Source organism: Rhinichthys klamathensis, unplaced genomic scaffold (assembly GCF_029890125.1).
Source record: "Rhinichthys klamathensis goyatoka isolate OS25496 unplaced genomic scaffold, OSU_Roscu_1.1 h1tg000059l_1, whole genome shotgun sequence".
NCBI lineage: Eukaryota > Metazoa > Chordata > Actinopteri > Cypriniformes > Leuciscidae > Rhinichthys > Rhinichthys klamathensis.
In genome coordinates this window covers 8,884,426-9,172,783 of record NW_026606604.1, presented here as the reverse complement: position 1 = coordinate 9,172,783, position 288,358 = coordinate 8,884,426, and the positions used below count along the sequence as shown (strand labels likewise).

The 288,358-nt window shown below is 38.3% G+C and overlaps 2 protein-coding genes and 2 long non-coding RNA genes across 7 annotated transcripts in view; 3 read left to right on the top strand and 1 right to left on the bottom strand.

Annotated features, from left to right (window-relative positions):
• Positions 1–13,217: 13,217 nt before the first annotated feature.
• On the top strand, positions 13,218–14,275 carry LOC130083801 (uncharacterized). Its single transcript, XR_008806872.1, has 2 exons — positions 13,218–13,360; positions 13,415–14,275. It is a non-coding gene; the product is annotated as an uncharacterized LOC130083801 (long non-coding RNA).
• Positions 14,276–26,030: 11,755 nt separating this feature from the next.
• Positions 26,031–26,321, top strand: LOC130084106 (uncharacterized). Its single transcript, XR_008806894.1, has 2 exons — positions 26,031–26,249; positions 26,282–26,321. It is a non-coding gene; the product is annotated as an uncharacterized LOC130084106 (long non-coding RNA).
• Positions 26,322–125,702: 99,381 nt separating this feature from the next.
• LOC130084098 (RNA-binding Raly-like protein) lies at positions 125,703–265,863 on the top strand. 4 transcript variants are annotated; one of them, XM_056249270.1, is made up of 9 exons: positions 125,703–125,761; positions 203,961–204,223; positions 251,581–251,656; positions 254,255–254,302; positions 255,485–255,663; positions 261,202–261,318; positions 262,571–262,740; positions 265,272–265,306; positions 265,467–265,863. In XM_056249270.1, the coding sequence occupies exons 2-8, from the start codon at positions 203,968–203,970 to the stop codon at positions 265,302–265,304; spliced, it is 879 nt and encodes a 292-aa protein (XP_056105245.1). In that variant the 5' UTR covers positions 125,703–125,761; positions 203,961–203,967; the 3' UTR covers positions 265,305–265,306; positions 265,467–265,863. The 4 variants fall into 4 exon arrangements, with proteins under 4 accessions (XP_056105245.1, XP_056105244.1, XP_056105243.1 ...); XM_056249269.1 differs by lacking the exon at positions 125,703–125,761 and adding an exon at positions 128,473–128,785; XM_056249268.1 differs by lacking the exon at positions 125,703–125,761 and adding an exon at positions 128,473–129,496.
• A 21,976-nt stretch (positions 265,864–287,839) lies between these two features.
• Positions 287,840–288,358, bottom strand: part of rbis (ribosomal biogenesis factor) — a 911-nt gene continuing 392 nt past the window's right edge. The window contains exon 3 of the mRNA XM_056249274.1: positions 287,840–288,173. Coding sequence (XP_056105249.1) covers positions 288,105–288,173 — 69 coding nt within the window. The 3' untranslated portion in view covers positions 287,840–288,104. The remainder of the gene's footprint in view (positions 288,174–288,358) is intronic.

Below are 288,358 nucleotides of genomic sequence, written 5' to 3'. Positions count from 1 at the left end.
CCTGAGAGAGCAGTTTGAGAGGTGGAGATAAGACGGGATACTGTACACAGGCCACAGAAAACCTCACTCCTCACATCTCCTTTATGGCAAGTGTAAATCCTGACTGACTGACTGCAGCACACTTCCATTATTCATTTTCAAAGTGTTATATTAGTCACATTAAGATTTCATACTAGATGTTTGTCTGACATTACCTTATTATTATCATTTTAATATAAAGATATCTAAGATTTCTAATATGTTTATTACACGGTTCTCTGGAATACTTAATACTCGCGCCACGCCATCCAGTGGTGTAATATTTATAATTAAAGGTGCAGTAAGCGATTTCTTAGAAATGCTGTTGATATTTGAAATCACCAAAACAAACACGCCCCTACCCAAAAGGACCACACCCCTATCTTGATAACTCCGCCCCCAAATTCACCAACATGCTATGCAGCAACACAGGTACCCCCCAACCCCCCCCACCCCACCCCCTAATGAGTGGACACGCCCCTTACTGCTGATTGGCTACAAGTGTTTTGGTGCTCGGTCTGATCCACTTTCAACACCGTTTCTCAGAAATTGCTTACTGTACCTTTAACTATCGTGAAATTGTCATGTCACTATTAATCACACCGCAGACTCGCTCTTTCTCATTTCATGCAAATGCAATTGGTGCCATCTTGCGTCTTAGTTATGAATTATAGTGAAAATTACCTCAGAGAACCTCAGTAATAATATTACTGTATATCATTGCAGTGTTCGTCTTGTTGTCGATTGTTTTGTATATTTGAAATGGACGTTTGTTTCTTAGCAGAATCTTTAAGATAATATAGCCTACAGGTAAAAAGATATAAGAATTTTTTTGGCGAGTAGTCGTGTAATAGGCAAAATAATGTACAGTCAGCAGTGGCCATTCACACAGAATGCATTTTTGCATTTAAAAATTCAAGACGCTGGGTAGAGGACTGAAAAAAAACCTATAAGGCCTGGAGACGTGTTTTAGAGTCTCGTGTCCCCCTGTAGTCTGTAGTTTTTTTCCTGTAAAAAAAATATTCATGCCTTAAAATAGCTTGAATGCAACTCTACACCTGTTACGTTACGTGGTGGTAGGAAGGATGAGAAGACGAGGATGATCAGGGAAACCAGGATTTAATGAACAAACTCAGGAACCACACAACACACGCTATACATTAACGAGAACGGACAAAGACTGAATGAACTGAGGGAAACTAAATACAGAGACTGATGACAATGATGAATAGAATACAGGTGACATGGATGGAGATAATTAACTAAACACAGGTGAATAAACTGAGGACAAACGAGGAGCGGGAAAACTGAATAGGACTAAACCAAAACACTAAGAAAAAGGGGGAAACAAAGAGTCAAACTGTAACAGTACGCCCCCTCCAAAAAGGCGCGTCCTCGCGCCGTATAACTTCAATAGGGGTGGGAGGGCGGGCGCCCTGGAGGCTGACGAGGGCGTTGCCTACCCTGAGCAGGAAGCCTCCAGGGCGGAGCAGGCTGGTCAGGGGACCATGGCGGAGTAGGAGACGCACCTTCGGGCGGCCATGGCGGAGAATCCCAGCGTTGAAGAGGGCTTTGAGCTGGGCGGAACCAGCGGTGAAGTGGGCTTTGAGCTGGGCGGAACCAGCGGTGAAGAGAGCTCTGAGCTGGGCAGGACCAGCGACGAAAAGGGCTCTGAGCTGGACAGGACCAGCGGCGAAGAGGGCTTAGAGCTGGACAGGACCAGCGTCGAAGAGGGCTCTGAGCTGGACAGGACCAGCGGCGAAGAGGGCTCTGAGCTGGACAGGACCAGCGGCGAAGAGGACCTTGAGCTGGACAGGACCAGCGGCGAAGAGGGCTTGGTGCTGGACAGAACCAGCGGCGAAGAGGGCTTGGTGCTGGACGGAACCAGCGGCGAAGAGGGCTTGGTGCTGGACGGAACCAGCGGCGAAGGAAGTTCTGGGCTGGACTCAGGGGCTGTAGCTGATGTGTGTGCGGCCCACACACACAAAACAGCCACGGACACCACAATGAGCGCTGTGTCCTCCAGAGCAGACTCAAGTGCAGCATGCTCAGACTCTGGCGGGCAGGCGACGGTCTCTGGCTGGACGGTCTCTGGCTGGACGGTCTCTGGCTGGACGGTCTCTGGCTGGACGGCGTGCACCAGCAGTGAAGGCGGCTCAGGCTCTGGTGGGCAGGCGACGGGCTCAGGCTCTGGCGGGCAGGCGACGGGCTCAGGCTCTGGCGGGCAGGCGACGGGTTCTGGCTGGACGGTCTCTGGCTGGACGGTCTCGGCGGGGCTAGACTCTGGGACGATGGCCCATTTGGCAGCACGTGCTGACATCAACGGGGGATCGGCCATGCTGGAAACCAGTCCCGATTTCCCATAGACCGATCTGGTGGCAGGACTGATAGTGGGCATGACGTAGAGAAACTCTGGAAGGGTGCTGGAGAGATCCTCTTCTCCAGAGCATACTGTGAATGTAGAATTACAGCTCACCAGCACCCATTCCACAAAGGCGGCAAAATCATCCCGTGGACCTTCTCCGGACAACTGCGCTCTGCACGAGCCGTTTAGACTCACCAGATAGAATGTGCAGAGGCAGTAGTCCGGGTAGTGAGTCAAATACGCCGTCTCAAGAAAGGTCCGGGTGTGGTCCTCCAAAGTTTGATCCCCGTGTTCGAGACATAGGAGGCGAACAGCGGGGATAGTCATCTTACGGTCCGTTCTTCTGTTACGTTACGTGGTGGTAGGAAGGATGAGAAGACGAGGATGATCAGGGAAACCAGGATTTAATGAACAAACTCAGGAACCACACAACACACGCTATACATTAACGAGAACGGACAAAGACTGAATGAACTGAGGGAAACTAAATACAGAGACTGATGACAATGATGAATAGAATACAGGTGACATGGATGGAGATAATTAACTAAACACAGGTGAATAAACTGAGGACAAACGAGGAGCGGGAAAACTGAATAGGACTAAACCAAAACACTAAGAAAAAGGGGGAAACAAAGAGTCAAACTGTAACAACACCCTTGCTTCATTTAGTATACGTAGATCATGAATATGCAAATTAGCCCTGCCTCCACTCATTCACATGAGCTCAGAGTACCTGATCCACTCGGTCAACTTTACTGTAGTAAACGCTGCATGATGGCAAGTGGAAATACTGTTTTAATTCAGCCATATATATTTGAACCAGAAACTGATTCAGAAGAATTCAATGTATCAGAATGGTAATGCGTTTTATGTATCGCTCTCTCATCAACATCGGACACAGAATGGTAATTAATATGATTAGCCTTTTGCTTGACCATGTTATCAAACAGCTAATAATGTGTTTGCTAATAACCATGTTCCTGTTCGCCATCTCAGGCATATAAGGGCATATAGTTCATTATATTATCGTAATATACATCATATAGGCTACATAATTCACCCGCTACATTGCTAAATGTACCTGATTTTTCATATCAACAAAAAAAATATACCGGGAAAACCTGGCTTCTCTCGAGACTCCCCTGCTTCAGAGCATAGTTAATGATATGCTAAAGCCCGCCCACACATTTGATGTGATTGGTTACAAGGTAGTTTGTGACGTCAGAACCTACAGAAACACGGTTTCGTGCCAGTCTCGGTCAAACACATCCGTCTAGCGCAGGCTTACATCCAAAGCAATGTAATACCAGATAAGTGAAATGTAAAAAAGACCCTTAGACTGTCTATCTAATAATAACCTATTTTTTCCCTCATTGTGTATACTGTTGTTTCACTCAGAAGTCTGATCGCGTTATGGAAGTAAAATGGCTTGCGAATGACTTGGGAGGAGAGGGTTGAACCACTATTAGTGAGACTTGTACCTACAGCTCTTGGAAAATTGCCATTTTAAACATTTTATTCCGGAGCTCAAAAACTCAAGCCACCAATTTATTGACTATAGAGAGCTTTTTGATTTTCAGGGAAGACAGGTCAACTGTGAAATAGACTTGCTGATAAAACCCTCTCCTTTACAAATATCACACCAGGTCATTGTAGAATTTGTTTAACCTAAACCTGAATAAATAGTCTGTTTATATGGCAAAATGTCAGATCAGATAATTGAAAATTGTCTTGGATATTACAGTCTCAATCTCAAACTCTTTTTTATTACTAACCAGAAGATGGCAAAGGTGAGCTGCCAGGATGAGTGTATGAGTATGAGCATATGTGCATGCCTCCTTTTCTCCCATCTCTGTTTAATTAGTGATCACTTGAGTTTCTTAACAGTCATAACATCATAACTAAAACACCTGTTCTGCCTGGAGAAGTTTGCATCAAAGCCCTAAGCTTATTAAACTTTAGAGTGTAACTCGTCCCGCACTAATTGTGCTACAGACATGAATGATACCTCAAATTGTGTGGTTTGTCGAGACGAGGTGTGTCGTTACTAACCCAGAACACCTTAGTGACATCATAGCAACCACCCAGAACACCCTAGCAACCGTACAGAAAAATCCCTGTAAGAGCTGCATATTTCGGAATAAATTGAGAATCGCAGAGATCGTGATCCTCCTACGATTTTGAATAAACATTTCAAACAAAATAACATGTAGGCCTAATTTACTAGAGGGTCTGACAAAATGTTAATTGCTGCAGTCTATTTAAAAATCTTTAACTAATTTTGAATGAATAATTTTTTTTAATTCAGTTAAGTGAACGATTCAATGACTCACTCATGAAGACTTAACTTGTTTCGTTACTTGAATGAATGATTCAATGACAAATAAATTTAAGTCACTTGTTGCCACCTACTGGTGTAACAATTAGTGCTGCACGATTAATCATATCGCAATCGGAATCGCGATGTCAAGCCTATGTGATTATATGACCCAGAATGCTGCGATTTTATATGAAATAAACAAATTAGGGCTGTTAACGCAGCATCTGTTATTTTTTGTCATCCTTTGGCTAGTGTTACATGATCCCGCTCTTATTCATGCGAATGCTTTAAAGTTAAACCATTCAGTGAGACAAGTCAAAAGAGAGCGCGCTGCCTGTGAATGTCCTGACTGAAAGACGCGCGCCAGTATCATGCGCGTGCACAGACCGCGGCCAGAATACAGTTCTCTTTCCGCTTGAAGTGAACGAACAATAACACACACAATTATGCCAAAATATCATTTGTCGAGTGTCTTCATAACATAAGAGCAGTCTTATGATGGTCGTAAAGAGTTGTGAGTGAATAAGGCGCGTGTGAGATCCGCGTCTCTGTCAGCCACTCTTAAAGGGCCAGCATCCAATAATGCTTTCTGTCGGTAAAGTTAATCAAAGAACAAAGGGAACAGAGAAAAACACTCACTGCTCTTGACCAAAGAACTTGTGTAGCTTTAAATAGGATTTTAGTCCATATAATTTATAATTTATGCAGCGCAGACTGTTTGATAACTTTATTCAATTTCTGTATATGTCCTACCTGTTAGACAGGAAGAGCACAGGTAAATATGACATTTATTATGGGTTTATGTGAGAATTGTTTGAAGTTCACTTAAAGGAGCTGTATGTAAGATTGTGGCCAAAACTGGTACTGCAATCACTGTCAAATTACTGTAGAGCGGTGTATCCCTTCCCCCTCCTCCCTGACTCGAGGTTGCCAGATCGGCTGCAGGATCCCGCAGGAACGTGACGAGCTGCAGCTGTGGTAACTAGAGCAGACCTGGCAACCCGGATCCCGCAACACTACTGACTTTGTGATTGGTAGATAGGTGGAGGGTGGAGCATCAGACCAAAACACAACATGACAACATCAACATCAGTTGAGGGCTGCAACTGCACTTTAAATGACAATATCCTGGCCAGACTACTGTTGTCAGTGATATAAGTATTTGAAATGTACATGATTTCTTAATGTCTAGTGACATTTCAGGGCCATTTTATGACTAATTGAAATACATTTCTTACATACAGCTCCTTTAAATTAAAATTAAATTAATTTTTATTCAGACATCAATGGCTTATTGATCATTATAGGTGTTATCAATCATTTAGTTGTTGTTGCTAGTTTGAGTTGAGAAATACACATTTGAGAATTATCACTAATCTGTGTGTGCATTTTGCTTTAGAACCAAGCAAGTTGACTCATGAAACCATTTGTTTATTATATCGCAATCGCATATCGCAATATTGACCTCAATAATCACAATGACATTTTGCCCAAATCGTGCAGCCCTAGTAACAATGTAATTGATGGTCATTATTTGAAGCGTCAAGTTACTTTCAAAAGTCGATTTGCTCTATTTTGATTGCTTCCGTAAACATCAGTGTTTATGTCCGAACTATACAATTTTAACCCATTTCTTCTGTGATAATTTGAATATTTGTAACACTGAAATAACGACACTGTGTGGTTGAAAAGACCGTTTGTGAAGCTGTTTCAAACATGCATAACAACTGCTTTCTCTGGGTCAGCGGCAGCGCCAGCGCAGATCTGAATGTTTCGGTGTGATTTTGTCGAATCGTTGTCATTTAGGAATGAAATCGTGTGGGCGTTTGAATCGAGATTGCAATCTTTTAACGATTAATCGTGCAGATCTTCTCCCTGGCAATCGCACGCAACACCTTAGCATCATGGTGGTGACTTTTGCATAGACAAGACTCACTTTTTCCTAAGAAAAAATCACTTGTTGGTGATTACGGGTGTGTAATTTTTAATTGACATTTTTATTCTGATTTAGCTAATGGGATCGTTAATTCAGTTTGATAGTAAGACATATAAGTGTAATCAAGACTCACACTAATGATGATAATAATTATTCTAAATGAAGATGACAGAGAGCATTATGTGATTATGCAAATTGTCTGTTTTATTGAAATGTGCCCTGTCATAATTAAATGTCTTTATGAAACATCTATGGAGGTAGTTCTCTTAAACTCTGTAAAAATGGCCAGAAGTGGTTGAGATTAGTTGATACGACAGAAATAAATACCCCAAAAAAATATATATAAAAAAAGTCAACATCACTGTTTAACAGTATTCAGATAAAAACAATAGAATACAAATTTGCTACGCAGAGCAATTCTTATGTGTGTCTGTGATTAGTTGGAGCGGGTACATTTTCTGAGACACAAACAGCCAATTACCACTTCATTGAGATGTATAAATGTTCATCATGCAATGCCTTCATTTAAATAGAAGTTAAACGAAGATTTAGGCGTTCTCATAACAGACAAGCACACATTTGAATGGCAGTGCCGTGAATGATGTACTTAATTAAGATGTTCATTAATGAGTCAATAATGAGCACTCTTTCAGAGTGTGTCAGAAGACACCCAGCGGGCAAATAAGAATCTGTTCATTAAGTACCGTGGTTTTATATGAGGGAGAGTTCCTCTTGATGTTAAAATAATCAATTTGTTAAGCGTGCCGATTTGAAATTAGTTGGCGAAATTGTTTGTTGAGAACTTTGAACTTTTAAATGGCCATTTTGTGACTGAAGGAAATCGTCATCATCATTTTAACTCTCATTGCTTATGTTGTACAACCCTTGGTTCTTAATAATGCAATATAATTGTGTTAATATTTCAGAATGTGGTTTGTACCAGTGATTATTGTAATGCTCAATGAAAAAGTCGTATGAAATGCTAATTCTTATTATACTTCTGCATAATACTGCTAAAGCTTTGGGGTTAATGCTTTGGAATAACACAGAACCTCCAGAGTCTCACTGCAACACTTTACATAAGACCTAAATGAACACCTAACACATGAATAATGGAGGAGAGGGAGACTAGGTGAGACTGAGCCAATGAAACTAGGGTTGTAGGACGCCTGGAGTGTGCTGGAATTTAATAATAATTTTATGACTTTGATGATATTAAATTGTTGATCAAAGCCACAGGAATTTTCAAAAATATGTGAGTTTAAATATTTATGAAGACAAACTCTTATATAAAACTACTAGATTTGAACATTTTCTGAAGAGCAAAAGGGGGTCATTGCCTTGTGTTTTGAATGGTTAATGTGTTGCTAGGCGGTTGCTGGAGTATTCTGAGTGGTTGTTAATAGAGTGAAACAGTTCACGCCCACTTTTTCATCGGTGTTGGCTCCGGAAGTATTGTTTCCATTCATTTCTCCCTTAGAAATTTTAAAAAAAGTCTTTGTTAAAGAGTTATAAGCCACGAACCAAGCCAACCAGCTATGAGGGGAATTACAACACCACAAACATTGATTTGAAGAAAAAAAGTACGTATTTGAAAATTTGAAGAAAAAGACAAAGGTACAAGACTGTACTTAACGGTTTTAGTGAGGGAAAGAACTACAATGCCATGAAGCATTGTGAACAGCATAATCGAAATACAAAAATACTTGATAACTAAGTATAAAAACAATACATATTAAGTTTATTGGAAAATATGCATACATATACGAACATTTTAGTGTTTTGAGAGTGTAGGGAGATCGACTCGATTAAGTCATTCGCAGTGCTTCATGGGAGTGGGAGGAGCTAAAGAGCTATTTTGGAGCGTGTTGCGTTTTTAGACTGATTGGTGTTATTTTCTATACAGCATCAAGGGTAATGTAGTTTTTCTGTAGGAATTCTGTTGTAAAATACAATTATTTAAAAAAATAAGATGAAGTAATGCAGGCTGACGGTTTAAGCAGAAGCAAATACCATGATTTAACAACCTCATAGGTCACAGCAGGGCTGTCTTTAAAGGTTTAAAAAAGTTATCATTAAATCCATTTCCCTATGGAGAAAATGATTGGAGTTTTTTTTACTTCTGGAACCCGACTGTTCACTCTATAGGGTGTTCTGTTCTGAGTGGATGTTATTATGCTGCTATGGCAGTTTCTAGGGTTTTTTTGACTAGTTTCTTAGTCTCTATGAAATTCTGAATTGTTATCATCTGCATTGATTGCTGTGCATGTAGAAAGCCAAAAGCACTGTTTGAAGTAGTACAAAGTACGCTGTGGGGTGACTTGGGTTAGGGGTTTTATAGGGGGCGTTTGTAACCACTAGACAAGCCCATGTGATAAATTCTGCATTAGACTGCAGCTATAAACAACGTTAGAGGGCTTCTATTTTTTTTTTTTTTTTTCACATCACACAACATCCCCCCTCACAAACAGCTTGAGTAATGTATCGGGGTGAACTGTGCTTTCCAAAGTTTGCTTTTAGTTCACTAAAAAGGCACTCAGATCTCTTTCACTGTTCCCTCTCTAGGTTTACCGCAGTCAGTCAACAGTCTACACCTTCTTGCAGAGCTTCAACACACAGACGTCTAGGACCTGGATTCCTGGGATCAGGGCCGATTCTGGCCATTTTGGAGCCCTAGATCGCCTGCCCCGCTCATTGGCATCCCTTCAACTGTTGGCGCTATATAGGCAACCGCCTAGTTTACCTAGAATCGGCCCTGTCAGGGATGAATTTATGGCTGTGTCTGAAATCGCATACTTCCCTACTAAAAGAGTTGGCAAAAAGTCCCCGAATGGCTGTAGGGTCACATGATAATGAAAACATGGCGACATTCATACTACACACATTCATACTATAACATTGGACATACTTTTTTAGCGGTTGTTAAATAATTGCTTATTCAAAATAAGTACCTCCTCAAGAGAGTATGCGATTTCGGACGCAGCCCATGACTTCTAAACTCATCTGCACTATCTGCCAATATATATCATTGTCATTTCTCTCGACACATTCAAAACTTACAGAACTGCAACTCTGAGCGGTTACAAAAGACCCAACGCTGCATACCAAACTGACTCTTCGTGTCCGTAGCTGTGGTTTAGACATTAAAATAAGTGAGGAATATCGATTACTCTGTCACTGGTATGGAGGGGGACAGATCCTTTCCTGACTAATTTGTAGGAAAATGCACCTTGCGGCTCCTCTTCTGACACGGTGTTTATTCAGGGGGAAATAATTGGTAATAGCTGAAAGGTAACGTGAGCAGAATGATTCTCATATTTCTGCCCGTGCCGGTAACGTCTCATGCATTTTTATGCTGTACATGAGCAGTATTAGAACTGATAATGTTCAGTAATTAAAGCTGCATGAATGGGTGAAATGGAGCCTGTGCTAAAACCCATTGCTTAGTTTCTTATAGTTCAGCAATTCCCAACGATGTTCAATTGGCGGACCATTTAAAAAAAAAAGAAGTGAGGACCACAGAACACCCCATTCTGCTTTGTTCATATTTGATTGCAATTCAAATTTAAAGCAGAATTGAAATTCAAAGAAATTTATACAGCAATCTCGCTGATTTCGGATGCAGCCATTGAGATGAATGGGAACGCTACCAGGTAAATGAATCTAATGTTTGCTATAGCCACCTAATAAATGAAATACAGAATTAGTGTTTTCTTATTAGAAATGACTTTCCATTATGACCACAAAAAACTGACACATTCAATCATTCACGCACGTCTGCTCGTTCACTTAATAAGAAGTAGGGCTATTGTCTTTCTGCGTTTTTGAATATTCAAATCACATGTTGCACAATTCCATCTCTGATTTGGTTCAAGGGTTAGGATTGTTTACCACAGAATTTTCTGAAATGTTCATGTAGAAAATGAATGAGAAATTAAGCCTACATCTGAACCCCGTGCTGTTGAAAAAGTGTGTGATTTCTGTTGAGCTCTATCATGACAGGTCTAATGCAGAAAGGATTTGTGTGATTGATGATAGGGGATTTGATTTTCCTTAATTCGAATTTGATGATCATAGTTTGAGACATTTTACCACAACAAGTAGCAAACGGAGAGCAGAAAGGAGGGCGGATGTAATCCGACTCATCCCGCAGGAGTCGTACTGCAAGGATGAGCCCTTCTAAAATAATGTGGCTGATCCAGGCCAATTTGTTTAGAATCAGTGGGATTTGACTACGTCTCAGTTAGTGATCCTAAAATAATGGGAGTTGTCATGGACAAAAGGCGGAGACGACATAAATCCACAGAATCCATGCGAATCAGGGCTGCCGCTCCAGAGCGCATCGGGTGTTTTTCCTCCATCTGTCATTAGTACAGTAAATCCAGGCCACGGCTGATGTTTACCGCTGCTGTCCGTGTGTCCTGTCGGATGCATTTGTGCACACAGTGCCCTACTGTTCCACGAATACGTTGTTTTCTGCCAACGCTTACTCAAAAATACATTTATGCTACCTGCAAGTTACTTAAAATGAACTAATGGAAGACAATTGTTTGTTGGGTTTTTCCCCACAAAGTCATTTTAGAAAAAATTTTGTCTGGAGAATTGTGTAGAGACAACATGAATCATGTTTGTTCGTTCAAGCAAGGGATTCACCCCCAACCCCTGGAATGTTTTGTAAGGGCCTTAATGAGGAGAATAAATGTTGAAATTAAGTGTGTTTTGAGTAAAAGTAGAAAAGAGTGAGACTTTTTTAGTGTTTATGTTTTAGAGTTTTTATCCTGTGGGTTTTGGGAGTTAACATTGTGGTGAAGAGTGAAGATTGTGTTATGTTGAGGATTGGCCATATTATTATTATTATTATTATTATATAATTGTATGCAATTATTTGAAGAATCATTTGTCAATGTTATGATGGAATTTTTATTTCTATTGCATGTAGAAAAAAAGAAGATTTTAAGTGTGTTAATGAAAGCTAAACGAAATGATATTCTAACGGAACGTTTTGCTAACATGCTCATTAACATACCCATAAAACGTTATTTCTGAATGTTCCCTGAACTTTCCTATGGAAGCTTGTTTCCACCACTGAATTTAAAAAAAATAATAATAATAATTGCGACTTTTTATCTCAAAATTGCGAGATATGAAGTCGCAATTCTGAGAAATAGTCGCAATTGCGAGATAGAAATCTCACAATTCTGTCTTTTTTCTCACAATTGCGAGTTTACATCTCGCAATTCTGACGTTATAACACATAATTGCGAGTTTATATCTCGAAATTCTGACATCTTTCCTCAGAATTGTGAGATATAAACTCGCATTTGCGAGTTATCATGCCAATTCTAAGGAAAAATAAAAGACTAACTTTTTTCCTCTCAGAATAGTTTATATCTCACAATTCTGACTTTACAACACGCAATTTCGACTTTATATCATGCATTTCTGACTTTATAACACGCAATTGCGACTTTATATCAATCAATTCTGACTTTATATCTCGCAATTCTGACTTTATATCTCGCAATTCTGACTTTATATCACACAATTGCGACTTTATTTCACGCAATTCTGACTTTGCAACACGCAATTGCGACTTTATATCAATTCTGACTTTATATCTCGCAATTCTGACTTTATATCTCGCAATTCTGACTTTATATCTCGTAATTCCGACTTTATAACACGCAATTGCGACTTTATATCAAAAAATTCTGACTTTCTATCTCGCAATTCTGAGAAAAAAAGTCAGAATTGTGAGATAAAAAGTCGCAATTACCATTTTTATTTTTCATTCTGTGGCGGAAACAAGCTTCCATACTTTCTAACCGTTCAGTTTTTTAAATGTTTTAAAACCTTTTTTTATTGGTTATACGAACATTCTGTTTTATAATTTTGCAAATATTATGGGAATGTTACTTTTGAATGGTCAAGTTGAAAAACGTTAGATGAACGTCCAACAAAAACATTCCATGTAAATAGCATTTTGTGAACATTCTACTGAAAGAGCGTTTGTTCATAACTTAGAACTTTCAAGTTCATCCATTACTCCGCCATCCTTCGGTGTCACATGATCTGAAATCATTCTATGCTGATTTGCTGCTCAAGAAACATTTCTTACGGTATTATCAATGTTGAAAACAGTTGTGCTGTAAAAACCATTATACATTTTTTTTCAGGATTCTTTGGTGAGTAGAAAGAATTTTTATTTATTTGAAATATAAATAATTTGTAACAATGTAAAAGTCTTTACAGTCACTGTATTAATTTCCAGCCCGTTCTCATCCTTTGGCGTCATACATGTGACGCTTTGTACATTTCGTTGAAATCTTACGCACATGGCATCCTTTAGCATCAATATGGGTGACGCTCGTCTAAATCCGACGCACATGGCATCGTTTAGCGTGAATATGAGACGCAGATCCCAAGGCGTCATAACCGTAACCCTACCCCAGACCTAAACCTACCCATAACAGTGCGTGTTATATTGACGCTAAAGGATGCCATGTGCGTAAGATTTCGACGAAATGTCATATGGCGTCACCTATATGACGCCAAAGGATGAGAATGCGTTTCAAAACAAAACAATCTTACCGACCCCAAACTCTTGAACGTTAGTGCGTGTATACTGGTTGCATGATTAGGAAAAGTATGAAAAGTTATTATTGAAGAGAAAGTAAGAAATAAGAAAGTTCTCATATTTCATTACTGTTATCCACTGGTTTTCATCCTCTTGTTGTTGTGTTTGAATAGTCATCAGTACAGCTGTGAAAAGTCAATCACCGTATGAGCAACCAGCATTTCCTTTTCCTGGCTTTTCATCCATGTAATCCCATTCTGCCATAATCAGACCGGGATTTCATTTAATCAATGCCCTAAGCCTCGGAAAGTCAATTCTCGTCCACCTTCATTCATTTCGTTTCCTCTTTCTGAAAGTGTTCCTGAAGGTTTCTGGTTCACATACAGTTATCATTTAATCTAGATTTCATTTATTCACTGTCATTAATTCTCAGTGTGGTTGTGTTTTGATCAATTGATCAAATAGATCTGAAAGAAATGAGACCACACTTAAAGCCCTCAATGTAAAGTCCAGACGCTTAAGGATCATATTCCCATCAAATCCTATATAAATATGTGACGAGAGAGATTGTGGATGATCCTATACCTATCTGGAAACAACGAAATTCCCTGCATAAACAACCAATATCGGAATAAGTTCAAGTAAACAAGAAAAAGTTGTTTTTCTCACAAGTCTGTCGGTTTCAGTCAACACTTGAAGATTTTATGAATTTAAGTGCCTCTCAAACTCTGAAGGGTCACTAGGGATAAAAGTAGCACATGGCAGATGAAGCCTCAATGCATTTGAGCAGTGCATTGTGGGAAATATTATTGGGCAAAGTAACACTGGCTTCTGTCGAGCCAATGCCATAAAAGCATACGGATAATAACTTCACAAGTAGACAGACGTGATCTGTCTTTCCAGGTAAAGAATAAAAAAGGAAGAAAGGAAACAAGAAAGGATTTAGTCCCAAGACGTCTCGTAATTTAGGCTGGAAGGTTTCTTTTTCACCTTTTACAATTTATATTATGACATTTACATTTCTGTCCACACTTTCAATCATAAATAAAAAAAGAAACAAACACATCACACCCTTCAGACTGCAATTTTTCTGTGTCAGAGCTGAGATTTTTGCAAATATAAATTGCATCTCTAGCCGCGTGTGAATGATTCAAAGTATTCATTAAGCAATTGCTCCGATGACTGAACATCATAATTATTCTGTGGCTGAATACAGATTGGTGAGTGTAATTATCATTACCTTTGACCCTTAATAGTCCATAAAGTAATGACCTTTGACCCCTGAGGAAAATGTAGTGCCTTATTTTCTAGGAGAACTGAATTGAAGCTACTGCAAATGGAGCATTTGACATTAATTAGAGTCCAATCGTAATGCAAGGAATAGTTTTATTCACAGTGACTGAACCCAAGGCCAGACTGTTTGGACATAGTCTGAATGCTATAGTGTCGCGTTTGCCAATCTTTCACTCATTAGTGTTCAGTGGTTATCGGATGCTCTGTGTCGTGTACAGACAGTGTTGAAACAGCTTAAATGTTATTTCAACCATAATAATTGGTTTATTAAACTAAAAGGCATCAGTTAGGTTTAATCAAAGGCAGCAGAGAGGAAACAATAGAAAATATTACATTTCGTGGTTTTAAGAGATTGCTAAAAAAAAAAAAAGAATCTGCGACTGGCAACATCAACAATGTTGGCAAACATCAGCAACAATCATAATGAAAGGATTATTATATGAATACAATAATAAATCATATAGCAAAATTGCATATATATATATAATTTTGTATTAGTTAATCAAATATTTGAATTATGTAGAACTGTGTTAAAGCAATATCACACTTCAAATTGTTCCTATGGCTAAAATCACCATGCTATTATTCAGTACAGCATTTTTGCATGGTTGACATTCCTTAAACTTAGACATTGGAAGAAGATTGTGAACATATGGATTATTAATAACATTACTTGCTGCTTTTTTGTTGCACTGTAACAATCGGCCTAATCGGTGGAGTAGATAAAAATGGGGTCAGATTAAACTGTGAGAGTATGGGAAGTGTTTTAAAAGATGAGACGACAACAGAAATAAAGTGAATAAATGAAGTGTATTTAGAATTTCTACCAGGAACGTAAAACAACACAATACAACACTGTAAACCCGAATAAGTTGGCACAACTCAAAAAATGTGAGGCAATCAGTTGCCTCAAATTTTTTAAGTTAAGAAATTCAAAGTTTAAGGAAGCAGAACTGACATATTTTTATTTTGTATTTGTACATTTGAATTGTTCTTAACTTGAAATGTTTGAGTACACTAATTCATACATTTAACTTAAAATTTCATGTAATCTCAATGTGAACACTTTTATTAGTATAAACTTAGCTAACTTAGCGATTTTGTTAACATCTTAACAATAGTATGCTATACAGTAACACTTGCAGCAATATAAAGGTTTTATTAGCTCTCAAATCAAGCTCATGCACCACTTGTCACCATGATGGTAACTATCCTAAAACCAACATTAACAGAAATTCTTCTAAATTAGCATAACGAAACATTAATCATTACTAAATCACCCGCTTAACATTAATCTTGCACAAAAAAACATTGTATTACACTTAATTTTAGCATTTACTCTCCCTTTCGAGTGCCATCGCCAAAGCATGCTGGGAAATATACATCCCAGCCGTTTCAGTTAAACTTAAGTTCGTCTAAATTAAAAGAAATAATTTCATAAAACTCAAAACAATGAAACGGTTCAGTTTACTTAAAATATATCCATTCTGTAAACTTGAAAGAAAAAGAAAGTGCTAAATACTCATAAAAGTTAATTTGACTGAACTAATTAGTTTAATTTAAGTTTTTCCTACTCAAACCAATTAAGTATTTTGAGCGTTAGGGTTTACAGTAAGCATAAAGTCCATTGGTTCCATATACCATAAAAGTGTCACATAGTCATTTGAATGGGAGTTAAAGGGATAGTTCACCCAAATTCTGTCATTACATATGAACCCACCAATTCATTCATCATTTATTTTCCCTCAAGTTGTTCCAAACCTGTATGAATTTATTTCTTTTGTTGAACACAAAAGAAGATATTTTGAAGAAGATTAACCAAACAGTTGATGGACCCCATTGACTGCCAAAAGGAAGTCAATTGGGCCTATCAACTGTTTGGTTTCAGACATTCTTCAAAATATATTTTGTGTTCAGCAGAAGAAAGAAACTCATACAGGTTTGGAACAATCGAGGGTGAGGAAATGATGACAGAATTTTAATTTTTGGGTGAACTATCCCTTTAAACACTTGGATCTAGTTCTTAATTGTATAATAGAGTCGATGTCATTGATCCAGTCTGCGTAAATAACACGGCAGGCCAATGTCCTTTCATTCAAGAGAGATTATCCACAATACCCGTTAGATAACATAACAACTACTGTTGTTTAATGCAATGGCAGAACTGTGCTTTGACAATCAAAGTACAGCCTTGTTTATTGCCTGTGTTTGTTTTGTGGTAATGGCAATTGCATCTAGTAATTCCCTTCACAGCCAGCAAAGTGAAGAAAACACTCCGGGAGTGTTTGGAACACAGTACGGAAAATTCCACATGAAATATTCAGCGTGTCACGCTCATATGACGCTCCGTTACGCTTGCTGGCATAAAGCGTTTCACTCTCCCTGATTAAGTGTGATATATGAAACAGTCTGGAACTTTCTCATATCACCGTCCTGCATAAATGAAGCACTGAAACCTGGAGGACGACACTAAAGACACCTTCATCTCGGAGCGTCGGTTTCATATCTGGACCTCTTTTGGAGTGATCAGCGCTGCGTTCTCTGCTGGCCGTCGCCATCTGCTGATTTACATATTGATAGATTCACCACGCAACATGACATCATGACTTTGCGTAAACATACACGCCACTTTCAATTCAAGTGGCGTGTTATCTATACGCATTTTGAGCTATCCGCGTGTATGTCCACGCCGAAATCTTTTGCGTGTCTCCGAGTGATTCCGCGTGTATGTGTACGCCGTTAAATGTCCGAGCGAAACGAAGCAAAATCTATATCTACATCTGTGGAGCGATATTTCTTTTCCTAGGATGGTAGGAGAAGACTCATAAATGGTATTAACCCCAGTGACGGGTAGGTTTAGGGACGGGGTTGGGGTAGGTCATATATTTATATATACATAATACAGTTATATAACGTTAAGTCAAAGGCGTTGATAAACACGCTGAAAAGCGATTATGCGTGTTGATAGCACGCCAAAAATGGAAATACGAATTGGCGTGTCATACATACGCCATTTCATGAGATCAGTCTGCACCACGAATGGGAACTCATTTCAGCTTTGAAGATTCGGCTTAGAGCGAATGTGAATTCATTTAGATTCCCATTTCCTGCGCTCATGAGCTCAGGACGACCCGAAGGAAGAGCGAGGCGGCGTCTCACAATGATTATGTTCACTCAATAAAGATAAGAAAGTGAAATGTAAAATACAATAAAAGCCCTCGTAGCTTTGCTGTTTTATAGCAATGTGATCGTGTTAGTAATTGTAGGTATTCGAATGTTAAGCTTGGTTCCGGCACACATAGCCGTTCGCAGAATCGCAGACACTGAAAAGTTTTAAAGTTGGCATGAAACAGAAGTCGTGATAGTCTTTCCTTCCCTGAGTGAAACGGCTTCTCGAGCAAGAACAAATGTAGGGCGGGGCTTGATTTTTGTCCATGGGGAATTGATTGGATGGTTGTGGTTTGCAATTGGTGGATCTCATGTGAGTGACAGGTTGCGCCAGTAAACATGTCATCAGAGAAGAGAAGATGCAAAAGGGAGGGGAAGTTATTTTGATTAAAGATTTCAAAGACATTTAAAAAACAATAATGATGTGCACGGATAAATCATTTTATTTCATTTTTGATTTCATGGAGACTTAAGATACACTGTAAAAAATTATCGTGATTTTAACGGTAAAAGACGGTACAAATGCTACAGTGAAAAACTGTTAATTGGTTAACAGAAAGTTTCCTTACTATATACGGTAAATAACTGTGATATATATAATGGTACATTTAATGTTACATTTAATGTTTACTGTACAGTTTTTGGAAGTGAAAAAGAACAAGTCATTGTATAATTTACAGTGAAAAAATGTAAATTGACATTCCCACAATTCCCTGCGTGACACTTCACATTTGATGTATTTTAAATAACTGTTTCTTCATAATTTTCTTAGTTTTTTTTAATCAGTTATGTACATCAGGGTTTTATGTTACATTTAATGTTGTTAAATTAATGCTTATTGCATTTTTTAAATTTCAACATGTTACCATGATGGTGTTTAATGTTTGTGTGAATGACACTGTGCAGCTTCTATATATTAGTATTAAATTTCTTGTGGAAGAGCTGCTTATGATGAGCTTTGGTTGACCATTTGACTCTGATCACTGCTGTGATTGTTGGCTGTCAGTGTATTACAATGGAAAAAAACAGATATTAATACTTCAAAAGGTCAGTAAATTAACATTATATCAGATAATGAAATACGGTTTATTGCTGTAAAATTATAAACGGTTAAAAGTCTGTAAAACCTAAAACGTTGCTACCGTATTTTTAACAGGAAAACTCTGGTAACCACAGCTGCCAGGGTTTTCCTGTAAATTTAACGTTTTTTTTTTTTTACAGTGTAGCCAGCACTTTTTTTTCGTGTGTTTGCAGAGACTGAAACGTCTTAACAAAATGTTAATATATCTTCACTCACACACACACACACATATATATTTACTTAATTGACCTAACCATCAGACTGATATCATTTTCTAGCAGCCGTTCTGTATTTAAGCTATATCTAGAGTTTAGGCCTCGACACCTAACTGGGTTTTGCTGATAAATAACTTCTGATGGCTTAGTGAACATATACTTGTGTTCTCTCCAACCCCTTGCATGAGCTCTTAATGGTTTTATCTTTCTCTGTTAAAACTTTGGAGTGATGCCACGCTCTCAGCATGGCTGAATTGATTAATTATTTATTAGCTCTTGCCATTCACCGACTGTCAAAGTGAATCTGAAACACCAGCAAATGTAATGCATCATCAAATCATATTGAAATGCAAACAATGGGGAACATGCATATGCAAATTGATCTCAAAATTGACCCAGTGTTGTGAAGGCGCATTGAATGTGGCAGATGGAATTTAAAAGCCTTCAGTTTTACTCTGCTAAGCAGCTTACTGCTAATTATGGAAAATGGTTTTCTTCACGTTTGTTTGGTGCCGTAACGCAGCCGTTAAACAAAGCGGATGGCCTGACAGGAATTAATTGATTTATGGGTTTGCGTAGACATGAACACCGAGCCTGTGGTCAGCGGATGATCTGATGATTAATTAGTCAATATGGATGATCAGTGGTTTTGGGTTAGGCTTAACATACAAAGCCTAACATTACAAGTCTTTATTTTTTGTTTAAATCAGACCTGCTATTGGGTATGCAACTAAAGCCTGGATTTTTACATTGGATAACCAATTATTGATATACAGTTTTTAAAGGGATAGCTCACACAAAAAAAAAAAATTAAACTTCTGTCATCATTTACTCAAACTCAAGTTGGGCCACTGAAAGATGATTCACAGGCTTTTTTACCAATACATTCCTGTGGGTATTTTCCCAGGCTACTTTATAGATAGTATACTCTTAACGGCATGGGAATGTGCAGGCTATTCCTGGAAAAATGACTGACGTGGATGATTTGAACAGGATTAAAATCACGGAGAAGCTCTATTAATTATTACATTATCCCACTTCGCCCATTTAAAACTAATAGCATCCCAATAAGGCTTTAGTTTCATTAAATAGCATGTTAAGCATTATTAATCAATCTAAACTCACTCATTTACTCTGACAGCCCTAAAATTTGGTGGAAAAAAAAGTTTCTATCTCAAATGGGACCCCATCTTGCGCCATCTTGTGGCGCTCGGTTTGAAACCCCATTACATATACATCAAACTCTTTTATTCCAGAAAATCCGCTTTTCCATTATATTCCCCCCTTCAAACCCATCCTCACAGTTACGCCTAATCTGAAATGGCATTACTAAAGTGTGTATCATATCTTCATATTATGCCATAATGTTCTCCGGATGGCACCCCTGTGGTTTGTAATATGACTCTCGGGGAACAACACATCCATGACACTTCAGCTTTCTAAATCCTCTCTGTTTTGAGGGGACTTTAAATACGACGAGCTCTTCAAGCCTCAGCGAGTTCAGCCGACCATAGAGAGGAGTTCTGAAGAACTCAATTCCTCATATCCAGTATCTACCAAGACCTCATTAAAAAACAGGCCAGATCTTGAAGGCATGATGTTGAATGTTAAGACACAATGCGAGCGTGCGAGGTTGTTCATAAGATTATGCTCTGTGTTGTAACCTTGAAACGACACAGTGTGTAACGCTTGCTCATGCTCGCTTTTGCAAATTTAATAAAGCTCTAACATGAAGTCAAATTGTAGAAAAACATTGGTATGGTAAAACAAACAGTTGACACCTTTCCAGAGGATTTTGAATGATAATCCAATCCTCATTTTTTTCAATTAAATGTAATTAAATAAAAGGTATCCTATTATGCTTTTTAAAAAAAATTCAACTTTCTTTACGTGTAATGTTGCTGTTTGAGCATGAAAAAGGTCTGCAAAGTTACATAGTCACTCCAAAGGGAGTTATTCTTTATATAAGTGTCACTGTTTCTGAACTGCCTGAAACGCCTCGTTTGTAGTCTTGAGTTTAATTACAGGAACGAACACGTCACAATATTCCTCATTTAAAGGGATAGTTCACCCAAAAATGAAAATTATATCATTAATGACTCACCCTCACGTCGTTCCAAGCCCGTAAGCGTCTTACGTCAGCAGCGTCACTGAACGTGGATCGACAACAGAACCAGAAGAGAATACAATGCTGAATAAAGTCGTAGTTTTTGTTATTTTTGGACCAAAATGTATTTTCGATGCTTCAAAAGATTCTAACTAATCCACTGATGTCACATGGACTACTTTGATGATGTCTTTATTTCCTTTCTGGACAAGGACAGTATACCGTACATACATTTTCAATGGAGGGACAGAAAGCTCTCGGACTAAATCTAAAATATCTTAAACTGTGTTCCGAAGATGAACGGAGGTCTTACGGGCTTGGAACGACATGAGGGCGAGTCATTAATGACATAATTTTCATTCTTGGGTGAACTATCCCTTTAAATAATTCCCGCCCAAGGCACAAACAAAACAGGAACGAGGCCTGGTCGAGTTAGTTAGTGTTTTGAAACTCACGGTTATGATAAGAGGCGGGACATTTCCTAAACACACTCAAATTGGTGGACCAATCACAACACACTGGTCCAGCTGACCAATCAGAGCACACTGAAGGAGGAGCTTCAGAGACAGGAACTAAACAGCCCGTTATTGACAGACTGGGAAAAGAGGTGCTGCAACAGTGTAAAATATGTGATTTGAACATTCAAGCATGAAAACATATTCTAGTAAACCTAAAAACTAAATCAAGACTTTTTAAAAGGGCCTAAAATGGCCTCTTTAAATATGTAATGTAATTGTGTTGCATTCTGCATCAATCTCATTGGTCCAAATATGTTAAAATCAATAAGGACAGAGAAATTATAAACTTGTTGAATTGCTCTAGGTTAGGATACTGTGTTAGCTTCAGGTTTAATGCACTTACAACATAAGAAACAAATTAGAATTTCATTGCTTTTTAGGGCGCCACCACAACGCGCAAATAGATGTGTTGCTTCAGATAAACAAAGCCCTCCTTTAATTGATGGTACATTGTTGCCTGCATAGCTTTTGCTCTGTCTGCACTCTCTCTTTTTATTTTCAGCTTATACACAATTGAGTATTTCAAGGTCACAAAGCACTTGGTCTGAACCAAGAACTGCCAGAATCAAACAAACCAGAGTTTTCCAGGAGAACAGACACAGTCAGACGAGATGAAAGTGACAATAATTTCTTACAAAATCCTCTCTGGTGGAATCCTCTCACAAAATCCACCCACTTCCTGTCGCTGGTACCGGCTGCATGTACACCATAGCACTTGATTTCAGGTAATTGACAATAAGGATAGTTGCAAAACAGGAGGGTGTGTCATTCAGAAGGCTTTGCATTTGAATTGAGGCTGCAAACAGAATGCTGAATTATAATTCAAATTTAGAATGCGGATGCAAAGTTATTAATTCACATATTACTGTAAGTATACTGTAGTACTCACTGAAAAAAATGGTGTAGGATTTACATTGAAACAATTTTCACTCAGAAATCGCTTGTAAATTTCACAGATAAATACAAAGAACTGACTTCCTACTAGGTTGTCTATGAACTCTATGGGCTCTATCTTGCACCCAGCGCAAATGACTTTGTACACTGACGCATGTATCATTCCTATTTTGCACCCGCGCAAAGCGGACTTTTCCCTCCACAGACACACGTCGGTTAACTAAGAAATACACTTGCGCTCCCCGGGGCGGTTCAGCACAAAGAGGAGGCGTGTTCCGGCGCAAACTTTCCCTCATGCTATTTTGCTGTTCTATAAAACAATTGCGCCACTGACCAGAAAAAACCTAGTCTAAAGTCAGTGGCGCGTTGCGCGTTGTTCATTATGCTATTTTAAGCGCGCATGCTTGGCCATAATGTAGCGGGTGCACAACGCGCATACACTTTGATTCTCTCATCAACACAGATGCAGCAGTTTTTATTTTTGCAAATCATACATTATAACAAGGAAAAATATTAACACATGAGGGAAATCATTGTGGTGTCCATGAAGATGTAAAAAATTTAGTTTTTTTCCTCCCACGCCTGTTTAACCGACGCTGATTTGGGTGGGTTTCTCCCATCCCCATACAACGTCACTTCTCTGTCTTTCACTGCCCTGACAAGAACGTCGGTCTCCTCGGCTGTGAACCGCTCCTGGCGCGCGCCTGGTAAATCCGCCGTTATAATAGCAATCCGCCATGCAACATGCGCACCTGCTCTTAAAAGGAATGTGAGATGACGCTCTGATTGGTTTATTTCACGTTACGCCCAAACCACACCTATGAATAATGAAGCTACTTCAGACCAACCCCTTTTAGATTTGCGCCAGGCGCAAGAGGCATTTATCCTTCCAGGAAAATAGCAACAGCGCCGGGATCCGCCCACAAAGTTATTTGCGCTTTGCGCTTTGACACTTGCGTTTCAGATCGTTAAAATAGGGCCCTATGTCTATTTTATGTGAAGGACTCGGGACGTTTTTTTCCGGGAAAATCAAAAGGATGTGATGTTTACGCGCGCTCCCGGGAGCCTCTCTTCGTCTTTGTATGACACATAAACGAATGCTTATTTCAGCCATTCTGTAAAGTCTGTGTGTTGTGCAAAGAAAAAAAGGCAGCCGAATAAAGGCAGCCGATAATCAAGAAACTTTACTGCCGTACCATGAGTGCAGCAGGCGTAATAATATGACACAGCGCCTGAAAATAGGCCACCTTCCTTCAACACAACGGAACTATTTTCAGGCGCTGCCTGACAGAAGAGTCAAGTTTTAAATAGGAAAAATATCGAAACTCTTTGGTCATTTTTTTTTTAAGAAATGCTAATGGTCTTGTCCACTTCAATGATGTATGCTAAGCTATGCTAAAAGTGGTACCGCCAGAACCGGAGATCGGCTGAATGGATTCAAAAACGGTAAAACTCAACAGTTTAACTCTGGGGGAGTTGTAAAATGAGCCTATTTCCAAAAAAAGTGGAGTATCCCTTTAAATGGAAAATAAGACAAAAATACTCATTAGGAATAGTATTTTTTTCCCTACAGTGTACAATGGTGAACATTTTGTATTCTGCATAAATAGGCATAATTAGTCACAACTAATGATGCAATGTTTATAATTTGGCAACTTTTGTTTTAGAATTAGAATTTCAATTCAGTAAATTCCTCTTCCTGATACTGTAATTCAACGTCTTGTGAGTGTAGCCACTTGAATTCAAATCCACACTAGCCAATTATTAACTTCTGAATTTTGTCTACCAACTGTGCGTTTCGGAACTTCTTTATTCTCTTAGTTTCTAGGATGCAGAGAAGTTTAGTTTCGGTGAAAATTCAATGGATCAATTCTCTGAGTGATGTATAACGAAATTTTCTTTTTGTGAATTTTAACACATTTGATGATGAATCACTGGCAGTAATCAATAACAAAACACGTTTTCAAGTGCCTTTGGGCCCAGGGCTGAGAATGGACTGATACATCAAAGACCGGGGCTGGAGACGGAAGCCTGCTCGACCCGCCTGCACATCAATTCTGCATGGGCCTCAGAAGGAGCATGCGCTGGGCTGAACCTCAGAGGAATCGCATCATGAAAAGTTGATGTAGAAAAGACAGAAGGCAAACTAATAAGAGATCGAAAAAGACAGCGAGGAGGGAGCCGAGAACTGCAGGCAGGACAGAGAATAAAAAGAGACAAGTGAAGAGAGAAAACCAGCGGCGTGAAAACTTTCCGCAAGCCTGAATTCTGTCTGATCACAAGCAGAGAGTTTGTGAGACAATTTAGATGAAGCGAAGGGAAGTGGAGCTGATGGGCGGCCACGTCTTCAACAGCAATGTTTCAGCTGGTAAACATGTGGACGGAGTGGAGCTTAGTAAATGAGCTTTAGATAGCGAGAGACGTAGGCCAACAGGGCAACAGTTTGCTGTCAGTATTGTTATAGAGAGCACCAAAGGCCAGAAGAAACCATTATCTTTTATTTACAGAACTGATATCTCACACAAACAAAAGCAACCTCAACTGAGTTGTTTAAAAAGCAAGATAAAAAGCCTTCTAAACAAATCTTTATGATACTTTTATGTGTAAACTTGAACATAAACGCCTGCATCTCTCACTGTACCAGTGTGGTAACACTTTACTTGAAGGGGTGTGCATAAGACTAACATGACACCGTCATAATCATGACATGACACATGTTATGAATATGAAGGAAGCTTTATGCATGTTTGTGACAACTGTCATTAAGTGTCATTCGCTCAATTATGACATTTTTTAATGCAAATATGACATTGTTTGAGATGTCTTTGTTATGACACCTTGACATAAACCAATACATCATAACCTGTCAGTGTCTTTGTCATGACAACTTGACATTACTAAGACAACACAACCTGTCATAAACATGACCTAGCAGATTAATTATCAAACTTAAGAAACCACTTAGCTTTATTGGTTAACATTACATTAAACTGTCAGGTGGTTGGTTTTGACATTGGCTGTCATGAAGCCATTATAACTGTTTAATGACAAATTCAATGTGTACCACTGTATTTGAGGTCACGAAAAATATTCATGACACAGTTATAATGGCCTTATGACAGCCAGTGTCAAAACCAACCACATGACAGTTTAACTTAATTTAATGTCAAGTTGTCATGACAAAGACACTGACAGGTTATGATGTTATGGTTTATGTCAAGGTGTCATAACAAAGACATCTTAAACAATGTCATATTTGCATTCAAAATGTCATTATTGAGCGAAAGACACTTAATGACAGTTGTCATAAACATACATAAACCCTACTTCATATTCATGACATATGTCATGTCATGGTTATGAAGGTGTCATGTCAGTCTTATGTACACCCCTTCAAGTAAAGTGTTACCGTCAAAATGATCACGTTCACACGTATCCGTGGAAACGACTAAAAACGCTGTATTCTGCTGCCGGCCAGTAGTTGGCGATGTCACTTTGTAAAGAAACACTAAGCGCCTACTGAACACGTAATAGAGTGCCGAAGTGATGACGTCACTTTTTAGGACAACTCCCGAAGCTAGCGGAGCATGGGTTCCCTCGATCGAAAAGCTATGCATTTTCCCCATAGACTTTTGGAAAATCGCAAAAAATAAGATCTGTGTTTAACAAAGAGTTGTGACCCTTACACGTTGTGTCTATCAAGATAATCTTTACAAGTCAATCCAAAATGTATACATTTTGAAGCCTATATAAAGTTTTTAAAAAACACAAGCAGACACAATACAGTTTAAAAAAAACACAAGCAGGTTATAACTGTGTGTTCTATGTCATAGATCAAAACGTGAAAATATTTAGAGGCTTTGTTCACCACAGACCTTATTTCAGGCGATTTAGCAAAAACCCATTCAAAAATCCCATAGACTTAGAGCGAGGGAACCGGGAGTGCTAACATGCTAACTCACTTCCGCGTTTTGGCCTACAGAGTGACGTCGTAACTTCGGCTCTCTATACACATGCGCATGACGTCACCGTTTTCACGTTTTTTTGTTGTTGATGATAACGTTATCGTTTTCAAAAACTTTCACTTTGAAACCCATTTTCAAAAGTTTGCATTTTTAGACCCCCAAAACGCCTTTGTCCTGTAAATGAACGGCTAAAACGCATAAAACGTTTTCTGTTTTTAGTTGAAAACGGTGTCGTGCAAACGAGTCCTCGAACAGGTCTATGGTGGACATTTTGTATTTAACGTGAAAAGGAATAATTAGTCAAAAACACTGATGCAATATTTATGTTTTGTAATAAAACTTTTAAGACTGACCAAATTCCTCTACCTTGAAACTTAAATCACTTGTTACACTTTAAAAATGTCAAAGTTGATTGACACTGGGAAAACAAATATATCAAATGAAAAGAAAATTCTGCACACTTCTTCTGCAAGAGGGTGAGAACAAAACAGAACATACCCATGATGCTTTGCAACATGAATAGTCAATTAGGTCATTTTACAGTTATTATGCTATACATTCTCTGAAAACAAGTCAAGATTAAATACTTTTACTGAGAATCAAGCCAAAAATACTGAGATTTGCTGTGTAAAACCAATTAGTAAAACTTTAGCCGCTATCTAGGCGACGCCATTTCAGTAAAAAAAAGAAAAAGAAAAGAAAAAAAAGAAATCACCTGTTTGGAAGCTAATGATCTGCCTGGATTTGTGTGTGTGTCTGTATGTGCATTGGCCTGAACTCTGAAAAGAAACCGTTGGAGATTGTGTGAGTGACAGAGCGATGTGGTGGATGTGTGTATGGAGTCAGATGCTCCATTTGCAGCAGGAGTGTAATTGGACTGAAAGACATGTGTTCGTTGAAGATAACGTGCCACGATCCAGCGGCCTCACGCTGCCTGACCTCATTCGTCTGGCATCCTTCTAAATCTATCAGCTCATTTGGACGCACACACACCTGAAGAGAGAAGGGGGAACAGAGGAAGTGTGTGTGTATCATTGCCAAAGGATTGGCCTAATTACTGCAATGCATCAGCCTTTCTTTTTAAGGAGGGTTGCAGCAGCGACCGTTGGAGACCGTTTAATGCGGTCCATCTTTGTTTTTAACCTGATTTCCAGGTTTTGCTCAGGTAACTCTCAAGGAAAACAAGTGTTTTGAGTTTGCACAGCGTGAGAAGTAATCAGCATTGAAACTGACTATTAGATGAGTTTGAAAATCAATTGCACTAATGGACACTGATGCATCATACAAGCATCACTATTTATTATTGTTCTGACTTTGATTATTACACTATACCGTAAAAAAATTGGGGTCAGCAATATTTTTTAATGTTTTGGAAAGAAGTCTCTTATGCTTACCACGGTTGCATTTATTTGATCAAAAATACAGTAAAAACAGTAATATTGTGAATTATTATTACAATTTAAAATAACTGTTTTCTATTTGAAAATAGTTTAAAATTTCTCTGTGATCAAAGCTGAATTTTCAGCATCATTACTCCAGTCTTCAGTGTCACATGATCCTTCAGAAATCATTAATATGCTGATTTGCTGCCCAAGAAACATTTCTGATTATTATCGATGTTGAAAACAGTTGTCTGCTTCATATTTTGTGGAAACCGTGATCATATTTTGAGGATTCTTGATGAATAGAACGTTTCAAAGAACAGCGTTTATTTAAAATGCAAATCTTTTGTAACATTATAATTTATAAATGTGTTTACTGTCACTTTTGATTTAATTTAAAGCATCCTTGCTGAGTAAAAGTATTCATTTCTTTAAAAAAAACAATGTTTCTTTTAAACAATGTAGATACATAGATAGATAGATAGATAGATAGATAGATAGATAGATAGATAGATAGATAGATAGATAGATAGATAGATAGATAGATAGATAGATAGATAGATAGATAGATAGATAGATAGATAGATAGATAGATAGCCAGACAGACATATTTCATCATGCATAACCTTGAGAAACAGCTCAAAAGAGGCAGACCGACAGGTTCTGTTGTTGTGATGTTGGAATATGTGTCACCATTATGCTATATTTAGGATATATATTATTTAAAGATTAGCAGTGCAAACATGCTGGTAACAAAAGGCAAGCAGGTGTTCAACTGTTTCTCAAAGGTGCAGTTCTGCTCTTTCATTTCCTCTAACCAGATTAACCTTTAATGAGCTTTGGTGCCCAGTTGTGTTGACTGTCAGATACACAGAACAAAGGTTCATAAACTACATGGTGAAAAAATTCCCTGTGCAAAGTCATACTTGACTGAATGCTTCCCCACTGTAGATATTGACCAGCTGTCAGAGAATTGGCAATTTTCCCAAGCCCAAAATGTCCCCTTTAGATGATCCATGGACCTTCTTATCGATGGATTTTTACCCTCTCTCTGGTTTTCCTCTGCCAAGTCAGCCTTGAGCACAGACCTGAGCACGAATGCAAACTTAAAGATTTCCTGCCATCTCAAACATTATCAATCTGAGCCCTAATGGGGCTGAAGTCCCTCAGGAGGACATTCAAACGTCTAGTCGGCTCTGCAGACAGAAGGACGCTTCCTCTCCGTGTGCCTAATTTAAGAGACGAGGTCTCTCGTTTCCAATAGACCAGGATGGTTTGACGGCTCCCTACCCTGACAGTTTCAGTCATCAGGTCTCTCTCAAAACAATATTTTCCCTTAGACTGATAAAAGAAGAACAAAAATGTTGTACACCTTTACTCAAGATACTGTATATCTACTAAAACTGCACAAAAAAACAAACAAAAAAAAATCAGTAACTGAAACAAAGCTGAAATGAAATAAAATAAAATATTAATAGTAGATGAAAACCTTAAATGTAGACGAAAAGTTGAAATTATGCCTTATAAAAATAAAATATAAAAATAAAATCGAATTCAAAATATTAATAATATTTAATAAATAATATTATAGGGGCTAAATAATGCAAAAATAACATATATTATTATAACTTATACCTCTAATGAGCTTCTGAAATTACTAAAGCTACATTTACTCTTATTTTCATTTACTTATTTTCATTTACTTCATTATTAACCTATATATTTTTAAATGTAAATATATAGAGTCCATTTTTGAACTTGGTTTTATTTGTTTTTACACTGATTTTACCATGGTTAAAGGGATTGTTCATCCAAAAATGCAATTTCTGTCATTATTTAATGTCATTCCAAACCGGTATGACTTTATTTCATTTGTGAAAAACAAAAGAATCATGGGATACACCCAAAACAACAGTAGACCCCATTGAATTTCATTGGATAGACATCAATCAATCAATCAATCAATCAATCAATCAATCAATCAATCAATCAATCAATCAATCAATCAATCAATCAATCAATCAATCAATCAATCAATCAATCAATCAATCAATCAATTTTTTTTGGGTGAATTCCATCAAGTAATTCTAGTAGTTCATTAGTTAATTTAACATTAATTAAAAATTAAAAATTGTAAAATTTTGCAATAGGCATACCATTGTATACATTGTTTTCTTATAGCTTTAAGCTTTAAGGTTGAGCCACTGGCGGCGCCCTATATGGCAGCGGCTACTTCAGCTCCCAGTAACGATGTGCGTTTTATGTTAAATGTGTCGTCTGAATCGTCCCAGTCTTGTATGAGAAAAGTCTACAACAGAAGCCTACTACTTGGACTACGAAATTCAAACTTTTTAAACGATCTATCCGGAATTATGTTTGTTCCGGAACACAAAGTACTCGACGAGCTGGGCATTTTACACCAGCAAGACCCAGAAGCCTGCAAAGCAGCGGACTCCTCCCCCGACACCGGCCGATGTTGGAGGCGACGCAAGCGGCGGGAGAGACCTAGCATGAGTCGCAAGCGGTGTGCTAGACCTAGAAAGCGAGGCAGTCAAGCGGGCATTAGCGCAAGGCTAAAAGCTAAACCGAACAGACCTGCACTTCCTTCGATTCTACTTTCCAACGTTCTTTCTCTGGAAAACAAAATGGACTACCTCAGATTGGATCTAATTACACATAGGATGGTGAAAGATTGCAGCGCCATCGTCCTCACCGAGACATGGCTTGACCACACTGTTCCAGACAACGCCGTTCAGGTGGATGGACTAACAACATTCAGGGCAGACAGAAGCCACGCACTCACTGGTAAGCTACGAGGTGGTGGAGTAGCAATTTTCATTAAAAACAATTGGTGCACTAATGTTAAAGTCATCTCAAGACACTGTTCCAAGGACATAGAATTTCTAACAGTCAAATGCCGTCCAGTATACTTGCCAAGAGAATTTTCAGCCATGACTATTACAGCCGTGTACATACCACCCAGTGCAAATACAAAAGACGCACTTTCTACATTGTATCAATCTGTGAGCTCAATGCAGGACTCAAACCCGGACTCTGCCTGTATAATTGCGGGCGATTTCAATCAGGCCAAATTGAAGACAGTACTCCCACACTTTCATAAATATGTGGACTTTGCAACCAGGGGAGAAAACATTCTGGACCAGGTCTATTCTAACATTAAACACGCATACAGAGCTGTTCCACACCCCCATCTGGGAAACTCGGACCATCTTTCTGTTATGCTAATGCCATCTTACAGGCCACTGCTGGTGAGGAACAAACCGTCTGTGAAGTGGATTAGAACTTGCCCAGAGGGGGCTACCTCAGCGCTCCAAGACTGTTTTGACTGCACAGATTGGACTGTTTTTAGGAAGGCTGCCACTTCCAACCAGCATGTCAATATAACTGTACACTGAGTCCGTGACGGGATACATATCCAAATGCATGGAAGATGTGACCATCATAAAACACATCACCACAAGGGCAAACAACAAACCATGGTTCACCAGTGAGGTATGTGAGCTCCTAAAAGCACGGAATGCGGCTTTCAGGTCTGGGGACAAAGGGGCCCTTAGAACTGCTAGGGCCAACTTGAATCGAGGCCTGAGAGCAGCAAAGCATGCCTATGGACAAAAAATCCAGTCACACTTCACTGATACAAAAGATCATAGACGCCTATGGCAAGGCATCCAGTCAGTAACGGACTACAGGCCTACACCCTTACCGTGCGAGGACAGCACAGACTTCCTAAACTCACTCAATTCATTTTTCAGTCGTTTTGAGGAAAACAATAACACCACTCCGACAAAAGTTCTACACTGCTTGGACAATGCAACTCTTCAACTTGACCCTACCGACGTGCGGAGGACTCTTCAAAAGGTAAACCCCAGGAAGGCTGCTGGTCCCGATAATATACCTGGGCGTGTGCTTAGAGACTGTGCTAACTCACTTACAGATGTTCTGACCCATTCCAGTTTGCATACCGTCCCAAGCGCTCCACTGATGATGCCATAGTAACAGCACTTCACCTTAGCCTGGCTCATCTAGAGAGCAAAAACAGCTGTGTGCGGATGCTGTTCATTGACTTCAGCTCTGCCTTCAATACAGTTATCCCACAACACTTGGTGAATAAACTCAGTGCTGTGGGTATCAGTACCCCACTTTGCAACTGGCTACTAGACTTTCTCACCAACAGACCACAGACAGTAAGAGTTGGCAAAAACTCTTCGCAGACCACCATCATGAACACTGGGGTCCCTCAAGGATGTGTGTTGAGTCCACTGCTGTTTACATTGATGACACATGACTGTTGTGCCAGATATAGCTCAAACCACATCATCAAGTTTGCAGATGACACAACGGTGGTGGGTCTCATCGGCAACGACGACGACTCAGCATACAGAGATGAGGTATACCAACTCATCAATTGGTGTGACACTAACAATTTACATTTAAATGTTAATAAAACAAAAGAAATAACTGTGGACTTCAGGAAAAATCATTGGCCACACACACCCCTCACCATCAATGGCAGCGCTGTGGAATCAGTGAAAAGCATCAAGTTCCTGGGGGTGCATATCACAGATGATCTGTCATGGTCTACCAACACCATCTCCCTTGTCAAGAAAGCTCAGCAACGCCTCCACTTCTTACGCAGGATGAGAAGAGCCAACCTTCCCTCATTGGCACTCACTACCTTTTACAGGGGTGCTATTGAGAGTATCCTCACCAGCAGTTTCTCAGTTTGGTATGGTAGCTGCACTGCTGCTGACCGGAAAGCTCTACAGAGGGTGGTGAGGTCAGCTGAGAAGATCACCAGATCAGCCCAACCATCCATCCAGGACATATACCCATCCCGCTGCCACAAAAGAGCCACCAACATCATCAAAGACCCCACCCACCCCACACACAAACTTTTCACCCTCCTACCATCTGGTAAGCGCTACAGCAGTATGCGTTGCAGGACTACCAGACTCAGCAATAGCTTTTTCCCACAAGCTATCAGACTGCTGAACTCACTCATGAAAACTGGATTATAACACCCCTCCCTCCCCCCACAACCCACACACACTAATGACCTGTGAGATTGTGGAAAAGGCATATTCAAACGTTTGCAAAATACTCATATGCACATATGCCAATATCCCCTCGCACAAGAATGTAAAAAGTTTACAATATTTATGTATCTCTATGCTGCTACTTGCACCTTGCCATATTGCACCTTATATTGCACTACAGTGAAACATCTTAACCCGACTATATTTTGAAACTCTGTGATAGTCCAGTAGCTGTAAGCTGACTGTAGGCCATATGCTATGTGGACTTCTGCACTTGGTTAGTGGTGTTCTATGTTTAGCTGTATGTTTAGTCTATGTTTAGTATGTGTTAAATCTTGTTTTAATATTGCACATTGGAGTATGGGAGAAACGCAATTTCAGTCTGCTGCGTAATGTACTGTTACATGGTTTTGATTGACAATAAAGTTGACTTGAACTTGAACAAGGTCTTTCTGCTTCAGGTCGAGGTTGGGATTTATTTTGTGATAATGAATGGCTTTTTATTATGTACTATGTTATGTTTAAATTATCGATAAATGATCCCTTACTTATTAAAGTGTAATGAGAGGAAGCTCTCTAAAATCCAAAGAACTGCACACATCACTTTTAAAATATATAGTTCAATTGATGCTCAGTCACACGTTTATATTACAACATGGCTCATCCAATCAGATTTTAGAGGTGGAACTATGTGTTCGACATTTAATATTTTCATAGATTTATATAGCTTATGCTCGCTCTCTTTCTTTCAAGACTCAAGTAGCTTTATTGTCCCTCCCCCTCTCTCTCCCTCCCCCCTCCCCCTCCCCCCCCTCTCTCTCTCTCTCTCTCTCTGAGAGTCGGAGGTGTACCTGGCTTATTTGGAGATTGATTCTGCAGTGCTGCAGTTGTAATGAGGCGGCAGGTGTTTGGGAAATGCTAAGGGTACAGCAGATCTCCCATCACTCAGCTCACTTCCAATTAAACTCATACGGCATGTCCTTCTCTCGACGGCGGCTGTTATGGAATTAAAAGGAACAAGAAAGGTGGCGTCTAACTGCATATGTGCCACTAAACTATTTATTCTGCTGGGGGAAAGACTTTTCTTTCATTATTTATGTGAAGAAATAAATGAGCAGTTCTCATTCCAGGGTTACGGGCACAGACTGCTGACTCAGAGCTTTGGACCGGAGCACTTAATTCCCTAATCTGTATTCCTTTGGCCTGTGGAGTACAATACTTTTGCTTCTCAGTATTCCTGCTTATAAAGCTCATTTGAGCTCATATATTTGAGAATGAATGGAATAAATACTAATAGCTTTCACTCCATTCTAAAATTAAAAGTGGATTTCAGACAAGGCAATCTACAATAAAGAAACATGCAAACCCGTGAACTATTACTTTTATTATATTAAAAGAAAAGAAAATGGCATGATGCAGAGAGTGCATTGAGCTATTATGGTAGAATAGGTAGATTACTTACAAATTGTAGTCTACTGATTCCAAATTACATGACAAAAATTGTAGTTAGTAACGTAATCCATTAATTACACATTTGAGGGAATATATTACATTTGTATTAAATATATTATATTTATTTTATTTTATTTAAACAGTTTAATTTAGCAGGGACAATGCACATTAATAAGCATAAATGCAAATGCGCCAGAATTAGCCAAGAGACTATTTTTCATCTGTAGTCCCTGGACAGTTGTTACATCAACCTATAAAACTTAAAAAACAATTATAAATTATAAATTAATTTATATTAAATATATATTATAATTATTATATAATTCAAATCTAATTAAAATATTGCATATTTAAATTTTTTTTTAAAGTTGTAACTAAAACAAAGATTATTGGAGTACGATTTACAAGAAAATATTATTTCAGTATTTCTACTTCAAAATGTCATATTTAATTAAATTTGTTTGCCCTATCTTTGCACTCATTTGTTAAATTTACTAGCAAATTTACTAAAGTTTATTTATTGTATTTGTTAGTAGTTATTGGTTATTGGTTTAGCATTTTTGTTTATCATGTATATAGGCAATCAGATAAATCTGCTGAAACCCAGTGTCAAACAAGCAATTTTACCACCCTAATGGCACCCCCAACATAAAATACGGTCTCTCTGCATGTCTGAATGAGGGCGAAGTGAGCCTGTAAATGAGATTTATGCCTTCAGTGCTGATTTCAGTCCCACTGTAATGTATGCTTGTAGTTGCCTCTGGAACATTATACGCTGACGTCGGCCCATGCTAATCACCTCATGACTTTGATGTGTCCATCAGGAACAATAAGAATGTTTGGCTTTAGTCTTAAAGGCAAAAATGCTCTCAAGTGTGCTGATCACTATAGATCCTCTTTTTGAGCTTGACAAGAAGAGGGTAGAAAAAGTTTATCATATGACAACAATCCTTGCTGGATAGCTTTGAACTGCTCACCAAAGCCACAATTTTCCACTTGTATAATTAGATCACACCAGTGCCATGAACATTTACCGGCATGTGATGGTTCAGGCATCCATCTCAACATCTTTGCTTGGCATTTCATTATTGAGGCCTTCTGCATGAAGGAGCAACCAATATCCTTCAATATAGCTTCATCTGGGCCCCAGGTGCTTGGCTGTGCATTATATTTTGGGATAAAACCAGGAACTGGAAGATGCATTGCACTATCTTTGCTATTCGATTTCTGGTTAGCGATAACTGATGTTTTTTTTGGGGGGGAACTGCCCTTTTCAAAAAGCTGAAAATCATCACACCAATTTAGTTGGCCAGTACGTACCTTTGGAAAAGTAAAAATCCCATAAATTTTCTATAGAGTTATTTTTTTTAATGATTCTGCAGAAAGTATATTCTAACTATATTTTAAAAAGAACATATTCTAACTATATTTTTAAGAATAGGCCTATAGTAATATCGGATTATGTCCACACACACACACACACACACACACACACACACACAAACACACACACACACACACACACACACACACACACACACACACACACACACACACACACACACACACAATAACATTGAACAATATATATATATATATATATATATATATATATATATATATATATATATATATATATATATATATATATATATATATATATATATATATATATATATATATAATGCTGCACTTAACTGGATAATATAAAGGTCTCTGTTGTTTTAGTCATGTAGGCCTAGTGTTTTGAATCAGAATGATTCCCCCTACGCGAATGAATCAATTTTGAGTCACTTCTTTTTAATGAATCAGTCAAACCGAGTCGCTTCATGATTTAGTGTGAATCATTCGGACACTGAATCGTTTGGAGCGGTTTCTCACTGTAAACAATAGCGCGATGTACAGTAGGACTCGGAGAACAAAATGCACTGCATTAAGTGGAATATACACTTAAAATCAACTGAAACAAGCCTGGAAATGGATTACATCGTTTGACCGCGGCAAAAGTCTTTAAGGCCAACACTTGCACGTGCGCGTGCTTGTCAACAACTCTGTACTACTGTCAGGTAAAATTAATTTTACAACCACAAAATATTTCAGTTCACATAATGGATATATAAACATAAGGTATATAATTACGGCCATCATTCGAATCCATGGTACTGCAATACTTGAAAATAGCCTATTTTGAGAAACTTCAAAGCGCTGCGTCATGTAGTGCTAGCCCAGACAGCAAGCCAACATTGAATAAACATTGTTTTTCCATCTGAATCATCATTATGGTTGATGTTGAAATTTCAATGCAAAATAAATGTTGAATCACCATTACCATATCGATGAAAACCTGATGTTATTAATGTTGATGGCAACAATATTGGAACAACATTGATCTATAGTTATCTTTATGATTGATTAAGCATTGATATTTGGTTTACCGGGCGATCGCGTAATTGTGTTGAAAAGTCATTGATTTATAGTTGAACTATGAAATGAACTAAATTTATAGTTTATGGAATTACATTTAAAATTAACATTTAAAAACGATTGAAATTCCATTGAAATCACGTTGATCCTTAGTTCAGTTGAAATTTCAACATTGTTTCAATATTCCTGATAATTGAAATACCATTGAAATTCCGTTGATCTATGGACAGGATTTCAATGTTGTTTCAATATTAAAACAGGGTGCAAAATGATGTAGAATCAACATCAGAGTTCGATGTTGATTCAATGACTTAATTTTGACAACGGAATGTTGATTCAACATTGTTTCAATGACTATTTGCTATCTGGGAGCTGCCTTAACGTTAGGCGAAATACTTTGCAGCATATATTAGGCTAGTAATTTACCGTGTTATATTTATATATGCAGACAAGAACAGCCGACACTGACAGCACAACAATATATAGCTATAGTAGTCATCATCACACTGGATATAGGTTGTTCATACGCATTAAAACAATTAAGTAGAATTATTCAGGCAATGTTGTCTTTATCTCATTTTTTCAGTGCAAATAATGTTGCTGCAGCAAAGTTTCCCTTCTGATACTGTGCCTTACAGCCAAAAACATGCAGATTGTAAAAAAAAAAAAAGGAAAGTTTACAATTTCTTCTTTGACACATCATACCACATAATGCTTTCGTCGAGCAATTTCATTTCTTGGAAACTTGGAAAATAAAAAATGCCCCTTTGCAGATATATTGGAGCCCCTTTTATCGAATCTTTTGCCTTGAGGTTGAGCCAGTGAATATTTCTTCTGCTGCTGTAAATGTGCTGCTGAAGTTCATCTCTTGGCCTTTAGTTCAAAGACGCTTCAGTGTTCAAGTTTATAAGACAACAGGGAGCTTCTCTCATGTCTAAGTCCCAGAAGGCTCAGCGTGAGTCCTTGACAGATTCCTGGTGGATGTGCGCAGCATGTGAGCTTTTTCATAGTTCTTCAAATCAAGTGTGGCTTGAAGTCTTTACACTTACAGTTTTAGGTTACAGTTGTCAGCATATCGTTGCATAAAAACAGTAGTGTTTAAACCATGTCCTGAGCACATAAATACAACTTTTTTTCCTGAAACTCAACAGAGCATATCATTAAAATGTAAATTTCTTCCTTAGAGGATGTTGTCTTACCAAAGCATCTTGCAAGAAAGATCTTTTATTCGGTTGTATTGATTTCTTCAGGAACCAAGATGAATGCATGAGTAGGGAAATAAAAACACAGTATCAATACAAATGTAATGGCATTAATAGAATGGACAAAAAGTATTGTGTTTGTGTGAGAGTGTGACAGCTTACGGTTTATGGATTGATCATGGCTTGAAGGCCATTGATTGCATGGCACATCTTTTAAAAAGTTCATTTAAGCCAGTTGGGAGATCTGAGCAAATGTGTATTCCTTTCATGACTTTGTACGAGTGATCTGCTAACTATGCGATTCAGTGAAAAGGTCAGGTATACACCTGGGCATTTTAAGTTGTCCGCAGCATTGCGGTAATCCCAGATCCGATGTTCTGGAAGTGACAGGGTCAAGGTCACGTGGTGTTAACAACGCTCGGAAACTCAAAACCCCTTTCTTTGTAACATTTCATTTAGCTTACTGTTTGTATTACTATTTCAATGGAATAGTTTCCCAGAAATGAAAGAAAAAAAATTAATGCGTTTAATCGCCGTTAAAGTTGTGCAGTGACAATTTAACATTACTAATGAAATGATGAAATTAATACACAAATACTGTGGAAAGGAAATACAACATTATACATGAGTTTTCATGTTTTAGAAGGTTAAATTTGGTAGAATATTTCTGAATGGTTTTAAAAATAGAATTTTAGAATTAGGCAAATTGTTCAAATATTATTAAAAATTTGAAAGCATATTTCATAGTTGTGCTTGGAGTCAGTTGTATTACTTGTCATAACTTTTTTTGTGTGTGGACATCATTTTTGGCTAGGCTGTCATACAAAGAAATTATAAACGCATGCAAAAACCAGAGAAAACCAACAAGATATTAATAACTAGTTATGTTATAGTCATGTATGTTTTTTACCTGGGAGTTTTTTCTTCTTCTATGCTGTAGTTTTTGCTAAATTTTATTTTTGGATAAATCCCTTAACCAAGTTTAGTGTTTTGTTCTTCCCCCTTATTTAACATATTTAAAAACATATGAGATATTTTCCTCCTATTTTGATGGTTCAATTGAACTTGTATATATTTAGCCTAATAAATTAATTTTTGGATATTTTTTTAATTTATTTGCTAAATTAAAATGTAGCAAATAAACTTAGATATTCATTTCAATATGAATTATTCTTTTTGCATGGTATTTTTATGACTACAAACATGTAAAAAATGTATATAGACATTAGATTTAAATAGATATTTTTAAATAGAATGCACATTTCAAAAAGTAATTCAGGGAACTTGTTACCAAAACTTAAATAAATTCATAATTGCAAGTTAAAAATAGTTATGCTGAATAAGTAAGGGATAATCCACGGCTAGCCATGCATTAAAGGATTGTAATGCACGACGTAGAGGCGAAGAACCACCCGACGCGAAGCGGAGGCAAATATGCCTCGCTTATACCTCGGTTATTTGCCAAGTTAATAAGAAGTTAAAGCTGAAACTGATGTTTACAATGTAATTTTTTAACAGACGTGTAAAAATGACGGTTATTTTCTTAAGTTACGGCTCGTTAGTTCTAGCACTCCGTCCGCTTTAAATAAAGTAGAGCCATCGGATTGCTTTTATTTGAATGAATTATCACATTTATTTAAATTCATTATTAAAAGAGAGAGACAGAGAACTGAAAGAGAAGAGAGAGAGAGAGAGAGAGAGAGAGAGAGAGAGAGAGAGAGAGAGAGAGAGAGAAGAGAGAGAGAGAGATAGAGAGATGCATGCGCGAGTTACCTATGAGCGTCTCTTCTTTAAAGCTGCTGTCCGTAGCTTTTTTTGGGTTAAAAATTATCCAAAATACATATTTGATAAAATACATAACCAGCCAGTGTTCAAAACTATCTGCTTGCCTTAGCTCGATGCAAAACGGTAAGCTTGTAATAATGTTTTTAATTTTAGTGGTACTGGTGGATTTCCGCGGGAGATTCGAGCATGTCTTTGCGTCATTACGTCACATCTGTACACATAAAGAAGGAGTCTCGGCTAGTAGGCTATATTGCGTGTGAGGATGTTGGAGATAGAGATTTATAGCCTTTTCTCACAGCACTTGATATAATTAAACTTATCAATTTGATGGCGGATCCAGAAAGGTTCAAACGACGATCATCATCAGTGACAACTGAGACTCACCCGCTGTAAAATGCAAAAGACTTCGTTCGGACTTCGGAGTGGCTACAGAAAAAAAGAGACTGCAACCGGACACATGCGAAAACAAGGATAATATCGGAAGGACATTACATGATGTAGTCACGCAATGCTTGCTGACGTTGTTAACATTAACAATTAGAGAACATAGTATAGCTACTTTGCACGGTTTTGCGTGAAATGATAACTTATAAGCAATTGTTAGATTTAATCAGCGCGATTTACTGCAATGTCAGAACCAGAAGTGAATGTTTCTTACTAGTTCAGATGACATTTCCCGGTGAAAATTCTTATGTTGGTCATACTTCCAAAAAGAAAAATCTGTGATTCTGAATGACAATATCCACGTTTTGAGTGAAGGGAAATACCTGTTAGTGTTTTTTGCTGCTAAATGTTTGACATTTAAAAGAGTTTAAAAGTTTTTTCTTTTTACCGTTTTGACGACGTAAGGGTATAACACTATTGACTCTATAAGCAATGTGTGTTAATGCCAGTGACAAGTAATATCTTACTTGCTTTTAGCATGTGCTATGATAGCGGTATATATAAGTTTAATTGGTTTGTTGGTTGAACATGCTTTCATTTAAATTTCATTATCATCAGATAGACACAAATGCTACTAGTTTCATGGGGCGACTTTTATATAAATGCAAAGGTTTTTTCATCATGATGAACTAAATCTTTCCTCTGTCTTAGAAGGCTTCAGCACTCTGAACCCATCCTGATTAACCGAGTCCATGATCAAAAATTCACTCTGGGCTTAGGAGACGGATGGGCACGGCTCCTACTCCTCTGTAGGCTCACATTTAAAATTCAGTCTTTTCTTCTTCTCATCTCCGTCTTTTCTCTCTGAACCATATCAACGTAAGAAAACATAATAGGACAAGGATAAAGACGCCCACAGCCAGGCACATCTCGTTGCTTCCCAGTTAATGTAAAACTAGACTAATGAAAGTTCATTTATCATCACAGCTGGTTCTGTCTTCCCCTGCTTCTAATTTAATCAGTTGCTCTTTTATCTGTGTCTTGTCTCTTTTATGAGTACAGAGCCATGCAGTGAGTGACCTTTGAAGATACACAGATCAGGGGGAACCCTTCACCAGTAGAACCACAGGGTTCTTCCCATGGGAAGCTGACACTTCAGCTTTCATCCCCAGCATCTCTTCTGAAAGACTTGGACATTAAGCGTATAGTGCGCTCTTCCTGTCTCCGTCTAACCTTGTTACTGTGTTAGAGTCTAACGTGTTCATTTTAATTGGTTCTGATTGAATATATCAAACATATCATCGTACCAAACGTCTTTATTAGTGCCTAAATAACTTAATTATTTTACATTTAAACTGCTTGCATAACCAGACTTTGTCAAATTAGTTTATTACTCATATAAGGTCTTGTCCACTTAGCATCTTTTCCTAGACAAAAATGTATATTAAGACAGAAAGTCAGGCTAGTTTTTACTCACTGTAGTCGGGCTCACATCAAAAAACTAGCCGCGATGAAAGCCGATTTCGTTTCGGCTGAAAACATGCGCTTGAACACACCAAAAGAACTACAGGTGACGGACAACTAGCATGTGCGGTCTGCGCCTGTTTGTAAGGAAATAACTGTCTAGATCAGCAGGTAGGCTATAAGGCTGTCACTTTACGTTCGAAAATCGATTGCACAATCGATCGGACCAACCAACACAAGTATCGAAAATGAAAATAGGGAATCGATTTTAACGGCCTTTTTTTATTTTTTACCGTTGGACCGTCGTTGAGTGTTGGCCGGGCCATTTTTCGGCTCTATAGTTGGCCATCGTCCGGGGTATTTTGAACGAGTGAGGATGTTGAATCGGCATCCATTGGCATTGGCCCCGTCAGTGAGAGAAAGAACTCTGATTGGCTGTTCAGTTTAGTGCACGAGAATAAGAGCAAAAGTGATGAAAGCGAGCAAAGAAGTCAGGATGTCACAGTTCCTTACGTCATCTTACCGGAGCATTCCAATACATAAATATTTTCATAACAACATGAGCCGCCAGGAATGAAGATAGTGATCAGCATGATTAATATTCAAAATTGTAATCGAGCACTGCTTTGTTTATGGTCTCTTTAAGGCCTTGTCCACTTAGCAGCTATTATTACAATTTAAAGTAACTGTTTTCTGTTTTAATATATTTTTAAAGTGTAATTTATTCCTGTGACGCAAAGCTGAATTTTCAGCATCTTTACTCCAGTCTTCAGTGTCACATGATCCTTCAGAAATCATTCATGCTGCTCAAGAAACATTTCCTGTTGAAAACAGTTGTTCTTTGAAGCATAGAAATTGCATTTATTTGAAATCAATCTCTTTATTTTTTGAAAAATGTAGTTCCACCTTGCAAACTGTCAAATCCAACAATTACCTCTTCCTTGAACGCACTTACTGTATCGAGAACTTGTAAAAATGACGTCTTCTGGTAGACATTGAACAACCTATGCACCAATTTGCATTTAGGGCAGCAAATCAAATTGACACTAGCAATTTCCGCCATTTCTTTTGTACAATGTGCTCCGAAAGTATACTTTGAGATGTGGATATCAATCTTTGCTCACACAGGTCTATGATAGTGCATTACATATTCATATTCACTTCATTGAATGCATATCCATACAGTATGTTCTTTGATGTTCAGCATTATGGGTCTGACTGATTCAGATGTGTGCATGAAAAAAATTCTGAACCCGACTTTAACGATTTTCAAGGATTTCTGTGGTGTATAGTACATTTTTATGGATGTAAACATGTCTAGATGTATTCAGTCATGAAGGTTTTCATGCTCTTGAACATGCGTCATAACTTCCACGTGGTCTTCAATTTGTCTACACACCTAAATAATTTTTTTTATAACCGATTAAAGGAGCAGATTTGACTTTGAATACATTATGGAGATAAACAACAAAATAACAGCTGTCTGTTGAAATTTTTGTCTATTTTTATTTTATAGCTAGAACAGAAGAAAATCAGGTAGACTACTTTCTCTTCTTAATATTTTGGTTCTCCTTTGCCATATACTTGGAAATAGTTACCTTGACACAGCAAAGACCGTTTGTGTTTGGTTTCAAACCTTGTAAGGATGATTTCCCCCCTCTTTTCTATAGAAGTCTTTTCTAAAACATCTGTCGACTCTTTGATCCACATTCAGATTAAAATGTGCCTGTGTGTGCGGGCCTGATGAATTTGTTGGTAACTTCTTAAGATAGATCGTGCCTTTGATCAGTCCGAGTTTGTCCAGGCATCAAAAGGAGGAAGGAAGAAAAAACCCTGATGTGTGTGACTCTAAAAGACAGAAGTGAAGTGTTTTTGCCTTGATTATTATTGGAAAAAATAATAATAAAATCTCCTGAATGTCTTGCCGTCTAAAGACCATCATGAATGCCAAGAAAGAACATGACTACTTTTCCTTTCCATCTCAAGTTCTAGCTAAATTGGAGAAATGACAAAAAAAGACAGAAGAAGAAAAAGAGATACCCAGAGACACTCAGTGATTTTAAGAATGTAGACAGCGGCGGTTTTATGAATGTTGTACGCCTGACGCATTAGCAAGTAGCTCACAATTCAAAGAATATTTTTAATATTTCATGCTGAGCTGACACTGAGGAGATCGATGGCTGTTTGAAATGTAGATGCTTGTAGTTTACCATTCAAACTGTGACAGTATATTAAAACAAATGTTGATAGATTTTTGTCCAATATACTATTTGAGGAAAAGCTGAAGTAGCAGAGTTCATAGAAAAAGTATTTGTTCATTTTAATCACTTTATGTTTTAGATCGTTATTGGTGTGGAATATTAAACCATTTATATTCACTATAATACTTCTTTCCCCCAGTCTGTTTGACTCAAAAGAATAACGTAAACCGAAGGCTGGTTAGTTAAACTTGTATGTGCTTTACATGCTTGGGTACTGACTTGACTTCCCTTACAGCCCATGTAGAGATGTATTCGATTAGTGAAAGTGCCTTCCGTTATACATTCTTTATTTAGAGGACGTTAAGAGCCCACTGGGATGCTGGCGTTGTGAGTCGAGCCATGAAACTGTAAACGGCGGCTTGAGACAAATGCACTCAAAGGGCACAGACAGAGGTACAAACTCTGACACGTTGAGAAAGACCATTAATCAACACCACACATCCCATTACATCAATGCGATTATTTAAACCTCGTCCTGCTGGGGAGAACCGCTCTGGCCACAACTCTTTTACGGCTTCGGTGATGTCTCTCTGAAAATGATGTCTCTTGGCCATTAGTTCTCCAGTTCTCTAAAAGTGGAACAGCAGGGTGCAAAAGCCTCAAAATGAACTTCAAAAGTTGTAATCTACAGTTAGCAACTCTGTTCAGGTAAACCGATGCCCAAAGCTGTGCTCAGCTGTATCTTTATTGAAGCACTCTCTGCCTTTTGGTTCCCTGACGGTTTCTCTTATTCGATTTTCGCTTGCGTTTGATAGTGGAATAATAGCAAAGGTCAATTATTGCGCTTGGATACTTTCTGAGGCGATATGTAATAATAAAGTGATACAAGCTGTGATTAGATTTTCAGAGAGATGGACAAGGGAAAATCTATATATTGGGCATAAAAACACGGCATGTACTGTACACCAAGGTTGTGCACCATTCATAAGAAAAATTAATGGATTTAAAATAGAATTGAATTCATTTAACTGCTGTAAGTGTAGGTTTTTTTCCATAATGCATTTCATTTTTCAGTGTGAAGTCTAAATGAAAACTACACTAACATTAGTTACACACAGCCAAATTGCTTAATTAACTTTTTTTAGGATCTAAGAACACCCCCCCCCCCCCCCCCCCATAATGTTCTACTGTATATATTATCACACGTTATGTAATTGATCGATTCAGATTGTAAGTATCTATTTTTATAATAGTGTCGGAAAACAATGTATTGGACGTGTTGTGGTGCCTTTGGCAAAGCATGTTTGGATTGTGCTGTTAATTTGATAGAATTGTAACTTAGTTTAAGTAAACAACATAAAGTTTAGGTAATTGAGAAAATGTTTTCTACCTATTAGGGAATATAGGCAAAATTATATAAGCATATAGAGTACCTTTCAAAAGTTTGGGGTTGGTTAGATTTTTATGCTTACCCGGGCTGCATTTATTACTTTTTCTACTTTAATATACATTTAAAATGTACTTTACCTGTGATTGCAAAGTTGAATTTGCAGCATCATTACTCCAGTCTTCAGTGTCACATGACCAAAAGACGTGAATAGAAAGTTCTAAAGAACAGCATTTATTTGAAAGAGATTTTTATTTATTTATAAAAAAAAACCATAAATATCTTTATTGTCACTTTGGTGAAATAATTCTGACTGACACCAAACTTTTGAACTGTAGTGTATAGGCACAATTTATAAAAATGATAATAGGTTAAATGCTAAATTTGTGTTAAACTAATGCAGGTCCTCTGTTGTGTGACTCATGATTTGCAGATTTGCTTCCCATCATTCCAAGTCCACATCTTGAACTGAACCGGGGCCAATTGTTAAATGCTGAATTTTTCCTAACACCCACTGTAAGGTTAGACAGTTGACGCTGCAAAACGAGTCCAATGACTCTGGAGGACAGTGAGAGTGCAGTAACCCTAAAATAACAGTTGCAAAGCAAAGTTAGCTGCCAAATTGACAACTCATTGGTTGGCAGCTCATTAAAAGTCACATCCTTCTTGGAAACCGACATCGGCTTTGGTAAATGTTCCAGTAAGTCAGCAAGACTTCTGCTGACTTGACAACTTTGGAGTATCTTAGTAGAAGAACACTGTTACTGGATTTTGTTTAGCCTAAAAACATAATGCAGATGGACTTTTTGCATATTTTGAAGTGGTAATTAATATGTTGATGATGTGCATACTAGATTTAGGTAACATCTTGAGAGAGAGAATCTCACTTTAGTTTGGTTGATCTGGTTTCACTTGCAGATGCATCAATGTTGATGCATTAATAATGGGATCATATGGGCATCTTCACCATGATGAGAAGCTATGCAACTCTAAATTCGTTCTCTTGAAATGCATGACTCTTTTCAGATCTATTGATCCTCACGGATTCTCTTGTCCTACATGTGGATTTTGGCCCACTCCCCGTCTTCAGTCAGCCTGAAGCCTTTGATGGGTTTGTGTTGGGTGTGGTGTTGAATATGGATTGTTTATGTTCACAGTTAGAGTACACTTGAGGATAATAGTGTCTGGCCTAGTATAACACCAATAATCAGAGCAATGCAGACATATACAAGTGTCCTCCACTATTCAGGGCAATTCACGTTTTGTCATTTAGCGGACACTTTTTATCCAAAGCAATTTGCAATACAGAAATTGCTTGGAATCCCCTCTGGACAAAGTTGGTGCTAGCGTTTCCTAACCAGACATGATGCGATAAGATTAAAGCAGCAAGTTATTTCCCTGTCCTTACCGGATGCGTGATCAGACACAACCACAGCCAATCAGAGCATATTTGATGTTAAATATACAGCTATGTGCAGAAGGATTTTGGGACATTGATATTTCTTTGTGGGCGAAGCTACCAAGTGTGATGCCACAATGATTAGAAACCCAAGCAGTGGGCAAACTTAGAGTGTTTTGAGCTTACGAAACAAAAATGATAATTTAAGATAGCAGGCAGGAGCTGCACTGGAATGATGACACGTTATTTTGACTTATTTTAATGTTTTTATTTTAAATCTACAGCTTAGTTGATTTATGATTCACCCAAAAAGATATACAGATTTTGAAAGAAGTCTCTTCCGAGAAAAAAACCCAGTAGAAATGGTAATATCTTGAAATATTATTACAATTTAAAATAATTGTTTTGTAATGTAATTTATTCCCGTGATGCAAAGCTGAATTTTCAGCATCATTACTCCAGTCTTCAGTGTCACATGATCCTTCAGGAATCATTGTAATTAGGGGTGGGCGATATGACCAAATTCTTATTTCACGATATGAGAAATTGTATATAACGATATCACGATATAGTTATTAAGTGTTATTTTATCTAATTTCTGTTATTAAAAATAAAAAATAAGAAAATTACAAACAATAGGACAAATACAATATTACAAACATATGAATGAAACAAATTAACGTTTTTCAGGTACAATTTAACATGCATTTAGAATTAGTAGAGAAATTTAATAATAAAATGCAAAAATAAAATATTGCATAGTCTTCATTGTATGATTTAAATAATTAAATATAAATGTTTTCTTATTAAAGCTAAAAAAAGTTATTCAGTCAAGAGCAGTAAGTTAATTCATTTTTTGTTTGATTCACATTAATGACAGAGCAGCAGCTATATTATGCTGCTGTCACTTTAAGACCAATAGCACAATCCACCATGATACACATCTGGTTTACACCAAACTGTTTACTTTCACTTGAGACATAGCTGGCTGTATTTATATGAATACTTGACAATTTTGACATAATTGTGTGCGTTTTCGACCAGTCAAGAGCAAAAAGACTTGAAAGAGGACTGAATTCTCGAACGCATCCTGAGAGACATGGCCACAAACCTATGAACAATAGTGCGTATATAAATATATTTATAGTTTGATCTGCTTTTTGTCGTATTAGACTTTAGAGCAATTTTATGTCATGTATTAAAAGAGATTTACGTGATGAAGCTCTGCATTATAGATCAACCTGCTAGATTTAAAATTCTAGATCCACCTTACATTAAAAATTCTAAGTTCTGATCTCATGAAAAGCATGAGGCCAGTGAGAGTTTCAGATGAGGGCGATCTTACCTTGAGCATTGGAGTCTAATGCAGCGGTTAGGGCATACGCCTGAGACATGCATTATTAAACACAGAAGAACCTGATCAAAAGAACCGTTATCCACAGCTGATCCCGGGCCTGTGAGGCAACACCGTTTATTTCAAACCAGAACAGACAGACCGCGTTATTAATTAACTCGCAGTATACCGCATGGTGTTATCCGCTGTTTATTAGCCCGACTGACGCCCGTGGTCGCCGTCTCCCTAGCGAACACGGGTGGCGTGCTGGTTCTTCACGTGTTTTACCGGCAGCGGAGGGGAGGAAAACCACATGAACCCCAGCAGGATCAGGATGATGAAAGGACATTTGAAAGCGTATTCGATTCATGTCTGAATTTTCTGACCCTGTAGTGTTTCTCAGGTAGGAGAGACTCAAATAACATTTATATCTGAAAGTGTCAAATCCCATTTAAAGTGTCAAATCCCATTTCTCAGGCGGGAAAGGAGTTTTCTGTGTTATTTTTAAATGTTTCATGAAAGATTCTGATCTGGGCATGGACGCCACTCAGACAAGTCTGTAGGGGAAAAGCTTTTAGACTTTCATATCACAGTGGAAAAGCCTCATATAAGACCTGTGTTAATACTTACAACACTACTTCATCCTTATGAGAATTTAACAGCATTACAGGGCTTAATGGCATTTTTGGATTGTTTTCTTTGTTATTATTTTTCCTTATAGGCAGTATTGATTATAGTAAGAGGGGCGAGTTGTTTTGCAGGTGCTCTGAAATTACCAAGCAGACCGGACCAGATTTATTTTTTTCATTACACAAGGGCACAATTTAAGGACTCTCAACCATATCTGTTTTTTTTTTAATCTGGGAAAGTTTCGAAACTGCAACTTGTTAAGCTACTCATACGAGTGAAAAGGCTTCTCGAACAAGAAAAAATATTGGGCGGGACTTGTTTTTGTCCATGGGGAATTGATTGGAAGGTTGTGGTTTGCTATTGTTCGATGTGCATGGATAAATCATTTAAAGTGCCCCTATTATGGATTTTTGAAAATGACCTTTCATGTAGTGTGTAACATAGCTCTAAGTGAATGAAAACATCCTGCAAAATGCACCGTATATAAAGTTATTGTCTTTCAAAAGTAAGAGTCGACTCTGAGTCAAATGAAATGAATGGTTTTTCAAACGAGTCATAAGCCGTTTCGTTGTGACGTCAAGACGAAACATTAGCATATTCCCACTTCCTGTGCGCGCAGACACCAGGGAAAACTTGAACCTCAAACCGGCAGCTGATATTGTGGATACTGGACAGCATCATGTCCAGAAGAATCTGTGCTCTACAATGTGAAGGTAAAGCCAGTCTTTTTGCACTGCCCAAGGACGAGCATGTGAAGAATCAGGGGTTAAAATGAATCTTTACCACGATACCACAGCAGTATAATCCTAAACTTTTGCTGCGTTCCCTTTACTGACGACTGCTTCACAAATCTCGAGTTCAATGTAGGATTCGCAAACCGCTTGCTCTTGAAAGATGGTGTTCAAAATACTTAGTTTTGAGTTTTAAATTGTGTTGGTCTCCTGCTAACTGGTTAACTCATGTTATCACTGTCTTACTGAAATACTTCTGATCAGTTGTGGGCCACTTAACTAAAACGGTGTCTATTAATGCAGATTGTCTGTCGTTCTCACTACTTTGAGGAAAGATTAAGCATGGAGCAAGATTTGTTTTACCTACGTTTATGTTACATCAGTCATTCACGCTAGAGCTCGGCTAATGTATTCACTGTTATTGATACAGTTTCCTAGCCTGACTTCGTCATACTCATATTCTAGTCAGAATGTGAGTCTGATACTGCTCCATAGAGCTTTGATTATGAGGCGTGTCTTAATCGAACCAGGAAAAAAAAAAACTCAATTGGATAGACCTACAACCAATCAGAGCAACGCAGTAAGTGACGTATGTTGAGCGACAGTTGTCAACAGAACTGAACGGCACTCACTCTGGAAAAAATATGTTTAAAAAAAACGAGTGTTAACGACCTTTGCCGGTGTTGCAAAAAGAATTTAAGGATTCAAGGAGTACTTGCAAACTCGAACAATATTTTTGAAAGAAATAAAAAAGGTGAATGTATTTACGAACAAGTTCTCCGTTTAGGATTACGTTAGATCTCGACAATAAAGCCTGCAAATCTGCTCGCATTTGTCGGTCGTGTCTCAATTTCATAACACGGTTGGAGCTTGACTTGACTAATTTTAATAAATGGAGAGACGACGAAAGAGACCAGGATGAAGAAGGGTGTTCATTTGAGTCTTCAGAGAAAAGAGACAGGGAGCCTACCCCTTCCAAAACGCCCAGGGCTCTGAAGAAGTTTTGCCCCAATCCTTCAACTCCTACCGGTACAAGAACGCGAAAAAGCATGACAGAGGTAATAAGCTTTTTATTTATTTTTTACCTAAGGAGAAACCACAATGACAACTGGGTTTTCATTGCGTCCCATCTTTTTAGCGACCATCGGAGCTGGCTGATAAATTAAACTTTTGCCGAATCCTGTAGGAAGGACGGCAAACACATCTTAACAATCGACAAATGCCTTTATTGCCGTTCTCTGTTTGTCTTTTAAAATGAATGCGCTGTCGATTTCTTCTAAAACAGACGCGATAGCGGAATCTATACATCTCAGTTCTCCAGCTGCAGTCATCTTTGTTGTAAACCAGTTCAAACCAAGCGCTCTTTGATGACGTGAGGATTACGTTACTGCAGATCATCTGTCCATCATCGTATAAAGCCCGCCCTGGCAATTTGATTGGTCCGAATATTTTTTGACTGATCATAATTACTCCTTAATGGATCGAGTCCAGACCGAACTTCCCAACCAAAAATTGTTGTGGGCGGGGTTCGGGCTGGCATCCAGGCTAACAGTTTCCTCATGTTCACCGCAATAAATTAGAAAAATACTCGGTAAATAAATAAGTTTGTTGATGGACATTCACTTGTTAATGCTGATGGTGAGGAATTACAGTTGCAACATCTCATAATGTACGTCAAACTGAGTAGTGTATCACTGAGAAACGTCCTGCTCGAGTTGTCCTTGCGATGGAGGTTCAGGTTCAATAACTAGTTCTTTCAATGTTTCATCATCAGACTCACACTCGGATTGATATGGTAAAATCGACGTCAGTGTTCGTTACTGTGTTTAGTGTACGGTGTAGGAAGCCTCAGGACAAGCAGAGCTGACGTTGTTATGGCAATGGGCGTTTTGGTTTTCGACACGCAGACCAATCACAATAGACTGAGCTGTCTGGCCAATCAGAGCAGAGTAGCTCGCGGAAAGGAGAGATTAAGAGAGATTGATTCATCTGACGAGTCACGACTAGTCACAGTTTTTTTTACCTTTTATGCATGTAAACCTGTTGTAGGAGACTCCAAAACAACATTAGGAAACTTAAAAATAGCATAATAGGGGCGCTTTAAAATAAATACTGCAATATTCCATAAAAAACAAGAATTGTCAATTTAGCTTTCATGGTGACTGTAACTACCTGACTGATGACAATAGCTAATTAAAGGGGTTTTAAATTACAATATATTTTTAAATATACACAGCTAAATAGTTTTTTGCATTTAAAATACAATTGAACATTTAAAAATGTTCTATAAATCTTTTTGAACCTTAATAGAACATTTGAACAAAGTTTACACTCCGATAACCAACAGAATTAAAGGTACTTTTTGAACTGATTCTTTTACATGAACTTTCCAAATAAACCCATTTCACCGAATGAATCAGACTTCCTAAATGCTTCATATGAAAGAGGGCATGTACATTTTTGGTGAACATGTTTTTTTTTTACCTCAGTTTACTTGATTGTTAAGCTGTGTGCATAATAAAGTATTACTAAAAATATAGCAATGTTGAAGTTTTGACAAGCTACATGGCAGCTTGTTAGTTATTGAGCATATTCACCTTGCAACATGCAAACAGTCAATTTACATTTCAATTTGCACTCCAATAACAGAGTTTGAAACCTACTTTTTGAACTGATTCTTTTACATGAACCTTCCGAAGGAATCAATTCACCAAATGAAACAGACTTCATAAATGCTTCATATGAAAGACAGCGTGGGCGTTTTTTGGTGAACACGTTTAATTATCACATCAGTTTAATTGATTGTAAAACTGAGTTTACAGTGCTGTATTGCTAAAACTATAGAAATATCAAAGTTTGGACACGGCAACTTGTTACTGGAGAGTTGAGCTACTGTCATACTGCTCAAAAATGGTTAAAACCAATGTCAATTGCTGTTTGCAAGCTATTTTATTTCTGTAATATGACTTATTTCCAGGTGAAAATAGTGATTTTATCCATTAGGAATTGCTTGTATTGTAAAAAGATTGTTACATGCTACAACGGAGCCTAATACAATACCTAAATAGCTATTTAGCTGTTAGTTGACATTCAATATCCCACGCAGCCTATAGTGACATAACTTCATTCAGACTAGAGCATGTTATTAAATTCTTATGCGAGATTACAAAGAAAAACATTTTGCACTGATGAATTGTTCATAAATATGAATGAAGAATTGTGTAAATGCAGAATTTCAATTATTCTCTAGAACATTCTTCTTGCATTCACCCTCCATCGTACCAGACTTGTATCTGGCATCACTGTATCTGTGCATCACTGGTTTTTGGTGTTGTCATGGGCCTGGAATTATTCATTTAAGAGGACAAAAACATTGACTTGCAAGTGTAACTGTTGAGATTGTTCATCCAGTCGCTCAGTCACAGGCGCTGAGCAATATCAAGAACCGGCGCACTGAATTCATCATGTTTCAATTGGTAGTCAGGAGGCTCCCTGTCATAGAGCTTTGTTAAAAGCAGTTCCTGCAAGAATGAACGGATGCTTCAGAAAATCAGAGCGTGAGCCCAGAATACACGGCCCATAAGCCAGCTGCTATCAGTACAATCTCTGTTATCATTCAACACCTCAGTTTTTTATTATTTTAAAGAGGGTACTGTTTGTTCTGAGCGGGAAAAATCAGGCAGTGCCGTTCCTTCACATTTATTGGGACGTGATAGATCTTTTCTCTTGTTCTTTGAGGAAACTTTTGCTCGTAGCTTGATTTAAAGCAGCAAAGCAAGTTCCACCCGAGCCAGTTTATCAGTCCTGGTGCCCTGATTGATGTGCAAGATGTAAAGCAGTGATTCTGGTGGGTTGCAAGTCTCTTAGGGTTGCAAACAGCTGATTTGTTGGAGTTTGAGTCATTGCACAAAAGTGTTGCTTGCATTTTTAACACCCCTTTTTTAATAGAGAAATAAATATTTAGATAAAAGCATGCTATTTATAACAGTTTGTTTCCATTATGTCACTCACATCACATTTTACTTCCAAACAAAATGATTTAAAAATGTTTTGCAAACCAGTTTGAACGAATCATTCAAAAGAACTGTTTGGTTAGCCTATAAGGCTTTTAAAGTTATAATAATGGGGTTCATGTTAAAGATTGTATGTGTCATTCCACCTGATGAAACACAATAAGAGCCTTTAGATATGTCAAATATACAACCATCAATTAAAAAGCAGAAAGCTTTGTTTGAATTTTATAAACTAAAATCAGTCAGTTGAAAAGCCAATTTAATGACTCAAAAGTGTCTTTTCTTATGCCTTGTAAGCTTATGTTTGCCAGAAATTATTATGGAGTTTTTGGTTATTGGTATCTCTGCTCACTGTCTGTATTGAAACTTTAATTATATTCGAATTGTAACTTTACTATTTTTTAGGATTTTGTGTTATTAGAGGTGCTGCTTTCATGCGTTCCGCCCATGTGTCGTACTTTTATTAAATAAATGGTCCCAAGCCAAATGAGAAAGTTATACTTAATGAAAATGCAACAGTTATGATTATAGTCTGAAATGGGGAAAAGAGTCATTTTAACAAGTAAAGTGAATTGTCTGTTAAGCTGATAACCTGTCAGTCATTGGGAACATGAGAATAGAATTAATTCTGCTTAGAAAAGACCTCTGAATAGGAAGCAGTTTAATGCAGGAGCTTTATGAGGCCATAGAATAAAATGTCTGATTTAAGCTTTTGTCTCCTTTCATTTCAGTAATTCATCCATAAAATGTAATGGCAACCTTAGAAGTTTTATGCTCGCTTTATTGGCAGCCACTTAAAGATGTCAGTTCTTTTTTTAAACCGGCAGGTCTAAGAAAATAGAAGCTCTAGCCAATTAGACATATCTCACTGATTCTTCAGATAAGGGTTGAAACTGTCACAATTTTATGCTAAAAATAACAGCATTTCCACTTTGAAATGATTCAGTGAACATAATATTCTTAACATAAATGTACCATTTCATTTGATTCTCTTTATTTATTTTATGACATAACACAATCCAGATATATGTGCATATATAAATAGGTTTACATGCATTCATGGACAAAAACAATTACATTTTCTCATATTATATATTGCAGCAGCATCACCTCTTTTCTCACAGTCTCTGAAACTGTTCAATAAAGGATTCGGTCTCTCTAAACCCCTCCTTTCCGAGAGCCTACTCTGCTCTGATTGGTCAGATGGCCCAGTCTGTTGTGATTGGTTGACTCTGCTCTGATTGGTCAGATGGCCCAGTCTGTTGTGATTGGTTGACTCTGCTCTGATTGGTCAGATGGCCAAGTCTGTTGTGATTGGTTGACTCTGCTCTGATTGGTCAGATGGCCCAGTCTGTTGTGATTGGTTGACTCTGCTCTGATTGGTCAGATGGCCCAGTCTGTTGTGATTGGTTGACTCTGCTCTGATTGGTCAGATGGCCCAGTCTGTTGTGATTGGTTGACTCTGCTCTGTTTGGTCAGATGGCCCAGTCTGTTGTGATTGGTTGACTCCGCTCTGATTGGTCAGATGGCCCAGTCTGTTGTGATTGGTTAACTCTGCTCTGATTGGTCAGATGGCCCAGTCTGTTGTGATTGGTTGACTCTGCTCTGATTGGTCAGATGGCCCAGTCTGTTGTGATTGGTTGACTCTGCTCTGATTGGTCAGATGGCCAAGTCTGTTGTGATTGGTTGACTCTGCTCTGTTTGGTCAGATGGCCCAGTCTGTTGTGATTGGTTGACTCTGCTCTGATTGGTCAGATGGCCCAGTCTGTTGTGATTGGTTGACTCTGCTCTGATTGGTCAGATGGCCAAGTCTGTTGTGATTGGTTGACTCTGCTCTGATTGGTCAGATGGCCCAGTCTGTTGTGATTGGTTGACTCTGCTCTGATTGGTCAGATGGCCCAGTCTGTTGTGATTGGTTGACTCTGCTCTGATTGGTCAGATGGCCCAGTCTGTTGTGATTGGTTGACTCCGCTCTGATTGGTCAGATGGCCCAGTCTGTTGTGATTGGTTGACTCTGCTCTGATTGGTCAGATGGCCAAGTCTGTTGTGATTGGTTGACTCTGCTCTGATTGGTCAGATGGCCCAGTCTGTTGTGATTGGTTGACTCTGCTCTGATTGGTCAGATGGCCCAGTCTGTTGTGATTGGTTGAGACTGCTCTGATTGGTCAGATGGCCCAATCTGTTGTGATTGGTTGACTCTGCTCTGATTGGTCAGATGGCCAAGTCTGTTGTGATTGGTTGACTCTGCTCTGATTGGTCAGATGGCCCAGTCTGTTGTGATTGGTTGACTCTGCTCTGATTGGTCAGATGGCCCAGTCTGTTGTGATTGGTTGACTCTGCTCTGATTGGTCAGATGGCCCAGTCTGTTGTGATTGGTTGACTCTGCTCTGATTGGTCAGATGGCCCAGTCTGTTGTTATTGGTTGACTCTGCTCTGATTGGTCAGATGGCCCAGTCTGTTGTTATTGGTTGACTCTGCTCTGATTGGTCAGATGGCCCAGTCTGTTGTGATTGGTTGACTCTGCTCTGTTTGGTCAGATGGCCCAGTCTGTTGTGATTGGTTGACTCTGCTCTGATTGGTCAGATGGCCCAGTCTGTTGTGATTGGTTGACTCTGCTCTGATTGGTCAGATGGCCCAGTCTGTTGTGATTGGTTGACTCTGCTCTGTTTGGTCAGATGGCCCAGTCTGTTGTGATTGGTTGACTCTGCTCTGATTGGTCAGATGGCCCAGTCTGTTGTGATTGGTTGACTCTGCTCTGATTGGTCAGATGGCCCAGTCTGTTGTGATTGGTTGACTCTGCTCTGATTGGTCAGATGGCCCAGTCTGTTGTGATTGGTTGACTCTGCTCTGATTGGTCAGATGGCCCAGTCTGTTGTGATTGGTTGACTCTGCTCTGTTTGGTCAGATGGCCCAGTCTGTTGTGATTGGTTGACTCTGCTCTGATTGGTCAGATGACCCAGTCTGTTGTGATTGGTTGACTCTGCTCTGATTGGACAGATGGCCCAGTCTGTTGTGATTGGTTGACTCCGCTCTGATTGGTCAGATGGCCCAGTCTGTTGTGATTGGTTGAATCTGCTCTGATTGGTCAGATGGCCCAATCTGTTGTGATTGGTTGACTCCGCTCTGATTGTTCAGATGGCCCAGTCTGTTGTGATTGGTTGAATCTGCTCTGTTTGGTCAGATGGCTCAGTCTGTTGTGATTGGTTGACTCTGCTCTGATTGGTCAGATGGCCCAGTCTGTTGTCATTGGTTGACTCCGCTCTGATTGGTCAGATGGCCCAGTCTGTTGTGATTGGTTGAATCTGCTCTGATTGGTCAGATGGCCCAGTCTGTTGTGATTGGTTGACTCTGCTCTGTTTGGTCAGATGGCCCAGTCTGTTGTGATTGGTTGACTCTGCTCTGTTTGGTCAGATGGCCCAATCTGTTGTGATTGGTTGACTCTGCTCTGATTGGTCAGATGGCCCAGTCTGTTGTGATTGGTTGACTCCGCTCTGATTGGTCAGATGGCCCAGTCTGTTGTGATTGGTTGAATCTGCTCTGATTGGTCAGATGGCCCAATCTGTTGTGATTGGTTGAATCTGCTCTGTTTGGTCAGATGGCCCAATCTGTTGTGATTGGTTGACTCTGCTCTGATTGGTCAGATGGCCCAGTCTGTTGTAGGGGTGGGGGGAAAAATCGATTCTTAGGCCTCGTTTACACTGTCAGTGAAATGTGACCCAATTCCGATTTTTTACTCGTATGCGACACAGATCGGATGTGTTCTATGACAGTGTAAACAGGAAAAAAACGCATGCATTCGGATATTTCGAGATCGGTTTCAGGCCTCGTTCATATGTGGAAATAAATCAGATGTAAATCGGATATGTGCCAATGCGACTGTCATGTAAACAGGCAGATCGGATTTTCCGAGGCATTAGGCTGCGTCTCCGCGGTTTAATGACGAGAGAAACCCCGACGCGCATCTGTGGATGGACGGATGGCCCGACGAAACATTGTGTCGTCGTAGGAGAGGAATGTGGACACACGTTGACAACATATCAAAGGTTGGCTTGCTCATCCTAAAATTTGGGACCCACTGCTCCTCGTTAAAGCCCGCCACGATCTCATGAAAGTGTGTTTATTGCAGGATTTTTTTTTCACGTGGCATTTACGCCAAAAATAGTTTTTGCGTGCATGATACGCACTTTATGGCGTTTAATACGCACGTTTACATGCGTAAACTTGTATCATATGCAAGCAAAATAAGCATGCGAAATAAAATTTGTGCTATAAATAGCCTACTCACTTTTATGAGATCATGTTCCCACCTGTCCTGAGATCTCGCTGCGTGTGCAGTGCCCGGACCGTCTGTGTTGTGCACATAACAGAGACGCGATGACTGAGCGCGATATCCAAACACCCCCCTCATTAAAAGCTGACGTGTGGAAATATTTTGGCTTCTGTGAAGTTGAAGGGGGGAAAGGAGCTGGACAAGAGCCACACTATTTGTAAGCTTTGTGGAATAAAACTAAAATATTTCGGAAAACACGCCAAATATGAGAAGCCATATGACACGTTTCATATGGCCACCAAAGCACATTTTTGTCCCGCCAAAGCCTTTTTTGATCGGTGAGTGATGTAGAAAAAAATGACTGCTGCGCTTGACAGCCGCGAGCAGAGAGAGAGAGAGAGAGAAAGAGCCCCGGCCGCGCGCGCGCACTCTCACGTCTTCAAACAACACGAGCGCTGTCTTGGTCTCTCTCTCCCTCGCGCATATCAAAATCAATTGACACGATAGTAAAAGGTCGGACGGAAGACCGCAGTTTCACGTCGAGCATTTGGAGATTTTTAGAGATTAGAGACTCTAGGCCTACATTTAAAGAACAACATATCACTAAATTATAAAGGCCTGTCTAGTTAGTGTGTTGCATTTTGTCACTGTGTTCTACAGTACAGTATATAAGCTGAAGCTACAGTAAGCTGTTCAAAAATGTTCATTTTGTCTTCTTAATGATTAAATTGGACAGTTTTCTTCTAGAAAGACAAGGTGTTCAGGTGGAGAAAAAACTTTTTCTTTACCTTGACATGTTTCGACTGCAACCTGCAGTCTTCCTCCACCTGAACAACACCTTGTCTTTCTAGAAGAAAATTGTCCAATTTCTACAGTATGTTGGTTCTGATCTACTTCCTAAAGGAAATAAGCCTTTCATTTATTTATTATTGTTTAGTTCAACTTGATGAGTCACAACAACACAATGTGATGTATTCATGTTCTACAGAACATAAGCTACATACACGACACAGAAAGTGCTTTGAGTTGTTGTTACTCAATAAAAGAGTTAAGTAATTCAGCAGCTGACTTTTTTTAATACTGCAATCACTTTGTAGTGTATTTTCATTTACTGTTGTGAAATGGAAAATCAATAATCACTAACCGAGAATCGTTAATAATCGAAAATCGACTGTAATCGAATCGGGACTTCAATAATCGTAATCGAATCGAATCGGGAAATCAGACAGATTAACCACCCCTAGTCTGTTGTGATTGGTTGACTCCGCTCTGATTGGTCAGATGGCCCAGTCTGTTGTGATTGGTTGAATCTGCTCTGATTGGTCAGATGGCCCAATCTGTTGTGATTGGTTGAATCTGCTCTGTTTGGTCAGATGGCCCAATCTGTTGTGATTGGTTGACTCTGCTCTGATTGGTCAGATGGCCCAATCTGTTGTGATTGGTTGAATCTGCTCTGTTTGGTCAGATGGCCCAATCTGTTGTGATTGGTTGACTCTGCTCTGATTGGTCAGATGGCCCAGTCTGTTGTAGGGGTGGGGGGAAAAATCGATTCTTAGGCCTCGTTTACACTGTCAGTGAAATGTGACCCAATTCCGATTTTTTACTCGTATGCGACACAGATCGGATGTGTTCTATGACAGTGTAAACAGGAAAAAAACGCATGCATTCGGATATTTCGAGATCGGTTTCAGGCCTCGTTCATATGTGGAAATAAATCAGATGTAAATCGGATATGTGCCAATGCGACTGTCATGTAAACAGGCAGATCGGATTTTCCGAGGCATTAGGCTGCGTCTCCGCGGTTTAATGACGAGAGAAACCCCGACGCGCATCTGTGGATGGACGGATGGCCCGACGAAACATTGTGTCGTCGTAGGAGAGGAATGTGGACACACGTTGACAACATATCAAAGGTTGGCTTGCTCATCCTAAAATTTGGGACCCACTGCTCCTCGTTAAAGCCCGCCACGATCTCATGAAAGTGTGTTTATTGCAGGATTTTTTTTTCACGTGGCATTTACGCCAAAAATAGTTTTTGCGTGCATGATACGCACTTTATGGCGTTTAATACGCACGTTTACATGCGTAAACTTGTATCATATGCAAGCAAAATAAGCATGCGAAATAAAATTTGTGCTATAAATAGCCTACTCACTTTTATGAGATCATGTTCCCACCTGTCCTGAGATCTCGCTGCGCATTCGTCCATCTGAGCAAGACCCCTTTAAACATGCGCGATGTTTCAGTCAAGTGTAAACACATGACTCGGATATGGGTCACAATTTAAAGAACGTGTAAACGGACGGTAAAAAAAATCGGATATAGGCAACAAATCAGAATTGGGCATCAAGACCTGCAGTGTAAACGAGGCCTTAGATGCATCGCGATGCGGACGTGGACGATTCTGAATCGATTCGCAAATGTCAAAAATCGATTTTCAAAAAAAAATATATATATATATAATAACGTAATATATTGACGAAACTCTGAAGCGCGGAAGTGCAGTGCCCGGACCGTCTGTGTTGTGCACATAACAGAGACGCGATGACTGAGCGCGATATCCAAACACCCCCCTCATTAAAAGCTGACGTGTGGAAATATTTTGGCTTCTGTGAAGTTGAAGGGGGGAAAGGAGCTGGACAAGAGCCACACTATTTGTAAGCTTTGTGGAATAAAACTAAAATATTTCGGAAAACACGCCAAATATGAGAAGCCATATGACACGTTTCATATGGCCACCAAAGCACATTTTTGTCCCGCCAAAGCCTTTTTTGATCGGTGAGTGATGTAGAAAAAAATGACTGCTGCGCTTGACAGCCGCGAGCAGAGAGAGAGAGAGAGAGAAAGAGCCCCGGCCGCGCGCGCGCACTCTCACGTCTTCAAACAACACGAGCGCTGTCTTGGTCTCTCTCTCCCTCGCGCATATCAAAATCAATTGACACGATAGTAAAAGGTCGGACGGAAGACCGCAGTTTCACGTCGAGCATTTGGAGATTTTTAGAGATTAGAGACTCTAGGCCTACATTTAAAGAACAACATATCACTAAATTATAAAGGCCTGTCTAGTTAGTGTGTTGCATTTTGTCACTGTGTTCTACAGTACAGTATATAAGCTGAAGCTACAGTAAGCTGTTCAAAAATGTTCATTTTGTCTTCTTAATGATTAAATTGGACAGTTTTCTTCTAGAAAGACAAGGTGTTCAGGTGGAGAAAAAACTTTTTCTTTACCTTGACATGTTTCGACTGCAACCTGCAGTCTTCCTCCACCTGAACAACACCTTGTCTTTCTAGAAGAAAATTGTCCAATTTCTACAGTATGTTGGTTCTGATCTACTTCCTAAAGGAAATAAGCCTTTCATTTATTTATTATTGTTTAGTTCAACTTGATGAGTCACAACAACACAATGTGATGTATTCATGTTCTACAGAACATAAGCTACATACACGACACAGAAAGTGCTTTGAGTTGTTGTTACTCAATAAAAGAGTTAAGTAATTCAGCAGCTGACTTTTTTTAATACTGCAATCACTTTGTAGTGTATTTTCATTTACTGTTGTGAAATGGAAAATCAATAATCACTAACCGAGAATCGTTAATAATCGAAAATCGACTGTAATCGAATCGGGACTTCAATAATCGTAATCGAATCGAATCGGGAAATCAGACAGATTAACCACCCCTAGTCTGTTGTGATTGGTTGACTCCGCTCTGATTGGTCAGATGGCCCAGTCTGTTGTGATTGGTTGAATCTGCTCTGATTGGTCAGATGGCCCAATCTGTTGTGATTGGTTGAATCTGCTCTGTTTGGTCAGATGGCCCAATCTGTTGTGATTGGTTGACTCTGCTCTGATTGGTCAGATGGCCCAATCTGTTGTGATTGGTTGAATCTGCTCTGTTTGGTCAGATGGCCCAATCTGTTGTGATTGGTTGACTCTGCTCTGATTGGTCAGATGGCCCAGTCTGTTGTAGGGGTGGGGGGAAAAATCGATTCTTAGGCCTCGTTTACACTGTCAGTGAAATGTGACCCAATTCCGATTTTTTACTCGTATGCGACACAGATCGGATGTGTTCTATGACAGTGTAAACAGGAAAAAAACGCATGCATTCGGATATTTCGAGATCGGTTTCAGGCCTCGTTCATATGTGGAAATAAATCAGATGTAAATCGGATATGTGCCAATGCGACTGTCATGTAAACAGGCAGATCGGATTTTCCGAGGCATTAGGCTGCGTCTCCGCGGTTTAATGACGAGAGAAACCCCGACGCGCATCTGTGGATGGACGGATGGCCCGACGAAACATTGTGTCGTCGTAGGAGAGGAATGTGGACACACGTTGACAACATATCAAAGGTTGGCTTGCTCATCCTAAAATTTGGGACCCACTGCTCCTCGTTAAAGCCCGCCACGATCTCATGAAAGTGTGTTTATTGCAGGATTTTTTTTTCACGTGGCATTTACGCCAAAAATAGTTTTTGCGTGCATGATACGCACTTTATGGCGTTTAATACGCACGTTTACATGCGTAAACTTGTATCATATGCAAGCAAAATAAGCATGCGAAATAAAATTTGTGCTATAAATAGCCTACTCACTTTTATGAGATCATGTTCCCACCTGTCCTGAGATCTCGCTGCGCATTCGTCCATCTGAGCAAGACCCCTTTAAACATGCGCGATGTTTCAGTCAAGTGTAAACACATGACTCGGATATGGGTCACAATTTAAAGAACGTGTAAACGGACGGTAAAAAAAATCGGATATAGGCAACAAATCAGAATTGGGCATCAAGACCTGCAGTGTAAACGAGGCCTTAGATGCATCGCGATGCGGACGTGGACGATTCTGAATCGATTCGCAAATGTCAAAAATCGATTTTCAAAAAAAAATATATATATATATAATAACGTAATATATTGACGAAACTCTGAAGCGCGGAAGTGCAGTGCCCGGACCGTCTGTGTTGTGCACATAACAGAGACGCGATGACTGAGCGCGATATCCAAACACCCCCCTCATTAAAAGCTGACGTGTGGAAATATTTTGGCTTCTGTGAAGTTGAAGGGGGGAAAGGAGCTGGACAAGAGCCACACTATTTGTAAGCTTTGTGGAATAAAACTAAAATATTTCGGAAAACACGCCAAATATGAGAAGCCATATGACACGTTTCATATGGCCACCAAAGCACATTTTTGTCCCGCCAAAGCCTTTTTTGATCGGTGAGTGATGTAGAAAAAAATGACTGCTGCGCTTGACAGCCGCGAGCAGAGAGAGAGAGAGAGAGAAAGAGCCCCGGCCGCGCGCGCGCACTCTCACGTCTTCAAACAACACGAGCGCTGTCTTGGTCTCTCTCTCCCTCGCGCATATCAAAATCAATTGACACGATAGTAAAAGGTCGGACGGAAGACCGCAGTTTCACGTCGAGCATTTGGAGATTTTTAGAGATTAGAGACTCTAGGCCTACATTTAAAGAACAACATATCACTAAATTATAAAGGCCTGTCTAGTTAGTGTGTTGCATTTTGTCACTGTGTTCTACAGTACAGTATATAAGCTGAAGCTACAGTAAGCTGTTCAAAAATGTTCATTTTGTCTTCTTAATGATTAAATTGGACAATTTTCTTCTAGAAAGACAAGGTGTTCAGGTGGAGAAAAAACTTTTTCTTTACCTTGACATGTTTCGACTGCAACCTGCAGTCTTCCTCCACCTGAACAACACCTTGTCTTTCTAGAAGAAAATTGTCCAATTTCTACAGTATGTTGGTTCTGATCTACTTCCTAAAGGAAATAAGCCTTTCATTTATTTATTATTGTTTAGTTCAACTTGATGAGTCACAACAACACAATGTGATGTATTCATGTTCTACAGAACATAAGCTACATACACGACACAGAAAGTGCTTTGAGTTGTTGTTACTCAATAAAAGAGTTAAGTAATTCAGCAGCTGACTTTTTTTAATACTGCAATCACTTTGTAGTGTATTTTCATTTACTGTTGTGAAATGGAAAATCAATAATCACTAACCGAGAATCGTTAATAATCGAAAATCGACTGTAATCGAATCGGGACTTCAATAATCGTAATCGAATCGAATCGGGAAATCAGACAGATTAACCACCCCTAGTCTGTTGTAATTGGTTGACTCCGCTCTGATTGGTCAGATGGCCCAGTCTGTTGTGATTGGTTGAATCTGCTCTGATTGGTCAGATGGCCCAATCTGTTGTGATTGGTTGAATCTGCTCTGTTTGGTCAGATGGCCCAGTCTGTTGTGATTGGTTGACTCCGCTCTGATTGGTCAGATGGCCCAGTCTGTTGTGATTGGTTGACTCTGCTCTGATTGGTCAGATGGCCCAATCTGTTGTGATTGGTTGAATCTGCTCTGTTTGGTCAGATGGCTCAGTCTGTTGTGATTGGTTGACTCTGCTCTGATTGGTCAGATGGCCCAGTCTGTTGTGATTGGTTGACTCCGCTCTGATTGGTCAGATGGCCCAGTCTGTTGTGATTGGTTGAATCTGCTCTGATTGGTCAGATGGCCCAATCTGTTGTGATTGGTTGACTCTGCTCTGATTGGTCAGATGGCCCAATCTGTTGTGATTGGTTGACTCTGCTCTGATTGGTCAGATGGTCCAATCTGTTGTGATTGGTTGACTCTGCTCTGATTGGTCAGATGGCCCAATCTGTTGTGATTGGTTGAGACTGCTCTGATTGGTCAGATGGCCCAATCTGTTGTGATTGGTTGAGACTGCTCTGATTGGTCAGATGGCACAGTCTGTTGTGATTGGTCAACCGCTTAAAGCGCTTATCGGAAATTAAACTCCCATTCAGCCCCGGATCTCCCTCAGCACTTGATACACAGTGATACGAACAGCAATGATGACGTCTGTTTTACCGTATCAATTCGAGCCTGAATCCTCATCCTTTGGAAGTGCAGCAAAGTGTATTTGCTTTCACAACGCAGAAAAAAGCAGAAATGTCATCAACATGAACCAAACTCTTCCAGGCAACGGCTTCAAGAACAGTGTTTGAAGGTGGTTCAAAGAGGACAGGTTTTTGTTCGCAGGCAGCCAATGAAGACCATATAAGCTGACATTATGCAAATTTGTTAAAAACCTGCATTGATTCATACAGGAAGTAAGACTGCAATTACTGACGACTCATTACAGGCAGTTCAGAATCAGTTCTTTTAGGAGACGGTAACTCCATATGTCATGCACATTGATCTTTTGTACTTTACAGAGCTTTTACATTCACAAACGGCTATATTACACACTACATGAAAGGTAATATCCGAAAAAGAATAACACACACGCGCACATTCTCCTGCAGGGAAGAATGCCACTCTTTGAATCAGCTTTGGGAATGAACTAAAGACACTGGACGCTGGTCTTCATCCTCGCGCGCGCACACAAACACACACCTGCGCCCAAATCTTTCCAGATGGAGGGATTTCTGGTAGGATGAAAATAATTCGAGAGTGGGGGGAAATAAGCTGATCTTGTTGGCTCTGGGATTTGGCTTTTGACAACAGGGTGTAATTGTTCAAGGTGCGGAGCTTTGGCTCCTGATGTGTGGTGGACAGGTGTGGGAGAGATAAGGCACACGTCTCGTGGCGTGATGAGGGCGCCGGCAAGGAATAAATCCAGCTCATTGCTCACCGGAGGATGAATTTAGGGGCGGAGGACAGGTCTTAAAGTCAGTGGCAGCAGGGTGAAGCCAGCACCATATCAGAGGTGCAAAGACACAGAAATTGGGGACCAAAAGAGGGTCAGGCTGGTATTTGATGGTTTCTTGAATTCATCTACTGTAAATGTATCACACAGTGAATATAAGAAAAATCTGCTTATCTAGTGTCATCAGCAGAACAGCTGGAGTGAAAGTAAAGAAATAAGATTTTCAGGCACACAAGCAGAAGGCAGATTGACTTTACATTTCTTTTCGATGTAAATGTATAGTTTCATTCTGCTGAATGGATGTTTTTGTCCAAACCAGAACACAATTGAGAATGAGTTATGAAATCAATAGTTTGTTTGCGTTTTGAATAACATATGCTTGTTTTTTACTGTTAGATCAAACATATTTCTCAAAAATTGACCCTGAGAGCTGTCTAAACAAACAGTTTTATATCAGGCAGTGTTGCTGATCTGAAGAGTTTTGAGCTCCCAGCATGCATTGCAGCATGAATAAATGATGTGGTTTCTGTAATAGGATTTTTTTTTTTAGTTTGCAGACATATTTATGATGCTGTTGTTTTTGTCGTCAGACTCGTCACTGATGGTTATTTGTTGTGGTGATATTTTAACTTGATGTTTGTTGAATTGAGGTTCGGCTGTTGAGGTCCATGCACATCTATAAAACTAATGCATATAATATTTTTGCTTTGCAAAATGTTCTCTTTTTTTGCACACATGCAGCTTGCAGAGTTCACGTCATATTAACTCTTTAATGCATGTTTTTTTTAAATTACATGTAAAATAAAAATCTTAATGTTCCTTTTTGCTTCAAAACAATTTGAGCATTTGAGGAACAAGAATACTTTAGTTGTCCTGATGTGAATTTATTAGCTGAAAGAGATGTTTTGCATTTAGTAAACAATCAAATTCAAATTGGTTAAACAAAGTAGTTTTACTGAGGACCACAATAAAAACTTGATGCATCGTGTTTCATGTGTAATGACAACAATTCTTAGTTATTTTGTGGTTTATGTCTCTAATGTTGTATTAATACCCTGAACCCTGAATTATATGAATTTGAACGTGTTATTGAGAGAATTTCATGTTTATTTGCTGTTGTGGTTTTAGTGTTCTATTCCGGAAAGTCGTATCTGTATTCATTATAATGTGAAACATGATTTTGATGATGCTCCCAGTCTCAATGCAGAGACTTGAGGAAGTCTGTCCATCTGTTTTGTAGTCAACAGGCACAAACGGTTGAAATGAGGCAATTTTCTACAAATGGAAGTGCTATTAAACTTGAATTCTCATCTTTAATAGAAAAGTAAAAAAGACGAGGAACACACAGCGGGTTGCACTCAAGTGTGAAGTAATTCCCATTTTCAATGAAAAAAGCTTGCCTTCAAAATAAAGTATGTATATATATAAAATATTTTTTATAACTTCATAAACTATAAGAGGGTTCTTAAACATATTTGATTAATGAAGTGGTATCATATAACAATAGCAAATGAAGAATTAGTTAACTTTAGTGTGGTAGCCACGCTTTCCTCTGAAGTAGATTTCTTATTGCCTCTGTGCTGCATGAGGAATAGGAGAAATATGATAAAAAATTTGCCTTTCTTTCCCCACATACATGTTTATTTTCTATTTTCATATCTCTTTTGTGCAACGGGTGAAAGTTTTAGCAGTTTCAATTGTAAAACAATGCATATAACCTGTGCTTATGTGTATACATACATATACACTCACCGGCCACTTTATTAGGTACACCTGTCCAACTGCTCGTTAACACTTAATTTCTAAGCAGCCAATCACATGGCGGCAACTCAGTGCATTTAGGCATGTAGACATGGTCAAGACAATCTCCTGCAGTTCAAACCGAGCATCAGTATGGGGAAGAAAGGTGATTTGAGTGACTTTGAACGTGGCATGATTGTTGGTGCCAGAAGGGCTGGTCTGAGTATTTCAGAAACTGCTAATCTACTGGGATTTTCACGCACAACCATCTCTAGGGTTTACAGAGAATGGTCCGAAAAAGAAAAAACATCCAGTGAGCGGCAGTTCTGTGGGCGGAAATGCCTTGTTGATGCCAGAGGTCAGAGGAGAATGGCCAGACTGGTTCGAGCTGATAGAAGGGCAACAGTGACTGAAATAACCACTCGTTACAACCGAGGTATGCAGCAAAGCATTTGTGAAGCCACAACACGCACAACCTTGAGGCGGATGGGCTACAACAGCAGAAGACTCCACCGGGTACCACTCATCTCCACTACAAATAGGAAAAAGAGGCTACAATTTGCAAGAGCTCACCAAAATTGAACAGTTGAAGACTGGAAAAATGTTGCCTGGTCTGATGAGTCTCGATTTCTGTTGAGACATTCAGATGTTAGAGTCAGAATTTGGCGTAAACAGAATGTGAACATGGATCCATCATGCCTTGTTACCACTGTGCAGGCTGGTGGTGGTGGTGTAATGGTGTGGGGGATGTTTTCCTGGCACACTTTAGGCCCCTTAGTGCCAATTGGGCATCGTTTAAATGCCACGGCCTACCTGAGCATTGTTTCTGACCATGTCCATCCCTTTATGGCCACCATGTACCCATCCTCTGATGGCTACTTCCACCATGTCACAAAGCTCTAATCATTTCAAATTGGTTTCTTGAACATGACAATGAGTTCACTGTACTAAAATGGCTTCCACAGTCACCAGATCTCAACCCAATAGAGCATCTTTGGGATGTGGTGGAACGGGAGATTCGCATCATGGATGTGCAGCCGACAAATCTGCGGCAACTGTGTGATGCCATCATGTCAATATGGACCAAACTCCCTGAGGAATGCTTCCAGCACCTTGTTGAATCTATGCCACGAAGAATTGAGGCAGATCTGAAGGCAAAAGGGGGTCCAACCCGTTACTAGCATGGGGTACCTAATAAAGTGGCCGGTGAGTGTATATAGCATAAAAGCACACTTTTATATAATAATTTCTGCCCCCTGAGGTTCACTTATAATTTAAAGTTTTCAAAAACAATTAATCAGCCACTCTTCCATACTTTATGCTGATTCGCAGGTGCTTCCTGCTGGCAGGGATCAACACAATGTTTGGTCAACTTCCTATTGTTAGTTAAATATCAACTGCTTGATGGTAGGTTCTTCTGCTAGTGTTTAGGATTACATTTCAGATGGTCAGAGGCGGGCTGACAGTCTCCTTTCTGTTTTTCTCCACAACTCATTCATAATCATTACTTTTGCCATTACTTGGGCTTATTATTATGCTTTAATATTTCTCTGTAATGTAGAACAATGTTAGCAATGTTACATACTTTATAATATTTTTTTTCTCAGCAATGAAACTTAAACCATTTTCCGAAACCAACATCCTCCCCCCAGTATATATTTAAGTCATTAAATGAATATCATAAACATGTGACTAGTCGACTAATGGCTTAAATGAATTACTAGAATAATCTTTGTACCAGTCATGCTGAGTTTCAGACTCTTTTCAGACTTCCTCCCTCCTCCATTTGAAAATAACAAATGGAATCATTTTTGTTGCAGCCGTCTTGGAAATGACATCTAATGGTGCTTCTCATTGAAGACAAAGTTTATTGATCTATACAGGTCGGATTTCTGACCTCAAGCCCGTTTCTTTGGTCATTTTTAAGTATGAGGTGGGAGAAGTTCTGAGCTGTATCATCCATCCTACTTCCTCATTTACTTCCTAGTGGGCTAAGCTGGCCATTAAGCGGCATTGATGTGTAAACGCAGTTGTAATGTGTTGTTTTCATCTGTTCGCCGTCAGAAAGTTCGAAATGAGTTGTTTTTGCAGTTTAGTTTCAATAATGATGCTTGGAGTGTGGAGGAAGTTTTCAATACAGTTTTAGAATTCAAAGGTTTCTGCCAATGGCAAGATGTTAATGAGAAATAAAATTCATCCTCAAAAGGATAACGCCTTTCATTTAGTACATTTAATTTAGGGCATTTTATGACATTCAAACACTCCAGTCACTTTAAGTCTTGACTTTACCCCTAGAAGTCATATTCTTTGCTCTGCCAAGACTATTGTTTTAAATAAAGGCTTTGGGAGTGTGTCACGTGCGTTGATATCCTGTTATAGGCTGAATAGGAGCTTTTTCTTGTATTCAACCTGTGATGCATTCTCATTATAAAATACAATTTGGCTTTGGTGTGCAAAACAGCTTTCAAAACCCTCACAGAAATGTCATTTAGTCACACCACACTGACAATATAGAACATTTCTGTCATAAAAATCTTCTAATTATCTGCTTTTGTCAGCAGGGGTGCAGAAACTATTAGAAAATGTGTGTGGGGGGCAAAATCATGTTTTTCCGACCGCCTTCAAATTAATGAACGTCCTGAAAAAAATATCATTTTACTTGAAAAATAAATGCAGTCTTGCGTTTGTTCAGATGGAATGCGGGTTAATCACAAATGTAGCCGTGATTCAAAGTCCCTCAAGCCATGTGATCTTTATTCTAAGCCTGTTTTGATGTTCTGTCCATAATCAGCGGATGGCCTGCAGGAAATCTGAGTGTTGGTGTGGGTAGTTCATCAGCCTGCTTGATGTCTGTTGTTTGTCTCCGGTTGTTTGTCTGGGAGTGAAGCTATTAGACAATGACTGCACATTTTATGAGCTCCTTTCTGCTCATACTAAACACACATTCGGTTCCCAGGATGCTCTGCTGAGGAAGGGGGAGTCTCCTGCCATCAAGCACAGAACCAGGATTGTAGATTGCAGTGAATGATAATTCGCATTATGTCAGTTTTGAATTTTTTTTTATTTTACTGTGGACTTTAGCAGTGACAAAAGATGTTTGTGTGTGCGTTAAAATGTGTTAAAGACATTATATTTGCTAGGCTTATAAACTGGATGATTTGTGAAGATTATCGGCATTGGCTTTGCCAATAGATTTCCATTGCGTCCATTCGACGGTCATTTTAGATGGGTGATTCGCATTTTCTGTTTTAAATTATTTGTGTAAATTTAAGGAAATATTCTGTAAATAGGAGCTCATTCAATCATACTTACAAGCCTTCATATAATTAATATATATATATATATATATATAGTTATTTATATATTATATAAGCGTTCAAGTAGATGCTTTTTACAGAACATTTCCTACATTTCCTAAAATATTTGCTTTAAATACAATGCTAATCAATTTAATTGCAAATATGCGCATATATGTGTTTGTGGGTGTGTGTACATATATATAGCTATATACACTTCTGTTCAAAGTTTGGGGTCGGTAAGATTTTTTTGTTTGTTTTTTAAAAGAAGTCTCATGCTCACCAAAGCTGCATTTAAAATGCAGAAAAACTGTAAAAAAAAATTCTTTAGGGCGTAGGTTTGAATTCGATATTGGTGGAGACATATCATAACAGCATAGCATAACATAGTATATACCATAACATATAACAAACAGTAACATATAGCATAACATGTATAACATAACGTATTGCATAGCATAACATATAGCGTACTATAACATATAGCATAGCATATCATAACATAACATAGAATAACATATAGCATATCATTACAACATATAGCATAACATATAGGATTACATGAAACATAGCGTAACATAACATAGTTAGTTAAAAAGGGCACACTTTATCATTCAACTGAACTGTGCGTGTAGGCTATGTTTCAAACGTTTAGCCTTCCTTACTCCATTCATGCACTAAATGCACATCCTTGAAAAAGCACAGTTTTCTAGCGCATTTACTTTGACTTCTTGGGTAATGTCAATGGTATGACCCATTTTAGATGGATATATATCTAGCGTCCCTACTAAATTCGACGCCCTTGCAACATGCATTGATTAATCATTCACAATAAGACCTGGAATGTGTGTTTAGAATCTAAACCGGTTCAATTTTGGTTTAATGTTGATCGTTTGCTAGAGAGAAAATGAGTCTCTAAATATAGGTTGTGTGTACCAGAGGGCTACGTCTGAATGTCATCTTCAGATCAGTCGCAACAATGTTCATCATCAACCCCACCTGGGACCAATGGGTCTTATCACCATGGAGATAGATGGATGTGTGGGTGGTGTGATCAGTTTAGTCCTGAACAGCTGAAGACACAAACAGGTGGTTTAACATCCTGCATTTCTGGAGGAACTGTGCCTGACTCCAGCTCTGAATGATGCCTGAAATCTCACAGAAATAGATTCATAGATAATTAGATCTTCAAGGACCGCTAAAAAATATGGATCTTGTGGTTTGGAATCCTGCCTCCTTCAGAAAACCAAAAAAAAAAAAAAAAAAAAAGTAGCTTCTTGTTTACAATCACAAACATGCTTTCCAGGATCATTTTGTACAAGGAGACGTGCTTGTTGTCCACTCAAATTAGTTTTTATTCAGTTTTAAACCATCGGTGAAAGCAGCAGAAAGTAATATCTCGAATAAGATCTCTATAATTACTCGGTTGTTTGTCCTAGACAGCAATGAGATTAAATGGAGAGCAAAAAGTGTTTATTAATATCAGACTTTTGGGATTGTTCTCTAATTATCTCATGTTTCAGATGAGATCTTAACAATGTCTCAAACTACAAGTTTTCAATCAAAAATCAAGTTTCATTACTCATCAAATTCTCATCCAAGACCAAACTTTGACAATACCCATCATTCAATTTATGGTAATCTTTTAAAATAAGGTTCATTAGTTAACATTAGTTACCTTAGTTAACGTGAACTAAGACTGAACAATACTTCTTCAGCATTTGTTAATCTATTAATCTTAGTTAATATTCATTTCAACATTTACTAATACGTTATTAAAATCAACATTATTAATACACTGTGAACTAACATGAACAAACAATGAACAGCTGTATTTGTATTAACTAATACAAGTTTTGGTATTGGATAGGATTATGGGATGTAGAATATGGTCATGCAGAATAAGGCATCTATATGGGCTTTATTAGTACTAATCATATCATAGTAATATGCATGCTAATAAACAACTAGTTAATAGTGAGAATTGGACCCTAAACTAAAGTGTTACCACAAATGTAAACAAATGAATCAAGTATATTGGCAAAGTTTATCCTTGTATATTTTCACGCTTTTGTGGTACTTTTTTTGTTTTGTTTTTGTAGCTTGACGGCTCTTGGTCCCCATTCACTTGTATGAAAGAGAGCAGGACAGGCATTCTGCTAAACGTCTCCTCTGTTTTGAAAGAAAGTCATACAGGTTTGAAACGACATGAAGGTGAGTAAACGATGAGAGATGATATCCATTTTTTGGGAGAGCTGTCCCTTTAAATTAGATATAGTCCAGTAGAATGAATGTTTATTCAGTGAATTTAATAGTTCAATTTAGTGTGTGGATAAATCTCTTCTTTTATTGTTTGATATTCAGTCTTTCTCAGACTGCAGGACAAAGACCCAGTCCTAATCAAATTTGGGATCTTCTCCAAATGACTGAAGTGACCCATGAGTCTAATTTTGGAAATCCTGACATTATCAGGCAGACTGAATCCATCAGCGCTCATGGGTAATATGTAGTTGGTGAAATGAGTGTCACCTATAACGCCTCGCCAGGTCTTTGTTCAAGTGAATTTCCATTTCACCTCTTGTAGATGGTAATAAGTCCCAGTACGAATGGAGATATGCATTTTCTGCTCATCGGCCAAGCTGAGGGCGGCTACTCCATCGGGAAATAACCCAACGTCGCTCCCAGTGGTAGTAGAGTTTTCAATTTCCCCAGCTTATAGAGATGTATTGGCCAATGAGTGCTCCTTCGTTCCCCTGTTGAGCCTCTGCCAGACTCTAATGTGGACTCTCCTTCAAACTGTCACGCTTACCTGCGTGATAGCAGTGAAACTAATGATTGTATTAGCATAAGTGCTGGTGTAGGAGGTCAGCAGTTACCATGTAAAGACGTCGCATGCATGCGGCTCAATGAAGAGAACGCTATGCTAATGTAGACAAATATGTGCCCGGCGCTTGTCAGGATCCCGTTTATCACAATATGTGCCATTATGTATCACTGAGAGAAACATTCCATATGCTTTCTCCGTTTGGTGCCCAGCTTGCTAAAAAAGTTAATTTTAGACTTTGCTACACACGATAAATCTTTGTTATTGTAGCCGAAATGTGAGGCATCAGACTCAAATTGGATTTGTGGGGAAATGGAGGGTTTGATGAAACCATGATAATTCCCGCATTGATCGTCTCACTGTCAGTTATAATCCAATTAAAACAGATCGTCTGCATCTAACCTGGTCTCGCTGCTGCAGCCAGTGTGTCCACAATCCTCCTCCTCGGTCGTCCTTTCTCTGTAATTAAGGATTAAAGGAAAACTCTAATGAAGGAAAAAGGCTCGGAAGTAGCCTGGTGGACATACAACCGCTCCGCATGTACAAAGCTCATTCCGAGTTCAGAACAGGAAAAATAGGAGAATATTCTACCTCAAGTGAAATCGGTCCTTGTTTTGTTGAAGAGTTGGAGAGCATAGAGATGCGTATCCCATGTGGGAAGTTGACGGACACATTTCTTAATGTGTACTTCAGATGCACAGTGTACTCTAAAGACACCGCTGGGATAGTGTTGCGTGATATACAAGTACTAGAATTGTATTGTGAGACCCTGCTGTTAAAAACGGTACGATTTAGTAGAACCGATATTTAAGAATGACAGCGTTTTTAATGAGAGCCGTATTTCCTGTGTTGCGTTGTGTGCACTGTTCTGGTTCCACTACCCTGCGTTTTGTCCTCTCATTTGAGCTAGTGTGTATCTGCACAGCGCAGCACTGCTTTAAGATATTATTGACACATCTGAGCAATAAAGGAACATGCATGAATGAGAAATTGGGAAATGCTTGATGTTAAAAAGAGTTAACTGTAATAAGCCGCAAAAAATAACCCAAAGTGGTCCCACTTTATTTCAGGTGTCTTTAACTACCATGTACTAACTTTTAGATTAATCATTTGATACAATTCACTTATTGTGTGCACATGTTTTTATATTCTACTTGCATGTAATATCTGCATATAATTACATCTACTGTATAATTACACTGTTGAGCCTTCTCTTACACCTTAATCCACATACCCATACCACCAAACCTGTCGCTAACCTTACCCATATCCCACCTCAATAGCAGCAAAAATGTTTTGTAATACAACATGAACACAATAAATGTACTTATTTTTTATGTAAGTACATAGTAGTTAAGGACACCTGTGAAATAACCCCTAAATGACAGGTTATTGAATGTGATTGATAACATAATTAATTATTCTACATGATGCTCATGCCCTCAAAAAGACGTCAAATGAGTGTGATTTATTTTGTCAAGCCATCCCTTTTCACCATTGAAGTTTGAGACCGTTGAGGGCAGTATACTTTAATTTGGCTTGGTCCTTTTTATCAATGTTGCAAACATCTCTATCTCATCTTGTTTAAATAATAAATAAAACAAAGAATTCCTATGTTCTGTCATCTATTATTCAATTACTTTTCCTGTTGTTTTAGGTTTTTGCCATGCATGGGTTCAGTAGGGTTCAGTCAGGTATTGTATCGAAGTCGAAGACATACTTTTTAAATTGTGACGGCTAGGATTCAAACGCAGGATTTTCTTATTGTTTTCTACACATGCACTTTAAAGTTGGCAACTTCAAAAGGTTTTATGAACGCTCCCCATTGGTCAGCCAGTCCCGCCCCAAACTCAAAATGTGTTTGTTTTATTTAAAAAATGTTTGCATTTTGAGCTCTGGGTTTATATTTTTTCCCCTTAGTTTTGCTCAGAATGTGTGCACGTTGGAAATGCAAGGTATTTTAACATTGAAAAATTATACACATGAACTTAAACCCATCTGCATATTTAAGTGTGCATGCCACTATATTGAATTAAAACTATATAGCTATGCATTATTTTGTGAACAGCATACTGTAAGTTATTTAAATAATGAATATGGGTAAATGAACATGCATACTGCTAATGGAATATGCATTTGAACACTTTCCAGAAATTAATTGCTTACTATGATGAGGGTTTTTATATTACACCATAAAGAATCATCATCGCAAATGAGCCAATAATGCAACTGTGTGTGTGTGTGTGTGCACGCAAGTGCACATCAGATGATGGGTATCAGGGCAGATTAAATGTCTTCATGCTTCGTTTACTTTCATTACCCTGACAGTAAAGTTCAACAAACCAGGGAACTTGAATGAGGCGGTGATCGCTGAAACCGTAGCCCGTTGCTGGCTGATCAAAACTTTCATTTATTTCAGCCCACTCAATGCAGAGTTATGCCATTAGAAACACATTTAAATTTATTTAAAATGTATTAGAAAAATTCCTCGTGCCCTAATTACTCCATTTATCACAGTCAGACCTTCGGATATTTGGTAAAAAAAAAAAAAAAAAAACTTTTGGTGAAAGTTAATTAGGTTCAGAGCAGTACCATTTTTTTTCCAGAAGAAAATGTGAAAGGTCTTTGCCAATGACCACGATGCTAGGTTTTTTTGTGTGGTTGCTAAGGCGTTGCTATGTGGTCAATAGGTGCTATGTGTTGCAAATTTAAATAGTTTACCCACAAGTCTCCATGATTTTTCCTTCAATGCAAGATGTTTTTGCTAGTTTGATCATCTACCAGTCAAAAACTTATAGTAATAATACTTATAGCAAGAAAATAATAATAATAATAGATAATAATCAACAAGCAAAAGTGATGAGCAACTTTTAATTTGCTAAAGGTGTATTTGGGGGGAAAAAATAAATCTTGAATACACACAAGTAATCAAGAATTCAGAATATGCATTAATCACTGCTAACCAAATTCCCCCATCAGTCCAGGATTTAAGCAGTTTCCCCATGTTTGTCTCTTTACACAATTCAAGTTAATTGTCATTGGTGCTCTCGTGCCCTGCGATGGACTAGAGGGAGACTCGCGCTACACGGTTTCCGTGTGTGGAGCCGCAGTCTAATTGCATTTGGACAAGAACAAAGCAACTTCCTTAACACGCCCTCAAGCAGATGGAAGCAGGATAGAGCGTACAGTAATTAACAAATCTGATGAAGGACAGTTAGCGAATTGCGTTCATTATGCTGCAATTTTCTGTTCCTTTTAAATAAAAGCACCCAATTCTCCCAAGCATTTGGATTTAATTGCAATTAATTAAATTCTCAGTGAATCCCACACATTAGCTGGAAAATTATGTCAGTTCACGGTAATTCAGTGTTTTGTGTAATTCCACACAGAAGTTTTTTTTCTTCTAAAAGTCAGAAGTCAAATGGCACTCAATGCCCAACGAAAGTGCAATTCTCAGGCTCGTGTAGAATCTGTGCACTTTTTTCAGATTGTATACTGAATTAATATACTGAATTGTATACTGCATTAAATTACCTAAATATGCACAACTTGGTGTGAGAAATTCTGTGCAGTTTTTCACTAAGTGCACTTATGGTGCACAATCATATGGAAAACTGTTTTTATAAAGCATTTTTGACTTTTTTTTTTTTAGGTTGACAGCCACTGCTGACTTTATGGTATCGTAAATGAATGAAAGAGCAGCGTGGACATTCTTCTAAATGTCTCCTTTTATGTTTCACAGAAAAAAGAAAGTCGGTAACACTTCACTTAAAGCCTAATGCACTATAAATGTATTCATAATGTATGCTATAATGCATTATATCTTTTCATAAGTAATTATAACCAAAGTTAAAATGCATTATAATATTCACAGATCCCTTCTTACATCTGAAATTGGTTGTTTATTGTGGTTTAATGCATTATACTTTCTAAAAGTGTATTATAACAGTGGTTACAATTATTAATGAGACCATACAATGCATTATAAGGTGCGTCACAAGGCATAATTAATGCATTAAAAATATGTTTACAATGCATTATCCATAAAGGCTTTAAGTAAAGTGTTACCAGAAAGTCATACAGGTTTGGAACAATGTGAGGGTGAGTAAATAATGAGAGAAATTGAATGTAAAGTTTGAATCCTCAGCTGTGGCATTATGGGATAGCAAAGTGTCGACGCTTTAAAATCTCAGCGGATGCAGATGGTCATCAAGGTATTGCTCACCTATTATTTTTACCTACGAATGTTTAGTATTTGTTCATTCTACTCGTATGAAATGCTGCTTTTTGCTTACTGTGTAGCAGGGAAGTATGCAAGTTCAATGTTTTGATTCATATTGGAGTTGCATTTAAATCCTCAACCTCTTTTTGCTTTGAGCTCAGTGTTAAAACACTGGCAGAACTACATATGACTAACCAGGCTTTTTCATGTGCTGCTTCTGATTCACATGTAGCTAAATTATGGAAAGTAAGATCCATATTTATTAGGAGGAATAATGAAAGTGGTATAATGCGGCTCATTCGGACTGAGCGCTTGGGGCATTTATGATGTACTGTTTGAACTCCTCTCAGCATGGCTTCTGCCTACAATAATGGACTTCTAACCTGCCTTAGGGAAATATTTGTATTCTACTATCACTATATGAAAATATGAAGTAAAAGTAAATCAAACTATTTTCAAAGTAAAATAAAAGCACTGTAGGGAGTCTTGAGTTCTGCGCTCTCATTCAAATCTCCAGTTTAACCACATTCGCTCCATTGCATCCTCTGCAGGGACACTGAATGTGACGTCGGTCCAATAGCTTTTTGAAAACATGCCGGACCACCAGCATGCTGAATTCATTTACAACTACTTTAAAACCCGCGGCTCTTCGGTATCTTCAGAATAACACAATGAGTTGGGTTGAGTTGTTTTTCCTGAAGTCATCTGATTCTCAGCAGGGAAAGGAAGCGCACAGACTGTGGAAGGACGTGCCATATTACCTTTCATATATAAGCCATTGACTCATGCATGAAGACAAGACATTAACAGTCGTTCAATAGGCTACTATTCATGTTTACTTCAACATAAAGTCTGTATATGGCTGATACATGTAATATAATGCTCGAGTTTTGTTTATATATATATATATATATATATATATATATATATATATATATATACACTCACCTAAAGGATTATTAGGAACACCATACTAATACTGTGTTTGACCCCCTTTCGCCTTCAGAACTGCCTTAATTCTACGTGGCATTGATTCAACAAGGTGCTGAAAGCATTCTTTAGAAATGTTGGCCCATATTGATAGGATAGCATCTTGCAGTTGATGGAGATTTGTGGGATGCACATCCAGGGCACGAAGCTCCCGTTCCACCACATCCCAAAGATGCTCTATTGGGTTGAGATCTGGTGACTGTGGGGGCCATTTTAGTACAGTGAACTCATTGTCATGTTCAAGAAACCAATTTGAAATGATTCGAGCTTTGTGACATGGTGCATTATCCTGCTGGAAGTAGCCATCAGAGGATGGGTACATGGTGGCCATAAAGGGATGGACATGGTCAGAAACAATGCTCAGGTAGACCATGGTAGAGTCCTGCGCGGGACTGTTTTCTTCATCCCGCTCCCGCCCGCGCCCGCCGAATTTCTGACCATTACCGCCCGCTCCCGCAACGTATGTGTTACACTCCCGCCCGCTCCCGCAATATGTATGTCCACTCCCGCCCGCACCCGCAAAACTCGGAGAATTTATTCCCGCACAATAATAGAGATGCATTGACTTTGTGTCTTCTCCCGTCCCGCAGGAAAAAAACGCGTATTTGTATTGCTATTATTAAAGAGATTCATGGGGTTGTTGGTTTCGTTTCCCTGGCCTGCATGTATTTCTGACGCACTGTCAGACTTGACTTGCTCAGGTTTTGTGCTGTAAATACCTCGTTTAAGGTTCTTTTCCACATCATTGACATCTCCATCATGTCGTTAGGCTACCTCCCGATCCCGCAGGGTTTTTTTTTGTCCGCCCATTCCCGCCCGCAGCAAAGTTCAAACCGCCCGCTCCCGCGAGATTTGCGTTGGGTCCCGCGGGACCCGGCGGGACTCAATCCCAATGCAGCCCTCTAGACCATGGCATTTAAACAATGCCCAATTGGCACTAAGGGGCGCCTAAAGTGTGCCAAGAAAACATCCCCCACACCATTACACCACCACCACCAGCCTGCACAGTGGTAACAAGGCATGATGGATCCATGTTCACATTCTGTTTACGCCAAATTCTGACTCTACCATCTGAATGTCTCAACAGAAATCGAGACTCATCAGACCAGGCAACATTTTTCCAGTCTTCAACTGTCCAATTTTGGTGAGCTCTTGCAAATTGTAGCCTCTTTTTCCGATTTGTAGTGGAGATGAGTGGTACCCGGTGGGGTCTTCTGCTGTTGTAGCCCATCCGCCTCAAGGTTGTGCGTGTTGTGCCTTCACAAATGCTTTGCTGCATACCTCGGTTGTAACGAGTGGTTATTTCAGTCAAAGTTGCTCTTCTATCAGCTTGAATCAGTCGGCCCATTCTCCTCTGACCTCTAGCATCAACAAGGCATTTTCGCCCACAGGACTGCCGCATACTGGATGTTCCCTTTTCACACCATTCTTTGTAAACCCTAGAAATGGTTGTGCGTGAAAATCCCAGTAACTGAGCAGATTGTGAAATACCCAGACCGGCCCGTCTGGCACCAGCAACCATGCCACACTCAAAATTGCTTAAATCACCTTTCTTTCCCATTCTGACATTCAGTTTGGAGTTCAGGAGATTGTCTTGACCAGGACCACACCCCTAAATGCATTGAAGCAACTGCCATGTGATTGGTTGATTAGATAATTGCATTAATGAGAAATTGAACAGGTGTTCCTAATCCTTTAGGTGAGTGTATAAATTGATCATTGCTACAGAGAATATCTTGAAAATGCATTATTATTATAGACTTGGCAGGATAAAAAACACAACTTTGTCATGACCTTCAGCTTTCCATCATTCATTGCTCCTTTTTCTTTAGTCCTGATTCATTTGAAATCTTTATCAACTGCAAAGCTTGCAGCCTTCACACGCTCTATAAAGCCATCAACTCTCAAATCTCAGCTCAATCTGGCTTTGACATCTACGTTCATTCACTGTGAAGAAGATGTCTCCGAGTCCCGGCTCGGCTAAACTGTGACATGGAGATCAGAATTAACAGGCAATTTCTGGAGCATGCGAGATATGCGGTGCACTCATGCAGCTAATAGCAAATTATAACTGTTTAGACTAGAATTTAAATGACCTTTGATCTTTGCTTAAAGTCACTTGAAATCAATTTGCTTTGAAATTTGCTTGAAATCAAAATGGATGAAATGAATGTGTCCTCGTAATCTTTAGTAAAAATAACTTCCCTTCCCTCTTGCAGCGACATTCTCTTCTCTGATGATGTGTTTACTGGCGTGAGGGCGGGGCAACCTGTCACTCACATGAGGTCGACCAATAGCAAACCACAACCTTCCAATCAATTCCTGATTGGACAAAATCAAGTCCCTTTTTTTTCTTGTTCGAGAAGCCGTTTCACTCAGATTTACGTCACAATAGGGAAGAAAAGAAGATCGCAACAAAGAAGTGATTAGAAGAGTGATGCAAAAATTAATGTTCAGAAAATGTTGCCAATAAGTCCTATAATGATCATTTACATAGAAATCTTTAAGAGCCAGTCTGTTTATTTCCATTACATTCATAAGAAGCGTGGGAAATATTAATGCAAGTTTCTGCTATATGCAAAAAAAAAAAAAAATGTAAGCCTTTTTTCAAGATTAATTAAATATTTCAATTATTTCAACGCATTTCAATTAATAGTAAAATTCCATCAAATTGAATTGAATAATCCTTACATAAAAAAAAATAAATAAAAAAACTTAAAACATTTTGTATAATTCTTCATGGAACAAGGGAATGGACCATTTAGTTTGTGATTTCGTATTCAGAATAAAATAAAATATGTTTAAATTTAAGTTTAAGATTTATATACAAAATAATTTATTAAAGGGATAGTTCACTTTGAAATAAATTTTTGGTATGTTTTAGCTTACCTCAAGGGCATCCAAGATGTAGGTGTCTTTGTTTCCGCAGTAGTTTCAATTTTGATATTTTTAGGTCAAACCGTTCTTGTCTGTCAGTCATATAATGCAGGTCTATGGTCACCACCTCAAAGAGCATGCACAGAGAAGTCCAAATTAAACATGATTTAATGACTTGTAAATGTAAGTACACATTGATGGCCTAAGACACAAAACGAGCGGTTTGTGTGAGAAAACGAACAGTATTTATATCGTTTTCACCTCTAGTAAACACAGCCACGTCCAAGTGATCTGAGGGCGCGGGCGCTTCGGTCTGCGCAAGCGCCGGAAAGCGCCGGAAGTGATCTCTCGCGTGATCAACGGAAGTGATCAACGTTGTCTGTTGATATATCGAAATCGTCTTCCATTGCGATTTCCTGTATATCTAAATATGTTTAGATCTTCACAGTGAAAGGTAACACTTCCGAAATCTCTGTGTAAACAATGAGTGACGTACACGCGCGAGAGATCACTTCCGGCGTTTTTTTTTTTTTTTTTTTTGAGGTAGTGACCATAGACCTGCATTATATGACTGACAGACAAGAACGGTTTGACCTAAAAATATCAAAATTGAAACTACTGCGGAAACAAAGACGTACCAAAAATTAATTTCAAAGTGAACTATCCCTTTAAGCTCTAGTTTTTTTACTCATTTAAAAATCTTAATTCATAATGAATAATATGTAAGGATTATTTATTTATTATTTTAATTCAATTTGATGGAATTTTACTATTAATTGAAATGCGTAAATCTTGAAAAAATGCATTGAAACATTTTTTTTGTTGCTTTCTTTTTTTTTCCACCTAGCAAAAATACGTACAAGTAGTCTTCGTAACAAGAAAATAAGTCTTCATAACCAAATCATCAGTCTCCTCAAAAGCTTCACAATTTGATGCATCATTCATGTCCGTATCACCAATGATGCAGAAAGACGTAAATGCCAAAAGTTGAATAAACTAAAGGTTTTGTTCAATCTGTATTTCTAAGCATGTGCAATAGTGATGACAGCCTTAGCAAACACCACAGAACAATTAAACTGTGTGAAATATTCTGTTTTCTGCATTAAAATCAGAGGAGAAACTGAAATCACAGAGATTGTATGCCATCTGAACCTGGTCCAAATGAAGAAAAGTAAAGCTAAGGATCTTCAGAGACTTTAGCGGAGCGTCGCTTTGATGCCGTCAGCTCCGAGAGCTGGTGTCTCAGCCGACCGTAGGAAAGTAGCGGGAATAACTGCAATAGTTGAGCAGAGATCCTTTTCAATTTGCTGTAACTTTGTTTTGCTAGTTGAAACCTATGACACAGCTGGAGTTTGATCCATGGAATGATTTGATTTTTCACCCATCGAAACTTTGAGATCAGATTGGCTTTCAACATTTGACTTGTCTTCTCCTTAAAAACATCAAGTCTGGAAATCAAGAAGTTCTTTATTCATGAGCAGAAGATTGGATATGTGCAGGAAGGGAAGCAACCAATTTGTTTCAAGTGCTCTTACAACCCGTGGAGGTTATTAGATGTATCTGCTTCAGAGTTATATTTAGAGCTTCTGGATGCGTCCTCATCCTTTCAAAAGGCGGCATTGTTTCCTGGCGTCGCGTGGTGAGATTATAATGTGATTTTGACAGGAGAGAAATAGTTTGACAGCTGGCTGAAAGGATGTGTCTTGTGTTCTCGACGCCTGTCAGATGGAAGGTAAACAAGCCACTATTAAAGAGGTCATGTTTATGCATGCATGTTTCACGATATCCGCGCAGCCTGCCCGTGATGCCAATGCATCTAGACGTCAATTTACCTTGTGGTTTGATGGATTTTATGTTTGATTTAAACAGTAGCATGTGAAAGTATACTATTGTAACTTTGAATTACAGTCATTTTTCTTTGCATACTCACACACATCAGGATCTCCTGGTCTGTCTCTAGAACAGGACAAAGCCAGGCGTACATCAGCTGCCTTAGACGGGGTAAGATGAGCCAGTCGATCCCCTAAAGCGTCAGCAGCTCTCCAGCCTGTTGTTTAACATTACCCAGCGAGCAAACAGTCGTCTATAATACGTCTAAAAGACGTAATTGTTAGACATCCAGAAGACGTCCTCACAGGAGCCAGAATGAAAGTTTTTTATACGTCTTTTCAGGACGTTGTTTAGACGTCAATTAAAGACGTGCTACAGACGTAATTTTTAAACATCCAGAAGACGTCCTCACAGGAGCCAGAATGAAAGTTTTTTATACGTCTTTTCTGGACGTTGTTTAGACGTAAATTAAAGACGTGCTACAGACGTAATTGTTAGACATCCAGAAGACGTCCTCACAGGAGCCAGAATGAAAGTTTTTTATACGTCTTTTCTGGACGTTGTTTAGACGTCAATTAAAGACGTGCTACAGACGTAATTTTTAAACATCCAGAAGACGTCCTCACAGGAGCCAGAATGAAAGTTTTTTATACGTCTTTTCTGGACATTGTATAGACGTAAATTAAAGACTTGCTACAGACGTAATTGTTAGACATCCAGAAGACGTCTTCACAGGAGCCAGAATGAAAGGTTTTTATACGTCTTTTCTGGACGTTGTTTAGACGTAAATTAAAGACGTGCTACAGACGTAATTGTTAGACATCCAGAAGACGTCTTTACAGGAGCCAGAATGAAAGTTTTTTATACGTCTTTTCTGGACATTGTATAGACGTAAATTAAAGACGTGCTACAGACGTAATTGTTAGACATCCAGAAGACGTCTTTACAGGAGCCAGAATGAAAGTTTTTTATACGTCTTTTCTGGACATTGTATAGACGTAAATTAAAGACGTGCTACAGACGTAATTGTTAGACATCCAGAAGACGTCTTCACAGGAGCCAGAATGAAAGGTTTTTATACGTCTTTTCTGGACGTTGTTTAGACGTAAATTAAAGACGTGCTACAGACGTAATTGTTAGACATCCAGAAGACGTCTTCACAGGAGCCAGAATGAACGTTTTTTATAAAAAAATTTTGGACATTGTTTAGACGTCAATTAAAGACATGCTACAGACGTAATTGTTAGACATCTAAAGGCAGCCAGAATAAAAGTTGTATTAGTCACGTTTTCTGTAGTATAAATGTCAAAGAAGACTGTTAAAGACCCATATTGAAACGGAAATCCCATTTGTGCATTTTGCAAGGATCCAACTTTAAAAAATCTTTACTTCAAAACAGTGGCAGTGAGTTAGTTCTCACTGAGAAAAACCCAGTTACTCATTGTTAATGGTTGTCGTGTCATGAAACTGCAGACACACAGACCATAGACCTAAATAAGATTTGAAAGAATTTTGATAATATTGAATACTCAATTGAATACGGGAACTGTGTAGTGTATATACAAGTCTTGCATTTGTATATCTTATCAATATAATTGTAATAAACTGCTTACCATTTGCCTGTAAACCAAACTGATCACTCCAAGAAATCAACTATTTAAATCTCAAAATATATATTTTATTACTATTTTGTTCTACTGGACCAAAACTTAAAAGCCAGAACAGTAAAGTTATAAATTAACACAATTTCCCTTTAAATAATCTATAAAATGTTGTTAAAACAGTATAACATATCAATTAACAAAATGTGGCTGCTATAAGCTTCACAAGCTTCATTTATAGCGGCAAGCCCCGACTCTCCCGGGGGCATGTTTCAGATGATCGGCTGCAGACTTTATTTGGGCCTCTGTTGCAGCTGGGTCCCATTTCATGACAGCAGCTACAATCAAAGCAAAAAAATACACATGTAAAATAAATAAATACAAACGCCACTGTTGTGGTTTAGCTTGCAGCAGAGATGCATAGAAAATTTTAGTACTCGAATCAATGAAATGAAACAGTTATTAAATCACAAATCAAGTAAAATTACATCAAGCCTGATATAAAGCATTCCACACACACATACATATATATATACACACACACACATATACATATATATTTTCGTATTCGTATTGAACCGTTCGGTACGAGGCTTTCGGTTCAGTGTGCATTACAAACCGAACGGTTTGTTGGACTATTTTTCCTGCTGACCAAAATTTCGTTATTTAAAATGTAGGGGCGTGGCAAGCGTGCTCATAATGTAAGAGATGCTGCCGCGACCACAACATTGCCCAACATCAAATAGCAAACGTAATGTAAGCGGAACGAAACTGCAGCTGCGCTACTCGTTATTGTGTGGTTGACGGATCGTTTATCAGTTTGGACCAATCCAGCGTCTTGATCAAGCGACACTGTTACACAGCACTAAGAGATCCAGTAAAGAAAGCAGTTGAATTTGCCACTGAAGTAATAATATCGCAGCGAGATCTAGTGAGAAACATTCACATTTCTCCGTTATTAACGGATCAAACAGCGCTGACGTGGAAAACAGGAATAAACATTGTGCCATGAATGAACTATCCAGTGCCCACAGATCAGCAACATTCACCATGGATTTACTGTAGTAACACTACTAACTGTAACCATGGAAGTTTGGCAGGAATAGTAGGCTATAATGCTTTCAAGTAACGTTACGTCGGTTTTATTTCGACATTATGAATAAAATTGCTGCCCTCAAATGTTAATCTGAAATAAAATAAACCTTTGTTTATAACTACTACAATATTACAATTAATTTTTTTCAAGGAGCAAGGAGCTGTTTTTGTTTTATATGCTCCTAAGAAGAGTCAAGTGTAGCTCCATCACTGCTCAAAGTAAAAAATTATCATACTTTGATGAAAAATTATTAAAAAAATTAAATCAAGGAAATTTCTCTGGCTTTTCTTTCTTTTTGCTGTATCAAAAACGTACCGAACCGTGAATTTTGTGAACCGTCACACCCCTAACATATATATTTATTTACATTTGAATAGTTATCAAAGACCTGTTTGTGAAAGGTTTTTTATTTTTATTATTGTTTATGTTAAAACTAGGGGTGTGACGGTTATTATATAACCGTGAGACCGATGGTTATAGTTGAACACCGTCATTAGAACTTGTGGTGGCAATTTTAATGATATTCATTGATCTTTAGTTAAATATAGATGATTCAAAGAATGTCACATGTGTGTCTCTCACTTGTAGTGAGAGAGGATTCTGTTTATGTACCTGGGGAGGCAGAAGAGGGAGACACTCCAGAGAACAGACGAACAAGGACCTCTGACCTAGATGTCAGAAGGCCACTTAGTGCAGGGGAGCTTAGTGGGCCAACTAGTGACATCTATGGAAAACTACTGGGAGGAAGGCTCTGGGGGGAAGAAGGCCTTGAAACTAAGATAAAAGCTAGTTCAGTCTGTCTGGGGGTGTGTCACTCTTCTGCACAGGGTAACAACTGTGTATTAGACTGCTCCTATTCTTGCAAGAATAAATACTTCTATTTTATATAATTTGACTCTGAGTGTCTCTTACGCAGTGATGTTTGTTTGAGATGAATTTTTGCCACAATAAACTCTATAACCGCCAAAACCGTGTTATTAAAATATATTGCAGATAAGGTTATACTAATATCAGTGTTGGGGAGTAACGGAATACATATACCAGCGTTACGTATTCAGAATACAAATTATGAGTAGGCCTAACTGTAGTCTCCACAGAACAAAAAAAATTGTAAAAAAAAAAAAATTGGGTTTGCATTTATGAGGAAAAAACAATGTTACGGACATGAGCGCTCTGAACGCGGCACTAAAAGATGCTTTAAAAATTTCACAGACACACCAAACAGAAAGCACAAAACCTTTCTTTAAAGTGCATTTAGTTTTGTATTAATTGTATCTTAATTTTAATCAATGTTTCATCAACCAATTGCCTGGATTTAATAAATAAGAAGTAAATATAGCAGACGATAAACACGGAGGCGCCGGCGTGTGAACTGGAGCTCGTCTCATAAATGAACCGAAACTCAGCATATAAGGTAGCCTACTTGCCTCACAGACAGGTCTACTTTTAAACAGAACAATTCAAAACGTAAGAATACAGACTGCTCTCTGCTTATGTAATAAGCAGATAATCCGTATGAATTGTGTATTTCTCTCTGGCGCGTTGACTACTGCGAAGATCGTGAGTCAGCATCGTCAACTTCATCTTTGCAGCCGACACTGGCAAAGAAAACACTTGTTTATTAATAAACAATTAAAATATCTCATTGCTATATTTTACATATTCATAATCATTACTTTTGCCGGTTCTTTGTGACAGATTTTAGGTGCTTATTGGCAGCACCAGCCTTACATGTTACACCACCGCATCACCGCACCCACCAGAATAGGCCTGTTTGATTTTTTTTTGTTAAAGTCCCACTCCGATCATATTTTGAGCTATTTTTAAACATTCCCAGTGGTCTTTAAATTATGATTATGCCATTTTTAGCCAAAATCACAAAACCTGTGCCGTATTCTGGGACTTCGCTTCAGCAGAGCGGCAGTAGCTCATTAGCAAATCGCCTCTGCGTTGTGGGCGGTGCCGTTGGCACGGAGACGACCCTCCCCCTGCCCGTTGCTGAGAGCTCTGTCTCTCCCGCTAGCTTACACCCCCAATACCGGTGGGGCAACAGTATTATATACACGTTAATTATTATTATACGAAGTTAATCAAAGTTATCACCGATCACCAATCATTATTTCACTCCAAGACATCGCGTGTGGAGACGCCCAGTGGAGTTACTACGTCACAACTCCAGTCTATTTTAGCCGGCATTTTAGCGTCTGCTACTGATTCACAGCCATTTGAATGTAGAAATACTCAGAAATACAAGCTTATTTTTCTCAAGATATGTCCTCTAACATCAGAAAAATGCCACAAGAACATGTTAACACCTAGAAAAACATTATTTTCATCGGAGTGGGTCTTTAAGGATTTGTTTACTGTGTGTGATTCATTTAATGGAAAGCTCAAGTCACTGCTAGTTGTCTGGCTGTTAATTCTAAATAAACGTAGAGCAAGTAGCAGTGTCTGCTCGTTTATTCAAACTAAGTTGTCCTATAACAGACGAACGTCGCAACGCTATGTTTTTTTTTGTTTTGAAAACCAAATCTTTTGTATGTGAAAGAGCCATGCGTTAAAAGTCAGATGGCACAAAATATGAACAAAATAAATAAAATAATTGAATATTGAATTGCATAGCATCATATTTTTCTCCATTGCATCGTATTACATTGAATCGCATCGCGTTGAGTTGAAATCAAATCGCACCGCATCGTAATAATAGTGAATCGCATTGCATTGCATCGGTAGCTGCTTATATGTAGCCTATCTTTAATGTATCGTATCGTTGGCTATGCATCGACATGCGTATCGCATCGGCCTCAGTTATGGAGATGCACATCCCTAATACCTACATAGGAAAAGTAACTACATTTACATACTGTGAATCGTTTTTTTTAAATCGAGAATCGTTTTTGCATCGAAAATCGCTATTGAATCGAATCTTGAGCCTAAAAATCGGAATCGTGACATTTTCTGAATCGTACACCCCTAATATAAACACACATAGCTGTTTGCTTGGAACACCTCTTTAATTGTAAATTTATTAAATCACATGTAAGGTTTATAAATAGTAGCTAAAGGAGAGTAAACTGATACCCCCTTTATTTTCTCTACCTTATGCCGTCCGAAAGGGTATGTGATTTTCTTTCTTCAGATGAACACATTTTAGAAAAAATAAACTAGACTTTTAGAAAAATTATCCATCTCTTGTGTTTGTGTTAAATACTGCAAGTGAATAGACACCAAAATGCGGAAGGTCGAAAAAGTCCAAGAGCATTGTAAAGCTCACATGATAAATGCAGAAAACATCTTGTGTGAACAACACAGCAGGCTGTACTGTATGAAGTTTCTGGTGCATGCACTTGCATTATATTGGCTTACAATAATGGATAATTTTTCAAAAAATCTTTGTGGAAAATATACATCTGGAATGGCACGGGAAAAAATAGATTTTTTTTTATTTTGGAGTGCACTGTGCCTTTAAAATTGACTACGGTTTTAGATACTGCAATGGATACTTACTAGTGATGGACTTGTTTCTCTGTTGGTGCCTGTTCTGCTCCGTAAACATTGTTCCAATGCTTGATCTAAAAAAAAAAAAAAGTTAAAAAGTGCGTTAATAAATTATTGATCTGGGTGACATAGGACCATTTTGAATGTGTTCCTTAAATAAATTATACAGGTTATGTGTTATATAAATCTGGAGAACCCTTACTAAAATTAACAATGTTTTGTGACACTAACCAAATGGTAATAAATTATTGTAATCAATCCACCATAAAAAAAACATGGTTTCTACACCTTTACTATAATAAAAACCATGGTTAATTTAGCAAATGTCCTTAAAAGAACAGCTCATCCAAAAAAAAAAGAAAAGTTCTCTCATTATTTAGCCTACTCACCCTCATGTTGAAACTGTATGAGTTTCTTATGTAGAACCATAATTAAGATATCTTGAGAAATGCCTTATTTGTTTTTGTTTTTCTCATACAGTTGTTTTATTCCCAACATTCTTGTGTTTCACAAAAGTAAGTTAGACATTTATTTTTGGGTCAGCTAGGCCTGTATAAACTCAAGAAGATAGAAGATAAAACATTGTCTGGAGGGTTTGAACCAGTGTGCCTTTGAGCAGAGTGTCCATGTTCTGCCTCTATTTCACGTGTATTTTATGACAATACTCACCATCTGAAGATCGTGTGGCTGGATAATATTTAACGTTACTCCCAAAATGCCTGGATCATGAAGGAAACACACACAGCAATATTAGCTATTTGTTTTTACTTAGGCTACTAACAGAGACATTTACAAAAGCTTGCAAAATTGACTCACCAGCTCCAAGACAATAACGTTAGGCCTAACTTTAACGTTAAATCCCGCGATCAACAATTTAAAAGCCTAGTTTGCAGATTCTTCTAGACTCGAGTAAAGGAGTGTGGTTCGAGTTCTTCTGTCTAAAGAGACAATGTTCTCAGTTCACTCATTGTAAAGCTCCAATGCTGAGTTTTATTTTATTTTTTTATCATAAACTAAGTTAGCTGACAATACACATGCTAGCTCAGCACATAATTAGCCTAATACATTGGAATACCGTACTAATATCAATATTTAATAATAATAATAATAATAAGCTTTATTTTATAGAGCGCCTTTAAAAGCAGCTTCTCAAAGCGCTGTACATAAAATCACAATCCACCTGGAAAGACAACAAATCAAATTAATAAAAACAAAAACAGGAACATTAATAATAAAAATAGCTGTAAAGCGATCACGAAGGGACATCAGCAGTCAAATGCAAGTTTAAAAAAATGTGTCTTAAGAAGAGCTTTGAAAATGCCAAGAGTTTGTGCTTCCCTTAGTTCAGGAGGGAGAGAGTTCCAAAGTCTAGGAGCATAAACAGAAAAAGCCCTGTCACCCATAGATTTTAGATGTGTTTGTGGAACAGTTAATAAATTACACTGTGAGGAACGCAGTCTGCGATTAGGAGTATAAGCAGTTAATAAGCCAGATAAATATTGCGGAGCTAAGCCGTGTAAAGCCTTGTATGTCAGCATCATGATCTTAAAATCAACACGGAACCTGACCGGGAGCCAGTGTAGGGACTTCAAAACTGGAGTAATATGGTCAAATTTCCTGGTTCCCGTCAGGATTCGGGCGGCAGAGTTCTGAACATATTGTAATTTGTTAATAGTGGTTTTAGAAACTCCAGCTAAAACAGCATTACAATAATCCAGCTGTGAGAACACAAATGAATTAATCAACCTTTCAGCGACAGACAAGTTTAGCATTGGGCGTAGTCTGGCTATATTTCTGAGATGGAAAAAGGATGCCTTAACCGTGCTATGAACAAAAAAATCAAAAGTGAGGCCAGTGTCAAAAATTACACCAAGATTCCTCATCTTACTTTGGGTCTCTAAAACAGAGCCATCAACAGACAGGGACAGTGGAGCCGCTTTGCGAATTTGATGACGGGAACCTATAAGCATAACCTCAGTTTTCCCACTGTTCAGGCAAAGAAAGTTATTGTTCAACCATGTTTTTATCTCAGAGATACAGCCAGAAAGATAACAAGCATCAATATCTTCACCAGATTTAGAATGGATGTAGATTTGGGTATCGTCAGCATAAAAGTGATAATGGAGACCCAGCGATCGCAGCAGATGCCCAAGTGGAGACAGATAAATGTTGAATAGTAAAGGGCCCAGAACTGATCCCTGAGGAACACCAGTGAGCACTGAACAAGTGTCAGACCTAAAGCCACGCATGGAAATAAAATGGGAACGGTCAGTAAAATAGGATTTAAACCAGTTTAACACTGTCCCGGACACACCAAAGACACTTTCAAGACGGGTAAGTAATAGACCATAATCCACAGTATCGAAAGCAGCTCGAAGATCAAGGAGAATGAGAAGTGAGGTAGCTCCAGAATCAGAGGCCATCAACAAGTCATTGGTAACTTTGACCAATGCCGTTTCGGTGCTGTGTAATTTACGAAAACCTGACTGAAGGGGTTCAAAAAGGTTATTAGTTGTAAGATGATTACAGAGTTGAGAGGCAACAACACGCTCAAGTATTTTTGCCAAACAGGGAAGGTTAGAGATGGGACGGAAGTTGTTCAAATCATCCATAGAAACATTATCTTTCTTTGGTACAGGCGTAACAGCAGCAGTCTTTAGTACTGCTGGAACGACCCCAGTTTCCAATGACTCATTTATAATGCCAAGGATAATAGGGCACCACACCGGGAAGCATGATTTAAATAAATTCGTTGGAATTGGATCCAGCAAGCAAGTGGTTGATTTCATGCTAGAAACCTCCCTTGTGAGAGCCTCAGAATCAAGCAGTGAGAAATGAGTGAAATAAACACCAGTGAACCCAGATGAACAAAGGAGTGAGGTGGCACAGTCAGAGTTAACAGAAATGTCTTTGCGAACACTGACAATCTTCGAATTAAAAAACTGTAGAAAAGAATCACAGAGCTGCTGAGAAACAGGTAAAGTGCTAACAGGATTAACTTGAAGCAATCTGTTTATGGTTTGGAACAATTGTCTTGGATTATTTTGATTATTTACAATAATCTGCGAGAAAAAAGAGGATCTTTCAGTCTCCATAAGAGCATGATAACCCCCCAGAAGATCCTTCCACTCTTGGTAGTAGACACTCTGACCAGTACGGCGCCATTTGCGCTCCATTTTCCGACAAGCAGCCTTTCTAGTGCGCAGATTGTCATTATACCAGGGAGCAGAGCGGGCGAATGTGACCTCACGTGATATTAGAGGAGCAAAGGTGTCAAGATTAGCAGCAAGAGTGGAATTTAGCTGCATAACTTTCTCCTCCAGTGATAAGGGATGAAGATCGCTTAGGATGGAAGCCACAGAATTGGAGAAAGCTGTCTGGTCAATAGACTTCCAGTTCCGGAAGGTTACTGTTCGGATGCTAGGCTCATTTGAATGATACAGTTCGAGGTTAAAAAAGACAGCTGAGTGATCAGACAGTCCAATGTCAATAGATGAAAACGCCGATACAAATGAGCCGTTAGCGATCACAAGATCCAGCGTATGACCCTTGTTATGAGTTGGGTCAGTTACAAACTGTGTGAAACTAAAACAGTCAATTAACGACAAAAATTCCTTAGCCGCTACTGAGTCACTCCGGTCAACATGAATGTTGAAGTCTCCCACGATTAGAATTCTGTCAAACTTCACAGTCAGCATCGACAAGAAGTCCGCAAACTCTGACAAAAAAGCTGCATGTGTTCTAGCCTTAGGTGGTTTATAGACTGTAGCAATAATGGTGGACACAGGCGCGGAAATACTCAAAACCAGACATTCAAAAGAAGAAAACTGGGGAACAGACACAGAGCTCGTGTGCAGCTTTAGGTTATAAACCACAATAATACCTCCACCTCTGCCAGATAGCCTCGGGAGATCTAATACTCCAAAGCCCGCTGGAGTGATCTGGTTAAACAAGAGCCCATCTCTAATCGCGTTTAGATTCTCAATTTAATACACTATATTTTGATGTATTAGAATTTGTATAAAATAAAAAGTTATTTACGTTACCTTCCGTAGATTGCAATATGTCCATTGTTCGTTGTCCATATTCCTTGTTTGTTCTTCATTTACATCCCGCAACTCGCTCAAAATAAACATTTAGCAGTCCGATGTAAAATAATCCATGTTTTAAACAATGTAAAAGCCACAAAACCGAAGTAGGTCCCGAGCAGGAGCACAGACACCCACTCACTTCAACTGACGTATTCAAACTTGACTGGTAAAGGCGCGCATAGTTGTCATTGGCCAGATTCCTGGATGACAGTCAGAATAACCAATCATGCTCAAAACAACTCGGAGAGACAGCCAATAGTGTGAAAACATTGCAATAACAGGACAATATGAAATGTTTTAAAAGAAAGAATAGGAAAAAAATATACACGTGCTATTTAGTTGTATTTGTAGGCTGGCTGTTATATTTAATCAATTGTTTAAATGTGTTTTCATTGCAGTGCATGATTAAAAATGAAAGATAAAAAATGAAAGATAAAAAATGAAAGATTAAACAGTAACTTGTATACCATATATAATAACATTTATTTATCACTGTTCTGATAAACAGCAATTTATCAGAACAGTGCATAATGAGTGTCCTTACATGCAAACCGAAGCATTGAGAACTTTGTAAGTGTATAGACAGTTTAATAAGAAGATACTTTACACAGACAGTACAGTTAGCGCATACAGACAGGAGCCATCTTGGAAAACAGTCTCGACCAATCGAACCACGAGAGTGAGCGAACAGTACGTGTAGATATTGAAGATAAGATAAATTATATTTATTTTTTTATTTTCTCTGTTGCGTTAAGTGCTTCTCTTATGCGAGACTGTTTTCCAAGATGGCTGCTGTCTGTATGCGCTAACTGTACTGTCTGTGTAAAGTATCTTCTTATTAAACTGTCTATACACTTACAAAGTTCTCAATGCTTCGGTTTGCATGTAAGGACACTCATTATGCTGCCGTGTTAGTGTGGGGCTAATTTGAGCCTTGTTAATGGTATTAACTAGCGATCTCTTTTTGCTTACTCGATGCCCAATATACTAGCGTTATAAGCTAAACTGTTTTTAGAGATAAAACTCTTTACATTCGATTATCATGAAAACAAATCTCAGGGAACGATTTAGTCTGTACCAATGTGTTATTACACCCGAGGTTCATTTTGCGCCGGAGTTCTCCTTTAAGCCTGTAGTCCAGACTAAAATGCACGTTTGAGCTGTATTACCTGAAAGCAACTTGTAGGCTATACTGACATATCTTATGTCAGTGCCATTGTTTTGTCTCAAGATGCACACCAGTAATGTTTTTTTCTTCTAAGGTACATTTTTAAAAGCTATAATTGAATGCCCAAATTTAACTAAGGCCTAATCCTGGCTTTATATCTAAACCCTGTCTGTGAAACCGGGGGTTAGAAATTAAGGGGTTAACCCTAACCTTAACCCTTGTCTACAGACTTTTATTTAACAGCATGGATACTCCAAGGTGTTGACTGCAGTGGTTAGGTCTTTAGCATTGATAAAGGACAAAGATCTTCTCACTGTGACAGTCTGTAATGTATTTTAGCAATGATTGTTTGTAAGGATTGTCCCTAAAATAGAGCTATTGATGCATTCAAGACATGTCATAAAGATCGTATTTACGAATTGAACACACATGAACGCCACCACAATGATGAAAATAGGAAGTTATTTACTGTAAAATTAGGATATTTTTTTTACAGTGCAGTATGAACATCTGTTCTGAACTAGTTCTGGCTGTCAGTGGACGTTTAGATAATGGCCAGATTGGACATCTTTTATTTACGTAATTTATTGACTGTTTCTGGATGTCAACGGACGTCCAGATTATAGTCAGTATGAACGTCTTTTCTCAACTAGTTCTGGCTGTCAGTGGACGTTTAGATAATGGCCAGATTGGACATCTTTATTCACGTCATTTATGGACCATTTCTGGATGTCAACGGACGTCCAGATTATAGTCAGTATGAATGTCTTTTCTCAACTAGTTCTGGCTGTCAGTGGACGTTTAGATAATGGCCAGATTGGACATCTTTATTCACGTCATTTATGGACTATTTCTGGATGTCAACGGACGTCCAGATTATAGTCAGTATGAACGTCTTTTCTCAACTAGTTCTGGCTGTCAGTGGACGTTTAGATTGTGGCCAGATTGGACATCTTTATTCACGTCATTTATGGACCATTTCTGGATGTCAACGGACGTCCAGATTATAGTCAGTATGAACGTCTTTTCTCACCTAGTTCTGGCTGTCAGTGGACGTTTAGATAATGGCCAGATTGGACATCTTTATTCACGTCATTTATGGACCATTTCTGGATGTCAACGGACGTCCAGATTATAGTCTGTATGAATGTCTTTTCTCAACTAGTTCTGGCTGTCAGTGGACGTTTAGATAATGGCCAGATTGGACATCTTTATTCACGTCATTTATGGACCATTTCTGGATGTCAACGGACGTCCAGATTATAGTCAGTATGAATGTCTTTTCTCAACTAGTTCTGGCTGTCAGTGGACGTTTAGATAATGGCCAGATTGGACATCTTTATTCACGTCATTTCTGGACTATTTCTGGATGTCAACGGACGTCCAGATTATAGTCAGTATGAACGTCTTTTCTCAACTAGTTCTGGCTGTCAGTGGACGTTTAGATAATGGCCAGATTGGACATCTTTATTCACGTCATTTATGGACCATTTCTGGATGTCAACGGACGTCCAGATTATAGTCAGTATGAATGTCTTTTCTCAACTAGTTCTGGCTGTCAGTGGACGTTTAGATAATGGCCAGATTGGACATCTTTATTCACGTCATTTATGGACCATTTCTGGATGTCAACGGACGTCCAGATTATAGTCAGTATGAACGTCTTTTCTCAACTAGTTCTGGCTGTCAGTGGACATTAAGATAATGGCCAGATTGGATATCTTTATTCACGTCATTTATGGACTATTTCTGGATGTCAACGGACGTCCAGATTATAGTCAGTATGAACGTCTTTTCTCAACTAGTTCTGGCTGTCAGTGGACGTTTAGATTATGGCCAGATTGGACATATTTTTTTAAGTCATTCATCGACTAATTCTGGATGTCACCGGACGTTCAGATTATAGCCAGTATGAACGTCTTTTCTCAACTAGTTCTGGCTGTCAGTGGACGTTTAGATTATAGCCAGATTGGACATAATTTCTCATTGTCATTAATCAACTAATTCTGGATGTCAATGGACGTTCAGATTATGGCCTGGACGGACGGACGTGATATCAACCTGTTTTGTATGTCCACAGACGTCGCTTGCTCACGTTTGAGCATCACAGTTGTGGATCGCAGCACATCCATCTATCTTTTCTATTTCCCTGTTAGGCATCATTTAATATGCAAACTAGGGAAGACTTTTTAAAGGTGAAGTGTCAAAAAATAAAATAATTAAAATAATAAGAAAATATAGAAAAATATAAAATAATCTTTTGTACATGTTTTTGAAAGAAACCTATAATACAGTAAAACATATACAGTAAAAACAGAAATATTGTGAAATAGTATTACAATATAAAATAACTTCTGTTTTAATGTTGATTTGAAACCTTGATTTTTTTTTTTGAAGAATAGAAACATTCAAAAGAACAGCATTTATTTGAATCTTTAGTAACATTATAAATATCTTTTGTCACTTTTGATCAATTTAATGCATCCTTGCTGAATAAACATATTTTGTTTAGAAGGCATTACTTTATACCATATACTGTATGAGCTATTTAAATAGCCAAACATATGGGTTAAGATGTGATAGAAGAAAGCAAAGACTAACAATTTCTTTTTTTTTTTAATGATGTATTTCACCTTTTAAGCAGCAAGACTCTTTCAGTCTAACTTTGAGTTTGGAGTTTATCTTCTAAACTAAAACTTTAGGTATTTGTTCAGCATTTAAGCAGGTCTACAAATCACTAGATAAAGTGTAATACCCAACTACAGAACTGTTATAGAGATTAAATTCAAATTAAATGTGCACTGACAACTAAGTCAAAATGAAGAAATGTAGTGCACTTCTTTGAATGGAGGATTGTCTGATTAGAAATAATTATTTGAACATCAAATGCCACCTTCAAAGAGACGTTCTTTCTAAATGAGGGAAAAAAGAGGAGAAACTTTCGTATTTATCTGCCCTTTGAAGCTAACGATAAAGGTTTTTGCATTTAATCCCTCATTTTTATTTCCTGTCTGTCTGCTCGTAGGTGCAGAATGAAAGAGAATGGATGATTTTGTGCTGCTACTCTTCAAATGGTGGGTCTTTCTTTTCCTCACAAAAAGTGAAACCAATTAAAATCAGCTCATTCTGAGTCCATGATGTACTCAAACTTCAGCCAGTCAGGAATTAAATGATGTGCATGTTTGTTTTGTTGGCACAATTAAAAATGAGCATGTCGCAGTGTGACTGCAAGATACAAAACATCATGAAGTTGTTTGCACTGTGATGTGATTTTTCTTTTAAGTAACAAAAAAAAAAAAAAAGTCAAATTCCTGTCGTCTACAAGAGATGCAACAGAATTGTTGATGTCTTCTGAGCTAGGCAAACATCCTCCTGTGAATGCCAGCTAATGATGGAGAACGCCAGTAAAGTGAGTGGATAAAACACTCTTGAATATGTGCAGTTACAGTTGATCTGATAGTTTGTTCTTATTGGCATTTCAGAGTTTCAGTAGCAATAGATTTGTATTGTTCGGCACTCAAAAACACGATGTGAATCATGGTTTAAAAAACACCTGCCAAGAGCAAAAAAAATTTAGATGAGTTTGAACTTGTTTACCTGATTCAGGTCACCTTTTTTTTTGCTAAGCTCCGCCCCTTTTGGTTACTATTGCTCTCACAGACATAAGAGTAAACTGGAGATTTTCAGGAACAGTTTGATAACAGTTTTATTAATATTGAATTTTTACCTTTATTTTAAATAAAGCAATAAAAATATGATGGATGGGATGGATGGATGGATGGATGGATGGGATAGATGGATAGATGGATGGATGGATGGATGGATGGATGGATGGATGGATGGATGGATGGATGGATGGATTGATAGATAGATAGATAGATAGATAGATAGATAGATAGATAGATAGATAGATAGATAGATAGATAGATAGATAGATAGATAGATAGATAGATGGAAAGATAGATAGATGGATGGATGGATGGATGGATAGATGTATGGATAGATAGATGTATGGATAGATAGATAGATAGATAGATGGATGGATGGATGGATGGATGGATGGATGGATGGATGGATGGATGGATAGATAGATAGATAGATAGATAGATAGATAGATAGATAGATAGATAGATAGATAGATAGATAGATAGATAGATAGATAGATAGATAGATAGATAGATTTTTGTGTTCCATGTTCTAAATAACAGCTTTGGTGGCACATCTTTGCATTGCAATGATATATATATATGAAATAATCAACACCTTGTGTTTACAGAAGCCTGCAAAAAACATCATTTATTAGTCTATATTAAGCTTCCCTCTCTTGTGGCATATGAATATGAAATTCAATTCACACAGATGCCACTGAACTGGTATGAATAATAAAAACAGTTAATCTTTTCTTTAATTAAATGTCTCTCTCAAGCCTCATTGCAGTATGGGAAAAGACCCACTGGTGTATAAAACAAACCTAATTAATTCAGATTCTTTCTCAACGGCAAGTTTGTTTACTTGCGCAGTGTCTATCATTTTGAGTGAACGAGTGTCTTCGGGTCAAAAAAAACGAAAAACGAAATGAAATTTGAGGGTTGTGAACAAGGAGACATTTCTGTGTAAAAGTCCATTGTGTGATATTCAGGAAATAAATGAAATGAATTTTCCCCTTAATTTATGTGCTCAATGTATGTTTCATGAAAGAGATGTTTAATGAAATCATGTTTCAAGGATGTTAAGAGATAGATGTTCCTAATTGGTCTCTCTGAAATACGGGCAAGCGTACGACATTCTGCTACTGTGTAAATCGGTTTAGAAGAACAAGGAGAATAATATTGTGCAAACTTGCAGCTGTCTGCTGCTCAGTAAAGCCGCCCAGCAAACATTTGAACGTGTAATGACCATTGAAAAGACGTCCGTCCGACACGTCCCGTCATGGTTGAAAAATAGTTCCAAAATGAAAGTTGAACCGACGTCTTTGACGTCATCTGGCCGTGAATTCCACGTCTCTTCTGGCCGTGAATTCCACGTCTTTTCTGGCCGTGAATTCCACGTCTCTTCAGCGCGTCCCTGGACGTCTAAATGCGTCGTCATTTGTGTGTTTAAATGTGTTGCTGCATAATTAAGTGTATATAAGCCTGCATTTAAAATAATCACACACATATTGTGTAACATCGTGAAAGGCAATCAAGTTGAAGTTTACACATCTTGACAAAGGTTCTAAAAAGGTCCAAAATTGGTCTAGTCAGACCTGACCGTCAATAAAACGTTTTAATCACGTGTACATCACAAACAAGAACACATTTGTGGACATAAGAAAAAAAGAAGCATGTTCTGATTTAGCACATTTTATTGATCTTGAAAAGCCAAAATGTATCTTAATATTTTTTCAATGTTTAACATTTGTTAACCAAACTAAAATACCAATTACAAAATACTGAATTATTATATAAAGGGATAGTTCACCCAAAAATGAAAATTCAATGAAGAAAGGTATACAGGTTTGAAACATGAGGTTGAGTAAATGATGACAATTTTCATTTTTGGGGAAACTATCCCTTTAAACACATTGTTTGGCTCAGTTTTTGTATCCACCAGCTGTTCGTGTTTCAGGTGTTCTGCCATTGCTGCATCAATTTCAGAGTCTGTAGCATTTGGGCTCCACCTCTTCACAGCATCTAAGGGAAGAGAATATATATATATATATATATATATATATTTAAATAAATAAAATTATTATAAAATTAAAATTTGAGGTAAATGATATGCACTTATTTTCAAAATATTTTTATGGTCTACAGCTAAATTAAAAAAAAAACATGGAACAACATGAATGAATCATGAATGACACATTAGAAAAAGGTAATCAACATGCATTACATTTTATTTTATTGTATAAAATATGTTCTGCTTTTATTTTTAAAGCAGTTACTGAAAACATACATGTTAAAATCCAGCTAAACATTTCATTCCATTTCAGATAATTTACTTTCTGAAAGAAACTCTCAAAAGGCTACATTAATAAGTTACAGTAATGACTGTATCATTAAACAATATACTTGGTATAACGTTTAACGTCGTTATCGTTGTTGTATACGTTCAAAGTTACTTTTAGCCTACTGGCTAATTTTAGCCAAACTCAGTAAATTTCAGTTGACAATGTGGGCATAATTTCTTTCGGTTCATTCATGTCACACAAGTAAAACTCAAGCACGTTAATCTAATACAAAATGTACTTACCCAACAGTAGATTTTTTAATAATATCGACACAACTCCCTCCTCTCCTCGTGTTTGTTCAAAGTTCCAGAATCTATGGGGAGAACGCGTTAACATCTCGCGAGATAATCCCATCGCATGATTTTGTAATATCGCGAGATCTTTTGTTACTACATCTCGGCAGCACAGTTTATGGTTTGGGCAGAGGGTTTGGGTAATTACATCCAACTCAGACATAAATGGTGACCGGGTATATTTCTGTTTTACTTGTACATATTCCATAAAAAAATAACAACGAATACATCAGGTACAACAGGTTAAAATAATGATTAAAAGGCAGTGGCTTTGCAATCACTTGACTATACTGTGCATTTTGTGATTATAATTTATAAAAACAAGATAAAGTAAATATATATTCATTTGTATATAAATCGTGTATTTTACAAAGAATTATAAATCCTGATAATTTTTTTCTGTCTTGCTAGACTAGACGTGCAAAAGACGCCAGTGGACGTATAGTATTCACAGCCTGACTAGACGTGTAAAGGACGCCAGTGGACGTCTTCTTCACAACCTCTTAAAAACTTAATGGGCAACTACATTAATTATTGCAGTATTAACCATGCGAGGATTAAGCGCAGCTTTTGCATATTTAACAAGGATTTCATAGAGGGTCATGATGGACTTTAAATGCACGTGTAAAAGACGTCGCCAGGTGAGGTCCTCTCACCCGATACACTAAACATAACTACACGAGCTAAAAGTTAAAATAACAATTATACATGCAACTGTAGACATGTACAAATGTATCTGAATGCATTTTTAGGAAATGTTCTGTGTTACATTTTTTACCGATTTATGACGTCCTGGCCGCAACTATTTTTGGCCAGGGACACGACGTTGCCGTCGGACCAATGTTTGCTGGGCGGTCTTAAGGACCGAGCGCTATATGCTTTCTTTGAATCCCACTGGGAGTTTCCGAGTGAACACGCTTGACAATGCAGCTGAAACAATTAATTAGTGAAAATCCAAGTCTGTGGCGCATGTGTCATGCTTTGCAGAATTAATTAATATGTATGCTTTCAATACGCTTCCCAGTCTCCATGGGCTTGTACAGTGTTTCTCAGGTCACCCGCTAAACTGCAATAAAACCTGCAAGATAAAAATCTTCAACATCCAAAATATAATTTGCTTTTTTCTTCTTCTTTTTTTCCAGTATCAGATATTGTCCAAGATCCCCCCTGAGACGACAGCTTAATTTTTCAGCGTAGCCTGATTACCATCTCCTCCACTCGCGGTGTGTTACACTAAATGAACTGAGACTGCAATTAAAAAAATCTGTTTAAATTTTCTTCACTAATGATCGTATGCTAGTTATGCCACTCATTGTTTGCGACTGGGCTTATATTTATGAACGCATAGCATTAAACTAAATTAGCCCCCCAAAAATCATTTATTTATTTACTCATCCTGACGATACTCATGTTTTTTTTACTTCTTTTTCATCTGTGGAACACAAAAATACTTTTTCTGAAAAATATTCATTGATTAAATGAATATGCACAAGTTTGATGTCAGTAGACCCACTGGGGTCTCGTAACCGATTGTGCTGTGCATTTTGAATAAGCACAAATGAGATTTGAGCACTGCAGTGGATGTTATAGACTTCTGTGCATAATGTTATTGACGCAAATTTCTTGTATGACTTTAGAAGACTTGGAATATAGTCATATGGACCACTTTTATGGTGCGTTTGTATTTATTGGCTTATTTTTAAAGCTTGGCAGCCTAGTTATTATGTTTTTGTTACCATATAGAAACATAAACATTGTTCAAACCATCTCCTTTTGTGCTCCACAGAAGAAAGAAAGACATGCAGGTTTGAAACGACAGTAGCGTGTAAATTATGATTTGAATTTTTGTGTGAATTATTCCTTTAAAGTGCCCCTATAATGCTATTTTAAAGGTTCCTAATTTTGTTTTGGAGGTCTCCTACAATAGGTTTACATGCATCCAAAGTAAACACTTTCTCATAATATAGATTGCAGCATCACCTTTTTTTTCTTACAGTGTCTGAAACGGTTAGTTCAAGGATTTAGTCTCTCTAAACCCCTTCTTTCTGAAAGCCTGCTCTGCTCTGATTGGTCTATCGCTTACAGCTCATGGAAGAAATGAAACGCCCATTACCATATCTGATTTTCAGCTCCGATCATCCTCAACACTTGACTGTTCAATTAATCGTAGTTGATTTTCGATTTCAGCGATGCACTTTTCTTCCTCCCTAAGCCAAACTTAACATCCAAATCAGCCAAATGAGCATTGTGAAATGCAGTCTAGTGTGCTAAACTTTGGGACGTGATTGATATTAAACAGTGTTATTAAAAGCGCATTAAGCCGCGAAAAAGATACTGTTCCCTAGGCAGCCTCCTGTGCGCCCGCTCCGAGACGGGGCGGAACACGCATAAGCAAAGTATACCGTGGGCTTCAGATACGTGCCTAAACGGTCAAATAGCCTACTTACAAATATGTTTTTGAAATGCCGTTTTGGCGAGTATCCTCGTAAACACAGTCAGTTATGTCTTAAGTGAATGTAAATACTGAGAAAGAGCGCGTGTGTAACAGTATATTGGATCCGTTCAGCTCTTAAAGGGACAGCAGCCTAACAAACCTGCTGCAGTCATTACTGTTAATCAAACAACAAAAGACAAAGAGAAAATCACACTGTTCTTAAGACTTCTATACATTACATCTGTTAAATCTAGTCAAACTGTTTGCATATGAAATGCTCTCTTAAAGGATTAAAAGAAATAAAATTTGCATATTTATTTGCTTTTAAAGAGCAAAGACGATCTTGTTTTTCAGGATATGTCCCCTTTAAGGGCAACAACAGCTGCTGGGTGTGTAGATGAGATTTGTTTGCATCTAAACTCCATATGGGCGGATTGTCCTAAACAAGAATTTTCATTCTGTCTTCCTTCTAAAATACTTCAATCATTATTGGTGTCAATTAGCAGTGGATCAGTCAGAGGAGCATAATCCTATCTGACATGCTAATTTGAGAGCTGGAAGACTGCCAGTTGACACAAACTATGACTGCAGTTTCAGGTCAGGGAATGAACGGTCACCTGCTTTTCAGAGTTTAACCATGTCTCTTAAAAAAAATAATTCCATGATAGGATGCATGATGGGAAACTCTGAACGCAGTGCATGTATTGTTCTTAAAATGTCATTAAACAAACTCATGATTGCATGATGTGGGTGGTTTAGCATGAAAATAACTTCTTAAAAGGCAAACAGCTCTAGATGTCACCCAGTGGAATGTGCCAGCTCGTTTCATTCCAACCAGGAAATGAAAATTGTAGAAAAAAACTATAATAATGCTATGTATATATATATTTATACCATGGTCTGTCTGAATACTCAATTCTGATTGGGTGGAAAGTGTGCAATAAGTAAGGAATAATTGACAACGGGCCATTGAATTATTAGAAAAATAATGCACACCCGAGGTGGTAATGCGGCCACGACGTGAAGCGTTTTGTCAATAATCCAATGGCCCGGAGTCAGTTATTCCAATTTTACTACGGTTAACACACCTCAAAACATTGTTCAGATGATGTATTTCAATTCTATTGTTTACTATATTTATTTGCTTGGTCGGTGTCATTGTGGGTTTTGGTTCTTTTGCTGTTGTAGTCTGTAAGGACTAACTGAAATCATTTGGCAAAGTAATGCGGTCAAGACCTACTTTAGCTGTGTGTTTCCCTTAAAATAATTGCACACCTTAGAACGTGTGCAATTAACCAATCAGATTCAAGCATTCAACTGCCCTGAAGTATGAAACCGTTTAACCCCACTCAAGTAGTTCCAAGTCAGTTGAAACACCGTTCTATATTAATGCCCTGAAAATAACTGTAAATTTTACCCTTCCAGTGAAACGTTGTGCTGCAAACATCAATAACAGCTTTAAGGTGTCAATGCTGACAAATGACCGTGGTATAAGCAGGATAATCCATGACTAGCTGTGCATTAAACGATTTTAATGCACGACGTGGACGCAAAGAACCGCACATAGCGAAGCGGAGGATGATTCCTTACATACTGTATAGCCTCGATTACACTGAAAATGCAATTCTCTACCCACCCTTATCACATTCCTAACTCATTTGAATTTTATCCTATTTATTAGACACAAAATAAAGCTATACCATGTCTGGATTTGAACTCTTGTTCCTTTGCATGCTTAATGAAAACTCTAGCAATAGACTAACATGTCTTGCTCCCATATAAAGAACGGATAAGTTTGTGAGAGTGTTTTTTTTATTTATTTTTAATTTGGTTGTATTTTATCTCACTTAAGTGAGCGAGGACTGAATAACCCAAGGCTGAATGAGTTTCAAGTCCACCCACCTCAAAATGTCTACCCCTTTGAAATGTTTAATAACCATATTAATGAAATACATCTTTATCACACAGGTCAGGACGAACCCTCCACCCTCCTACATTCGAGGAAGAGAGTCGAATGACTGAAAGGCAATGTCAGACGTCCTCCGTTTTCCACTGTGAGTGAGCTCTGAGGATACGAGTGGCTCATTGCATCAATCAAGGGCACCAATTTTTGTCAGATTTTCATTTTATGGAATATATGAATATAATCATCTCCCTGAGAGTCTTTCTGACTTGTATAAACAGAACACTTTGTGGCCACAGTTGACTGACAGTAGCTATGAACCTTGTTTGATCAGTTAGTTGAGGATGAAGGCTCTTTAGTAATACTTAACATGTTTGAGTACAGAAAAAAGACTGAATGAATGAAATGTTGACAAAATTCCCTTCATGGCATGCTACTATGGCAACCAAAAGCTAGTAAGAACGACAGAATGCGTTGAGAGAAGAGCACTTTAAACGGCAGAAGGGCACTTCTGATGTCACCGGGAAGTAATAAAGTGGTTACTGTAATGAACTCCAGAGGGAAGGTTGAACCGAGAGAATAAACCCATAAATACTTAATACCTTACATAGCATTTGGCATTTAACCGAATCTCGGCTTTTTAAAGTGTGCGCATCGAACGCGTTCTGAAGCTCAGCAAAGCTAAAAGCCCCTAAATGAGGATATTAAAACTTGGCGGAACAATATTGTGTAGCCACACCCAATTAATCTCCACTTTGTTTCAGTTGGACCAATTTCATGCTCCTCTGATCAGACAAAACACTAGCAGACCTGCCACTTTACCAGCCGCTGAGAACCCCGACCAGGCATGCGTGATTAGTGGGGCTGCACTTCCAAGAGTGGATGTTTTACTTCCTTCTGAACTGCGCTGTGCGCCATATGTTTGAGAACCACTGGAGCAATGACACTGGAAAGAAGTGTCCAGGTTGTGAGGGCAGAGAAGATTCCAGAACACACAGCCACTATGCAAATGATAAAGGTATTAGAGCAAAAAGCAGTTATCAGGAGGGATTATTTGTAAGAACAGATACTGCTGATGCTTTTAATATAGTTCAATTGGGGTAAATGTCAACTCACAGTTCAAAAGTTTCGGTTTTCTTCAATTATAGCACCCCCTAGCATTGGAAATTGGTGAAATTTGGCAAACATAATAAGCATGTCCTATTGTTCATGTGTACCAAATTTGAAGAGGTTTGGACTTTTCACTCTCAAGATACAGGTCAATTAGTTATGATGGAACACACCTTTAAATACATCTTTCTGATCAAATCTGCTAAACCAGGGCTTCTCAAAATGGTAAGTTGATAATTAGTGAGTTGATAATTAGGCTAATAATTTAATCATACAAATGAAAATTGCAATAAATCATTTTAAAATATGTAAAAATAACATTTTAACAAAAAATTTCCAATGTCACGAGTATATGAACTCACAATTGCATGATATAAAGTCAGAATTGTGAGATAAAAACTTTGCGACATTATATCTCACAATTCTGACTTTATTATACACGCAATTGCAAGTTGATGTCTCTCAATTTTGAGACTCGCAATTCTGAGAAAAAAAAGTTTTTTACCGTTTTATTTTTTTTATTACATGGCCTATACAAGCTTCCTTAATTAACCGACATCATAAAACTGAATATGCAAATGTGTTGTTAAATTATTGAAATATTAACTTATAATATCAGGGAGTATTTCAAGTAAATATTTTAGGTCAAAGGAGTTCGGCTGACGAAAACTTTTGGGAATCCCTGTGCTAAACAATTGAATTGTTTTATTTCGTTTAGGACCATTTTAAGTTTTCTTGCTCCAAATTTCATGTGAATCAGACAAATAGACAGGGACTAGGCTGAAAAATAAAAAAGTGGAATATTTTTCTTGTGGCAGTGGAAATTTATTAAGGCATTTGATTTGGGCTGCTGAAGGTTGTAGAAATAAAAATAAAACAAATTAGTCTTGCACTTACGGTTCTGGAGTGTAAACATGCTTTATCAGTTCTTACTCAAATTTTAGATGTGCAATAATTTACATCACAATAAGCTGTAATTTTGTCAGATTATGTAAAAACTGTGCGTATTCGGGATACATTAAATTCTAGCTGTTTAATTAACCAAGACAAAAGAGTTGTCCACTTTATTCTAAGAAGAATTTTAAAAATGTCATTTTGATGCATAGTGGAAGTGACATTTGTTGGTTTCCACTGCGCATCAAACTATTCTTTTATGCATTGTTAGTGCATATTAATGAAGCTAGAATAAAAAGTGTTAGGAGGGTTTATTTGATTTAAATCCACAGAGTAAACATAGTTAAAGAAACATGCATAACAATAAGACACAAGAAAAAGTATATGAAGTGGCCTTGAAGGTATCAAGAAAACAAAGGTCATGATTCATGAAGTATCCTTCCTGTCTCTAATGACAGTCTCTTTTCCGGACTGCCACAGTGAAGGGCTATTATAGCGACGTCTGAATGGGAACATTAGCTCGCAGATACAGCAATTAGCTTGATGATGGTGGACATAAAAGCCTTAGAGCGGAAAACGGCTTCGCGACTCTCTGTTTTGGCAACCTGTCCTGCTTTTGTCATGTAGTTTCCATGGAAATGTTGTGATATGCATTCCGCCATTTGTTTACCTCAAGTCCTTACATCCAATTATTTCACTCATCAGAATGTGACATTCCGAGTTATTTTGAGAAATGCCGCGTGTCACTGGCTGACTTCAATTAATCCAGGGCTCAGGAGTTGCTTTTCGCTCTGGTATTCTTTCGTCCTAATTAATTGAAAGCAGAATGAATTTGTACAATCACGGAATGGCACGGGGACAATAAATTGGCATTCCGGAGAGTACCTGAAGAGGGGGGTTGATGGGAAGGAGGAGGGCTTTCACTGCATGAGCAGCAGGGGAAAGAAAAGTGCTGATACAAGCTTTAGTTTACCTGCTTCAACAGCAGCAGTTGTTTTAAGCTCTATCAGCAGCATTTGTGCCATAATGTTGGTTATCAAAGAAAATTAATTTTCATTTGAATCTCACTTTTCTCAGGGTTTTTTTATTGTAAAAAGCAAGAATGGTTACAGTAAAAGACAATAACTCAAATTAGGCTATTTAGAAAAGGAATGATTATAATTTGAGCTGTTGTCAATGTTTTTGTAATTACTTTTCTAGGTGGATGATCCTCTGGGTTTGTATTAGTGACTTCATTTTTGGGAATTTGACTTTGTGTAACCGGTCCTACTCGTCCTGCTCCGAGCGGGACTCGAACCGGGGTCTCCGGTGTGTGAGGCTGGCAAGCTAACAAGGACTACACTAAAGACAGTCACTAACGGTTTCCTTGAGGTCAGGGGAGTGAGGTTTACACGCACAGATCTAACTGGCCTACGTCCGTTACACTCACCTCACTCCCATCCGGGTCACGGCACCAAATGTAACCGGTCCTACTCGACCCGCTCCAAGCGGGACTCCGGCATGGGAGGCGGACGCGCTTACAAGGACTACACTAAAGACAGTCACTAACAGTTTCCTTGAGGTCAGGGGAGTGAGGTTTACACGCACAGCTCTAACTGGCCTACGTCCGTTACACTCACCTCACTCCCATCCGGGTCACGGCACCAAATGTCCTACTCGACCCGCTCCAAGCGGGACTCGAACCAGGGGTCTCCGGCATGGGAGGCGGACGCGCTTACAAGGACTACACTAAAGACACTCACTAACAGTTTCCTTGAGGTCAGGGGAGTGAGGTTTACACGCACAGCTCTAACTGGCCTACGTCCGTTACACTCACCTCACTCCCATCCGGGTCACGGCACCAAATGTCCTACTCGACCCGCTCCAAGCGGGACTCGAACCAGGGGTCTCCGGCGTGGGAGGCGGACGCGCTTACAAGGACTACACTAAAGACAGTCACTAACAGTTTCCTTGAGGTCAGGGGAGTGAGGTTTACACGCACAGCTCTAACTGGCCTACGTCCGTTACACTCACCTCACTCCCATCCGGGTCACGGCACCAAATGTAACCGGTCCTACTCGACCCGCTCCAAGCGGGACTCGAACCAGGGGTCTCCGGCGTGGGAGGCGGACGCGCTTACAAGGACTACACTAAAGACAGTCACTAACAGTTTCCTTGAGGTCAGGGGAGTGAGGTTTACACGCACAGCTCTAACTGGCCTACGTCCGTTACACTCACCTCACTCCCATCCGGGTCACGGCACCAAATGTAACCGGTCCTACTCGACCCGCTCCAAGCGGGACTCGAACCAGGGGTCTCCGGCGTGGGAGGCGGACGCGCTTACAAGGACTACACTAAAGACAGTCACTAACAGTTTCCTTGAGGTCAGGGGAGTGAGGTTTACACGCACAGCTCTAACTGGCCTACGTCCGTTACACTCACCTCACTCCCATCCGGGTCACGGCACCAAATGTAACCGGTCCTACTCGACCCGCTCCAAGCGGGACTCGAACCAGGGGTCTCCGGCGTGGGAGGCGGACGCGCTTACAAGGACTACACTAAAGACAGTCACTAACAGTTTCCTTGAGGTCAGGGGAGTGAGGTTTACACGCACAGCTCTAACTGGCCTACGTCCGTTACACTCACCTCACTCCCATCCGGGTCACGGCACCAAATGTAACCGGTCCTACTCGACCCGCTCCAAGCGGGACTCGAACCAGGGGTCTCCGGCGTGGGAGGCGGACGCGCTTACAAGGACTACACTAAAGACAGTCACTAACAGTTTCCTTGAGGTCAGGGGAGTGAGGTTTACACGCACAGCTCTAACTGGCCTACGTCCGTTACACTCACCTCACTCCCATCCGGGTCACGGCACCAAATGTAACCGGTCCTACTCGACCCGCTCCAAGCGGGACTCGAACCAGGGGTCTCCGGCGTGGGAGGCGGACGCGCTTACAAGGACTACACTAAAGACAGTCACTAACAGTTTCCTTGAGGTCAGGGGAGTGAGGTTTACACGCACAGCTCTAACTGGCCTACGTCCGTTACACTCACCTCACTCCCATCCGGGTCACGGCACCAAATGTAACCGGTCCTACTCGACCCGCTCCAAGCGGGACTCGAACCAGGGGTCTCCGGCGTGGGAGGCGGACGCGCTTACAAGGACTACACTAAAGACAGTCACTAACAGTTTCCTTGAGGTCAGGGGAGTGAGGTTTACACGCACAGCTCTAACTGGCCTACGTCCGTTACACTCACCTCACTCCCATCCGGGTCACGGCACCAAATGTAACCGGTCCTACTCGACCCGCTCCAAGCGGGACTCGAACCGGGGTCTCCGGCGTGGGAGGCGGACGCGCTAACAAGGGCGTTAAAGACCGCAGCTGCTAGTGTCCAGGGGAGTGTTGTAACATCTGTTACATCCATCCATCCATCTGTCCGTCCATCCATCCGGTTTGTGATGTTGCTGTTGAAAGAATTTAACTTGAATCCGGAATTTTCCTTTAAATAGTACTGAATGAAAGTTTCTTTTATCTGTATTGTATGAAAAAACGTCTTCCTCTGTGCTCTGCTTGCGTTCGATGGGAGAATCATGTTGACACCAGCATGTTAAACAGCGTCCTTTTGAATTCAATAGCCAAAGTGGAGGTGATTCGCTAACTGGAAATCCCACTATCAGCATTCATGTACATATGGGGATACGTTTTAATGTATCATAATCCTTAATCCTGTCAGGTAAAGAGCACAAATCCCTTTAAAAATGACAATGGCGATAAGAGCACAAAACATGTTTATAGCAGAATCACACATGCTGGATTGTTGAGCTGAGGGAGCTTTGGGAAGACAAGGACAAATTCCGGAAGCAAATAAATGAAGTGCAATGCTGACGGACAAGTGTCCCAAGCGTCACGTTTGCTGTTTGTTAAGGGCAGAACCTTTGAAGAAGGAGAGAGGAGCTGGTGTGGGTAACTGCCCTTCAGCAAGAGGAATGCTGGGACTTTGGTGCAGTTGTCTTTCATCTCTCAGAGCCAGGTGAGCTTTCTTTAGTAAAGGTTTGATTTTAACAAGGGCTGTTAGTGAGAGAGGGACCTTACCTTTCTAAACTCAACCTAGCAGCAAGAATCCCGCAGTGTGCAGCATATCGTCGGTTAAAATTAATTGTATAAATGAAAGCTCTCACAGCAGGTGAACTAAACTGAAAGAGCTGACGCATTAGCATGATGCATTGATGTCTGATCTGAGACCTGGAATGCAAAAATTAAAATTAGAGATGGTTGCAGCTGAAAACTTTCCCATCATGCATGCATATAAAGTACTGATAAAAAAAGTTTTAAAGTCTATACTTTTCAATTGTTGAGTCAGATGTGGTTGCTCGAGTTCAAAATGTTTATATTTCAGTGTGCAGGAGGTGGCATATTATTCTGTGAAACAAATGCATAACGAAACCAGAGCTGTGTGTGTGTGTGCCTTTTATGTAGTTATAGCTTTCTTTCTTTAGGAATGAAAACACTGACTCAGGCCAACAGTGCTCCCAAGGCCAAGTTTATTTATTGATATAAGTTCAAAATATTCAAGATTTCAAGGCGAATAAGTTTTGGTCTTTTCACACATCAATGACTCAATCATTTTGAGATCACTATACAACAACTCATAGCATTTTTAATAAAAATAGTCATATAAATGTGTGTGTATTACTTTTACACATATTAAAATATAATGTATTTAAAGGTGCTATATGTAACTTTTTCACTCTACTAAAGCATAAACATATGTTTATGCTTTAGTAGAGTGAACATAAACATATGTTTGCATATATTGAGGAAACATGCTAAGTTCACATACCCGTTTCTCTGAAAAACACTTCTACAGACAGTTATTTGACTTTGAAATGTGCGTTTCCAGGCTGGAATGTTTGTTATTGTTTTGATCTGTGCGATACTGCACGTTTTGAATTCGACCGATATTTTGTCATTCTTACATACTGCACCTTTAAATATGCTTTTTTCAGAAATATGTATATTATATTTGTGTGTGCATATAATTATATTTTAGAATTTTTTATTTATATTATATGTAATGGATGCATTATTTCATTTATTTATATGCTTCTTGATACTCTAAACGTTTAGGAAGCTGAAGCTGATGAAAACAGTCCACCACCCACAATGTGTCTCAGTATACCAGCTCAATTAGTTTGACATGAGGCTGTTACTGTCTGAGCTCCATCGGGGCTGTTGGATGTGTAGAGTGCTTACCTCTTTCTAAATAGAATGTGTGCTTATTTGACTGAACCCTAGGGACTGACTCCGTTCTCTCTGTTTTATTCCAGACAAATCATTTAATAGTTCTGTAACCATTCACATCTGATCTGGAAATATGTTGATCAAGATGAATCTGCGCTATTGTTTGCAGAACTGGTGGGTGACGCTCAAATAAAACAACATCAGCCATGATGATCTTTAGAAGAACGTCTAGTATTTGGTTTCCTAATTGACACCATAATGCTCAGTCCAATTTGTTTTGGATAATGCCGGACCATGTGTGTGAGAAGACCGTGTGGAATTGTGCGGCCCCCTGATGTCTGGAGCCATCTGGCTGTGGCCGGTTCATCTCTCTCAGAGCGTACACAGTAATTACAGGGAACCGGCCCACCCGAGCATGACAAACTAACAGCGTTCACTCTCTACGACTCTTCCAGCACAATCCTCATCGCTTCATCTTTTTCTTTTTACTTTTTTTTTCCCCCCACTTGCAGTTTCTCTCTAGCTCCATGTGATAAATATTTATGGGATGAAATGCATGCTGGAATCGTTTACAGCCCACTGACATTAAGTGGAGAAATTTGCAAAAGATACATGACCGAACCATCGCCATAGAGAATCCCACCTGCCTCTCGCACCCTACTGAGAGAAAAAAAAACTCCCTCTTAAAGATAAACGTTCCAATTAGAGTCCAAAATACCTTAAAAGCCATAACAACATTTTTTTTCTCTTTAGAAAAGCGTCAATGTGTTGGTGGTTTAACCCTTTCATGCATGAATTATGATAACCTCAGTCAGGATTCTATGCGTTTTTATTGCTCTTAGGGCATGAAAATCAAGATTTGATTTTTTTTTTAACACATTTTTCAAAGAGATTTTCAGATGTCCACTTGAGTGGACAGCATGCGTTTATGGTTTAAACTGAAGATATACTCTATTAAAGGGATAGTTCACTTTGAAATTAATTTTTGATATGTTTTAGCTTTCCTCAAGGGCATCCAAGATGTAGGTGTCTTTGTTTCCGCAGTAGTTTCAATTTTGATATTTTTAGGTCAAACCGTTCTTGTCTGTCAGTCATATAATGCAGGTCTATGGTCACCACCTCAAAGAGCATGCACAGAGAAGGCCAAATTAAACATGATTTAATGACTCGTAAATGTAAGTACACATTGATGGCCTAAGACACGAAACGAGCGGTTTGTGTGAGAAAACGAACAGTATTTATATCGTTTTTACCTCTTGTAACGCACAGACCGAAGCGCTCGCGCCCTCAGATCACTTGGACGTGGCTGTGTTTACAAGAGGTAAAAACGATATAAATACTGTTCGTTTTCTCACACAAACCGCTCGTTTCGTGTCTTAGGCCATCAATGTGTACTTACATTTACGAGTCATTAAATCATGTTTAATTTGGACTTCTCTGTGCATGCTCTTTGAGGTGGTGACCATAGACCTGCATTATATGACTGACAGACAAGAACGGTTTGACCTAAAAATATCAAAATTGAAACTACTGCGGAAACAAAGACACCTACATCTCGGATGCCCTTGAGGTAAGCTAAAACATACCAAAAATGAATTTCAAAGTGAACTATCCCTTTAAACATAATGCAATAATCAAACAGATATAGTGTGTGTATTTAAAAAACTAATTAATACAATTATATCAAATCATGTAAAAACTATAAAATATATACAAAAAATATAAATGTGAAATATTGCAAAGGTAATTGAACATCATACAAGTTAAACTTCGCGTATCTTTGATATCAGAACATGAGGACGTGATTCCATCAGAAATTTCTACAGCCTGTCAAGGTACAACAGTGGAAACCACTCAGATGCTCCCTCCAGTGTGCCAGAGTATGTCAATTTACCCTTATTAGCTGATAATTCTGGTTATGTTAGAGATGGACACATTTCTATCATATAGCCCTCCTCTGAGAAAACCTAGAGATACGTTTTATTCAATCTCATCTGAAATGAGCAGTGTCGGGGTAACGCATTACTAGTAACATGCATAACACAATCAGATTAGTTTTTTGATGTTACAAGTAAAGCAATGTGTTACGAGTAACGTGCATTACGTAATCAGATTACTTTTTTATACGAGTAAAGAAACGCATTACAAGTAACATGCATTACGTAAACAGATTACTTTTTGATCTAACAAGTAAAGTAATGCATTACAAGTCACATACATAATGTAATCACATTACTCTTTTTGATGTCAATGAAAATTAGATTCTAATAATACAAATACATTTATTTACTGTCAAAAAAAGTTACTGGGATAGATTGAAGGATATCGCTTCAGTTCAGAAAGCATTTATGAACCCCCTGGAGCCGTATGGATTACTTTTATGATGGATGGAGGCACTTTTTTGGGCTTCAAAATCTAAGGTATACCATTCACTTCAATTATAAAGCTTGGAAAAGTCAGGATATTTTTTTAATATAACTCCAATTGTGTTTAGCTAAAAGAAGAAAGGAAAAACTTTTTTTTTTTTAGGTGAATTAACCCTTTAAGACCCCTGTAAGAGATCTCAAAATTCTCAATATGAACTCAATGAGAATGAAACAAATGAAACATTTCAAATTCCCCCAAAAGAGCAGCATCTGAGCAACTGTTGAACCCAAAACCGCAAACATGGTTCCTGATACAAAGAGACCTAACCAAGAACCAATAACCTTTATTAAGTGCAGCACAGTATGCAAAGATTATCCAGAGTCTTTTTTTACAGGGACCTTTAATTCCCTTTATAACGATTCACACATTCTCACTTATTTCTGCTTTACAGTCATTATAGGTTCAGTTCTCGAGTGTTACGCCTGAGAATGAGGTGTTGAAGACTTCAGGATGTGAAGAATTTCTCCGAGATCTTCACAATGAAGCCTGTTAAAGGATCCTCCCTCAGTATAACTGGTATGTTCTGCCAATATGGTACTGTCCCATGTGTTTTATTATAAGAATTCTATTCTATTCTATTCTGTTATATGGCTTTTAAACTGAATTTAGACATGAGACAAATTTTGATAACAGGCAGTATTGTAAATATTGCAAACCATATGATAACATACATTTTTTTTTAATTATTATGATTGTATAATGTAATTTTGTAATGAATAAAACTATTTTATAATAAAAATAAAATTATAAAAACTTATGTATTTATCATTTAATAAAAAAAAATCTCGTTTGACCTTGTGAGGATCAAATTATTGTAAAAAATCTTTGATCTCGAGGGGAAAACCCCAATACTTTAAGTTTCAGACCCAGTTTTGTACCCTGTTCATGGACAGTGCCAACTAATGAAAGATTCAACGCTGCTAATTGAGATTGATTCGACTGTTTAGGCGCTGTTAAAGAAGAAAATTACAGGCATTATAGAACAGCTCTGACAACTTGGCTCCTTCAGCACAGATACTGTAGCTTAAGCTCGTAAAAAAATCTGCCGATTTCTCTCTCCTTTTTTCAGAATCGAGAAAACTCTTGACAGCACTTGCCCATCATGCATCACTTTGTCCTGCGTGTCTCTATGGTGGATCCTGCTGCCTGCTGGAGAACTCCTGCCACATGTTCTCACACACCGGAGGTCAAAAGATCACGTAGCTCGTCATGAATGATTTATTCAGGGAAATTAACATGCACTTCTCAATCTGGTTGGCTTGATGATTTGATAATGCATTTCTGTGTGCCGTCCGGTTAAAAACGCGTTGGACTAGAACCAAATCAGCCGAGCAGGAACAAAAAATGAATCATTCTGATAATATACAGGCTTATTCATGAAGTAGATCTCAGTGAGTCCCTACATCCCTACAGGCCATTTTTTGTAAGCGCAGCCAAGTGAATTATGGGAGATGCATTGGGTTTTAATAATGAACTAGTGTCCATTCTACAAGGAAATTATATTTATGTAGTCTACATAAGCTGGTATAAAAGTTGCATGAACCAGAAAGTTTAACGCACAAGTTGAATTTTCGGTGGCTTATTTAATATATAGTGGGAATGAAGATGAGCAAAGCCATGTAATGGCAGAATAAACTAATAATGGCTGAATAAAAACATGAATAGAAACATGAATGGAGGAGTTCACCTCGCCAGACATTAGACTGCAAGCAGGTGTTTACAGGGCAATTTTTTATATATTTTTATATTAGCATCTTATCAGCCTTCTCTAAAAACTCACATGACATGGTCTTAGAAAATGTTTCATAAATTCATAGTTTTAGATAGCCTGGCTAACGCCAGACCCAATTCTCGTTGAGACTTGGGTCTGGGAACCACGTTAATTTTCTCGTATTTGAGGCGTGGTTTACGAATGCCCAGAGCCGTTTATTGGGTGCTAAGAATGTCTATCAAATGCGCCTGTACGTAGCTCATAGCCAATCGTTTCGATTATACCAGATGACGTATGTGGAGCGACAGAAATTAGACGAGGGAGACGACGATGGCCGATGGGTCAGAGATTTATGTGTAGCCTACACGATGGCGTGTATCTACGGCCGTTTCACACCGCATGCGTGAGCGGCGCGTATTTTTTTCGGCGTGCATGTTAATCAATGAGTGCATTCACACTGGGAGCAGCGCGTGAGCGTCGAGCAGGAGCGGCGCGTGAGCAGCAGTGAAGGGGGGTTTCGAATCTGTTTTTTGCTGCATTGCTCACGCTAAATTAAAGTGAAAGCACACTTTTGATGGACAAAAATAAATGTGATTTCACACAAAAAGTGCCCAAAATGCACAGAATTAGCATGTCTAGTGAGTTTTAACAAGACCTTAAGTAGGCAAATAAAAGAAAATAAAGACTCTAAAATATTTATAGAAGATTTACACGGTAAAAACTTGTTTTTAATTATTCAGTTTGGGTGAAAGTTGTGTATTATATAAATAAAAAAAACTAAAGTAAACTAGCCAGAAAATATTATAAACGTTCTTTTAGTTCATGTAACGTTAACACACAGACAGCTACAGGCTAGCACAACCCAAATCAAACCCGAGTGTGTGGTTTATTTGTGTGTTTTGTTTTTTATCCGCGGAGTTGCGGTCTTGTAAACATCGAAAGTATGACTGAAACTAATAGATTGGAGCCATTTTCTGGGTTGTTTTGTTGTATTACATTTAACTTATATGCGAATGTTGTACACCTCCCCATTACAAACTTTCAAGACTCAATGTTATAAAATGACCAACTTCTAAAAACAAATGTATAGTTGTCTTTGTAAAGAATTGCTCGCTTATATATAATGCCGAAGTCATATTTCAATGTCTTTGGAAAACAAGAAAAAACACAAAATGACTTAAGCAATGCTACGAGGCTAACGATATGTAGCTTTGGAGCCGCTGCTGTGACACTGTCTACAAACGCTTCCAGTGTGAATACTCTCGCGCGTCTGCAGCTGCAGTGACGATGTAGTTACGCTGACGCGCTGGTCAAATGCCGCTCACGCTTGCGGTGTGAAACCTATGTGTGAAACGACCAGGCTGCATCGAAAGGTAACTTCGCGTCTACTGCCATGTTTGATCCATAGGTATAAACAAACTGCTTCGGTGTGTCGCATAGACGCGTCATCGTCTTGCTGCTCCCTCCCCGTTCTGTGATTGGTTCCCTAAATGGAAGAAAATTTGGTCCATGTAGGGGTGTAACGATTCATTCGTTTTCTCGATGCATCGATTACAAATGCTGACGATGCATATGCATCGATCTTGAAACATGTATTTCGAATCGTGAATCATTTATTTCGGTCAATATTCGATTTAAAATGCTAAGAATCGAATAATTTTCGATTCTATATCGATTCAGTGCTTTAAAACATATAAACATTAAATGACTACATGCGCGAATTAATGAGGCGTTGTGCGGCGTCATTTCGCGTCCTCACACACAGCTCTCACATACTCGCTGCACTCTTAGCATCTTTCACTGGATTTCGCTCGCGCTCGGTCCCATATAGCTCTCATCTACAGATTTTTGAGCAGTCCATGTTTGAGCTCTCCTCAGGACAGCCATTGGTGTTCACATGAGCAGATGACAGCTCTCTATCGAGAAAGCAAGCCATTGATAAAGCTGCCATATCATTGCGCGGTCACTGCTATGAAACAACGCGTTCGTTGCGTGGAAACGTCACCGTTATTTTCTTTAAGATAAGATAGGCTACTGAAGTTTTACGGAAATGGGTCATACCCGTCCTGATCAGTTAAAGTAAAACCCCACTTATTCAAGGGTGCGCATTTATTACATGGAAAGAGAAAACGTATAGGTGTCTAAAATGCACACGCTTCCGATTAATGATGAATGAAATGTAACTTAATGTCGTTAAACTGAACTGATGAAATAACTACAACATTAATTACACTGAAATAAGAGCGCGTGGTTTATCCATCAATCAGATGCGCATTAAAGTTGCATTCGTAATCGTTAATATAGCACAAGTAGACAGCCGGCGCGTTTTCTTTCAGAATCACAAGGACAATGTTCAGTCGGACAAAGAGAACAAAGAGTAGCTATTCCATGAGGAAACGTTAGTTAAGGTTTAGTTGGGAAAGTTCATGGTATTTTTAGTCTCACAATGGAGGATGTTTAATGTACCAGGAACACTTTAAGGTTGTGTATCCATTCCTACAAAATAGTTATCATGATGAACTAACTATACTTTTAAAGCATTTTTAAATCTTGGTTTACATTTTTACAAATGCTAATTTATAGGCTTTGGAAATATTTTTTATAATAATAGATTCATTAAAAACTTACATGGACTAATGTTAACAATAGACAAAATGTCGTGTTTTTTTTTTTTTTTTTTTTTTGTTCCCACTCTCTGACCCCCGAAGGCAGCTGCATGTATAATTCACACCCTGACTAAGACCCATTGGGGGAAGCATTTAAATAATCCTATGAATGCATATAAAAAATTAAGAATCGAATCGAATTAATCGAATCGCATCGAATTTTAATGTGAATCGCATTGAATCGAATCTTTCTGAATTTGCAAAAATCGTTCTTGAATCGAATCGAAAACCTATGAATCGTGACGATTCGCTGCCTACCCAAAGATTCACAGCCCTAGGTCCATGGTATCCATACTGCCTTTCAGCGTGAATAAAATCGCGCTGCGGGAAGGCAGTATGGGGAAACCCAGACTAAGTTTTAGAGATAACGTTCTCAGATTTGAAATGAAGCATAAGCAGACTTGTTGCTTCAACATCATTGTGTTTTTCTTAGTTGCTACATCACAGCCAAATAATGTTTTTATACATTTAAAAAAATATATTCAACATTTTTTTTTGTTTGTTTGTTTTTATGTTTGAGTTGATATATCTCCAAATGAATAAGAGTAATTCTTGGCTTTCTAAATATGTTGGTAATGTGTCTAATCAGAATGACTTGTGAGCAGCAACCTTTTTATTTTGGGAATATCATTTATGCACCACTTGCCAAAATGGGGGGTGTTAAAAGAAATAAAAGATAATTTAAATGATGGACGTTCAGAAGTTCGGAAGGCCAGATTAATACAAAGCATTACTGTGTGTGCACTTTAAAAGTTTAACTTTCAGTCAGACTGAAGCAGAAATGTCTTTTTAAAATGTGAATACTTTAGTCTAACTGAAATTGTTCTGCATTTTCCCAAAACATCATTAGCCTAAACAGATTGAGACCATTGGTGCCAGTGGTTTCTGTGATCTACTTTGGCGTACGAAGCTTTTGGGAAACGCAGCCCTGGTTTTTAAGAAGTTGGATGAAAAAACCTAGATAATGTGACTGTATAGCTTCGCCCATATGAGTTAACCAAACTACAATTGGCCTTTGCATGGTGCGCACGCTCCGGAAGACAGAAATGATGTGTATTGTGTATTTAATTGCACAAATTGGATTCGTACAAACATGTTTTAGTTTCAGCACTATTAAGGGATGTGTGTCAGTAGAGAGATTGGTTTCAAACCTTAAAAAGCACTGAGATGATGTGCCTTTATGAGAGTTGCAACCAAAAAGCCGTGCCAATTACGGACAACAGAAATCCAATAAGCCCAGAGGCTCTTGTATCAGGCGAGAGTGATTTAGTATTACCCCCAAACAGTGTTTGAGTGATTGTTATTAAAAATTATTTCAAACACCCAGATGGCTCCATTTAGTTTCCTAGATTTTCAGCAGGTTTCATTAAAATTGTGTTAGAACAGTTGTTATGGCCAAAAAAAACAAAAGAGAAAGACAGAAAAATACACGCAAACATGGTTGTACCCAGAGAGAAGTATGCATGCAGATAATAATAAACACTCACTATTAGTCAAATGAAATGCGACATGACAACAAAAGCTGTTGTGCAAACGTTTGCAGAGTCACACGGTGAATGAACCTCTTTGTTGATAATCGCACACGTGCATAGCATCATTTATCCGCAATTTGGTTGCCAGGACACTTCTTTTGTCGACGATCGAACACCTGCAGAGCCAACGGTAGCATTGCCGTGTCTTTATACATCATCTTCTGAGTGCCAGACAATGGAACGCCTTTATGTTCGGAGGTCAAAAGGATTAAGTAGGAATATCCCACATTTGGCTTTGAATGGACTGAAGCGTCATGCCACTCTTCAAGCTGCATTCCGTCCGAAACTGAGCCGAGTGTCTTTTAAAACTAGCAGCTGCCATTCATTGTTTATTTTCAATTAAAATAGCAATTTAACGAGTTTACGAGGCAGGATATGCACAGAGCAACTACCAAGTAATTAGTTAATTATCCACCGGTCACACCCACATGTCTCCAGCAAACATTATAAAACACGTAAAAAAAACATAATGCTTACAATAAATTATACATTGTGGGAAAGGCTGCTTAAATATCAGTGGAGAAAGAGTCTCGCTTCATTTCCATTAGGAATGTGAACACATCTGCTCGCTAGGATTCCATTTTTCTGGGATCTGTCTGCAACTCTGCAAAGGATTGCTCCCATGCTCTCTAATATGCACATCAAAGAAGCGCTCGCATCAGATATGTGCCAACAGAATATTGAGCAATGCATTGCTCAGCCCTGCCGTGTCATTTGTTAATAAATCGAGTCAAGCAATCGTTGATGTCAAAGCTGCATCCAAAACTATCCAATGTAAATAATTTAGTATGTACGGATGATCCACCAATTATGCGCACCAGAAAGTGTAAGGTCATGTAAACACCTTAAAGGGATAGTTCACCCAAAAATGAAAATTCTGTTATTAATTAACGTTACTCACTCTCATGTCGTTCCAAACCCGTCAGACTTTCGTTCATCTTCGGAACACAAATAAAGTTTATAAAGAGATTGTAAAGTTAATCCATATGAATTGAGTGGCTTAGTCCAAATTTTCCGAAGAGACTCGATCGCTTTATATGCTGAACAGATTGAATTCCTCAAGAACCAATGAGCTTCGTTCTCGCATGTCAAGCAGGTTCGTTTGAGCTTCTGTTTAGGTTTAATATTTAAATGTGAATAAAGGCCTACACTAATTCTGTTCATCACATAAAGCGATCGAGTCTCTTCAGAAAATGATTGACAGAATTGTCATTTTTGGTGAACCTTTAAACTGTACTTTCTTTTGGTAAAGGTTGTAAACGGTTTGAAATGAATGTAAACACGTCTAAACGATGGAACTACAGTGGTCTTCTAAAGGCTGTAAATAATTTAATAATGATAAAAAAATGATTACAAGGGAAAGAATCTGCCACATCTCTGCACTATTTGATTGGCAGAGCCATGAGAGAACGGGTCACCTGTTTCCTTGAGCAAAGAATTGCATCTGTCAGAAAGAAAAAAGCAAAGCTGGAGAGACTGGCAGAATGAGAAGACAAAAAAAATAGAGAGAAAGAATAGAGAGTCACTGGAGGGTCGATCGAGAGAGAGAGAGAGAATCCACTGGGGTGGAATAATCTCCACCAGGAGCAAAGTGAAGACCATCAAGCACATTTCGCATGCAATTTAGTGTGACGCGTCTGATGAAAACTGTCATAACCAGAGCACTCTAATTTACAAGCTTAAGAGCACGACGTCTTTCAGGGCCAAAGCGTGGCGTTGGGCAGAGTGAATGAGAGCGGTGTGAAGCGTTAGACATCTGGAGGGGCTGTCGCGCTGAGAAGGTCTCGAATGTAATACAAGGATTTTCTTGCAGAAGGTTCAAATTGTCTTGTCGCAATCGTTGGTGCAAGTTTAGGGAGGGACAAGTCAATTGCTGCACGCACTGCAAGTATAACGCACTTCAGAAGAGTGTAAGACTGGCCTGTGCTGTTTTTCAACTTTCTTGTAAGCTTTTTTATAAATCATTCATTCATTGTGGCCTCATCTCACCAACCCCATCCTCTTTTTTTGTTAGGTTATTTGTTTAGATTCCCTGAGGTAACACTTATTAAAGCAATACTGATGCAAGCTACACATCCCAGATCCTCTAAATCCTTCTTCATTTTGACATTATGACTTTTGTCCCAACGGGATATTGCAGAACTGATTATAGAGTGGTGCAGGTACACGTCAGAATCCGGAAGATTTTCCTATGGGGTTTTTCAGTTTATGAGTAAAATAAGGTCTGTGCATGGTAAACATAACTTGATGATACTTTGACGTTTTGTTCTACAAAGTAAATTACACACACCCATACCGAAAACACGAATTTTGACGCAGTTATGTTTATTCTTGAAAACAAATGTTCCTAATAAGTAACTAGATAAGAATGTTTAGCGTGTAATGGGTGCAGTTTACATTAGCTAGTTAGTTTAACACAGGCTTTATTTTACTCATAAAAAAAAAACAAAAAAACATAGGATCTCGAAGAAACCAGCGGCGAATAAGTCTTCGGGGATCTGACGTCATACTTGCACCAGTCTATTGCAACCCAAATAATAACTAGTTTTGAACATTTAGAAAAATTGCCATTTAAGACTGCTTATTTTTTTTATTATTTATATTGCAATGAAAACTCACAAAAATTGTTAGATAATATGAGTATATTTTACTGCATAACATCAGTAAGCATGCAAATATACGGCTCAATAGTGTGCATTACATACATACATACATATATATTTATATAGACTCACCTAAAGGAACACCTGTTCAATTTCTCATTAATGAAATTATCTAATCAACCAATCACATGGCAGTTGCTTCAATGCATTTAGGGGTGTGGTCCTGGTCAAGACAATCTCCTGAACTCCAAACTGAATGTCAGAATGGGAAAGAAAGGTGATTTAAGCAATTTTGAGCGTGGCATGGTTGTTTTTCTGAGTATTTCACAATCTGCTCAGTGACTGGGATTTTCACGCACAACCATTTCTAGGGTTTACAAAGAATGGTGTGAAAAGGGAAAGACATCCAGTATGCGGCAGTCCTGTGGGCGAAAATGCCTTGTTGATGCTAGAGGTCAGAGGAGAATGGGCCGACTGATTGAAGCTGATAGAAGAGCAACTTTGACTGAAATAACCACTCGTTACAACCGAGGTATGCAGCAAAGCATTTGTGAAGCCACAACACGCACAACCTTGAGGCGGATGGGCTACAACAGCAGGAGACCCCACCGGGTACCACTCATCTCCACTACAAATAGGAAAAAGAGGCTACAATTTGCAAGAGCTCACCAAAATTGGACAGTTGAAGACTGGAAAAATGTTGCCTGGTCTGATGAGTCTCGATTTCTGTTGAGACATTCAGATGGTAGAGTCAGAATTTGGCGTAAACAGAATGAGAACATGGATCCATCATGCCTTGTTACCACTGCGCAGGCTGGTGGTGGTGGTGTAATGGTGTGGGGGATGTTTTCTTGGCACACTTTAGGCCCCTTAGTGCCAATTGGGCATGGTTTAAATGCCACGGCCTACCTGAGCATTGTTTTTGACCATGTCCATCCCTTTATGGCCACCATGTACCCATCCTCTGATGGCTACTTCCAGCAGGATAATGCACCATGTCACAAAGCTCGAATCATTTCAAATTGGTTTCTTGAACATGACAATGAGTTCACTGTACTAAAATGGCCCCCACAGTCACCAGATCTCAACCCAATGGAGCATCTTTGGGATGTGGTGGAACGGGAGCTTCGTGCCCTGGATGTGCATCCCACAAATCTATATCAACTGCAAGATGCTATCCTATCAATATGGGCCAACATTTCTAAAGAAGGCTTTCAGCACCTTGTTGAATCAATGCCACGTAGAATTAAGGCAGTTCAGAAGGCGAAAAGGGGTCAAACACAGTATTAGTATGGTGTTCCTAATAATCCTTTAGGTGAGTGTATATATATATATATACAGTATATATATTACATATATAATATATTCTCACAAAAATTGTTAGATAATATCAGTGATGATACTGTAAGTATATTTTACTGCATAACATCAGTAAGCATGCAAATATATGGCTCAATAGTGTGCAGTATTTTAAATACCATAGTAGCATTATATTACCATTGTATTACCATGGCATTTATTTTTCTATAATTTATAGTCTTTGTTTGTCTTTATGAATTAAGGATAAAACAAGATACTGCATGTCATAAATCATAATTGCACAAACCTGCACTCTGCTACACACTGACTCACATAAAATGACTAACTTATGGGTTAGTTGGTGACATTATTCAGTTGGTAAAGACTGATGGATATGATGGTCTTTACAATAGGATCAAGGACAGACAAAATGTTTGTTTGGAATAAATGTCTCAGTTTGAACTGTGGGAGATATATAACTTCAATATATTTATTCCTGGTGCATTTTGGATGCTTTTTCCCTTGAGCTTCTATTTCACGACACTAATAGGCCATTAACAGATAAGATACATTTTATGAGTCCATTAAGTAAGTGTAAGTTAAATGACAATCGAAAGGGTCAAGTCATTGTAATTTCCCATGATAGTCCAATGGTGCAGGTTGAGTTGGCGGACATAATTGGCTTTGCTCGTACTGCTCCAGGGAGATGCCTTCAGGCTTGCGTCTTTGCAGTCGTTTATTAACATTTAATACGTACGCTTTTTTCCTCCAGACAGACAGAGGACCAAGCACTCTCTCTTCACTGCAGCGAGTTTGGCGGCATCCATGTGTAATACAGATTAGTCGGCTCTGGAAACATCACCCTGCTGATCTCAAGGCCATGTGGAGGGGGAGGTGAAGATGACGCCAGCCCCCGTTTGTCGCATCCGTGACACTTTTTACTGCTGGACCTGCTTTATCGTCCTCCACCAGTGAGCAAATAACCGGATCCAACAGGCCACCTATGTCTCAAAATAACAGTAAAATGTCAAATTAGTTTGAATTTTGAATGGTATTAAAAAATGTGATGCTCTTAACAATGGTGTTGTTATGAAGAATCTTTACAGAGAACCCGTACCTTAATCCTGAGAGAGCAAAACGGGGCCAACAGCGAGGAGACAAAATGAAGAACTCCCTTAAGTGAGAAAAAAGCAACTTGGTAAGCAAGATAAAAAAAAATAAAACAAACAAAAACACCCCTACGGAGAAGAAGCCATCTGCCTCTGCTAGGCATGCATTTCTAAAAATGAATCATCAATCTGTTCTTTAACTATAGTAAACAATCGTATGACTCCAACTCTGTGTGTAAGCTAGAAAATAAGAATCATCTTATATGGCAATAAAGGAAATGAAGTTCATATTGCATATAAATCAGCGCAGGAAAAACATCCGGCTACTCTATGCAGGCCACCGACTGGGCTTTGGCCATGCAGAGAATTGCGTTTTAGAAATTTCATCTCTTCCATACATGGTGATAAACTCAAACTACCATGAAACAATAAAAAGCGCTGACCAAAGAGCCTCTGTGTCACCCGCTGTGTTCTTTGGCAGCTCGGAGTCTTAGTGCTAAAACTCGGCCTTACGTAAGCGTATGCTGAGATCATTGCATTTCTGAAATAATTGCTTAGAAATATTCCCAAGCGCCAAACTTCGTCTGGTTAAAGACTCTGAACAATAGAGATTAGAAAGCATAAAGCCTGCTCTGATGAACTGAAATAGAAAGCATGTGCTCTAGTTGTGCTGTCAGACGTCGTGTTAATTTCATTACTAAAAAGATTTGCAAATATTTGCAGAGTTTCATCCAGTTACTCTTTGATTTAAAACAAAGAATCATAGGATTGGGCTGCAGCGCTGTAAAAAAGCCAACAGAGCAAATACAATAACGTGTGATCTGTCAGCGAACACTATGTACACAGAAAGCACAAAAGAACACGTTTCCCTCTATCCTTATATTTACACATTTCCTATTTTACTGCAGCACACGAGCACCGCCGAAAGATGCCTGATTTCTTGAATGCTCTGAATCAGCTGATAAATAATGCATACGCATTTATTGATTAATATTTCACTAGGTGGAGGTTGCTGAGGAAATCTTGAGCAGGCCAATAATGCCTTGCGTGATAAACAGTGGCTCTGGCCAGTGTATTTTCCTGCCATTGACTCGGGGATTCAGAGGGACCGACGTTAGCGATTGAATCGGACAGTATGGTATTACAGCTCATAACAATTTGTGCATCTTACTGCCTCTAATGACACTTGTGGTTATTGGCAAAGTGAAGGTTAAGTTAATGAGCTGTGGACTGGACGGTCATCAGTGCTTCACATCTAGAAATGAGTTCATAAAATATCAAATCACTGGACGTGTTTGCACAGTCCAAGACTGTGCATGTATTTCTTGGCTTGGTCTTCTAAAAAATGCTTTTGGACCAATGCCATCAGAGTAAATGCTCAAGGGCAACTCAGGCTCTGGAAACTTCAGGAAAAAATAAAAAAAGCGAAGCGGCACTGCAACAACCTATCAGCCCTTAACCTCAGCTGTTCTCTGCAGTGTGTCTCCAATGTTCTACCTGGTCAGGCATGATAAGCTTAAAAACTTCATCACAGTGCCTGTATTATGCATGGGTTGTTCAGCCTCAGCACTGTGTATAAAGATGTTGTGCTGGACCATTTACAATGTTGCTAAATTTATTTTTAATATCAAAATCAAACAAATAATTATACACCACATACATCCATCCATTCATCACAAGCAATATAAAACCACTAATTTGAACTCAGCCAAGCTCATTTGGACTCTTAGTGCTACAGAACACTGTATTTTTCTCGCTCCACGTGGGGAATGGTTTTGACATCATATCGCCAATTAGCTAGGATCTAAACTTGTGGGTGGCGAGCCAAGGAAAAATAACACTGCAAAATGCAAATAATAAAACAAAATATGAATGAAAAATTAATGCAAATAATACAACTTATGGTACACAGAGGAAAAATTAAGCCATATTCGCAAGTGCGTGCTCTATTGTTTTGTACAGACCACAATGTTGCTTTAACAAAATGTACAGTTTTTCTATTCAGTCTGTCATGTTAATTTTGTATATTGCCTATGCAGTTAATAGTAACATCATTAATAAATGTCATGACTTTTAGGAACATTTCGTATTATCTATCTATCTGTCTGCATATCTATCTATCTATCTATCTATCTATCTATCTATCTATCTATCTATCTATCTATCTATCTATCTATCTATCTATCTATCTATCTATCACAAGCAATATCAAAACACTAAATTGAACTCATATAGGCTAGCTCATTCGAACTGTTAGTGCTATAGAACTATGTATTTTTAAATTTATTCTCAATATGTATCAAAATCAAACAAATAAGTATACATCCTATCTTTATCTATCTATCTATCTATCTATCTATCTATCTATCTATCTATCTATCTATCTATCTATCTATCTATCTATCTAAGCACAAAACAGTGTTTTCATATAGGCTACATGAGGGAATTGCCTTTGGCATCGGATTGCCAATTAGCTCGATCTTTTAAATGTTTCATTGCATCCATTTTATAGTGATCTACATATTTTTTTCTGTTTTATATAGAAAAGACGAGACAACACGGCAATGGAGAGTGTGGCTTAAAATATAAACACTGTCCCTTCATTTAGACGAGATAAATGCTAAGGGGGGAATGTATTGATGCAGCTATTTGCATCAGATAAATATCTGTTTAAAAAAAAAAACCCGAACTAAAACTGCCTTTCATGACGTTATTAATGACATTACCAGCGATGTAATATCTCATGCGCGTGCACACACACCTCACATTACTTGTGTTTAGCGCCACAAAATATAAAGACGAACAGCAAGAACAACAAAGACGGTGTTGAGAGGCTCTCTTTAGACGTTACGTTGAGTCTGACATCATGGGAACTCCGCAACCTTAAAAGAGACGGTAAAAAATACAACGGGAGATTCACAGTTCGGCTCTCAGTGTGGAATGATAAGGACTAACTAACTGCGTCTCCTGTCAGCTCCTCTTCCCGCCGCTCAAGGCAGCAGAGCAGTCACGTGACAGCAGCGAGGGCTCACAGGCTGAGAGAACGCGCTTCATTCGCCATACTGTGTTTTGTGCCATAACGCATTTTTATCGCAACATTTTACTCCCACTCGGTGAGTACGTTTCCAGGCCTTTTTGTAACCCTTTTTGTCTTTTCACTTGCTCTTTTTTTATTTTTTTCTCTCTCCTTTTGCTGGGGTTTGAGCGTTGAGATTTGAAAAAGTGTTGTTTTGAGGCGTTTTTCGATCCGTACCTCAAGTTTTTAGTATGCAGTGATTCCTATCGGGCTATTCAGTGCTGAGTGACACTGGCCAAGTACGTGCTTGCAGTCGTGTGAAATCATGCAACTGGTTTTTAAATGGCCATGGCAGTTCTATTTTTACGTATGTACGATGATATTTGTTTTGAACCCTTTTTCCTTTTTTGTTCTCTGCCATAGACTTTTGCTGTAGATATGCTTTGCTTGTATTTTGCGGTGTTGTTCATGAGAGTTTTGTGATTTTGATGTCACCGAGCGAAGCATTTGCTTTTATTTTGGTCTTTTCTTTACCCAAAAGTCATTTTGAGACCTGGTGACGTTTTAATGGAAACTTTTCTTGCAGCTTACCTGTCACGTTTGTTTATTTTTGCTGGTTTTTCTTTTCTTTTTTAATGCCTTATACTTTTGCAGATGATTTTAAGGTGAAGTGATTTTTGGAGGTGCTCATTTTTCACGTATATGATGCAAATTAAGGTGTCTATGAAGGGAACAATTGTTTCTTTGGGGGAAATATCAATCAGTGCGTCTTTGCTTTCGCCGAAGATGAACAGACTCTCCTTTGCAGGTATATAAGGACAAGAAATGCAACCTTTCAGCACATGTTTGTTTGCAATAAAAGCAAGGCGATTCTGAAATGTTAATCTGTGAATGATGTATTCTTTGGCTGAGAGGTTTAATATTTGTAGTTGTGCTTGTCCATAACCATACTGCAAGTGAATGTGAAACTATGTGGAACCTAGTGTGAATCATACTTTTATCGTTGTGTAGATTACTAGATTACAATAAGTGGATAAAATGAATTTCTCATTCACCCTATATATGTGGATTTGATAGTATTATATTTGAAAAATTCAGCCCACACATCATCTAAAACATAGGATTATAAATGTGCATATGCCAAGGTCCCACTAACTGCAGTTTAGATATAATCTTCAATTTCAGACTGTAAGTGTTTGAATGACAAATATTCTAACTGTGAGGGTTGGATGATTTCTGCTGAACACGTGTGTGTGTATATATATTGATGTACGGACCAACAGAGCACATTTTAATGTTGGTAAATAGCCAAATTTAACAGACAACGTTGAATAAAAGGGTCAAAAACACATGTAGATGTCTCACAACTGAAAAGAAAGAGTAATTAGGATGTTAAACTGTCTTTTAGGGTTTCTCAAAAGAGATTCTGCATGCTGTTTCTTTCAGCACCATGGACAGCGGATGAGTTCACAAATAGCATTTCAGCACTCTGCAAACAAGCACAACTTTTTCATGGCATCTATTATGTACAGCGGGGAACCTTTTGCAACGCATTTAAAGCTTATTTTCAGATCTGTCTGCTAGGGAAGGGATAGTTCACCCCAAAAAAGAGTATAAATCTTTTACTCGCCCTCATGTCGTTCCAAACCTGTATGGACAAAAACAGTTCAAAATATCTTCTCTTTTGTTCCACAGAATAAAGTAAGTCATACAGGTTTGGAACGACATGAGGGTGCGTAAATGTTTTTTTGGGTTGAACAATCCCTTCAACTTTTTCCTTTCTAAAAATGTATTTTACTGAGAAAATCTGTAAGCATTCTGCTTTTCCCAAAAGCAGTGATCAGTGACACAGCAAGGTGTGTATGTGTGTTTTTGTGGGGGTGGGCATGGCAATAACAGCTGTTGTGCTTTGTTTTTTTTCATCTTGAGCTTCAGCTATTCCAGTTAGCCTACAGAATATCTTGAGTTTCTATCTTAATATCGGCCATTGTAGTGATGGTGAAGGTGCGTGGCTGCATTGAGATGTACATGGCGTGTGTTGAAAGGTGGCTCTGCTGCATTGATAAATGTCTCTTTCTCTGTCATGCCTCCAGCTGGGTGTTATGATAGCCGGCGTTACTTCCTGCGGTGTCGTCTCAGCCCTCCAGGCAATTTTCCCCTGTTATCTGGGCGTCGCACATGAGAGCTATAAATGAGGGTTGAGAAATATAATAGCTTATGTGTGGAGATGGCTTTGAGCTCATGAATAAAAGATCCTTTCGCTAGTAAAGGACTGTTTACGCTGGACATGTGCCCATCGTCTGAGTAGAGTAGAGCTGGACTGTGTGTGTTGTATGGTACTTTGTCGTTTTTGGTGCATGATTTGTTGGTTGATTTGTGACTCCTGATCTCCTTAAGATATCACATTGTTATTGATATCAGTTGTTTCCTTACAGACATTATAGCCGGCGGGATACTTTATACCCAGAGGAATTTGCAGGAATGTCTTGGTCTCAGATTCTCATACTGCCAAAGCAACAGGACGTAAAGGATCAGTGTTAAAACCCCTTTGAACTGCAGTCTCTGATCCGTCACTTGGGGAAAAAACATTGCCTGTTAGGGAAACGCTGGGATGGAAACCACAGCGGTTTGATTCTGTCGAGTTGTTTTCAGTTACTTTTGTACTGTGAGATTGATATTTGAAGACTTGATTGATTATTTTAAAAGCATAGTTCACCCTAAAATGAAAAATGCCATCATTTACTCAAGTTGTTGTCGGACTTTCTTTCTTTTATGGAACACACAAGATATTTTTAACAACGTTGGGTTTTAAACAACATTGGACCCCATTGACTTTCATTGTATTAACAAAAGAACACTGAGTCATTTTTAAAAAATATCTTCTTTTGTGTTCCACAGAAGAAAGAAAGTCACACCGGTTTGAAATGACATGAGGTTGACTGCATTCGCAACACATTTTACTTCTGATGCAAAAAAATTATGGAAATTAATTTTGATTAAAGCAATTCATCAAACATTCCTTTGAAATATTGTGCACTGATTAATTGTGCACAAAAACACTAGTAATATATTAAGAAAGTACATTTTGATTTTATGTTGAAAGTAAAGTGCACAATTAATATTTTGACTTGTCTTTTTTGTCGGGGTCGCCTCATTTCACACTGACATTTTAACACTGAGATTTCTAAATGACATTCTAATGACTGCAAGACTTCATTGCTTTCCCAGACTCATATTCTAATAAACAAAAATTCACTGTGATGAAGGACGTAAATGCTTTTGAGTTCGAAATGAGCTTATTTCCTTACATGGTCATATCATAATAACAAGCAGAATGAGATAAAAGCTCCTCTCTCTGAAGGACTCTAACCTCTCATGTACCCCAGAGCAGATAAACAGCTCACCCTTGGCCATGAGCACTGGGCTTTTATAATCTCAGAGGAATCGGTTTCCCTTTCCCAAGCTGTAAATTTGATAAATGGGAGGATTCTTCATTAAATAATCATATTCTGAACAATCAAACCAATTTCTGAAGAACAAGGGCAATCTAGCTGAGCTTTTAAGTGGCAATTATTTTAAAGCATTCACATTATAATACAGTCCTTAAGTGCAACCTCTTCTTCAGTGACATGTACTCCAACAACTTTTCCAATTAAATTGTTTTGTTAACCTTGTGTGACATTCTGAGTTTCAGCCAATCATTAGAATGAGCTCAAATCAGAGATTATTGATGTCAATCATATGCAAGTTTTTGTCCTGCTCCAGAGGGAGTTCAAGTCAACATGAAATCAAAATTGATCCTATTTTCCTTATCAATACATGCATATTCATGCTGTTGTCACCGAGCACTTTTATTTGTAACCCCCTCCCTCCAAACACCAATAGAAACCACTTTTCACAATCCAATCAATTCCCAATACAATACAATTTTTCTAAACACATTTTTTTTTGTTTCACTCATATATACCACCATTCAAAGTCAGTCATTTTATAATTTTTTTAAGAAAGTAATACTTTTATTGAGCGTAAATGCATTAAATTGATCAAAAGTTATATTTGTAACAAAAAAAAAATAAAATAAAAGCTGTTCTGTCTGCTCATCACAGTTTCTACAAAAATATTAAGTATCACAACTGTTTTCAACATTGATATAAATAAGCACAAAATCCTCATATTATAATGGTTTCTGAAGGATCATGTGACACTGAAGACTGGAGTAATGATGCTGAAAATTCAGCTTTGATCACAGGAATAAATGACATTTTAAAATAGCCTATATTAAAATGAAAGCAGTTATTTTAAATAGCAATAATATTTCACAATACATATTTTTTTTACTATATATTTTTAGGCTATGTTTCCCAAGCTATGATGTGAGTCTTTTTAGTTGTTTTATTGAAACTGTACTCTGGTTAACTTATTAATGGAATCATTTATAATAGAACTTATCAGCTGTCTTTTTTCCTGAACTCTGAGCACAGCCTCCAAGGCCTCCAATCTCATTCTACCAGAGAAAACAGTTATTTTACAGTGTGTTTAGGTTGACAGCAGGTTAATGGGCCGGACTGAGAGATGCGGCTCTATGGAGCATGAGTGTAATAAGTGTGTGGTCGGATCTGTGGTTTGATCCTGTCACTTACTCGCAGCTGAAGACTCTGTTCCATCAGCCAATCAGCTCTGAGTCCAGTATATAGTAAGAAATGCCATCAGCCAATCAGCTCTGAGTCCAGTATATAGTAAGAAATGCCATCAGCCAATCAGCTCTGAGTCCAGTATATAGTAAGAAATGCCATCAGCCAATCAGCTCTGAATCCAGTATATAGTAAGAAATGCCTTCCTAGCGCTCACTTAAGACCCGTTTGGGCACAATCCGAGGAAATAATCCATCTGCCTTCCAGAAACGTTTTTAGAGTGAGTGTGCGTCCAAGTTTGTACTTTAAAATTGGACTTTGCTCTAATTGAGTCCCATCAGTCCCATTAGTTTCACTGTGACATTCGAAAGACTAAGTAATATCAGATGGCACAGAAAATCCAACTGGCTTGTTTTAGTTTTTGCTTTACAAACTTCATTAACTTGTTACTCTGAAAAATTAGTCCAGCTGGGATTGTTTCTCACTTTGTTCCAACTGAGAAACTTTTTTTTTACTACCATACTTTGCACAGGGGAAAGTATATATATATATATATAGTGTATTGTATTATTGGTGTATATTAAAGAAATAATGAAAATTATATAATACTTCCTTATATTCATCTGAGAAATATTGTAGAAAGCTTGTTTTGATTATTTTTAACTATACTCACAAAAATGTTAAGATGCTTCATGCTTGTTTTCTACAGCATTTCTCTGCATCATTTTAAACAGTTTTGTCTAAGTGTTATACATTCTTTATGTGTGAAGCCTTTTAATGTGAAAAAAAAAAACACAAAAAACTTAATGCACCTTTAAAGGGTCACTCCACCCATTTCAACATTAATCTTTATTGAAAGTGGGTTATATATGTAGTCGAAATGTAAAAGAAATTTTGAATTTGGTGCCCTCTTGACCGAGAAAAGACAGAAAATAACTTTAGGGCGCATTTGTATGTAAGACAACAACTCCCACAATGCACCACGTTGCACAGCTCCGCAAGCCACTCCCACTAATCCAGAACAGCGCAAACTTCAGAGAAATCACTCTTCCGTCTACAAGAAGGCTAGCTGCTAAATGAGTTTGAAATTCATTTCACAAAAAATGTCTAGTTAGTTGGCTGTGGCGAGCAGGACGAGGGCGAGGGACGTGAGAGGACGACGCGAGTGATAATGAATGGCACCTGTGCAGCGGTCTCATATCTCTCACGGAGGAGCGGAAGCACAAAAGGAACAGGCCTGATTTTATGTTTTGTTTCTGTTGTGTGTGGCCAGCTGGCTTATACTTTTGTTTTGTATTTGTTTATTTTACTATTAAAATGTTTAAATGTTCGCCGGTTCCAGCCTCCTTCTTCCCACAACAACGAACCCCGTTACATTGGCAAACTCATTAGTGAATTACTCGTTTGTATTTCTTTCTATATGGTGAATTATTGCATGATACCTGGATTTTCAGTCAGGCGAAACTAGGATGGTTCACATCACAACACAAACGTCCGTGTGGTCGTCTGATTCAGAGATTTCGTCTAGGAGAAATTGCGATCGTTGAAATTCTCTGCAGCAGACGGACTCTATCTGTGTCCGTAGCGCACAGCGAGAGCACACGCACCAGCAGCCCGCCTCAGCTCGACCCAGTCCGGGCTCCTCGTTCGCGACAGGCAGCCGCCTCCTGGTCCTCCATCAGCCTCAGCTGCTCTTCACTATATTGCGGCTCGTAAAGATAGCCACGAAGAGCGGATTCGAGCAGCAGAATTTCAAAATCCTCTACTTCCATATCATGTTTAGTTTCTTCCGTCATTGTCGTAACTTCCTATATCCACAGCGCTTGTTAGCTTAGCTTATAAACAAGATGGCTGATATTGCTTTCAGTATCTGCAAGTGAAGTCCCACCCACTGATCTGTGATAGCTCTGTTAGCGCATTAGGTCCAACCCCCTATGGGCGGGTTTGAAAGGGTGGGAATTTGTGCTTGTAGTCTATACAGAAATCCCCCCTTTTTACACTTCCTCCTACAATGACGTCAAATGACGATTTTTGCGTCATTGTAGGAGGAAGTGAAAAAGGTAAATAGTAGATTTCTCTCATCTCAGGGGAAAATGAAAGAATGTTGCACGACCATTCAATAGTATGACTGGTTGTCTAACAATGGACCTCTTAATGCAAATGGGTGGAGTGACCCTTTAAAGCAATGAGAATATTTTAAATTCCTGCAATAATTACTAAACATTTGTGCCCACATGTACAAGTGCAGAATGCATGTTTAAATGTTGCATGTCTTTAAACGTTTATTCCTTACTGGGAAATATTTATACCTTGTTGTCTGTGGCAGATTAAATCATGATTCACTTCATGGAATCAATTTCACAGCCTATTTCAGCAGCACCGTATCCAACTGATGTCATTTTACCCCACTATTTGTCTCGCTTGGGATGCACAAGCTTTCCCAATATATTTATCCCTCTCTGTTTATCAAATCAGCCTGCATAAAATCTTCATTAATGGACATGATTGAAATCCCAGTATTATAGTGAGGCAAGGCTGTTTTTTCTTACTCCCGGTTCTTATACAACTTCCTTTTTTTGCATGTACACAATCACAATCATTTTATATCTGTGTGTGTTATTTATTAAGGGCAGACCAGCACGTTTCAGAACTCTATTAAGTGCAGATCTCTGGGCTTGTCTACATCAGGGAGAGATGCGTTCCATCAGCTACAAGAGCTGTCGACTTTAAGACAGCTCCTAAACTATTAGAGTTATACTGTGACAAAGCTGCTCTCGCACACTGTCATACCCTTGTTCTGATAAACAGTTGTCCTGTCACACTCTTGTAATGTTGCACTACTAGACTTTTGCCCTCACAAACTAGTGCTCAACCAATATTCATGCCATATACAATATAGAGGGAAAGTTGTCAGATGGCTAATAAAAATATATAATATAAATGTATATATAATATATAAATTATATATAATTATTAACATTTTGTGGTCAGTAAGTTTTTAAAAGAAGTCTCTTATGCTCACCAAGACTGCAGATATTTGATTAAAAATACGGTAAAAACTGCAATACTGTCACGGTTAGGTTCAGTTATGTTCATTCTTAGTTTGGTTTTCCTGATCTTTTAGTTTGTTATTCATCACATGTATTCCCTTGGTTGAGTTCCCGCCTGTCTTCCGTCTCCATGGTCACACATCATTATGAGTTCGTTTGGTTCAGCTGTGTCTGATTATCACCTTGTTATCTGCACTACTTAAGTTCCTGCTTTTCTTATGTTCATTGTTCGGTCTCGTATACGCATGCTTGTGTTTGCCTTGCCTGTCTTTAATAAATACTACTTTGTGGAATATTATTAAACAACATTGGAACCTTTCGACTTCGCACATTCATCTGCATAGCAGATGGCAAATACTGTGTAATATTACAATTTAAAATATCTGTTTTCTATTTGAATACATTTTAAAATGTAATTTACTCCTGTGATGATAAAGCTGAATTTTCATCATTACTCCAGTCTTCAGTGTCACATGATCCTTCAGAAATCATTCTAATATTTGCTGCTCGAGAAATATTTCTAATTATTATCAATGTTAAAAAAACATTTGTGCTGCTTAATATTGTTGTGGAATACATTTTTTCAGGATTCTTTGATAAATAGAAAGTCCAACATTTCATTGAAATAGAAATCTTTTGTGACATTATTAATGTCACTTTTGACTGAATAAAGTTATTACTTTCTTTCAAAGAAACCAATAAATCGTACTGACCACAAACTTTTGAATGGTAGTGTGTGTATATATCTTGCTTTTATAAAACCGTGCAGTTCTGAAAACAGCCGAGTAACAGTCACACAAAATTGCATTAATATCGTGGCTATACTTTTAGTATTTTATACTTTTAGTTATTGATTCCCCAGCGCCAGCTAGACTGCCATCCTTTTTTTTTCTGTGAGGCATCAATCCTTACTCATCGCTGAGTCAGAGTGTTTGAGAGTTTTTTTATTTAGAGGAAATGAAAGAAAAGCCTTTCTATAGAGGTGGGGGTTGTTGTTATGACTGTAAGAGAATGCTGTACAACACATATTCTGTATCTATCTTTGTTCCCTTCACTTTTTCTTGACCTCCTCTGTCGCATTCGTGCAGTCTCTCTATTTCACACTCCAGTTATGCGGTGTGTGTGTTTTAACTGTAAAGGCTGTAATCATCCTCCCTCATTTATTACTAGAGCAGAGTTTGGCTCCTCCCACACGCTCCTCTGGCTCTTCAAGACATGTTAGCGAGGGAAGAGAATCAATCATCTCCCCGAGCTATTCCAGTGGACAAACACATCCAGACCTGCCCACTGGAATACACTGAAGCTTTTAACAATTGCTAGCTTGTAGCAGAGAATTTCTTCATTGCAAGATAGTGGTTGTTATTTAGATTCACCCCAGTGAAACGTTCGTTCAAATTCATTCACTGACTCTTCTTCATTCACTAGCTCTGCTTGCATGTTACTGTATTTACTTGCACTATAGTCAATCTTAGAAAGCAAGATGAAGGATAAAGATATTCGCTGATTTCGCTCACTTAAAGGGATAGTTCCCTTTGAAATAATTTTTTGGTATGTTTTAGCTTACCTCAAGGGCATCCAAGATGTAGGTGTCTTTGTTTCCGCAGAAGTTTCAATTTTGATATTTTTAGGTCAAACCGTTCTTGTCTGTCAGTCATATAATGCAGGTCTATGGTCACCACCTCAAAGAGCATGCACAGAGAAGTCCAAATTAAACATGATTTAATGACTCGTAAATGTAAGTACACATTGATGGCCTAAGACACAAAACGAGCGGTTTGTGTGAGAAAACGAACAGTATTTATATCGTTTTTACCTCTTGTAAACACAGCCACGTCCAAGTGATCTGAGGTCGCGGGCGCTTCGGTCTGTGCGTTACAAGAGGTAAAAACGATATAAATACTGTTTGTTTTCTCACACAACCCGCTCGTTTCGTGTCTTAGGCCATCAATGTGTACTTACATTTACGAGTCATTAAATCATGTTTAATTTGGACTTCTCTGTGCATGCTCTTTGAGGTGGTGACCATAGACCTGCATTATATCACTGACAGACAAGAACGGTTTGACCTAAAAATATCAAAATTGAAACTTCTGCGGAAACAAAGACACCTACATCTTGGATGCCCTTGAGGTAAGCTAAAACATACCAAAAAATTATTTCAAAGGGAACTATCCCTTTAAAAGATTCATTCAAAATAACAGGCTGCGATCCTTGTTAGGCCCCGATGATTGCCGACTGTTAACATCAGAAGTGCTTATCGATATTGCCTCATCACACTCATGGCCAAACAAAATGAAACCCTGTGTTGGTCCAAACTGGTGAGCAGGTGGTTGTGGGGTACAGATGCTGGTAGAGTGGGTAATACTACATCCAAATGTCCATGAGTGATGAATACACAAAAACTACTCCATCTGGTTCACATGAGCAGCAGCTGGGTCGGGCCGAGATCAGCTGGACTTCACCTGGACCAACTGGAACCATATGTTCAGACCCGAGATATCAAACACTAACAGAGTAAACCTTACACAAACGTCACGTTTCACTATAAAATCCAAAGAAAGAAAAAAGACATATTTTGCATTGAAGCCTATTTTAGGACCTTTTCGATTATCTTGTGTTGTGATATTTTTTCAAGATGATTAAGGACATTTCCTCTGCATGTTCTCATTAACATGATGTATCTGGATATGTGTTTTACTTTTCTCATTCTCATTACTTTAATAAGCTCCTACTGTGTATTACAGATTTTTAAAAAAAAATTTGTAATACCATGATTTATTTTTATTTAAATCAGAACAAATTACAGAGAGCACAAGGAATACTACCATGACGTGTTTTTACTACCATAAATGTTTAAATAATATTATGAATTTGAAGGAAAATGTGCTTAACTGACATGAAAGGAAGTCACCAATTCAAACATGTAATAATGCATAATAGAAAAAAGTTAGTTTCTTTAATTTTCTCTAAGGATAATGTAATGTAACCATGTTTATTATGCACTTTAAATCGACTACATTTGAGGAAAATTTAAGCGAAATTATATACCATTTCTGCGTTCGAGATTGCATACTCTCTTGAGTAGGTAAAAGTATGTATGTGGATCTGGATATTCTACATTGGCCATGTTGTCATTATCATGTAGCGTCAGTTGCATTGCTTCACTGCCATTCATAAATCCTCTCCCGTGGCCTCATGGGATAGTATTATTTATTGTATGCACACTCTCAGTATCTATCTTGCCAGAAGTAGTTGGTCATCCGGGTACTTTTTGCCTACTGTTTAATGAGTACTGTGAATTCGGACACACTACTCTTGTCACATATTGTTTTTTGCTATGTGAAGAATGTGATTTCAGACAGCCTATGTCTTTTCAGTGCAGTGATGAAATTATGAGAGCATTTCATGCTGAACGAGACCATCTATAAATGTGGTCTGAATGCAGTTTGCTTATAACTTTAATGTGTTGTGTGGCTATAGCAAATGCACAATGTTGGAGTATCCAAAAGAAACACTTTATTCACAAAAACAAAGCAAACATGCAGGAGATCACAGGATAAATGACAGAATAACACAACCCCTTTTTACGCAAACATAAACAGGACTGAACAAAGAACTGAGAGGAACTGAGGGCTTAACATACACAGAGTGAGGTAATGAACTGAACAGAAACAGGTGCGTGATAAATCAGAAACCATGGAAACTAATAATGACCAGGAACACAGGGAAAACCAAACCAAAACACAGTGAAACTAAACATAATCCTGACAATAACGTGAACCCAAGGTGCCTTGATTTCCCTTTATTTTATTGTATTGTATATTGTATTTTTTATTTTAATTCACAAATCTATTTGGTTGTTACCATCCGATCTAATGTTATACAAAGTCACGGGAAAATAAATTATTATATTGCTTAACTATATTACTAAAACCCTAGATGGTTTCACTTTATTTTGATTGTCCCTTTTGAACATTTTGTTGACTATAAGTAACTTTGCAACTACATGTCAACTAAATCTCACTAGAGTAGTAGTAGAGTATTAGTAGACTGGTAGGGTTAGTGTTAGAATAAGTTGACATATAGTTGCAAAGTTACTTATAGTCAGGTGAATGTCTGTTGGGGAGCATCAAAATAAAGTGTTAGCAGATATTAAAGGATTAGTTCACTTCAGTATTAAAATTTCCTGATAATTTACTCATCCCCACGTCATCTAAGATGTTCATGTCTTTCTTTCTTCAGTTGAAAAGAAATTAAGAGTTTTGAGGAAAATATTCCAGAATTTTTCTCCATAGTGGACTTCAACGGGAACCAACGGCTTGACCTTTCAACGTGATTACGTAATGGCTGGCGCATCGCAGAGTGAGTGCAAGACGAGCATTTGTGGTTAAAAAGTACATAAATGTTTATAAAAAAAGAAAGAATGACCAATCGTTTCGCTAGATAAGACACTTAATCCTTGGCTGGGATCATATAGAGCCCATTGAAGCTGGTTTATGAAGCTGGAACTATACTCTCATTCCGGCGTAATAATCAAGAAACGTCACTGCCGTACCATGAGAGCAGCAGGCGCAATGATATAACGCAGCGCCTGAAAATAGTTCCGTTGTGTTGACGGAAGGTGGCCTATTTTCAGGCGCTGCGTCATATCATTACGCCTGCTGCACTCATGATACGGCAGTGAAGTTTCTTGATTATTACGCAGGAATGAGAGTATAGTTCCTAGCCATATCAGCCTAGAAAATCGCAACTTTTCATTTTCCGTCGGTCTTAGTGCACGATGTAACTACAGAAGAGTCAAGTTTTAAATAGGAAAAATATCGAAACTCTTTGGTCATTTTTTTTTTTAGAAATGCTAATGGTCTTGTCCACTTCAATGATGTATGCTAAGCTATGCTAAAAGTGGTACCGCCAGAACCGGAGATCGGCTGAATGGATTAAAAAGCGGTAAAACTCAACAGTTTAACTTTTGGGGAGTTGTAAAATGAGCCTATTTCCAAAAAAAAGTGGAGTATCCCTTTAAAGCAGACAGTCTACTAATACTGAAATGAGAGTTAGTTGACATAGTTAATATTGTTAACAAATATTGTTAATATTTGTGCTTATAGTCAACAGAATGTTCAAAAGGGACGATCAAAATAAAGTGTTACCCTATATATATAGTACATATCATTATTCAACATTTATTATTTTTTAATGTCGATGTGTTTTGAGTATTTTAAAAAACATTAGGTTGATTTTGATTTCGTTTTTGTAGGCAGGCAATTCGGCTTCAATAGCCTTCAGCTGTATGTCAGTATCATGAGCCGCCCACCTCTCGATAAACCTGAGGCCGGATAGTTGGCCAGCTCTGTTAGTCAATCTGTGTCATTCCATTTTATGAGTCATATCATCTTATTGTCAAGCTCAGTGTCATTAGACTGGATTTCTTCAGACGGGAGCTCTCTCCACAGGTCACTCTAGTTTCTCCAGGGTTGCATCAACTCTGCTTAGACTCTATAAGAGACAGAGCCCAACATGCTCCGCAGTCGACAGACTTTCTCCCTTTCTGCTCCCTCTACTCTACCAGCCACAATGGGAACATCCAAGGCCGATCAGTTTCTGATGGAGCGTGACCTCAATTTCCTCTTCCTTTCACATGAGGAGAGACCAGGATTGAGGAATGAAAAATTGATTTGCATGTGTGTGGCTTTGAGGTGTTCAGAGAGTGAACGCGGTGCTCGTACATGATTTCCCAGGGTTTGCTTGAGGATGTGATGGTTTGAAGTGAAGCGAGAGGGTCCGCTGAATGTGGACGGAAACGTCTGACGAGTGATGTGAGCTGATGAGACGTCTCACCTTGAAATCCGAACCCGCTGCTTCGCTGTTAAAATAGGTTCTAGGTCAAACCTAGACGTTAAACTATCCTGACAGTATGAAAAAAAGGCTTACTAACCTAAGGTCGAGAGGAAAATTTGGTTTTGAAACCATATAAATCGAGGAAACGATTGTTTAAGGAAACCGTACGCACATAAAAAGCATATTTTTAAATCCAGCATATGTGAACCTTTGCCATGGTAACTTGGAATGTAATGAGAAGGTTTATTTATTAATTGATTCAAGAAATAATGACTACTTTTAATTTTATTGTTAATTTACTCTTTTGCAAGTGTTTAACAGACATTTAGCAATTTAATGTGTAAAGCACTGAGATGAAAAAGAGACTTTTAATTTAGTCTCCAGCTTTTTTGGTTTTTCTCCTGAGAAATTGCCTTATAATTTCATAACTGTCTTATCTCAACAATATCTCAAACTGTGCTAAAAAATATACCTAGATAGCAAAGTGTGTAATCAAATAATTTGCACTTTAATCATTTCTCAACAAATTCTCGCAAGAACTTATGATCTGAGATATGCAATCCACATTCATTTTATGTCTCTGCAGTCTGTATGTGAACACTTACTGCATTTGTGTCTATTCTAAATTTCTTCTAAGGATTTTTAAGAGAACCATCATGAGATAAGTTGATGCAACATGAAAGTGCAACATCTGAGCATTAAATGTCCGCCTGGGCAGCTGAGAGCTGTTTTGAACGCAGTATTACCCGAGTCTATAGAATAGCCTTACATGATCTGCAGAATCTGCAATAGCAGCTTCATGCACTGTTAAAGAGTATGATTTTACACCATCCAACTAAAGTATCGCATTCAGAGACATGTAATACTAAGATAGTCAAGGGCTGTTGAAAGTTTCTCTGTCAATCAGAAATGTTTTTGAATGTTTTGAAGTTTTTTTTACAAAACATCTTTTCACAAAAACTCTATAACTTGTGTATAACCTTTTTTCACTTTATTAAAGAGAAATATTTCTACAAGTATTCATACTTCACTCAGTATGACTCATCTGCACGTTAAAGCAGTACAGCTTTTCTTACACTTGAATAATAGTTATTTGAAAGTGGAGGAGTGGGTGAGTGTACACCACTTAGATATTCAGCTGAAAGTAAAAAATCCATTCATTTTCTCCTCTGAGAAATAGATTTTATAACTAACATATTCACAAAGGGATAGTTCACCCAAAAATGAAAAATCTGTCCTTATTTACTCATCCTTAAGTTGTTCCAAACCTGTATGAATTTCTTTATTCTGTTGAACACAAAAGAAGATATTGGCCCCATTGACTTCCATTGTATTTTTTACCCCATACTATGGAAGTAAATGGGGTCCATCTCCAGAACTCAACACGGCATGACGTCTGCTTCACATTCTCTTTAGTTTATATTACACCACATGTGTCAAACTCAGAGTGTAGCTCCAACCAGCTTCAAAAGCAGCCATATCACCCTGTAGCCCAAGACTGGTTGCCCACTGAAGCTAAGCAGGGCTGAGCCTGGTTAGTAGCTGGATGGGAGACCTCCTGAAAAAAACCAGGTTGCTGCTGGAAGAGGTGTTAGTGAGGCCAGTAGGGGGCGCTCATCCTGTGGTCTGTGTGGGTCCTAACGCCCCAGTATAGTGACGGGGAAACTATACTGTCAAAGAGCACCGTACTTCAGATGAGACGTTAAACCGAGGTCCTGACTCTCTGTGGTCATTAAAAATCCCAGGATGTTCTTTGAAAAAGAGTAGGGGTGTAACCCCGGCATCCTGGCCAGATTTGCCCCTTGGCCTCTGTCCATCATCATGGCCTCCTAATCATCCCCATATACTGATTGGCTTCATCACTGTCTCCTCTTCACCAGTAAGCTGGTTTGTGGTGGGCGTTCTGGCGCAATATGGCTGCCGTCGCATCATCCAGGTGGATGCTGTACATTGGTGGTGGTTGAGGAGATTCCCCCTTCCATGTAAAGAGCTTTGAGTACCCAGAAAAGTGCTATATAAATGTAACGAATTATAAAACACCTTCCCGGAAGTTTCGACTAACCCTGAAGACCTTAATTATCTGGTTCAGGTGTGTTTAAGTAGGGTTAGAGGTACATGTAAGCCAATTCAAACCAATTCAGAGGCTGCTAAGGTCGCACCGAGCGTTGTCAAATGGGACGGTCTAGCCTACGGAGGACTGTTCTTGTCGCCTAACAAACTGCTATTGACGAGCGGCAGTAACGTTTGTGGACTTTTTTTGAAAGTTATATTAAACTGTCTGAAAACAAAACAGGGTTCTCTACCAGTCTAAATATGTTCCCCATGGTCCATTTCTGTGTATAATATAGATTAAAAACAGTAGCAGCTTACCAATTCAGAGGCTGCATCCTTTGAAGGTTGATTGTGTCACCGTGGCGCGACGAAGGCTGTCCCAATTTGAAGGCTCCTCCAAATGCATCCTTCATTTCCCGTGCAATGAAGGATACACCAGATGGATCCTTCGTGGTCTTGCCTACCCTAGAATTCATTGCGCGCCAATGTCAACAGGCTTTTTTTTTAGAGAAGTTGCCGAATTACACTTGTAAAAGTACGTTTTGGGTTTCAACTTACTGAAACATCTAATGATACAAATGTAAAAAAAAAAACTTTACAGCGGTTTAAATGTTGATATATCTTACTAAGATGCGATTATATATAGTTTATACTCTTTATTATAGACAGAATGGACTGTGGTGAACTTATTAAACTCTGTTTTGTTTTCACACAGTTTAAAATAACTTTTTAAAAAATCCAGTACAAACGTTACAGTCACTCATTAACAGTAGCTGTCACAGTTGCTATGCGACAAGAGCAGTCCTCCGTAGGCTAGACTGTCCCGTTTAACAACGCTCAGTCTCTGAAGCCTCTGAATTGGGACGCAGCTTGTGGGTCCCCAGGAGCAGGGTTGAAGACTTAGGCAATAGTTTATTCTTTCATAAAAGAACTAAAACCTTTTTCTTTTCCCTTGTATTTCTACACTTACTTGCTTCAAATCAAAGTTTGCAATGTTGTGATTTATCTTGGAGCTGGTTGGCTTGGTACATGGCTTAGAACAGAGATTTCCAACTGGGTTTTACATTTTGCTTTAAGTCGACATGAATTGAAATCTTACTGTGAAGGATTCATCAATGTATGTTTATGTTTCATCAATGTTTTAATTTGAATTGTCATTACTGGATCCTCTGGTGAAAACGACAGACTTCTCTTTGATGATGTATGCAGGACTTCTCCAATCAATCATTTCGGTTAAACCCCTATCCATGCAAGTATGCACTGATCAGCCTCCACTTTTGAGTGCAACGTCCACATCGCTACTTTTGATTCATCAATATTTTAAAAACTAATTTCTGATTTTTATAGCTCTGCTTGATTAATGAAAATGGCATCTTGTATAATATGAGATGAATCCATTTCTGGCTTGAAGTCAACTGAAGTCACAATGAAATGGAAGTAGTGACTGATTATTGTTGCATAAAGATTATTGAAAAATAAAAATGTATATTATTGGTTGATTATTGGGCATTGCACTCAAAAGCGGAGTCAATTGAACGTGAGCTTACAGGGATGGGGTTTATTTTGATAAAATGAAATGGAAAAAATGAAATGTACACAAATTAATTGTTCATAATAAGACCTATAATATGCATTTAGAAAAGATAGGGTGAATTTTCATTTCATGTTGACTTCAAGGGGTTCTTGAGATTTACTTATGGGGCTGTGGGGGTATAAGACAAAAAAATAAATATATTGGGAAATACCGACCTATTTCTTTATTGTAGAATTGTTTGAAATCGTTTTGAGAAAATGAATGGGGGAATTTTTTTCCAGATCCAAGGCTGCTGAAAAAGTGGGCGGTCACTGTTGAGCTCTATTGCATTAGAAATGAGCTGAGAGAGAGAGAGAGAGAGAGAGAGAGAGAGAGAGAGAGAGAGAGAGAGAGAGAGAGAGAGAGAGAGGCTGAAAAGAACTGGGCAGCATGTTAATTTTTTTCAACACAAGATTCCACGAATTGTGAGAGAATGTCTGGAAGGATCCAATGCAATTTTTATGCATGTCAGATTCAGTGTGTGTTATATTAGATAGTATGCATGCATCTGTGTGTGCTCATTTCATACAAAAGATAACGCATGTTCAGGCATGACAGACCTGGCAATAGCATTTCAGATCATCTTTTGTCTGAACGGAAATGGCATTGATCTGATAAAAACTGCAATTTAACTAACCTTTCTATCTGTTCTTTTGTATCTGTAAATGGCAGCTGTGTTACTGCGTGCGCGTGCAGAGTTCGCATATCAGCATCTGTCTCTGTCTCTGTGATGACAGTGGAGACTCTCATCTCGCTCCTGCTTATTGATTTTTCCCTCCCCATGTTGACGTTGACGTTGCGAAATGAGGTTTGGCTCTGTGGAATGCTACTGTGTTTAGCCGTGTGCCTTTTTCTCTTTCACTGCTGTTCCCTCCTTCCTCTCTAATGAATATTTTCCAGCTATAAAGTGTAACAGCCACCCATCAACTCGATTTGAGTCTGTTTACGAGACTTTGTATGGTCCAATTCCATAGAAACTCTGTGAGCTCATCATTTGAAATAAAAAAACAGAACATAAAAGGGTAAAGTGATTACAGCTTCACGGGAAACTTTATGACATTATCGCGTAAATGTCGCTGCACGTTTGTAGATGTGTTCGTCGGAGCGTGTTTATAAATGTGTTCATCCATCTGGCCCTTTGTGTTTTGAGTTATTATGTGAAGGCTAGTCACGCATAGCCAGACATTTGGCTATAAGACAATCCTGATCATCTTTGGAAGGCTAATGTTCTTTATTAACACTGATATATAGTTCCACACCTCGAATCTGATTGGCTGAGAGGCCTTTGGAGTGCTTATTTTGCATCAGTATCAGCACAGAGACTGTTTTTCCTTTTCATAATCTCCGATATCATTATTTCTCAATGACCCGCAAATACTTGTTCATGCTAATATTAATACATTTCAGGTGCTGCCTGATTTCTATGTTAAACTCAGCAGTCCAGTAGCGGGAGTAAAATCTCTCATTGAATAACTGCATGATTCCTGTCACTTATTTGGACTTAACCAGTTATTTAGATTTTTTTTTAAATGTTTTCAGAGAATTATCCTGTTGGGCCCCAATTTCCTGAAACAGTTGAGCAGAATTCTTGCTGGGGTGGATTTTGCCTTCACAGTCAACATAAAAATAAAATTAGACCCTATTTACCTTTTCAATATACTGTATGTTCCAGTCAAAAAAAAAAAAGTTTGTTCTAATCATAATTATATGTCATAAGGCAGGCTTTCTAAGATCTTGCCAGTAAGGAATAGAAGAACCGTTTGCATGTACATTTTTATTTTACGTATTACATGCCTAAATAAATAATATATTGATTTGAAAACTTTATTAGCTCATTAATCACAAAGCATCCACAAAGTAAAACAGCAAGCAGCTTTGAGACATTTAAGGGATAATGTACAGTCGTATCACTTATTGCATGCTTTTCTCCACAAAAAAATTATTACGGAGACATGAAATATTGATTTGAGCAGAAACTGTAATAAATCTTACATGTTTATTATCTTTTAATCCATTATAGTGTACAAGACGAATACTTACAATATTACCGTAGATCTACTATTAATACTGAAGTTTCAGTTCGGTTTTACAGTAAATACAGTCAATAACTGAGGCGCAAGATGGCAGATGTGTTTGAATGAAACGGGAGTGTGTGCTTTGTGATACGAGGGACGTGAAAGAAACGTTGGCTTCAAAAACCCCGATGAGCGGTCATTATGCGGCATCGCTATTGACGATGGTCATTAGCGGGAATAACTGACCTCGAAATGCCAGTTAATGTTAATCTAATCGCATATAATGATAGATATAAAAATGCATAATTGAGAAGGTGAACTTGACCTTCAGCCTCCATATCTTGATCAATAAACCTGCTAAAAAGTGTATGCCAGTGGTTTTTCAGAATCAACCACTGCCAGGCCCCAATCAAGTAGTTTTTTTTATTGAATTTCTGTTTCATGTTGACTATCTTAGACTTAGTGAGAACCATGAAAATTTGTTTACTGGCAAAATGATCTGTACTGTACACTTGTGTCTGAAGAATCAAAAGTACATTTTCTACTCTACGACTCTGGTCAAGACTGATTTGACATTCACTTTTCTTTTTGACAAAATGATTTTCGCCAGTCAGTGTGAATGGAACAATTATGTATACCATATTCTAATTATTTTGGTGCATATGCTTTTCGATGATACTTAATTATAGGGTCAATTATTAAGCATCAAAGGTCTTTGGGAGCTCATTATAATCTTCAGTGTTCTTGTACATCGTGAGCTTAAGCATATTTTGAACACTGATGCTTTACTGGATGCATCTGTATCTGATACAGGCAGCATGTCTCTTCCCAGAATCAAAACAAGCACACTCATTAGGAACGAGATAAAGCTAATTACTATCAATACACTGAAGTATTTATGGAAATGAGTCACTGCATTTAGCCAGCTATACACAAATGAAGAGAATCAGAGGCTTAGTTAGGAAAGTCAATCCACATTCGAACAATCTGTGAGGAAACCATTTCAATCTCTAAAAGTGATTGTGGCACACATATGTGATTCATATGCATTAATACATGGATAGGCTGTAGGCTTTCTGCGGGAATACATATAAATAATGTATAAAGCCCTTGTCATTGGAAAATGGCTTTTCTTTTGAAAGAATCTATCTCAAATGAGTTAAACCCACCGCTGTGTGCATCAAAATACACCTCTTTTCATATCTACTCTTAATAATTACAGTTCGCTATTGGCATCTGTGGTTCTCTGAAGAACCCTTGCAGAAAAGGTTTTTATAGTGCAAAAAAGGTTACATTAAAATGTTCTTTACACTAAGAAAAATCTTTTTTTTTATTTTTATTCTCTCTCTTTTAAAAACTGTTCACTGAGAGGTTCTTTGGGGAACCAAAAATGGTTCTTCTATGGCATCACTTGCAAGGGTGTAATGGGTAGTTTGAGTATAAAATGTTGGTTGCACTTTATTTTACTGTATATGAGTACTTACAGTATAGTTTACCTAAAAAGTATGGGTAATACAAGGATATATATATATATATATATATATATATATATATGAATATAATATATAAGCGTAGGTTCAGGGTTAGTACCTAGCTATTATAGTTATTGTAATTATTATAATAATAAGTACATAGTATGTGGATTGGGAACAGGACTGTAAAATAAAGTGCACCGAAATGTTTCTTGAACACCAAATCAGCATGTTAGAATGACTTCTGAAGGGTCATGTGAGACTGAAGACTGGAGTAATGATGCTGAAAATTCAGCTTTGACACCACAACTATAAATGTAATTTTAAAATTAAAAAAACGGGAGGAGGAAGGACACATGCTGGGGGGATTATGTCTCCCGGCTGGCCTGGGAACGCCTCGGTAGTCCCCCGGAAGAGAAGACGTCTCTGCTTACACTGCTGCCCCCGCGACCCGGCCCTGGATAAGCGGAAGAAGAAGAAGAAGATGATGATGATGATGATGATAAAAAACAGTTTTTTTTACTGTATTTTTGATCAAATAAATGCAGCCTTGTTGAGCTTTTGAACAGTTCAGCACGTGTCAGATAATGAAGTCCTGATGGATAAAATCAAGTCCTGCTCTACAGAAGTTATATGCATTGTGATTTTTGCCATTTTGTATTTTTCTGAATATTTTCAGAAATTTGTTTTGTGGTAGGTAGGATTGTGACTAACAAGAATAAACTGCAGCACACACACAAAAGACAGATGACTGTGTGCATTATAAAACGCTCTTTGTGCTGAACGGAATGGACCAATCAGGCTGTTTCCTGAGTAGGTGAACAGGAAATGCATTATTTCGGCATTATTCTCATCTCTTTAATGCCATCTGTCCGGTTTTCTACTTAGCTTGAGTGCTAAGACCCGCAATGGACCTAGTCCAAGTTCTCCTATCATTTGGATATTATTTACTGATAAGCATCTGTCGCAGAAAAAGCATATTTAATACTCACATCACCTTTAATGTCTTTGCCTGTGTATTTGTGGCACAGAATGGGATTGTTTGTGCATTTTCATCGCTCTGAATTAATTCACTTGTTTTCCTTTCTGCATCCAGTGTATCACTTCTCAATTTGATGAAGATTAAATTGAGTGTGTGAGATTATATTGAACGCCTTAAGCAAACTAATGTGTGGACTGATTTGCTGGGGAAGATCGTTCTCTCCGGCTGCAGGCAGACTCTCTTCAGCCTTCATTTCCTTACTTTATTTTCATTAAAGACAGGAAGTCCCACAATACATGAGAGTCATGTTTGCTTAGTACAGTTACAGTGCACCAGACCTAATCAACACACACTGTTTGGTGTCGCTATAGATTTTTTAAATGTTTTTGAAAAAAGTCTCACCAAGGCTGCATTTATTTGATCCAAAATACAGTAAAAATATTGTGAAATATTATTACAATTTAAAATAACAGTTTTCTATTTGAACATATACGTTAAAATTTAATTTATTCCTTTATTTTCAGCATCATTACTCCAGTCTTCAGTGTCACATGATCCTTCAGAAATCACTCTAATATGATGAATTAGAGCTCTTTCTTATCATTATCAAAAACAGTTGTGCTGCTTAATAGTCAATAGTGGAAACCGTAATATGTTTTTTCTTTTGCCAATAGAAAGTTCAAAACAAAACAACATTTGAACGGCATTTATTTGAAATAGAAATCTTTTGTAACATTATAAATGTCTTTACTGTCACTTTTGATTAATTTTATCCATCCTTGCTGAATAAAAGTATTAATTTCTTTTAAAATAAAAATCTTACTGACCGCAAAGATCACTTTTTCTTTCTTTCTTTCTTTCTTTCTTTCTTTCTTTCTTTCTTTCTTTCTTTCTTTCTTTCTTTCTTTCTTTCTTTCTTTCTTTCTTTCTTTCTTTCTTTCTTTCTTTCTTTCTTTCTTTCTTTCTTTCTTTCTTTCTTTCCACTGTGTCTTGCCCTCTTGAAGGTAAATACTCTTCTCTACTCTTATCATCGTGGTGTATTGGAGCCCAAAGCACCGGCCCACCTGAATGAGACCAGAATAATTCAATCAGATTGGCTGAGATCTCATTTCAGGCTGTTTGCAGGCCGCTAAGCACAGGCTTTGCTTCTGTCAGAGTTCCACACAATGCCTTGGGACCGGTGATTGACGGCTCTCGGGTTCTTTCAGGTATAGAGTTCATCATTACGTTCCATTTTTCCTGGAAGTTCTGGCCTTTTTCCTTTGCGCCTCCGTGGGTTTTGCATTACCCTATTACCGCCAGTGTGTTTGGGTGAGTTCATCCGTGTCTACACGTATGTGAAAATGTCGATGCTTTTACTCTACACTGATTGCTGGAACACTCCTCGTGAAGCAACGTGAGGTTAAGTGTCTGACTCAAGGGCAACTCTCTTCTGGAGTTCAGGGTCACCCCGGGGACAGTATAAAAGGGGAGGAGACAGACCTCTGGTTGGAAAATGAATGGGAAAGGAAGAGATCATTTTCTTTTGTGCAATTAATTTTGTGCATTTGTGCAAAACGCCAAAAACAAATGCTACATAGACAATGCCTTATCACTCTTCAGACTCAAAAGAGACAAAGATGCGTCTTCAGAAGCCTTAAAGGGGTCATATAATGGTACATGCACTTTTACAAGTTGATTGTACTGAAATGTGTGTTGGCAGTGCCTGTACACAACCATCATATAATGATAAAAATCCATCCAGTGTTTTTGTTTTAATCTCCTTATATGTTTTCCCCTGCCTCAAATCGAGCCGTTCGAGCCTGTGACGTCACACAGTCGGACGCCCTTCCCGCGATTGTTGATTGATTGACAGCAGTGTTTCAACACAGACCCGCCCTCGCTCATGAGGGAGCTGTCAATCATAGTCTGCGCGGACCGGCGCGCTCATTGTTGATATGCTGGAGCACTGTCTATGAGCAGAATGGCGTCTAAGCGATTGTGGTGTTCTGTTCTTGTGTGTAATAACGAACACAGCAGTCATTTTAATGTTCCTAAATCCGAACCGCTGAAGACGCAGTGGCTGAGTTTGTTTTCGAAGGGAATATTCCCCACGAGCAACGTCAATGCTTTCATATTTGCGCGAATCATTTCACACACCAGACTGCTTTATAAACGAGGGTCAGTATAAAGCTGGTTTTGCTAAGAAGCTGCTCCTGGACCGGTACCAGCTATTCGTGTTCCTGCTGAACCTCCAAAATAACTGAAGTGAGTGTAACGTTTTATTAACCTTTAATATTTATATTAATCTTTGCAAATCGCTAGTTGCACGCTTCACAATGAATGCGTCTAAGGTTTACACTCAGGGTACATTAAGGCATGTTTTCTATGTACGACGTTCTCAACATAATTCATAATCCCACGTCTATAATGAACAACGTGTTATGGTTATTGTGTTACAAACGGTGTACACAGAACAGAGAGGCGGGGTGAGCAAAGCTCATTATCATTTAAAGTCATATGCACTGAAACGGCGTGCTGAAAACAGAGCTGTTTTTGACCAGGTAAAATAAGTGTTTTCTTACAATACTAATGAGAATTTTTAATTAAAGTATATTACAAAGTTTTAATTTAGACTCTAAAGAATCATACTAGCTTGTACAAAAATGACATTATATGACCCCTTTAAAAATGTTTAAAGGCGGCCATCTCTTTGGTGCTACTGCAAAGGCTTTGCTTATGTGGAACATAAACAAACATATTTTGAAGACCATTGGGAACCAAACAATATTGGAACCCACTGACTTCCATTATATGAACAAAAACAAACACTTACCCCATTTCCACGTTCACGGTTCACGTTCTGGAGCCAGAGCCTGTTCGCGGCTAGGCAAACTGGAGCGTGTCGCGAACCGGCCACACGTTTCCACAGACTTGAGGAACGAATGGTGACGTAACTCTACTGTGTGTAGTTGTTTACCTGCCTATAATGTCTGCAGTGGAAATGTTCAGAACAGTTTGAGGATGAACAAAGACTGGGAACCCGCACCGGAACCATGTCGGTAGAAAAGGGGTAGCTGAGACATTTCTCAAAAGATCTTCTTTTTTATTTTTGAGGGGAGTAACCCTTTAAGACCCAATCAAACGTAGCTATATCTACCTATAGGAATACTACGCTTATTACAGCATCCATATATAATCTCCTTCAGTATTATCAGCAGCTATTGCTGATTACCCTCCTCCATCCCCAGCTCCTCCTCTCGACAGTCAGGATCGGCATTCTGATTTCCCTTTGAATCAGTCTAAATTCTCGAATTATGTTGTTCATTAAAAAATTGACATTAATGATATCTGCAATACATGTTGGTTCTGTTCTGTTTAACCTAAGAGGGGTTATTGCTGCTCTCCCTGCTCTTATCCATGCTAGGCTGCATGGATGCACAGGGAGTGCTTGCCCAGAACAGAACCATACCGCCAATTCAAACTGTATGCTAATTGTCAATGGTCTTTGACGATAGTGGTCCTAACAGAACTATAGTCATTTAGACAAGCCACTTACTTGTTGATTTTGAAAATGCATAGTTTTAAAATCACAATGCTACATTGTGTTGTAGCACAGGTTTACGTGTTTTTGCACGTGAGTGTGAGCGTTTACATGCATGTGTGATTGAAGGGATAAATGGTCCAGTCGGCACAGTTCGCTATGGAAGGTCATGACCTGAAAGTGCAATTCCGGCATTGCATGGACAGTGTTCATGTACTCTGAATGCACCACAAAGAAGAGATCTAAAGTACTCTGAGATGGATGGAATTAAAAATTGAGGCAAATCTGCCTCCCAGAGTGCTTTGCACTACTTTGGTTTCTTTGAATGCTCTTGAATAGTGCAAACAGCTCATGACTGGTGCATGTCTCAGCGTGCTTTTACCATGTCTGTGCTGAGCCACAGTCCCGTCTCAGAAATAAACATCCTGTTGGGTTTTTGATCTCTGGATCACTCCCTCTCTAACCGATCTAGCTCTCTTTCTTTTCTTTAGCATATGCTTCATGTTTTTGGGAGCACAAATGCGGAGAATTTACATGATTTGGTTTGACGTTTATAATATTCACATTTGTGTGCGTACAGGAGTCACAGTGGGAGCCCTATTTATTTGAAAACCTGGGTTTGCTAGCTCCAAAAGCCTCGCTCATCCTCTTCCTTTCTTTCATGGTCCTATTTATGACTTTAACCTCTGTTGTTCAATTTATTATTGCATTTTTTATGATAACTACATTTGTGCAGCCCTGTGCTAGTGCTGTTTTGGAGTTGTACAGACCGAGCCTCACTGTGCTAGTGTAAATCTGGAGGCATCAGGGGAAATCTTAGTGTTTTTGGACACTTGAATGATTCCACTGGTTGAAAGAACTTTTCTGGTTGTTTTAATTGGTGCATACAATTAGAAATCTTAAAATACATCTTGTTGTGCTGTTTGTAGAAACCGTGATCATTTCAGGATTCTTTGATGACTAGAAAGTCCATAAGAACATAATTTATGTGAAATAAAAATCTTTTATTTTGTATTAATAATTGATTTTGATCAGTTTATTGCATTCTTGCTAAATAAAAGTAGGCCTATACATTTTTTTCAAAAAAGAAAATCTTACTGTCCCTAATTATAGTATATATTTTTTTAATTTATAAAAAACTTTTGCCCAAGGATATTTGTTTATAGTTATTATTTTAGGCATTTCAAGGAAATGATATTAAGCTATGTTCAATGTAAAGTTCATAAAATAAACAGTAGCCCCGAGGATTATTTAGACACTTTAAATGTCTTTAAATTATAAAACAAAAACATTAAACTAAGAGGCATTTATTTTAAAGAAATATTTAACTTATAAAACAATCAGATATACTATTCAAAATCAAAGACAAAATATATTTGGACACTTTCTGAAATTCTTCTAGCATCATTTCTTTTTGCAGAAGACACTTAATATTTAATATTTTGATGGCAAAGTCTGATTTAAGCATCCAAATACTAGTTGAAAGCTATATACTACTGTGTATTATCTGAATTGGCATAATGGATACTTAAGATTGTAGATCCCTGATTACATGCATCATAAATGATGAGGAGGTTTGGATGTTATGAGGAGAGAATAATAGCGTTTGAATTCTGTGTGGTCAACTCTTTTCCCTCTTTTCCGTCCGTGTGTCCGCAGGATCTGATTTCGATAAGAGTCAGGCTGAGCGGGTGATAAGCTGAACGCTCGGCGCACCACAAAACGTCTTCACCGGGGGAAATGAATGGCAGCTCCCAAAGGGACTGTTTGTATTTTATTTATTTTTTTAGCTCTATTTGTTGACGAAAATTTCGAGCTCCGTGACTGGCTTCTATTCTGTCGATCAGTCGTCGGTATACGGAGATGATTCCTCAGCAGGCCAATTTAGAGGTTCAGGTGCCACATATGCAGAGAAGACAGAATGAGTGCATGGGGGGAAAAAATGCAGTGGAAATCCACAAACACAAAGCTGGGAATTTTACACGCACACATTTTTTTCTTTGTGTTCGTCTGGCTTTGTTTCTTAAATCCTCTCCCAGGCAGGAGTGCAAGGCCTTCAATGCCAACTGGCTTTTTATCTTGTGACATTTATTTCTTTTCTCTCCTTTCCTTTCCCGGTTTTTTTTTCTTTTTTGTTTTTCCGTGAGCCACAGCAGCTGTGCCGGTACAGATGGGCCGAGAGAAGCACACCTCGTTGTAATAACACTATCTATTTCCACATAAACAGACTAACAAATGTCAGAAGCTTGGCTAACCATGTGAGCATGGCAACCTTTTCAGTGGCGGGAAGAAGAAGGTTTCTGCTTGTGATGAGATTGCAGTGTGTGTGTGGGTATGGGAGATTGACAGTCTAACAGATGTTCCTCATTGGCTCTCTGGCTGACGGTGTGTGTGTGTTGGGTAAGAGATACACAGGTCACGGGCGTGAGGCAAGCGTAGGCTGCTGGGATAATTCGCCATGTGTGTCCCTCTCCCTCCAGCATCCATTATGTGTTTCCTGAGTTCGTTATTGCACATATGTCTCCTAATTTAGTTTCACTGACTAGGTTTACATGATTTCAATTAATCTGAATCAGTTTAGTCTGTTTCAAGATTTCAGATGTGTCATTATTATGTAACTGAAAGATATTCACGCACACTGTAAAAATATTTGTAATTTTTACAGAAAAATGCTGTATTTTGAAAGTCAATCTACAGTATAGGCTCATTTGGAAATCAATTAAATGATGATTATAATAAAGATGATTGATAATAATAAAGACTTATTTTTGCACAGGATACAATGTTATGAACTCAAAATGCTCTTACCATAGTGCTTGATTTAACATTAATGACATTAATGTATTTATTGACATGTATTTTCTTTTAAAATACTGTCATATTTACAAATTGTTATAAATTACCATATCATTTACAGTGAAAAATAAATTGCGTGACACATCACATATTATTGAACGTTTTAATTTATATTTGGGAGTTTTGTGTTATTTAGTTGTTTATCGCATTATTTTAGTGTCATGTGTGCTATACCCTGCTTTGTCTTTGTTTGCATGACCCTGTGTAACCGTCTGTATATGTATTGGCGTTATTTATGTTTTATGCAGGCCACTTAATTTGGTGGTTGATTATAAAAGGTGATTATCAGTAGATTTTAAGGTAAAAACTTTGTTGTATGGTGGCCTGGAATCAGTCAATGAAATATACATTTATAAGTTTTAAAATATACATGCACCAAAATATCCCATTTCTTAATACCCAAAACCTTTTCACCTCATTTTTTTACTGTGAATTTCTGGCAACCACAGCTGCCGGTTTTATTATTTTTATTTTTTTTACATACATTTATCAGGATTTTTATTTTTTTACAGTGTATTCCAAACATAATTTGTGTCATACTTGTCAGAACTATTGTCTGTCCAACTATTGTTTGTCCATGTCGTTTATAACGGGTTTATCTATCACATCATTCAAATGTTAAAGAGCAATATAGAGTTTCTTTTGATCAAATAAAACCAAAATGATGGGGATGATTCCCAAATGTAATTTGAACTGTAAAATATGTACCTTGAATGCAGTTTTAGTTGCTGAAAATGCAGTTATTCTTAACAAATTATTTAAGATCTGCTCCCTTGCAATTCTAGTAATTTTTGTTAAGATTGATCTCGGGCAATATTGTTTTTCTCATTTAGCCTGTAGTCAAATTGGGGGTACAATTGGTTCTTATTAGCAGTAGATCTAGTTTTTCAGTTGTAAACCATGGTAAAATAAAAGTTGGTTCGTCAACACTTTTTTGTAATAGAGAAAAGCAATACTGTAATCAATCACACATAGATGCTTTCTTATTCCAGCCTCTCTCTCTCTCTCTTTCTTTCTTTCTTTCTTTCTTTCTTTCTTTCTTTCTTTCTTTCTTTCTTTCTTTCTTTCTTTCTTTCTTTCTTTCTTTCTTTCTTTCTTTCTTTCTTTCTTTCTAATTTAAGCCTGTTCGTTTTATTTAATCTCTCCCTTGTCAGGAGTCCATTCTGCCACCCTGTTGTTGACATGCCAGATAGTGGTTCAGAAGGCCCAAGTGAATTGTGGGAAAGGTGACCTCTGGTGAATGTCTTTTGTGAACCTCACCTTGCTCTGAGACGATAACACCTAGTGCCATAGAGAAAGAGACAGCATTCGGTAGTGTGTGTGTGTGTGTGTCTGTGTGTGCGAAATCCGAGGAAAAGCCAGAAAGACCCAAATGCAAATCACATAATGCCATAAAAACATAAAATTTTCAGAGATATGTTTTTTATTTCATTGCCTATAAGATGATTCTGAAGTATGGACGACACATTTCATGTAGTCTGGATATTTAAATTCAGTTTAATTTTTTTTATTTAAGAAACACAGTTTTGCTTTATCTATATTCTGTGATAAAATCTGTCAAAAACATGTCCATGCCACATTCCACCCCAAAATGAAAAGAAATAAATTACTTTTCCCATAAAGAAAATTAATCCTATTTTAGTTTTTTCTTTCTTTTTTTTCTCCCTTTTTGTATTGTGGCATTATTTTCATGACAATTAAGTACATTTCCTCAAACATTATCGTAATGTAAAAAAAATCTCATTCTAAATGTAATTTGAAATAAATAAACATGTATTATTGAAATTGTACATACTCTATTGTTTAAAGGGTTCTGTACAATTTTTGTAAATCTTTTTGAAATAAGTCTCTTAAGCTCACCAAGCCTTCATTTATTTGATCAAATATACAGTAAAAGTAGTATGTGATATTGTAAAATATTATTACACTGATTTCTATCTTAATATATTTTTTAAAAATGTAATTTATTCCTGTGATGCAAGCTGAATTTTCAGCATCATTACTCCAGTCTTCAGTGTCACATGATCCTTCAGAAATCACTCTAATATGCTGATTTGCATTTATTATTATCTTCCTTGATAATAGAAAGTTGAAAAAGTGTCTTTACTGTCACTTTTGTTCAATTTAATGTCTGTGCACAATTTTTTTTTTTTTTTAAACCATACTGACCTCAAACTTTTGAACCATGTACATCACTATTTGTTCAAAGTTATGCTGTTTTTAATTAAAAATGACTGTAATAATGGAAAAATTACTGTACTGCAATAATGAGAATCAATATTACGAATCATGAGAATTTTATTAAAAGTAAAATGCCTCTAATGCATTTTTGCAGTAATGAGAATTTGGACGATATTATGCTTATTTGTCATGGAAACACTGCAGTCAGTTTTAATAGTCCTATTTTCTTTAGGCTATATATATTTATTTTGGTGAAATGAGACCTGGACATGCTTTTGTGCGACTCATCCCTATGTGTGGGATTTCACCTAATTGGGTGTTTTTAGTGACATCACGAGGATGTATCAGGCATGTGATGCGGAAAACCGTAGCATTTTCCGAACTGGAGTCTGGGTGAGAGAGGTCTGGAAAAATGACACTGTGCCTATCTCTAGCAGTCAGGCTTGATTTTCCTCATTATTCCCTCCTTCCTATAGGAATTAATGAGGTCTGAATCCCACGCCTTCTCATCAGCGGGTAATACAGGCCACCATCAGTAATAGCCAGTTAAATGAGAGCTCTGTGGTCTAGACCGGAGATGATGGACAGACGTGTCACAGAGTGTTTCCCACAGCTCTCTTGTTTCTGACCGTCAGCACTGAGGCCAACTATGCAGTGTCGAATCGGGTGAAGATACTTTGGGAATCATCTTGCGGTCATATAGAGCCAAACTTAAAAGAGAATGTAAAACTGATATTCTATATTGCTATAGCTTAATGTGCAGATAATGGGTGAATAGCGTCTGAAAAAACACAGTTATGTCGGTGTGTGTCTGTGTGCAGCGCTGAAGGTTGTCGACGAGGTCAAAGCAACCAGGAACATTGTCCTGTGCCTCTGGATCTACAGTGACAGATTAATTAAAAAGGGGCTTTCTAAACATGATGGGCCTTGCGATTGCTGTCAGATTCAGCAGCGTCGCTGCATGTGTTCTGGTCCAGCGTGGTTTCACTAGCATGAACAAACTCATGTGATTAAGCTCTACTTGAGTGGAAGGAACCTTTCAAAGCAAAAACCCTCCTGTCAGAGCAGACTTAGCATCTGAGAACCTCTGACAGGCCTGTCGGGATTCAAAAGGAGATTTGCCAGGTTTTTTTTCTTCTCTCTCTCGTTTGCTGTTGCTCTAATTCTGGAGCAACAGCTAATTTCTCTTATTTTTTTTGGGGAGATCAATAGCAGCCTTTCCTAAAATTGGTAGAAATACAGGAACTAAAAGTAAAGACATTACTAACTAGCTAATATTTATAGCTTAACGATAGCTCAGATGTTTTCATCAGTTCTTTCATCCTTTTTTTAACTATATATTTTATATATATAGCTACATGACTAGGTATTGGAAACAATTAAATTACTGATCCAGAACACACACACACACACACAAATATGTACTGTGTATATATATATACTTTATTGTTACAATTTATTGTTAATTAGGCTATGTTATTAATATAATTAACAATAAATTATAACAAAAAACAACTATATAGGGTAGGGTTATATATAGTATTTTAGCATAAATCTTTGATAAATGATTAACAAGTTGCCAATCATCATACATGTTTTCATAAATCTTTTATACAACATTGTATACAACAGTTCGCTAAACAAGAAGTTAATATTAAATAACTTAGGCTACATTTTAGACATAATCATTCCACTTACTTAGTCTATTTTAATGAAAATAGTTCCAAATGATGCCAAAGCAGAATTAACCATTGTGTGTCTCCGAGTAACACATAGGGCCCTATCATACACCCGGCGCAATGCAGCGCCAAGCCCTACGCAGGTGTGTTTTGCTAGTTTCAGCCCGACGTAGTTATCATTTTCACGTCCTGCGCCACGTTGTTTAAATAGCAAATGCATTTGCGCTCATGGACGTGCCGGTCTGAAAACGAGGTGTGTTCAGGCGCATTGTTGGCGCGTTGCTGACTTTAGACCAGGTTTCAGTTGGTCAATGGCGCAATATTTTTTATTAAGAGCGCGTTATTAATGTGCGTATTTGAATAATTCAATGATTCACTCAGAGAAACAATCCTTTGTTTCGTTCCTGAATCATCATCATCATCATCACTTTATTTATAAAGCGCTTTCACATCAGCAGCAGCTGAACAAAGTGCTGTACATAAAGGCAGCAAAACATCAACCAAGACAAAAATAACAGTATAAACTGGGGTTGAAAATCTCCCCAATAAAACTATATCAAAATAAAACAATTAAGAGCAAATACTAGCAGATAGGATCAAGTCTCAGTTTGGGTTGAAAGCCAAAGTGTAGAAGTGAGTTTTAAGAAGAGTTTTAAAAATCGGTATTGAGGAAGCCTGACGAATGGTCAAAGGTAAGGCATTCCATAATTTAGGAGCACAAACAGAGAAGAGTAGTGAATGAATCAGTGTTGTTATACAAATCGGTTCAGTGAATAATTCAATTACTCACTCATGAACACAGTCACATGTTTTATTCCTGAATGAATCACCATGGTATAAATATGTGTAGTATGAAATTTTACTAATTCGTACGAATTCATACGACCTCACTCGTATGAATTCATAGGATTTTTGCTAAATTTGACATATTTTATGAGTTGCCCAATACGTGGAATTCGGACAAATTACCTACCCCTGACCCCTGACCCCGCCCCTAAACCTACCCATCACTGGGGTTTATACAAATCGTACGACTTGGTCGTGAGATAGTGGTGGACCTACCAGAGTCATTGGTGTCGCCTCCCTGCCATTCACAAATCCTCTCTGTGGCCTCATGGGATATATAGTAAAGTGTCCATCGTATGCTTCAGAATCTCGCCAAAAGGATTGGTCATCTGGGTACTTTTTGCCTACTCTTATCTGTACTGTAAATTTGGACATTCTAATCTTGTCACAGACTGTTTTCCACCTACTATATCGAGGGAAGTATGCGATTTTGGATGCATCCAGTCATTTGTTTTGTTCCTAAATGAATCAGTGTTGTTGAGCGAATCAGTTACATGAATGATTAAAGATGCTTTACCACCTACTGGTGTAACGCAGAAAGCAGATAGCAGATAACAGTATATATTTTTTTTTTTAAACATGTCACCTTTAATACCTTTAATGTAGTTAGCTGTTTGTTTTTGTTCTTAGCAGCCTGCAGTAAAGCTAACTACATTGCTAAAATCATAGTTTGACTTCTTTAAATTGAAATATAAGTAGCTTGGATTTTGGAAAGTAGCAGTTTCATGGTAGCCCCTACAGACAGAACAGGTTGATTGTAAGTCACATGTTTATAATAATCAAGCCATTGATCCAAGCCGAGGTCAGGGAATAAATACTGAAATCCAGATAAGTGTAGAGGGTCACTGCTAATCTGAACCCCATCTCTGCACCGCAATGTGCCCTGACACCAAATCAGACCGGAGAGTGCAGCGTTCAGGCATCTCCAGACAGGTTCCTGCCCACAGCAACGATCTTCCTGCCAATCCACTCTACAGCAGACACACGGGTCATTTAGTTCTACACTCGCTCTCACAAGCAGACAGATCGACGGACGTGACACACACCCTCTGAGGAGATGTCGAGAGTAAGCGCGGGGGAAAAAGGTAGAGATTCTTAGGAATGACAGTTTTGTTTGAGATTCAGGGAGGTACTGTCTAAGGGAATGAACTCCACTTTTGGCAGCCGAGGACTGTAAAAACAACAATAGTTAAAGTTTTTGTGTGTATGTGCTGCTCTGAATATATGTGATTTTAGCTGGACAGTCACAGCTCTGAATTGTGTGTCACGCTGCTTTAACCAGGTGCGATGCAGCAAGTTTTCAGTGTCAAGGAATTTTTCTGTCCTCCCTTCAAGAATGTGCATCATTCAAAATTGAATTTAGAATGCCTGTTACATAAATTCCAGTTCAACTACTGAATTTGAATAGAATTAGAACTGAGCAAACAGGATGCAGAATTCCGTTGGATTTTGAAATTTGGATGGATGGATGGATGGATGGATGGATGGATGGATGGATGGATGGAGAGATAGATGGAACGTCAGTTGGATGGATGGATGGATGGATGGATAGATGGATGGATAGATAGATAGATAGATAGATAGATAGATAGATAGATAGATAGATAGATAGATAGATAGATAGATAGATAGATAGATAGATAGATAGATGGAACATCAGTTGGATGGATGGATGGATGGATGGATGGATGGATAGATGAAACATCAGTTGGATGGATGGATGGATGGATAGATAGATAGATAGATAGATAGATAGATAGATAGATAGATAGATAGATAGATAGATAGATAGATAGATAGATAGATAGATAGATGGAACATCAGTTGGATGGATGGATGGATGGATGGATGGATGGATGGATGGATGGATGGATGGATGGATGGATGGATGGATGGATAGATGGAACATCAGTTGGATGGATAGATAGATAGATAGATAGATAGATAGATAGATAGATAGATAGATAGATAGATAGATAGATAGATAGATAGATAGATAGATAGATAGATAGATAGATAGATAGATAGATAGATAGATATAGATAGATAGATAGATAGATAGATAGATGGAACATCAGTTGGATGGATGGATGGATGGATGGATGGATAGATAGATAGATAGATAGATAGATAGATAGATAGATAGATAGATAGATAGATAGATAGATAGATAGATAGATAGATAGATAGATAGATAGATAGATAGATAGATAGATAGATAGATAGATGGAACATCAGTTGGATGGATGGATGGATGGATGGATGGATGGATGGATGGATGGATAGATAGATAGATAGATGGAACATCAGTTGGATGGATGGATGGATGGATGGATGGATGGATGGATAGATAGATGGAACATGAGTTGGATGGATGGATGGATGGATGGGTGGATTGACTGACAGAACGGCGGACGGATATATAGAGAGACAGACAGACAGATAGAACAACAGATGGATGGATGGATGGATAAATTGACAGACAGACAGAATGATGGATGGATGGACGGATCGATAGTTAGGTACATAGATTTGAACGTTAGTGTACATAGATTTTACATTACAAATGCAGTCGATTGAGCTTAATTTGTATTGAAATAGACATTTGGTTAATATTGAAGCAACAGGACTGATCACTGTTACTGTGTCACGTTTACTGTTGACAGTGTCAGTCACATCAATAAACTTTAATAAGAAGCTGGAGCTAGAAAGCACGCAATCGACAGTCTCGGTAAAACAACTGCTAATGCATGAGCAATATTAAGTATAGCAATAACATTAATTAAATTAGCCCGGTAAACTTTCCCTCCATTATAATTGATTCTCCACACTGAGCTGTTGGCTGAGAGTGTAACCGAACATGCAGCGTTTGCTCTCTAAATGAGAAACGAGTTCAAACTGTCTTCTATAAAAATAAAGATTAGACTTCATAGTCACCGCTGCAGGGTTTCACCCACACATATAACAAAGCACATAAATGCATTAAAGGCTTTTGTCAACTTGCTTTTACTAACGTCATCTAATGGGTTTATTCTGCTCCTGCCATTCTCATTAAAAAATGAGGATGTGTTTTCTTCAGGAGGAGGTCACATAGAGCGACTGCGCATTTGTGTGTGACCATCGAGCGTGGGTTATTGCAAAGTTGAGAGCGAAACATTATAGGGTTGTAATGAAAACATGTTCTTCTTGACATGGAACCGGCCGCAGCTGCTTTAGAGAAATTCCAGTCACGCCACCGCTGATGGACAGAGCTCGGAAACACATATGAATTTTCAAGCTGTTTACAGCACACACACACACACACACACACACACAAAAAAGAATTAATGGCACTCGGTCGGTATCTGTGAAGCAGCAGTGGCTATTATCATATTTGAAAAACGTAGGATGTGTAAGTGAGCCTTTTTGGTTTAATGTATGAATTGGCTATGCTGTGAAAGTGTCGCTCCTCAAACAGAATTTTACAGCTCGACTTGATTGCTTCCTCAAAATTCATTACTCTTTTGACCCACCAGAACCGTGTCCGCAGCAGTGTGCACTTTAGGGTTCGCTTTGCTTTTTTTCTTAATTGCAGGTTGTCGGTTGCACCGTTTGACGGACAGAAATGTAACCGCGGGCTTTTGACGGCGTCATCACGTCGTTGATGTGATATTTAATTGGATTCATGGCCTTGAGACACATCTATCTCATGCTCCCTAAGTGGAATTTTTTGCCATTTATGAGATTATCAAAACTGTCGATACACCCAGGAAACAACCGGCCAGACTTTGCAATTTCAGAGCTGCTCAGTAATGCAACGCGGCATCCCACGGTAAGCTTAAGAGGATTTGAATCTTTAAATGGAAATCAGACGGAGCGTCCGCTTTCATCTTCCGAGAGAAGCCGTAAGAGTAAATATTATTAAAGTGGGAGTGAGTGAAACTGTGCCACGAATTATTAAATTTCTTTGAGCAGCTCTGAACTATTTTCGGGCCTTCGACAAATCTTGAGGTTCTCCCTGCGTCGTGGTTGATTTTAGTTGTCTGCAAGTTAATTATGATCCATGAGATTTGATTAGCACAGGAAGCAGATTTGGTCCACGTTAGAGCTCTGAAAGGAAAACGTTGTGAGGTAAGCATCTAAAGCCATTTCCCGTTCTGCGCTGTGACTGACAGCCATAAGTGCTTGTCTGGTGGTTGGGCAGGATTGAGTGGTTTGATTGGGCCCATTGTGTCCCTGTGTGAAGGAGATTGACAAAAATTACACAAGCTGCCATTTTCAAACGCCACTTAAAAGCTCCGTCTGTGAGCATCTCTATGTTTTCATCTGTTTTGTTTTGTATGTTCGCTCTTTGCATTTTACTGGTGCACCCCGCACCACTGACTGAAAGCGTGTGTGGAAATGCTCCCGGAAACTGTCTATTGAGTATGGTAAAGATGTCAGTGGTGTCCTTAACCCTGGCCGCCAGCTCATAAAGCAGGGGAAGATGCTGCCCGGCTGATATACTCGCTGATCTGCATGCCTGCGGCACAAGCGGTCCGTGGGGAAGGAAGCCTATAGACCTCCACTTGCTAGAGCTCAATAAATATTGAGTAATGAAGCAGATTTTGTAAGACTATGACTCAGCAGTGGCTTTGTTAACAGTCTGCGAGGCAACACTTTCTTTCTTTAGAGCATCTGCAACTTTCACATTAGTTGTGTGGACCAAGTCCATTTGGCATCAGAATCCTTTGTTTGTTGTATTGTTTAGTGAAAGGTTTTGAAGTATTTATTTCTTATTATTATATAAGTTTGTATTTGTGTTAAAGGTGGGGAATGTGATTTGCAAAACGGCTGGCAGATTTTGAAAATACACAACTCAAAAGGTCCTACCTTCTTTCCTCCAACGCTGGCCCTGATTCGCTCGAGGGGGAGGGGGGGAGGGGGGGATGGTACGACCATTTGATTGATGCACTTACTGTCCAATGATTCTAGGTGGTCTTGGAAATGATTGGCTGGAGTTTTTCGAGTCCTGCCCGTTCCACAGATGATTAAATTTTTTAATTTTCATTTCAGTGCTTCTAACTCAGTGGCTGTAAGTGGGTTAGGAATAGGATTTCAAGTGATTTTGAAAAAATGGTCAAAAAAGAAAATCACATACCCCACCTTTAAATCATATAATACATTTGAATTAGGGATGTACCGATGTATCGGCCAATAATCGGCATCGACAGATAAAAGCAATTATTTTAGACAATCGGTCGATTGTTTAAAAACAGCTGATGATCAGGACCAATTGTATTGTGTTAATCAAAACGGGTGGAAAAACGTGTCAGACTGGAACTCATACTGTGTGTGAAGGATTGAATTTAGGGCTGTCTACGCAACAATGACACATTGACAGTTAAAAAAAAGCCCCTATTTGACCCTATATGAATCACCCGTAGTTCAAGGATTGCCAATTCCGCATCTCCCATCCAATAATCGCAAAGAGCATCGTGCTGTGTTACTTCTGACAAGAAACAAAGTCTCAGATTTCAAATTCTGTCCATTTTTTACGAAATTCATATTATAAGTGCCGTTTTGACACTCTTAAATGTGATGTGACAGATCGCTGTAGCCCCTCAGTTCAAGCGGCAGCATGGAGCGCAAGTCTTTTCTTCCTCTTTAATACAAGTTATAGCACGAAAAAACGTGCATGAACATCTGAAGGTATAAGATGCAGTACAACTTTTCAGAATCTATCATGTCTCGTATTCAATCAATCAGTGTTGAAGCGGAAAGATGCCAATAAAACAACTTGTGAACAATATGTCACTTAACGTTGCATTTGCTTCAGGGAAGTTATCAAATGATCACAGTTCGTTAGTTAGCTATAAACAACACTAGAGAGGAGCTTATTTACTGTTAATTATATTTGTGTTTGAATTCATTTGTCATGAAGACACACACACACACACACACACACACACACACACACACACACACACACACACACACACACACACACACACACACACACACACACACACACTGTATGACTTGCTTTTTTTGTGTGGAACTTTGAATATTTCAGTGTGTTTTATCTATTCAGACAAAGTCAATGGGGTCCAGTCCAGTGTTGTTTGGAACTCACTTTCAAAATATCTTCTTTTGTGTTTCGCAATGGAAACAGGAAGGACGTGTAAATAACGACATAATTTAAATTTTTGGGTGAACTGTCCCTTTAACTATGGTTGTCACTCAAAACTTTGTAGTCTACATGGCAGGACAAGAATAAATTCCCTATCACCATTACACCCATTTAATTTTTATGTCACTTGAATTTAAAGCACATAAATATAATGCATTTACTGTCAACTTTTACTGTTTACTTTTCCTAGCTTTGACTTTCTTCTGAAGCCCTATTAATATGACATAAGGGTTGATTAAGTTTAGAAAATCAGTGTGCTCGCATCTCAGGAGTCCCGCTGATATCGACGAGGTGAAGTTTCGTGACTTTATTGAGTCTTTCTACTGTCAAAAGAAGTTGATGTGTCTTTTTTCTCCTGTCTGAGAGCGGCGCAGCGCAGCACATCTGGCCTATTCAAATCCCTCTGCAGCCCCTGCTGCTTCTAACCATTGAAATTATCAAATTAAACGGAGCGGTAATGGTCTCCACAAAGGCACTGCGTTCGGGGAAGAGCTGCAGTTGTTCTTGCGGCGCTCCTGTGTGAGGTGAAGTTCTGAGAAGGACAAAAACATCTCGATTGTGATGCCGTTTCAATAATGCCACATGCTGTGAGAAAAATGTGAATCACTTAGGTGATTAGAAAAAGACACAGAAGGACTGCTAAAGAGAGAAGACACATCAAGGGTTGTTACTCCATCGTTATTATGAATTGAGTGGAGCTTTTTTGTACCTTCCTTTATACAAGATGTAGCTCTCATTTATTATTATTAGCACTATTAAATATTAAAGACATCACCTGGCTGTACTTGATGAAGCATCACTCAAGAATGATCTGCTGAGAGTTGTTATGTTCTGTTTTCACGACCACTGCGTCTACACTGAAAGTGACTGGTTCCCATTGCGATAGCTTGAGGCTTTCACTGGAGACGTTGAAGCTGCACGTCATCTCTGAAGGACTCAAAGCTGGACTTCCAACAGTACAATGGATGAATAATTCTGTATATACTTTATTTCTCAATGGAAATGCTTCTTTTAAGGCTGACTTTTCATAGGTTTTTTGGGGGAATAAGGACAATTTTATAAAAAAAAAATTATATAACTTAGCTTACATATGGTTAGCAACAAAATATGGCTTAAATTACTAGGCCAGTGACCACATTCTGATCCATTCTTTGCTTTTTTAGATATTAACTTTCATGTAGTGTGTAATATATCTGAATGTGAATGTAAAAGGTCTGCAAAGTTGCAAAGATCGAAGGTAAATGGAGTTATTGTCTCCCAAAAGAAAGAACCGATTCTGAACTGCCTAAAACGAGTCGTCAGTAATTCCAGTCTTACTTCCTGCATGAAACATAGGTTTGTAACAGATTTGCATAATGCCAGCCTATGGTCTTTGGCTGTCCACGAACAACGTCTACTTTGACCCTCAAACACTGTAGTTGTAGCTGAGACTAGAAGAGTTTGGTTTTGTGTTGTTGACACACCGAGAAGATTCTTTCTACTCTGCGAAAGCAAATTCACTTCACATGCACTTCCAAAGGATGAAGACCCGGGCTCGAATTGATACGGTAAAACCGACGCCATTGTTACTGTTCGTATCACTGTGTAAGCGATTAGGAAGATCCAGAGCTGAAATTCAGTAGATGTTAGACTGGCCTACTAGTGATCAGCAGATAATGCTTTTCAATCTGTTTTTATTTATTAGGACAGGAGATGATGGGGAGAGGGAGGAGAAAGGAATTTATCTCACAAACCGGGTTTGAACGGGTTTGCTAACTGCTAGGCCAAGGCTCCAACATCAGCAGTCACTCTTGATAACGTGATTTTTCCATGTTGTACTATATGACTGAAAGGAAATTAAAGAAGTGTATGTGCCAACACCATCTTTTAGCACTAACCAATCAACCAGCCAATGCTTTGCTAGGTTTGAACCAGTTCAACTGGGTACTAAAAAATATATGTGAAATATGTCCTATGTCCTCCTCTATTGTCCTCTGCATTCAACCCATCTAAGTTAGCGCACTCACATTAGGAGCAGTGAGTAGTAAAGACACACACTCTGCAAAACATGGACACACACACACACCCGGAGCAGTGGGTGTACACTCTTGGCATCAATGGTTCCACGAAGAACCTTTAACATCCATTGAACCTTTTCATTGCACAAAAGATTCTTTATGATAGAAAAAATTATTCTTTAGATTTTTTAAATGTTCTTCTAACTAAGACAAACTGTGTTTTTTAAGAACTATTCACCAAATGGTTTTTTGGGTAATTGGACAATATTCTTTGGACAGTACTTGCCCCTTAACCCTCTGGGCTTCTTCGTCCGAAAATGACCGAAAACGTTTACATTTTGAATTGTTTAATTTTTTTGCTTCATTGGATGGGGGTGAAACTTGGTGACTTTTGTTGTATTACCTATATGAACACACAAAAACATCAAGGAGATGATTCTGATATGTTAAAGGGTCGTAAAAAAAATAGTCACACTTAGCTTCCTCCCGGTCAAAAACGGGCGACATAGGAAATGAATGGGAAATATGAAAAAATAGGAAAACTCAGAGAAACTTTTGGTGGTACAAGCTACAGATCAGCCACTGTGCAGAAAAAAAGTGTACAGCAATGAAGGGGTGACACTCTAAAACATCAAGAGTGCAAATAAGACCCCCCCCCCCCCCCACACACACACACACACACGCACACAAACACACACACACATACACAGATATACTGGCAAGACTGCAACAGCAAATTTGTAGAATATGCTAAATAAAATCAATAAATGAAAAAAAAATCTCGCTCAAATGCGCACACACACACACACACACACACACACACACACACACACACAGAGAGAGAGAGAGAGAGAGAGAGAGAGAGAGAGAGAGAGAGAGAGAGAGAGAGAGAGAGAGAGAGAGATAGAGAGCGAGATCAACTGGTAAGACTGCAACAGCAAATTTTGAGAATATGCAAAAATAAATAAATAAAAAATACCAATTTATTGCTAAATGTCTGTATAAAGTGTTTTGAATTATCACTAACCATCCCTTATTTTGTTTAATTATTTGAATGATCAAATACTGAGTAACAAAAATGTTTGCATTGTGTTCCCTTTCTAACCAAATGCTATAGTTTGATTTTAATCATAATGCAAAACCTGATACTTATCTAAAAAAATTTGTTAAAAAAATAAAGTAGTCTTTTAGAATATCTAAAATCTATATCTAAATAAACAAAAAACGAATAAGATAGAGAAGTCATGTCTAAAACAACAAAAGGAATCAAAAAGCCTTTCTATGTATTTATATAGGAAGCTATGGACAGCCTACAGGGTGGTACAGGACATTGCACACATTTAACTATTTTTTAAAGCCACTAGATGGCGCTCTTCTACTTGAACATTTTTTTTTTTAGGCTGGCACTCTATTTTGATGTGAAATGTTGCTTTTTTTTTTTTTTTTTTAAATAAATATAAAATAAAAATATATATATTAATTCTAATGGAAAAAATAACTCATAAAAATTATATAATTAATGCAAAGTATCATAAAAAATTCTAAAAATTCTAAATAATAATCAGAAAATATTATAGAACAAAACAATATTTGATTGGTTATCATGGGAAAAAGTAAAGTTACATTTTAAGGCTTCGTCCGTTTTTGACCGGGAGGAAGCTAAGTGTAACCCATTTACGAAGAAGCCCAGAGGGTTAAATTGATTTTCAGGTACCAAGGCAGCATACTCTGCATGCAACCTATCATATGCGCACTGCTTGTGTGGATGCAGTCAGTTTTGACCGCAAAAGATGAGGTAATTTGATTGGATGTCATGTATTTGACCTTTTACGGCACTAACATTTTCCTGTTTTTACACTAGAAGCAGCATGTTGCCTGTTTAGAAATACATGCCCGGTCTTAATGTTATTCTAAGGTGGGGTAGAATTAAATGAACAGCAAAATTCATCATTTTGTTCGTGTACTGTCACCTCACGTACCCCCATGCCTATCCCAGTTTGGGACCACTGTTTTATAGCATCACTGTGAAAACCTCGTCAAGGAGAGTTAAGGCTTTTAGCAAAGGCTTTTTCTACTTTTAATCTCTTTCCCAAAAGCCGTGCTCCTGATAATAATGCTGCATTGTCTTCTAAGATGGCCTTTTTGTCAAAATTCTAATGGGCCGTTTACATATAGCGACGAAGCAAGCTAAGCAGATTATAAATATTCATGTATTTTATTCAATTAAAAATAAAAAATTGACAATTTTGCCTGCATCCTAAAGGAAAATCTGCGGGAATCCATTGCTATTAGCATGTGTTCCTGCCTACATGTACACAGAGCGTTTCAAATAAATGTGGATTAGGATGTCGCCTGATAAAGTAGCTTCCTATGTAGGCAGCAGACATGGCAAGGCAGCTCACTTGGTTTTTAAACGGAGCTTTAATTTATAAAGGTTTGGTTTGTGTGGCAGAAACGTCAAGGACAGATGAACAAGCGATAAAAAAGTCTCAGGTATGAGATGTATGAATCAGCTTTAGATTAGGATCTTCAGTCGTCTCTACCTAGAATCAAACCTTTACCTATATTACCTTTAATTTTAATCAAATGATGATATACACGTATATTATTTACAAACTTTTATGTACATATGCATGTATATATACAGTATTTAGGCTATATATATATATATTTTTTTTTTTTTTTGTGGGCTAACAGTCACATTTGCTTTTCCATCCACACACTCTCTCATATATGTGAGGTAATATCCTTTATTAAACTGCTCAGAATCATTAATTACTGGAGGAAGCCAATTCATATCTCGCCCAGCCTGAATAATGAGGGACAAGGGAGTCTCATACTCACCAATAATTAATTCATAAATGATACCCGTCTCACCATTGTCCTGGCCAAGGATACTGCGGCCTAATCATTCCACAACCACTGTCAGCATCCGTTCTCCATCACTGTTCCGCTTCTTGCTCTGTAATCAGTAAACACCATAATTGGTACAGTCTTTAAGGGCAAGTTGTTATTTCAGAGTAAGACGTTGAGCTTTGGGAAAAGAGCTGGGAGTAGAACTGACCAGACAAGAATTATACTGAGTGGGCACTTTTATATAGCTCAGGGGATTTAGTAGAGTTCTCATTGTTTTGTTTCAGTATCAGGTTGGGTTCAAAATGTTCTTCTAAATGAGAATTTTTAACATAGAGCAGATGTTTAATGAAGTATGCAACTTGTAGAGACATATGAGTGAATGAGAGATATAAAATTAATGAGGATGAAATTGCATAACACTGCTCATTTGATCTCATTTGATTTATTTCTCTTTTTTAGAATTTATTGAGAAATGAGTTTTGATTGCAGACTTGATGTTAAGTCTCCATTCGGCTCAACTTGATCTAATTCTCTATTGGAAACAGTTTTTGAGATTGCAATAGATTGAGATTTGTTTTCAGTATTTTTTTTTCCACAGCAAATTTAAGAATGAAAAACACAAAATGTCATTTTTACGTACAAATCAAAAGCTTGGTGCTCTTCCAGATTCACAGCTTCAATGGGATACATTTACACTACTTGTTGGCATTGTTATATTTGGAAGCTCATGAAACATGAAAGGCTCTTCATATTTGGTTTCCTTTCTTTGCTCCAATTCTTATGACAGCCCCTAAACTCAGTGTGTCCTGCCAGGCATTCTCCATTCAGCTTAACAATAGAAACACGTGAGCTTTTTGGTCCAGACAGTGGGATTAAGCTGTGCATGTCTGAATGGGGCACAATGACAGCAGGTCTGTGTAAATATATTCTTGGCTATCTTAATCCTGTTGTGTGTGTCTGCGTGCTTGAGAGGAAACATTACACTGAGCACTAAGGCCATACATGCTTGCGCAAGTATGCAGAACGTTTAGCCAATGCATTGTAAACGTAGTCCATAGTCCATACTTATTGAACATACACTGTACATACACTGCCTTAAATTTGTAAGCACAATCAACTTGGATGTTTGTAAGTACAATCAACTTGGATGTTTAAGTCATTTCAACTTAAATTACATTAAACTGTTTTTTTTTTTTTTTTAAATGAGTTGATTCTTGAATAACTTATAAAAAAGTTTAAAATTGCTTAACTTATTTTGATGAGGTAAAGCAATGTAAAAACATATGTTATCATAACTTACTGGTCATATCATTTTTTTACAGGATACATTCTTGTGTTAATGTGGTGATAACAAACCTCAGAACTCAAGGGGGCGCTAGAGTTACCGTCAAATGTCATTGATCCAAATGTGTTATTATTTAGGTGCTGTACAGTATGAACATGTTGACAGTTAAAGTGATAGTTCACCCAAAAACGAAAAATCTGTCATCATTTACTCACCCTGATGTCATTCTAAATCTAAAAAACAAATTAAATCTGAGACGTTTCTGTCCCTCCATTGAAAGTCTATTCAACCAAAACTTCAAAACGTTCATAAAGTGATCGTAACAGAAATCCATAGGAGCTGAGCGGTTTAATCCAAGTCCTCTGAAGAGACAAGTTTGCTTTATATGATGAACAGATTTAATTTAGGCTTTTATTCACATATAAACATTAATCAGCAAACATAATGCTTGACACGAGAGTGAACCTCATTGGTTCTTATGTGTCAAGCAAACATTCTTAAGCTTCCGTTTACCAAATTTGGATGTTCCCTGATCAGTTTTTATATGTGAAAAAAAGCCTAAATGAAATCATAGTGAATTCAGTTGCATTTCCTGCAATACAGTTTTATGTAGTCAATAATTGTATCCCTTAAAACTCATCTTTGAACACCAAAATGACATATTTAAACGCTTTTTCCTTGAAAGAAAATTCTTCATGCCTTGAAATAGCTTGAATGTAACTCTACACCCTTGCTTTATTTAGCGTACACGGTTATATGAATATGCAAATGAGCCCCGCCTCCACTCACTCATACCAGCCCAGAGAGTGCACTCGTTGACGATCACACGTTGACCTGATTGGTTACAAGATAGTTTGTGACGTCAGAAACACCAGCGGTCTTTGGTTCACCGCAGTTTTAAGGAGAAAATACTCAGCAATGGTGTCGACTTATGAATCTGCACATGGTTTGTCTTAAAGCATATTAAAAACACCACATAGACATATAAACAACATTAAAAACTTGATTTTCACCACAGGGGGACTTTAAATGTCTGTAAACTCCTTTATTCATGAACTCTTGCATATGGTTTTGTTTGTAAACATACAGAAAAAGACAAAAGAAACCCACAATACTCAGAGGAACAGAAATCGTCCACTTAAAGGTATGCTGTCTTTGCAATTTAATTATAAATGATCCTGGTGGTCTTCCTCTTTATCCTGACCTGATGTGGCCCTCATAAATATTCTCTCTCAAGTGCTCCCATAATCCTCTTTGTCTCCAATTTTGCATCCATTTTTGTAACCCTCCAAACTTTAGACTCTAGTATAGGTTTAGCAACAGAGAACTGATACAATATTTAGCATTTCTAAGGGGCTAATCCTGTAATAGCTTTACGTTTACAAATTCTCAAATTCGCTTTTTGTAGTTTACACAGAGACGATAACGGTATCGGTTTCAAAAACTTGCACTTTGAAAAAAGTTAGTGTTTTCAGGGCGCCAAGACACCACTGTTGTGTAAATGAACGGCCAAAACGCATTTTTTTTTCTGTTTTTAGTTGAAAATGGTGTCGTGTAAACGGCCTCTTAGAATAGTGCTGTTTGGAGGCTCACAGGAAGAGGCCAATTTTGTTTTCGTCTTTAACTCCCGACATTATTTCTTGTGGCTTCACATAAAATGAAATGCAGAGAAGGGAGATGTCCATCAAATTGTGTGATTTTAGACTCAAGTCAACAGCTTCTGTGACAGCAAACAAGCCATTCAAATGAGATCAAGAGTGCTCTGACGGCACCGTGGTAATTACATTACCCAGCTGCTAAACTACGGCTTCACTCGCCACACTACGTCTAAACAAACATCATTACCCATAATACCATCAAACGAGGATTTTGTATCTTTGACATCTCTCTTCCTTTTTGTTTTCGCTGTTATACTTTAAGCCAGCTGTTTTTAGCAATATTTTTAGCTGGTGTTTTCAGAGGCAAAGCTTTTTGACCCTGCTTGTCAAAACAGATGTTTCAGATGTTGTGTAGTAAACATTAGAAGCTGACTGACGGATATATTTATTATTTACAATACGCTTAGTATTATTATATTGACACTAAACCAATATTGTGAAAGTGCAATGAGATTAACACATTTTTTTTGTGCACATTAACATTGATTCATTTCTAACAGTTCGGTCAAACTGTCCATTTCATTGAATCGGATCAAATCAGTCACAGTCGACAATGTGTCATTTAGAAAGTTAAATTATGTAAAAAAAAAAAAATGTGCCAACTTATTACTAATTATTGTTATGTTGGTGAATATAAACGATTATAATAACATATTATAATATTTTCTTGTGTTTATTTAGTGAAAAACTTAATGCCTTGATTCTTTCTTAATTTGACTTTGCTTATTTTTACTTTATTTTCCTTCTTCCTTTTAGCACTTTTGAATGTACTTGGTACAAATGACTGTCTAAATTATTATTATGTTCCCTCTGATTTAATTTTTTTTTTCAAATATTTTTTTAGGCTAAAAATACTGAGATAAATATTATTTTTGTCATATCGTTCCTGCTGTCTGCTAACATAAATATTCTATTAATTGTCCATAATTAAGGACCATTTACTGGCTCAAGCTTTGGTGTTCTTGTTTGCTTTTGATATTAATGCAAACACAGACTGAAACGATGCGGTAGTATTGGAGCTCACAGCGGCTCCTGATTACAGCCACCTGCAAACACATTATGCACTTCTGTTATACAGGGGGAAAATAACTCTTTGCCAAATGGAAGTTCATTTACACTCAATTATCCACCAACAAAAATGAAGTTATTTTTACAGAACCCAGTGTTTGCATAGGTTTTTCGATGGGCATAATCCACAGATCGGAGACAGAGAGGGTCTACATATCGGGTAGAAGAGGCATACAGATGCGTATGCAGTATGAATGTGAATATAGATGTGTTTACCGTAAAGTGTGTGTGTGTGAGGGAGAAGGAGTGATTGGCCCATTCCATCATAATCAGACGCCCAAAATTCAATTCTATTCTCCTCTGCGTCTCACCATCTTGTCGAGATGCTGGATTGTTGTTGATGTATCTCCTCATTTTAGCTGCTGATGGAATTGTCCTCTGTTGTAACATCTTAATTAGGGGGGGGGGGGGGGGGGGCATTTAGCATGCGTCGGAGGGTGTTGTGTACCAGTACAGGAACCCCCAAGATGGATGATTCCTGCTCCTAAAATGCATCCAAACCAGTGATGTCGTTTTGTCTAACTTGATATTCATAGCCTATTTATAACCTGTATCTGTTTGTGACCTGTCTCAGTGTGCTGGATACAAATATGGCTGCCAGACATTTATCTAGATTTTATGACTCGCTGAAAGTGAATGCGAATTCAAAATTGACGCCATTTACTTTCTTAATGCACGTTTCTGGTCTCATTCTGAAAGATTCATTGGTGCATTTATTGCATCTCCTGCAATAAATATTCCCGAAATGCACATTGCTGACTTGGGATGCACAGGATCCTGGATAATTTAAACAAAAGTCAAACAGCTATAACAATGTTTCTGCAAACTTGCATTCAATCATGGCTCCTTTCTGATATTAATCATTTCTGAAAATAAATATTCCTAAAGTGCACATCGCTTATTTAATTTCATAGTTATCCAATCTTTTGTCCCTTGAATCCAGTGCAAGTTTATGATTGAATTTAGCGACTGAATCTCTTGAAATTTAACTGAATACTTGTGACATAAGAAATAGTGCAGGATTGAAATGTGCAGGAGAGATCTGCATTTCCCCAAGAGAGCTCTTGTTTTAACCCAGTATAGAGAACAGCAGAAATATTCAGTGGCGCATCAGATAAGGTCTTAAATCCCTTTTAGTGCCGTGTAATTCCTACGAGTATGCAGTTCAGTTTTTATTAAATCTATATTTGGTGTGTTGCCTGCGGACCCAAAGAGAAAATTATGCTCAATTAAATTAGTCATGTTGAAACCTCTAATTAGCTGTGTTCCCTGATAAGAAAACCCAATGTGAGATACGGCATTTAACCTCATCTCACCCCGATGCTGTAAATCTCAATCCACCCCAATTCACACAGCGATCGCATCATCAGGGAGGCGACTCCCACGGGGATTTGTGAGTCTTATGTAAATGTTGAGGAATCATTATCATTACCATTACCATCCTACAAGGGATGAAGTCGAATGATTGGTGACGGCATCAGAAATTGGGGCGTTGCTATGAATGGGCAGTACCAACCCAAAAGGGGCTGTCTGCTCACCCAATAGAAAATCAGCTGAGTTAAAGTAGCTTATGTCGGCTTTACATGTTTTTCTAATTGATTAGCTACTTTTTTTTTAATTTCATTTTCTTTAGTCATCTTTTATTTGTTGATACTCCATCTCCATCTTGTTCTAGCCTAATGTGTGAACATGCAAACTTAGATTAACTGAATGCTTAGTTGTAAACTTCTTATGCATTTCTGTTATTCTGCTATGTAAATTAAGATGGCTTTAGCACAGATATGGTTATATATTCATATGTATGGACTACATAATTTTTTCTGTGTGCACCATTCAGAATTGAATTTCGGAATGACTTTAAAATGTCTTTTTCAGTTCCTTTTTTAATTGAATTTGAATTGAGTTAGCAAACAAGATGCAGAATAGTTGTTCACATTTGAATGTATGGAAATAAAAAGATCATAGATAGAAAAAATAGATGATATATAGCTATAATATGTATGTACTGTATGTATGTATGTATGTATGTATGTATGTATGTATGTATGGATGGATGGATGGATATCTGTTGTGGACAATTCAATTGAAATTCACACTGATGAATTGAAAGGGAGCTGATACATAAATTCAGAATTTTGCACAACACAATGCCCTCTCCTTCAAAGCATTGTAACCTGAAAGTCTTGATGCTAAAGAAGAGGAGGACCTTCGTGTCTTGAGATAAACCCGAAGAGCAGATGACTGCCGAGCGAAAGACTCTCGGTGAGGGAAGTGGAATCATCCATCATTGGCTACAAACAGGTTGATAGCAGAGCTACACAGGGCTAATTAGCTGAATCGAAAAACTGACTCCGAGCCAATGGTCCGGTCCTATCTCGGCCGACCAGGTGATGAGACAGTCGGGTAATCTTCACACAGGAATCTGCACCGGGGTGTATAGAAGATATGCTCTAGTCAGCTCTGAAGTAGTTCAGTCCCCTAGTCACAGACCATCTGGACCTGCTGGTTTTCAAAAATGTACAACCCTAAGTTTTAGCAATAGTAATAAGCTGAGTTTGTAATGGCATACTCGCATACTACTATTGGCTACAGCCATATCACCCTGTAGCCCAAGACTGGTTGCCCACTGAAGCTAAGCAGGGTTGAGCCGGGTCAGTACCTAGATGGGAGACATCCTGGGAAAAACTATGTTGCTGCTGTGTAGGTCCTAATGGCCCAGTATAGTGACGAGGACTATACTATACTGTAGAAAGCAACGTCCAAATTCAGCCATAGTGATGCTACCTTAGCAAACACTACTGATAAATGTGTGTCATAAGTTCCCAAGTCCACTTCACAGGCAGATTCCAAACTTTTTGTCTCTGGAGAGCAGGAAAAGCAGAAGCAAATAGGTTGTGATGGCACATAAGCAAGGGGGAGAGAGAGAGAGAGAGAGAGAGAGAGAGAGAGAGAGAGAGAGAGAGAGAGTGAGAGAGAGAGAGAGAGAGAGAGAGAGAGAGAGAGAGAGATGAGAGAGAGAGAGAGAGAGAGAGAGAGAGAGAGAGAGAGAGAGAGAGAGAGAGAGAGAGAGAGAGAGAGAGAATGGAAGGGCTATAATTTGAACGCAGGAGAGTGGGAATGCGTTTCTTGTGCAGTGAGTTGATGAGAGAGAGAGAGACTACAGAGACCCGTTTGTCTGAGTTTGAAGAGCTGCACTCTGCCATCAGGACATTTTTTGGGTTAATGCAATGAGCAGATCTGCATGATGTGGCCGCAGGGGCCTCTCACACTGCCTCGAGGGTCACCAGGGGCCCCTCCAGGCCCTGCAGTATACTCTGAATGGCATCATGGACCGTCCCAGGCTGCCAGCTCATTGCTGGCCCCGAATGATTTGTCATTGGTCAGCTTCTGGAAAAGCAGCTAATTAACTCTGTCGTTTTTGGCTAAAAAGTTGACTAAACAAGAGACTGGATGGGAGGAAACTCTCTGAGGGACAAACGGAGAGACGTGTAGCACAGCAAGACGCTTATTTCATTAGCCTCATCTAATTTGCCCTTTTTGATTTCTCTCTCTCTCTCTCTCTCTCTCTCTCTCTCTCTCTTTCTCATGCATCATGATATTGTTGTTTTTTATTGCATGTTTCACGACACTTTCAAGCGACGGGCGCTAAAAGGATGTTCAGTTTTATCTGAAACAGATTTTTATTACATTGGTTGTTGTACGTATCGCAACAGTTTAAAAATGAAATGTACGGGTGAGTAGTGACATGCTATTTTAGCTTGTTTCTACAAGTCTTTGATCTGTTGTATGTGATGCTCTTCCAGGTGAGCTACCGAGCAAGTTTATACTTTGTTTCATTGTTAGAAAAGCAAATCATATGGAGCTGGCTATGTGATGCAAATGTTAAAATATATTAGTTTACAAGTGATGCATATGGCAAACGCATTTGAGTTCATAATATAAGCCGCTTTTCCACAGTGGGGCCAAACCGTTCCCATTGCTTAACCGCTCCATTCCGTGCTGATCCGGCCAAGTCGATACATATATGGTTTAATTTTCCACGGCTCTTTGTGATGTAATACAAATGCGTCAGTCATTGCCTTGGTAATGCAAGAGTTTACATATGAGATGTAAATAGCGACCGTGTTATGAAGGATGATCAGATATTTCTTTAATTCGATTTTTAACTTGCGTTAATTTCACGCTTGGCCAGCTACAGAGAAACTAGCAGCCAGACAACAGACAAGTGACCAATCCTGAGTGGCGATGTCACTACACGCATTCTACCTGCACGGTTCACAGCCAACCGTGAACGAGAATTTGAAAAAGATGATTTACCGCCTCTAGAATTAATTTGATTGATTTGGAAACTGCAGTGAAATGTATGTATAGGTATGTTTTTGTCGAAATGTAGGTAGAGGCACATATATTTTCAATTAGCCTGCCTACAGATTGTCCATTTCCTCCAGTTCCTGTTTCCATTTTACTGCGCTTTAAATCCAGCCTTGAATAACTCCGTATATATTCATCAATGAATCCACCTCAACTAATAGATTAATTTCTATTGCTGCTATGTCCGGTTCTATTATGAAACATCAGGGTCTATTTCTGCTTTACTCGCATGAGCGAAATGCATTTAGGGCCTGCTGTAATCCTGAAAGCGCGGCGAGAGAGATACTACACAAATAAATACAGCCGCCCAGCTCTGGGATCTAATTAAGAAATGAAGCACAACATATAATTTAGCACCAAACAATGTGCAATTTCCCCTTCAACCCTTTAAATTGGTGTAAATGATGTCACCCTGATGGCCAAGCGATCCGGCAGGGGTTGATATCGGGGTTATGAGTCCATTACTACTAACCTCATCTTCCCAATGCTCTCTGTACTTAAATGACTGGAATGGTGTGCGTTGAAGATGAGAAACAGGGGAAATATAGAAAATGAGAGAGTGAAATGGAGAAAATAAGCGAAACAGTCATGCAAAATCTGTCTTATTTACTAACCACAGTCCAGTTTAACTAGGCACTATCTATGCTGCATGCTATAGCCTAGCGCACCATCATGCGTAACATTTACTGTCATTGCTATCAGTGAAAACAATCCTTGCTGAATACTCTGTATTATATACTTTACATTACTCACATTTGCTAATTCACTATTTGGCTGCCACAGTTAATTTTATTTTATTAAAAAGAGATATTTGCCTGTATTTTTTTATTGAATTTTTGTGAAATTTTATTTTATTTCATTTTATTTTATTTCATCATTTCATTTAATTTCATTTCATTCTTAAATCCATGACACCAAATTGACTCACCAATTTGAATAATCTATAAATGGTGTATGTTATGAATTCAGAATAAATGTGAATTATTTCAGTCAAATCAATTAAAAGTCACCTATTTTATTTTGAGTGTATTGTTTTAATTAAATTACGCTTTCATTTCTGAACCATGAGCTGAAATTTAGAAAATTGCGAAGTGATAAGTAAAGATTGCCTGAGAAACACGTCTGGATCTTCAAAGTGGTTGAGTACTGCTTTTGCTGTTCTGTTTCAGTGCCATTATGTATATTTAGCTTTAAATAAAGCAATTACTAACCTCTCTCTGGAGGAGTAACATGTCCTAGCATGCACCGTTCCTTCTAATTAAGAGCTGTAGTGGCGAACCAGTTTTGATGGAGAATTTAATGTTAAATTTTTGGGAATAACTGATGTTTATCCAGACTCTGGCCAGTCTCAGGAGAGAAACCTTTTCTCAGATCTGTAGGTACGTTTATTAAAAAAAAAAACAGCATCTTTACAAGGCATTCTGTTTAGAGCCGATCCTAGTCTTGCCTTTTATTCATCACAGAAAAACCTCTCAAGGGTTGAAACATCAAAGAGCTGAAGGCGTCAATCACATTAAAGCAAGACGAGAGTGACTTTCTGCTGGAATAAAGTATTTGAAATAAAAAATAGAAGATGTTTTTGTGGGCATACAGTGGGCGGAGGTGTGTTTGTCAGATTCACTCAAGTATTTTGTGGCGAATTCATTATAGGAATGAATTGCAACTGCAAATAGCATTGTTAATTTGCATGCATTATTTTCTCCATTAAAATGATCCAGGTGTTCTGATGAAAAAGAAAAAAACATTTTAAAAGAAAAAAGCGATTTTATTTCATCATTTAATGAATTGCTGCGATGATGATCAATAGAGAATTTAAGCAAACATCCCTTTTAAATTAAGCTCTGTACATCACTTGCATGAAGCAAATAGCGCTGACTTTTGTGAATAAACTGCAATCTTTAATAACCTTAATTTGCATGTAAAGAATGTGTGTTTGAACTAAGAAAGAATGACAGTGACTTAATTTAAATATGCAAACACAACACTATAACAGTGCAGATGGCGCTTTGTTAAACTGCATTGTGGATGGTGATTAAGATGTTTTGTGCTGAAATATCATGCACAAAAGCGGAGCAAGCGTTTAGTGAATTTTCCTTTTTGGCTTTCAAAAAGTCATTTTAAAAAGCCAACATGAGATCGGAAATCTACGAGGGCGTAAACAAAGATGTCCGAGATTCGAAAGATAATGCAAAACCTAATGTGGCGGCAGAGACAATCAGATCAAACCAAAACTGGTGCGTCCCCAAATCACGCCACAGATATCTATGGGGATGCTAATGCCAACAAGTCGCTTTTTAATGTCAGGTCTCAACCTGTGATTGCACACTGGGTTGAGTGATTTGGACGTCCTGACAGTTGTAATTATCCTAGTGTCTTCTGTCAGACAGGCAGGGGGGCTGAATCTACCTCAATTAGACTGGCTAATGTTCTCTCTCTCATTCACTCCTTCTCTTCAGAAACGTTTTTGTGGTTTCGTGAAGGGCAGGAAAGCACACAGCCTGTCGGGTTTGCCCTGCCAACAGCTGACATGTCATTGGAAATGTTTCCAATTTGAGATTTTTTTTATTTTTATATCCTTTGGGAAATGTTGGGGCACTTGGTTTGTGGACAGACCTTTTTGTCCACTCATTTTCCACTCAAGTTCATGTTCAGTTCTTGCAATGACTCAGAGCCACTAATGTGCTCGACTGAGGTCAGACCTTCAAACACTATAGGCTGCTCCATTATGTGTGCATCTCTGTGCTCAGTCCATGGTTTATGCGTATTTGTGGACAGTGTCTGAGGGGACAGACTGTTCTTGTTCAGAATTGTGTGCACAGCATGCAGCTACAGTGGGCATTCATTGTTAGTGTTGTTTGCGAAAAAAGCAGCACGGTTGTTATTGCTCGAAAGGGTTAATGATGAAAAAAGGGGGGAGAAATACATTTTACAAACACTTTTATCTAAAGCAACTTACTTTACATTCAAGCTGTACATTTTATTAGTTCATGTATCATGCATCACATCTGTGTTGCGAAGGCCATGCTCTACTGAGCTACAGGAAAACCTAGAGACCGAGGAAAACTGGTCCTGAAAGTGGAAAGTGAAGGTAGACAACACCCTAGCAACCCCTTAGCAACGCTCAGAACGCCTAGCGTCATGGTGGTGAGTTTTGCAGAGCTCTTCTAGCTCCATTACTTTGCATTGGGTTTTTATTACCGTTTCATCCAAAATACTGATTGGAAATTATTCACAATTGTTTTATTTTATGATTATACTGTATATTTGATTATTATATTTATATTTTTATGCTTTTCTATACATATTAATGATAGGTAGAAGTCAAGTCAAGTTACCTTCATTCATATAGTGCTTTTAACGATATGGAATGTTTCAAAGCAGCTTTACAGTGATAATAGGAAATTAAAGTAATGGCGGCCATACACTGTGCGATTTTCGTCCGATTTTGAGCCGAATTCTGACACGTGCGACTCTTTTTCGGGTCGGACCGATTTTCAGCTTTGTCGTGCGTCGTTTGTCGTGCAGTGTTCGTGCAGTGTACAGGGAGAAACGAGAGGCGATGTCAGAAATTTTGGTCGCTCCTCGTGACTATATCGCACAGTTGAAGCAAAGCTACGAACCGATTGCCCTAAACTCAGTGTTTTTTCCCTCACTGCGCTTGCGCGAAAACAGAATTTTAACGATTTCATCTGCAGCAAAAATTAAATTAAAATAAAAACGAAAAGAGGGAGATCTTTCAGTTCTGTAGTTCAAACTAGCTACAAATTACTGTTGCTTACCTCCAGTTCGTGTTGCAAAATAACCATATATTGCAAGTCTTCCAAGCCACCTGCGATGTAACGCCTCTTTTATTAATTTGTTAAACAATGTTTTTTAAATAAACCTGTTTTTAATTTTCATTGATGATTAATTATTGCAATGTTCGGACATATTATAGACTGTAGTTATTTATATGCCTATAATTCATTGTAATCGACCTAAATGTTTTAGACAATTTTCAATGAGGAGGAGTAAGCTTTATGTAATATTTTATTATCCTCACAGGACGTTGGTTATGTGCTGTGAAATTATTGCGTGGCAAATTATTTATAATAGCGGAACAATTTAATAATAAAATTAGCCTAGGCCTCCCCTAATAATGATAATACAATAATAATTGAATGCATAAATTGGAAATTCTAAATCATCTTGATATTGATAGCAAGCTGAGTGCTTCTGTTTAAGATCACTGTTCAGTGTTGCCGCGGTCATTCCCCTGTGTGCTCCGAAATATCTCTGGATACATGATATCGTCTATTTGGCGCAATCCAGGGGTTTATCGCAGACATTTTACACGTATAGTGTGAGCAGTGAAGTCGCAGCACGATGATCGGACCGTATAGTGTGAGCAAATAAATCCTGAACTTTGGCTTTACATCGCATGCGATTTACTCGTTCAGTGTGAGTAGGTAGCGTGCTGAAATCGCACAGACATCGCACAGTGTATGCCCGCCTTAACAGAGATTGTTTTGGCTTTACAGCAGCTCTAGAATAAAGTTATTGTCCAGCTAAAGTTAGTTTTGATTGATTCGCTTCCATTGCAAAGATCATTAGTTATTAACTTTGGGGCCGCTTACACGACACCGTTCTAACAGAAAACACTTAAAGGAGTAGTTCACTTTTTAAAAAACTTTTGCTGATAATTAACTTACCCCCATGTCAACGAACGAAATGAACGAAATGACTCGAAAAAAGATTCGTTCATTTTGATGAACAAGTTCGAACAGGAGAGTCACGAACGTGCATCACAGAACAGAGCAAGGCGAGCATTTGTGCCTATAAAACTTTAACTTTTTTATTTATTTTTGAAATGACAGATCGTTTCGCTAGATAAGACCCTTATTCATCGTCTGGTATCGTTTAAAGCCCTTTGAAGCTGCACTGAAACGGTCATTTGGACCTTGAACCGTTTGGCTACCATTGAAGTCCATTATATGGAGAAAAATCCTGGAATGTTTTCATCAAAAACCTTCATTTCTTTTCGACTGAAGAAAGAAAGACATGGACATCTTGGATGACATGGGGGTGAGTAAATTATCAGCAAAAGTTTTTTTTAAAGTGAACTAATCCTTTAACGCGCTCATTCGCACAACAACAGCGCCTGGCGGCTCGAGAACGCAAACCTTGAAATAGGTTCAAAGGTGCAAGCCTTGAAGAAAATATACATATATTTTTATCTCGGCGCAAGCTTTAAAAACGCAAACCTGTGAATACGCTGGTTGGCGTGCACATGCGTATTACGTGTTTAGTCTATAGGTATGCGCGTTTGAATATATATGTGCGTAGACAGGCGTGTAGTCTTTCTTTACAAATTGACCTCAACAAATTACTTGTCTGGCCTTAAAAATGTATAATACAGAATTATGTATCGCTTCCGCGTAGCCATGTGAACCGGAACTATTTTGACAACGTTTTATGGTAAAGAGAAGATGAAGGAGGCCTTCACACGGGAGAGACTAGTTGACACTTCAGGACTGCATTGTCGTCGTGTCCAGGCGCAGGTCTTTCATCAGATCTGGATACGGCCTGGATCCGGCGGACTGCGGTAAACCTCAGGATAAACAGAGAGACGCACACACTCTTTGCTGTCACAGTGCTTCACTGCATTAATTTCAGCATCACAACTTGTGGAGAGCAGTGGGGTTCTTCTGCAGACTGCTGCTCTCCCAGTCAGACTTTAATGTTATAATTCACGAAAAATGTAATCTTTCATGACTTACTCACCCATAAGACTTTATTTCTTACTTGGAATACAAAAACAGTTGGCACTGGGGACAACGTAACTCTTTCTCCACCATTGACAAGTTTTTCCAGCAATCTGTATTTGCACTGTTATACAGCAGTTACGGATCTTCCGAAATAGTATAGCATCTCCTGATCCACAATTAAGCTATTGTGATTATCAAAACATTCAACTGCTTGTAAATCAAAACTGCCAAACATCACAGAATGAAATGTCGAACCCAGGAATAGGCACATTATGACTGTGAAGGGGTTGTTGATAAACTCGATCTACTTCATCTATGTTTTGATCATCGTTCTGATTTCGATCAGGACAAAGTCTTTGACAACCCCTGATTAGATGTTGTATAGACAAAAATGGCTTGAATATTCTGCCAATATAAATGTATATATATATATATATACATTTACAGAATTTAGTTTTTTTGTTATTTGTTTGCTTTTTTGAGTGACCTATCCCCATGAAGCACCCCATAGATAGAAAAGGACAACAGGCTAATCTTGCCCGTCGGTGTATGAATGAGTGAGTGAATGGGTGAATGTGAGGCAAATTGTAAAGCGATTTGGTGGCCATTGGGTCTGTGAAAGCGCTATATAAATGCAGTCCATTTACCATTTACCATAATCTGTCATTACGTATGATTTAGAGCAGTCAGTGTGTGTGTGTGTGTGTTTGGGGGGTAAACCCTACATTGTGTGGACGAAATTCCCCCACAAAGATTGCAATATCCGAAATCATTTTCCATGTGGGGACATTTTTGGTCCCCTTGAGAAAAAAACAGCTTGTAAATCATACTAAATTATGTTTTTTGAAAATGTAAAAATACAAAGTTTTCTGTGATGGGTAGGTTTAGGGTAAGGGACTAAAATATACAGTTTGTACAGTATAAAAATCATAATGTCTATGAAAAATCCCAATAAAACATGAAAACACAACGTGTGTGTGCATGTATGTGTGTGTGTGTGTGTGTGTGTGTGTGTGTGTGTGTGTGTGTGTGTGTGTGTGTGTGTGTGTGTGTGTGTGTGTGTGTGTGTGTGTGTGTGTGTGTGTGTGTGTGTGTGTGTGTGTGTGTGTGTGTGTTCAAGGCCGAGCCTTTTACTCTGTAAATGAATGAATGAATGAATGATTAGGTAAATATTTTTTCCCAAACATTAAGGCTGTAGAGCAGTGTTAACCCATCACTTTGAAATGCTTTGAATATTTTCTTTTAATATGCATGGCTGTCATTACCATGAGTTGCTTTCCACAACCACAATTTTTGCCCAATTACTGCAGAGTGCCTGTGCTTCTCTCTCCAATCAGAGCAGCTGATAACATGTCATCACTGTCAGAGGCAGTTCATATGAGAGAGCTGCTGCTTCTTTCGCTGTCCGTCTTCAAATGTTTATATAGCCTACTCTTAGTGCATTATAATAAATGTAAAGTCTCTCTTTGTCCTGTATTTTGTGCATTTAGAGATAAAAAACAGCTTTACACAACTGTCAGTCTGTAGCTTGGAGTGTTTAATAACTTTAAATAATTTAAATAATGATGAAATAGTGGTTTTATCTGAACTTGTTTTTTTTTTTATGTGGGTGTTTGTGAGGATTAAACATTCTCATTATAAGCAGCGGTTATTTTTTATGTGCAGAGCTGAATGTAAACAAGCTGTAATTCGTTCTCATTAAAACCTTCCCTGTGATTATTTCGCATTCACCTGTATTTCAGACGGCTGCGGTAACAAGTTTGTGATAAATGAGTCAGGAGTGTGCTCGAACAAGACATCAAACAGCTGCGTGATCATGTAAAACATTTGCTGCCATTCTTCTTGCATGTGATTAAGTCGTCGTGTCATGTTTAATGTCTGTTTATCTCAGGTACATTACAGAGAGGAGGAAGCGCTTTCCTGCAATAAGCTGCAAATTAGTGGCAGTGGGTCAATGTCAGAAAACAGAAAATTCAGGACTATCTATCTCTCTATCTATCTATCTATCTATCTATCTATCTATCTATCTATCTATCTATCTATCTATCTATCTATCTATCTATCTATCTATCTATCTATCTATCTATCTATCTATCTATCTATCTATCTATCTATCCATCTATCTATCTATCTATCTACAGTATCTATCTATCTATCTATCTATCTATCTATCTATCTATCTATCTATCTATCTATCTATCTATCTATCTCGTTAGTTAGATAGTTAGTATTTAATTTGAAATTCAAATATAAATAAATAAAAAATAATTTTAGCATTAGTGGTGGCTCAACTTCAGAACTTCTTTAGTACATTTAGTTTAAATATAAACTAAACTTTCCTACTTATTTTTGTGTTTGTTTATTATTTCTTTTATTGTCATTGTTAATTGTGTTTAATTTTTATTTATTTACATTATTTTTAAATGCAAAAAATAAAAACAATGTTAGTGTGGTGGTAGGTCAATCTCAGAAAACTGGACCATGTGTGGAAATGAAATTCAGGATTTACTTATTGTTTATCTAAATATAACATTTATTTATTTATTTATTTATTTATTCATTGTGTTTTGTTTCATTTAATTTTAAAATAACATTTAAATAAATAATAATTAATTCTAGTGTTTAGTGGTGGTGGGTCAATCTCACAAAACTTGACCATGTGAGGAAAATACATTCTTATTCTTCTTATTAATAATAATAATTATAAGACACATTTTTATTTATTACTTTCATTTATTTATTATCGTTGCTCTTAATTTCGCAATTTGGCTGATATTCTGTTGGAAAAACAAACAATAAAAAATAATTCACAGGGACATAAATGGGTCACAAATGACACTGTTTCATGAAAATCACCCTCATTTAGTCCTTTCCTGTCAAACTGAATCCATCTTTTTTGTGTCACTTTCCCTAGATCTCCCTGTTTGTAGATTTTTTCCAGAAATTTCATTGCAGTGTGTCAGAAACACAAGCCAGGCAATTAAGACCTGTCATTGACAGCATTTCTTCAGTGTCCTTTTGATAAGAGCGTTCTCAGGCAATCAGAAGTTCCATCACAATAGATTGTCATTCCCCCCCATCCCACCTCCTAAATCAATCCCCCACCGTCAGGGACATCAATCCCTCAATGACGGACAGCATCATTTGCTTCCTGGTCAATTGGTTTTGGACTTAGTGTTTGGAAAGTGCAGAGAGCTGTTTAGAAGACAGAATGAAGCTAAAGGTTTGATGGTGCTGGAGAAAAAGCAATAGGCCAATATGAGTGCTTGCCTGCAAAACTGTGCCGTCACGATGCTAGAGTTTTTTGGGGGGTTGTTGCCAGGATGTTGCTATGTTGGCCCAATGCAAAAGCGCTCACCATCAAGTCTGTGATATTTTTGTCTCTAAATATGGCTCAAGTCCCTCCTTCAATGTAAGTCTATGGGATTTTTTGTTGCTCGAAAGGTGAAAATCATAAGAAAACTATAACTGCTTAAGTAGCATGATTTGAGGTATCATAGGCCTGGTTTCACAAACAGAGCTAGATTAAGCCAGGATTAGGCCTTATTAGGGCATTTAAGTATCTTTCATAAACATGCCTTAGAAAGAAAGATGACTGGTGTGCATCTTGAGACAACACAATGGCATTAACATATTTTAAGATAGGACAGTGCAAGTTGCTTTCAGTTAAAACAGCTCAAACATGCATTTTAGTTTGAGACTATCTTAAGCCTTGTCTGTGAAACCGGGTGATAATGTCTGTAGCACAACCAAAGTTTAGTAAGTTCCCCAAGTATGGCCAATACTAATAGTGATGCTTGACTTATTAATTATTATAGAAGTCAACTGATGTGCAGTTACAGCTCTGTGTATTTTTTTCAGTATTTTACAGATTTTTGAGTTAGAATTATTCAATTTACGTATAATGTTACCTTAGACATAATTTATGCTGGGAATGGTAAGAGCTTGTGCTGACAATATTGTCCCCAGGACTTTATGAAATAGCTTGCGACAGGGATGTATGTAATACACTGGCATCTTGCTGAGTGGCTGTCAACAGTGAAGGAAAGCGATAGTGGCAATGTTCTCTGGCACAGACAGCTCTCCACTTCTGTGTTGCATTTCCACGGCCCGCTATTCATTCCACTGGAATCATAAACAAAATGAAATGCACAGATACAATTTTGATTTATTAACACAAACCTTAGGAGGGATTAGAGAGCCGGGCTATGTTCGAAATCGCCCCCTAGACCCTCATTCACACTGTTCCCTACATTACTCCACTAATATACTTGAAGAATGAATGAAAATGAGCTGACGCTTTTGCATAGTTTGTGCTTGCTCTTTAATAATCATTTGAAACGTAGCAAACTGGCAGCTCCAGTAGTCATAAAAAGATTTATCTTGAACTCTGTAATGGAAACTAGCATGTATAAACCTTAATTAAACAATTTAAAAATCAATTTGAAAAGAATTTGTCTGTATGATATTACACTATACCCACATTGGACCAGCGGTTTGGAGAATGGATGGATGGATGGTTCACCCGCGGGCGCCATCTTCAAGCGAGACGCAGGAATTCATTCGGCACGACCGTCACAATGCATTATGGGTATTCTCTCACCATTGAGCGTACATCGGTTGTACACTCGTTATTGCGGTGCATTGGGGGATTGAATTGCATGCTGTCCACACGGACACGGGTATTTTTATAACCGTGACTTTTTTACGCGGTTCGGCCGTTCGTCCACACGAAAACGCACTGAAACCGAACATTTTTGAAAACCCCTGCCAGGGTGAGGATTTTCAGAAACGCCGGTTACAGTGTTGTCGTGTAGACAGTGAAACCGGGGTTTTTGCCTTGCGACGTCAGAGTGTGTGCCGTTATCCGCTGTGTTTGACGTCAGATTTGCGCTTCTGATTGGCCAACGTGTTAAGGTTTATATCGCCGCCTGCTGGCGTGGCATGCTCTTGACCGCGCTTGATAGCGTGTTTTTGCGTTTTCATGTAGACGGAGACCGAGCATGTATGTTTTTTTTTAAAACGCTGTAGGAAAAACTCTGGTTATAAAAATACCCGTGTTCGTGTGGACAAGGCCTGAGTGCACTCGATAACATCCACTCTGGTTTTGGACGTCTGTCCCCTCAAATATTACCCTTTTTAAGGGCGATTTGGGACACATCCCCAATGTTACGAGTGCACTGAACTCTCACTCGTCAGAGTATTAATGAGCCACATCTGCTGCTCACTAACTCAGTGTTTGGACTCCTATTTATTCCACTCACTTTCAGTCAGTCAATGTCTGGCCTTCGTTTAGGCAACTATAGGACTCTCCTTCTGCTTTGTTTTCAAGAATTACAGACTTATCCGTGAGAATTTCCCAGGCTGCAAACATCTATATCAATGGACTAAACTAAGTGGTTCTTCTGTGAAAGGAACTTACCAGTGTGATTGAACTTACTTGTTTGATGAACTGGTGTGTTTGAAGAATTTATCCTGTTGGGCATGCAGCGATCTCTGTGTTCTGCGTTTCATGTGAATTATGATTGAAAGGGAATCGATACCTTCAAAGCCTTTTGTTATTATCTAATGGACTCTAAGTTGTTAAGTGGATGTTTAATGGGACTGTGTTTGTATCTTTCCTTGAATTCCCCAGCCTGCTAATGTTGCAGATCTTATTTACCTCTAAGATGAGTCTGAAGTCTGCCCTAAGAAGATTTCTTGTTTAACCCTTTGAGGCGTTCAGTGCATCATAGACTCTATAAATTGACTACGTCATTGTATTCAAATCAGATACACATTGTGTAGGTATTAGGAAACTGTCAAATTTACTCTGCACTTCCCTTGACTTTCATGTATTTCGGGAGAAGTGGATGTTGTTAATCCGACAGATGCGATTCTCTGAATTGCGATGCAAACTAACACGGCTGCACCCATTGGGCATTATAGATCAGCTAACATGATCATTATAAAGGTTTATAATAATAATAAGGTGATACGTTATAAAAAAACAGTCCCCTTAAACTCACGCTGGGGGATCAGCTAATAGTTTAAACTCACGCTCCTGTTCGAGTTCAGCTGTTTATGCTCCTCTGTGAATACTCACCTCTCTCCTCTCCTCTCCGCAACTCTTCATTTACTGTAACTCGCGTCTGTAGTGTGTTACACCCAAACTATTGTTATTTAAGAGAAAATTAAAGGTCCTGACAGATGCAGATTCGATGGTTTTATGTTAAAAAATTGCAACTTAATGTCCTATTACAATTAGCTAAATTGTGTATACTTTAATATTAATATGAAAATATTTATAAAAATGCATGATGATCTGCACTGTAAAAAAATCTGTAGAAATTACAGTATTACTGGCAGCTGCTTGCCAGTAACTTACTGTAGTTTTAAATTGATGTTATTTACTGGCAACAGTTTGTTCAAAGTTAAATGAACATTAAACATTAACAAGTCTTTATCTTTACAGAATAAAACTAAAATAACAGCCTCATGCAAAGCATTCTGGGAACCAAAATCTGAAGGAAAAAAAAAACAGAAAAAGGTTGATGAAGATTTCTGGTTCCCAGAATGCTTTGCATTAGATTGTTATTTTATAATTTTATTCTGTAAAGACAAAGACTTGTTAATGTTTAATGTTCATTTAACTTTGGACAAATTGTTGCCAGTAAATATACATCAATTTAAATCTACAGTAAGTTACTGGCAAACAGCTGCATAATTACATCAATTTTCTTACAGTGTGTGTTTAATAAAACACACTCACACACAACTTATATAATATTAAGGTAATAAAATGAATAATAATAAATTATATTATATATATTATTATTATATTATATTATTGTGAGTTTTAAATAAAATAAATACTGTACACATTTCAAAACTACAGACCAGCTCTCCGGCTCAGTAAATCCAATAGTTTCTTTATAAATAAAAAAAAAAAAACAGTAAAATATGAAATAAAAAATGTTTGCGCTTAATCAATTTAATATTCATGAGCTAAGTCTTTGTTATGCTGTGGTATCAAAACAGCACATTTCATTCACAAAGTGATGCCTATTAATCTTTCATACACACACGTCTCTCTCTACCCAGTGGCATTATGGGTATTCCTGCCAGAGTGTGATCATGACTCAAAGCACAGGAAGTTTGAGGAAGCACCCGGGGTGTTTGGTTTTAACCCCGTGGCTCTTCTCTGTGTGCAGTCAGTGTGTGTTGGACTATCACACGAGGTGTCTTTGCGTGTGATTTGAGGGGCTGTTCAGGCTGATTGCTGTCTCAGTGGTCTAGTGTTGCACGGCAGGGTCTCGGCAGAGCCACACACACACATTCACTGAGTTGGAAATCACACAGTCTCTTAATGAGCTCACAGAGCGTGGAGGTTTTTCAACTTAAATCCTGATCTTTTGTAGTTCATGAGCTGCCTGGACTCAGTTCCAGACGTGCTGTACCGTAAAGGGCTCCTGCAGTGTGCGCTTTATATAGTAACACTACACACACACACAGGAGCGTCACGCACCTGTCTTTTTGAGGAGGCATCAGTGGCAGTTCTGACTCACTTGGTGCTTTCGGCGAGATAAGACCAAAAGAAAAAAAAGGGTGAAAAGAAGACTTTAGTGTAGGAAGTTTTTTTTCAGGTTGCATGCAAAACGGCCTGTGTTCAAATCCTGGCCAAATATATAAACAAATAAATAAATAAATATATAAACTGTTTTTTTTCCATACAACAAAAATGCATGATAAATGATAAATACAATAAACACACACACACACACACACACACACACATATATATATATATATATATGTATAGTTGTTGTTTTAAATTAGATTTCATAAAAAAAAAGACTATGCACCATCTGCACTGACTCCAAGAAGTGTATTTATGCATTTATTTAGTTATTTATTTATTTGTTTATTTTTTGTTTGTATGTTTGTTTAAAAAAAATGCTGTATATTGTAATTATTCTTTTTTACGAATTATTATTAATAATAATTTTATATTATTAATGGTGTTGTTTTTATTATTATTATTATTATTATTATTTTTAATGTAATCCATAATACAAAAAAATATATATATCTAAAGAAGAAATTCCAACTACTCACCATCTGCACAGCACAGAATCCAACATTTATTTAAATATTTATTTATTTGTTTTTAAACCTGTGCATTTTTTGTTTTATGAAAAAGAGCATCTTTGACTAAATATCTTGTATGATTTATACTTTTCTGCATCTGTGTTGCAAGAACATCATGAAGCTTAAAATAGGGGTGTTGCAATAAATAACATAACAAGACGGCACATGTCCTTTGAGTACAATTTAATTTATTCAACTAATACCTGAAACCAAAAGTATGTTGACAGTAAAATTGAGCTTAATTGATGCCTTTATTTTTATGCACTTATATATATACTTATATTATACTTTTATGCGCGTTATATCAGCGCAGATGATGACTGGCTACACTGGATTGCGGGTGGTTACGTTTTTCACCGAAATGTTGCATGCAAAAGGGGTGCAATGGTTTAGGGGATTCACCCTTTAGTGAATTCATTCAGGTTTTTTTTTTTTTTTTTGATGTGTGATCAAATCCCCCATGAAATCAGAATAACTTGAGTAGGGCTACAATTGTGAATCCTGCAAACAGCTGCCGTAAAACGCAGGCCAGCGAGAGATCAGCTGGCAGATGCTGGACGATCTCCTACAAACGCTCCACACAAGAGATTTATCTGATAAGAGGGGCAATTTAGCACATCTTTGCTGATTTGTGAATGTTCTCTCCTCCCTGTCCAGTATCATCAATACAGGTGCCAGTGCAGAGGCTCTAAATAACAGGCTGCTGATTTTCCGAGCGGAGGAGGGAGAGGAGGCCTCTGTCCTTCGGAAAGATCGAGGTGGTGTAAAAGCGCTAACCTCACGGCACTGTAATTGGGTCTGGACATCAGTCACAGGAATGTTCTTAAGGGGACAGGCGGTACAGAGCTTGTATATTTGCTATTGTTTATTACAGCACTTGTTCTCTGTCAAAGTGCTTTTTCGGATTCAGTCGATTTATCGTCCATGAAACCCCCGAGAGTTGCATACCCAAAGGAGAATGCTGTTGCTCAAAGGTTTCCTATAGTGCAGGGAAACCAGGAATTTCATGTGAAAATGAAAATCCTGTCGTCAATTACCGACCTTCGTGTCCTTTCAAACCTGTATGACTCTGTCCTTCATGGATCACCGAAATAAGCTTATTTATCCATATAACAGAAATAAATGGGAACTTGTCAAGTCTCGTCAAACTCACTTTAGACATTCTATAAGTAACTTTGCAACTTCATGTCAACTAGTAGTCATTATTAGACTGTTTGCTTAATATCTGCTAACACTTTATTTTGATGAACAGACATTCTGACTATAAGTAACCTAACACTAACAGTCTACTAATACTCTAATGAGAGTTAGTTGACATGTAGTTGCAAAGTTACTTATAGCAAAGACTTTAGATATACAAAGCACTCCGATTATTATGAATGGAAGAAAGTGTATCGTGGAAAAGTCCCATCTTCTAAATAAAAGAGCCAAGCGCAGTTCGAAAAAGTCATTGCGTCTCTGTAGCTGCCATAGATGTGTATACGTAGACGCCACATTGGACCGCTCCAGACACGTCGGCGCTCCCGCCATCTTGGAACGGTCAGCGTGTCGTCACTCACAGTAAAAATGAGGGATGCACCTAAACCAGTATCTGTATCTGCGCTCGTGTACTCGTCCTCATAAACATGCTCCGATACCAACAACCGATAACACACAGCGTGTACAGTGTTTGTATCCAAACAAAGTAACACTGACAACAGAGAGTATAATGTTGATAAAAGAGAAGGCTGTCTATAAATGTATCTAATTAGTGTAATGTATCAAAGATGTCCGCCGAGTGAAATGACTTGCCTTAAAGGGACTTTGCTTATAGTAGAATGTCTAAAGAACTATTGAAATAAAGAGTAAACAAAAGGCACCATTGAGGTACCATAAATGTTATCCAACATCCTTGTGCACAATATATTCAAAGTCTTCTAAAGGGGGTCGGTTATATATATATATATATAAATATAAATTATTATATGGAAAGAAATATTTAGTTAGGATGCAACAATTGATCAAAAGTGACTGTAAAGACATTTATAAGGTTACAAAAAATGTCTATCTTAAAGCTCCAGTCCGATTAGGTCGATTCAAAACGGTAAGCAATTGTAATAATGTTTTTAATTCCAGTGGTACTGGTGGATTTCCGCAGGAGATTCGAGCATGTCTTTGCGTCATTACGTCACATCTGTACACATAAAGAAGGAGTCTCGGCTAGTAAAAGCTATGTTGAGTGTGAGGATTTTGGAGGTGGAGATTTAGCCTTTTCTCACAGCACTTGATATAATTAAACTCATCAATTTGATGGCGGATCCAGAAAGGTTAAAACGACAATCACCAGTGACAACTAGAGATTCACCCGCTGTAAAATGCAAAAGACTTTGGACTGAGAGTTTGGAAAAAGAGACTGCAACCGGACCCATGCGAAAACAAGGATAAACATTTGAAGGGCTTTAAATGTAGTCACGCAATGCTGATGTTGTTAACATTGAGAACAAAGTATAATTTGCACGGTTTGACGTGATATTATAAGCGATCGTTAGATTTAATCAGCGCGATTTACTGCAATGCTTTTTTCCCCCTAAGTTGGTCAGAACAAAAGTGGATGTTGCTTACTTGTTACCAAAAAGTAGAATCTGTGATTCTGAATGCCAGTATCCACACCGGCGCGGTGACTGACAGCCTCACAGTCTCCTCAAACATTGGATTCATCCGCGATGGCCGAGGCACAACCCACGTAAAGTTGATAATTCCGCGAATGACTGCAATTGCAGATTTCGAACAGAGATGGCGACAAAGAGGAAAAACTGCGGACTGCAGCTTTAAATAAATGTTGTTTCTATTCATTAAAGAATCCTGGAATGGGCTATATGCACGCATAACTTCCGCGTTTGACGCAAGGATGCTCTTGCGTTTCCGGTTGGGGAGATTTAAAGCGGAGGAAAACCGAGGAAAGCGGGATTATGGCAGAGTCTTCAAAATGTACTGTCCTCTCGTCTTTGAAACGAAACTTTAATACGTTTAGATGTAATTTTATATATATAGTTATGTTTATTTAATATAATAAACACAGAAGCATAAACAGAATGAGGGGTGTCTGTTTTGTCTGTTTTTGTGACTAACGTTTCTTTAGTATAGCAATAGAGTATAAAAACCAATATAAATTCTCGGTATAGCATTGGACTCTACGATCGGCGGAAGTAATCCAGCATCCTTAGACCTTCACCGGAAATACCGCCGTGCATAGAGCCCATTGGTTTTATCTTGGTTTCTTGAGCATCAGATCAGCATATTAGAATGATTTCTGAAGGATCATGTGACACTGAAGACTGGAGTAATGATGCTGAAAACTCAGCTTTGATCACAGGAATAAATTACATGTTACAATATATTAAAATACGAAACAGTTTCTTTAAATCGTATTAACATTTCACAATATTACTGTTTTTATAAAACCATTTTAAAATCTTGCCGACCCCAAACTTTTGAAATGTGAAGTTGTGACTTTTTTTGACGGCAGATTTTGGTATCTGTAAGTCTTTTTCTCAGGAGAAATATATGAGCAGGAGATGTTGATGTTATTGTGAGCAAAAGCCACATGGGATCTTAAGTCATGATGACCTCGAGGTTGAGATCCTACTGTGATCAAATCCAAGAGACATCCAAGGTCTCCTGATGTCCATTTATTCTCATGGCTTTGTAGGAAAAACAACTGAGATAATAATTATGTTTCTTTCCTGTGTGCAGAATTGAAAGAGATAAAGTTGAAGAGAGTGAGAGAAAAATAGGAATGTACAGGTAGTGCAGGTCTGCTCACCAAATTGAGCTCTGTCCAGCATAAAAGAGCTTTCTGCTGTATTCATGGCATGATCCCGTGGCCACATTGTGGCTTGGGAAATTACAAGAGGGCATATTTCACTATTCCAATTTCTGTCTCCATGAATGACTGCACACTTGAGAGCGCGAGTGTGTCTGCGAGCATGTCAGAGTGTGTTTGAATGTGTGAGCCTTCAGCCAGCACCATTCCCAGAATGCAGGTAACCTTGGCAACTAATCCTATTTACAGAGAATTGGATTCATTATTCAAGCATTTGGTCCCCATGATAAATAAATCTAATCTTCATTTCTAAGTGACATTTGAGAGCTTTAAATTCTAACAGGCGTTTGAAGACGTCGACAAAAAATACTTGTGTCGTTTGGTGATCTGATATACAACCTTGACATGACACGACTTTTTGTACGTTTTCGGCCTGTTTCAATCCAGACTCAAAAGCAGAGCAGCAGCGTGACTGCAACAGCAGGTTCACATTGAGCTTGATTTCTGGGTTAGTACATTGAGTATTACAGTCAAAATGTATGTGAATTAGATTGATCATTATCTATATATATATATATACACACTGCACTACCTGGTGGTTATTTTGCACATATGTCTCACGTTTGACCTTACCTCTGTGGTAAGGGAAATTCTGGCTTACCCAGCTTGTACTTGACCATCTTTTAATGCTGAAATATAGTAGCTAAATGGTTGTAGAAATGTTAGCAAAATACTTGAACGTTGACATTTAAACACCCAACTCTTACTCCACCAACAGACGCCAACAGATACTTAGTCGGGTTTTGTTGGATCAGTGTGTTACCCCTGTCGGAGTCTGTTGGCGTCTGTCGGAGCTTGTTTTTTTCTGATTGAACATGCTGAATTCGAATGCCTGAGAATCGATGTACTGTAATCTGGAGACTGTCGGCGCTGGTCTGCGTTTCTTGGTGCAGTGTGACTTGGCCTTAACAAGGTATTGTAAAAGCAAGACATTGCGATTTCAACATTGATTCGATGTGGAAAATTCACCTCAACCATAACATAGATTCGTCAATCATGGCCTCCTAATAATCCCCATCCACTGAATTGGCTCTATCACTCTCTCTCCTCTCCACCTGTAGCTGGTGTGTGGTGATCGTACTGGCTGCCGTCGCATCATCCAAGTGGATGCTCACACTGGTGGTGGTTGAGGAAAGATCCCCTGATATGATTGTAAAGCGCTTTAGGTGTACAGTAGTACATATGAAAGCACTTTATAAATGCCTCATTCATTCATACTGTTTATTGCAAAGATAAATAGATTTACGATAGGTTTAAATTGAATTTTCACCTTATTTATTTATTTATTTATTTTAGCTTGCAAAAATAGACTTCGGTGACCAGAAGTCATTCATTTTCACTTCTGCAATTTATGTACAAACACATTCCCCTCCATAATGTTCATTTTTATCTGTCTTTACCAACAATAAATCAAATTTATAATCAGATTTAAAAAAAATCTATGGCCGTTTAGCAGAACCTGATTTCATCTTTGTTGATCCTGGAACAACATTACAATCAACCAGTCAGATTTGAGGGACAAGTTTATGTCGAGTTTATGTCAAGGTTAGGCTTGCGATCAGAGTTAGGTGCTTCTACATCAGTGTTATTCACCTATCATTTCCCTCTGATTTTAGGGATAATTTATGGGTAGTGTTAGGTTAGGAGATATGGTTAGGATTAAATTTTCTAACAGGAAAATATTCGACCCAGGACCATGTTTAACTTTGTGCAACTGGTCCTACTCTACCAGCTCTGAGTGGGATTCGAACCGTGGGAGGCGGGCGTGCTAACAAGGATGCTAAAGACCACAGCCGCTAGCGTGCCTCTTGAGGTCAGGGGAGTGAGGTTTACACGCACAGCTCTAACTGGCCTACGTCCATTACACTCACCCCCACTAAACCTCACTCCCATCCGGGTCACGGCACCAAATGTAACCAGTCCTACTCAACCAGCTCTGAGTGGGATTCGAACCGTGGGAGGCGGGCGTGCTAACAAGGATGCTAAAGACCACAGCCGCTAGCATGCCTCTTGAGGTCAGGGGAGTGAGGTTTACACGCACAGCTCTAACTGGCCTACGTCCACACTCACCCCCACTAAACCTCACTCCCATCCGGGTCACGGCACCAAATGTAACCAGTCCTACTTGACCTGCTCTGAGTGGGATTCGAACCGGGGTCTCCGGCGTGGGAGGCGCATGTGCTAACAAGGATGCTTAAGACTGCAGCCGCTAGTGTGCCTCTTGAAGTCTAGTAATGCCTGAAGTAAGTTAGTGACCAACAGTACATTGACCTTCTGACTTCCAGCGATTAAAATCACTGTCAGTGTGAACGACCCATCAGAGCCAAAACTCTACACTCCTGCTGTTCAACAAATATCAAGTATATATTTGGGCTTCTCAATGTGTCGCATTCGGTCAGCTCGTTTGATTCAGACACACTGTCTCGCTAGAGCCTCCGTGAAGCTGCGTGTTCATTCTTGCTGTCTTGTGAGAGTAGGTCGTTGACAGCGTGAGAGACAGAACATAATGCATCTCTGTCTCAGACAATAGCAGTCACTGTCTCTGAATGTGTGTGTGTTCGGGAAGGGGAGTTGGATGACACCCAATGGGAGGATCTTGCTGCTGTTCTCTGATGTGAAGACTAACTGTGTGTTCAGAGACTGCATAAACCCGAGGCCTTCATTTACTCTCTCTCATCCGCACGGCACTCGCTTTCTCGCCTTCACACCAGCGTGCTCATTTTCTCACATTTATAGACACGAACACAAATAAACACACACATCTCTCACGAACACATCAGCACTCACTCATATTCTCACATATTCAGTGTGCTGGGCGGCCTGGATGTTAGAAATGATGGTTCTGGGCTGGCACTGACAACAGGAACAAGTCTGTAGGCTATATACACCATAAAACAGCAATTTAATTATTGTTATATCGCTCCAATAGCTGTTCTTTAATCATGATAAGAAAACAATACAGTATCTAATCTTAAAATCTTTATGATGATAAAATGTGAAGGTTGAGTCAGGGACGTAGCATGCATTGTAAGTGCTTTTAGAAAGTTTTTAGAAAGTTTGTTTCATTTTTTGGTGGATAATCGTAATGTTATAAGAGCTTTTTTTTGTGTGTGTGGCTGCAGTGCAAATAATTAATTTGCATAAAACAATGACTTTAAGAGCATGCAGAAGCATCCTGCAGTGGAATAACTGACAAAAGCAGTAATTAAGTTCATTTAATGTATATCTATATAGTAAATAGTATAGTATAGTATAGTATAGTATAGTATAGTATAGTATAAAAAACATCAAAGCTGAACAGAAATAAGAATGAAATACAATAAAAATATAAAACAATATATAGAATACTTAAAACGCCTGTGAGTAAAGATACATTTTCAGCCTAGTTTTAAATGTCAAATGGCAGCTGATTCCATAAACGAGGGGTGGCAACCGAAAAGGCGCTATCACCCTGGACGTGATCGTGGGACGTACAATATCCTCCTGTCCTGAGACCCAGAAAAAAAAAGTTTTGGGAATTTAGTTTTTTTCCATGTCATCACACTGTTTAGAGCGGATATATTTTATTCATACGTTATGCTATGTCCTCTGTAGTGGACGCCAGGATTAAGTTGTTTAAAAAATAAAATGATATGAAATTATATGTATAGGCAAAAATAATGGGATTTTTTTTCAATCACCAATAAATTTTGGGGTTTCAGGATTTTTTCAACCAAAATTTGTATAAAGATTATTCTCAACTATGTTATGAAAGAAATAGTGGAATAAATTGATACACCATTTTACTTTTTACTATATGTGGGTAAAATGGCCATAAATTAATATTCCCATTTAATGCAATGTATCTATACACTGTATCTAATTTGCACATTAATGTGTTCTTGGAGCAACATTTAATGAAAAAAGAAGTGTAATAATTGGAGTAATAATTGGCAACATTTTAATAATAATATCTCATATTTCATGGGAATATTGATGTATAATTTATTTCCATATTCACTTGTTGTGTCTCCCAGAATGCCTGATAAACATGATTTAAGTCCTGATGTCCTCTACACGTTTGAAATCAATGCCCTGTTCTGTAACAGAAAGTAGATTTTTTATTTGAAACCCCTTAACATTTTCCTGAGATGTTGTTTTATGAAATACAATTTGAAAAAGTAGTCCAATTTAAATTATAATTACAATATATTATCATATTTATCGAATTGCTACATTTGATCACTAAATTAATGTCAGACATTTTTAAAGACCAATGAGAAGTTGTTTTCATGGTGAAACCTCCAAACATTTGGTATCTCTGAAAAGTCCTTAATGTGCTCTTTACAGGACACCCAGGTTGTGTCATGTGACATGTATGATGAGAAATTCACTAAAATATAATGTCCACTACACTGGACAAAAGTCTATTATTGGGTCCCAGGAGGATAATGCCATTTCAGAAGATCCTAAAGGTCTACTAGATGTATAGGAGATAAGAAGATCTTTAAGATAAGATGGAGCTTGGTCATAAGGAGCTTTAAAAACAAACTACAAAATCTTAACTTGGATCCTAAAAGGGACAGCTAAAATTGGGATGACATGATCATATTTCTTTGCCCTATAGTCAACAGCCTTTCAGACCATCTCAAAAAAAAAGGGAATTACAATAGTCTAGATGTGAAGTAATTTAACCTTCTCCAATTCTTGGAAAGACACAAATGTTTTAAGTTTAGAGTTAATTTGTTATTGATAAAAACTATTCTTAACAACAGAATTAATTAGCTTGGTTTAAGCAAAATTATGAGTCCAGAATGACACCAAGGTTTCCAATTCTAATTGAAGGAAAATGATTACCGAGCTCGTTGATTAGACTGCCTCTCAATTATGGGGGACCAAATATAATTATTTCAGTTTTATCTTTATTAAGTTGGAGAAAGTTATTTGACAACCACCTAGGGATGCACCGATATGAAAATTTGGTCGATACCGATAACTGATATATTGGCCGATAAATCTAAATCCAATATTTTATATAATTCTTGAGAGCCTGTTTACAAAAACAAAAGTCTCACCATTAAGTTAAAGTGTCTGTGTCCCAAGCACACAATTATACTGTTCTTATTATAATTTCATGTAGCCTACATGACAGCACATGTTGCACTTGACTGTATTTTCCTTTTTTGAAGTGATTCCAATCATATTTCAAGCCATTCAAAACCATCATGGCGAACAGTGCACATCTGAAGTGTCTCAGCTGAAGGAAATAATCCATTATTTATCGGCTTTAATATATCGGCCAAATTCTCTTATCAGGCCGATACCATTAAAAATGAACATTTATCAGCCGATACCGATTTGGTGGCCGATATATCGTGCATCCCTACAACCACCTTTTTCTGTCCTCAAGACAGTCCAGCAATATATGAGGTGTGCTTGATGTCGTCCCCATCATGTCTCTGCTCCACAGGAGAAGAATGACCGGCAAGAGTCAGACCAGCAATGTCACTAACAAGAACGACCCACGCTCCCTCAACTCACGGGTCTTTATCGGCAACCTCAACACTGCCATTGTGAAGAAGGGCGACATCGAGGTCATCTTCGCCAAGTACGGCAAGATCGTGGGCTGTTCGGTGCACAAGGGTTACGCTTTCGTCCAATACATGAGTGAAAGGAACGCACGGGCGGCCGTCGCAGGCGAGAACACCAGGATTATTGCAGGACAGCCGCTGGGTGAGTTGCTTTTTTGCTTTACTAAAGCTGTAGCCGTGCTCAACAAAGCACTCTTTCTGCTCTGCTCATGCCGGACTGACAGGCGCTCACAGGGGCCCGTGTTGCCTGAGGCGGATCCACAGTGCGTTTGATTTCGCTTTGTGATTCTTGGACATGCAAAGTGTTTTTCAGTGTTTTGACAGTCGATGGGACAGGCAAGCGTTGCGCCACATGTTATTGTGGTGGCGTAAAAGTGCCATTGCCTTTATTTGCGGTTTTACTGTAAAGATAAATGCCAGTGGAACAAAAAATGTAAAGGTGAAGTGTGTAATTATTTTGATGCTAAAATATTTCTCCTATCCAAATTCCTATCCATTTTGATTTCCCTGAAATGTGGCCTTGTGGTGTCTTTTAAAAAAGCAAGATCATTATGTATTTTTTTAACTCAAATGTGTAAGACTAAAATCACCTACTTGTCTACTGAAATTTCCTCCTAATTATTGTAAAAAATAAATAAATAATTAGCATTGTGCAGGCCAAGCTTAAAAATGACAGACAGACAGACAGACAGATAGATAGATAGATAGATAGATAGATAGATAGATAGATAGATAGATAGATAGATAGATAGATAGATAGATAGATAGATAGATAGATAGATAGATAGATAGATAGATAGATAGATAGATAGATAGATAGATAGATAGATAGATGGATGGATGGATGGATGGATGGAAAGATGGAAAGATAGAAGATAGATAGATAGATAGATAGATAGATAGATAGATAGATAGATAGATAGATAGATAGATAGATAGATAGACAGATAGATAGATAGATAGATAGATAGATAGATAGATAGATAGATAGATAGATAGATAGATAGATAGATAGATGGAAAGATGGACAGACAGACAGACAGACAGACAGACAGACAGACAGACAGACAGACAGACACACAGACAGACAGACAGATAGATAGATAGACAGACAGACAGACAGATAGATAGATAGATAGACAGATAGATAGATAGATAGATAGATAGATAGATAGATAGATAGATAGATAGATAGATAGATAGATAGATAGATAGATAGATAGATAGATAGATAGATAGATAGATAGATAGATAGATAGATAGATAGATAGATAGAAAGATGGACAGACAGACAGACAGACGGACGGATGGACGGACGGACGGAGAGACAGACAGACAGACAGACAGACAGACAGATAGATAGATAGACACAGACAGACAGACAGACAGACAGACAGACAGACAGACAGATAGATAGATAGATAGATAGATAGATAGATAGATAGATAGATAGATAGATAGATAGATAGATAGATAGATAGATAGAAAGATGGACAGACAGACAGACGGACGGATGGACGGACGGACGGAGAGACAGACAGACAGACAGACAGACAGACAGACAGATAGATAGATAGACACAGACAGACAGACAGACAGACAGATAGATAGAGCCCCTTTTTGTTTGTTGGCTCAGAAACTGCCATTTTGTTATTTGTTTCTCTTTTGTTAGTTTGATTTCTGAGCTTGTTTAAGCAGCATGTCTAACTTCGATCTTTTCTAGCGTGTGCAGAATTGTTTGTGTAATCAATAGCCAGTGGACTTTCATTGTCGAATGAGTATAAAATTCTACTATAACACATGCATATCTGTAACCTCCTGGGAGCAGCGGTATTAAAACAGGAGACTGACACATTACTTACCTCTCTCTCCATCCTCATTATACCCTTGACCTGCTTTTAAAAAACGTGGTTTTATTTTTGCAATGGAAAACATTTTATACATCATGCAAAATATAGCCAGGGGACCCTCATTAGGAATAGCACAGAGGACCTTCTAAGATCAAATTTGCTGGAGGTCAGGCTGTAAACATGTGCAACTGCTCCACAACTGGGGATTTCTGCTAAATGAGGGTTTTATTCGATGTTAAAGTCAATATGAAATCAAAATTGACTGTGTACTTTCTTAACATGCGTTCCTATTGTGAATGATTCGTTAGTCTGGAGAAAAAAATGTTGTCGTAATCTTTCCACAAAAATTCAATAACTCGCTTGCGAAATGACTATCCTATCCATCTTCATTCACTCCCCTCCGACTATCTGTCTTTTCAGTATCTAATCAATTCCTAATGGATGATAATTAAGGCAGTTTCTATTTAAACTGTATAAAAGGCTATTTTAAATCCATACATTTACTTTTTAGTACAAATATCATGTTTTTTACACTGTGAATATCATCACTATTACACTTACGCTGTTTGTTGTTATTAATACTTGATGAAAGTATCATTTATACTCAAATGAAAATGGCATCCACACTACCGTTCAAAAGTTATGGGTCAGTATACGGTTTTTAAAAATGTTTTTAAAAGAAGACTCTTATGCTGACCAATGCTACATTTATGTGATCAAAAATACAGTAAAAACAGTAATATTGTAAAATATTATTACAATTTAAAATAACTGTTTGCTATTTTCAATATATTTTAAAGTGTTTTTTTTTTTTCGCAATACAAAGCTGAATTTTCAGTGTCACATGATCCTTCAGAAATCATTCTAATATGCTGATTTGGTGATGAGGATGTTGAAAACCGCTGTGCTGCTTACTATTGTTGTGCATTTGTTCTTAAGATTTTTTTTTTTTTTTTTTTTTTTACATTTTAAACAACATTCAAAATGACTCGACCTACACTTTTGTTGTGATTGGATATCATTTACTGAATTAAAATTGTAATTTCATGTAGACTTTAATCTGTTTTCCTGTAATAAAAAAAAAAAAAAAAATAAAACATTCCATGGCTGCATGCCAGAGTTCAACGGAATTGAACAGAATGCTAAATTTAGAGGTCTCAAGATGCATTTTCAACATCCAGGCTTGTTGCCAGTTATCCATAAAGTATTATGCAAATTTGTATCAGTGTGATCCGTTGACTACCAATGGCAGTGCAGACAGTGAAGCTCGTGTGATCCGATCTGCCTCCTGATATAGTTGGATTTAATCGCAGCCAGTATGTACACAGAGAGTACAGTCTCTTTTCTATGCAAGGTGTCTCCTGTTTTGAAAGCCTCTTTGCTGCGATTTTTCTTGGGTCTATCTCTTGGTTGTGTCAGCGGCACACACAGGCTGATGTACGATCCCGGTCTCTTTCCTAATCTCCTGGTAGTGCAGGCCCAGCATGTGGAGTAATGTATAAATGCTGATATACTCCTCTGGCTGAACAACGAAGGCGAATTCCTTCATTACCGCAGGTCTGCTCTGCAACCAACACCCCCCATCCCCTCAACCTGACCTGGTAATTCCCTAATGGAAACTAGTCGAACGCTGCAGATACCATCACTCTGCTCGGCTGCGATAACACGCGGCTCTCTCTCCTTTAGGAGGCACAACTACATCAAAGAGAGAGAGAGAGAGAGAGAGAGAGAGAGACCGGCATAAGATGTTACATATTAATGTTCCCCAACACTTCGTACTGATAAGCAGCAAGGATATACAAATACACATATACATACATTTTTCTGTACAATGTACTGGACTGCAACGATCTTTGCCATTTTATTCAGGACAAAAACTTTTAGACTGTTTTTTTTTTTCTTAAAAAAACATTTAAACGTTTAAATCATTGTGTTTTAAATCAAGGTGTCTGTATTTAAGCTTTATATATATATATATATATATATATATATATATATATATATATATATATATATATATATACTGTATATATATATATATATATACTGTATATATATATATATATATATATATATATAAACCTTCATACACATATTATATGTCCTGTTAAATGAGTTGACATGCTATATTGTAATCATGAATACATTTCATATATATATACAGTATATACTGTATATATATTTACATACAACATGATTACAATATAGCTTGTCATGTCAAGATCCAACTTATTTTAAAAGGACTTTGAACTCATTCAACAGGACATATCATATGTGTATAGGTTCATGAAGGACACCGAATGAGAATGTGACAGACAGACTGAGCACTGAAAGAAACAGAAAATGTAAGCTGGCGTTCATACGTTCGTGTAGGTGAAACTCCATCTGTGTGTTAACGGCCCCAACAGTGAGAGGAATCTAAAGTATTTTCATCACTTTAAAGGTCAAATAAAGGTCATTATTGCTGAAAGCTATTTCTGACATTATTATTAGATGATGTGCAAATCTCAACGCGGAGGGGAAAATAAATTCCTGATAGCCAATTAATTCCACACTCGGGCTCATCTTACTGAACTGACATCTTTTATTAGCGAGGCTGAGACCTGCAGTGACTTTGACTGAGGATTCTGGGTGTGAGCCAGAGATTTCAGACAACTTCCACAAAGCAATTGCTGTTTCTTGCTGTCAATGAATTGATCGCTGTACTGACACATTATCAGTAGGTCTGACTCATGTGAGCAATTCTAGTTTGTTGTAGTATCAAAGATAGGGTACAGTGGAATACAGACCTTATATATATAAATACATACAAACATACAGAGTAAAGATGGCACTTTTCATTGTGATCTCAAACTAGAAATCATGAGGCAACCCACTCCATGTAAAATAAACAAGCTGAATATCATTTAAAAACATATAGCTCTGTTTATGTGGAAAAAAAGTTGTTTTTCAGGGGGAAATAATCCTGAGTGCACCTTTAACACTGTCTGAAACCAACACAGTCTCATGAAAGTGCGTATCTATACCACGAATGTCATTTCTCGTGCCATTTATACGCCAAAAATGTTTTTTGCGTGCATATGCTACGCACTGAAAACCCCTTGGGTAGGTTTAGGGGGGAGGGGGGTGGGGTGTGCGTGCATATTACACGCCATAAAGTGCGTATCATATGCACGCGAAAACTGCGTATCATATAGACGCAAAAAAACATTTTTGGCGTATAAATGGCACGAGAAATGACATTCGTGGTATAGATACGCACTTTCATGAGATCGGGCTCCTGAAACAACTGTAAAAAGACTAAAATTCAGTTCTCCACTAAAATCATCTTTACCAAAGGAGTGTTCACTTTATAAATGGACTGTGTCAGCCATGTGCTGCCGTACAGATTCTAGGTGGAGAATGTTAGAGAGACATTTCATGCCCTGCCAAGCTTCATCTGTTGTTTCTTTCACTCTCCCTCTTTGTGCACATGGGATTTCATGAGAGAGAGAGAGAGAGAGAGAGAGAGAGAGAGAGAGAGAGAGAGAGAGAGAGAGAGAGAGAGAGAGAGAGAGAGAGAGAGAGAGAGACTATGCAGGGATCCACATTCACATCCTGAGAGTACCTAATGTTGTTCATTCCTCCTCTTTCCCTGGGAGATAAAAGTTCATGTTTCACATCCTGATTAATTATACATGGAAGTTTATAAGACTGCTTTTGAAATTAATGTCTTGTTCTCTGAAGCGGACTCATGTCAGAAATCTCCTTTGAGACCTGACTAGCATATATGTATGTATGTATTTATGAAGGGGAGACCGGGGCAAGTTGTCACACACGCCACATCTGCATAATTCGTTTTTACTGCAGTTTCCAGCTGAATTTAAGGCAGTAAAACAGCAACCACGTTGGTAACACTTTACAATACGGGTGCACTAATATGCATTAATTCATGTTTAACTAATGCATAGATAATCATGAGTTAATGTATGATTCATGAAGAACTAAACCATTAATTAATGATTACTGCATCAGCAACTAATAAAGAGTCTATATGATTAATAGATTAAGTAATACATGAATTGCTATTAATTCAATGTGTCATTGTGTATTAATTCCTTAATAACATATTTTATTAACTAATAGTGTAAATTAATGTGTTAATTACCACAATTAGTCAAAGCTATGCACTTCAACTTCCAGTTGTCTGCTTTAATTAATCATTAGCTAATGATTTGCAAAGGTATCATTATGTTATGACTTTACTTGTTGAGGCACATCGTTATTAACTAGTCATTTAGTAATTGTAGTAATTTACACATGAATTTGCACTAACAATGAAGTAATTAATCATGTATTAATGCATATTAGTGTACCTGTATTATCTGGAAGTTGAAATACAAGGCTTTGGCTCATTCTGGTAATTAACATATTAATTAACACTATTAGTTAAAAAAATGAGTTATTAGGGAATTAATTAACAATTACATATTTAATTAATAACAATTCATTTATGAACTAATACATTAACCATACAGACTCTTAATTAGTTCCTAATGTGGTAATCATTAATGAATAGCTTAGATAATCATTAGTTACACATTAATTCAGTATTATCTGTGCATTAGTTAAGCATGAATTAATGCTTATTAGTGCACCCGTATTGTTAAGTGTTACCACAACGTTTGTTCCTTTTCACACAAATTATGGTTACAGGGTCAGATTATCGATTAATAACGGCTAATTTTCACGCAGTTCCTAGTGAAATGCAATATTATGAGCTCAAAACACTTTTTCCATAGTGCATGATTTCTAAACTAATGCACTTTCTTGTTTGCATCCCATTCCATATGTTTTGCTTTTCAGATGATATAGCTCTACTCACAGAACATTTCATTTCTGACCTGCCGCGATACATACAAATAAAGCATTGCCAGATTCACATTAATCTGCTTTGATAAAACTGAACACGCTTTTAACACCCTTGACTGGACATTTCACTTTGAAAGTGTTGCGAAACGTGCAAGAAGCAACATCGTTTTGCCCATTTTGCTCATTTTGTGTCGTTACTGACACATTTTTCCAATGAGGCTGGGTTGTATTTTTCAGAAATGTCAGATTGAGGCATGTGTATTTTCCTTTTTAATGAATTGTTTTGTATTTAACAAGTGTTTCGCTTTTTACCTTATGCTTAAAAGCCTCTAATAGGTTGTTTAATGGCAGGTTGCATTGTGACAACTTACCCCACTTAATGTGACAACATACCCCGCTAAAGTTCAGTGAGTATTTAGCTGGATTATCTTGTTTTCCTGGGTAATAACGGTCAAAATGTTCTCAAGTTTGAAGGTTTATGTCTAAATTCCTTGCAATACTCTGTTAGTAGCTCTATATGAAATTGATTGGATCCTGTTTGCTAAATTGGCGTATCTAGAGAACTGTAAAAAATGAAACGGCACAGACAGCGGAGCCAAAAAACAACAGTTGCGTGCAGGGAGTATTTACAGCTGGAGGGCAAATCTCATTATGATCAGACATTTCCAGAGGTACAGGTACATCACAGCCTTTGTTATTCAGCTTCTTTCTGTAAAGAAGCTCTCCTGCTGTCTCATTCCAGGTAAAGCTGTTTCTTACACCATTGCAATAAAGAATTATAGGAATCTTTCTTATAGTAGGCACATTTCCACATGCTTAAGGGTCTCAAAATTGAGCACAATGAATGAACTGAGGTGCATTTGCCATGGCAACCACAGAGAAGTATATAATTACCCCTGTTTTTTACCTCGTGCCTTCCTACTATGCTCCTTTTTTTAAAGGGAAATAGCAGGTCAGTTCAGATCTAGAAATAACAGAATGGCTCATGTGTTAATCTTATTGAAGTTAAAATTCTGAAACAGCAAAGTGGATTTTATTGATAGAACAAAACAAGTCCAAGATGTCTGTTTCGTGGGGAGCTGTATGTAAACTCCAACATTGAGTTGTTGTGGAATTCTGTCATAATTTTGGGGTTTTAGCTTTTAAGCTAATTGTCATAGCAATCCAAATATATTTTTCATAATGAGAGCGGAAGTGCAAATTACTTTCAAAGGTGCACTCAGTAGTTTTACTCATTAAAAAGTTTTACATAAAGAAAAGAATATTAGGCTATTTTATTTTATATATATATCAATGTTAATATATATTGAGCATATTGGGTCTATGCAACCGTTCAATTTTGTGGGACTGCAAACTCTCAAAAATAATGATAAAAACAGATAAAAAAAAAACATGGAAAATGTTCACTGCAAGACTCTTGATTTCTGCTGCTAGACACATTTTGCAGTGTATCTCAGAGGCTGTTGTTTACTTCATACATCCCACAAAGAGCATCAATGTACTGGATTTGTCTTTGAACACTTTGAGCCATCCTGTGCAATCTCAGACCAAATATTTCAAGGGTCAGACAGGGCCAGGAAACTGTACAGCGTTTTTGTTTTATTATAAAAAACAAAAATCTATCTATCTATATATATCTTGTCAGATTTTTTTCAAGAGCTTTCCCCTCCGGCCATTTAGTGCCAGCAGTGAAACATAAGTATTGATTGTGTTTCTAATACTCAGCCTTTACACAAGACACTAATCCCTGGTTAATAACAGAAACCGAGCAGAGGTTATTTCTTTGAGGAAAATGTTGAGAATGATCTGATTGCAGAAATGCGGTGACAGTATCAGAGCGTATAAAACGGATAGTTCAAGCTCTAAATCCAGGTTGTATAGACCAACGCTACTTTTGCGTCATCGAAGGGTAACGCCCCCTTTTGGGGGAAAACAAACGGATTACACTGAGAACAGAATTCTAGATCTGCAAAGTTTCTTGAAAACAAAAATGGCACAAACTTAAAGAAGCTACTGGATACGGGGTTACAGACGTGTCCCTTTGAAATGGTCGAAAACTGGATTAATGACCTCACGCAGTGGCCAAATATGGACTATTCAGACATCTAACACTATCTCATGGAATCACCAAGTAAGTAGCCTATTTTTTTTTGTCATTAACGCACTCACAGTATGACAAACTAGACAATGAGGCCATGTCACTTGGATCATATTTAACTTGATTTAACCTATTGACATAGTTTTGTTGTCGACTAGCTATACTATACTGTTGAAATAGTGGCAGGCTAGGACTAAAGTGGACTTGGCTGGTTTCTGCTTGTGTCTAGAAAGTGCTTTAGGCCTATATGACTTTTCGACGACCACTGCTCTGGGCTACATGTAACAACACGATTGGCAGTAGATCAAGCTTTCTAGGCTAGATAGGATAGCGTAATGTCACAACATCCAATTTGATAGCCCCATACATACATACATTGGTCCTATAGCTGCTACATATTTTGCCGTACACTGTAAACTTTTTTACAACTTTCAAAGTCCTAGCACTTTCTAGACACAAGCAGAAACCAGCCAAGTCCACTTTAGTCCTAGCCTGCCACTATTTCAACAGTATAGTATAGCTAGTCGACAACAAAACTATGTCAATAGCTTAAATCAAGTTAAATATGATCCAAGTGACATGGCCTCATCGTCTAGTTTGTCATACTGTGAGTGTTAATGACAAAAAAAATAATAGGCTAGCACTACTTACTTGGTGGTAACGTTAGATGTCTGAATAGTCCATATTTGGCCACTGCGTGAGGTCATTAATCCAGTCTTCGACCATTTCAATTTGGGACACGTCTGTAACCCCGTATCCAGTAGCTTCTTTAAATACCGCTCATGGTCCTCGGCCGGCAAAGAGAGTGTGTATGTTTGTGCCATTTTTGCTATCAAGAAATTTAGCAGATCTAGAGCGAGTTCTGTTTTCAGTGTAATCCGTTTGTTTTCCCTCAAAAAGGGGCGTTACCCTTCAATGACGCAAAAGTAGCGTTGGTCTATGCACCATATTCGAAGCCGCCGTAAAATTGTTATATTCGCAAAATAATTATTTAAAATAAAATCTAGAAAAAATGTGTTTCCATATCAATGTTATGACAACATATGTTTTTACATTGCTTTTACTCATCACAATAAGTTTTTACAGCTGTTTTTTTTAAGTTATACAAGATTCAATTCCTTTCTAAGTCAGTTTAATGTAGTTGAAATTGAAATTACTCAAAAAACCAAGTTGATTGTACTTAAAAATTACAGTCTTGTATCATCTTATTAAAGTATATAATGTATTCAACAACGAACACTGCATGAGCCTTGTCCAATTCACAATTAAAGCAGCACTAAGTAGGAATTCCGTTTTTGTCAAACAGCAACCCCTAGAGTCGCTGTGGAGTACTTGTACTGTCGTGAATAGCACTCACGCAGAGATGGCTGGCACTCACGGCCGGATCCCCTCCCCCTGTACACCGGTACCTGTTCAATAGGATGGACGCTGTAACGAGTGGAAATAAGGTATGGTCCCTTTAAGAGCTGCGCGCGCCCTGTTTAACTGTCGGCAGGCGACCCGCCGGCCCAAAGTTGCAAGGGTGGTTTTGCGGCTCACAGGCACAAGGGGGGTGCGAGACGACCACCATTCAACACGAAATCAGTAATATAAACATTACAATGACTCCAAAGCTGTTCGGTTAAGGTAAAAAAGTTACTTAGTTCGCCTTTAAATGAAGATTCATGAAACCGCTTGAATTAACGGTTTGAATCAGGCACATTCAGTCAGTGAATTGTCCTGTCCAGAGCCATAGTTTTTCAGTGTCTGATTCGAAATGAACCGGGAACTGTTACTGTGATTGTAAATGTTATGTTCATGAGACAAGTCTGTTTACTGAATTGAAGACTATTAACAGACAACATAACACCATTTTCATTCAGAAATTGTAGTACATTTTTTTTTACAAATAATTACAATAAAAATGGCAAGTAATACTTTGAATGAAACATAAAATTTTGCAGTAGAAAGACTGATATAATATTTTCTTGTAAAACATACTCCAATAATATTTACAACTTATAAAGTGAATTTTTAGCCTGTCACACAACATTTACATATATGCATTTTGCAAATGCTTTTGTCCAAAGCGACTTGTATTCAAGGTCAAATCAGTTTTTTCTTTCCATGGGAATGGAACCCACGACCTTGGCGTTGCTAGTGCTGTTCTCTGTTGAAGCTACAGGAAGGTGAAGCTCAAAAGCTGTCGCATGAATTCAGAAGACTCAGAATATAAGTGCAAAGTCTTTTTTTCCCCTAAACTTCATTAGAGTTTAATATCCCCTCTAGTGAAAGATGTACTGCAGATATTTACTTAATTCATGAGATGATCTGATGTGAAGGCTTTGAATGAATTATGGGGCTGTTAGTTCTGTCCGTAGCATGTGTTTCCCCCAGGTGAAGAGCTGCTCTCTCCCCAGGCGTGAAGAGCTTGTTCTGTCGGTGGGCTGTTTCTGCTTGTTCCTCTCAGAATCCTTCAGTTCCATCTTTGTGTCTGTGAATGCACTGAAGTGAACCGCAGAGCAGATCTCCACACGTCTGCCCAGTGACGTGTCCGTTCACACATATGTTTGGTGCACATGTGCCATAGATGCCTCCAGACTTATGGCTCCATTTAAACCTCATTTGTTTTTGTTTTAAATGGCATTGTTTAAAGAATACCCTTTTTATTGGTCATTTTTGTCACATTAAAACAACTTTCCCTATAAACATCAAACATTTTTTTTTTTTTTTTTATTCACTAAAACCTAGACCTCTAGAAAACTGCAACATAATTGACCATATTGGCTTTTGAGCACATGGACCACCATGCAGGGCCATATGAATATTTTCATAACAGGAAATGTGGCAATATGGCTAAAGACATCCCATTCAATACAATACAAATGTGGGGAAAAAATATGATTATAATTTAAAATAATTGTTTTCTATTTAAATATACTTTCAAATGTAATTTATTCCTGTGATGCAAACATCATCATTACTCCAGTCTTCAGTGTCACATGATCCTTCAGAAATCATTCTGATGATAATGTATCAAACACATTTTCTTTTTATTATCAATGTGAAAACAGTTGTGTGCTGCTTAATATTTTTGTGGAAACCGTGATACATACATTTTTTAGGATTCTTTAATAAATAGAAAGTTCAAAAGAACAGCATTTATGTTTTACATAAATGTATTTAATGTCACTTTTGATCAATTTAATGAATCCCTTCTGAATAAAAGTATTCATTTCTTTAAAAAACAACAACATGAACAGTAGGTCTAAGTTCTAGTGTTGCTTGGTCTATAATAACATGAGTATAATCTCATATAAATGTATTTGCATGCTTAGTTATGAAGTTTACACTGCATTAAAATTATAATTATTGATGTGCATATACACGTCACATTGGATTAAGGTAAACATTTCACTGAACTTGAAGTAACCTATGTTAAGGTACCCCCCCCCCTTTATAGCATAAACTGGTATAAACTGGAGACTCATATGTTCTCTTATGACATCAGGCTGTAAAACCTTTTCCCTGGTTTCACAGACGAGGCTTAAGCTATAGTTCCAGACTAAAATGCATGTTTTTGGGCTCTTTTAACTGAAAGCAACTTACACTGACATATCTTAAAACATTTCTGTGAAACCAGGCCTTTTTTTCTAATTTAAACCTTGATTTGTAGGACTGTACGGCTTAGTTCCGCCATGCCGGTAAAGAACGTATCAGACCAGCATGTGGTTCCTGGCTGTAGTTTCTGAAGGCTGATGAGCCGCAGTGATGGATGAGGAGCCTGAGGGCAGCAGAAATTCTCGATCGGTACCGCGAGCCAGAGCATGTGTTCCCTGGATGTGGTGTTGAGGACGCTGTACTGCTTAGTTGACTACAAAGAATCTCACGCCCGCAGCTACAGTCAGACTTGGGTTGCTAATGACATCTCCAGAGAGAAGCACCTGTAGGAGACAGTTAGCAGGGCCCCGGGATAAAAAACGAATGTCTACAGCACACCCGTGATATGAAGCTCATCTTACATGCTCAAGGTTTCAACAGTCCCCGACTAATCAGAGTTTATGACATGTTCTCTGACGTGGTGGGAATTGGAGATGCTGCTCTAATTTTGAGCAAAGAATTCATACACATGCATGCATGAAGTACCACATGGGTAGAGATTTGAGTATGGACAGTAGGGACAGACTACTGAAAGCTTTCTTGAATTGAGTTTTATTCTTAGTCTTATGCCTAAAACTTGGAGTCACTGTAATTCGAGATACATTACTGTTCAAAACTTTGGAGTCAACAAGATAATAATACATTATAGATGTATTATACATTATAATATATCACAATTTCCTCAAACATATTAAGCAGCACAACTGTGTTGAACATTGATAATAATAAGAAATGTTTCTTGAGCAGCAAATCAGCATATTAGAATGATTTCTGAAGGATCATGTGACACTGAAGACTGGAGTAATGATGCTTGAAATATATTAAAATACTATTAATACAGTAACTGAATACTGTTTTTTTTTTTTTTAGTGTAGAATAAACTTTAACTGTGTAGACCAAATTGAAAGTGCATCTAACCAGTCTAACCAGAACCAAACCTACATCGTTGAAATATCATTTCAAATATTTTAGTAGATCATGTTTGTAACTGTAGATGACAGATGCTTGGAGAATCCATCATTGATTGGATTTACAGTACAGGTTCTTCGCTAAGACATTAGTTGAATTGAACTTCAGGGTTAAAGGAGGCGGATTGGTTCTCCAGACGCCATTGAGTCCACGAATCAGTTGAAAAAATCCATGTTAATGGCATTACAGTGACAGAAATCCAGCACTCAGTGATCGTCCGTGATGCTGACTCTGAGATCTGCAGGAAAAGGCTGATAACGCATTGAAAATAATCACCATGGCAAGAGAGCAACAACAAAGACCAGACGCATGGAGCCAGGAGAGGTCTTACATCTTTTCACTTTTTCTTTACGTTTCCATTTTCTCTGCATCCTTTCTTATAAGGTTTCTCAACCTGTTTTGGTCCGTGTGACCAGGTTATTTGTTTCCAAAATTCATGCGTTCCACGCCTCTAACCTGATTCCCATTGGATGAGTCATGTTCAAATCCATTTCAACATACTGATAAAGTTGCTCTGTTGAGAAGTCGCTACATGCTTGGCAACAGTAAACGGTATAATTATATAATTAATACATTTAATACTGTATAGGCTTAAAGGTTCTTTATTGGCATTGATGGTTTCATGAAGAAACTCCATGAAATCTTTTTATAGTGGAAAAAGTTTCTTTAGATTATTAAAATGTTCTTCAAACTAAGAAAAAATGGTTCTTATGGTTCTTTTCACTAAATGGATATTTGGGGAGCCAAAAATGGCATCGCTGCGAAACCCTCCCATTGAAAACTTTATTTTTTAAGGCTGTTGGCTAATGAACTATATTACTTGCCAGAAAAATTGTTTATTCCGGTTAATTATTTGTATTAAAGTATTATTGATTTTTGAAAATGACCTTTCATGTAGTGTGTAACATAGCTCTAAGTGAATGAAAACATCCTGCAAAGTTTTAAATCTGAAAGTGCACCGTATATAAAGTTATTGTCTTTTAAAAGTAAGAGTCGACTCTGAGTCAAATTAAATTAATCGTTTTTTCAAACGAGTCAAAAGCCGTTTCGTTGTGACGTCAAGACGAAACATTAGCATATTGCCACTTCCTGTGCGCGCAGACACCAGGGAAAACTTGAACCTCGAACCGGCAGCTGATATTGTGGATACTGGACAGCATCATGTCCAGAAGAATCTGTGCTCTACAATGTGAAGGTAAAGCCAGTCTTTTTTCACTGCCCAAGGACGAGCATGTGAAGAATCAGGGGTTAAAATTCATCTTTACCACGATACCACAGCAGTATAATCCTAAACTTTTGCTGCGTTCCCTTTATTTTACTGACGACTGCTTCACAAATCTCGAGTTCAATGTAGGATTCGCAAACCGCTTGCTCTTGAAAGATGGTGTTCAAAATACTTAGTTTTGAGTTTTATATTGTGTTGGTCTCCTGCTAACTGGTTAACTCATGTTATCACTGTCTTACTGAAATACTTCTGATCAGCTGTGGGCCACTATTACCTAAAACTGTGTCTATTAATGCAGATTGTCTGTCGTTCTCACCACTTTGAGGAAAGATTAAGCATGGAGCAACATTTATGTTACATCAGTCATTCACGCTAGAGCTCGGCTAATGTATTCACTATTATTGATACAGTTTCCACGTTCACCGCAATAAATTAGAAAAATACTCTGTAAATAAATTAGTAACGTTACAAGTAAAATTATCGGTTTGTTGATGGACATGCACTTGTTAATGCTGATGGTGAGGAATTACAGTTGCAACATCTCATAATGTACGTCAAACTGAGTAGTGTATCACTGAGAAACGTCCTGCTCGAGTTGTCCTTGCGATGGAGGTTCAGGTTCAATAACTAGTTCTTTCAATGTTTCATCATCAGACTCGCACTCGGATTGATATGGTAAAATCGACGTCAGTGTTCGTTACTGTGTTTAGTGTACGGTGTAGGAAGCCTCAGGACAAGCAGAGCTGACGTTGTTATGGCAATGGGCGTTTTGGTTTTCGACACGCAGACCAATCACAACTGACTGAGCTGTCTGGCCAATCAGAGCAGAGTAGCTCGCGGAAAGGAGAGATTAACAGAGATTGATTCATCTGACGAGTCGTTTGAGAATCATTGAAAATGTGGTGATGTGCAAATGTATATTATGAGAAAATTAAACAGTTTTTTTTACCTTTGATGCATGTAAACCTGTTGTAGGAGACTCCAAAACAACATTAGTAAAATTCAAAATAGCGTAATAGATATTTAAATATTTATTGAATTGCATTTTTAATTGTATTGTTATTGTCTCTGTTTTTTTTTTTAAGTAGTGACTCACTCAAGGCCAAATGTTACACTCAAAGAAAAGGCTGTCAAAATAGGGCCCAATATATTATGTAAACTAGAAGGAATTTCCATACGCTGATTTTTCACAGGTTTTTTACCCGCATTTTGAATTACAAATTGCATTGTATTGTTTTTGGGTTAAAAGAAATGTCTGTCAACCCAACAGATAACGTCGTGTCAGAAAATCTGTGTTATCCTATTGCTGTTAGGTAAAGGTGCAATGAAGAGCCAGATGAATCATAAACTGTAGGGTTTTTCACGCTTGAATAGTTAACCCTGGGTCATGCTAATCCCTGGGTAAATGGAATCCTGTATTATCTTGCTTCATGTTTCACATCGCTCTTAAAAGGATACTCCACTTTTTTTGGAAATAGGCTCATTTTACAACTCCCCCAGAGTTAAACTGTTGAGTTTTACCGTTTTTGAATCCATTCAGCCGATCTCCGGTTCTGGCAGTACCACTTTTAGCATAGCTTAGCATACATCATTGAAGTGGACAAGACCATTAGCATTTCTAAAAACAAAAATGACCAAAGTGTTTAGATATTTTTCCTATTTAAAACTTGACTCTTCTGTAGTTACATCGTGTACCAAGACCGACGGAAAATGTAAAGTTGGGTTTTTCTAGGCTGATATGGCTAGGAACTATACTCTCATTCCTGCGTAATAATCAAGAAACTTCACTGCCGTACCATGAGAGCAGCAGGCGTAATGATATGACGCAGCGCCTGAAAATAGTTCCGTTGTGTTGACAGAAGGTGGCCTATTTTCAGGCGCTGCCATTTAAAAAAAAAAATGCTAATGATCTTGTCCACTTCAATGATGTATGCTAAGCTATGCTAAAAGTGGTACCGCCAGAACCGGAGATCGGCTGAATGGATTCAAAAACGGTAAAACTCAACAGTTTAACTCTGGGGAGTTGTAAAATGAGCCTATTTCCAAAAAGAAAGTGGAATATCCCTTTAATTTACCCAGGGTTAACATTTAATCCTGGGTATTCATAAACTGCCGTTTCACATTGTAGCCTACATTCTTAAACCCTGGGTTAACATCCTTATTTGCTTTTTTGTTGTCTCATTGTCAATGACTGGACAAACGCCACACCTGATATGTTTACATAAAGGCTCTAGCGTTGCGCATCCACATGTTATATTGCTGATGGGACTATCAAGTTTTCGGACTATAAAGAATAAAATGCTCTCTTGTTCACTCAAATGGTCGCGTTTATTGTCAGCATTTGACATTTTCCCATTAAACGCTAAAACTACACAGACAGCAACATAGTGTCGGCCCACACGGGTGCCACACGGCCCAGATGTGGGCCGGATCTGGGCCGACACTATATTGCTGTCTGTCTTTCTGTGACTGTTCCATGCACGTGAATGCGAGGCACTCGATTGGCTTTTGATTGCTACACTGTAAAAAAAATCTGTAGAAATTACAGTATTACTGGCAGCTGCTTGCCAGTAACTTACTGTAGTTTTAAATTGGTGTTATTTACTGGCAACAGTTTGTTCAAAGTTAAATGAACATTAAACATTAACAAGTCTTTATCTTTACAGAATAAAACTAAAATAACAGCCTCATGCAAAGCATTCTGGGAACCAAAATCTGAAGGAAAAAAAAAACAGAAAAAGGTTGATGAAGATTTCTGGTTCCCAGAATGCTTTGCATTAGATTGTTATTTTATAATTTTATTCTGTAAAGACAAAGACTTGTTAATGTTTAATGTTCATTTAACTTTGAACAAACTGTTGCCAGTAAATATACATCAATTTAAATCTACAGTAAGTTACTGGCAAACAGCTGCATAACTACAGCAATTTTTTTAACAGTGTACGCATCTATAGTCGTACTGTAACATTCGAACACCGCATATTTTCACACTGTACAAGTTTGGTTAATGGCGAAAAACGATGCTTCATAAGCGGTTCTAAGCCCGCTTCTTAATTACAAGTGTGAAATGTTCCTTTATTCAGGGTTAAAAGTGGGGTTTTAAGCGACGAAACCCAGAGTTATATGCAGTGTGAAAATCCCTTGTGTCGTCATGAATAAAATTGTGTTCTCTCGATTTCTAGGAAAGTCTGTGTATGAGAAATTTTGAGAGACAGAAAGAGGACAAAAAATCTCGAATCATTTATTGCCACTGAGCAGAACTCATATTCCAGCTGCCATCATTTCTGAAGTCTATCTGCAGCGGGAGACACTTAGCTCCGACAGTCTTCCAGACATCTATCTGTCTTCACCACTCATTGACCTTGTGAGCGAACACAATGCATCCTGAATGATTGAGTGTGTCTGCGTGTGCGTTTGTTTGTGTGCTCATTAAAAGCGGACCGAGGTGACTGCTGAACAAACAGTGTCCTCATCTGACGTCCCATCGGCCGTTATTTGTGGCCCACTGGCTTATGCTGCAGTGTGCTATCAGAAACGGTCACGCTATCACACATACCATCGCGTGGAAAGCGGGATAAATATCTGCTCTGTTTGTGGTATTGCTGAAATCTGAGTGTGATTGTGTTATTCCTGTTTTGACCTGCATCACGAACATTAAATTGCAACAGGGATGAAAATGTAATTGAAATCCAGCTCCGTTCTTGTTCAAGGATTGGTATCTCATTCATATGCAGGATATTAATCCCTAATGCGCTCTCTCACATTGTTGAACAGGTTGTATATAAGCTACAGCATGCATACATACACATACATAAACAAAGCATGGTGAAATTGAATTTGTCAGTATCAGTGCAAATGCAAAGCTCCTGTTGTTAATCTCACAAAACCTGTCAAAAACCCGCCCAGGTCATAGTCATATTTTACCCTGAAATCTTTCTAATATTCTGATTTGGTGTTCAAATATTAATAATTCATTGTTATCAATATTGAAAACCGTTGTGCTTCTAAATATTTTTGTGGAAAAAGTGTTTTTTTCACCATTTTTCTTTGATGAATAGAAAGTTCAAAAGAACTAAGCTGAAAACAGTTTATTTATGTGTGATTGTTTGCTTGTTGGTTTGCATACACAGATGTATACAATGGCATTCGATTATATTTAAGACCTTCTGACATTATTTTCATGACATTTAAGCCCATTTTGACTCCAATTCTCATTGCCATAATGTCCAATTAAAGTTATAATATGATTATATATTTTTTCATTAATTTTACTCCCTTTATGCTGACATAAATTTAAAATATATATATATATATATTTTATTATTTAATACAAGAAAATGCTGTTACGGTGATGAGAATATAATGAAAAGTGAACCATCTGCATAACAGTAATTAGAATGTGGAGGAAAATGTTCTATATTGTCTTGAATTAAAGTCACAAGGCTTCATTTTTTTAATGGAAAACATAATTCTGTTTTGATTTTCTGGTTTTTCGAGACATTTACCCGTATGCAGATTTCGCTTTCAAAGAAAACACCAGACAGCCATGCACTTGAGGATTTTCCATTCACAGCTTTAATTTACAGCTTGGAATTTCCTTGCGCACACACATGAATCCTAATTTGTAATCAAAGAATTAGAGCTGTTTGTCCTAACAGTGCGCTCAGATAATCCATTTCCCTTTGCCCACGCCGAAGCTCTGGCCCAGTGTGTAATGAGCATATTTTGGCATGCAAACCCCCTCGGCGGGGTTTTTTTTTTCTGGACAGCGATGTCGACAGAATTACCCAAATTAAACAGAACCAACTGACAGGTTTCATATGCCTATAGTCACAGATGGCAAACAAATATGAAGAGAAGAGCTCTGTTCCAAAACATAGTGATCGGCCTACCTAGACAGCATTTTAAAGCATCATAAATATATAACATTATAACATGCTTCAAAGATACTTCATTTAGACCAAACTCTACGGCAGCATTGCATTACCGTTGAAAAGTTCAGGGTCAGAAAGACTATTTAAAGGGGTCCTATTGTCATCTTTCTTTAGCGTGTAATGTTACCGTTTCAGCATGAAAAAGGTCTGTAAAATTGCAAAGCACAAAGTCACTCCAAAAGTTATTCTCTATATCAGTGCGCAGTGTTTCTGAACTCCCTGAAACGCCTTGATCGTAGTTTTGAGTTTTCGGTTAGCCTACACTTTATTAGTATGTGCACTTACAATACGTGTACTTCTTACCTAAGAAAGTACTGGTAATATAAGGTAACTATGGGTTCAGGTTGGGTTTAGGGATAGGTTCAAAGTTAGTACCAAGTTATTACCCAGTTATTGCAATTACTATATTAAGTACATGGGGAACAGGACTGTAAAATAAAGCTACCGAGTTTTCATCCGGGAACAATATTACTCATTTCAATAATTCCTGTCTGTGGCATACACAAAAAAGGTTGAGTTGCATTGAAACCCACAGTTATGGTAAGGGATGTAACATTTCCAAAACACACTCAAAGCAGTTGACAAATCACAACACACTGGTCCAGCCGACCAATCAGAGCACACTTTTTCTGAAAGAGGGACTTCATGTAGACGGAACTCAACATAGCGTTACTGACAGACTGGGAAGAGAGGTGCTGCAATAATGTAGATGTAAAATTTATAAAGAATAATGTGTTTTTTGAACATCCAAGCATGAAAACCTATTCTAGTACACCCAAAAACAAAATCAAGACTTTGAAAACGAGCATAATAGGTCCCCTTTAAGAAATTAATACTATTATTCAGCGAGGACATTAAATTGATCAAAAGTGACAGTAAAAACAATGTTACAAATTATTTTGATTTCAAAGAAATGCTGTTCGCTTAAACTTTCAATTCACTCCTTTAATTAAGCATTTTATTAAGCTGCACAAATGATTGCAGAATTGATAATAATCAGAAATGTTTCTTGAGCATCAAGTCAGCATAATAGAGTGATTTCTGAAGGATCATGTGACACTGAAGACTGGAGTAATGATGCTGACAATTCAGCTTTGCATCACAGGAATAAATTAATTTTCAAAATATTTTCTAATAGAAAAGTTATTTTTAAATGTAGTTATATTTACTGTATTTTTAATCCATAAACAATCTCAGTGAGCATAAGAGACTTTCAAATATATAAAAAAATCATATTCATTCAATTCTAAAAAGTATCAATATAGGTCAATCTAATTATAAATGGGCCATTTATCCAATATGTGTGTGTGTGTGTGTGTGTTTATGTTTTCTTATAAAAGAACCACATCATTAGCTTAGTGATGTGCTAAATTAAAACTTAATTTGATTCGAGCAACAAAGCATCTTACTAGGTCCAGAAACAGAGCTAAGATGTGTGTATTTGTGCTTTGCATTATCCTGTGCCCTGTAAACAATGTCCCTGTGCCATGCCATGCAATAAAAGGAACACAACAGAATTCCTAAGTGTTGGGTTTAGTGAAAACAAACATGGCGAGTTTGTACACAGAGGCCGGTTTTGGACGTGAGGCCTTTCATTTCTATTAAAATGAATCAGCTTGAGCCCTGTGTTTGTTTTGAAGCTGTGCGTTTTTTCCCCCTTGTCTGTGACTGGCCGAGCTTTCTGAGAGCCAGAAAATCCATGGGTAAATATCAGTGTGTGTGTGTGTGAAATAAAGAAAGGTGAGGTTTTCATTCCCACCGCTCCAGCCGGAAACTAGATAATAAAATGTGTTTGTGCCAGATACAATGTGGCCGTTATCTTGCGACGGCAGGGCTTGAAATCGTACAGAACATGCTCATTAATTGATAATAATATCTGTAAGAGAAGAAAAGAGGTAAGACAGATGACAACCGGCATTATTATGACACAATTGGTGGCATGCATTCAGACATATCTCAACATAACTGACGATTATGCATAAGCCTCACAGGGTGCCCTGAGGCGGAGAGCATTTCAGCATTTATTTGCGGCCACCTTTGTATATTCAGATGGTTTCTTCAAATGCCGTGGCAATCGTAGTCAGCCCGGGCTTTATTTATAGCAATTCTCATTGTTTTCATCATATAATCTCGAATCAAGACTTTATTCTGCTTTCAGATGAAAACAATGGGTTGTTCTCAGCTAGTGAGTCACAAGTTTGTTCTTATGTGTTCCCGTTCAGCAGGGAAAACAATGTTAATTGCAAATAAAACAAATGTTACTCACTGTATAATTGCAGATAGATATGGCAGCAAAACAAACAGGCTTTTAATGAGAGGAGAAAATTCTTTGCTTTTGTAGATGACAGTATTGTGGTGCAAAATCTTCCATTACCTGATGTTACCTGTAACATGGCCTCATACCCGGAAACCATAAACAGTGCAAGAAGAGAAATGTATGCACATGTTAATATTAATAAATGTTTGATTTCAAAGTCAATGTGTAATCAAAATGGACCACTTTCTAAAAGGTATACACTATGTAACTTTTGGCGCTCTAGCGGTTAATAAACAAAATCTGTGTGCGTCTTGCGGAAGAACATTGTAGCCGGAACTACTTCTCTCTGTTTATGTCTATGACGATTCACGCAGGTACTGGGCTACTCCGCAGAAGTTGGTGTTCTGATCGGTCTGAAATAGTCAGTATGATTCAGATTAAGACAATAACAAAAGAAGGTTTGAATGATGGATTCATGATGTACTCACTCATTATATAAATTTTGTACAAAAAAAAAGTTATAGTGAACCTTTAATATATATAGGCCATACAAGTTAGGCCTTAGTTAGAAATTCATAATTTTTTTCAGCGAAGATTAAATGGATCAAAAGTGACAGTAAACACATTTATACTGTTACAAAAATTTACATTTCCTATAAATGCTGCTGTTTTGAACTTTCTTTACATCAAAGAATCCGAAATCACAGTATAATTAAAGGGATAGTTCACCCAAAAATGAAAATTCTGTCATTAATTCTTCCCTCGTGTCATTTCAAACCCGTAAGACTTTCGTTCTTCTTTAGAACACAAATGAAGATACTTTTAATAAAATCTGTGAGCTTTCTGTTCCTCCATTAACAGCTACGCAACTACCACTTTGACACTTCAAAAAGTTCATAAAGAGATTGTAAAACGAATCCATATGAATTGAGCGGTTTAGTCCAAATATTCTGAAGACTCGATTGCTTTATGATGAACAGATGTTATTTAGGGTTTTATTAACAAATAAACATTCATCAACGCACACATCAGTTGTGGAAATTGAAGTTCAAGCATGTTCGCTTGATGTGCGAGAACCAATGAGGTTCATTCTCATGTTACACAGCCCGTTTGAGCTTCTGCAAGAACCAATGAGGTTCATTCTCATGTTACGCAGCACGTTTGAGCTTCTGCAAGAACCAATGAGGTTCATTCTCATGTTACACAGCACGTTTGAGCTTCTGCAAGAACCAATGAGGTTCATTCTCATGTTACACAGCACGTTTGAGCTTCTGCAAGAACCAATGAGGTTCATTCTCGTCTTACGCAGCATGTTTGAGCTTCTGCAAGAACCAATGAGGTTCATTCTCATGTTACGCAGCACGTTTGAGCTTCTGCAAGAACCAATGAGGTTCATTCTCGTGTTACGCAGCACGTTTGAGCTTCTGCAAGAACCAATGAGGTTCATTCTCGTGTTACGCAGCACGTTGGAGCTTCTGCAAGAACCAATGAGGTTCATTCTCATGTTACGCAGCATGTTTGAGCTTCTGCAAGAACCAATGAGGTTCATTCTCATGTTACGCAGCACGTTTGAGCTTCTGCAAAAACCAATGAGGTTCATTCTCATGTTACACAGCACGTTTGAGCTTCTGCAAGAACCAATGAGGTTCATTCTCGTGTTACGCAGCACGTTTGAGCTTCTGCAAGAACCAATGAGGTTCATTCTCATGTTACGCAGCACGTTTGAGCTTCTGCAAGAACCAATGAGGTTCATTCTCATGTTATGCAGCACGTTTGAGCTTCTGCAAGAACCAATGAGGTTCATTCTCATGTTACACAGCACGTTTGAGCTTCTGCAAGAACCAATGAGGTTCATTCTCGTCTTACGCAGCATGTTTGAGCTTCTGCAAGAACCAATGAGGTTCATTCTCGTGTTACGCAGCACGTTTGAGTTCTGCAAGAACCAATGAGGTTCATTCTCGTGTTACGCAGCACGTTTGAGCTTCTGCAAGAACCAATGAGGTTCATTCTCATGTTACGCAGCACGTTTGAGCTTCTGCAAGAACCAATGAGGTTCATTCTCGTGTTACGCAGCACGTTTGAGCTTCTGCAAGAACCAATGAGGTTCATTCTCATGTTACGCAGCACGTTTGAGCTTCAGCAAGAACCAATGAGGTTCATTCTCATGTTACGCAGCACGTTTGAGCTTCTGCAAGAACCAATGAGGTTCATTCTCATGTTACGCAGCACGTTTGAGCTTCTGCAAGAACCAATGAGGTTCATTCTCATGTTACGCAGCACGTTTGAGGTTCTGCAAGAACCAATGAGGTTCATTCTCATGTTACGCAGCACGTTTGAGCTTCTGCAAGAACCAATGAGGTTCATTCTCATGTTACGCAGCACGTTTGAGCTTCTGCAAGAACCAATGAGGTTCATTCTCATGTTACGCAGCACGTTTGAGCTTCTGCAAGAACCAATGAGGTTCATTCTCATGTTACGCAGCATGTTTGAGCTTCTGCAAGAACCAATGAGGTTCATTCTCATGTTACGCAGCACGTTTGAGCTTCTGCAAGAACCAATGAGGTTCATTCTCGTGTTACGCAGCAGGTTGGAGCTTCTGCAAGAACCAATGAGGTTCATTCTCATGTTACGCAGCATGTTTGAGCTTCTGCAAGAACCAATGAGGTTCATTCTCGTGTTACGCAGCACGTTGGAGCTTTAGCAAGAACCAATGAGGTTCATTCTCGTGTTACGCAGCACGTTGGAGCTTTAGCAAGAACCAATGAGGTTCATTCTCGTGTTACGCAGCATGTTTGAGCTTTAGCAAGAACCAATGAGGTTCATTCTCGTGTTACGCAGCACGTTGGAGCTTCTGCAAGAACCAATGAGGTTCATTCTCATGTTACGCAGCATGTTTGAGCTTCTGCAAGAACCAATGAGGTTCATTCTCATGTTACGCAGCACGTTTGAGCTTCTGCAAGAACCAATGAGGTTCATTCTCATGTTACACAGCACGTTTGAGCTTCTGCAAGAACCAATGAGGTTCATTCTCGTGTTACGCAGCACGTTTGAGCTTCTGCAAGAACCAATGAGGTTCATTCTCTCGTTACGCAGCACGTTTGAGCTTCTGCAAGAACCAATGAGGTTCATTCTCATGTTACACAGCACGTTTGAGCTTCTGCAAGAACCAATGAGGTTCATTCTCGTCTTACGCAGCATGTTTGAGCTTCTGCAAGAACCAATGAGGTTCATTCTCATGTTACGCAGCATGTTTGAGCTTCTGCAAGAACCAATGAGGTTCATTCTCGTCTTACGCAGCATGTTTGAGCTTCTGCAAGAACCAATGAGGTTCATTCTCATGTTACGCAGCACGTTTGAGCTTCTGCAAGAACCAATGAGGTTCATTCTCGTCTTACGCAGCATGTTTGAGCTTCTGCAAGAACCAATGAGGTTCATTCTCATGTTACGCAGCACGTTTGAGCTTCTGCAAGAACCAATGAGGTTCATTCTCGTGTTACGCAGCACGTTTGAGCTTCTGCAAGAACCAATGAGGTTCATTCTCGTGTTACGCAGCACGTTTGAGCTTCTGCAAGAACCAATGAGGTTCATTCTCGTGTTACGCAGCACGTTGGAGCTTCTGCAAGAACCAATGAGGTTCATTCTCATGTTACGCAGCACGTTTGAGCTTCTGCAAGAACCAATGAGGTTCATTCTCGTGTTACGCAGCACGTTTGAGCTTCTGCAGGAACCAATGAGGTTCATTCTCGTGTTACGCAGCACGTTTGAGCTTCTGCAAGAACCAATGAGGTTCATTCTCGTGTTACGCAGCACGTTGGAGCTTCTGCAAGAACCAATGAGGTTCATTCTCATGTTACGCAGCATGTTTGAGCTTCTGCAAGAACCAATGAGGTTCATTCTCATGTTGCGCAGCACGTTTGAGCTTCTGCAAGAACCAATGAGGTTCATTCTCGTGTTACGCAGCACGTTTGAGCTTCTGCAAGAACCAATGAGGTTCATTCTCGTGTTACGCAGCACGTTTGAGCTTCTGCAAGAACCAATGAGGTTCATTCTCATGTTACGCAGCACGTTTGAGCTTCTGCAAGAACCAATGAGGTTCATTCTCATGTTACGCAGCATGTTTGAGCTTCTGCAAGAACCAATGAGGTTCATTCTCATGTTACGCAGCACGTTTGAGCTTCTGCAAGAACCAATGAGGTTCATTCTCGTGTTACGCAGCACGTTTGAGCTTCTGCAAGAACCAATGAGGTTCATTCTCGTGTTACGCAGCACGTTTGAGCTTCTGCAAGAACCAATGAGGTTCATTCTCATGTTACGCAGCACGCTTGAGCTTCTGCAAGAACCAATGAGGTTCATTCTCGTGTTACGCAGCATGTTTGAGCTTCTGCAAGAACCAATGAGGTTCATTCTCATGTTACGCAGCACGTTTGAGCTTCTGCAAGAACCAATGAGGTTCATTCTCATGTTACGCAGCATGTTTGAGCTTCTGCAAGAACCAATGAGGTTAATTCTCATGTTACGCAGCACGTTTGAGCTTCTGCAAGAACCAATGAGGTTCATTCTCATGTTACGCAGCACGTTTGAGCTTCTGCAAGAACCAATGAGGTTCATTCTCATGTTACGCAGCATGTTTGAGCTTCTGCAAGAACCAATGAGGTTAATTCTCGTGTTACGCAGCACGTTTGAGCTTCTGCAAGAACCAATGAGGTTCATTCTCATGTTACGCAGCACGTTTGAGCTTCTGCAAGAACCAATGAGGTTCATTCTCGTGTTACGCAGCACGTTTGAGCTTCTGCAAGAACCAATGAGGTTCATTCTCGTGTTACGCAGCACGTTTGAGCTTCTGCAAGAACCAATGAGGTTCATTCTCGTGTTACGCTGCACGTTTGAGCTTCTGCAAGAACCAATGAGGTTCATTCTCGTGTTACGCAGCACGTTTGAGCTTCTGCAAGAACCAATGAGGTTCATTCTCGTGTTACGCAGCACGTTTGAGCTTCTGCAAGAAACAATGAGGTTCATTCTCATGTTACGCAGCACGTTTGAGCTTCTGCAAGAACCAATGAGGTTCATTCTCATGTTACGCAGCACGTTTGAGCTTCTGCAAGAACCAATGAGGTTCATTCTCATGTTACGCAGCACGTTTGAGCTTCTGCAAGAACCAATGAGGTTCATTCTCATGTTACGCAGCACGTTTGAGCTTCAGCAAGAACCAATAAGGTTCATTCTCATGTTACGCAGCACGTTTGAGCTTCTGCAAGAACCAATGAGGTTCATTCTCATGTTACGCAGCACGTTTGAGCTTCTGCAAGAACCAATGAGGTTAATTCTCATGTTACGCAGCACGTTTGAGCTTCTGCAAGAACCAATGAGGTTAATTCTCGTGTTACACAGCACGTTTGAGCTTCTGCAAGAACCAATGAGGTTCATTCTCATGTTACACAGCACTTTTGTGCTTCTGCAAGAACCAATGAGGTTCATTCTCATGTTACGCAGCACGTTTGAGCTTCTGCAAGAACCAATGAGGTTAATTCTCGTGTTACACAGCACGTTTGAGCTTCTGCAAGAACCAATGAGGTTAATTCTCATGTTACGCAGCACGTTGGAGCTTCTGCAAGAACCAATGAGGTTAATTCTCATGTTACGCAGCACGTTGGAGCTTCTGCAAGAACCAATGAGGTTAATTCTCATGTTACGCAGCACGTTGGAGCTTCTGCAATAACCAATGAGGTTCATTCTCATGTTACGCAGCACGTTTGAGCTTCTGCAAGAACCAATGAGGTTAATTCTCGTGTTACGCAGCACGTTTGAGCTTCTGCAAGAACCAATGAGGTTCATTCTCGTGTTACGCAGCACGTTTGAGCTTCTGCAAGAACCAATGAGGTTCATTCTCATGTTACGCAGCACGTTTGAGCTTCTGCAAGAACCAATGAGGTTCATTCTCGTGTTACGCAGCACGTTTGAGCTTCTGCAAGAACCAATGAGGTTAATTGTCATGTTACGCAGCACGTTTGAGCTTCAGCAAGAACCAATGAGGTTCATTCTCATGTTACGCAGCACGTTTGAGCTTCTGCAAGAACCAATGAGGTTCATTCTCATGTTACGCAGCACGTTTGAGCTTCTGCAAGAACCAATGAGGTTCATTCTCATGTTACGCAGCACGTTTGAGCTTCAGCAAGAACCAATGAGGTTCATTCTCATGTACGCAGCACGTTTGAGCTTCTGCAAGAACCAATGAGGTTCATTCTCATGTTACGCAGCACGTTTGAGCTTCTGCAAGAACCAATGAGGTTCATTCTCATGTTTCGCAGCACGTTTGAGCTTCAGCAAGACGTTTGTTCTCTCGCGTCAAGCCGGTTCGTTTGAGCTTCTGTTTAAAAGACTAAATTAAATCTGTTCATCATATAAAGCGATCCAGTCTTTTCAGAAAATTTGGGCTAAACCACTTAATTCATATGGATTAGTTTTATGATATTTTAATGCATTTTTTGAAGCATCAAAGTGGTAGTTGCATAGCTGTCAATGGAGGGACAGAATTCTCTCAGATTTCATTAAAAAGATTAAGTTATACTTGAGCACCAAATCAGCAAATCAGAAAACTTTACACGTGACAAATAAAAATAAATAAATACACACATACAAAATTCCTAGTCTTACTGGCAAAAATTAACTTTGATGTCATTTTTTTATACCGTTTTGTCAAATTGATACTGTGTTGGGTTGCCATCTGGGTCCTGAGGCAAAACCAGTTGAAAACCATTGATCTTCTAAAAGAGCTGAGGATGGTGTTGATGAAAGTGTATGTCTTTAGTTACTTCTGGGTGTAAAGTTTTAAGCCTCTGTTTCACTCCTGTTCTCATGCTTCAAGTCCAGCTTCAGTTTGACTCTTGTAACGTTGCCCTTTAGTTCTTTGACTTTCAAAAAAAGCTGCAGTGAGGTGTTGCAGTAAATCCATGAAGTCAATCCAGTTTAAAAACACCCATTAAAATTCCATGCAGCTCATGTCAAACACACTTCAAAGTGCCCTTTAATGCAAACATGAATCAGAGATCTGACAGGCTCGACAGGGGAAGGATGTACGTTTTAAATCAGTATGATTTAATGATAACCAAATGAATATTCATGCTATTCAAAACCACAGACTTCTAGATTCCTCCCTGGTCCTCAAATCCTCACAACTTCACATCTTCATCCTCACAGCCCCATCTTCATCTTCCAATCCAGTCTCACAGGATTCTGTAAAGCCTCAGTTATCCTCAGAAATTATTATGTATTTGAATGACACTATCAGATGTTCGAGTGGCACAGAATACAAAAACAGGGAAAAAAGGAAAAAGGAAAAAATCACAGTAATGTATGAATATATACTGTACACAACAGGAGCAGAATGAATTTTGTGAAACTGATGCATTCAATGGAGTGAAGGAACACCTTTCAAACACGCAAAGCAAGGTCTCAATGTTTGGCCATGAACGAAGGCACCATTATGTCATATTTTAAATTTTTTTCTTTTCTTTCAGGTTTCATCAGTAAGTGAGATACATTTTCATATGTGTGTATAGACACTAACATGTATATGAACATTGACATTATCAAAAATGTTACATAACATCTTTAGAGAAGTACAAATGTATTATAAACCCCTTTAGTCAGAATACTGAATAGGCTGAATTTATTGTATTTAATCAATGGGATTATAAGAACAATAAGCTATAAGTGCAATGTTCCAATGCTTGAGGTTGGTAAGATTTTATAATGTTTTTGGAAAAAAAGTGTCTTGTGCTCACCAAGGCTTCATTTATTTGATCAAAAATACAGTAAAACATAATATTGGGAAATATTATTACAATTTAAAATAACTTTTTTTTAAATGTTTGTTAAATGTAATTTATTCCTGATCAAAGCTGAATTGTCAGCATCATTACTCCAGTCTTCTTCAGTGTCACATGATCCTTCAGAAATCATTCTAATATGCTGATTTGCTGCTCAAGAAAAATATTTTTCATTATTTTAAATGTTGAAAACAATTGTGCTGCTTAATTTTTTGGTGTGGAAAACGTGATACTTTTGTATCATTTGTAACATGATAAGTGTCACTTTTGGTTAATTTAATGCATCCTGATAAATAAAAGTTTTCATTTCTTTAAAAAAACACAAAAAAAAAAAAACTTTTTAACAGTATGGGTTAAAGATTTTAGGCAGTGCTTTTTGCCTTTGCCAAGTGTATGACAAATTCTGATCCTTTTCCCGTTCGCATCTTAACCCTCACATCATCTTCCTCACACTCATCCGTGACAGGGGACCTCTAGATGTGACGAGGGGCCAGAAAGTGAACTTACATCCTAAATGCAGTGGTTTAATGGAGATGTCAGCCAGGCCGATGAACACACACAACCCTGTGAGACCTCTTAAAGGATCTGCTCTTTACACTCAAACACACAACATCTTGGTTTCCATGAAGTGACAACACCTGACCTTTATCTCCAGGCGAACAGACTGACTCACACTTACACACCAACCTGGAGTGTATTAAACGCACACAGATCGCTCATCCGGTCTGTTACGCGAGCGTATACAGGCTTTTAATCAGACCACTGGCTGTAATGACTCTTACCCAATAAGTGCTGGGGAGAAATTAAATGGCGTATGTATGACACGCCAATTCGTATTTCCATTTTTGGCGTGCTATCAACACGCATAATCGCTTTTCAGCGTGTTTATCAACGCCGTTGACTTAACGTTACATTACTGTTACTGTATATATAATACATATATGACCTACCCCAACCCCCTCCCTAAACCTACCCGTCACTGTGGTTAATACCATTTATGAGTCTTCCCCTACCATCCTAGGAAAAAAAATATCGCTCCCCAAATGTAGATCTACATTTTGCTTCTCGCTCGGACATTTAACGGCGTGTACGGTGTACATACACGCGGGATCACTCAGACATTTAACGGCGTAGACATAAACGCAAAAGATGACGGTTCTTTTCGGCGTGATCATACACGCAGATAGCTCAAAATGCGTATAGATAACACGCCACTAGACTTGAAAGTGGCGTGTATGTTTACGCAAAGTCATGATGTCATGTTGGAAATCGGGTTATTCGCATGGCACGTCACAAGGAATCGGACGTATATTCTTGGATCTAAGAGATTTTTGCCTCTTACTAATCATAAAAAAAGGTTTAAAAAAAAACTACATCCGTTCGCATGAAGTTCATGACTGCTGTGCCCTTGACAACCATCAGCATTGCATCAACAATGTTTATTCCGTGATACTGCCGTAAAGCTCTTTGATCTCCTGCTGAAGCCTGAAGGAACTACAAAAGATGTTCCATTTAAAAGGAGAAAAGTCATGGGGAGGAGGAAGAATATAGGAGAAGCCAGAGGGAGACAAGACCAGGGAAGTTTCCTCCAAATATATAATGCCAAATGAGAGATTCGTTCAACCTCAAGCTTCCTCTGGCTCTCTATAAGGAAGGAGTCAAGAGTAATGTGTGGTTTGCCTCAGGTTCCACGTGCAATCTCAAGCAGGGGCGACCCAGAGTTACTCAGATCCCATTGCTGTCCTGTCACTGCAGTGGCCCTGAGCAAAACACTTATCCCAGGGTTGATCCAGGAGTCTTTACCTGCGGTTAGAGTGGCGGTTTGGAGGCTAGGAAAGGGAAATCACTATAATTAGATCTCTTTGATATCGCAATTAGACCGCACTGAGATTAAGTGAAGAACAAATACAGACTTTTACACTCGGGATGGGCGGATTGATCGTGAATCGACGTTTGGAAATAAATGCGTAACAAGCTTTGAAAAAAAAAAGAACTGTATTAGCAAATAGTGTAGGATTTTAACTCCTATTTTAACTTGCAGAAATGCTGAAATATGTCTATTTTAAATTTATTTTATTCCTGTGATGGCAAAGTCAAAAATTTTGACAAATTTTCAGCATCGTTACTCCAGTCTTCGCTGTAAACCCTAATGTTCAAAATAATGAATTGGTTTTGAGTGGGGTAAACATAACTTAAACAAATTAGTTCAATCAAATGAACTTTTATGAGTATTTAGAACTTTATTTTTCTTTTCAGTTCACAAAACTGACACATTTTAAGTAATGAATTGTTTCATTGTTTTGAGTTTTATGAACTTGTGTCTTTTCATTTAGATGAAATTATATTTAACTGAAACTGGGCTGGGATTTCTATTTCCCAGCATTCTTTGCCATGACACTCAAAGGGAGAGTTAATGCTCAAATTAAGTTTTATGTCATGTTTTTTTGTGCAAGATTAATGTTAAGTGGAAGATTTAGTGTTTAATATTTTGCTATGCTAATTTAGAAGAGTTTCTATTATGTTGTTTTTTTGGGCAATGGTGATGAGTGGATCATGAGTTTGGTTTGAGAACAGAAGATATATGGTAAAAGTTCTATATTGTCGTACTTATTGCTATGCTATGCTAATGCTATCAAAGCATTGTGTTACCAATTAGCAAGTTAGCTTTTACTGAATTTGCTAGTTAACGGTAGCCAAGTTTCCACTGCTAAAAATATTTAAGTTGAGATTAGATGATAGTTTTAAGTTAAATGTACGAATTAGCTGACTCAAATTTCAAGTTAAGAGCATTTAAAAATGTATGAGTACAAATAAATATCTGACAGTTCTGCTTACTTAAACTTTGAATTTCCAAACTTAAAAATTTAACTCATTACCTATTTTTTTTTAGTTTTGCCAATTTATTCGGGTTTACAGTGTTCCGTATCACATGATCCTTCAGAAAGCATTCTAATCTGCTGATTTCCAGAAACATTTCGTATTATTATCAATGTTTAAAACAGTTGTGCTGCTTCATATTTTTGTGGAAACTGTGATAGAATTCTTTTATGAATAGAGAACAAAATAACAACATTTATTTGAAATCAAATATTTTGCAACAATGTAAACATCTTTATCACTTTTTTGTTGTTTTTATTCTTAAAACAAGAATATACTGTAGATAGAAACATACTGAAACTGAAATGTAACATAATTGATGTAAGATATAAAAAAAAAATCTGAGCAACATCGGAGCAAAATTATAGCAGACTGGAGTGTCTGTTATTCTTATAGAGCGCTCAGGGGCTAGATGTGTCAAGTGAAATCACATCAAGAGTCCTCCATTGTCATGAGAATAAAAAGAGAAGCTACACTGAAAATGAAATTTATATTCTATGTCCTTACTTTACATTATTGAAGCAGCGCTGGTCTAGAGTGTTAAACAAACTGACCCTTGGCCTGATCTAACGGTGACATTATTATTATGAGCTCCTGCTGGATTTATGGACTTCATATCAGCCAAGAAAATGAATCCATATTCCTCCCCATTCTCATCTCACAGTTCTGCTGCCACATGTAATTTAGTCTCTAGATAGGATGAATAACTCTTGATGGAGACTAAATCAGATTGTATTAACCAATAATATCTTTGTGGAATTGTGTTGCAGACATCTGAAACGCGTTCAGATCTGAATTGGATGCTCATTTCCCAGCAGTACTGATTCATATTGGTCTTAGAGCGCCACCCTGTGGTTCATATCGGAATTAAAGCTGTAAATCAGAATTGGCTTCTGTTTTGAGGCAGGCTGTCCAGTTCATCACTTAGGGCTTTGTTTCATATATAATCTCTGAAGTAACATCTTATTTATCTGTCTGATTTTGAATTTGACCTTAATACTGAGCCTGCAGCATGAATTGGATTCAAATAAATCAGAAAAGGGTATTACCTCTCTGCGTAATCTCCCTGAGATTAATTTACTGAATGAAGACTGTAAAACCATTTCCCACCATCTAATCCCTCTTATCTTCAAAAGCACCTTCCCATTTCACAGCAGGAGGAAGACCACGACTGGATTTCTGACAGGCTTCAGATCGGCCTGCATGTGCTCAGAATTAGATTAGCAGAGAATGTGGGTCCATGAGTGCACTGACCCCAGACCAGCTCATAATCAGGATGAGGCGAGACTAGTATGTTACGACTCACGCAGGAAGCTGGAATCAGAGACCAGACTCACTCATGTGGAACAGTGCTGCCTTTCTTTACCCTTCCCTTATGGGGGAATCTTACAAAAACATGTCCGAGTCACATTTCACCGCAAAATCAAATGACAAAAAAGACATATTTTGCTTAAAGGGATACTCCACTTTTTTTGGAAATAGGCTCATTTTACAACTCCCCCAGAGTTAAACTGTTGAGTTTTTACCGTTTTTGAATCCATTCAGCCGATCTCCGGTTCTGGCGGTACCACTTTTAGCATAGCTTAGCATACATCATTGGAGTTGACAAGACCATTAGCATTTCTCAAAAAAAAATGACCAAAGAGTTTTGATATTTTTCCTATTTAAAACTTGACTCTTCTGTAGTTACATCGTGCACTAAGACCGACGGAAAATGAAAAGTTGCGATTTTTTAGGCTGGTATGGCTAGGAACTATACTCTCATTCCTGCGTAATAATCAAGAAACTTCAATGCCGTACCATGAGTGCAGCAGGCGTAATGATATGACGCAGCGCCTGAAAATAGGCCACCTTCCTTCAACACAACGGAACTATTTTCAGGCGCTGCGTCATATCATTACGCCTGCTGCTCTCATGGTACGGCAGTGACGTTTCTTGATTATTACGCAGGAATGAGAGTATAGTTCCTAGCCATACCAGCCTAGAAAATCGCAACTTTACATTTTCAGTCGGTCTTAGTGCACGATGTAACTACAGAAGAGTCAAGTTTTAAATAGGAAAAATATCAAAACTCTTTGGTCATTTTTCTTTAGAAATGCTAATGGTCTTGTCCACTTCAATGATGTATGCTAAGCTATGCTAAAAGTGGTACCGCCAGAACCGGAGATCGGCTGAATGGATTCAAAAACGGTAAAACTCAACAGTTTAACTCTGGGGGAGTTGTAAAATGAGCCTATTTCCAAAAAAAAGTGGAGTATCCCTTTAAAGAATATTTTGCTTGTTTGTATATTTGTTGTTGTTGGACACAATTGCAAATACATTTATAAATAATATATTAAATAAAATATTTTGTATAAATTATGTTTCAATAATTTATACAAGTATCATTTAAAAATGAATATATATATATATATATATAGCCTATATAAGTAAGTTTTTTTATATGCTTTCCAAGGCTAAATTTATTTTGAAAAATACAGTAGAAATAGTAATATTGTGAAATATTTTTACCATTTAAAATACTTGCTTTTAAGTGTAATTTATTCCTGTGATGCAAAGCTGAATTTACTCCAGTCTTTAGTGTCACATGATCTTCTTTTGATTTGACTTTCTCAGTCCCATAGTTTCCTTTTCCTTTCACACCTGGAGTGTCTATCTCTCCATGACCTTTTCATAATCCTGTTCCAGTCTTACACTGATTTGTGTTTTAGTGTTAAAGGTCACATGAATATCCCACTGAATATCTTTTCTCATCAAACAGTCCACTGAGCCCATTACAGCCTTCTGTCCTCTCCGACAAAAAAAATACAAATCCATAAACATCAAGATAAATTTCATAGCAAATATATTCCGACATTCTCACACTTATTTTTTATGCAGTTTGAATATACACAAATCAGATTTGATGTTAGCATGAACTATTCCTTGTCTAAATCTCTTTACCTTTCCTCTTCTGCGTTGCCGTGAGACTGTCATTGACTGTAGTACGGTGCGATGTGCCATCCATCAAGCACACTCCATTAATCCAGCGCCATCATGGTGGATATGAGCTCCACTGAACTGAGCGAAAGAGAACAATACGCTCTTCATTATGACTTCTATTATTTGAAGGAAGCATCCCGGTTGGGTGGAATAGAATGGATATGATCGAGGAAGACCCCTAAAGAGAAATAAAATGTGCAAATAGGATTCCATGCTTGATGCTTTCTCTATTTTCCAGAGCCATTATTTGTTGGGTGTGTGTGTGTGTGTGTGTGTGTGTGTGTGTGTGTGTGTGTGTGTGTGTGTGTGTGTGTGTGTGTGTGTGTGTGGTCAGATGACTGACTGCAAGCGATATGACAGTCCATTAAATCAGTCAGACTTCAATGACTGTTTAAGTAGCATTTCAGTGTTCTCATGTGATTTTGTGCACTCTAGTCCCATTATGAGGTTATTTTCAGCTATATATCATCACTTTATCCATTTACAACCATTAAGCTAATTTAGGTTGGATTTTAATGTCACTAGTTCTCCCAGATAAATAAACAGTCAGAAGAAACTCGTCACAGGCTGTTTTTAGAGGATGTGTCATGTTTCCACTTTGAATATGAATGTTGAGCATCACTGAACTGCATTTTCTTCACTGGAATAACGTGTGTGTGTGTGTGTGTGTGTGTGTGTGTGTGTGTGTGTGTGTGTGTGTGTGTGTGTGTGTGTGTGTGTGTGTGTGTGTGTGTGTGTGTGTGTGTGTGTGTGTGTGTGTGTGTGTGTGTGTGTGTGTGTGTGTGTGTGTGTGTGTGTGTGTGTGAGGGGGGAAAGGCTGCAGTTATGGCTAATTCTATCATCTTTTAAGGTCGGTCAGTTTCTGCTGCATAGAATAAATCAAAATTAAATTATTGAATACATCTGCTTTAATACAGATGACATGTCACACGTTTGACTTAAAGGGATAGGTTACCAAAAATCTTTTAAATTCTGTCATTCCTTTTCTTTTTTGAGCTTGACTGCCTCCTTTCAATTCACTTTTATTAAATGGGGAAAAAATGGCCAAAACATTCTACAAAATCACTAAAGATCATTAAAGAATATATCAACTTGAGATTTCATATATCTTTACACCTCAACACCTCAAATCACATCAACATTATATTCTGCAACATTTTCTGTTCTTTGTGATTTATTAAAGGTGCTGCTTTGCATTGTCCAGAAGATGGCGATGTTGTGTTTCCAAATTTCCTGCAGTTGTCTACATGTACATGCTATACAGATGTTTGATATAAGCAGCTTTACAGAAATGAGTCTACATGCAATTTAGAGTGATCTGTTATCAGAGGTGACTGTGTCCAACTCCGAGATAATATATGTGTCCATATATCAGAAATGTACAGTTCTAAGATAAATCATGCAGTTAGCTAACATCATGTATTCATTTTATATAAACAATGAGCTCATTATAATATGATATTATAGAAAACCATTAATTGCTTCTGCCTTATTAAAAGTGCAGTAATTGGTCATGTTTAGGTCAGGATACGCAGATATTGCCAGCATTGTTCTGGTATCTTTCTCAGTCGGATCGTGAAAAGTACATTTTCGATGCTATTTTGGTCAGAAACAAGTACAACCCACACACTGATAGCCATGCACTGACAGCTAACTGAATACATTACACATTATTAGAAGTGTAGGACTGTACATTTTCTTTCTCTGTCTCCTTAACAACACAGTCCCTTGCATCAGAAAGCATAACAATATGATCATAATCAAGATCGTGGTGATTGTGGGGTGTTTTTTAAGGAAAAGCAGGCATGATTGCTTCTCATTTGGTCCCAGCTCCTAACCTGAGGGTTTTATGTAACTATGCAAATGTGTAATGATGACTGCAGTGGGCCTATTGTAGACACTACTTTTGTTGTTGTTGTTGAAATAAATGTTTCAAAAATTACAAATTGTACACATAAATATTAAATTAATTGAAAAATGTTTTGTTTAAGTTCTTATGAAAAAAAGTTCGATGTAGAATATAGAGAATCAGTTAAAAATCCCAAAACTGAGAGGTTCTGGGAAAACTAACAGTTTTATCAATGAGGAATAAAGTTAGATAATAATTTAGTCTATAATCTTTTAAAATATTATTATTGTTATAAACTATAGGCCTACTTTAATGGCTTGTAATAATAATTGTCATGTAGGACTATTATTACTTTATGGTCTATTACTTAAATAGGTGCAAGCAATTATTACTGATCGGCGTTACTGCTAAATAGCAGAAAATTTATAAATCATCGTAACATGCGAGTTCATTGGATCTAGATTTGTTGAAATTACAAATCCTACCATAGCGACGGTTCATGAATATTAATGAGAACGTGCTTGACGTTCCTAGTAGCCTTCCAATGAGGAAGACTGGATCTTGAATATTAATCGCTAGTGCTGACGTCGCGTGCTTGTGTCCAATCCTAAATGACTGTATCATGAATATCATTAAACAAGCCTTCCCCGCTGTTGGAGCCGCCTCTTATCTAGATATAAAGAGAGAAGCACCCCTTTCTAGACCACGGTAATGGTAGCGTCTGTTGGTTCGTTGGTCTCGTTTTCTTCGCTTTAGAAAAAGCAGATCTGTTTCTGTTTGTTCACAATCGCAGCTGAGGTTCGGTCTAATCTTCCCGAGCGCGAGCAGGATTTCCGAGCCGTCAAACTGGAGCCGTTCAGAATGACCATGTTTAAAGGGAAACGTCGAAATCACCGGTGTGAGTTTACGACCATCAGTGTAACTTTGAGAGTGTGTTGTTTTGCATTCAGTGCATGTCTCTTTATTAGCATAAACTCGCAACTAGTCATGAAAAGCTTAATATTGGTAAACAACGACATGTATATTTGTATTTCTTCCACGTCATTCTCACCTGTTCGGTTCAGTTGCATGTTGGCAAATTCTCAGTGCTGTGCATGAGTAACGTTAGTAGAGATACGCATCATGTCACATCAAAAAGATAAGAAACATCCACACAATGCTGATGTTAGATTCAGTTGAATCCATAAGTGCGTTCCCATTCGACCGTAAGTGAACTGCGAAGTGTACTTCACAGGGTAGGCTACTCCGCCATCTTAAAGGGACAGTTCACCCAAAAATCATCGTTGTCATCGTTTACTCACGCGCATGTTGTTCCAAACCTGTACGAGTTTCTTTCTTTTGTTGAACACAAAAGAAGATATTTTGAAGAATGTTGTTTATCAGACAGTTTACGGTAGCCATTTACTTCCATAGTATTATTTTTCCTACCATGAAAGTCAATGGGTGTCATTGACTGTTTGATTACCAACATTCTTTAAAATATCATCTTTTGTGTTCAGCAAAAAATCAATTCATACAGGTTTGGAACAAATTGAGGGTATGAGTAAATGATGACAGAATGTTAATTTTTGGGTGAATTATCCCTTCAAGTGAGATTCCAACCTGAAGGGAGCAAACATGTTCAGTTCGAAGGGCACTTTTTATTGAAAATGAATTCCTTTCTGATGTTATATGTGATGAGAAAAGGAAGTTGAGCAAGTTTAGCAAAAGGTGAATTTTCATAATGAATGACAATTACAGTACAGCTTGAAATCTGTTAATAGTCATTTAATAGCTGCAATAGTCAATTAAATTTACAATAAAGTCTAATGTTTAGGAGTAGGGAGCAATGAACACTGCGTACTAGGGACCATGTCAATCGGAACACACCATGTGTTTTAAGTGATTGGATATGTAATTGTTTTACCTATTGAAATCCTTGTCAACTGTATATAATTGAAGCATGATGGATGGTTGTGTTTTGGTATTTTTGGCTATTCAGGATCTGAAATGATCCATCTTGATTAAATGGCCTGTCATTGTTCTCCTCTAATGTTACATTGAGCCAGGAACAATTGAGCAATTTAAAGTGTCATAAAAAACCCTTAATTCCTTTCATGACCATTCATTGTCCTCCTCTTTCTCCTCCTCCTCCTCATAATCACCGTCATCACCATTATCGTCGTGAACGATCTATGCAGATAATCTATTATCAGTAACTAAACCTCTTGAGATGCATGTTAAACAGTGGCTTTGTGCACATAATAATGTGTGTTATGAGGATAGTCTGCTGATATTGTGGTTATAAAAAGTGCTAATTACTTTTATTCATTTTATACAGTCATTGTTATGCATGCTGCTTTAATGAGCTCATCTTGATCTTGTGGTGATTACTCAAATTTTATAGTGCATTATTTATATTTTTATTATTTATAATGCAGCATTTTTTAAGGTAGTCAGTTTGTTTATTAAATGTGGTTGTCACTCTTTAATACCTAAACTGTGACCATATGGCATCCTAAAACAGAGTGACAACCATATTCGGCTGCTGTGTGAACGTAACCGTGCATCATCATCTATACAAATTCTTATATTAATATCTTTGACACACATAAGACTCCTAAAACTAGCACGTTCTAAAAGTAGATTTTTTTAAAATTTATTTATGAGCAGCCCCACACTACTTTGCATCCCTCCTGACCTTCAGATGTGGATTAGGAGGCGACAGCTTATGAAAATGATCTAAATAGAATACTAGAGCTGTTTTTACTGCTCAGTTATACTAATAAAGATATTTAATTGCACCATTTAAAAAAAAAAAAAATTCTTTATGAAATCTCCCAGTTCATAATATCTGTTCTCACTGGGCCTGTTGTCTGCTGTGTGATAACCCTGTCAGTGCAGGTTTATAGATCTCAGAGTGACGGATGGATTTGACCTGGTCATCCCACTGGCCTGTGAAGCTGATGAGTGTGGACTTGCTCCCAACAGGCTGTTTACATTTCACAAGAATTCCTTATAGATGCATGTCCTCTGGCCTCAAACAAAATGTATATGCATAGGCAGCCAAAATGGCATTTCCATTGAGAGAATGGTAATATAACGCTCATGATTTTGTATTTGCGCAAGCTTTATTGATATTCATATTAGAGTATAGTTTGTTTAATCCTAACTAAACTCCTGTTATTGAGATGTTCTTGTTAGTTAATTGATTTGATTTCATCTAAGGGCACAGCTGCATCATAAATATATTAGTCATATTAGATCTGTCAACATCACTTAATTGTGTAATTCATTGCTTCCTGCTCTGATCGTGTAAATTCACACAGCCCAGCTGTTGTACATATTGGTACAATTCAATTCCAGCTATAGGTGTATGGCAGATTTCTTACTAGTGCTATAGATGGATTATTTCAGCAGTGACCGGAGAACAAAGACACCGAATGAGTGGAAAAGCTGTTTGAGACATCCAGTCAAAAAATCAAGTGTCATTGGGTTGTGAATGGAAAAAGAATGAGCTTCTCCAAGACTAAAACATGTGCTTCCCGTTCTTAAAGGGTTAGTTCACCCAAAAATGAAAATTCTGTTAGTAATAACTCACCCTCATGTTGTTCCAACCCCGTAAGACTTCTGTTCATCTTCAGAACACAAATTAGGATATTTTTGATTAAATCTGAGTCTGAGAGCTGTCCCACTTCTCCATTGCCGGCCCAGAAAGTTAGTAAACACATCGTTAAAATAGTCCAAGTGACTTCAGTGGCTCAACCATAAGTTTATCAAGTGACGAGAATACTTTTTGAGTACAAAAATAACAACTTTATTCAACTATTAATTTTCTTCTGAGTGAGTTCACGTAGTGTAACAGCGCAGCGCTTCAGGGTTGTACATCAGAACGTAGGCTCACTATTGGCCGACGCTGGTCATGTGTGTGATGCGTGTAATGCTGGCCAAGGGTGAGTAATTACTGACACAATTTTAATTTTTGGGTGAACTAACCCTTTAATTTTGTGGAAATCCCAGTCAAGCAGAATGCAGGCTAATTAGAGCAACAGGCCCAATGCAAGGGCACTTGATCGGTTTTCAAAATTCAAATACTTTAGTTTATGAACTAAATTCCTCCACTATAAAATGGTGTGCACTTCCATAAAATTCTGTTCAATTTAGAGTAAAAATTGGCAGCTGTGGTTGACAGCAGGGCAATTGTGGCAATGCCTTGTATTTCTGTACTTAGGGGTTAGGATTAAGGTTTGGTTTAGGGTTAGTTGCATGTCATTCTGCATAATTTATTGTTTTTACTATAGTAACTACATGTATCAATGTCCGTAAAATAGTGTTACTAATTTTTTTTATGTAAAAGTACATGTATTGTCTCTATATGTGATAATTTTATAGTGATATAATGAACAGGTTTTTACTGTAAAATGTTTTCATTATTTTCTCCCCTTATTTTACTTCATGTTACGGCAGCATTGCTACTCATCAGATCACGATTTTAACTTCAGTCTTTAAATCCTAGCTAGACGATGAATATGTGGTTTCGTTCTAAAATCTCTCGCTAATCTGTGTTTCAAAGCATGGTAACAGGATTTTGTTAGGATGAGTGCTTTGCTGTAACTGATTTAGTGCAAAGGAAAATTCCTCAGCCCGATTATCATCAAAAGGCATGATCGTTTCATACGGCTGGATTATCAGAGAGAATCCGCGCGGGAGATGTTGATGTTTGCTTTAGCTGCTCACATCTCGCCGTATGCGTCTGATCACCGGCTATAAGCCCGTTAACACCCAAACCTTCAGGCGCCTGCAGTGCTTCATCATTTACTCATTTAAACTTTGTGCTTTATGTTTTGGCTTCATATTGTCTGCAGCAGAGTTATGTTTCAGAGGTCCCTTCAGATTTAGGGCTGGATGACTTGGTCATACTGTATAGATGCAACTTCAAGAAATAAAGCAGTCCTTGAGAGGTCTGCGCAGATGAGTGTTGCCAGACGTGGAACATTTAATTAGGTCAGTAAAGGAATTTTAAATGAATGCATAAGTAAGCCACGTTCAACTCTGCGGAAAATCTCTACATGGACCCTTTTGTGGTCGCTACATGAAAATGATCATCATTTACTCACATTCATGTTGTTGCAAAACCATTCGACTTGCTTTCATCCGTAGAAGACAAAACAAGATGTTCGCAGCATGCTGCCCTTTTAATCAGGGGTTGTCAATTTCTAAATAGCTCCTTAAAAGTAGACGAGATTAGATGCTGTGTTTTGCTTGAGAAAACAGTGAGAAAGATTAACATACACTACATTTTGAGACACGGTATCAAATGCATCAACTTAATTATAGGTATACCTCCTGCTGAATATCAAGATTTAAATAGATGTCCTATGGAGATGTTGCAGAGTCTATGGCTGGTAGAGAATGTGTGTGCGTGTGTGTGTACCTTACTTTCACTGTGACTTTCAGATGTGACAGTGTGCTAAGTGGAAGAAAATGAAGGTTTGGCTGTAAGTGGCAGTCTGCTTGCTCTTCTCTTTAGCAAGCAGTAAAACAGATGGCAACTCAGGATAAATCAGCACCCAGCTGGGGTGTGTGTGTATAGATGGATAGATGGATAGATAGAATTAAATAAAATAAAGATTAGAATTTTATTTTATTGCATTACATTGCATTGTAAGTGGTATAATGCACAGTCAGCCAGTATCATCAGAAGTAATTTTCAATAATGACTGTATTTTTCATATCTTCACGTGTTTTTGTCAGTTGTGTATTTCCTCCACTACATTCCCGTTTAGAACAGAATAAAAGTGCACAAGCGTCACTTTAATTTAAGCAGTTTGATTCCATTCACTTCCCAATTATTTTGCACATTTCAGTTTCACCAGTCACCCCTTCTCTCTCCTTTTCTAAGAAACCATTTAAGTTCCCCTGTAGTCAAACATTTTATCCCTTAAAACTCATCTTTGATCACCAAAATGACATATATTTAAATGTTTTTCCTTGAAAATAAAATTCTTCATGCCTTAAAATAGCTTAAATGTAACTACACCCTTGCCTCAATTAGTATACGCGTTTTTTATGAATATGCATATCCCCGCCTCCACTCACTCGCACCAGCTCAGGGATCCACTTGTTGACGATCACACATTGACCTGATTGGTTACAAGGTAGTTTGTGATGTCATTTTTGAGACTGTCTTTGGTTCACCGCAGTTTTAAGGAGAAAATACTCGGCAGTGGTTGAATTATGAATTTGCACATGGTTTGTCTTAAAGCATATTAAAACACCACATAGACATATAAACAACATTAAAATCTTGATTTTCACCACAGAGGGACTTTAAATATTTTGATCTCAGAAATGCTTGCATTAATACAGTGGTTCTCAAATTGTTTTACAATGGACGTCAAGGGGTGACCATGAATTGCATATTATAGTGAACTGCACAGTCCTCCCAGTATGCAGAATTACTTGACATAGGCTGAATAGGAAAATTACCATTTTGTAAATGCATAACCATGTGTAGAAGTGTGATTTACTGAACACACACTGGGACAAAAATTGCAGTAGTATTAGCCATATTGCCTAGTGAACAAAATAATACAATGGAGTTTGATTAGATGCACAACTGAAGGTGTTTCTCCTATTTTTTGTTTGCTATCCAACTGTGTATGTGTATATATATGGTTAGTTGCATAATTTTCAGTTTCCCTGATGTCCACGTACCAGACCAAACCTGTTAAAGTGCTGTTTTAAAGGTTCCTAATTTTGTTTTGGAGGTCTTCTATAGCTTTAGGTGCATCTGATGTCAAAAACACTTTAATTTTCTCATATTATACATTGAGCAGTACCTCTTTTCTCACAGTCGCTGAAATGGTTTGATAATTCAGTCTCTCTAAGCCCTTCCTTTCTGAGAGCCTACTCTGCTCTGATTGGTCAGATGGCCCAGTCTGTTGTGATTGGTTTACTCTGCTCTGATTGGTCGGATGACCCAGTCTGTTGTAATTAGTCTACGCTTACAGTGTGTGTTGGAAACATCTGATTCATAGTGATAAGAACATTTACTGTGGTGTCAATTTTATGCTAATATCCGAATATGGTAATATATGGAAAGGTAACATCCGGAAAAGCATAATGGGGCGCTTTAATAAACCAGAGATTCAGAGGAGATACTGACCTCATCATTTCCTCTCAGTGAACCCTCTGTGTATTTATTTTTTTGCATAGTCTGCCACCGTAATTGCAAGATTTTTGTGATTAATGGATGTACACAGCTGTGTTTGTAAGGTCAAACTGAGAAGAGATCAGTTGTTCTTCATAGAGAGGGGGGAAAAGAGCAGAGAGAACCAACACAACAAATCAAAAGCAGATTTTCGTTGTTGCCTGTCAGGTTAAAATTGTTACGCTAAAGTTTTGCCTCATGAGGTTCCACTAACATTTGACAACCCAATGCGTTTTGTCTTTATTTTGAACTACATATATATTTGATCATTTGGAGCCAATCTTTTTGTGAAATGCCTGAAGTGTGCTTGTGCTTCCTTTTAAAATAAATACCACTCAGTTTGATCATTTTATCTAATGCAGTGACATTCATGTCGTTCGTTATTTTTTTATTTTACTTTTTAGAACCACTCTAAACACTGCTTATGTTAAATAAAAAATGTTTGTGAATACGACCTTGGTATCTCCATTGAAAATAGGGCTTGTTTCAGATGCTGCGGATGTCTCTTTGTGAGTGCCCGTCTCAATGGAAAGCTTTCATGATGTTTCGATCCAAACAGTGAAAAAGAGCCACTCCCCCCTCAGCCAGCCCAGGGTTCAGGACCACGGAGAGCTCCTCTCGGCTCAGTCTGTCTCCAGGCAACCATTGCAAAGTCCAATGAGCGGATGCAGATGAATGAGAAATTTCCCTTGTGTCCACAGCTATGACCCTTTTGTGACTACCATCAATCAGCATAAAAATGAAAAATAGATGTCACTCTGCTGCATCCCTTTCCTTTATTGGACAGATACCCTTGCACAGGTGACGCATGCATCTGAAGCAAGCAAACAGACGCTTTATTAAATGGAAAACGGAACCTGATTTCTCCTAAAAGCATGATGCTTATGCTGCTGTTTGGAGTGAGTTTGGCTAGACCGTGTATGAGTCACTCCGTGAGCCGATGTGCTTGAGCATTTACACCAGATCAGCATATATAACAGGATTTCTGCAAGATAATGCTTTCTGAAAAGGCTTCATGTTTTCTGTCATATTTTATCCTCTCGTTTTGATGCTATAACACCAGTCGCAATCGCGACAGGCTTTGTAAACATTGCAACAAATATATCCTTGTTTATATTCAATTAACTTGTTAATGTATTTTGCTGCTATCATTCTAAAAGTGTGGTTTCGAATGTGACTGGAATCTTTAAAACAGCTTACTACATTTCTAAAGTGTAGATCGGATACATACTGTGCAGTATACATTAAGCAGTATGCGTGTTTTTTATTTTAACATTGCCATTGTGTTTTTTAATTTTTTTATTAGAAATGTATTTATAAAAACAAATATGGTAACACTTAAAGGAGCTGTATGTAAGAAATTTATTTCAATTAATCATGAAATGGCCCTGATATGTCACTAGACATTAAGAAATCATGTTCATTTCAAATACTTATATCACTGACAACAGTAGTCCGGCCAGGATATTGTCATTTAAAAAGTGAAGTTGCAGCCCTCAACTGATGTTGATGTTGTCATGTTGTGTTTTGGTCTGATGCTCCACCCTCCACCTATCTACCAATCACGAAGTCAGTAGTGTTGCGGGATCCGGGTTGCCAGCTGTGCTCTAGTTACCACTTCTTGGAGCAGACTACGTTCCTGCTGGATCCTGCAGCCTATCTGGCAACCTCAAATCAGGGAGGAGGGGGAGGGGATACACCGCTCTAGAGTAATTTGAAAGTGATTGCAGTACCAGTTTTGGCCACAATCTTACATACAGCTCCTTTAAGGTCTCATTTATTAACAGTATCAAAGATTAATAAATGCTGCAGAAGTATGGTTTGTTTTTAGGTTGTTAACTGTATGTAATGTAAATAACAAATGTTAACAAGTGAAACATTATTGTAAAAGTGTTACCAAAAATATTTATAATATTTAAACACATGCTTGTTTTTCATATTATTGTTGGTATTTATTTTATTTGATCAAAAATGTTTAAGGAACAGGAACTCTGCCTGCATAATCCTCGCAGCTGAAAGTACTACCACTATCAGTGTGAGATTTCAGAGCTACAGTACAATATGTGAATGTAACCATATTGCATTCATCTTAAAGTTTCCCCCCTGAATCCTCGTGTATTGCAGCGGTGGTGTGTGTTTGTGTTTGAGTGCTGAGTAATGAGGGTCAGATGGTGGAGATAATTCTCACAGATGTTCTGTGCTTTATGTGCTATCGTTCAAGGATGATGGTTTGATAAGAAATGCTTTAATGTACATATAGATGCACCGATGTCAAGTGCTTCATCATTCCTTCTCTTCTTATTCATCCCTTCTCTCTTTTTTACTGCAGCAGGGAAATTAAATTCTTTTAGAGAAAAATGTATGAATGTCATTGCATTCGTTAACAGAATACCAAACCATGTTGCATTTATTTTAGAGATAGAAGAAAGCCGAAGCATACTTTTCTAGCAGAATTTTTTTAATTATGTAAAGCAATATAGTGTGAATGAACCATTGCTCCTATCAGCCATTTGCATGAAATGCCTATTCACAAAATGTTCTGTTTGCCTGCTATATGTGAATTGTATTTCTAATGGACTGCATTTCTCATAGAAATCTCATATAGGTATATTGCACAAAAGTTTTAGAGATTATATATTGGGGAAAACAAAGTTTTGCTGTGTTTTTAGAATACAGGATATATATGTCCTGAACTGATTTATTATTATTATTATTATTATTATTATTATTACAATTACTGGGTAATAACTTACTAACCCTGAACCTAACCTTAACCCATGGATTAACCTTATATTAACCAGCACTTTTTAGGTACGTAGGCCTACTGTAAAATAAAGTAAAATGCATGTTTTTCTTAACAATTATAACTCTGGCGTGAATGGGCCTTAAGTGTGCAAAGAGAACTCATTTCTACAAGTGTTTGACTTTGAATTCTTCTGTGTTTCTGCAGATATTAATATGGCCGGAGAGCCCAAACCCTACAGGCCTAAAGCGGGATCCAAACGCCCCCTAACTGCTGTCTACAGGTGGGTGTTTCCTATAATATAGGGCAACATATGACTATACTTGTATATGTTTTATACAAAACTCATTCTGACTGTGTGAATGTTACTTCAGATAACATACTGCCGTGTAAATGAAATCCCTTCGCCGTTCTTGCATGCGCCCTTGTTAGGAGAGCTGAGGTAGAACGGATTAAAGTCTGCTTGGTGTTGCTGAATGAAATCGTCAGCACATTTGTCATATTATCAGGTTTAGATAACAGAACAACCCGCGGTCTTATCAGCACATTCGTTCGATTGCTGAAGTTGCAGTTGTGTCTCGCAGGTTCAGTTAGCTTGTTGAACTCCTATAGGAAGCGAAAAGCTCCAGACACATCAGTGAAAACTAACCAAGCAGGGAATGAGTGAAAAATCAATGCTTGAAAAGGTATTAGGCATTTACTCCTTTATTGGCAAGCTTTTATGGGGATTCAGAGCATTTTATTGCAAACAATAAACACTAACTAAATAGTGACTGGACCATGAAACAATTACTGAATTAACAATGTTTCTGTTTGCAGCCATAAATGTAATGAGTGTTTTTTTTTATTTTATTTTTTTTATTTGCACTTAGCAAAGAATAATAGAATCCTAGTAATGAAACATTCATTATTTTAAGATTTTTTGGCAATTCAGTTACTTATGTGCCATAAGAGTGTCCTTTCAAGGACTGTAGCTTATTTTGGTTCTCTTTTGTTACATTTTATTTTACATTAGCTGTTTCAGGGTTTTTAATTCTTTATTTCTTGCTCTCATTGTGTTTTTGAAATTCGTTAAGTCTTGATTTGAATTTCAAATTGACTAACGCAACCCATCCATTATTTAATCGGAGGTATAGGCTTAATTAGGAGAATACGACAGGAGCAAACCAACAAAGAATAGCTTTGAATGTTAATTAGTTTGGAATGAAATGGTCAAAAGAACGGAGAGATGCCAATAATGGAATATAATGAGGTTGTGTTTTGGAAATGGTCCCAAAATCATCCTTACTCCACTTTATACAGTTGAGTGGATACTCATAATATGCATGACATGTATTTAAATGCTCAATTCCATTAAGTTTGACCTTGTTTACTTCCTTAATAGTCCTGATGTTTTGTGCACAATTAATCATTAGCATTAGTTTCCATCCAGATATTTTTATGCGCATTTTTGGGATATTGCATTAAAAACCCCGCTGAATGGAACCGCAAAGATGCACTTAAGTTCTAAAAATGTGCATTGAAAAAACGTATGTGTTCAATTGAGGTGGATAAGAAGACACATAAACTACGATTTACCAAATAAATCCATTGATTAGCAATTGATCAATCTCAACAGTGGATATGATTGGATAACATCAGAATGATTTGGTTTAACTTGACAGCTGCACAGACCCAAAAAAAAAAAAAAAAAATTTTTTTTTTTTGTGCTTCTTTCCGGAGGTATTTAATTTTATGCATTTGGCAGAGACTTTTTGCCAAAGGAATGTACACTGCGTTGAAGGCATATCAGTTCAAGAACGTTAATTACGCTGGGAATCGAATGCATGATTTTGGCGTTACCAGCGCCATGCTCTACTGTTTGAGCTTCAGGAAAGCACACAAAAATAAAACCAAATCAAAATTTGTAATTATTAAAAAAAAGTTACAATACTGTTTAAAATATTTGTTAAATACCTTTTTTTAAATAATTTTGTTCTCATGTTTATTTGTTGTTGTATTGAATCCAGTTAGGGTGAATTTGACCCACAACAGAAGTCGTACCCAGAATTTGAATGTAATACAAGTGTTAAAAGGTCAAATGTTTTTGCTTCCATTTAAAGCACAACTTGTCCTTTTTAACATGCAGAACTTAATTATCAGATTTTATTCATGTTGTATTCACTGCTTAAAATCCAGATATTAAAGCGAAGGCAGACAGAGTACAGTACCAAGACATTCTGAAATTCATATTCAATTTCAGTTTAACTATTCACTCTAATTTTCATGCTGAAAGTTTAAGTTGTAAAATAATTCAAAATAGCGTTTTCATATTCTATTTCACTGCACTGTACATGAAATAAAAATGACTGAAGAAGAATCCCTGTTGCTTGCCTTGTCAGTTGACATAAGTCTTCTGAAGAGAAGTGCTGCTACTCTAAAGGGTTCACACAAAGTTTACTTGATGAAATCCAGGTAGGGGTCACACACAAACTGGAGAATGTCTGTCTCACTGTCTGATTCTAACTAACAGGAGATTTCTCACTAATGATTAAGCTAAACCACTTGGATTGCTGCTGTTAATGAAGAGTAACTGTGTTTGGGAGCTTTGAATGATTTATGATGGCTGAAGATGTCTGTCAGCAAGATGTTTAAAGAACGCGTAGATGGACGGGGATTATTTGACTTGCACGAGTTTGATTAGTGTCTCTACACATTTAAATCTTGGGTATAAATTGATTAGCGTTCAAAGTGTAAAATCTTCTGTCAGTGTCAGTTCAGATGTAAATACAAGTCTAAATCCAGGGGCTAATCCCATCAGTTTAGGCCTAAACCATTTTTTGTCATTTTCCTGTCATAGTGAATCACACTTTACATTGTGCCTTTGTTTTGTCTCTTTCAGTGGTTATGAATTTGATTATGATTACTACAGAGATGATTTCTACAATAGGTATGTATGCATTTATTTACAGTTGTTTAAACCCTTAATCTGATTGCACACAATTTTAAATATTTGAGGATACTGGTCGAGTATCCTCGTAAGCGCAGTCTTAAATGAGCTAAAAAAAGTCTTAAATGACCATAAAGAGTTGTAAGTCCATGGGATATGTGTCAGATGTGCTTCAGCTCTTAAAGTGACAGCAGCCTAATAAACCTGCTGCTGTCTGTCATTAATGTAAATCACAGAACAAAAGACAAAAATAAAATCACTCACTGCTCTTGACTTAACAACTTTTGTAGATTTAATAAGGAATAATGTATATTTAAAATGTATGCAGTGAAGACTGGGAAGTGTTTGATAGCTTTATTCAATTTCTGTATATTTCCTACCGGTTAATCACATATTTAAAATTTATAATACTGTCTTTATGCTGTTTCTACATTAATTTAGAGATTAACTGTGAAATTATATTACAATATAAAAATATATCAAAAATGTTAATGTTAGGTGCAATTACGTGGTTACGAATTTGATTATGATTAATAGAGATGATTTCTACAATAGGTATGTATGCATTTATTTGCAGTTGTTGAAACCCTTAATCTAATTGCACACATTTTGAAACCCTCAAGTCCTTCAAACCTATAAAAGGATGCACACAAAGAAATTAAAGTAATTAAATGACATTCACAGAAAATCAATAATCGTATTTATCTTAAACGCCTACAGTTTGTCCTTGAAAAGAAATCCATTAGTGTTGAGTAAATGGAGCTCATCTTTAATTTCTGAAAAGACCTGTTTTATTTTTTCGCTCGTTTCCTTCTTATGATCTCATCTTTTATTAGCAGAGACATTTACTAAATGTCAGCTGGGTGGAGAGCTGTGAATATCCAGGAGAGATTGATGGTAGAGCAAGGGCATGTGCCTTAGTTTGACATTTTCTTCTTTTGACATCCTTTCTTTTCTGTAAATTCTTTTGAAAAATTCGTCTGCCTTCATGAGGAATTTTAAAAGTAGCTCCGCTAATTGCAGGGAAACCGGGAACCAAGATTCAGAAATGTTTTCAGGGCTGAAAAACCTTTTAGATGGCATATAATTCCGAATCAAAAGGGTGATTTTGAGTGATGATAATGATGTTATGGCGTCTTTTGTAAACTCTGCACTTCTTCTTTGGTTCTTTTAACCGGTTAGGCTCTTTGACTATCACGGACGGGTGGCTCCTCCTCCGAGGGCAGTGATCCCGCTGAAGCGCTCGCGAGTGGTACTTCCATCCACTCGACGCGGGAAGAGTTCCTTCCCTGTTAAAACCTCCTCCGCTTCTTCCTCAAGACCTCCATCTTCATCATCGTCCTTCTCCTCTGGGCTGAAATGTAAGCCATTTAAAAAATCTCACACAATTGTCCAGAAAATTTATTAATTTATCAAAATGTAGTATGTTGTCTTTTTTTTTTTTTTTTTTTTTTTTTTTACAAAATAATGCAACTTGGGCTGTCCATAGAATTAAATAGTTAACTGCAATTTATTTATCATTTCATAATTTAATTTAGTAAACACTAGGGGTGTGACGAGATCTCGAAAAATTTGTCATCAGTGCCACATGACTTGGTATTTTGTTGTCTAATACAATGACATTCATGCATTTTCATACTTTTACTGCAAAAATACATTAGTAATACAATGCATGTTGCAGAAATCGCTCCCACAGATCCACAATGTGCTTTACACCATTAAATCCCTGACCTCTGGCATTGGCAGACTGTGGCACACTGTATGAATTGCATTAGCTTTACTCTTCATTGCTGGTTTATAGTCTGGAACATGTTGGTCAGTAGCTCTCCCTTACAGTTTACACAAAGTGAAACAGAGACTTTTTCTTATTTCATGGGAGCAGAAATCAAGAACGTATTGATTTTTGTAACCAAAGAGCATTCTGAGACTGGGACTTACGGCCATCTGAAATGCTGCTTTCATTCTGACAGGGATATGAGCCAAACGGCAAGACAGAAGGTCATGCATTCATTCGTGTTTGTAAATTAGAATTCATAACACTAATTCAGATTTTTATCTCTAACCCACAAGTAGCAGCTTTCACAGCATCTGTCAGCATCCCGCCTTCTCCTCGGAGCGGGGAGCTCAGACGTCGAGATTAGCTGTGGTGCGTGACACTAATGCTCTTAGCTCTAGTGCTGTGGTCTCCGGGGGCTTTTCTTATATCAGTGCAATTCACGGCCAGAAATATCCATAGCATGCACACAAAAGTGCCACTGTTTACCTTAATCTGCATTTCACTGGAGTTCTCCCTTCTCTTCACAGCACAAACTGGAGATTAGCTTTATACGACACCAAAATAGCATTTAATTTGGCTCGAAAAGTGTACTTTGGCTGTTTTGCTCAAAGCAACTGCTGATGAAAATGCAGTCTTTAAGATCAGAATTGTATGACTTTTTTATTTTTTATTCTGTCACCAGAAAACACAATTCTATATAGTAGAGGATATCTGAAATTTGCTGCAAACACAACTACTGCAATTTTTCATAACCCATAAACTAGAGTGACATGAATAGCAAAACCTGCTTCATCTGCCTGTGAAATAATTTTGGGAAATGTAACTTTATCTGTAACTATTTAAATTTAACTGTGACTTGCTGTACTTTAAATATTTTAAATAGGATTTGCTAATTCTATTATGCATGAAGCTTTTGTGGCCTCCTGTTAATACCTCTAGCCTTTTTACTTTTTAATTTGACACTCTAAAAGGACCATTTAAAATGAACTCATGGCAAAAAGGTGATTTTAAAAAATAATGAAAAACTTGGTGACCAGTTACACAATCTAAGATATAGGGAAGACAGGGGCATGAAAATAGTTGAAGTTTCTTGTGCTCATCAAAGCTGAGTTTATTTGATTAAAAATACAGTAAAGACTGTAACAAAATTTCACAATATTACTATTTAAAATAAAAGTTTTCTATTTGAATACATTATAAAATGTAATCTATTCCTGTGATGCAAAGTTGAATTTTCAGCAGCCATTAATCCAGACTTCAGGGTCACATGATCCTTCAGAAATCATCTTTTTTTCTTTTACCAGTAGCTATGGCAAAAAAATTGATTGGAATCTCATTTCAGAAAAGTTACTATAATTAGGAAAGCTTAGAACTTGTGACAACTAGCCCCGGTCTCCTTTTCCCTTACATTTATATACATTTTAATCTAGAAACTTGATGCATGTAATGTAGCCTACTGCACGCCACACATCCTCTAAATTATTCCAAAGTTAACAGCTTAAAACAAGCGATAAAGAGTAAGTTAACTGTCATCTGTCAAAAACAAAATGATGCTCCTCTAGTTTGTGTTTCATAGGTTGCCCAGATTAAAACTCCTTCGGTATTCACATGAAAGGCGTTTTTGGACATGTTGTAAGTGGAGTTTTGAAACCATTTAAATGGTTGCACACAGACACGTTCATTGAATTTCAGTAGATACGACGCTTCGTCAACTAAACACGTACACACGCAGAGCTTTCTGCCTCAGGCGGGTGATGGCAGGTGACACCATTTTGTGAGGTAGTGGAAAAGCTGGCAGCGGTGTGACAGCAGTGCTGGGTCACGCTGTGTTATCAGGGCTGAAGGCGGTGATGGCAAAGCGACAAGCTTCAGCTTTCTCAAGGGATGATCCATTTAGCCCATGCTGCATTTTCTGGTGTCATTCAGTATATTAAAACAGTAACTTATGTTTTAGAAACAAGATTTCCAGACTCTTTTCATGAATGAAGCAACGTATTTAAACGGATCGTTTGCATGGATTCATACTTTTTTTCTTCTTCTTTTTTTCCGAATCATTCAGAGACTTACTCATAAAGACAATTCGTTTTTTCGTTCATTAATGAATCAGTAATTTTAAATCATATATTTTCTGATCTTTCGTTCATGAATGAATTTAGCGTTTTCAAACGAATCACTTGAAAGACTCAAGAACGTTTTAAATGAATGAGGCTCACGCAAATAAAGTCACTTGTTTGGTTCCTGAATGAATTTAGCATTTTCGAACGAATCACTTGATTGAATGATTCAAATGTAAGACATTCACTTTGTTTAGTTACTGAATGAATTGTTGTTTTTGAACTAATCTGTTGGAATCATTATGGAAATATTCCGGCTGCAGTTGTGTTCTTGAATGTGCGTGTCGTCAGTAGATCACGTGCAGAACTTTTCACTCCCATCGGTGCTTTCATGGCATTGCACTCTCATTCTAATTTGCCCTGTTTAGTAAATCTGGCCCTCAGCATGTAAAACAGATCTACAGAAGGTGAGGTTTTGGGCTGATTTCTAACCACATGAAAGCAGAACATTCCACCTAAATGTCTGTAGTTACGCTTAATAGCTTTGAAAGATGTCAAGAACCATTTCCATATTTTAAACTGATCCTGCATTGGATACCATTTGCTGCCCTTTTTCTAGCCTATTTGGGCTTTCAGTTACCGCCAAGTTCATTCTGGTTTGCTCAGGGCGGCCTGCTGATTCAATGGTGTAGTCATCTGAGGGAGATTAATCTGACAGCTGCCAGATGAAAAAAAGCAGTGGAATGTTTAAAGCACAGAGTATTTTTACAGAAATTAGCAGCACGAATTAAGCTAGCAGGCATTGAGCAGAGACTTTTCATCCCATATTAATTGTATAGAGAGTCTTTCAGGGTGACCAGGGGTGAATGTCTTACTCATGATGAGCACAATGTCATAATGCAAGATTGTAAACTGTCTAGTTCATCTTTAGGACTGAACTACAACTTCACCTGGCTACAAATCTGGTCTGCTAACACTTAAAGACAAACATCTCCAAACATCCTTTTAGAATACTGTACTTTAGCAATATGTATACTGTATATTTATGTATAGTTTCCCTATGCATGGAATGCCCTGATGTTCTGTGTAATTATAGCTATTTAACCTCGTTCTAAAAAAAATGTGTTGAGACTGAGAATATTCCATACATGGAATGGAGTAAATATCACTTTAAGCAAATTAACGTAACGTAAAACAATTTTTTTACGTAAAAGCTGGTGCAGCCATTTTTTTAATTGGCTTTTTTCCTTATCACATATTTTAGTCATCATAAATCAAGTGTCATTCGAAAGCTCAAACGCTCAAAATTCATCCTACTAAAACTCTTTTGAAATTGAACATTGCATTACCAGGGAAATGGTGCTTTAAAACCATCCATTTTTGTGATGCCAACTTCAAATTTGGAACACAACTTGGATAGACATATGCCTTTGATTTTCTAGACATTTTAGAGTCCAAATTATTTTGTAAAATATATATATTTTGAATAAAATAACCTTGAATTTAGTAGGCCTATATGTTGGTTACAACCATTTTAAGTTCAGATCTCAAAAGGGGATGACAGTTAACAGGTTTAAAGAAACTCATATGCAATAAACAGTATGCAATGAACAGCATGATAATATTGAAAACATGACCTGAAAACATGAACTGAAGAAACTAGGGCTGTGCAAAGATTAATTGCATTCAAAATAAAAGTTTGTGTTTACATAATATATTTGTGTGTGCTGTGTATAATTATTTTGTATATATAAATACACACACATGCATGTATATATTTAAGAAAATCTGTTATTCATATATAAAATATTTATATTTATATATAATATAGATTATGTGTGTATATATATATATATATATATATATATACTACCGTTCAAAAGTTTGGGGTCAGTGAGAATTTTATTTTTATTTTTTGGAGGAAAGAAATCAATACTTTTATTTATCAAGGAATAATTAATTTGATCGAAAGTGACAGTAAAGACATTTATAATGTTACAAAAGTCTTTTGAACTTCCTATTCATCAAAGAATCCTAAAAAACAAAAAAACTGTACAACTGACAGACCAACAACTGTTTCAACATTGATAATAATAATAAATGTTTCTTGAGCATCAAATCCTCATATTATACTGATTTGTGAAGGATCATTTGACACTGAAGACACTGACACTGGTGATGCTGAAAATTCAGCTTTGATCACAGGAATAAATACACTTTACTATATATTCACACAGAAAACAGCTGATTTACACTGGAATAATATTTAATACTATAACTGATTTTTGTTGTATTTTTAATCAAATAAGCGCAGCCATGGTTAGCAGAAGAGAATTCTTTTAAAAGTATTTCAAATCGTACCGACCCCAAACTTTTGAACGGTAGTGTATATACAGTATTTACGTGCAAATAATTCTTAAATATATACATGCGTGCATATGTATTTATAATATATATACAAAATAATTATACACAGCACACACACATATTATGTAAACACAAACTTTTATTTTGGATGCGATTAATCGCAATTAATCTTTGCACAGCCCTTATATATATTGAATACAATAAAAACCTTAAAATGGTTGTAACCAACATATACTAAATTCAAGTTCAGATCTCAAAAGGGGATGACAGTTAACAGGTTTAAAGAAGCTCATATGCAATAAACAGTATGCAATGAACAGCATGATAATATTGCATTGCAAATGAACTCCTACTGAGTCAGCTAACAGAAGAAACAAGCATCACTCTTGATTATTTGTATTTGCTTCAGGCTGCAAACAGTTCTTATTAGGTTTTATTGACTGATAAAAGCAGTATCTATGAAAACATGAACTGAAGAAACATGATCTTTCTTGTATTGGCCGATATTATCCAGCGTGTCTGAATGAGATAAGAGCTACAGAGCTAAATTATAAACAGCAAGACAGGCAATTCTTTAAACTCTTAGTTTAGAGCCAGCAGGCCTGAACAAGTTTTCTGACACTATCTGTAGTGATAAAAGCATGAACATGGATGCACTGTTATCTCCTCAAATCATGTGTTTATTGCATTTTCTTCTCCAGCAGTGAAAACTGATCAACTCCAGACTATCAAACGTGAACTGACTCAGATCAAGACGAAGATCGACTCTCTTCTGGGCCGCCTGGAGAAGATCGAGAAACAGCAGAGATCTGAGTGCGGTGAGTCAGACAGAGCTATAGGAGAGCAGAAATAAAATCCAGTCCTGCAGGACAGGGTTGCAAACATCGGCTGTACAGGGAGAAATATTGGGAGTGCATATACGCTATCTATCTCTGTGACAGGCGAGGAGACAGCAGCCAATTTGTCATAACTGTTATAAAGCCAATCTTGCACTGTTTTACTATAGCAAATCCCATTTCACCATGTTCACCAGTAGATGAGAGCGCTGTGTTCATCCGCTGAGGAACGGCTGTCTCGGATTCAAGAGTCAAACTTTAGGTCTATTCCATGGGCTTGATTTAAGATTAAAGACCTAGCTCACCCCAAAATTACTATTCTTTCTCAAAAAAACTCACACTAATGTCATTCCAAACCCATATGACTGACTTTCTTCTGTTTCTTCTACCATTGTAAACCCTAAGGCCTCTAAATGATCAACAAAACACTGTTGTACACAATTTCCTACATGCCTTCTGTCATCTGATTGATGGTTTTATATTAAAAAAAAAAGGTATTTTAGGATAATTCGTCCCTCTTCAGATGTTGTTTTACTGTGAAATCTTTAATGGTTTTTCTAAAAATAACTTAAATTGTTAGTGATATTTCAAGATGATCACTTTTTGGACTGAAGCAACTTAAGTTTACTTGATTTGTCTAAAAATGAGGTATGGATAATCAAGTTAAAATGTATCAGATATTACGTTTGATGAAAGTTCATTACAATTGCAGCGCTTTGATCATAAAACTAAGCATTTAAATATCTTAAGACATATCAGTTGTCACTCTATAATCTCTCCCAATAATATGTAAATGCCTTTTATGCAAGTTGTCTGCTAAACTGCTATAAAGATCTAATTTACATTACAAGCTATCAGAATTTCATCTTATCTTTTGGCCATATAAATGTCAACAATTGCACCAAATTGCATATTTTTGCTCAGTTTGTGTCTCTGAATAACTGGGGAGAAACTGTGGTGTTTTTTCTTCTCCCTCGAGTGTGAGTGCTATATTCTCTTATCATACTACATAAGCCATAAAAGCCTGATGTAGCAAAAATATGAAAATCTGAAGGTTCAGTAAACTGTTCTATTTAAAAAATATATGTATTTTAAAAGCTTTACAGGATTAATGCATCATATTTGCATATAAGTCAAACTAAGAAAGGTTTAGAGTGACAAATTCTGCTCACAATATGTTTGATATTTGTGATATAAATCATAATCGTCACAAATATCCGTGTCTTTTCTTCAGAGCCTCATAGGAAATATGAGGAGAACTGTGACTCCTTGCATGAGGAGTCGATATCGGAGACGGCGGATAACTCCGGAGAGGAGGGAGGAGAGGGAGCGCTGGATGCGGAGGCGGGAGAAATGACAGATGGTGGCGAGGATGACTACGACGAAGAAGGCAGCACTGATCTGGTACGTTCGCCCCCGGCGGGCCTCGCTGGCAGCCGTGTGTCTGAAAAGCCCTGTTGAAGCTAATTCTGCAGATTTATTCATCGCTGCGGACATGGGAGACGCAGGGTTGGGAGAGCGGGAGCTGACAGGGTTCCGCTGGGCTGCTTCGAGTTCTCTTAACCCTCACCTGTCACGCTCCGTAATTAAAACAGAGTCAGGACCTCTGGAGACACTACGGTCCAGCAGCACCGCCACCAACTGCAATGTCAATTTAAGATTTAGGATGTGCTTCCCACTGAGGAGACAGGCAGACTGCATTTTAATGAGCTCTTCCATTTTCTTAAACTGGAAATGAGAGGGAAACCTCAAGGCGAACTCCCGCTGGAAAGATTCCCAATGGCATGTTACGCAGATTTCAGGTCAGACTGTATGTGACCTCCAACGCAGCTGGATTTAGTAGATACCCAAACAATACAGAAATAAATTAGCTAGACTTTTAAAAGAAGATCTAGAGACGTGATTTCAGGCCGTGGATATTTTTCTGCAAAAGGGAACTTGAGGTCATGGGATTGTTTGAATATGATGATTAATGCAAGTAAATCTCGAGGTGTCTGGAGAGCTGCTCTTTCTCAGTAGATGAATAGCTGGAGTACATCTGCTCTTCTGATACCACGCAGCTTTTATTGATGTTCATTTGTCCGTCTGAAAAAGTGTGGGCTGTTAGATGATGTGAATGAGTTAGATATATTATCTAACAAAGAATTAGTTTGATAAAGTCATGGACCGTCTGAGACATTTTGCACACAAAATGCTTAAAGGGGGGGTGAAACACTCAGTTTCACTCAATCTCATGTTAATCTTGAGTACCTATAGAGTAGTATTGCATCCTTCATATCTCCAAAAAGTCTTTAGTTTTATTATATTTATAAAAGAAAGATAGGCTGTACCGAGTCTTTCCGGAAAAACCCGAGCGGGTGGAGGCTTGCCGTGTGGGCGGAGCTAAATAATCACGACACGAGCGCGCGAAGCTTTTGCGTTTAGAGCGTCTGGAAGCTGTGAGTGACATCCGAAAATAAACCATGGCTAATAATCAGATAGTAATCCCATGCAGAACAAGGATCTAAACAATACTAAGGGCTCGTTCATACAGAACGCGTTTTTGCTCACAAAAACGTGAGATGGGCAGTGAAATGCATGGGTGAGAAAACCATAAGGTCTCGAGCGTTTTTTAAAAAAATAGAAATGATTTGAACTTGAGCGCAGTGTTTTTAGAACACCATGTCATGCGCGAGTTTTATAACATTTGTGTGTTGTAAACAGACAGACTCGTGGTTTATGAGGACATGATTTATTTTTACAATAAACAAACTGACACCTACAGTGGCCAGCTAAACAAATGTATTTAAACACACACACACACACACCATACATCGCATGCTCCATAGATACATTAACTGTATGTGATCATGTTGTTTACTTGCTATGCTTACACGCCGATAGTTAACAACTCACAGACATTTGAAGCAGTTTTACTCACCGCCTGCGGTTCCAACGCACGACCGTTAACCCTTTATCGTTGGGACTGCTCCATCTTTAAGTATTAGGCGATCTGCAAATCCGGCGTTGAACTGGGCCTTGTTTATAAAACTATTACCGTCGAAATAAAGGGAACAAACAAAAACACTTGCACAACTCCGTTGCTGCTCTGGAAAAACAAAATCCATCCACAGGTCCCTTAAACGCTGGGTTCTTTGGAAATTTGTGCAGTGTTGTCTTGCCCTGGCAACCAAAAACACACTTTTTTGGTGCCATTTTTTTAATTGCAGCGCAGCCGACCGAGCCCAGCGCTCTGATGGGCATAGGCGTACTCTCGCTACAGATGCGCGCGCGCCCTTCCGGGAGAAGTGCCCTTAAGACCCGTATAAGGAAATTCCGGCCACTCTGACGTCACACACGCCCGTATTCGAAAAAAACTTTCCGAAACTTGTGACAACCCGGAAGGAGTATTTTTGGAACAGAATTACTCCATCAAACTTACAACTTCATTTTTGAAACTTTGTCCATGTTTAGCATGGGAATCCAACTCTTTAACAGTGTAAAAAACTCACTATGCATGAAACAGCATTTCACCCCCCCCTTTAAATTGGTTGGACACCATTATTTGAATATATTTTTCAAATGTAATTTATCCCTGTGTGGGCAAAGCCGAATTTTAATCCAGTCTTCAATCACTTGATCCTTCAGAAATCATTCTAATATGCTTATTTGCTGCTCAAGAAACATGTATTACTACTATTATTATCAATGCTGAAAACTGTTGTGATGCTAACATTTTTCTTTCTTTCTCAGGATTCTTTGAATTGAATGTTACAAAAGATTTTCATTTCAAATAAATGCTGTGTATATATGTCTATAAGTATGTATTTATATTATAGAAGTCATGGTGCACAGATTTATTGGGACTATAAAAGTGAATTTTTTTCATTTGAGTTCAGATTTTGCTGAGCTAATCTGTATTCCTGAACTGATTTCTTTTTTTATTCGTGTTTCAGATGGAGAATCATGTGTCTGATATTGACAATTGAAGGTAAGTTGATTGTGTCCTCTGTATTTTATTTCATAGATGCATGTAAATGCTTTTATACAGTAGATATTCTTAGTTTCATCAATGCATTTATTCATTTTCATGGTGATGTAATGAATCACATTGATGCAGTGCAAATAAAGTTTTTTTTTTTTTTTTTAAGAGTTCTGCATCCAGAGAGGAAATCAACTCTGCATTGAACAGGAGACATGAAACTCTGTGAAGACGGACGTCTCTTCTCTAAGAGGCCACGAAGACTCTCGATTGGCTGATTAGACGCAGGGCACATATTTGGACAAGTTTAGCATCTGCTAGTCACAACTGCTGTTTTTCATTTAATAATGTTGGCACATTCAATCATATTTGACTTTTACAGGATATGTGCAAATCAAATGTTTATTCTTCAGTTCATCATGCAAACACTAAAGTTTAATTTTTTTTTTTTCCTCCCCCCCAGGATAATTTACTTGAGCAAAGATTTTTACAGTCTTTGTGTGGAAAATGAGCCTTAAATGTCTGAAAAATGTAACTTGGCATTTTTGAAACCTTCAGTATTAATAGAGAATACTAAAGTAATTCTAGAATTTAAAATATAAGGTCTGGCAATCAACATGTTGCATTAGAACACCAGCCAAAACTTTTTGTCTCTGCTTGATTTTATTTATTTTACATTTTTATTTTATATATATATATATATATATTATTATTTTTTTGCATCTGCATTCCCAAATTTACTCTCACACACACTCATACTTATTTCCTAGCCAATTTATGCTTTCTGAAAATGTTTTCTGTGTAAAATTTGATTGTGTAATTCTTCTCCGTGGATCAAAATATATTTTTGATTTCCAAACCGAATCCACTAAAAGTCAAGTATTTGGTTTAATGAAAGTTTTAGCTCCGTACTGCCACATTAGTTTCATCAGACTCAAACTTATACTGTACACATCAGTGTGACTGAAATATTGTCAGACCACTGCAACTTGAAAAAATGAATTGTGTCATAATTTGTAATGATACTGTAAAGATGTTATTGTGTGTACATTGTCACTGTATTTTGTTTTTATCATGCATAGCTGTGTGTAATTCAGAGCGACATGTAGTAGTCACATTGTTTCCGTTCTCTATGATGTCATTCGGTATGGAGTGTGTCATAATGAACTCTATTTTTGTATGGCAGATTTACAGAAAAAGCTTCAGAATATTCATATTTGTTCTGCTGACATTTTTCATTCTGCTACTGTACATAATTTATTTGTTTGAATACGAGTGTGGAACTGTATGTGTATAGCTTAAAAAAAAGAAAAAGATTGATGGAAAATGGATCCAATCCACTGGAAAAATGTTTTTTTTTTTTTCTATATTTTGAAATTGGTGTCATGTTTGGGAGAAAAACTATTCTATACCGGTCGGTCTAGGTCACTGATGACATCTCAGAGGCCTAGAAATATAATTGAATTAATTCATATTGTATAGAAATGTAAACTATTTGTAAAGATATTTTTATGATTGGCATGTTAATGTATTTTCAGTTCATTGTCTGGCTATAGGCTTTGTGGTATAGGAACAGACTGCCATTACCATCACTATATAAAAATTGCGAAAAATAATTTACCTTCTATATTTGTTGTGGAGCAGAACTGAATACAATATTTCAGCTATAAGGTCAGCCTAAAATGCACTGGTTTTAAGAATAAAAGAAAAAGAGCACCTTTAAGCCTAGAATATTTTTAAATGCTAAAAAGAGAGAAAGCTGGCACTGTTATTGTGTGTATGTGAGGTTGGTTTGGGAGGAATCGCAGCACCTGTCGTTGTTTTGGATGCACCTGAGTGCAGCTGTAGCAGATTGCAAATCAAATACTCTCAATTTATCAACATCAAAACCAAATGTCTGGGTTAATTAGGGCCACTGGCCACTTCACATGGAATCAGTTCATTGTATTAACTTCTTCCCGATTCCCATTTCGCCAATATTCATGAGACAATTACCACTAAAATGAAAGAAGCTGTTTAGAAATAACTAATTTGATTGATTAATTATATTAATATAAATGGAAAATATAACCATTATGTCGCCATACTGACTTATGCTTATATGACATCCATATTTGCATTTATTTTCAGTCAAGCCTAAAAAAAATGGATAGCAAAATTTTTATATGCAATGGAATGACTTAAGCACATCTCTCATATCATGATCAAAATCACAGTCACATGACATTGGCTGTTTACAAAACGATTTTCAAAATCCAATTATCATGATTTTATACATGGATGCATTATGAATGAGGGAAAACATTTGCATTTGGATGGATTCCAACTGCATAACCATTCCCAAATAAGACAGAAAACAATTATACAGGTTTCAAATTTCATATCAGCTTAAACTGATTGGAATTCACCAAATAGTCACATTTTTTCATTACTCAGTCTTGGGCTAATTTATTTTACAGTCAGCTGTGTTACTATATCCTCCTGCAAAAAAAGGAAAGAAGGAATCCAATATCCAATTTCATATCCAAAATTAAAGTGGTTTTGCAGCATTATAAATACTCATCTCCTAGCTCACTGCACAAATCTTCATTAACATTTATATTATATTAGCTCAGGGCTGGATATGCACTTTTTTCCCATGGCCATATTTGAAAAATATTCAAATGAAGTTGGTTGTTATGACAATAATCTGTGCAAAGTTTTCTAATGACTCACACTGCCATAAAAAAAATTAATGGAAAGAGTTCTGATAGGTCATCTAGAGGTGACTCTGAAACTTACTAAATGTAATCTTAGTTATGAGCAATAATAGCACTTGTTAAATTGTCTTTGAACCCTTGATAGCGGGTCAGGCAGGTTAGTTTATGGTATTAATTCAATACATTGGTTACATTATTAATCTTTTTTAACCTTATCAATACAGTTAATAAATATACAACTGTTCATTGTTAGTTCATGTTTGCTCGGGTCCATTGCATAATATTAACAGATACAATTTTTGATTTTAATATAGTAGGCCTATCAGTAAACGTCAATGTTAACATTAAAGGTGCTTTTGACCCAAGCGTTGGACCGTTTTGCGTAAGAACATTGTTTTGGTTGTGCTTCGGCTCTGCGTGACTGTGCGGAAGAATATGACCTTTCACGATAGATGAACTCTGTTAGAGAGCTACATATGGCAATGTATCTCTTCAATAAAATACCGTACTCACCTGTTTAGTAATACAAACGGCCTCAGTTCTCACCATCTCCGAAAAAGCCAAGCCAATGTTGATTCTGGTTTCATTACGAGCTCTGTCACGTTTTCTTTTCATATGATATGACGAGACACGCACGGGCGAGTGACGCATGGACACAATTTCCCATGAAAACCATCCCAACAGGTCTAAAATATAAACGCATATAATAGGCTTAACATAGTAAATCAGGGTAAGACAAAAACACCCTTTGGAAGAAGGATTGATGATTATAAATAAATGACTCATTATTTAAATTTAGTTCGTTTTGAACTAAAACAGTTATGCTACATGTATCATCAACTAGGATTACTAAATGCTTAAAAGTATTTTATACTGAACTGCTTGATTTTAAGACACTTGAGCATTGAGCACTTTTTATAAACCACACATCTCTTTCATTTTTAGGTCTTGCCAATCAGCTACCTCCATTTATTTAGATGTATTAATGCAACTCTTAAGACATTAGTCTAAGTCTTCAGTCCGAGTAGTTTAATCGTCTCTGGAACAAAAGCTGTTGACCAACTTGTTCGGAAGCTCAGGTGGAAGGAATGGAAAATGGATTTCTTTCTTCTTCCAGCATCCAGTGCAGATCAGGGAGAAAATTGCATATTGATTTCCTTCAACATTGTTGAAGTGGGAAAGGCTTCCATGTCCTCATCAGCCCCTGTGATGTCTGGGCTTCGTATATCTCTCTGTAGACTGATGTTCCTTGAGTTTTGATTGAACAGACCGAACTGCTTCTGATGGGCAATGATTTGAAGAGGTCACGGGCCAGCAGCGGTCGGTTGAAAATTATTATCTGGGATGATTTGCTTTCACGATTTCAGATTTATGAGTTTCAGACAGATATGTGCTTTCTATCCTTTGCTTATTGATGAGTTTTGGGGGGAAATATTATATAAATACATACATTTTTTAATTATCTTCATTTAAAATTATTTTAGAACAAAATTGGTTAAATTACTTTGCCATTTTAAAATGTGATTTTTTTCTAAAAGCTCACTTGTAATTGAAATGAATTAATTACTTCACACATTTATACTTATTTAATAATAAATACACCATTTTAAATCCACTAATTATAATAAATTATACACATTTAAAAATTAATTGTACAGCAATCTTCTTATGTCAATATATTAAAAACTGACTAAGGGCATACGTTTACATGACAACGATGTACTAAAAACTGAAAAGTTTTTCCTTTGTGATTTTTGCATAAAAACGACAACGTTGTCAAAACGATCCCCGTTCACACGGATCCGCGAAAGCGATTAAAAATAAAAATCTGGCCTGATTACATGCCAGGCCAGTAGTTGGCGATGTTACTTTGTAAAGAAACACATAATACACATGTGCATGACATTACAGGTTTCCAAAATTTGTGTTTTTGTACTTTAAATAGAGAAAATAACTATTGTTTTCAAAAAAAAACGTTTTCAAAAGTTTTCAGGCCCCTAAAACGCTGTTATGTAAATGAATGGCCAAAACGCATAAACAGTTTTCCGTTTTTAGTTGAAAACGGTGTCGCGTAAATGGCCTCTAAGGCTATGTTTACACGGAAATGATCTAAAGAGAAAACGCAAAAGTGGCGTTGCGTTATCACTTTTTATTCTGCGTTTAGACGAACGTTATGGTTGGGAAATCCACGTGCATATGATGACGCAAAAGTGTGTGAAATCCAATGTAGAATGCACTCCAGGCGGCTAGATGGCAATGTGAAGCACTGCCACACAACAACACCAATATCTTAGAATATTTTGTACAACTGCTGAAAAGACTTGTATGTTTTTCAGAGCTGCTAGGGCATCTTGAAGGTCCGACGTATGGAAATAATCTGACATGTTGGTTATTTTCCTGTACTGGCGCATGAATGTGACGTAAACGCGTACGCGACGAGAGCCACTGTGAGCAGATTTGGGGTTTTACCGTTTAGACGGGAACGCGACGGTGGAGCGTTTTTAAGATTTCCACTCTGGAGGGTGGTTTCACTTTTTTGCGTTTTTAAGTCCCCAAAACGCCGTTGCCGTGTAAACAAAAGGCACATCAGATAAAATATTTTTACGTTTTCACCCGGAATCGTTCTCGTGTAAACGGGGCCTGAGAAGTCAAAAGAAAGGGATGGATGAAAAAAATTCAATTTTTCTTGATAATTACAACCGAATTTATTATTAAACAAGAGTTTTCTTAACATAAAATTACCATGTAACACCTTGTGGAAACCTGACAGAATTGAGCAATTTAATAGCTAATGCCCATTAATATGCTATAATGTTTTTTGTACTTAATGCAATGCTTGAAATAAGCAAGACTAGTCTTGCAAGTCTCCCCAAAAACATATAACAGAAACTCAATGGAATAAATCTTGAAAATCTGCTAGAGTAATTCCTTTTAAAAATACGGTCTACCCTGTGAAAGTCACTACCACACTGAAGGCTACAGCAGTCAGAGGAATCTCAGTGTCAGTCTCGTTCCTGAGCTGATACCAGGATCCAACTTTCCTCTGACTGTCTTCAGGCCCTGAACCCAGACGTATCAAGGGTCTTTACGTAATCAATACTGCCGAAGGAAAATGGCCTGAGAGGGAAGTAGCTGAAGAGGAAGAAAAGGCTGGAATAATGCGGCAGCACAACTCTCCTTGATTATTCTCAACAAGACTTGTACGAAAGCACAAAACCAAAATGTGAAGTATGTGAAGCTGTCCTGATCTTCTATGATTACTCCTCTGATTCCTGGTCAAATCAGCATCGACGTGCCTCCGTCCTTCCTAGACAAATCCACATCAGCCTTTGTCAGAAATGCCCATTTTCTGTCAAGCTGTGCAAGCAGAGCAGAAAAAGAGCTGTTCTCTCTGACTTCCAGACTAAGCTTGCATCGGTCATTCAAAAAAATTTATGAAAATAAGGGCTGTCAAATCAATCGAAACTTTTTTTTTCAGAGGAAACACGTTCAATTCCTTTTAAGGCAAGAAAGTCAAGTAACTAAATAATATAATCTTGCAAATATAACAATTTGCAATTCTTATAAATATAGAATAATTATTATATAATTACTAGAATAATTATTCTTAATGCATGTGTATGTTTCAGAGCATGTTTTTTTTCCCCTGAAGAAAAATATCTTTCATCAAAATGCACAAATTTAGTCACCATATCAACATCACGCTCATTGACTCATTTGCAGCCTAATTGATAGTATGGTCATAAAATCTAAAATCCTCTACATTACAGAATGTTCTAGTCCAAAAACACTGTGCACAGAACAGGTTGTAATTCAACTTCAGAAACCGTAGGAGAACATGTAGTTCTCACTCACTGAAGGTCAGCCTTGGTCTAGATTAATGAGGCTTTTCTTTACGAGCTCTGGAGCAGCTAAATCAATCTGAGTCTTAATGTGAACAACAGGCAGCACCTTCTTCATCTTGGTGGCATTCAGGGCATAACGAGACTTGATGTGAGGACGTAGGGTTAATCATTAGATTGTCTATAATTATGAATGTCTACGGTGAGCAGTGAGTCATTCGTGTGTGAAACGAGATCCGCTCAGACCTTTAAGAGCTTAAAACAGAGGGAGGGAGGGAGAGAGAGAGAGAGAGAGAGAGAGTCATCGGACTTTTCAAACAATCTCTAATTGGCCGGTTAAGATTAGTTTTGGAAACTTCTGTAGGCCTATATCGGAAAGCTCTAGGAAAGCCTGTGTCCGTATTTTTCTCAGCGTTTGAGAACAGAGGTAGGTTTTTTCAGACCCCAGATTTACCCGCCATAAACTGCACGTGTAGGCTACAACAAAACAAACGGTGGCTGGTCGCTTTACATATGAGTCAGATGGTCGATTCCAAGAACAAAACATGGGGTTCTTAAACAAAATAAACTGCAAAATGAAGCATATTTATGTCGAAAACGATGTACTGACCTGAAAAATCATGCTTATGTAGGCCTAAAGCCCAATTGATACTTCTGCGTCGAACTCACGCTGTATACGTCGTAGGCTGTGTGTAGCGCGCGTACCCTTCGGCGTACCCTGACGTGCACCTCTCCAAAAATGTAAGCGCGTCAATTCTACGCGGACGCAAGCGCTGTGCTTGGTCTGCTAGATCCCCTCCCTCGGGTTTCACATGTTCCCTCTGCGTGCATCAATGCGGACTACGACGCAGAAGTATAAATTAAAACCAATGCGTAGTCTAGAGCGTGGGGGCGCAGAAGTATAGACCTTATGCACCAGAGAAACGAGGGTGCCGCCATCTTTAGAATATTGTCTTTGAACTTCCGTTTTTGCGATCGCTCTGTACAGGTCCTTCTTAAAAAATTTGCATATTGTGATAAAGTTAATTATTTTCCATAATGTAATGATAAAAATGAAACTTTCATATATTTTAGATTCATTGCACACCAACTGAAATATTTCAGGTCTTTTATTGTTTTAATACTGATGATTTTGGCATACAGCTCATGAAAACCTAAAATTCCTGTCTCAAAAAATTAGCATATCATGAAAAGGGTCTCTAAACGAGCTATTAACCTAATCATCTGAATCAACTAATTAACTCTAAACACCTGCAAAAGATTCCTGAGGCTTTTAAAAACTCCCAGCCTGTTTCATTACTCAAAACCACAATCATGGGTAAGACTGCTGACCTGACTGCTGTCCAGAAGGCCATCATTGACACCCTCAAGCAAGAGGGTAAGACAGAAAGAAATTTCTGAACAAATAGGCTGTTCCCAGAGTGCTGTATCAAGGCACCTCAGTGGGAAGTCTGTGGGAAGGAAAAAGTGTGGCAAAAAACGCTGCACAACGAGAAGAGGTGACCGGACCCTGAGGAAGATTGTGGAGAAGGACCGATTCCAGACCTTGGGGGCCTTGCGGAAGCAGTGGACTGAGTCTAGAGTAGAAACATCCAGAGGCACCGTGCACAGGCGTGTGCAGGAAATGGGCTACAGGTGCCGCATTCCCCAGGTCAAGCCACTTTTGAACCAGAAACAGCGGCAGAAGCGCCTGACCTGGGCTACAGAGAAGCAGCACTGGACTGTTGCTCAGTTTTGCATGTCATTCGGAAATCAAGGTGCCAGAGTCTGGAGGAAGACTGGGGAGAAGGAAATGCCCAAATGCCTGAAGTCCAGTGTCAAGTACCCACAGTCAGTGATGGTCTGGGGTGCCATGTCAGCTGCTGGTGTTGGTGCACTGTGTTTTATCAAGGGCAGGGTCAATGCCGCTAGCTATCAGGAGATTTTGGAGCACTTCATGCTTCCATCTGCTGAAAAGCTTTATGGAGATGAAGATTTCATTTTTCAGCACGACCTGGCACCTGCTCACAGTGCCAAAACCACAGGTAAATGGTTTACTGACCATGGTATTACTGTGCTCAATTGGCCTGCCAGCTCTCCTGACCTGAACCCCACAGAGAATCTGTGGGATATTGTGAAGAGAAAGTTGAGAGACGCAAGACCCAACACTCTGGATGAGGTTAAGGCCGCTATCGAAGCATCCTGGGCCTCCATAACACCTCAGCAGTGCCACAGGCTGATTGCCTCCATGCCACGCCGCATTGAAGCAGTCATTTCTGCAAAAGGATTCCCGACCAAGTATTGACTATTGAGTGCATAACTGAACATAATTATTTGAAGGTTGACTTTTTTTTGTATTAAAAACACTTCTTTTATTGGTCGGATGAAATATGCTAATTTTTTGAGACAGGAATTTTGGGTTTTCATGAGCTGTATGCCAAAATCATCAGTATTAAAACAATAAAAGACCTGAAATATTTCAGTTGGTGTGCAATGAATCTAAAATATATGAAAGTTTAATTTTTATCATTACATTCTGGAAAATAATGAACTTTATCACAATATGCTAATTTTTTGAGAAGGACTTGTATATTTCTATGGCATCGCTATCCAGGAGTAATTAGCTGGTGAAGTTGATTTACTTATTGTAGAGTTAACGAAAGTTATCATGAGCATTGTAATGTTTATGATAAGCATTGTAAAGCATATGTCTTAACAAATGGACCTTGGGATTTTTTTTAACGAGCCGTTCATTCATAACTACGCAAGATCGCTGTGAAAAAGTCAAAAGACAATGAGCTCAGCGCGGAAAAGGGGCGTGGCTACATAAGGTCTGTAAATCAGCCTCTTTAGTATTCACCAATAGCCTGTCTCAACCACTCACAACACTGCAAACCAATAGGTTACTGTCGTAACCCCGGTTCTCTGAAACATCGAGTGGAGAGATCCACCTATGGGAAGGGCATCCGTACCTGACCTCTGCAGAAGCATCCAATTGCACCAAGTCTGGCTAACAGACAGAAGCGCGCAGCCAATGCCAGGTGAGGCCACACCCCCTTACCTACGGGCATATCACAGCTGGGCGCGCTGCTATTCCTCAGTAAGTATATTCGCTTCTCGTGCGGCAAGCGGGGCAAAGCTGGTGGATCTCTCCACTCGATGTTTCAGAGAACCGGGGTTACGACAGTAACCTATTGTTCTCTTTCATCATCTCGTTTCGAGATCCACCTATGGGAGAGACATGGACAGCTCCCCGATTGCCCAATACACTCACAGTGAGGTTCTGAAGGCCAGAGAAGGACGGTCACCTCAGAGAGGCGGTGCCTGACACGTCCCACAAACATGACCCTGCAAGTTTTCCGCCACGCTAACTGCTGTGGACAAGCATGAAACATGCATGAGACACATACATGATAATGGCCCCCGCACCACCAATGCACATAGCTAAACCCAAGAAGGAATGCGAATGCTTGGTGACAGGAATGAACATGGCCAGCCGGCCCATTTACATTTACATTTACATTTATTCATTTAGCTGACGCTTTTATCCAAAGCGACTTACAATTGCTATATATGTCAGAGGTCGCACGCCTCTGGAGCAACTAGGGGTTAAGTGTCTTGCTCAGGGACACATTGGTGTCTCACAGTGGATTCGAACCCGGGTCTCTCACACCAAAGGCATGCGTCTTATCCACTGCACCATCACCACCCCTGGTGATGCACCACCACTGCACCATCACCACCCCATTCACTCCTCGTTGGTTAACCAAACGGGGCTGTGGGAAAGGGCTAAGAGGACCCTACCCCTAGGACCGAGTGTGCCACCGAAGTTCTGGTGACATCCAACCGGTAGTAACGCTCAAAGGTATGAGGAGAGGCCCAGCTGGCCGCGGAGCAGATGTCCTGCAGTGGCACTCCCCTGAACAAAGCCCAAGAGGCGGCTAAGCCCCTTGTGGAATGAGCTCTGATGCCCCTTGGGGCTGCACTCCCTTTGCTTCCTAAGCCATAGTATAGCGTCCACAAGCCAATGTGAGAGGCATTGCTTTGAAATGGGACTCCCCTTGTGCAGGGGAGCCCTTGAAACAAAGAGCTGGTCGCTCTTGCGGAAAGCACTGGTCCTGGTCATTATGCTTGCAGAGCACGGACGGGACACAGAGCATTCAGCCCATGATCCTCCGGGGAGGCAAAGGGTGGAGGGTGAAAAGCGGATAGCTCCAAAACCTCCGACGTGAACGCAGGGAAGCATTTCGGCATGAAGGCCGGGTTAGGCTTAAGGAAAACCTTATCTCCACTTAGGGAGAATTTGGCGCACGAGGGGTGAACCGAGAGTGCATGTAGCTCACTGACCCGTTTAGCAGATGCCAAGGCCGAGAGCAAAGCTGTCTTGAGGGACAGCAGCTTAAGGGAAATACTCCCCAGAGGCTCAAAAGGATACAGAGACCGCGCTTCCAGCACCATGGAGAGGTCCCACTCTGGGACAGATTCAACAGATCTCCTGATGACCAGAAAAAAGAGCGGCGTGCACCCTCCATAAATCTGCGGGTTAGAGGGTGCTGCCTGACGGTGGAGCCCCAAAACCCACATGACAGGCTGAAATCGCAGCCAGGTAGACCTTAATAGTGGAAAAGGACCTGCCTCTTTCCATCTTCTTGCAGGAAACACAAAATATCAGGCACCGAGCACTGATAAGATGTGAAACCACGCCCATCATACCACCCTTCGAACACTTGCCACTTACAGCCATATAGGGATCGCGTGGAAACGGCCCTGGCCTTCTGAGTAGTGGCGATTACACGCGGCGGGAGCCCCAGTGCATTTTGGTTCGTCCTCTCACGGGCCAGGCCCAGAGAGCCACCCTGTCCGGGTGGGGGTGGTAAATCTCCCCGTTGGCTTGGGACAGTATGTCCGTGCGAGGGGGGAGGCGGCATGGCTCGGCGTATAACAGAGGGATTATCTCTGCCAGCCATGGGGCTTTGGGCCACCTGGGTGCTATCAGAATGAGAGACAGGCCGTGCTCTCTCACCCTGGCCAGTGTGAAAATTATCAGGCACAGGGGAGGAAAAGCATACAACAGCACTTTGGGCCATGGGTGGGCCAGTGCGTCTGCCCCGAGGGGCGCGTCCATGTCCTTTAGCGAGAAGAACATAGGACAATGGTGATTTTCGCGCGAGGCGAAAAGATCTACGGCTGCCTGTCCAATCTCATTCATAACCTCTCCACTATCTGCGGGTGAAGACGCCAATCCCCGTGGATTGGGTTTCCCCTCGATAGCAGATCCGCGCCTCTGTTCCGAACGCCCGGGACATGAGTCACGCGTAATGACAGAAAAACCTGTCTGCTCCACACCAAAAGCCTGTAAGCTAGAGCGTGGAGTTTCGACGAGCGCATGCCACCCTGACGGTTGATATAAGCCACTACCGTGGTATTATCGCACCGTACTAGAACAGGATGTCCCTGCAGGCAAGGCAGAAAATGATTCAGAGCTTTCCAAATAGTAAAAGCTCTAAATAGTTAATGTGCGCTGAACGTAGTCTGCTCAGCCACAGACCGTTCACCGTTCTGCCTTCCTGGGTGGTTCCCCAGCCTGTTAAGGACGCATCTGTCGTCAAAACTTTTCGCATCATACCGTCCCGAGGGGGGGTTCCCCGTGCGTAAAAGTTCTCGCTCTCCCAATGGCGCAAGGCCGCCGAGCAGGCACGCGTCATCGTTACCGAGCGGCAGAGATCGCAAATCGGGCTGAAATGTAGTGTATAAAACCCATTTCGTGAACGTCCTCATTCTCAGGAGACCAATGGCACAACTTGGATAGATGAAGCCATGAGATCCTGCAGCCTGAGGCATGTGCGATATTGTACTCTCGCCCCTTCACCAGTCGTGAACCAGTTGTGAACCAGTCGTTCTGCTTTATGGCACAGGCGAGAGAGGCTTGTGTCACATTCTGAAATTGAATTTCCTCAAATGTTTGTTCAACACTCGAAGGTCCAATATAGGGCGGGGGGGCGCCACGCCTTTTGGAACATGAAAATACCAGGAATAAAAACCATGGTTTATCAGATTGGGTGGCACCATCTGAATCGCTCCCTTGTTAGGAGAGAGGAAATTTCCTCTTTCAGAATGTGTTAGGCGTTTTCTTCTGTGTGAGAAGAGAGAACGCCGTTGAAATGCGGAGGTTTTATTGCAGACTGCAGCTTGTAACCCTGGGTTACAGTACGCAAAAACTCACTCGGGCGCTAAAACGGCTTGCCAAGCCGCTTTGTGACTCGCGAGCGCCCCCGCTCGGGCCGGAGCGGAGCTGTATGGGCCCAGCTGGTTCATTTGTGATGCAAAGGCGCCATCTAGTGGGAACACTAGAGGCGACATGCAAGGGTTTGGAGGGATTTTCTCTCTCTGCAGTGAGAAGTTTTCTTTGCGGAGAGAGGTCTTCTCTCCAAAACGAATTCATTTGATTCGTAGCTTTGTGTGTTTTGTGTTGGGCAAACACTGGGGCCGAAGCCTTTATTGACAGAGTGAGGGAAACATAGTGTGGTGTCCACTGTGCTGAACTTTACCTCACAAGGTGTCCCCAAAAGTGGGAAAAACACATATCTCCTGAACACATGAACTGGGCAGTCTCAAGTGCAGGCAGAAAAATAATATCCGCGGAGAGAGATACTCTCTCTGTAACGGATTTATTTAATGCGTTTTTTTTTTTTTTTTTTTTTTTTTTTAAATGTTATTTAGTTATGTGTGTGTTTTGTGTTGGGGAACACAGGGGCCTTACACACACAACGTCCACTAAAAACACATCGGCTGGACAGCCGCAACTGAGCTGTGTGAGCCCAGTTGGTTGATTTATGAGGCAATGGCGACCTCTTGTGGACGGACTCAGGGCGACATGCATGGGATCAGAGAGATTTGCTCTCTATGTTGCCGCTGGCAGATATATAAATCTGCACAAATTCATTTGATTCGTTTATTAAATGTGTTGTTTAGTAATGTGTGTGTTTTGTGTTGGGAAACACTGGGGCCGAAGCCTTTAATAACTGGGTGAGGGGAACCAAGTGCGTGCGGTGTGGTAACACTGCTATGTACTTTTCCTCACGACAGCCCCCTCCCCCGTAACTTGTTGTTGTGGGGGGGAGGGGGACACACACACACAACGTCCACTAACATACGGGCTGGGCAGCCACGAGAGGGGATTAACCGACCGTAGGTGGGAGACCCTGTTAGTTAACGTTACTCCCAATGGTCGAACAACAGGCAGGCCGCTTGCGTTCGGGACCGCCTTCCTAGGAAGGCATAAATTGAAAACCTCAACACGTAATCGTAACAAATCAAGGCCCGTGAGACCGTGTTAACAGTCTAGCGGGACGCTCCAGCCGTTCAGACTGGGCGGTGGTCCCAGCGTTTACCCGTCGTACATATTCCTATCCTGGTCGGTGGCGCTCTGTGGAGCTGGCCACACAATGTTGAGACGAACGGCCGCTCGCTCACAAACTTCCAGGAGGATGGACGGAGGCAAAGCCGCGTGAACGCTAGCCTAGGGAACGCTAAAAGGACCGCGTCATCCCCGTCGCCGGAACCGACCGGTTCGTCAACGAGAGTGAGGTTTTCCCGCGAAGATGTCCTCTTCAGGGAATGCGGATTGGGCTGATGTCAGCTCAAATATTTTAGAGAGGTGGCGCTCCGGGAGTCCCCCGGTAGCGCGTCATCATCACCGTGTCTCTCCTCCGAGTCAGAAAGGCCGAGCACGGCGCGCTGTGTCGTGCAACTAAAAGCCAGCTTAGTAAAAGCTACATGGGCAGCAATTACAATGACCGCAATTCCCCGGGTTCTCCAAAGCTTGAGCGTGTTAAGCCCAAGCAGACCGCGCAGAACGAGAGGGTCCTTATAGCGGCGATGAGAGCACCACACGCGGCCGGGCAGGCTCGTCGTGATAGGCTGTTCCCCGGGGGAAGCGGCTGTTTAGACGTTCACATAGCCATGGGTGGGCCAGCGGTGAAGAACTCGGAAAAATCCGTGGCGGGCAGCCATGTAAAGGAGGAGCAGGTAAGGACAGCGAGAGCTCGGGCGGCTCCGGATGCAAAAAACACAGCGGATAGGCTGAAGAAACGACTGTCACTCACGTCTGGCGGAGGCTGATCTGGCGATATGTCCTCCTGAAGACTCGAAAGTGAGCAGCGTAACGTTAATCCAACCGAACTGTGTCAATGCAGAGATCGCGAGAAGCGAATGTCAACTGAGGAATAGCAGCGCGCCCAGCTGTGATATGCCCGTAGGTAAGGGGGTGTGGCCTCACCTGGCATTGGCTGCGCGCTTCTGTCTGTTAGCCAGACTTGGTGCAATTGGATGCTTCTGCAGAGGTCAGGTACGGATGCCCTTCCCATAGGTGGATCTCGAAACGAGATGATGAAAGAGAACATTGCTTGTCCTTTCAGATGCTGTTTACATATTTCATTGTTTAGCCTCTTAAAAATGAAGGTTAAATAAAGGATCCATTTTGTGTTTTTCAGAGATACCACAGAAGAAACATTTGGGGTTCCTTTTTTTTTTTTTTTTTTTTTTTACTTCTTTTAAGGGGCTATTTTACACAGAGGCGCTCAAGTTAAAAGTCGTTCAATTTTTAAATACATTCTGAATCTCCCACAATTGCTGTATCTTACAAGTATCTTAGCCAATAACCAGCTGGATCACAACTGACCCGAGATAATACAAGCATTTATTCTGTACACAAGAACGGAACATGTAATTGCCAATGCCAATGCCAGGCACAGCAAAGCGCTGCTGAGGAATTAACATTGATTGACTCTTTATCCAGCTCTGGTTTCCAGGGGACGACATCAATACCAGCTCAACCTCACAGTTTGTGGCTGATCTGACCTGTTTTGAAGAACTCTAGGAGGTTTTCCAGACGGCAAGAGCAGCAGTGTGTGTGGAATTCTAAGTGTTTTCTATCAGACAGTATCAGTAATGCTGAAATTACCAGAGAGACCCTGATAATACAGAGCTTCACCACACTAATGCAGTGCCAAATTGCTGACAGCTCCCTTCGGTTAGGAAAGTCTGTTGTAAAGATCCATTTATGTGGCAGAAAAAACCCTTTCCCACATAAAGGAGAAATGATATCTGTGGGTTTGTGACAAATGAATGCGAGACAGAGCCAAAGAACAGTCTAAGGTGGCATCGCCTGGCACATTAGTTCTGTGGAGAGTGTGTGCGTGTTCGAGTGTGTTAGACTCGAGTTTTATGCTGTGCAGAGCTCATCACACTGCAAAGAAGCATCAGGGAGATCAGAAGAAGAATGCTTGACAGCTGTAGAGAAAACGCTTATGTGTGGATTTTTTCACCATCTCACACACACACACACCTAAATCCTGTCCTAAACCTCAGAGCAAATTTCCATTTCTTGTTTGAGGAAGATTTGGACAACAACTGTTTGTTATAGTGCTTAGAAGGCAGTCATCTGTTTCCTGCAGAACCGTAGTGTAGAGATTATGCTGATTTACCAGCTGAATTATACATTTACGCTTTTCACCATACACCTTATGAAAGACCTCCAGCTGCTCTAAAAACAACAACAAGAGTTTCACAAAAAGCCAAGCACAGAATATGGATCCTAGCACATTAAGGACAAAAAATAATAAATAAATGTATCAATGTCACAACGTTCTCAATTTTTCAGAGTGACATATATCGACAGGTAAATTTGCAAAAATCCCATATTGCTCGCACTTTCACTATTCATGAAAATGTTATATTAATTTCTATTGTTATATTAAACACTACCTATAGATATTAAGCTCATTTATGGCTTAATATTTAAGTATTTCTCTACAGCGGATAATTATGAGAAAGACTTTAACAGAAGTTTTGTTGAATTCATTCAATGACAGAATGAATGAATTTCAACACCCAAATGTTCTGCTAAAAAAAAAACCCGATATTGCACTTACACACCAGTAAACAGACAGATAACAGTGTAAAGCTATCATGTTTGTGTCTCTTGAACACTGCGTGCTTTATGTGTCCACTAGAGATGCACATTTCAGTTCAAAACACTTCCAGATTCAAATCCCTGTTTATTAAGAAATAATCATGCTTGTTCAAACATAATTTTGTTATATTTTAAGTGATTGGGAGAAAAATAAGCATCTGTCAGCCGATCTGCAGTCTTGCCGTTAATGTGGTGCTTTTATAATAAATGTGTGGCCTCTAGTGGTCTTGAGCTGTTATCACACCACATTAGGAAACGAAAGAGTCTCTCTCACACAAAAACTTAAAATAAAACACACTACTGTTCAAATATTTGGGGTCAAGTTTTTTTTTGTTTAAAAAAAAAAAAAAGTATTTTATGCTGCATTTATTTATTTATTTTGATCAAAAATACAGTAAAAATTGCATTATGAAATATTATTAAAATTTAAAATAACTTTTCTATTTTAATATATTTTACAATTTATTCCTATGATCAAAGCTGAATGCATCATCCTCCAGTCTTCAGTGTCACATTATCCTTCAGAAATCATTACAGTATGCTGATTTGCTGCTCAAGAAACACTTATTATTATTATCTATGTTGAGAACAGTTGTGCTGCTTAATATTTTTTGCGGAAACCGTGATAAAAAAAATTCAGGATTCTTTCAAGAATAGAAAGTTCAAAAGAACAGCACTTATTTGAAATAGAAAGCTTTTGTAACATTCTAAATGTCTTTACTGTCACTTCTTACTGACCCTAAGGCCATCCTTAAAAATATTCTTGTTTGCCGTAACCCGACCGACCCTGTCAAATTAGGACCGACCCAATTATTATTATTTTTTTTCCTTTTAGTCCGACCGACTTGCCGGTTGTAAACTTGCATTAAGACCGACCGATTTTTTTTTTACTCTTCAAACAACTAATACAAATGCAATAAAATAATATAAATTTATTATAGTAAGTATTGTGAATATAAATTGCGTAGGCTACGTTCTTTCTTTTAAATAAAAACCCGTGGCGTCATCTATTATGATTGTGTTTACACCATTGTTTTACGCATGTCACACTATGGCCTGCTTCATTCGCTTCATTCACTGTCAATGGTTCGCGCTCGGTGATGATGGCTGCGGCGCGGCTGCTTGTGAAATACGTCTGTATGCAGGGGCGTAGCAGCCATTATAAAAGTGGGGGGGACAAAATGGTGTGGTGATGTGACCCAAAGGTCAGTCCTTCCAGAAAAATGCGGAGTTTTTTTGTGATTGTTGCGGGCAAAAATCCTTGATTATGCGGCGATGAAATATGCAGGATATTTGCAATTTTATGTGATGAAATTGCGGGAACTTGCAAAAACTGCGGTTTGATGAAAAAGAGAGAAAAAGTGATTCCCCAACACCCTGTTCTCACTAGGCTACTACCTTAATGTAAAGAGCTATTTCTTATTACTTCCTATGATAAGCAAACATACTACATCACAGAAAGTGCTGGAATATTTAATCTTGTTTTATTTCAGAGTCAGACCTTAATAAACACATGGCTCAAACTTACAAAACATTGATGAGTCAAACAAGTTCTGTAGCTTTACAAAAGGAATATGCTACAACTTCTGTAAAAATGAATAAATAAAATAGGAAAAAAATGTTTGCTGTTTTACAGCTTTTTTCCCCATTTTTTTTCCCAATGATGTTCATGTCGAGTAATTACGTCACTTTATAACGTTCCCATGCCAACCGGGGGAAACGGCTGCTCTCGTGTGATCGAAGCAAACGCAACATTTTTCAACTTTCTGCTAAGATATATGTGACTTTTTTTTTGCAACAAAAATGCGGGGATTATGAAATCATACAAGCCCCGCATATTTTGCGTGGAAATCGGCAATTTATACGGCGTATTTGAAAAAATGCCCCTGCATAAATATGCGGACTTTGGCTGATTATGCATTGAATCATGCGATCGCATAATCGCGTTTTTCTGGAGGGACTGAAAGGTGATGTTCATAATAATAAATTCTAGATGGAATAGCAATTGGCATTTTACAGCACCCTAGTGCCAATTTTGGGAACATGCCATGATAGTTTACAGCAACCTATTTTTGTGAAATCATACTCGAAATAAAAAAATATTGCAGGACTTAATTGGGACTTTCAGACAACTGTGGACATCTATACTTTATTTTTATGAAATAAAAGATATTTTATGATATTTGCAATATTTCAGTTAAACTACACTTGAACAATAACTTTTATCTTACTTCTTAACAGTTGGACCAAAAAAAAAGTGTTCAATGAGTACAGAACAGATTACATCTAGCCTACAGTAATTTTATACAACAGACATTTTATAAAAATATATCAATAAAACCTAAATCAATGTATTCGGTATTGGACATCAATTTAACATTGACATGTTGAATTTACATTGAATTTTGGTCACCCGACGTCGCAACCAAAATTTAACCAAATATCAACGTCTTATGACGTTGTGTGCCTGCTGGGAATAATCTGTTATGTCTCATTTAACAGACGCTTTTATCCAAAGCAACAAGTAGGAGAGCATTTAACACACACTCGGCACAATCCGGCGCGACGTGAACCCATACGGGTTCTGTTGTCTTACACGTCTTACTGCGTTACAGTAGGTTAAATCATAACAAGGAAACTTTACGTGTGATTCATGTCATCGCGACATACTGTAACAGTGTGTGTTTGAAAAAAATGATGTAGTCCTCTGCTTTTTTTCTGGGGTGCATTAGACGGCCAAACAGCAAAGCGACTAAACAAACACGAAAATTCGCAAGAGCAACAAAAGATTTGAAGCTCATGGCAGACGCGCCCAATAGATGCTTCGCGCTGTGATTGGCTGAATGTTAGCTCACTCAAGTCTAAGTAACAAATCAGAGAACACGGGCGGAAATATTGGCGCTGAGTAAAAAAAAATGCGGGGGACAGAATCACCTGTTTCTAAAAGTGGGGGGGACGTGTCCCCCCCGGTTGCTACGCCCCTGTCTGTATGACATAGCTGTCAACATTGAACATTGAAAATAAGGGAGATTTCCCGGAATCAAGCCTTGTTTATACTCGACGCTCCGCACGAGCGCGAAGGTGCGCGCGGCAAAAATGACGTTGGGTGCGCAAGTCCAGCAACCCAAGTGCAAGCCACACAGATAGTTGCGTGGTCTGAGTTAACACAATCAGAGCGTAAAAATACGGGATATTTTACGGGAAAATACTAAAACGGGAAGACAGCGGGAAAAGAGCTAAAATACGCGAGAAACCCGGAAAAAACGGGAGGGTTGACAGCTATGCTGTATGAGCCTACATTTAGTCGCTCATTATTCGAAATTCGATCTCATGAAATGGCGTATGTATGACACGCCAATTCGTATTTCCATTTTTGGCGTGCTATCAACACGCATAATCGCTTTTCAGCGTGTTTATCAACGCCTTTGACTTAACGTTATATTACTGTATTATGCATATATAAATATATGACCTACCCCAACCCCGTCCCTAAACCTACCCGTCACTGGGGTTAATACCATTTATGAGTCTTCTCCTACCATCCTAGGAAAAGAAATATCGCTCCACAGATGTATAGATTTTGCTTCGTTTCGCTCGGACATTTAACGGCGTAGACATACACGCGGAATCACTCGGACATTTAATGGCGTAGACATACACGCAAAAGATTTCGGCGTGGACATACACGCGGATATTTCAAAATGCGTATAGATAACATAACCTGACTCCGCCAGATGGATTTGCTCCGCATATCCATCTGGAAACCTTCCGTTGAAGTAGTTTTGGTAAGGGCGAAAATACTGGTTAGCTGATTGGCCTATGTTGGTGATAGACGGGCCAAATCAACTAATCAGATCAACGAAGTATATGACGTACTAACAGAGCGTATCTTTTCCTCTGAGAAAAGCCTCCAGAGCAGTGTTTTGCTCTTCTTTCAGTGAAGAAATACTCTGTAATTCCGATAAAACTTGCTCGATAGCCACGCTGATGCTAGTTTCATCCGCTGAAGCCGACATGTTCTTTGGACTGAACTGTCGCGCTTCTCGTTGCGTCACACCTCAACCCGCCTCAAAGCCAACGCTGATTGGACGTTCGTTTGGTGAACTGCTCCCAAATTTTCTTTAACGGAAAGTATCCAGACTGATCTGCGAGTGAAACCTTGAAAGCTCGCGAGATCAGGATGGTCTCACGAGGCTATAGATAACACGCCACTTGAATTGAAAGTGGCGTGTATGTTTACGCAAAGTCATGATGTCATGTTGAACGCGAATTTAATTATTTGCGCGAGTAGATTACATACAAAGTCAATGTAAAGACGCGAATAGACGCATCACTCGCGCCGGGCGTTGCGAATGACGCGAATTGGGCGACGCGTTTGCCGCGAATGTCTTCCGCGCAAGTTGAAAAATTTGAACTCGAGCGAATGTTCAAGCGTCTAACTAGACGCGATAGACGCGTATTTGACGCTCTATTCGCGTTCGTTGTGAATACACCATTAATGTTAACGGCCTTTTCTCGGAGCGCGTCTAGCTCGTCACGATATGCCCACCGCGAACGCGCGTCACACAGCAACTGCAGGCTCTGACAAACAAACACACATAAGTGTGGGAAGCCAAACACACCGAAAGGGGGACGAAACGGCGCGGTGTGTTACTGAGTTCGTGCTGCGCTGACTTGTAATCTGCGTGGCTCAATGGAACCGAGCCGCGCGAGTCGCGACAGACTCGACAGCGCAGGGAGAAGTGTTTGCTTGCGCCAGCCAATGGAATGGTCGATTTTCTTTTGTGCAATTTAGTTCATTTCGGTATGGGATGTGCTGTTTTATTGGTCAGCGCGGCGCTGGTGAGAATAGTTCGCGCCGCGCTGACCAATAAAACAGCACATCCCATACCGAAATGTACTAAATTGCACAAAAGAAAATCGACCATTCCATAATATGCAGGACTACTTAATCGGCCTATAGTTTCCTACAATGCGCCTAGCCATTTGACCTCACTGATTTCCGTTAATAATAGCAGATGTTTATGGGTCAAATCTCTCACTCTCTCCCTGCAACTTTTTGTTACCCTCCTTTCCTGCCCCTAGACCAGAAAGGGGGCTTGTAACAGTATGGGTCAAATGTAAACGAATAGTGCCAAACGCGCTGTTTTATTGGTCAGCGCGGCGCTGGTGAGATTAGTCATTTTAATTTATTTGTTTCCCTCTGAAAAAACACTTTCATTGAAATCTAGTGGCTCCTTTTTTTTTATTCTGCCTTTTTTTCCCCAAATGAATGCAGCTGGAATTAATGCAATAAATATGTTTTTTTTTTTACAAAGATTTCAAATTGTTTGTGGTCTATAACCTGTATCAGAATGAGGTTCGCAATGGTGCGCCCGAAGGCATGGGTTGAAGACCCAGTCAGTGACGTCACGATATGCAAATTTGTTTAAATTCATACCGACGTAATCACCATGACCAAAATTATCCTTTTTTTTTTACATTGAATCTAGAAAAAAAAAATATAGACCTACCTACCGACCCTTTTTTATTTTTGCTTCAAACCAAAATATTTTTAAGGATGGCTTAAACCATAGCATTGTAGTGTACATATAATACACATACACAAGCACATGTCTCACTCATTGGTTTAATTAGTTCTCAAAAAGTTCTCAAATTTCTCAACAAATTTTGCATACAGGAATTAAAGGAAAGGTTCCCCCAAAAATGAATTCACCTCCATTTTTGTAAAACCATACCTTCTGCAAAACTTTGAAATATCATGAGGCAGAGAAAAGATGACAGAATTGACGTTTGTTGCTGAAATAGCTGACTAGTAAGCCAATTCACAATGAAGCTCCGAAATGCTGTTTTAGTGCTGAGAACTCAAAAAAGCCTGACCTCTAATTCAAATAAAACACCAGCTAATGTTCTAAATGCCAGCAACTCGAGTGGCCATCCCTCTTGCAAGTGGGTCACAGGTTCAAACATCGATCCGAAGAATATATAAAGCCCGTTAGAGCTGACTCAATACAACAGAAAAAAAAACATTGTTACAAAAGTGCTCTGATTGATATTCAGTCTTTAATGACTTTGCTCTTTATGCTTCAGCAAGCAAAGACAATATTCAACTCCCAAAACTTCCAAACCTATATATATATTGAATTAAGCGTGGCTGTGCGATTCACATACAGAATAAGACTGCAAGTATAATCATTAAAAAAATTACATTGATGACTTGCAGGCATGATGGACTGTTTTTGTTATAACTTATATGGTATATAAAGTTTCTCTGATTAGTCCAGAGTCCATTTTTTGTATGTAAAAATGTTTTTCTAGAGTTGAGAGAAAAGCTGTGCAGCGCCATCCACATTGACAGCTTCCCGTGGAGCTTCTCTGACCACCTGAAATATACAGTTTACATGAGATCTTATACAATCTACACACAGCATACTGACACATAAGGCATGCATGTCATTACATTAGATAAAACAGACAACTGGCATTTCAGACACCAACACAACACCAGCACACTTTACAAAAAGTGTATAGAAACATAGCAATTTTACAGCTGCAAAAAATATATAGA

Bases quoted from the DNA above. Each gene is read 5' to 3' on its own strand.
- LOC130084098 (XM_056249267.1), top strand. From the start codon at position 203,944: ATGTCTCTGCTCCACAGGAGAAGAATGACCGGCAAGAGTCAGACCAGC. The intron at 254,303-255,484 runs GTATGTATGCAT...TTAACCGGTTAG, and splicing joins AGAGATGATTTCTACAATAG to GCTCTTTGACTATCACGGAC. The intron at 255,664-261,201 runs GTAAGCCATTTA...TTTCTTCTCCAG, and splicing joins CTTCTCCTCTGGGCTGAAAT to CAGTGAAAACTGATCAACTC.